The sequence below is a fragment of the Ranitomeya imitator genome, chromosome 2, assembly GCF_032444005.1.
Source record: "Ranitomeya imitator isolate aRanImi1 chromosome 2, aRanImi1.pri, whole genome shotgun sequence".
NCBI lineage: Eukaryota > Metazoa > Chordata > Amphibia > Anura > Dendrobatidae > Ranitomeya > Ranitomeya imitator.
The window spans coordinates 604,887,544-605,154,364 of NC_091283.1; the positions used below are offsets into that span (position 1 = coordinate 604,887,544).

At 43.2% G+C, this 266,821-nt stretch overlaps 1 protein-coding gene across 2 annotated transcripts; it reads left to right on the forward strand.

Annotated features, from left to right (window-relative positions):
• The first annotated feature begins 32,807 nt into the window (after positions 1-32,807).
• On the forward strand, positions 32,808-227,530 carry LOC138665170 (lysosomal alpha-glucosidase-like). 2 transcript variants are annotated; one of them, XM_069752430.1, is made up of 20 exons: positions 32,808-32,828; positions 50,429-50,862; positions 74,757-74,902; positions 87,833-87,998; positions 88,922-89,018; positions 89,188-89,307; positions 124,926-125,044; positions 136,881-137,012; positions 138,515-138,625; positions 139,980-140,093; positions 163,200-163,284; positions 172,009-172,126; positions 181,450-181,583; positions 181,730-181,881; positions 211,176-211,324; positions 211,417-211,558; positions 214,602-214,700; positions 219,549-219,713; positions 219,806-219,958; positions 225,874-227,530. In XM_069752430.1, the coding sequence occupies exons 2-20, from the start codon at positions 50,452-50,454 to the stop codon at positions 225,934-225,936; spliced, it is 2,676 nt and encodes an 891-aa protein (XP_069608531.1). In that variant the 5' UTR covers positions 32,808-32,828; positions 50,429-50,451; the 3' UTR covers positions 225,937-227,530. The 2 variants fall into 2 exon arrangements, with proteins under 2 accessions (XP_069608531.1, XP_069608532.1); XM_069752431.1 differs by lacking the exon at positions 32,808-32,828 and adding an exon at positions 34,900-35,017.
• Positions 227,531-266,821: the final 39,291 nt, after the last annotated feature.

Below are 266,821 nucleotides of genomic sequence, written 5' to 3' on the forward strand. Positions count from 1 at the left end.
GTAATGCAGTTTAAATTTCGTGTTTTCAAGTTTGCATGTTTTGGCGCTGCAGTGTGCTGCCCTATTTATTTAACTATATACGAGTTGGCGACTCTGGGTTCAGCACCTGTTCACACTCAGTCTATGTTTGGATGTGCAGATCAGGTTTTTTGAAATGTATTCTCTAGCCTTCTGATCGTGCACTCCCTGCCTCCTAGCTTCAGGTGTTTTAATTATAGTAGGTCCAATACCCCTCCACAGTGAGAGAGAATTTGAGTCCAAGGAGAGGTTTCACATGTACCCATTCAGATGGAGACGTTTATTCTCAGCGAGGTAGGTTTAGAGTAGGACCTCGTATAAGAGAGATGCCGTAAAGTGGCTACGAGGTACACATAAAATTGGCCATTTTTAAGCGCTAAAAGCTCTCATTTTTCATATTTCTAGTGCAGTAATGCAGTTTAAATTTTGTGTTTTCAAGTTTGCATGTTTTGGCGCTGCAGTGTGCTGCCCTATTTATTTAACTATATACGAGTTGGCGACTCTGGGTTCAGCACCTGTTCACACTCAGTCTATGTTTGGATGTGCAGATCAGGTTTTTTGAAATGTATTCTCTAGCCTTCTGATCGTGCACTCCCTGCCTCCTAGCTTCAGGTGTTTTAATTATAGTAGGTCCAATACCCCTCCACAGTGAGAGAGAATTTGAGTCCAAGGAGAGGTTTCACATGTACCCATTCAGATGGAGACGTTTATTCTCAGCGAGGTAGGTTTAGAGTAGGACCTCGTATAAGAGAGATGCCGTAAAGTGGCTACGAGGTACACATAAAATTGGCCATTTTTATGCGCTAAAAGCTCTCATTTTTCATATTTCTAGTGCAGTAATGCAGTTTAAATTTCGTGTTTTCAAGTTTGCATGTTTTGGCGCTGCAGTGTGCTGCCCTATTTATTTAACTATATACGAGTTGGCGACTCTGGGTTCAGCACCTGTTCACACTCAGTCTATGTTTGGATGTGCGGATCAGGTTTTTTTAAATGTATTCTCTAGCCTTCTGATCGTGCACTCCCTGCCTCCTTGCTTCAGGTGTTTTAATTATAGTAGGTCCAATACCCCTCCACAGTGAGAGAGAATTTGAGTCCAAGGAGAGGTTTCACATGTACCCATTCAGATGGAGACGTTTATTCTCAGCGAGGTAGGTTTAGAGTAGGACCTCGTATAAGAGAGATGCCGTAAAGTGGCTACGAGGTACACATAAAATTGGCCATTTTTATGCGCTAAAAGCTCTCATTTTTCATATTTCTAGTGCAGTAATGCAGTTTAAATTTCGTGTTTTCAAGTTTGCATGTTTTGGCGCTGCAGTGTGCTGCCTTATTTATTTAACTATATACGAGTTGGCGACTCTGGGTTCAGCACCTGTTCACACTCAGTCTATGTTTGGATGTGCAGATCAGGTTTTTTGAAATGTATTCTCTAGCCTTCTGATCGTGCACTCCCTGCCTCCTAGCTTCAGGTGTTTTAATTATAGTAGGTCCAATACCCCTCCACAGTGAGAGAGAATTTGAGTCCAAGGAGAGGTTTCACATGTACCCATTCAGATGGAGACGTTTATTCTCAGCGAGGTAGGTTTAGAGTAGGACCTCGTATAAGAGAGATGCCGTAAAGTGGCTACGAGGTACACATAAAATTGGCCATTTTTATGCGCTAAAAGCTCTCATTTTTCATATTTCTAGTGCAGTAATGCAGTTTAAATTTCGTGTTTTCAAGTTTGCATGTTTTGGCGCTGCAGTGTGCTGCCCTATTTATTTAACTATATACGAGTTGGCGACTCTGGGTTCAGCACCTGTTCACACTCAGTCTATGTTTGGATGTGCAGATCAGGTTTTTTGAAATGTATACCATAGTGTATAACGGCCACACAGTTCTCCATACTGTATAATGATCCCACATAATGCTCAATACTGTATAATGACCACAAATGATGCTCCATACTGTATAACGGCCACACATGATGCTCAATACTGTATAATGACCCCCCTCCTGTATGCATGGCTCATCTCCCTCCTATCCCATATATATAGCTCATATTACCCCTCCTGCATGCATGACTCATATCTCCCCATGTATGCATGGCTCATATTCCCCCCCTGTATGCATGGCTCATATTCCGCCCCTGTATGCATGGCTTATATTCCCCCCTGTATGCATGGCTCATATTCCCCCCCCCCTGTATGCATGGCTTATATTCCCCCCTGCATGGCTTATATTCCCCCCTGCATGGCTCATATTCCCCCCTGCATGGCTCATATTCCCCCCTGCATGGCTCATATTCCCCCCTGCATGGCTCATATCCCCCCCTGCATGGCTTGTATTCCCCCCTGCATGGCTCATATCCCCCCCTGCATGGCTCATATTCCCCCCTGCATGGCTCATATCCCCCCCTGCATGGCTTATATTCCCCCCTGCATGGCTTATATTCCCCCCTGTATGCAGGCTTATCTCTCCGCTCCTGCTCGGCACGCCGGCTTATGTCCTCCTTCATCCCCCGGCCCCCCGGCCCTCATACTCATTTGTCCCACTGCACGGCCGTGCCGACATCCCTCGCGCTCTGTCCCGACTCCAGGCGGCGGCGCCAGCGCAGCACCTTCTTCCTGCTTGAGCGGTCATGTGACACCGTTCATTAAGATCATGAATATGCGCATATTCATGATCTTAATGAGCGGTGTCACGTGACCGCTCAAGCAGGAACGAGCTGCAGTGCAGACGCCGAGACCATCGCTGGAGCAGGGTGAGTATTCAAGGCAGCGGCGGCGGCGGGGGGGGGGGGGGGCCCTGGAGCGGGGGGAGTCCCTGGAGCAGGGGGAGGCCCTGGAGCGGGGGGAGGCACTGCCAGTCCGAGCCTGCCTGCCGGGCCCGGGCCCCTGACCTGCCGTGCCCGGTCGCACTGGCGACCGCTGCGACCGCGGTAGTTACGCCACTGACTCTGACATGCCAGGAGGATGTTAATTACCCAGTGATGCAGCGTGTATTAGATGCTGGCTGCATGACTTCAGTCGGGTATGTTTGATGCAGCATCTCAGAGAAAAACATTTGAAAATTCCCTCTTCATCGAGGATGAGGACTTGAATTCTAGTTCCACCTATTGGAAAAAGCAATCCTACAACTCAATATCTACCCTTTAACAAGCCTTGCCATATGAGTTAGAATAAGAACCAAACCAGAATCTTAATTTGCAGGCACGGTGTTTAGAGGTGTTGCCAATCATCAGTGCCAAGTATGATATTTGATTTGGCTAGGTGAGAGGCTAAAGATTGGGATCTAAGAGGTAACATTTCTCCTTGTATAGAGTGACATGCCAGGCCAGGCACATAAAAGTGAGTATACTTATAAGCCATGCATGTGCCTCTGGGAAATTAAATATGCAAGTTGCCTGTTCAAAGAAGAGGACTTGAACTCTAGTGCCACCTATTGGAAGTAGAAAATCTAAAATTCAATATTATCCCTTTAATGAGCCTTGCCATATGTTTAAGTTAAAAGCCAAACCCGGTGCCACAAAAAAAATATTAAAACGAAACCAAAATAGGTTTTGCTTGGAAATATGTCAAGGTACATTCTTTGCAGGTTAATGACTTGCCTGTAAGGCCAAATATTTAACCCCAGACCAAAAATTTCCTCCCCCACTTAGGCTTAGTCCAGACGCAGCGTTTTTGAAGGGTTTTTCAACTTTAACATTGCTTTCAGCACGTTCACCCTGGTGATCTAGTGGCAGTTAAACAAGAGACATTGCAGGAGACAGAGTTAAGAAGTAATCCCAATGTAGTGGTGTGTGTCTCTGAGACTTGTAATGCAGTGCATGAGCTGCCAAACAATTCCCCAATGGGAGTACCTTTTTTAAAAATAGACTAGTGCCATCACAGCCCCCTTGCCCAAAAAGCACCGTACAGAGCACGGCACGTTCACCCTGGTGATCTAGTGGCAGGTGAAGGACACACTGCAGGAGACAGAGTTAAGATGTAGGCTCAATGTAATGTAATGCCCAATTCCCCAATGTGGGGTCCTTTCTTTACAAGTTAAAATAGTGCCATCACAGCCCCCTTGCCCAAAATTCACCGGCCTATAACAGTACTGAGCACGTTCACCCTGGTCATCTAGTGGCAGTTAAAGAACACATTGCAGGAGACAGAGTTAAGAAGTAGGCCCAATGTAATGTAATGTCCAATCCCCAATGTGGGGTTCTTTCTTTACACATTAAAATAGTGCCATCACAGCCCCCTTGCCCAAAATGCACCGTACAGAGCACGTCCACCCTGGTGATCTAGTGTCAGGTAAAGGACCCAATGCAGGAGACAGAGTTAAGAAGTAGGCTCAATGTAGTGGTGTAGGTCACTGAGACTTAAAATGGAGTGCATGAGCTGCCAAACAATTCCACAATGGGGGTACCTTTTTTTAAAAACAGACTAGTGCCATCGCCAGCCCCTTGCCCAAACTTCACCGGCCTATAACAGTATAAAGCACGTTCACCCTGGTGATCTAGTGGCAGTTAAACAAGAGACATTGCAGGAGACAGAGTTAAGAAATAAGCCCAATGTAGTGATGTGAGTCACTGAGACTTAAAATGGAGTGCATGAGCTGCCAAACAATTCCCCAATGAGGGTACCTTTTTTAAAAATAGACTAGTGCCATCGCAGGCCCCTTGCCCAAAATTCACCGGCCTATAACAGTACTGAGCACGTTCACCCTGGTCATCTAGTGGAAGTTAAAGGACACATTGCAGGAGACATACTTAAGAAGTAGGTCCAATGTAATGTAATGCCAAATTCCCCAATGTGGGGTCCTGCTTTTACTAAATACAATAGTGCCTTCACAAGCCCCGTGCCCAAAAATCACCAGCCTATAACAGTACAGAGCACGTTCACCCTGGTCATCTAGTGGTTCTGGATGATGAGGATGAGGATAAGGAGGAGGATAACAACAAACAGACCAAATGTGGAAACATATACCCATGTGTGGGTGTGAAGAGGTGCATGAGAATATACCTCCCCAAAAGAGAGAATGTATTTGAGGTTATGTTTCGCTGTTTTCACTTCGTGGTGTACAGAAGTATTTCCCAATCCAGCCCTTTTTCATTTTTATAAGAGTCAGCCTGTCAGCATTTTCAGTTGACAGGCGGATGCGCTTAACTGGTATAATTCCACTAGCGGCACTAAAAACCCACTCTGACAGAACTCTAGCAGCAGGGCAGGCCAGGACCTCCAAGGCATAGAGAGACAGTTCTTGCCATGTGTCCAGCTTGGACACCCAATAATTAAAAGGCACAGAGGAATCACGGAGGACATTTGTACGATCTGCAAGGTACTCCCTCACCATCTTTACAAACATTGCACTTCTTGTGACAGCACCCCTTGCCTCTGTGCCGTCACGTTGGGAGGGTCTGAGAAAACTGTCCCAGAACTTTGCCATTGTTCCCCTGCCTGAGCTGGATTGCACTTCTGCCTCTCTCGCTTGGACTCCTTGGTTGTACAACAAACTCTGACGTCTGCTGCCAGCGTTCTCACATGGGAGTTTTCTAAGTAATTCTGCTACAAGGGCCCTCTGGTACTGCAACATTTTAGTACACCTCTCTGCCTCTGGTAGAAGAGATTGAAAGTTCTCCTTGTAGCGTGGGTCTAGAAGTGTTGCCAACCAGTACTGAGTGTCACCCAAAATTTTTATAATGCGAGGGTCACGTGAAACGCAGCGCAACATAAAGTCAGTCATGTGTGCCAGACTGCTAACAGGCAAGACTTCCGTGTCCTCACCAACAGGACGAGTGACCATGCCTTCCTCCTCCTCCTCCTCTTACTCCTCCCTGTCCTCAGGCCATCCCCACTGAACAGATAGTATGACAGCTGTGTTTGTAATACCGTTTATAGCACATGAAAGTAGCTCCTGTTCTTCATCCTCCTCATTTACTACCAATCCACGATGAGAAGACATGAAGCTGGGCTGAGTGTAAGCCCCCTATATGGTTCCTTGCTCCATGTCCTCCTGCTCTGCCTGCAATGCATACTCTTTAAATGTGAGCAGAGAGGTTTTCAGAATGCTGAGGAGCGGGATGGTGATGCTAGTTATGGCGTTATCGCCACTCACCATCTTGGTGCAGTCCTCAAAGTTTTGGAGGATGGTACATATGTCGGACATCCATGTCCACTCCTGAGGTCTTATGTGTGGAGTCTGAACTGAATATCGATGGCCTAGTTCATGTTGGTAGTCAACAACTGCCCTCTTCTGCTCACAAAGCCTTTCCAACATAAGCAGCATAGAGTTCCAGCGCGTGGGGACATCACACACTAGCCGGTGAGCTGGAAGCCGCAAACGCTGCAGAAGCATGGCAAGGGTAGCTGAAGCTGTAGCTGATTTTCTAAAATGGGCAGACAGATGGTGTACTTTCACTAGCAGATCCGGCAGCTCCGGGTAGCTTTTCAGCAAACGTTGAACCATGAGGTTAAGAACATGGGCCAAGCAAGGTGCGTGTGTGAGCTCACCTTGAATCAGAGCCGCCACGAGGTTACGGCCATTGTAACACATGACTATGCCTGGCTGTAGGTTCAGCGGTGTCATCCAAACATCTGACTGTTCTTTCAGCACTGTCCACAACTTTTCTGCATTGTGCGGTTTGTCACCTATGCAGATTAGCTGCAGCACAGCCTGTTGCCGCTTGGCTGAGGCAGTGCTGCAATGCTTCCAGCTTCTGACTGATGTGTTGATTTCAGAGATGGAGGATGAAGAAGAGGAGGTGCAGGTGCTGTAGACTGTGGGGGCAACCATGATTGACGTAGGGCCAGCAATCCTCGGTGGGGCGAGGATGTGTTCAATCCCAAGGTCTGACTGGGTCCCGGCTTCCACTATGTTAACCCAGTGTGATGTCAGTGAGATGTACCGTCCCTGCCCACAAGCACTTGTCCACGTGTCCGTGGTTAGGTGGACTTTCCCTGTAACAGCATTGTTGAGGGCACGGGTAATGTTGTGGGACACATGCTGGTGTAATGCTGGTACGGTACACCGGGAGAAATAGTGGCGACTGGGGACCGAGTACCTTGGGACGGCCGCCACCATCAGGTTGCAGAAAGCTTCCGTCTCAATGAGCCTGAAAGGCAGCATTTCCAGCACATGCAGAAGAGAAATATTAGAATTTAGGACTGTGGCCTGTGGGGCGTTGGCGGGGTATTTCCGCCTGCGTTCCAAAGACTGGGTTATAGACAACTGAAGGCTGTGCTGGGACAAGGGCGTGGACAGGCATGATGACGGTGCTGCTTGACTGTGGGCCACAACAGGTTCAGGGCTAGAGGCATCTTCACATCCACGGTGTACTGGGGATTGGCTTCTCCGCAAAACAGTCGAAGAAGCAATGGTGTGACCTGCAGGCAGTGGTCCTGGAGCCTGGGGTTGGGCCCACAAAGTCGGGTGCTTTGCTGCCATGTGCCTGATCATGCTGGTGGTTGTCAGGCTGGTTGTTTTGCTACCCCTGCTGATGCGCACATTGCAGGTGCTGCAAATGGCCAGTTTAGGGTTATGAGCAGAGTCTTTAAATAATAACCAGACTCAGTAAGATCTAACAGTTGGAATGGCTACTTCCCTCATGTTGGTGTTACGGGGAACGGATGCATGCCTTCTGTGTGGCCACCACACTGCTTCTTCCTGGCTGTTGTGGTGATATGCCTCCTTCCCTATGTGCGCTGCTGCCCTTGCTCTGCATGTTCTCCTGCCAGGTTGGGTCAGTCACATAGTCATCCACCACCTCATCTTCCTCAACCGCACCCTGCTCCTTCTCCTGACTTTCTGGAAATTGTGTCTCATCATCGTCCACCTCTTCTGACACTTTCCCACCATTGCCTTTGCATGATCGGGGCTGGTCATAGCTTTAGGCATCTGTACATGCGATCTCATCTGTCTCCACTTCAAGTTGACTGGCCGAGAGTTCAGAATCTTGAAATGGAAAACTGAACAACTCTTCAGAGTGTCCAAGTATGGGATCAGTTGTCTCAGGGCACTCGGCATGGTGGGAGGAAGGAGCATCAGGGTGAGGAATATCCTGTCCACACTCACGGCTACTCAGACTTGACCGCGTGGAAGACATGGTGGTGGTGGCTAAGTGACTGGAAGCATTATCCGCTATCCAACCAACAACCGTTTCACCCTGCTCTGGCTTCAATAGTGGTGTGCAGCGGTCCCCTAGAAACTTGGACAGGATGATCGAGCAAGAAGATGTGGGTCTTTGCTGTTGCCCACTTTCACCTTAGCCATGGCCTCGTCCTCTGCATGCACCATCATCATCACGTCCACTTCCCATTCCCTTGCCCTTTGCCTTGCCCATTTTAAATGGACTACTGCACTATTTCAAATGCTCACCACAAATATATTTATTATTAGCTAAATAATATCTGATTAGTATGCCTGCAAATCTACGATTTTTCAAACCCAAACACCAGGCGGGCCTCAGCCTGATATAACAGACTGTATTCAATTTTTTGGGGCTTTTTTGCTAAGTAAATTTATGCTAAATAGTGCTGTATAGAATTAGAGTATCAGACAGCAAAAAAAGGGGTCTACCGGCCTACAATGCCCAAACTTGGACCATGCAGATATAAGAGCGCTGTCACGGAAATACCACACTGGCAAATATGTGGCTATTTTTGGAAGCTAAATAGTGCTGTATAGAATTAGAGTATCAGACAGCAAAAAAAAGAGTTACACCGGCCTACAATGACAAAACTTGGAGCATGCAGATATATGAGGACTGTCACAGAAATACCACACTGGCAAATATGTGGCCTTTTTATAATTTTGGAAGCTAAATACTGCTGTATAGAATTAGAGTATCAGACAGCAAAAGAAGGGGTCTACCGGCCTACAATCACCAAACTTGGAGCACTCAGATATATGAGGGCTGTCACAGAAATACCACACTGGCAAATATATGGCCGTTTTTTTATATACAAAATAGTGCTGTATAGAATTAGAGTATCAGACAGCAAAAAAAGGTGTCCACTGGCCTACAATGCCCAAACTTGGAGCACGCAGATATATGAGGGCTGTCACGGAAATACCACACTGGCAAAAATATGGCCTGGTTTTTTTTTAAATGCAAAATAGTGCTGTATAGAATTATAGTAACAGACTGTTAAGGCTCGAGTTCCCGCCTCTGCACAGGGGGATTCTCGAGCCATCTCTGCTGCGGTCTCCCATTCTTCTCCAGCCGCAGTGGAGCCTGCTCAGCAGAGACATCGGTCCCAGCATCTGGCTCAGGCAGATACTCTGCATCTGGCTACTGCTGTAAAAGGTTTGCATGGCTGCACTTCCATGAGCTAGTATCAATCTTTGTTATGAGCTTTGCACCAGTGTGGTCATGTATGCTTGTGGTCAGGGCTCGGCTGAAATAAGCCACTAGAATATCGGCACCTTCGGTGAGGAATTGTTTGTGTGCTCCTCTGTCTGCATGGCCACTGACTGCTATCAGCTCAGCAGTTAGCTGTGTACTCCTGTGAGCTTAAAGGGACTCTGTCACCTGAATTTGGAGGGAACAATTTTCAGCCATAGGGGCGGGGTTTTCAGGTGTTTGATTCACCCTTTCCTTACCCGCTGGCTGCATGCTGGCTGCAATATTGGATTGAAGTTCATTCTCTGTCCTCCGTAGTACATGCCTGCACATGAAACAGTTTTTGCAGCACATAACTACAGGATACTGTCTCATTTAGCTGACAATTCTCTCTCAGTGATGTGTCATTAACAGTTAGATTTGTATTGAACATTAATCCACAATCTTGGGACCATTACATACATTACCTGCCTACTTGATACACATTTAAGAGTAGCACAAGTTATTTTACCCCAAAATATTTCTGCAGCTCCCCCAAATAACTATATGAAAAAAAGATATACAGTACAGACCAAAAGTTTTGACACATCTTCTCATTTAAAGATTTTTCTGTATTTTCATGACTATGAAAATTGTACATTCACACTGAAGGCATCAAAACTATGAATTAACACATGTGGAATTATATACTTAACAAAAAAGTGTGAAACAACTGAAATTATGTCTTATATTCTAAGTTCTTTAATGTAGCCACCTTTTGCTTTGATGACTGCTTTGCACACTCTTGGCATTCTCTTGATGAGCTTCAAGAGGTAGTCACCGAGAATGGTTTTCACTTCACAGGGGTGCCCTGTCAGGTTTTATAAGTGGGATTTTTTGCCTTATAAATGGGGGTGGGACCATCCGTTGTGTTGTGCAGAAATCTGGTGGATACAAGCTGATAGTCCTACTGAATAGACTGTTAGGCCGGCGTCACACTCAGCGTAAGACAATACGGTCCGTATATTACAGCCGTAATACACAGAAAAGTCCTCAAAATAGTGGTCCGTAGCTCCTCCGTAGGCAGGGTGTGTCAGCGTGTTTTGCGCATGGCATCCTCCGTATGTAATCCGTATGGCATCCGTACTGCGTGTTTTTCTCGCAGGCTTGCAAAACCGACATACGGCTATACAAGGGATCCATGTGTAAAAAAAACCATAAAAACATATATACTGCCTATATATATATATATATATATATATATATATATATATGTCAGTAGACACATATATGTATATATATTAATATTTCATACAGCGCGAGATAGCTTTAAAGCCGGTAATTCAATTGCCGGCTTTTGCTATCTCCTTCCTAACCCCAACATGATATGAGACATGGTTTACATACAGTAAACCATCTCATATCCCCATTTTTTTTGCATATTCCACACTACTAATGTTAGTAGTGTGTATATGCAAAATGTGGCCGTTCTAGCTATTAAATTAAAGGGTTAAGTGGCGGAAAAAATTGGCGTGGGCTCCCGCGCAATTTTCTCCGCCAGAATGGTAAAGCCAGTGACTGAGGGCAGATATTAATAGCCTGGAGAGGGTCCATGGTTATTGCCCCCCCCCCCGGCTATAAACATCTGCCCCCAGCCACCCCAGAAAAGGCACATCTGGAAGATGCGCCTATTCTGGCACTAGGCCACTCTCTTCCCATTCCCGTGTAGCGGTGGGATATGGGGTAATGAAGGGTTAATGCCACCTTGCTATTGTAAGGTGACATTAAGCCAGATTAATAATGGAGAGGTGTCAATTATGACACCTATCCATTATTAATCCAATAGTAGTAAAGGGTAAAAAACAAGCAAACACATTATTAAAAAGTATTTTAATGAAATAAACACAAAGGTTGTTGTAATATTTTATTCTACGCTCAATCCATCTGAAGACCCTTGCTCTGTAACAAAGAAAAAATAATAAACCAACAATATACATACCTTCCGAAGATCTGTAACGTCCCACGATGTAAATCCATCTGAAGGGGTTAAAATATTTTACAGCCAGGAGCTCTGCTAATGCAGCGGTGCCCGTGGCTGTAAAACTCCGGGGAATGAAGGTAAAGTAGGTCAATGACCTATATTTACCTTCATTTGTGGTGAGGCGCCCTCTGCTGGTTGTCCTCATATGAACTCGAGCCTGGGAGCTTTCTAGGAAAGTTCCCACGCTCGAGGGACAACCAGCAGAGGGCAATTGAATTACCGACTTTAAAGCTATCTAGCACTGTATGAAATAATAATATATATACATATATGTGTCTCACTGACATATATATATACCTATTCTATGTGTACACATTTATTCTACCTATTCTACTCTAAGCTGTAAGTGTGATTTTACTGTACACCGCAATGAATTACCGGCTTTTCTCTCTAACACCGCTACGTATTTCTCGCAAGTCACACTGCTGGTCCGTGTGTAATCCGTATTTTTCTGGCTTCCATAGACTTTCATTGGCGATTTTTTTGCGCAATACGGTGACAAACGCAGCATGCTGCGATTTTCTACGGCCGTAGAAAGCCATATAATACAGATCAGTAAAATACGGCAGATAGGAGCAGAGGCATAGAGAATAATTGGGCCGTGTGTAATGCGTGTTTTATGCGCTCATACGTCCGTAAAACTCGCTAGTGTGACGCCGGCCTTAGAATTTGTATTTTGGCAAGAAAAAAGCAGCTAAGTAAAGAAAAACGAGTGGCCATCATTACTTTAAGAAATGAAGGTCAGTCAGTCCGAAAAATTGGGAAAACTTTGAAAGTGTCCAGAAGTGCAGTGTCAAAAACCATCAAGCGCTACAAAGAAACTGGCTCACATGAGGACCGCCCCAGGAAAGGAAGACCAAGAGTCACCTCTGCTTCTGAGGATCATTTTATCTGAGTCACCAGCGTCAGAAATCGCAGGTTAACAGCAGCTCAGATTAGAGACCAGGTCAATGCCACACAGAGTTCTAGCAGCAGACACATCTCTACAACAACTGTTAAGAGGAGACTTTGTGCAGCAGGCCTTCATGGTAAAATAGCTGCTAGGAAACCACTGCTAAGGATAGGCAGCAAGCACAAGAGACTTGTTTGGGCTAAAGAACACAAGGAATGGACATTAGACCAGTGGAAATCTGTACTTTGGTCTGATGAGTCCAAATTTGAGATCTTTGGTTCCAACCACCGTCTTTGTGCGACGCAGAAAAGGTGAACGGATGGACTCTACATGCCTGGTTCCCACCGTGATGCATGGAGGAGGAGGTGTGATGGTGTGGGGGGTGCTTTGCTGGTGACACTGTTGGGGATTTATTCAAAATTGAAGGCATACTGAACCAGCATGGCTACCACAGCATCTTGCAGCAGCATGCTATTCCATCCAGTTTGCGTGTAGTTGGACCATCATTTATTTTTCAACAGGACAATGACCCCAAACACACCTCCAGGCTGTGTAAGAGTTATTTGACCAAGAAGGAGAGTGATGGGGTGCTACGCCAGATGACCTGGCCTCCACAGTCACCAGACCTGAAGCCAATGGAGATGGTTTGGGGTGAGCTGGACCGCAGAGTGAAGGCAAAAGGGCCAACAAGTGCCAAGCATCTCTGGGAACTCCTTCAAGATTGATGGAAAACCATTCTCGGTGACTACCTCTTGAAGCTCATCAAGAGAATGCCAAGAGTGTGCAAAGCAGTCATCAAAGCAAAAGGTGGCTACTTTGAAGAACCTAGAATATAATACATAATTTCAGTTGTTTCACACTTTTTTGTTAAGTATATAATTCCACATGTGTTAATTCATAGTTTTGATGCCTTCAGTGTGAATATACAATTTTGATAGTCATGAAAATACAGAAAAATCTTTAAATGAGAAGGTGTGTCCAAACTTTTGGTTTGTACTGTATATATATATTAGCCACTATTATGCTATTATGTGAAATATATAATAAAATACACTATAATACAATATTAGCGTCCTGTCTCTTTAAATCTGCACATACTTCTGTCACCATGGTAACGGCTTTACTGAATAAACAATAGGATTGCTCGGTTTGAATTTGAAAAAAAAAGTCCTGTGTCGCAGTTTGTTACACTCATCTGAGTGTGAAAACAGACACCTGCGATCAGCAAGAGATTAAAGATATAACACATAATATCATATAACGGACGGACCCCACATCCCACCACACGCACCCAGCAACCACAACTCACAGGAATGATCACATTTATCACAAAATAAGTTCCCAATAATGTCCCCAACACATGATATGCTGAGACACCAGTGGGGAGGCCGGCACTTGTTACATCTCCCAACTTGGATGGATCCAGCAACAAGATCCCAGTATTTACCCCCCACTCTGCTCCTCCTTGGGGAATGGCCCTGCCGCACACAGAACAGCCCGACGTGTAGTGATGCTAGGACTCTGCACAATATCCTGTCCTCCATAGATACTACATAATAAAGGGGTGCTCCTATCGGGACACGTTATCACCTATCTGTGGGGTACGATCATAGTCCAACCACTGGGAAACGCACCAATCACCAGAACATGGCAACATTGTCCTGTTAGCACAGAGCGGCAGTGCCCTCCCCGACCACTGCTCCATTCATTCTCTATGGGGCTGCTGGAGAAAGATGAGTAACCGCTCCTGCAGTCCCCATAGAGAATAATGGAGCAGCGGTTGAACGTGCGCACCTTGCTCACTTCTAATGGGGTTAAAGGTGATTGCTGGGAGTTTCCTGTGGAACCACTGATCTATAAGCCATCACCTAGCCCATGGATAAGGCGATGACTTGTTCCAACTGGAGATTCTCCTGTAGTGTAGCTTGTCTATAGAGCAGTAAATATCTTACACATTTCACAATTTTGTCCTTCTCCAGCAATACTCCCTAATTTATAGCCAATGTTTCTAAGACCAAAGAAATATACACCAATTACCAAACCCCCTGCTGACCGCGCCTAATGTTTTATAGGATTTGGATAGATTTCGACAAGAGGAGATATCAGCGGACACCATGGAGATCGGGCATTCTGCCAGCGTTGGACCAGGTAGTATCCATCACTCTGTGATATCTGACCCTTCTCTATATTGTTGTTACATGGGTTTCTAGGGCTTTAATTTAAAACTATTCATCTTTGGGGACATTTCTTTTTTTTACTTTAACACATATACTTGGTGGTAAAATTTATATTTGTAACTGAGTTTCATTGAATATTTTGCACAGTTTGCCTCTATAGCTTCTGCGCAGTACAGTCTATTGCTGGCTGTAGAACTAGTTAACTGAGGATCCATGCCGACATCTGAGCACGGATCACTAAAGCATGGACTGGTCGCGGGTCAGGAGAGGTCTGCATGAGCCCTAAAGGGAGAGTTTTTAGATTGTTTATCTTTTTTTTTTCCTAAGTGTCTATTAATCTAATTATGACCACAGAAAACATGAAAGATGAACGTGCAGGGAAACTGTGAAACATTTTTTACTCAAATCCAAAATAAAAAAAATACAAATAAGTAAATAAACTCATAAAAAATATAGAAAGAAATTAAATTACTGCAGCTTAATGGGATTAATTAAGTCTCCAGTAATTTTATGACTAACTAAAAGCTTAAATTCTCAGAGAGGCTGATATCACCAGTGAGAACACTGCCTACGCGTAATCTATAGGGAGAGGACAGTATTCACTCCAGTTTCCTGCGGCCCCTCCGACCACAGACTGCTGTACAGTCCTCTGCATTCTGCTCTGTGTGTAAATGGTAGGAAAAACACATTCTTTGTACTTAGCGGGATGAGAGGCAGCGTGGCAGCCAGTAGGGGTGCTATTTTGTCACGTCCTCGCTGTATGGCTAGGATTGCTCCTAATACCGGGTTGTGTTTTCTTCAGTTTACGTCACACCGGAGGAACAACTGAGGAGACTGGCGTATTGTGTGAGGCTTCTCCCATCAAACTTCTTCAAGAAGGAGCGCATGATGGTGATCAACCCCATTGCCCAAAGAAAATATGCCATAAGAGATGAAGAACCAGCCAGGGAGAAAAGGAAAAGGGAAGAAAGAGACAAGGAGCCAAAAGAACTGTGCAACTACCTGGATGAAGAGGAAGACGAGAAGGAAGAGAAGGAAGAAGAGGAGAACACAGCAAAGAAGAATAAAATGTACATCACGGAAAAGGAAGAAAGACACAAGATACTAACAGAACTGTGCGCCTACCTGGATGAAGAGGAGGATGAGGAAGAAAGAAGAGGAGAAAGCAGAGAAGATGAAACTCCACATAAGGATCCCTACAAGCAGCACATGAAGTAGGACCAGGCCGACATCAGCCATTACATCAGCCGGTATATGAGAGGAAATAGGAACATCATGTGGACCGTCCTGCTGGTATCTCTCTGCCGAGAACATCACATATGGCAATACCGGCAGGTAAGTATAAAACCACCAGGAATAGAAGTAGCAGGACAGTAGTAATATAGCGGTAGTATAGCAGTATTAGTGTAATGCGAGTTATAATATTAGTGATAATGGTAAGAAAGTAATAAAAATAGTAATAATTTAACAGTAGTAATAATAGTAGGTAGAATAGCAGTGTCATCCAGGGTTCTAGGACTGATCGCCTTTTCCCGGGGTCAAGGTAGAATTTTTCCCCTGTGACACAAATTGGCTGAAGGTGTCCATGGGATTTTGCCTTCTTTTGGATCAACACGGTAGGTATAGGGTAGTGTTAGTAGTGATAGGGAAGAATAATAATACTGTAATAAGATAGGAGGATATTAATAATGATAATAATATAAAATAGTTATCTCTATAAAAACAACAAATACCTAAATAAAAATAATTCTAAAAAAGTTAGAATAGGAATGTAATAAAATAGCAGAATATTATTAATAGTATCAAAAGCTATAAAAATAACAAAATCTTATATTAAAATATTAATAACTATAGTAGTTGTACAAATAGTAGTATAAGAATTTATAAGATAACTAGTAATAGCATTATTCGGTTTGATCCAGAGTTCTAGAGCTGATCACCTTTTCTCGGGGTCAAGAAGGAATTTTTCCCCTGTGATACAAATTGGATGAAGGTGTCTTGGGGTTTTTGCCTTCTTCTGGATCAAAAAAACATTAGTTGTTATTTTCTAGGATTTTAGTAGTACCACCATTAGAATAATTAGAGTAATAAAAAAAATTATAACAGCAGGTGTAAATTTCTAAATATAATATTGCAGTAATAATAAAAATTGTTAGCAATTATAAGATTAGTGAGGCCAATCCCCAGTTAGTAAGTTAGTGTTAAGTTAGTGTAGGGACCCATCTGAAGAGGTCGCCTTGACGTTGGCAGATGGGCTCGCACAAATTGATCTCTATGTGCGCTAAGAACCTCATATTTACTTGCCAATAAAAAACAGCAGAAATACCATTTAGCATATATATTGTGTACATATTCCATAGTGAGAAAATGGTAAGGGAGGAGGGAAACGGATTGCGGAGCTTACCACGTTGTAGATCGAAAACCAGAGTTTCCAACTGGAGTTCCTCCTGAGGGTGCCACACCCACTGGTGATCGCAGATGAAATGGTAGAGAAAAGGGAAGTTCAACGGCACAACCGCCCAGGATATAGCAAAAAATTATTTCTTTTTTGAAAAAAACTGATTCAAACATTTAAAATAGAAAGCTCAGGAGTAGAGTTGAGCGACTTTTACTTTTTTTTGGATCGAATCGGGTTTCGCGAAACCCGACTTTGTGAAAAGTCGGGTCGGCTGAAATCGGCTAATTATTGCGAAAAGTCGGGGGCCGACTGAAACACGAAACCCAATGCAAGTCAATGGGGAATCAAAGTCGGCAGTGAGTGGAGGACAGAAAAACACCTACAGTGCCCATTTTAATGTCAAAAACATCAATTCTTATTACTTAAGCTTGTCAATCTTAATTTACTTTATAATAATAGTTAGGCATGGAAAACTGGGGGTCATTTGGCTAAAGTTGTGGGGGGTAGGGCTGGCTCAAGATTTTCGTGGGCCCAGGAAACGCGGAATACGTCACAGCGGTGGAGCAGGGAGAGGTAAGTATTTCAACCTTGCAAGTGCTGTTATCCTGAGCAAGCAGGGGGGGCTCACTCGTTGGCACTGGCACAGGGCCCCTCATAGTACGGTGGTGTGTTTGATGGCTGGTGGCGCCTCCCACTGCCAGAGACACTTTTGCGTACTATGAGGGGCCCTGTGCCAGTGACGTCTCCAAGAAGTATGCCCCCACCTGATGAAGGAACCTGCACTTTCATCTGCAACTTCCTCTTTGTCCCCGTGTAAGGTGGTATAGTATGCGGGAAGGGGAACCTGACTTTCAGCAGGGTCAGATTCAGGCTGTGTAGAGTGCAAGGGGAATGTAGTGGTCTGGGTCAATGTACCAGCAGACTCATCTAGCAGTGGCTGGGCAATGGGCAGGATGAGGAGGAAACACAGCTATAGGCCCAAATAATAAAGTAGGCTAAATGCAGTTCAAAATTGGTAACAGGACTAAACAGGCGGCATTGCTTTGTTCAGTGGAGGACAACTGTAATGAGTGGCAGACACAGTTAGTAGGCCCAAATAATAACGTGGGATAAATGCAGATAAAAAATTGGTAACAGGACTAAACAGGCGGCATTGCTTTGCTCAGTGGAGGACAACTGTAAGGAGTAGCAGACACAGTTAGTAGGCCCAAATAATAAAGTGGGCTAAATGCAGTTAAAAAATTGTAACAGGACTAAACAGGCGGCATTGCTTTGTTCAGTGGAGGACAACTGTAATGAGTGGCAGACACAGTTGGTAGGCCCAAGTAATAAAGTGGGCTAAATGCAGTTAAAAATTGGTAACAGGACTAAACAGGCGGCATTGCTTTGTTCAGTGGAGGACAACTGTAATGCTGTAATGAGTGGCAGACACAGTTAATAGGCCCAAATAATAAAGTGGGCTAAAGGAGGTTAAAAATTGGTAACTTGACTAAACAGGCGGCATTGCTGTGTTCAGTAGAGGACAACTGTAATGAGTGGCAGACACAGTTGGGTAGGCCCAAATAATAAAGTGGGCTAAATATCTGCCAAAAAATAGTTCATAAATAAACAGGTGGCATAGCTAGGTACAGGGGTGGGCTCCTCTGCTGAGTAGCAGACAGTAGTAGTAGGCGCTAAGTATCAACTGGTCTAAGTGGAGGCCAGGGCCCCTGTATATTTTAACTATCATCTATCATTTCAAAAAATTTGTATTGGCAGTGCCATTAAAGGATTTAACAGCACAGACTACACAGTGGTGGAGCTGGGAGAGGTAAGTATTGCAAGTGGTAGAGCACTGTTTGAGCTGGGGGGAACACTCTCTCGTGGGCGGCGGTACTGGCACAGGGCCCCTCATATTACGACGGTGTGTCTGATATTGGTTGTGCATCACCACCGTCAGAGACACTTCATTGTACTATGAGGGACCCTGTGCCAGTGCCATCGCCCAAGAGTGGGCACACCCACCTGTCCAGGCAAACAGCACTCGCACGGGTGCTTGCGCCAGGTGGTGACCACGGCCCTGTGGGGGGAGTCAGCCAATTTAGGGAGGTATAAAAATGGCCTATGGTGGACATTCAGCAGCTGCAAATGGAGGAATTGGAGAAGTCAGTAAGAGGAGGCCAAAAGCAAGACATTTTTCAGGCAAGCTACGTGTCAGCAGGGGAAGGTAGGACAAAATAATTTGAAATCCATGATTGGTTCATTTTAATGAAGGATAGATCATCAACATTTCGGGTAGCCAGACGTGTCCTTTTTTTGGTTAGTATTGAACCAGCAGCACTGAAGACTCTTTCTGATAGCACACTAGAAGCAGGGCAAGCGAGCTCCTGTAATGCATATTCTGCCAATTCAGGCCTGGTGTCTATTTTAGATGCCCAGTAATCAAAGGGGAATGTCCTGTGAGGGAGAACATCGATAAGGGAGGAAAAGTGGTTCATAACCATACTGGACAAATGCTGTCTCCTGTCACTTTGAATCGATGCAGCAGTACCTGTCATGTCAGCAGTCATTGTGAAATCACTCCACAATCTGGTCATAAAACCCCTCTGTCCAATGCCACTTTGGATTTGTGCACCTCTATCACCTCTGCCATGTTGCCCCCTATGGCTCGTGTGAGAACCATCACCGCCGCTATGTGCTGGGAATGCCTGAACCAAACGGTCTACAAGAGTTGCTTGTTTGGTAGCCAATATTTGCTCAAGGTTCTCATGTTGCATGATATTTTGTAATTTTCCTTTATATCCTGGATCCAGGAGGCAGGCCAACCAGTAATCGTCATCGGTCATCATTTTGATAATGCGGGGGTCCCTTTTTAGGATACGCAAGGCATACTCAGCCATGTGGGCCAATGTTCCAGGTGTCAAATCCCTGCTTGTGCTGGGTTGAGGAGCACGTTCTTGCAAATCAACATCACTTGTGTCCTGCAAAAACCCTGTACCTGACCTTGCAGCGCCACCAGTTTCTATTGCCCCCTGAGAAGCATCCTCCTCCTATAAATATTCATCCCCATCATCCTCCTCCTCCTCCTCTTCATCCGCCACCTTGTCCAGGAGAGTTCCCTGAGCAGACAATGGCTGACTGTCATCAAGGCTTCCTTCCTCCTCGGCTGCAGACGCCAGCTCCTTAATGTGCATCAAACTTTGCATCAGCAGATGCATTAGTGGGATGCTCATGCTTATGATGGCGTCGTCTGTACTTACTAGCCGTGTGCATTCCTCAAAACACTGAAGGACTTGACAGAGGTCTTGGAGCTTCGACCACTGCACACCAGACAACTCCATGTCTGCCATCCAACTGCCTGCCCATGTATGTGTATCCTCCCACAAATTAATAACAGCACGCCTCTGTTCGCACAGCTTCTGTAGCATGTGCAGTGTGGAGTTCCACCTTGTTGCAACGTCGATTATTAGGCGGTGCTGGGGAAGATTCAGCGATCGCTGATGGTTCAGCATATGGCTGGAGTGTACGGGCGACCGGCGGATGTGCGACCAAAGTCTTCGCACCTTCAGGAGCAGGGCTGGTAACTCCGGATAATTTTGGAGGAAGCACTGCATCACCAGGTTCAAGGTGTGAGCCAGGAAAGGTATGTGTTTAAGTTCTGAAAGGGCTATGGCAGCCATAAAATTCCTTCCGTTATCACTGACTACCTTGCCTCCCTCAAGATGTACACTGCCCAGCCATGACTGAGTTTGTTGCTGCAAGTACTCGGCCAGTACTTCCGCGGTGTGTCTGTTGTCGCTCAAACACTTCATTTGTAACACAGCCTGCTGACGCTTACCACTAGCTGTTCGATAATGGGACACCTCGTTTGCAACACTGGCAGCTGCGGATGGAGTGGTCGTGCGACTGCACTCTGTGGACGAGCTTTCACTTCTGGAGGAGGAGGAGGAGGAGGGGTGGCGAACGCCTACAGCCAACTGTTTCCTAGACCGTGGGCTAGGCAGAACTGTACCACTATGGCTGTCTCCTGTGGACCCTGCATCCACCACATTAACCCAATGCACCGTGATGGACACGTAACGTCCCTGGCCATGCTTACTGGTCCATGCATCTGTTGTGAGGTGCACCTTTCCACTGACTGATTGCCTCAGTGCATGGACAATGCGGTCCTTGACATGCTGGTGGAGGGCTGGGATGGCTTTTCTCGCAAAGAAGAAGAAGGGTATGTCATAGCATGGTACTGCGTAGGCCATCAGGTCTTTGAAAGCTTCGCTTTCAACCAACCGGTAGGGCATCATCTCTAACGAGATTAGTATTGCAATGTGGGTGTTCAAACCCTGTGTACACGGATGAGAGGATGAGTACTTCCTTTTCCTATCAAGAGTCTCTTGTAGGGTGAGCTGGACTGGAGAGCTGCATATGGTGGAACTAGCAGTGGTGGTGGTGGTGGACATGGCTGATTGAGAGAGGGTTGGTGATGGTATTCTTGATGTTGACCTACATACAGTGTTTCCTACCAATAACCTTGTGATTCCCTGACTGCTTTGGCCTTGCGACGGTACCTCCACATTTGCTGCTGGTGGTGTCCTAACCGGTGGGCTTACAGTGAGGGAAGCAATGTAGCATTGCTGACTACCTTCATTCTGAGCAGGTGCACCAACGGTACGGGACATTTGGTAGTTAGTCCAGGCTTGCAAGCGCATGCTGGTTAAATGTCTAAGCATGCACGTTGTATTTAAATTTTGAAGATTCTTCCCTCTGCTAAAGGTCTTTGAGCATTTCCTACAGATAACTTTTGACTGATCATTCGGATCTTGGTTAAAAAATTGCCACACTACACTCTTCCTACTATGGAATACCTTTTCAGGCATTGCACGCTGTGCTACTTTCACTGGATGGACCCGCTGTCCTACAACTGTTTTTGTTTTTGACAAACATTTTTGGCCTGATACGGGCCTGCCAGATGACAGCTTTTGCGATGTAGATGGCTGCTGTGGATCATCCTCCTCCACTTCTGAGCTACTGGCAGCGGCACCCTCTTCCCCCAATGGCTGCCAATCTGGGTCAACAACTGGGTCATCTATCACCTCCTCTTCAATGTCATTTGCACCTTCCTCTGTGTCACCGTGTAAGGTGCTATAGCGTTCGGTACGGTTCACCATAGTATCATCAGGGTCAGATTCTGGCTCAGTACACTGTGAGGGCAATGTAGTGATCTGAGTCAATGGAACAGCATAACAATCTAGCTGTGGCTGTGCATCAGTGCACTCCATGTCCGATTCATCTTGTAATGGGCAGTTAACAATTTCCCTTTCTAACCCAGGCACTGTATGTGTAAAGAGCTCCATGGAGTAACCTGTAGTGTCGCCTGACGCATCCTTCACTTTTGGTTTGGGTGAAGGACACAAGGAAACATCTTGTTCCTGACCGGGAGCATCCACTGACGACTCGCTGCTTTTATATTTGGAACTTTCTGAAGAGGATGTGAAAGAGCTAGAGGCTGAGTCAGCAAGGAAAGCCAAAACTTTTTCCTGCTGCTCCGGCTTTAAAAGCTGTTTTCCTACTCCCAGATAAGGGAGCCTTTGAGGCCTTGTGTAGCCAGACGATGACGCTGGCTCAACACCTCCAGCCTTATGTGCTATTGTGCTTTTGCCACTACCACCAGATGCACCACCAGCACCACCACCATCTGTACCAGCTGGCAACCACCGCCCACTGGCTCTTCCACCAGACTTCCTCATGTTTTGGAAAATCTAACCGAAATAACAACCGTTATATGGTACTGTAAAACAAGGTAGAAGGTGTATATAAACTTGTTGAGAATTTAAATCTCCCTTTTTTGGGGGGGGAGACTGAACCAAAACTCAGGCCTAGTGTATAAAACAACACAATGTAAGTGGCAGAAAGTGGCTGGAAGATATATGAAAAAAACTGTAGTATAATTTCAATCTCCCTACAATGATCTCAGGAAAAGTATGGCAGCAATAAAAAGGACTGCTGCACACAAAAGTGTGGACAAATAAACAAGATAACTGTGCAGAAAGGAGCAACAGGATTTTTGCTTTAAAAAAAACAGTTGGTTTGCACAGCAGCGTGCAAACAGCAATGCAGCTATCAGGGAGCCTTATAAGGCAGCCTAATAAGCTACAGAGCTGATGCATAAAAATATAGCCTCCACTGTCGCTCCAAAAAAATGGTGGTGTTGGACAGTGGAAATCGCTACAGCACAAGCAGTTTGGGGGTTAATCTTCCCTCCCTAACTATATCCCTTCTAAGCAAGCTGCAGCAACCTCTCCCTATTCTAAGATCAGCAGAAGTAAGATGGCGGTCGGCGTGCACACCCCTTTATAGCCCCTGTGACACCGCAGAAAGCAAGCCAATCACTGTCATGCCCTTCTCTAAGACGATGGGGACCGAGATCTATGTCATCACGCTGCCCACACTCTGCGTCCTCCTTCATTGGCTGAAAAATTGCGCTGAAAGCGTCATATGATACGCGACTTTTGAGCGCAGATCGGCGACCTCATAGCCGATCCCACACTAGGATCGGGTCGGGTTTCGGTGATTTTTGAATTTGTCCGATCCGTTTTGCTCAACCCTACTCTGCAGTATATACTTCTGTGAAGCACTTGGGGATTCAAAGTTCTCACCACACATCTAGATAAGTTCCTTGGGGGGTCTAGTTTCCAAAATGGGGTCACTTGTGGGGGGTTTCTACTGTTTAGGTACACGAGAGGCTCTGCAAACGCAACATAATGCCCGCAGACCATTCTATCAAAGTCTGCATTCCAAAACAGCGCTCCTTCCCTTCCGAGCTCTGCCGTGCACCCAAACAGTGGTCCTCCCCACACATGGGGTACCAGCATACTCAGGACAAATTGGACAACAATTTTTGGGGTGGAAAAATTGTTTTGTTTTCACGAATCTGCATTACAAACTTCTGTGAAGCACTTGGGCATTCAAAGTTCTCACAACACATCTAGATAAGTTCCTTGGGGGGTCTAGTTTCCAAAATGCGGTCACTTGTGGGGAGTTTCTACTGTTTAGGCACATCAGGTTCTCTGCAAACGCAACATAACGCCCGCAGACCATTCTATCAAAGTCTGCATTCCAAAACGGCGCTCCTTCCCTTCCGAGCTCTGCCATGCGCCCAAACAGTGGTTTACCCCACACATATGGGGTATAGACGTACTCAGAAGAAATTGTACAACAACTTTTGTGGTCTAATTTCTCCTGTTACCCTTGTGAAAATAAGAATTTATGGGCGAAAAAATCATTTTTGTGTAAACAAATGCGATTTTTTATTTTCACGGCTCTACGTTATAAACTTCTGTGAAGCACTTGGGGGTTCAAAGTGCTCACCACACATCTAGATAAGTTCCTTAAGGGGTCTAGTTTCCAAAATGGTGTCACTTGTGGAGCGTTTCTACTGATTAGGCACAACTGGGGCTCTCTAAACGTGAAATGGCATCCAATCTCAATTCCAGCCAATTCTGCATTAATAAAGTCAAACGGCACTCCTTCTCTTCCAAGCTCTGCGGTGCGCCCAAACAGTGGTTTACCCCACATATGGGGTATCGTCATATTCAGGAGAAATTGCACAACAAAATTTATGGTTATATTTCTGTTTTTACACTTGTGAAAATAAAAAAAATGGTTCTGAAGTAAAATGTTTGAAAAAAAAGTTAAATGTTCATTTTTTCCTTCCACATTTTTTCAGTTCCTGTGAAGCACGTAAAGGGTTAATAACCTTCTTGAATGTGGTTTTGAGCACCTTGAGGGATGCAGTTTTTAGAATGGTGTCACACTTGATTATTTTCTATCATATAGACCCCTCAAAATGACTTCAAATGTGATGTGGTCCCTAAAAAAAATGGTGTTGTAAAAATGAGAAATTGCTGGTCAACTTTTAACCCTTATAACTCCCTAACAAAAAAAAAAAAAATTGTTTCCAAAACTGTGCTGATGTAAAGTAGACATGTGGGAAATGTTATTTATTAACAATTTTTTGTGACATATCTCTCTGATTTAAGGGCATAAAAATACAAAATTTGAAAATTGCAAAATTTTAAAAATTTTCGCCATATTTCCGTTTTTTTTATAAATAATTGCAAGTAATATCGAAGAAATGTTACCACTAACATGAAGTACAATATGTCACGAAAAAACAGTCTCTGAATCAGCGGGATCTGTTAAAACGTTCCAGAGTTATAACCTCATAAAGTGACAGTGGTCAGAATTGTAAAAAGTGGCTCAGTCATTAAGTACCAAATTGGCTCTGTCACTAAGGGGTTAAACCCCTATAAACCCACGATACAAAAGTACAAATGTATCTCTTTTTCACATTCTCTAATTTCTTAAAAATACATTTCTAGTCTTCAATATTTTCACCCCATAATAGAAACGAGCATGAGGAGTAAGAATACTTAACATACTGCACACATTTTAAATGGGTGTTGTGATGGAAAAAAAAAATAAACATTTTTGACTGTATGGAAATATTTCTTCTTGACCTTGTTATGGTCTAGTAAAAGAAGTGTGAATTTTAATAATGCTGAAATATAAATTTACTTAGTGGGATTATAGTGGGTGGAGAAAATAAATGTCCTATGTGCACAGTGTCTAATGCAGTCTATAACTATTTGAATGAGATTCACAAAGTTTTTGAGATCAAGATTATATTTGAAACGTTAAACATTATACTGAGTGTATCAAAATGGGAATATAAGGCAATAGTTTAGACTGGGTTAATGGTTCACTTGGGTTGTCTAAGAATTTGGGATTGAAATTAAATAAACAGATTAAAAGGATCATGAAGAGGAGCCCATCGGGAATCCAAGAAATAGAGGAACTGGAGTAGCAGGGGATCTATGCAATGAGTATAATTTATTTATTTTTTACTAATTTTGCTACTTTTATCCCATTCCGATGACAAATGTTCAGAAATACAATATATTGCATCTGCCAATGTTTCTTGCAGCCTGGACATGTATTTACTGTCTTGATTTTCATGCAAAAAATGAAATAATTCAGAGCTTCCTAGTTAAAATGAAATGAATGTACAAGTGCAGGCTACTGGAAAGCATTGCACTAGAATGCAAACAAACACAACTTCGAGCTAAGCACACTAAGGTTTATGTGAAAATTTAATATATAAATGTTATATTGCATTGCTACTATATATAGACAGCTCTGGCAAAGATTAAAAGACCACTGCACAGTTTTATAAAAATCAGCTTCTCTACATGTCTGGCAGCCATTCCATTCCAATGTCAATTGAATTCCAACCAGAGTACACCTCATTCTACTTAATGTGCTTCTGATTGTACGGGGGAGGAGGGTTATGCTGGGTACTGTGAACTGGTTTGGTACTTTTTCTATATGTTAATATAAGTTGAAATGTTAAGATACAATAAAGTGAAAGTTGGGGGGGAAATTGTGATTGCTATGGCAGCGGGACGCGAATGGAGAGGGTTAAGTAAGGGAGAGTGTTCGCAGTGGGCAGTGGAGCCCCACTCTTGATGAGAGGAAGAATGCGTTACACTGGAGAGGTGAGGGGGGTAAGTTGGGAGGGGGCAGGGGGGGTGGGAGGGTTGGGGCAGCTCATACTTGGGAAATTGGATACTTTAAGAAATGATGAGCCACATGATGGGAGATTGTATTAAAATATTGAGCTGGAATGTGAGAGGTCTGGCGGATAAAACACGGCGGGCGGCAAGTCTGCAGTATGTCCGAGAACAGAAGGTCTCAATGATATGTTTGTTAGAGACACATTTAGTGCGGGAGAGGGTGAACATATTGAATAGGCGCTGGATACAGAGGGCGTATCATTCTACTTTCTCGACGTATTCTAGGGGTGTGTCTGTGTTAATACCTGCGGGGGTGCAGTATGAGGAGGTGATGGTAAAAGAGGATGTCGATGGTCAGTATGTGGTGGTGAAATGTAAAATGAATGGAGTATTGATGTGTATAGTGGCAATGTATATTCCGCCCCCATACTCAAGCAAGAAGATAAGAGAGGTGCTGGAGAGGGTAGAGCGCTGGGGACCGTTACCATTACTAATTATCGGCGACCTTAATAATATATGTGATGACTTTTGGGATAAGAACAAAAACCCCCAGAATAGGACGGCGGGACATACCACTACGTTTGGGACTTATGTCGGGGAAGTGGGCATGGTTGATTTATGGAGAGTTAGGCATATCGGGGAAAGGGCGTATTCATGCTACTTACCAGCTCATGGTACGCTGTCTAGGATTGATCTGGCACTGGGTAACCGATTACTAGATACGATGGTAAGGGACGTGAGATATTTACCTAGGGCTCTCTCAGACCATAGTCCAGTTGAAGTGGAATTTCGATCAGTGGGGACACAGAACGGGAGCAGAAGGGAGTGGAAAATTCACCCTAATTGGCTACACAGTATAGACTTGGAGAAGATTAAGAAGGAATTGGTGGAATTTTTTGAGATAAATGAGGGTAGCGTAGATGTGCTTACTGTGTGGGAAACCATGAAAGCGTACTTGAGAGGGCTGTTGTTTAGGGATATTAGCAGGTGTAAGCGGAAATCGAGAGAGGCAGAGAGGCTGGCGATAGATGGGCTGAGGGTGGCTGAAGATGAGATGGTAATAATGGGTACTTTGGAGGCTGGGAGGAGGTTAAAGGCAGCTCAAAGCCAGCTAGAGGCGGTCTTGCTGAGTAAGGCTGAAAGGAAGAGGAATTTGGCCTATTACCAGGAGGGTGAATCAGTGGGTCATTTGCTGTCGCTGGTGGCATCTGCCCAGAGAAATACTTCCTTTGTTCACTCTTTGGTGACTGGGAGTGGTGTTGCTGTTTCTGAGACTTCAGAGATTTTGGAGACTTTTGCAGATTTTTACGCAGACTTATACTCCTCTCGGGTAGATGGGTCAATGGAGGACACGGTGGCGTTCCTTGGGGAGTTGGAGCTCCCGAGGCTGAGTGACACAGCTAGGGAGGATTTGGAGGCTCCCATTACGGAGGAGGAACTGGGACGGGCATTGCAGTCGATGGCTAATGGGAAGGCGCCTGGCGTAGACGGATTTCCTGCCAAAATTTATAAAAGCTTGGGGGAAGTGTTGATCCCTAAATTGAAGGCGGTCTTGGAAGAGGCTATGAATGGTGGAAGGCTACCGGCATCTATGCGGGAGGCCACAATAGTGGTGATTCCAAAGGAGGGGAAAGACCCGACACAGCCGGATTCATATCGGCCAATTTCTTTGCTTACTATCGACGTTAAACTCCTGGCTAAGGTGTTGGCGATGAGGTTGACAAGTGTTATTTCTGGCCTGATACACTCAGACCAGTCTGGCTATATGCCTGATAGGTCAACTGCGATTAATCTACGAAGGCTGTATATGAACTTGCAACTCAAAGCCGATAACTGTGGCCAGAGAGTTATTGCATCTTTAGACGCTCACAAGGCGTTCGATAGTGTGGAGTGGGGGTATCTCTGGCAGGTGTTGCGAAGAATGGGGTTTGGACCACAGTTCATATCATGGATTCAATTAATGTACTCGATGCCGATGGCCAGGGTTAGGGTAAACGGGGAGTTGTCACGGACCATACAATTGGCTAGAGGGACGAGACAGCGGTGTCCGCTTTCCCCCCTTTTGTTTGCTCTGGCGGTGGAACCACTGGCCGCTACGCTTCGACAGTCTGATGAGATGACGGGGTTTAAATATGGGGTGATTGAAGAAAGGGTGGCGTTGTATGCGGATGATATTTTGTTGTTTCTGGCTGACCCGGTTGCATCCTTGGAGGGAGCCATTGGGATTATTGAACGATTTGGATCAGTGTCGGGGCTTAGGATAAACTGGAGTAAGTCTATCTTGTTTAAGGTGGACGATGTGGATGGGGAGCCATTGGAGGACGGGCGACTGGAGGTGACGAGTAAATTTAAGTACCTGGGAATATGGGTATCTATGCCGGTCACTGACTATATACATGAGAATCTGACTCCAATCTTGGGTGCCCTCAAGGCAAAAGCGGATGCATGGCTTAAGCTACATTTGTCTGTGGTAGGCAGGGTGAATCTTATCAAAATGATTCTGATGCTGAAAATATTGTATATTCTTCACAATGCGCCGGTTTGGATACCACGTGGGAAATTTAGACAGATCAACTCTCTGTTTAGGAATCTGATTTGGGGGAGGCAGCATCCGCGTATCAAACTGGAGACACTTCAGCGACCCAATGATGATGGGGGTCTGGCATTGCCTAACCCTGAGTTGTACTTTCTTGCAGCCCAGAGTCAGCATTTAAGGGGCTGGGCGCATGGGGGGTCATCTGGGGCAGTACAGCGGTTGATGGAGGTGGTGACAAAAAGAAGGCCAGTGGTGCAATGTTTGGAGGATGGATCCTTGGAGAGTTTGGGGAAGCTATATCCGACTTTGCTGTTGATACGCAAGCTGTGGAGTAGATTGAGGCACATACGTGGGATCACGGACTTGACTAGATACTCGCCGCTATGGCATAATAACAATCTGAAAGAATTTGAGGCATTGGGGGTACTGATAGAGTGGTTGGGCAAAGGGATTCAGTATGTGTATCAAATAATTGAACAAGGTGAACTGAAATCATTTTCCCAATTGCAGGCGGAATTTGGTATCGGGACTGCAGGGGAGTATCAATATTTGCGGATGAGGCATGCCTTTGGAGCTCAGAGTAGGAACGGAGGTATTAGGATTCAAAGGGATATAGTACTGGAGTATGTGTGTAATGATGGGACGACTGGAGGAGTCATATCCACTCTGAACAGGGATCTGTTGCACACTTTTCTATTGGGGTTTCCAATAATGGCAAGAGCTAAATGGGAAAGGGATTTGGGTCCAATAGATAACGAGACTTGGGAGTCGGTGTTGGAATGGATCCCAAGACTGTCGCTGAGTGAACCGTATAGACTGTCACAGCTCTATGTGATACACAGAGTTTATAGGTCTCCGATGGTGCTATATAAGGCAGGATTGCGTAATGAATCTGAATGTCCGAGGTGTAAGTCTACGGATGCAGACATATTCCATATGATGTGGACATGTCCGAGGTTGGCTGCCTTCTGGGTGGTAGTTTTGAGTCGTATGGAAGGTGCGTATGGATGCACGGTGCCAAGGGATCCAGTTGTCTGTTTGTTGGGATGCGTGGATGAGATTGGAGTGGATAAACACCTAAAGATAGCTATAGCCAGATTGTTGTATATGGCTAGGAAGGTGATAGCTAGAAACTGGATTAGGGAAGAGCCGCCGTCAAGAGGAGAGTTCCTCCAGTATGTGAAACAGGGCCTGACACTAGAAAAAGGGATTTATAAGAAGAAAGGGAAAACTGAAACGTTCAATAAAATGTGGTCTCCATGGATTGCTATGGGATAGTAATGTGAAGTGTGGCTTATACGAATGGTTGAGGGATTAGATACTCTATTGTTTTAATGATGGTAGTAATTAACAAGATGAGCTGCTTTGTGGGGTGGGGGTGGGGGGCTTTGGGATCGAAGGGGGCTGTTTGAAGGGGGAGGGGGGGGAAATACTCTATATTGAAAATGTAAATGTAACATGTTAATTGCCTTGTTATTCTTAATAAAAATTTATTTGAATAAAAAAAAAAAATGTGCTTCTGATTAGGTGATCACCTGGACCAAATCTTATTTAACGAAGGAAAGTGTAAAAAAAACACTGCTGCAGTGTTCTTGCAATAGGACAAGCTGGATGGAAAAACAAGTGCAAAATAACTTTTAACCATGTCAAAAGAGTTGAAAAGAAAAGTCTTGAGTGAGGAAAAGAAGGGCTCAATTATTATTATTATTATTATTTATTGTTATAGCGCCATTGATTCCATGGCGCTTTACATGTGAGGAGGGGTATACATAATAAAAACAAGTACAATAAACTTAAACAATACAAGTCATAACTGGTACAGGAGGAGTGAGGTCAATTCTGGCTTTACTGTTATGATCCGGTGACCTTGGAGCAGCATGAAAACTTTCACTGGAGTAGGTGGTAACTATACTGACCGCAAATCCTGATCTTAACACTGCAACTAGAAGTAGCCGTGGGGTGTACCTAACAAACCCTAGACACCTCGTCACAGCCGGAGGACTAGATACCCCTATAGATGGAAATAGGAATACTACCTTGCCTCAGAGCAGAACCCCAAAGGATAGGCAGCCCCCCACAAATATTGGCTGGGAGTAGGAGAGGAAAGACAAACACAGGCAGAAAACAGGATTTAGCACAAGAGGCCACTCTAGCTAAAATAGGAAAGGATAGAACAGAGTTCTGTGCGGTCAGTATTAAAACCCTTCCAAAAATATCCACAGCAGATTATACAAAAAATTCCTCCATCTAACTAAAGACGTGGAATGTATATCTGCAACTCCAGAGACTCCTACACTCAGCAGGAATACAATCAAAAAACAAGCACACAGCTTGTGTGCCATAGAAAAAGAAACAGACACTTATCTTTGCTGAATTGGCAGCTAAGCAGGAGAAGCCAGACATAGATCCAACACTTCCCAAGAAACATTGACAACTGGAAAGGACTAATGAGTCCTGCAAACCTAAATACCAAAGTCAGAGTTGCAATCAGCAGATACACCTGTCCAGGACTGCAAGCCAGGGACAACTGCATTACCACCTACAACCACCGGAGGGAGCCCAAAAGCAGAATTCACAACACTTTACTAGCAGAGTGATACAGTGAGCATCATGTTGCCTCCTTCCTTAAAATTTCTAAGACGGCAGTCCGTTACCACAAGGTCAAGCAGCAGACATTGGGGACAATAAAGCTACAGACTGGCGAAAACGACTCTCCACTGACCAGGATGACCGTCATCTTATTCAAATGTCACTCAGCAACCGCAGGATGACATCAAATGACCTACAAAAAGAATGGCAGCTGGGGTGAAGTGCATGGCAAGAACAGTTCGCCACAGGCTTCTAGAGGCAGGGCTCAAGTCATGTAAAGCTAGAAAAAAGCCTTTAATCATAGAGAAGCAAAGGAAAGCCAGGCTGAACTTTGCCCAAGACCATTAGGATTGTACCATAGAGGACTGAAGTAAGGTAATCTTGTCTGATGAGTCTAATTTTCTGCTTTGCCCAACACCTTCTCATCTAATGGTTAGATGGAGACCAGGAGAGGTGCACAAGCCACAGTGCCTTGCACCCACTGTGAACTTTGGTTGAGGATCGGTGATGATCAGGGGATGCTTCAGCAAGGCAGGATTTGGGCAGGTTAATCTTTGCAAAGGATGTATGAATGAAGTCACCTACAAGGTTATCCTGGAAAAACAGTTGATTCCTTCTGCTCAGGCAATGTTCCCCAGCTCTGAGGACTGGTTTTTCCAGCAGGACAATGCGCCATGCCACACAGCCAGGTCAATCAAGGTGTGGATGAAGGACCACCACATCAAATCCCTGGCATGGCCAGCCCAATCTCCAGACCTGAACATCATTGAAAACCTCTGGAATGTAATCAAGAAGATGGATAGTCACAAGCCATCAAACAAAGAAGAACTGCTTACATTTTTGTATCAGGAGTGGCATAAGGTCACCCAAAAGCAGTGTAAAGACTGGTGGAAAGCATGCCAAGATGCATGAAAGCTGTGATAAGAAATCATGGTTATTCCACAAAATATTTATTTATGAACTCTTCCTGAGTTAAAACATTTCCATTTATGTAAACTATAATAATTCACTTGATGATAATGTGTGAAGCTATCTCGCACTTTTGATATATCCAAAAGCAAGATAAATTCTAGGTGAGGCAATAAACACAAACATTCATTGTCAAGTTGCAAAACTGATACATTGATCTTAAAGGATATAATTACACCTTAAATCGCTTGTCTGATCAGAACAGATAATATGTTTGTGTAATATGTTTATTTCTATTTGTTTGTGCTCTATGCCCTAGTTTTCATTCTTTTTGCTATATCAGCACTTTTGCCTAGGTAGTCACATGATCTACTACTATTAAAGGAACTGCTTTAATAGTAAGCAGATGGTAGAAAAGGTGAAGCCTGGATTGGTATGTAGGAGCTAAATCTTATTACACCTTTGTAAAAGTCTTTAATCTGTTCTAAGGCTATGTGCACACGCTGCGGATTACTCTGCGGATTTTTCCGGACTGATTTTGGTGAATCTGCAGACAAACCGCTAATTTACCGTGATTTTTTTGCGGATTTTGTGCGGATTCCACCTGCGATTTTACACCTGCGGATTCCTATTATGTAGCAGGTGTAAACCACTGCGGAATCCGCACAAAGAATTGACATGCTGCGGAATAAACAATGCTACGTTTCCGCGCGTTTTTTTCTGCAGACTGTGCACTGTGGATTTTGTTTTCCATAGGTATACATAGTACTTTAAACTCAGGGAAAACTGCTGCGAATCCGCAGCAGCCGATTCGCTGCGGATCCGCAGCAAAATCCGCAATGTGTGCACATACCCTTAATGGATGCATTTTATTTTTTAGAAACTATTAAACAGTATAAGATATATTTGTATAATATAAAGTAAAAACTGCTAGCAAAAAGTGAATGATTTCCATTAGTGTACAAGTGTAAGAATATTACTGCTCAAAAGTTAATGCAGACTTTCAATTAAGTTTATGTTGCTTATGAAAAGTGCCAACGTCTTGCGGAGCGCAATATAAGAGTTGTCATCATTCACATGCGTCCATTATTATGTATCTTTTCTAGAATAATGAAGAACCAAAAACTCTAATTTATAATCGTGACCTAACTAATCTGTTATTAAAAATTTACAAAGGTTAACGCATGTGACAAATTTCAAATTTTAATTATTAATTGAATAAGTGATGTAAGAGAAGAGATTTTGTTTTGTACTTTTAACCTTTTGGCAAGAAGGGTTAGAAAGCTGAGCCTACCTACAATCCTTTTAGAAGCCAATGATTGCGTAAAAAAAAAAATCACAATTGTAACATGTTTATATATCTAAAATTATAAAACAATTACTTGCGCTGGTAAAAGATCAGTAGATCTGACAAAAGAATGGATGCCAAACTGAATACACCGGTAAGCCCGGAAAAGTCTGCCAATAGAATCTAAAGAAATGATTAAGTGAGTATACAACCTGTCATTGGCCGCATTACACCCTTTATCATGGTCAATGATCGTATACAATGATGTGATATCTAAGGTGTAGTGTTGAGCGATACCGTCCGATACTTGAAAGTATCGGTATCGGATAGTATCGGCCGATACCCGAAAAATATCGGATATCGCCGATACCGATATCCGATACCAATACAAGTCAATGGGACATCAAGTATCGGAATGTATCCTCATGGATCCCAGGGTCTGAAGGAGAGGAAACTCTCCTTCAGGCCCTGGGATCCATATTAAAGTGTAAAATAAAGAATTAAAATAAAAAATATTGTTATATTCACCTCTCCGGCGGCCCCTGGACATCAGCGGGAGGATCCGGCGTCCGGCACGGCTTCTTTCTTCAAAATGCGCGCCTTCAGGACCTGTGGAATGACGTCCCGGCTTCTGATTGGTCGCGTGCCGCCCATGTGACCGCCACGCGACCAATCAGAAGCCGCGACGTCATTCCTCAGGTCCTAGAAGGCGCTCATTCTAGGACTTTAGCTGAGGAATGACGTCGCGGCTTCTGATTGGTCGCGTGGCGGTCACATGGGCGGCACGCGACCAATCAGAAGCCGGGACGTCATTCCACAGGTCCTGAAGGCGCGCATTTTGAAGAAAGAAGCCGTGCCGGACGCCGGATCCTCCCGCTGATGTCCAGGGGCCGCCGGAGAGGTGAATATAACAATATTTTTTATTTTAATTCTTTATTTTACACTTCCGATACCGATACCCGATATCACAAAAATATCGGATCTCGGTATCGGAATTCCGATACCGCAAGTATCGGCCGATACCCGATACTTGCGGTATCGGAATGCTCAACACTACTAAGGTGCCAAATACATAGTGATCTTGCCATTGAACATCATGTAAGAGTTTTAAAATATGTGCACTATCCTTAAGATATGCTGGTAGAAGTGGTAGAAGGCGTCTCTGTGCCAGGATATAGGTTCCCCGCCTATCACTGGAGCTTACAAACGGAGCAGCTGTTACCGGCCGGGGAAGCTCTCCGACACTACTCTTGGAAGATTTCGCTCGCTGGATTCACCGCATCCTGAAACAGTCAGAAACTGCTGACCTAGCTCACTCACCACCTGGGGACAAGGTACTGATCTTTATCATTTGACTATTACCTGACTATGATCTATACTATTTGACTTTGATCCCTGGAGTCACTTACTTTGCATGTCCAGAAGTTGCACTCTGAACACATTGGCAGGTTGTATTCTCACTTAATCATTTCTTCAGATTCTATTGGCAGACTTTACCGGGCTTATCGGTGTATTCAGTTTGGCATTCATTCTTTGTCAGATTTACTGATCTTTTACCAACGCGAATAATTGTTTTATATTTTTGTATCCTTCACAATATTGTGGTGATTGTTTATTTGCTGCAGGAAAACTTTCTCTGTGACACCTTGCACCGCTTTTATTTATTTATTTCATGTCTATCTATCTATCTATCTATCTATCTATCTATCTATCTATCTATCTATCTATCTATCTATCACTGATCAATCCCATGAATATTAAGTCCATCACCCCCACCCTTTTTTCACCATACTGACCAAATTTTACAATTCTGACCATTGTCACTTTATGTGGAATGCTGCAATGTGTCCCAGTGATTCCGAGATTGTTTTTTCATGCAACATTGTACTTTATGTTAGAGGTAAATTTAAGTCTATATTTTTTGCGTTTATTTGTGGATAAATTGGAATTTTCAAACTTTTAATTTTTATGCCCTCAAACCAGCTGGTTATATCACACAAAATAACATTTACCACATGTCTACTTTACATCAGCATAATGTTTTAAACAATTAGTATTGGTTGGGAAGTTAGAATGGTTAAAAGTTGATCAGCAATTTCTCATTTTTCCAGCAAAATGTACAAAACCAATTTTTTTAGGGACCACATCACATTTGAAGTGGCTTTGAAACTGCACCGATCCATGTGCTCTAGACCACATTTAATAAGTTTATTAACCCTTCAGGTGTTTCACAGGAATTAAAGAAATTTGGTAGGAAAAAAATGAACATTTTACTTTCAGCAGCAAAAATATTGCTTTATCCCAAAATCTTGTATTTTAACAAGGATATCAGGAAAAAATGGACCATAAAATTTATGGTGCAATTTCTACTGAGTATGTCAATATCTATGTGGTGGAAAACCACTGTTTGGGCACACAGCAGGGCTCAGAAAGAAAGAAGTACCATTTTGATTTTTGTAACTCAAAATTGTCTGGAATAGATAGAGGACACCATTTTGCATTCTCAGAGCCTCTGAAGTGCCTAAACAGTGGAAACCCTCATAGGTAACCCCATTTTAGAAACTACACCTCTCAAGGAATTTATATAGATGTACGGAGAGCACATTCAAAACACAGATGGTTCACACTATTTTATAACTTTGAGCTGTGAAAAAAAAAATCTAATTTTTCTCACAAAAACGTTGTTTTGCCCCACATTTTTCATTTTCACATGGGAACAGGATAAAATGGAGCAAATAATTTGTTCTGCTATTTCTCCTGAGTACACCAATATTCCATTTGTGGTGGAAAACTACTGTTTGGGTGCACGCAAGGGCTCGGAAAGGAAGGAGCACCATTTGAGTTTTGGAGCTCTATTTTGGCTGGAATAGAATGTGGATGCCATGATACATTTGAAACACTCTCTCTCATTATTATTCTAGCATTTGGCAAATATTAATAATTATGTTAATCCTAATTGACCTAAAACGGGAAACGTTTATTCTGATTTCATGTCAGATATTGAGAAAAACATGCACATGTGTCTTTTTATATAGTGTACAGTATGTAAACTAGTTTCAACTGTTTGTGAGATTCTAAAGAGTCACCAATTGTTATGTCACCAATTTGTTCAGTCCATGCCTAAAAGATTTGGTGCTGTACTGAAAGTTGTTTTCCCACAAACAAAGGTTTTAAAGTTGATTTTAATCAATACATCTTGGAATAGTAATAATTTCCACAATTGGATGTGTATAAAAAAATGTTCCTGGGCTGAGATAATCAAAGAAATTATAGACAAACATGTTAAAGGTAAAAGTTATAAGACCATCTCCAAGCAGCTTGATGTTCCTGTGACTACAGTTGCACATATTATTCAGAAATTTAAAATCCATGGGACTGTAGCCAACCTTCCTGGACCGCAGGAGGAAAGCTGATGGCAAATCAAAGAGATGGATAATACGAATGGTAACCAAAGAGCCCAGAAAAACTTCTAAACAGATGAAAGGTGAACTTCAAGCTCAAGGAACATCAGTGTTAGATCGCACCATCCGTCGTTGTATGAGCCAAGGTGGACTTCATGGGAGACGACCAAGGAGGACACCATTGTTGAAAAAAAAATCATAAAAAATCCAGACTGGAATTTGCCAAACAACATGTTGACAAGCCACAAAGCTTCTGGGAGAATGTCCTATGGACAGGTGAGACAAAAATGGAACTTTTTGGCAAGGCACATCAGCTCTATGTTCACAGACTGAAAAATAAAGCATATCACAAAAAGAACACTGTCCCTAATGTGAAGCATGGAGGAGGCTCTGCTATGTTCTGGAGCTGCTTTGCTGCATCTGGCACAGGGTGTCTAGAATCTGTGCAGGGTATAATGAAATCTCAAGACTACCAAGGGATTCTAGAGAGAAATGTGCTGCCTGGTGTCAGAAAGCTTGGTCTCAGTCGCACGTCATGGGTCTTGCAACAGAATAATGACCCAAAACACACAGCTAAAAAAAACCCAAGAATGGCTAAGAGGAAAATATTGGACTATTCTGAAGTGGCCTTCTATGAGCCCTGACCTAAATCCAATGAGCATCTTTGGAAAGAGCTGAAACATGCCATCTGGAAAAGGGAACCTTCAAACAAGAAATAACTGGAGCAGTTTGCTCTTGAGGAGTGGGCCAAAATACCTGTCAAGAGGTGCAGAAGTCTCATTGACAGTTACAGGAATCGTTTGATTGCCTCAAAAGATTGTGCAGCAAAATATTAAGATAAGCGTACCATCATTTTTGGCCAGGTGTTGTGAATTCTGTGGCAGAGTTCTCTCTGTGAGCTTCCGTTAGTGGAGGAAAGTGGTACTGCGGCTTCTGAGTTTCCTTCCTCAGGTGATGTGGTGAAGTCGTTAGGTGCTGCTCTATTTAACTCCACCTAGTGCTTTGATCCTGGCCTCCAGGCAATGTTCTAGTATTGGACCTGTTTCCTCCTGGATCGTTCCTGTGGCCTGCTGCTCTGCATAGCTAAGTCCCTCTTTGCTTCTTTGCTATTTGTTTGCTGTTTTTTTCTGTCCAGCTTGTCAATTTGTTTTTTCTGCTTGCTGGAAGCTCTGGGACGCAGAGGGTGTACCTCCGTGCCGTTAGTTCGGTACGGAGGGTCTTTTTGCCCCCTTTGCGTGGTTTTTGTAGGGTTTTGTGTTGACCGCAAAGTTACCTTTCCTATCCTCGGTCTGTTCAGAAAGTTGGGCCTCACTTTGCTAAATCTATTTCATCTCTACGTTTGTCTTTTCATCTTAACTCACAGTCATTATATGTGGGGGCTGCCTTTTCCTTTGGGGTATTTCTCTGAGGCAAGGTAGGCTTATTTTCTATCTTCAGGCTAGCTAGTTTCTCAGGCCGTGCCGAGTTGCATAGGGAGCGTTAGGCGCAATCCACGGCTGCCTTTAGTGTGGTTGGAGAGGATTAGGGATTGCGGTCAACAGAGTTCCCACGTCTCAGAGCTCGTTCTTGTTTTTTGAGTTATTGCCAGGTCACTGTATTTGCGCTGACCTCTATGTCCATTGTGGTACTGAATTACCTTTCATAACAGTACTGGAGGCCCAAAGTACTAATGATTCCCAATAGAGGGAAAAAAGAAGTTCTGAGACCATTTTTTTTTTCTTTGCACTGTGTTTTGCCTTTTTTTCCCCCTAGACATTTGGGTGGTTCAGGACACAGGTGTAGCAATGGACATTAAAGGTCTGTCTTCATGTGTGGATCAGCTCACGGCAAGAGTACAAAGTATTCAAGACTTTGTGGTTCAGAATTCTATGTTAGAACCGAGAATTCCTATTCCTGATTTGTTTTTTGGAGATAGAACTAAATTTCTGAGTTTCAAAAATAATTGTAAACTATTTCTGGCTTTGAAACCTCGCTCCTCTGGTGACCCAGTTCAACAAGTTAGGATCGTTATTTCTTTTTTGCCATGGCTACAAGTCCATAATCCAGTATTAGATTGGAAATCCATGTCTGTGTCCAGCTGGGGTTGTCAGGGGGTACATGGTGATGTCCCATTTCTGACTATTTCGTCATCCACCCCTTCTGAGGTTCCTGAGTTCTTGTCTGATTACCGGGATTTATTTGATGAGCCCAAGTCCGATACCCTACCTCCGCATAGGGATTGTGATTGTGCTATCGATTTGATTCCTGGTAGTAAATTCCCAAAAGGTCGACTGTTTAATTTATCTGTGCCTGAGCACGCCGCTATGCGGAGTTATGTGAAGGAGTCTTTGGAGAAGGGGCATATTCGCCCATCATCGTCGCCATTAGGAGCAGGGTTCTTTTTTGTAGCCAAGAAGGATGGTTCACTGAGACCTTGTATAGATTACCGCCTTCTAAATAAGATCACGGTTAAATTTCAGTACCCCTTGCCATTGTTATCTGATTTGTTTGCTCGGATTAAGGGGGCTAGTTGGTTCACCAAGATAGATCTTCGTGGTGCGTATAATTTTGTGCGTATTAAGCCAGGCGATGAGTGGAAAACTGCATTTAATACGCCCGAGGGCCATTTTGAGTATCTAGTAATGCCATTCGGACTTGCCAATGCTCCATCAGTGTTTCAGTCCTTTATGCATGACATCTTCTGAGAGTACCTGGATAAATTCCTGATTGTGTACTTAGATGACATTTTGATCTTCTCGGATGATTGGGAGTCTCATGTGAAGCAGGTCAGAACAGTGTTTCAGGTCCTGCGTGCTAATTCTTTGTTTGTGAAGGGATCAAAGTGTCTCTTTGGTGTTCAGAAGGTTTCATTTTTGGGGTTCATCTTTTCCCCTTCTACTATCGAGATGGACCCTGTTAAGGTCCAAGCCATCCATAATTGGACTCAGCCGACATCTCTGAAAAGTCTGCAAAAGTTCCTGGGCTTTGCTAATTTTTATCGTCGCTTCATCTGCAATTTTTCTAGTACTGCTAAACCATTGACCGATTTGACCAAGAAAGGTGCTGATTTGGTCAATTGGTCTTCTGCTGCGGTGGAAGCTTTTCAAGAGTTGAAGCGTCGTTTTTCTTCTGCCCCTGTTTTGTATCAACCAGATGTTTCGCTTCCGTTCCAGGTCGAGGTTGATGCTTCTGAGATTGGAGCAGGGGCTGTTTTGTCGCAGAGAAGTTTTGATTGCTCGGTGATGAAACCATGCACCTTCTTTTCCAGGAAGTTTTCGCCTGCTGAGCAAAATTATGATGTGGGCAATCGAGAGTTGCTGGCCATGAAGTGGGCATTCGAGGAGTGGCGTCATTGGCTTGAAGGAGCTAAGCATCGCGTGGTGGTCTTGACTGATCATAAGAACTTGACTTATCTCGAGTCCGCCAAGCGGTTGAATCCTAGACAAGCTCGTTGGTCGTTGTTTTTTGCCCGTTTTGACTTTGTGATTTCATACCTTCCGGGCTCTAAAAATGTGAAGGCGGATGCTCTGTCTAGGAGTTTTGTGCCCGACTCTCCGGGTGTATCTGAGCCGACAGGTATCCTCAAAGAGGAAGTAATTGTGTCTGCCATCTCCCCTGATTTGCGGCGGGTGCTGCAAAAATTTCAGGCTAATAAACCTGATCGTTGCCCAGCGGAGAAACTGTTTGTCCCTGATAGGTGGACGAATAAAGTTATCTCTGAGGTTCATTGTTCGGTGTTGGCTGGTCATCCTGGAATCTTTGGTACCAGAGAGTTAGTGGCTAGATCCTTTTGGTGGCCATCTCTGTCGCGGGATGTGCGTAATTTTGTGCAGTCCTGTGGGATTTGTGCTCGGGCTAAGCCCTGCTGTTCTCGTGCCAGTGGGTTGCTTTTGCCCTTGCCGGTCCCGAAGAGGCCTTGGACACATATCTCTATGGATTTTATTTCAGATCTTCCCGTCTCTCAAAAGATGTCAGTCATTTGGGTGGTCTGTAATCGCTTCTCTAAGATGGTGCATTTGGTACCCTTGTCTAAATTGCCTTCCTCCTCTGATTTGGTGCCATTGTTTTTCCAGCATGTGGTTCGTTTACATGGCATTCCAGAGAATATCGTTTCTGACAGAGGTTCCCAGTTTGTTTCGAGGTTTTGGCGAGCCTTTTGTGGTAGGATGGGCATTGACTTGTCTTTTTCCTCGGCTTTCCATCCTCAGACTAATGGCCAGACCGAACGAACCAATCAGACCTTGGAAACATATCTGAGATGCTTTGTTTCTGCTGATCAGGATGACTGGGTGTCCTTTTTGCCTTTGGCTGAGTTCGCCCTTAATAATCGGGCCAGCTCGGCTACCTTGGTTTCACCGTTTTTCTGCAACTCTGGGTTCCATCCTCGTTTCTCTTCAGGACAGGTTGAGTCTTCGGACTGTCCTGGTGTGGATACTGTGGTGGACAGGTTGCAGCAGATTTGGACTCATGTAGTGGACAATTTGACTTTGTCCCAGGAGAAGGCTCAACGTTTCGCTAATCGCAGACGCTGTGTGGGTCCCCGACTTCGGGTTGGGGACTTGGTTTGGTTATCTTCTCGTCATATTCCTATGAAGGTTTCCTCTCCTAAGTTTAAACCTCGTTTTATTGGTCCGTATAGGATTTCTGAGGTTCTTAATCCTGTGTCTTTTCGTCTGACCCTTCCAGATTCTTTTTCCATACATAACGTATTCCATAGGTCATTGTTGCGGAGATACGTGGCACCTATGGTTCCATCTGTTGATCCTCCTGCCCCGGTTTTGGTGGAGGGGGAGTTGGAGTATATTGTGGAGAAGATTTTGGATTCTCGTGTTTCAAGGCGGAAACTCCAGTATCTGGTTAAGTGGAAGGGTTATGCTCAGGAAGATAATTCCTGGGTCTTTGCCTCTGATGTCCATGCTCCCGATCTTGTTCGTGCCTTTCATATGGCTCATCCTGGTCGTCCTGGGAGCTCTGGTGAGGGTTCGGTGACCCCTCCTCAAGGGGGGGGTACTGTTGTGAATTCTGTGGCAGAGCTCCCTCCTGTGGTCACAATTGGTACTTCAGCTGGTTCTCTCTGTGAGCTTCCGTTGGTGGAGGAAAGTGGTACTGCGGCTTCTGAGTTTCCTTCCTCAGGTGATGTGGTGAAGTCGTTAGGTGCTGCTCTATTTAACTCCACCTAGTGCTTTGATCCTGGCCTCCAGGCAATGTTCTAGTATTGGACCTGTTTCCTCCTGGATCGTTCCTGTGGCCTGCTGCTCTGCATAGCTAAGTTCCTCTTTGCTATTTGTTTGCTGTTTTTTTCTGTCCAGCTTGTCAATTTGTTTTTTCTGCTTGCTGGAAGCTCTGGGACGCAGAGGGTGTACCTCCGTGCCGTTAGTTCGGTACGGAGGGTCTTTTTGCCCCCTTTGCGTGGTTTTTGTAGGGTTTTGTGTTGACCGCAAAGTTACCTTTCCTATCCTCGGTCTGTTCAGAAAGTTGGGCCTCACTTTGCTAAATCTATTTCATCTCTACGTTTGTCTTTTCATCTTAACTCACAGTCATTATATGTGGGGGCTGCCTTTTCCTTTGGGGTATTTCTCTGAGGCAAGGTAGGCTTATTTTCTATCTTCAGGCTAGCTAGTTTCTCAGGCCGTGCCGAGTTGCATAGGGAGCGTTAGGCGCAATCCACGGCTGCCTTTAGTGTGGTTGGAGAGGATGAAGGATTGCGGTCAACAGAGTTCCCACGTCTCAGAGCTCGTTCTTGTTTTTTGGGTTATTGCCAGGTCACTGTATGTGCGCTGACCTCTATGTCCATTGTGGTACTGAATTACCTTTCATAACAGCCAGGCCTATTTCATGAGGTTTTTTTTTTTTTTTATTCTGTGGAAGCATGGTTGAAAAGCAATATCTGACATTCATTTGTTCATTTTCATAGATTTTTAATTTATTATTGCTTTTGTCAGATTCAAGTTATTTCTGTGACCATTGTGGGTTTTTCTGTCATGAAACGAGGGGTACCAACAATTTTGACCGCGTGTGTATATTGTAATACTTAAAGGGATTTTCCCATGTACAAAGTACACTTTAAATAATAGATCTTAATAAAAATAAGTTGCACAATATGATGTGTTTCTGTGCTGAAATAATCTTATAAATGTGCCCCTGCTGTATACTGTGTAATGGCTGTGTTTGACCATGCAGGAACATGGTATGAACATATCAAAGGTACTGACCAGGGCATAGGATCGCAGCTGCAGAATTCTGTGACGTAAAACATGTTTAAAGGGAACTTGTCACCTGATTTTGGCGGGACCGGTTTTCGGTCATATGGGCGGAGTTTTTGGGTGTTTGATTCACCCATACGCCCATATGACCAAAAACCGATCCCGCCAAATTCAAGTGACAGGTTCCCTTTAATAACAAGCAGAAAAAGCTTTACCACATAGAAAAAATAATCTTAGATTCCATGCTGTAATGTCTGTATACTCTCTTTTCCTTCCTTCCCTGTCCAGGAGGTGTGGCATGTTCAGGCATAGTGGGACACAGCCATTACACAGTACACAGCAGGGCTACAGTTATAAGATTATCTAATTTTTGTTCCAATTGTAGAACTTATTTTTATTTGAAGATCTATAGATTAAATGGACATTGTTTACTGGAAAAAATACTGGCAGAGGCCCGGATTTTCCTTCTGAAGTTTTTACTGCAAAGAAACAATGCAAAATTCAAAAATTAAAACAGGAGCGGTATGTGGAGGGAGCGATAAGGAGGAGTGTCTTTGTGACCGGCAGCTGAGAGAGTCCAGCCAGTGCGAGCCACAGGAGGGTGGGACTTTCAATTATCCAATCCCCGCTGAGCACACACTCCTACAGTATTATCATTCCTAACAGAAGCAGCACAGTGCTGGGGTGAGTCTCTCATAGGTGAATTTCAAGCTGAGCCTGTGATAGTGAAGTATCTTGTTGGTGTCCCAACAGGCTCCAGTTAAGACCTCTCAAGATTCCCACAGGTGTTATTTACACTTCCAAACTGCTCCGAAAAAATTCAGTCTTCAGAATGTAGCTGCTGTTTCCTGTCAGGGAGCAGATTGGGCACAACCAGCCCTATCTTTCTCTGTAGGGGGTGAGGAAGAAGGAGGGGGTCAGAAGGACACTGTGCTTATCAGAATATATAGGTATAATATTCAGATCAGTTTCAGACAGTCCAGGGCACACAGGCTATATAGCGTCCATTATACTGGCTTAGTCTAGAGGCATCCCACAGAAGGTCTTCTTACTTCCAGGCACACATGCCATGTGTCAAAGAAACAGACTCCATTTTATTTTGTGACCCACACCCAGATGTGGAGATATGGTGAGCAGCCGACATGCCCTAACTCTTCAGATGCTCACAATTAGAGCTGGGTCTAAAATGCCTGAATAACCCCACTAAGTACTATATATACTAGAGAATTACTCCTGGTTTATATCACAGAAGACATGTGCCTTTATGATACATATCTCCCATCCATTATATGTCCAGCGGTCATCTTGCAATATGTACAGTGGGGAAAAAAAGTTTTTAGTCCGCCACCAATTGTGCAAGTTCTCCCACTTAAAAAGATGAGAGAGGACTGTAATTGACATCATAGGTAGACTACAACTATTAGGGTCAAAATGAGAAAACTAATCCAGAAAATCACCTTGTCTGATTTGGCAAGATTTATTTAGCAAATTATGATGGAAAATAAGTATTTGGTCATTAACAAAAGTTCTCAATATTTTGATATATATCCTTTGTTGGCAATGACAGAAGTCCAATGTTTTCTGTAAGTCTTCACAAGGTTGGCACACACTGTGGTGGTATGTTGGTCCATTCCTCCATGCAAATCACTTCTAGAGCAGCGATGTTTTGGGCCTGTTGCTGGGCAACATGGACTTTCAACTCCCTCCAAAGGTTTTCTATTGGGTTGAGATCTGGAGATTGGCTAGGCCACTCCAGGACCTTCATATGCTTCTTATGAAGCCACTCCTTCATTGCCCTAGTGGTGTGCTTGGGATCATTATCATGCTGAAAGACCAATCCACATTTCATCTTCAATGCCCTTGCTGATGGAAGGAGGTTTGAACTCAAAATCTCACGATACATGGCCCCATTCATTCTTTCAACATGGATCAGTCGTCCTGGTCCCTTTTCAGAGGAACAGCCCCAAAGCATGATGTTGCCACCCCCTTGCTTCACAGTAGGTATGGTGTTCTTTGGATGCAACTCAGCATTCTGTCTCCTCCAAACATGACAAGTTTTGTTTCTACCAAACAATTCTACTTTGGTTTCATCAGACCATATGACATTCTACCAATACTGTTCTTGATAACCCAAATGCTCTCTAGCAAACTTCAGATGTGCCCAGACATGTACTGGCTTAAGCTGGGGGACACGTCTGGCACTGCAGGATCTGAGTCTCTGGTGGTGTAGTGTGGTACTGATGGTAGCCTTTGTTACAGTGGTCCCAGCTCTATGCAGGTCATTCACTAGGTCCCCCTGTGTGGTTCTGGGATTTTTGCTCACTGTTCTTGTCATCATTTTGACCCCACGGGTTGAGATCTTGCGTGGAACCCCAGATCAATGGAGATTATCAGTGGTCTTATATGTCTTCCATTTTCTTATTATTGCTCCCACAGTTGATTTCATCACACCAAGCTAATTGCGTATTGCAGATTCAGTCTTCCTAGCCTCATGCAGGGCTACAATTTTGTTTCTGGTGTCCTTTAACAGCTCTTTGGTCTTCACCACAGTGGAGTTTGGCGTGTGACTGTTTAAGGTTGTGTACAGGTGTCTTTTATACTGATAACAAGTTCAAACAGGTGCCATTAATACAAGTAATGAGTGGAGGACAGAGGAGCCTCTTAAGGAAGAAGCTGCAGGTCTGTAAGAGACAGAAATCTTGCATGGTTTTAGGTGACCAAATATTTATTTTCCACCATAATTTGCAAAATAAATTTTGCCAAATCAGACACGGTGATTTTCTGGATTTGTTTTCTAATTTTGACTCTCATAGTTGTGGTCTACCTATGATGTTAATTACAGGCCTCTCTCATCTTTTTAAGCATGAGAACTTGCACAATTGGTGGCTGACAAAATACTTTTTCCCCCACTGTATATATGTATATACATACAAATAGATAGATAGATAGATAGATACAGTATTTTGTAATATACAGGGTGAGCCATTTATATGGATACACCTAAATAAAATGGGAATGGTTGGAGATATCTATTTCCTGTTTGTGGCACATTAGTATATGGGAGGGGGAAAACTTTTCAAGATGGGTGGTGACCATGGCGATCATTTTGAAGTTGGCCATTTTGGATCCAACTTTATTTTTTCCAATGGGAAGAGGGTCATGTGACACATCAAACTGATTGAGAATTTCACAAGAAAAACAATGGTGTGCTTGGTTTTAATGTAACTTTATTCTTTCATGAGTTATTTACAAGTTTATGACCACTTATAAAATGTGTTCAAAGTGCTGCCCATTGTGTTGGATTGTCAATGCAACCCTCTTCTCCCACTCTTGACACATTGATAGCAACACCACAGAAGAAATGCTAGCACAGGCTTCCAGTATCCGTTGTTTCACATGCTGCATATCTCGTATCTTCACAGCATAGACAATTGCCAATTGACAGTTGTGTAACCTGAGGTTCCTGTTCCAATTTTTGTTTTGCCCATTCTGCAAATTCAGTGCTCCGATCTGGATCATCCTAGTTGAGATGCTGCAGCAGCTGGATTTTGTAAGGGTGCCATTTGTGAGTAGCTGAGGATGTTCGACTAATGCCACTCTCCAGTGACATGCGGCGAGTGCTACGCTCTGGGCTCTTGCTGAATGAAGCTAGGACAGCCACTGATGTTTATTCATTAGTGACAATTTTCTTGCGTCCACATTTTGACAAATCCAACACTGAACCTGTTTCACAAAATTTGGCAAGCAGTTTGCTAACTGTAGCATCGGAGATGGGTGGTCTTGTAGGGTGTCTTGCATTGAAATCTGCTGCAATGACCCAGGTACTGCATTCACCAGAGATCAACACAATTTCTATCCGCTCCTTATGTATTAACATCTGCGACATGTCAATGGCTGTAAACAATGAGAAACTTGTAAATATCTCATGAAAGAATAAAATTACGTTAAAACCAAGCGCATCATTTTTTTCTTGTCAAATTCTCAATACGTTTGATGTGTCACATGACCCTCTTCCCATTGAAAAAAAATAAGTTGGATTCAAAATGGCTGACTTCAAAATGGTTGCCATGGTCACCACTCATCTTGAAAAGTTTTCCTCCCTCCCATATACTAATGTGCCACAAACAGGAAGTTAATATCACCAACCATTCCCATTTTATTTAGGTGTATCCATATAAATGGCCCACCCTGTATATATAATCTTGAAGAATATTTACTAGGAAAACGATGTGTAAATTACATAGAGAATTGCTCTATGTAAAAGCTCATGTTAAAATCGCATTGCAGTCGGATAGCAACCCCATGTAAATTGGATGTAAATTGGATGCTAGGTATGAAAAATCAGAATGTACTTGCATGAAGATCACATGACACTTGCATGACACTCGTCAGACTTTTCTCGACTGAAATTGGACATTTTTTATTTCACGGTAATGGGTATAAGCCCTCTCTCTCACAGACTTCCCCCTAATGCCAAACATTGCAATCTACTGCTGAGAGAAGTTCCTGTTTAGTGTTTACCGCCTGACACTAAATGTCCGGTACAGATGCCAAACTTTTACATGCGGGTTCATTCATCTCTAGTAGAGAATCATTTAACTGATAGTCATCAGCAATGCTAATAAAAGCAAATCAGAGGCAGCATAAATCATTCAGTAGTATACTGCAAATAGTGGCTGACCACATGGCCCCCTCCCAGAGCATGCAGATACAGATGAATGTAATGGTGGAACAGGGAGCCGTTAGCTGTTAGCTGTCCTTTTACTGCATGCGAGGGCCATCATCCGGTGGGAGGTAATCCTGCGGTGAGTGGGGAGGGGGGCATTTTTTTTGGCATCATACCCTGTGGGGGCCATGAAAGGGTTATCGTAGTGGGTGACTACACTAAGAGGCTTCAATAGTGGCAGATTATTGTGTTAATGTAGCAATACATGTCCTTTTCACTGGTTTTAAAAGTTAGGAGGTGTACCCTTCTGTGACTGCACATATACACTGTGACACCCCACTTACTCTGACGAATATATATAGATTTTTTTTGGGTGGGGAGCCCACCCAAAAATAGGACTTTTGCAATGGGGCCCAATGTTTTCTAAGTACACTGGCATAGTGCGCTCCTCAAATAATCAATATTACAGCACCAATCCAGACTATTGGCTCATTAGTACTATTGCATAGCAATACTGTGGAAGTTTTAGAACATGCACACTAAATAGCTCTCACATCAGGTAGCAAACACCAGCTGACAGATTTACCTTAAGGCCGGGATCACACATGCGAGAAACACGTCCGTGTCTCGCATGTGAAATCCAAGCTCTGACGCCGACTCTCCAGAGCGGAGCGTGTGGCTCCATGTGGTGCTATGCGGCCGCACGCTCCGCTCCACAGTGCCGGCGCCAGAGCTTGGATTTCACATGCGAGACACGGACGTGTTTCTCGCATGTGTGATCCTGGCCTTACAAGGACTATCAGCTTGTATACTCGTCCTCATGGCACAGTAAACAGCATGGGACCCAGGTCACTGGGGCACAGAATAGAATATTCTATAATTGGTTGTGGCCTATAGAACGTGGGTTGTGCTCCACAGAACAGAACTCCAAAGTTCAAGATTGCACGATCATGCAATAGTTGACCGCCAGATTTTCCTGTAAATCAGCTGAACGAGTAAGGTGCACCACACACAATAGACCCAATATCGGGCACACGTTGCGGAATGGTGTGCGGATTTTTCCGCACTGTTTTTGCTAAATTTGCAGGTAAACCGCACTGCGAATTACCCTCGGATTTGCCATGGATTTACCGTGGGTTTTGTGCGGATTCCACCTGCGGTTTTACACCTGCGAATTTCTATTGAGGAGCAGGTGTAAAACGCTGCGGAATCCGCACAAAGAATTGACATGCTGCGGTAAAAACAAGGCTACGTTTCCGCACGTTTTTTTCTGCAGCATGTGCACTGCGGATTTTGTTTTCCATACGTTTACATAGTACTGTACAATGCATGGAAAACTGCTGCAGATCCGCAGCGTCAAATCTGCTGCGGATCCGCAGCAAAATCCGCAACGTGTGCACATAACCTCAAAATTACTGTTAAGCTGGGGTCAGATGAGTGTATAATAAATTGTCCAATTTTCATTCAGAAAAAAATGACGATTTTCATTAGTATTATTATCCTTGTTACATCCGTGTACTAGCCATACATCCATTTATACATCCAGATGACATCCATAATGCACCTGTTTTAGGACATCTATAGTTTAAAATATACATGATTGACCAAAATTGTAGCAAATATACTAATGGTAATTCACAATATTATTCACCCAGACCTTTGTAATGGAAAAGGTGACATTTGGGGCAAATATGTAATTAAAAAGCAGGTAGCAAAAGCTGATTTTGCTGCAAGTTTGCTGTGGAATAATCTGCACAAAAAGTGCAACATGTGGACTTAGCCTTAAGAAACGTTGACCAAAATGATCTATGGTTTAAATAAAGTTTTTATGTTACATTTTTTTTTTAATTAAAGAAAGTAATACATTTTTATGTCATGACATAAAATATACTTTTCAGCAGTCATCCCATAATCATCACAGACAGAACTACTATGACAGGTATCATTTACCATATATACACATAACACATGATCACGCTGATCACAATATGTGATGTGCTTAGGAAGCTCTCCTATACAAGTCAACGAGCCTGCAAATTGTTATTTATGGTCTATGTGGTTGCTGTAAATCATATCTGTACATTCAACTCTTCACCGACATCATGAAAACAAACATAATATTATACTAATTAAATTTTCGTGGTGCTCGAACCACGCACGGCATGAATCAGGCTCTGGCTTTTTCCATGCGCTGATCAGCGGTGCTGATTAGTTGCAGTGGTCATGTGGTTAGAGTGCTGACCTATTTGTATGTTTAGGAGGTCCTTCTTAGCTATTTCTGTATTCAAAGTAATAAAAGGAAGGCTGTCAATAATTAGGTCATATTGCTTTAAGAAAAAGTAAAGATTTTAGTGATTTTTTGTGTTTTTCTGTACAACATCTCTAGCTCTATAGCATCTTTCCTGAAGGTCAGACACTTCAATGTAACAAGTTCCTGTAATTTAATAATTTAGGCTCTAAAAGTAGTATATCTAAAATTTTTGTGTTAAATTTCAGAGAAAATTGCCTCTCAAATCATCATGATGAATTTTTGGCGAGTAAGTAAGAAATCCCATTGTAGGAATACAGCACTGAGTCTACATCTGCTTTTTTTGTTTTGTACGCCATGTTTTGGACAAGACCATCACCCTTCAAAATGTCATTTAGAACCATCAAACCGTTTTGACTGTGGCCCAGAAAAGGTATTAAGCAAAGTTGAATGTGAAGACCGTGGATGCTGTTACGTTAATGTAATTGACGGTCAAGAATCTGAACAACCCTCGTGTTATTTCCCTGTCAACTACCCAAGCTACAAAGCAACCAACGTTGTCAGCACAGAGAATGGATGTTCTTCAACACTTGAACGCTCAAGCAAAACGTTCATGCCCAATGATGTAATGGTCTTACAACTTGACATTTTCTACGAGACGGACGTCAGACTGCGATTTACTGTAAGTTTTTATCATAGTGTACAAGTTCAATAAATGTTTTGATTTATCATTATTTGTATACAGTACCAGTCAAAAGTTTGGACACACCTCTTCATGGAATGGTTTTCCTTGTTCTTATTGGAATGTGCACATTGTAGATTCAGACTAAAGGCAGCAAAACCACAAAGGAACATATTGAAACAAGAAGTAAAGAAAAAACATGTGAAACAAACAAGAATATGTGTTAAACCATGGACTTCTCAAAAGTACCTACTTTTGCCCCGATGACAGCCTTAGGCTCTGTTGACACGTTCCAGTTTTGGGGCATTTTTTTTTGCAGGCAAAACCTGTTCTCTTGGCAGTACAGAAAAAAAATTCCTGCAGGTTTTGCTGCATTTTTTGCTGCGTTTTTAAGTCTTAGGCCTCTTTCATACTTGCGTTGGTACGCGGCCGTCGCTAAGCGTCGGCGCGACGTACCGACGCACGTTGTGAAAATTCTTCAATGCATCTGCTGCCCATTCAAGTCCCGGGGACGAGGGGGTGGAGTTCCGGCCGCGCATGCTCTGTAGAAAATGGCAGAAGCGACATACGAAAAAACGTTACATTGAATGTTTTTTCGTGATGACGGTCCGCTAAAACACGACGCATCCAGTGCACGACAGACGCGACGTATGGCCATACGTCGCGATCCGTCGGCAATACAAGTCTATGGGAAAAAACGCATCCTGCGGGCACATTTGCAGGATGCGTTTTTTTCCCAAAATGACGCATTGTGAAAGAGGCCACACGACGCAAGTGTGAAAGAGGCTTTATATAGTTACGTGCCTGTAGTTCCTGAGTTTTCTGCACCAAAATTGCAGCAAAACCTGATATCTGCATTTTTGCTGCTTTTTTTGCACCTATTCTTTGCTTTCTATGGGTGAAAAAATGCTGCAAAAAATGGTGAAAAAATGCTGCAAAAATGCTGAAAGAAGTGACATGCTGCAAATTTTCAAAATACAGCAGTTTTCCAATTCAGTGAGAATAAAAAATAATTTCTGAAATCTCATAGCTTTTGCAAGTACTGTAATACACAGCTTTTAATTTGCATAAAAAACCCGACAAAAATACAATTTGTGAAGAATGCCTTACATGACATTCCCCCAATCAGCTTCATTAGTGCAAAAGAGGATACTTTAAGAAATCCAAGGTTTCCAATGAAAACCTTGTCAAAAGGTCATTTGTGGAATCACTGCTATTCAGAAAATGATTGCGATCTTCAGGTGAGTTTTGCAGAAGTTGGTACACAGTTCCATATAGTGCTGAGCCATATTCCACAACTGTTTTAGCCAGAATACTGCAAGAACCACTTAAGTGCAGAGAATTGAGAGTGCATCTTTATTTTAAGACGTGAAGGTCAGTCAATCCAGAAAGTTGCTAGAACTTTGAAGGTATTGTGATGCAGTGACCCCTGTTACAGGTAGGGGGCGCTGCATGGTCTCCTCAGAATACGCACAGAGGCGTATTGGGGCCATGGGAATGCATGGCATTTGCAGGCATATCTATGATGGTGAGACAACATCCGACATTATTGTAAATGGCCGGTATGTGTCGCAGAGGAGTTCCTCTGTGCTGTAAGCCGATAATGTTGCTCTGGGATCGGCAGTCCTAAAAGCCTTGTGTTTATGTAGCTTTAAAGGGATGCTTACAGGGTTAGTCGGAGAGCTGGGCGGATCTGACTAACCACACACACCTCTCACCTATGGGACTGGTTACAGGTACATAATGTGACCATGGTGTGGTCACATGTTAAAGAGTGTATGCACTTGATTCGTCCATGTGTAAGGTCCTGGAAGCCCTATGTGTTGTAGGTGCTAACTTCCTGAAGAGCACATGGTGAGGCTTTGGACCTGGTGGCCTGTGTGTTGGATGGTTTCAAGTGGGGACGGACGTCCTGAACAGCACACAGAGAGGCTGTGAGGCATCTGACGATCTGGACTGTCGGGAGTGCACTGGTCACAGGGACGGTGATCCCAGTTTGGCAGCTTCCCCAGGAGAGAGGACTGACAGGAGGTCAGTGTGTGGAGTAGGAGCTCCAGGAAGGTAATTCCAGCAAGGGGCTTATAATGGCAGAGAAGTATTTGCTATTGGAACAGACTGTCGGTGGTTGCTATTTTCCGTTGATGCCTATAATGAATTGTATGAACGTAACCACAGCTGAAATGGACTACATGTCGGTCCTGTGACGTTCAAATGCCTTACTGTGGTTTATGGAGGTATGATAAACCAGGCATGGACTTTTGTTAAAGAAAATACATTCTTGGTGTGTGTCATTCATATCGTGGCTAAGTGAGTATTCCCCAACCCGTTAGTGATCGCTGCATCACAGTATCCTCAAGTGCATTCTCGAAAGCCACCATTCTCTATGATGAAAATATCTTTCATGAAGATCATCCCATGAAATGCAGACCAAAAATTTCCTTCGCTGCAGGGGATAAATTCATCAAAGCTACCAGCCTCATAAAACAAGAATGAGAGAATGCCAATGATGTATAAAGCTGTCATTGGGAGATGGGGGGTGGTGGTGGGGATTTGAGGAGTCTAAAGTTTTACATGTACTTTGTTTCACACATGTTTTTTACTCCTTGTTTCTATATATTATCCTTCATGGTTTTGCTACATTCAGTCTGAATCTACAATGTGCACATTCCAATAAAAACAAGAAAAACTCCCATTTTTGATGGGTACTGTGTTTTGTGGGAAAGAAAGTACATAAATAACCCTCTGAATAGTATGCCCAAGATAACTGCAAAACATGCAAAGCGCCACATATAGTAGTATGTACGTGCAGTTATATTGATTACACTAAGTATAGTGGAGGTTTTCACCTTATATTGTGAAAGTCAGAACTACTATAGTAGCTTATAAGGGCACAGAAGTGACCAGAAACAGGTATCTTTTTGGGAACCACCTTCAGATTAAAAGTTCCAGGGGTTATATGACATGTGTCGCAACAATGGTCATATAAATAAGAATAAAGAAAAAAATCCCAGGTTCCAGTGCTTACTGTCTATTAAATTATAGGTTTTATTGTCTACTGACATAGCCCACAAACAGAAATATCAATGGACAAAATGGGAGGAGAGAGGTGACACAAATATTTGTGCTGTGACAGGCTGTGGAAAAGGGGAGCGCAATAGGAACAATTCCAGAAATGTGAGTGTATATATTCCTCATCTCCTGGCATAGAACCAGATATTGAAGGGATGTTATATTGTTCAAAACATTCTTGCCATAGCACCAATACAATACAATATAATGTCATTAGAGTATCAATATAATACAGTATAATATCATGCAGATTATCCTATAATGGTACCAATGCAATACGCTATAATAAGATGCTAAGGTATATAGGTGAAATATGTTAATATACATCATTGTCAATGCGCACTGTATGAACTTGTAAGAATCAATGTAGGATACCTTAAACACCAAGTACTGTATGAAAGTTCAAGGGTATTGTGCGTCCACCCCGATGCACGTTTCGATCCTACCTTCTTCAGGGATCTTTGCTAGAGTGACCGTGCAGTGTTCAAAAAGTGGGGCTAATGAATGGATTGGCACAGTGAATCGGAACGGATGTCGTAACCAGATGTGACACAATTGAGGTCATGACTAAGGGTGCTTGGTCACCATAAACGCGTTGATATCGCATTTTACTTTTTGTTATTGCTGATGTTTTTATCCTCCACCGAGCACATCTTTTAAGTGAATAAAGAAAAGGTTTTTCCACTACCTCTTTGAGCTGGATTCCTTATTTTTTTGATTCCTCCACGCCCTGACAGCGGTTCCGTGCTCCGAGCTTCCAAGGATGTTGAATATGGTGAGCTGGACTTTGTTTGAAGTTTTTAAGAGAGCAGGGAAATCGGTCCTGAAATCTAGCTACAATAAGAATCATAGACTCATAGAATGTTAAAATTGGAAGGGACCTCCAGGGTCATCGTGTCCGACCCCCTGCTCAATACAGGATTCACTAAACCATATCAGACAGATGTGTGTCCAGCCTCTGAAGACTTCTATTGAAGGAGAACTCACCACTTCTCGTAGCAGCTTGTTCCTCTCATTGATCATCCAAACTGTTAAAAAGTATTTTGTAATATCTAATCTGTATCTTCTCCCTTTCAGTTTCATTCCATTGCTTCTCATGTTTCCATGTGCAAATGAGAATAAGGATGATCCCTCTACACTATGTCAGCCCTATTTACCAAAAAGGACAAACAAAACACAGGTTAAATATCAAAATTAACCCCTGTGCCCGTTAGGAGATATAACAACCATAACGGTCCCGTACAAACAAATACACAAACCTACAAAAAAATGTACACGTCAGACCTCAAAGTACAAAGAGATACCAAAACTTTATTAGATGTACAATTATAAGAAACAACGATGATGGTGATGTCTACCAGTATAAAACACCATAGACCTGAGGCACATATTATAACCATAGTCCTTCCTGCCACACATATAGATCTCCCTTGTCATAACAAATCATTACGCCAGATGGCATGTTTGGCAATATTCCCACAATACTGAGTCTCCAAAGTGGCAAGACAAGTAACACAAATCCAGCTACATTACCTCAGGTCTGATGGTGCCAGGTCCCCTACGCGCGTTTCGGCTGCGTGTGCCTTCTTCCGGGGGAGTGGCATCATCAGATCACTGACCGGTTTAAATAGTGATCCCACCCAATCAAAATAAGTTAAAAAGCATCGCGTCATATGGCCGCCTCCTTGTTGCGGCGCATGCTCCGACCGCCACCAAGAGACCTGAGTCCTCCACGGCATCATCAGGTAACCACGCCCACACGAGCGCCCATCCAGGTGGTCACGTGAGCGCAGAACCCGATAGAGATGCCAGTGGACAATGCACAGCCAAGTGGGGAGGGGCGCGCACGCGCACAGAGGCAGGCCACACACGGAGCGATACCACCGCATGCAGGCAGGTAACCATTAACCCTAAGTACTACCTTAACCCGACCATCACATATGAAGAGCGGACAGAAAGCAGCTATTCCCTCAAGGTCCAACAATACCTATCAACATATATAAATGACTATACCAGTTGAGATGCATAGTATGACCATAAATAAATATACAATATATTAAATAAGTGCAATGTGTAAAGTGCAATAACCTCCAAATAATTAATTATACATTAAAAGTTCATACATAGTGAACATTATAAAGTACACGTACACATTGCATACATGGATATATAAAGTGCACAACTACCAGCAATATGATGATTATAAAGTGAACATTATACATTTACGGTATGTACAACATAGTAAAAAAACTAATAGACATATATTTATACATTATATAAAAAATATACAAAATTTATTAAGACGTGCATCCAGTAGGAAGATCCTCCATTTTCGTCCAGCTCTATTCACAGCTTGCAACAAGTCAACAATAATCACACATAGCGGGGGCTGGAAAATAGCGAAACATAATTAAAATCAACATTTAAAAACAAAGAAAGTTAAAATCCAATGAACCACATATATATTAAAAAGCAACCACACTAAAGAAAAGGTGCAAAGCTCAAAGTTTCGTTTAATCCGTCAGGTTTTAAGGTACGAAGTTCCCAGATCCAACAGGATTCTTTTTGAGCCAACGTTCTACTCACGTTACCCCCCCGTGGATTCAGAGGGATACAGTCTATCCCCTTTACCCTCAAGCATGAAGGATCACTGGCATAGTAACATAGTAATATAGTTAGTAAGGCCGAAAAAAGACATTTGTCCATCCAGTTCAGCCTATATTCCATCATAATAAATCCCCAGATCTACGTCCTTCTACAGAACCTAATAATTGTATGATACAATATTGTTCTGCTCCAGGAAGACATCCAGGCCTCTCTTGAACCCCTCGACTGATTTCGCCATCACCACCTCCTCAGGCAAGCAATTCCAGATTCTCACTGCCCTAACAGTAAAGAATCCTCTTCTATGTTGGTGGAAAAACCTTCTCTCCTCCAGACGCAAAGAATGCCCCCCTTGTGCCCGTCACCTTCCTTGGTATAAACAGATCCTCAGCTAGATATTTGAAACTGTTTGAAGTGTCTCGGGACACTTTTTAATAATTCCAAGTTGTCCTCTTCTTTTCCAGTAAGGATGTCCCTCACATGTTCTCTGATTCGTATCTTCAGGGCCCTTGTGGTCAACCCTACATAGATTTTAACACACGTACAATACGCATAATAAACTACCGCAGTGGTAGTGCACATTATTGTATGTGTAATTTTTTTAATTTTCGCCCATCTGAAGATACGAATTCGGTTGCCGTATCCACATTGGGGCACGCCACACACTTCCCACATGGTTTACAGCCCCATGGGGATCATGGCTGTTGTCTTTGTGACCCAAATAGTGGCCGTTCTTTCGGGACATATAAACTCCTAACCAAAGTGTCCCTCAAACTCTTAGATCTTCGCGCAGTGAGAGAGGGTTTCTGCGACAAGTACTGTTTGAGCACTGGATCCGCCAATGAAACTGACCAATGTTTTGCCACACTATCAGAGAGTTTCACCCTTTGGGCATTATAGGTTGTCACCAACCTTACCTGATTAGTTGCAGTTTTTTTCTCAGACGAGTAAAGAAGTTGATGGCAGTCCATATTTCTAGCATGATTGTATGCTCTTTTTATACTTCTTCGACTGTAACCCCTCTCCAGGAATCTTGTCCTCATTTCCAGTGCACGTTTTTCAAAGTCCTCCATAGTAGAACAGATTCTTCTTATCCGTAGGAACTGGCCATATGGTACTGCATTGATTACATGAGATGGGTGAGAGGAGCTGGCATGTAAAACGGAATTAACCGCAGTATCCTTACGGAAGGCATCGGAGACCAACAGACCATTCTGGTCTCTTTTGACCAAAACATCAAGGAATTCAATCTGCTCATAACTATCCTTGTATGTTAAATGGATATTATACTCATTGTTATTCAAAGCCTGAAAAAAGGCCTGAAGTTCAGATGATGTGCCACGCCAGATCAAAAAAATGTCATAGATGTAGCGGGTCTAGAATATGACCCGCTCCATCGATGTACCCTGATCTGACGTGAATAGATCCCTCTCCCACAGCCCCAGGAACAAATTTGCATATGAGGGCGCACAAGCTGCCCCCATCGCAGTGCCCTGGAGCTGTAGGTAGAGGGATCCATTAAAAATAAAAAAGTTATGAGTCAGAAGGAATTGTAGAAGACATACCAAAAACTCAATTTCATCCCTTGAAAAATTTGTCATAGTCAAAAAACTAGAGACCGCTCTAAAGCCATCATGATCCACGTATGCAAATTTGTTCCTGAGGCTGTGGGAGAGGGATCTATTCACGTCAGATCAGGGTACATCGATGGAGCGGGTCATATTCTGGACCCGCTACATCGATGACATTTTTTTGATCTGGCGTGGCACATCATCTGAACTTCAGGCCTTTTTTCAGGCTTTGAATAACAAGGAGTATAATATCCATTTAACATACAAGGATAGTTATGAGCAGATTGAATTCCTTGATGTTTTGGTCAAAAGAGACCAGAATGGTCTGTTGGTCTCCGATGCCTTCCGTAAGGATACTACGGTTAATTCCGTTTTACATGCCAGCTCCTCTCACCCATCTCATGTAATCAATGCAGTACCATATGGCCAGTTCCTACGGATAAGAAGAATCTGTTCTACTATGGAGGACTTTGAAAAACGTGCACTGGAAATGAGGACAAGATTCCTGGAGAGGGGTTACAGTCGAAGAAGTATAAAAAGAGCATACAATCGTGCTAGAAATATGGACCACCATCAACTTCTTTACTCGTCTGAGAAAAAAACTGCAACTAATCAGGTAAGGTTGGTGACAACCTATAATTCCCAATGGGCGAAACTCTCTGATAGTGTGGCAAAACATTGGTCAGTTTTATTGGCGGATCCAGTGCTCAAACAGTACTTGTCGCAGAAACCCTCTCTCACTGCGCGAAGATCTAAGAGTTTGAGGGACACTTTGGTTAGGACTCTATATGTCCCGAAAGAACGGCCACTATTTGGGTCACAAAGACAACAGCCACGATCCCCATGGGGCAGTAAACCATGTGGGAAGTGTGTGGCGTGCCCCAATGTGGATACGGCAACCGAATTCGTATCTTCAGATGGACGAAAATTTAAAATTACACATACAATAACGTGCACTACCACTGCGGTAGTTTATTATGCGTATTGTACGTGTGTTAAAATCTATGTAGGGTTGACCACAAGGGCCCTGAAGATACGAATCAGAGAAGATGTGAGGGACATCCTTGCTGGAAAAGAAGAGGACAACTTGGAATTATTAAAAAGTGTCCCGAGACACTTCAAACAGTTTCATGCCAGTGATCCTTCATGCTTGAGGGTAAAGGGGATAGACTGTATCCCTCTGAATCCACGGGGGGTAACGTGAGTAGAACGTTGGCTCAAAAAGAATCCCGTTGGATCTGGGAACTTCGTACCTTAAAACCTGACGGATTAAACGAAACTTTGAGCTTTGCACCTTTTCTTTAGTGTGGTTGCTTTTTAATATATATGTGGTTCATTGGATTTTAACTTTCTTTGTTTTTAAATGTTGATTTTAATTATTTTTCGCTATTTTCCAGCCCCCGCTATGTGTGATTATTGTTGACTTGTTGCAAGCTGTGAATAGAGCTGGACGAAAATGGAGGATCTTCCTACTGGATGCACTTCTTAATAAATTTTGTATATTTTTTATATAATGTATAAATATATGTCTATTAGGTTTTTTTACTATGTTGTACATAAATGTATAATGTTCACTTTATAATCATCATATTGCTGGTAGTTGTGCACTTTATATATCCATGTATGCAATATGTACATGTACTTTATAATGTTCACTATGTATGAACTTTTAATGTATAATTAATTATATGGAGGTTATTGCACTTTACACATTGCACTTATTTAATATATTGTATATTTATTTATGGTCATACTATGCATCTCAACTGGTATAGTCATTTATATATGTTGATAGGTATTGTTGGACCTTGTGGGAATAGCTCCTTTCTGTCCGCTCTTTATATGTGATGCTCGGGTTAAGGTAGTACTTAGGGTTAATGGTTACCTGCCTGCATGCGGTGGTATCGCTCCATGTGTGGCCTGCCTCTGTGCGCGTGCGCGCCCCTCCCCACTTGGCTGTGCGTTGTCCGCTGGCATCTCTATCGGGTTCTGCACTCACGTGACCGCCTGGCTGGGCGCTCGTGTGGGCGTGGTTACCTGGGTGGGAGCACTATTTAAACCGGTCAGTGATCTGATGATGCCACTCCCCCGGAAGAAGGCACACGCAGCTGAAACGCACGTAGGGGACCTGGCACCATCAGACCTGAGGTAATGTAGCTGGATTTGTGTTACTTGTCTTGCCACTTTGGAGACTCAGTATTGTGGGAATATTGCCAAACATGCCATCTGGCGTAATGATTTGTTATGACAAGGGAGATCTATATATGTGGCAGGAAGAACTATGGTTATAATATGTGCCTCAGGTCTATGGTGTTTTATACTGGTAGACATCACCATCATCGTTGTTTCTTATAATTGTACATCTAATAAAGTTTTGGTATCTCTTTGTACTTTGAGGTCTGACGTGTACATTTTTTTGTAGGTTTGTGACTATGTCAGCCCTTTAGATATTTGTAGACAGCTATTAAGTCACCTCTTAGCCTTATTTTTTGAAAGCTAAACAATCCCAGATCCTTTAACCGTTGCTCGTAGACTATAGTTTGCAGTCTGCTTACCATCCTGGTAGCTCTTCTCTGAACTTGCCAGTCATTACACTGGTTACCCGTCCACTCCAAAGTTCAGTACAAACTTATTACCCTCACCCACAAAGCACTCCATGGCTCAGCACCCCCTACATCTCCCTTGTCTCAGCTTACCACCCTACCCATGCCATCTGTTCTGCTACTGACCTGAGGTTAACTTCCTCAATAATCAGAAACTCCCACTCCTGTCTCCAAGACTTTTCATGTCCTGCACCAATTATTTGGAATGCACTACCCAGGTCAATATGATTAATCCCCAATCCCCACAGTTTTAAGCGTGCCCTAAAAAAGCATTTGTTCAGACTGGCCTACCACCTTAATGCATTAACTTAAATATCCCTGTGTTGCCCAATCAAAATTTTTTACCATAACCAGATTCCTCGAATCATGTTCTCACATGCTTTATGCATTTAATAGACGTCTGTGTCTGTACTGTTACATACTTAGGCTGATAACCGGTTCATGCAGCATTACATGAACACCCAATTCTTACACTTTGGCTGGTCTGAACAGCGAAAACAATTGTTACCATCTACCGTGTCTTCGTGCCTCCCCTTTTTCCTCATAGATTGTAAGCTTGTGAGCAAGGCCCTCATTTCTCTAGGGCCATTAGGAGAGGTCACCCTGCCTGAACTAAGTTCCATACCTGTGTCCGTTTGTATCCCTGTCTGTAGCCTACCCTATCCTGCTGTGTGTTTCCTTGTGTTCACTCCCGTCTCGCCATCTGCTGCTCTGCTCTCTGCTCCGCAACCTGCGGCTCTGCTCTACTCTCTGCTCCACAACCTGTTGCTCTGCTCTTTGCTCCGTGACGTGCAGCTCTCCTCTGCTTACTGCTCTGCAACCTGTGGCTCTGATTTGCCCTCTGCTCCGCACTGTGCGGCTTTGCTCTGCCCTCCGCTAAGCACCGCATCCTATAGTTCTGCTTTGTTCCGCATCCTGCAGTTCTGCTCTGCACCACATCCTGCAGTTCTGCTCCGCTCCGCATCCCATAGATCTGCTTTGCTCTGCATCCTGCGGTTCTGCTCTGCTTCCACTCCGCTACCTGCAGTTCCTGCCCTTTAGTCTGAACTTGTACCTACCTGCTCCCTTTTCCCACTCGTACCAGCCTATGTTCCTGTGCCTGTCTGCCTGTCTAGAGTGCCAGCCGTGCCCACCTGCCTGCCAGAGTCTAGCAGTTCCCGCCAGAGTACCAGTCGTGCTCGTCCGTATTTGCTTGGATCTGCTAATTGTGTTTAGTCCCTCAGTGGGATCAGCTGCCACAGCCAGACACCGCCCTGGAGTGGTACTTGGCAGCTACCTGCCGCACAAGCCTGACCTCACAATCAGAGGCTCCAGTGAACACCAAGGTAGCTGCTTAGTCATGCCCCTTTCAGGGTAGTCTGGTTTGTGGCACATTGGGGCCACAATCCCCACACTCACGCCATCCAGTCTGGGCAAGAACGTAACAATTTTCAAAAAATGTTGAACAACACTTGGGCCAGGACAGATCCTTGTGGAACCCCACTTGAACCATCCTTCCAATTGGATGTACAACCATTTATTACCACTCTTTGAGTACGATCACTGAGCCTGTTATGAACCCACCTAACCATTGCTTTGTCCATTTCACACTTGGTAATTTTTTTCTCTAAGGATAGTATGAGACATTTTATCAAATGTTTTGCTGAAGTCGAGATATACTATATCTACTGCAATTCCCTGATCTACCCAAATATTTAGAATTGAGTGTCCTAGTAACAAATTGCAAGCTTTCAAGACTACCCAGGTCGCTTCATCAGGCATATACTAATAGAAATTCTGAAGAATCACATATTTATGCACAACACTGCACAGAAATAATGCCATAGATAAGACAGGTGACGTGAAGCAGAACTACCATTATGTGAGTGATAAACAGTTACTGTATGTCCATAAATATTGGAACCGTTCATAGATAAGGAGTGTGAATGTTTTATTGTCCTCTGATTGGGGTCTGGTTCTGTTATGATGCCCCCACACGGTCTGAGAAGCAAATTCCTTAATTGATGTAAAAATACATAAATCTATGCAACACATTCATTCCTGCACTTAGTGTGTCAAAGGTCATCATCAGCTTATATTCCCAGACTCTTCTGTCTCTCAGAGATTTGAAGTTACCTTTTAATACAAGTAATTTCATGTCCATAATGCTGTGATCAGGGAGACAAAAATGTATGGTATAGATCCATTCTTTTTTCTCATATTGTGTGGCGATGAGAGTTCATACTTGTTCTCAGTTTTTGCCCTGTCTCCCCTACATACAGACCCCCAGTTGGACATTTAGTACAAGTAATTAGGTACACCAAATTAGATGTGATGCAGCTGAAAGTACCTGGGATCTTGTAGTCCTGATGTGGCTTGGGGATCTTTATCTTGTCCGTGGTCATTATAAATGGACAGGTTTTACATTTTTTCTGGTGGCAAGGAAGGATTCCTGCAACTGTTTGAGAGGACAGGGAGCTGCTGAAAATGTTACTTCTTACATTTGGGGGCTGCCTAAAACACAGTAGTGGGGGGTCTGGAAAAATGGATTATGAGCGGACATCTTTTTGTAGTAAAGATTGTAATTTCCATGCAGCTCCCCTTAGCACCTCCAGATTTGGATTGTAGATGACGACTAGAGGCACCCAATTATTTTCTTCTTTAACTTTGTAATGTAGCAGGTGATTCCTTGATATTCTGGTTGCTCTTGGAATCTGGTTTTCAATTGCTCTTGGATGGCAGCCCTGATTCAAAAAGGTCTTTCTGAGGCGACCAAGGTGTTCATCCCTATCCATGGGGTTGGAACATATACGATTGTATCTGATGGCTTGGCTGTAGACAATAGAGTTTTATATGTGTTTTGGATGGAAACTGTCCCATTTTTAAGGTATGTTGGGTGGGCGATTGGCTTCTGATACAGGGATGTTTCTATTTCATTGTTCTGCAGCTTAATGATGGTGTCCAAAAAGTTATTTTCAGTGCAGGAGTAGTTGAGTGTTAAGTTGATGGTGGGATGAAATTGATTATACTGTCATGGAACTTCTTTAGCTGTGGCTCAGACTCCATCCAGATGATTAAAATATCATCAATGTAGCGGTAGTAGGCCAGAGGCCTGATAGGACATGAGGTCAAAAAGTCACTTTCAAGCTTCGCCACAAAAAGATATGCATACTGTGGGGCCATTTTACTTCCCATTGCTGTGCCAGTCTCCTGTAGATATATCTATATACCACTGGCTAACACGGTACCAATACACATATCTTTCCTGATCTACCCATTCAGTGATTCCATCATATAAGAAAATTAATTAGATTAGTCTGGCATGACTTGTTTGCTATAAACCTATACTGGCTCTGGTTAGTTACTGTATTCTTAGCCAAGTACTTACATACAGGTGTTTCTCACAAAATTAAAATATCTTCAAAGAGTTGATTTATTTCAGTTCTTCAATACAAAAGTGAAACGTTTATATTTCTGGTAATATTCATGATATGGCTTACAGCCAATGAAAATCCAAAGGTCACTATGTCAGTAAATTAGAATAATTAACAAAAAACACCTGCAAAGGCTTCCTAAGTTTTTTAAAAGATCCCTTAGTCTGTTTCAGTAGGCTCCACAATCATGGGAGACAGATGTCTAGAAGGCAGTCAATGACACACTCCACAAGGAGGGTAAGCCACAAAAGGTAATTGCTAAAGAAGCTGACTGTTCACAGAGTGTGTATCCAAGCATATTAATGGAAAGTTGAGTGGAAGGAAAAAGTGTGGTAGAAAAAGGTGCACAAGTAACCAGGATAACCACAGCCTTGACAGGATTGTTAAGAAAAGGCCATTCAAAAATTTTGAGGAGATTCACAAGGAGTGGACTGCTGCTGGAATCATTGCTTCAAGAGCCACCACACACAGAGGTATCCAGGACATGGGCTACAAGTGTTGCATTCTTTATGTCAAGCCACTCATCACCAATAGACAATGCCAGAAGTGTTTACCTGGGCCTAGAAGAAGACTGTTGCTAGTCATCCAAGGTGTTTTTTTCAGATGAAAGTAAATTTTGCATTTCATTTGGAAATTATGGTACCTGAGTCTGGTGAAAGAGTGGAAAGGCACACAATCCAAGCTGTTTGAAGTCTAGTGTGATGTTTGATGGTCTAGTGTGATGTTTCCATAATCAGGGACTACCAGGAAATTTTAGAGCACTTCATGCTTCCCTCTGCCGACAAGCTTTTTGGAGATGGAAATTTCATTCCCCAGCAGGACTTAGCACCTTTCGACACTGCCAAAAGTACCAATACCTGGTTTAAAAATAACAGTATCACTGTGCTTGATTGGCCAGCAAACTCGCCTGACCTTAACCCCTTAGAGAGTCTAAGGGAGAGTCTATGGGGTATTGTCAAGAGGAAGATGAGACGAGCTGAAGGATGCTTTCAAAGCAACCTGGGCTTCCAGAACACCTCAGCAGTGCCGCAGGCTGACCACCTCCATGCCTCATTGAAGCAGTAATTGATGCAAAAGGAGCCCCGACCAAGTATTGAGTGCATGTACTGAACATACATTTCATTAGGCTAACATTTCAAATTTTAAAATAATTTTTCAATCTGGTGTTAAAAAGTATTCTAGTTTACTGAGATAATGACTTTTGGATTTTCATTGGCTGCAAGCCATAATCCTCAACATTAACAGAAATAAACACTTGAAATAGATCACTTTGTTTGTAATGACTCTATATAATATAAGAAATTCACTTTTTGTATTGAAGAACTGAAATAAATTAACTTTTTGATGATATTCTCATTTTGTGAGAAACACATGTACATGCTGTTTAATAATTTGTTCAAAGATATTTCCTAGTATAGAAGTAAGGCTCACTATCCTGTAATTTCCTGACTCTCTGTTTATAGATAATGTGTATTCTTTTATTCCTTCAATAGCACAGTGAAAATCAGTTGATGTTACATTTCCTTTCTTAGAGAATACAGATGTAAAATAGGAATTTAAGAGTTCAACCTTCTTAACATCATTTTTGACCACTTCACTCTTTCCATCCTGTAAAATTCTGATAGCATTTTTGACTTTTCTTTTGCTTTTGCTTTCGACATAACCACATAATCTTTTTTTTTATTGCTTTTGATCTGCCTTGTAAGCCTCACTTCATTACTGGCTTTTGCTCTTCTAACACTTTTTCTGCATTACCTGCAGACAGCATTATATTCTTCTTTAGTTATGCCCCCCTCTTTTAATTTGATATACATTTCTTTTTTCCTTTTTAGCAAGTGTTTAAGTTCTATGTTCATCCATCCTGGTCTCTTTAAATGCTTTCAATTCTTCCTTCTTTTCGGGATTGTGCAGTGAGAATTTAATTTATCAAAAGCTCCCATCCTTCTTGGACATTTCTGTTCTTTAGCGTATCCAGCCATTGGACCTTTCCTACCTTCTTTTTGAGTCCATTAAAATGTATCTTTCTGAAGTCCAACCTTGCAGTCTGAGTCTTTGCAGGTCTTCCTCCTCTTGTAATCTAAAATTTGAGGATAACATGATCGCTGCCTATGAAATTCCCAGTCACATTGACTTCCTCAACCATTTCCTCCCTGTTAGAAATAATTAAGTCCAAGATTGCAAATCCTCTTGTTCTCTTTTCTACCTTTTGAAAGAAAGTTGTCAGCGGGAGAAAATAAGAATTTTGTGGATGCAAATGTGATTTTCACAAATTGTCATTTCACGCTATCTCCTCCTTGTGTCCGCACATATGTATTTGGTTCTTTTTGAACATTATATATGACTGTACCCAGACCATGGTACTGCTGAAGAACGGAATTTTCTTCCTAGAATACGCTATTGAAGACAATATACTATATTACTATAATAATAATAATTTTTATTTATATAGCACCAACATATTCCGCAGCACTTTACAATTAAGCGGGGACATGTACAGACAATAAATTCAATACAAGTTAAGACAATTTAAACAGTGACATTAGGGGTGAGGTCCCTTCTCACAAGTTTACAATCTACAAGGAAATGGGGGGACAGAATAGGTGAAAAGTGCTTGTTATTTCAGGTCTGGCAATTATAGTAAATAGGGATATTCATATAAAGCTGCATGATCTGGTCATCAGCCCGTGTGTTTAAGTACAATAGTTAAGTATCAAGTGCAGTTATCGTGTGTATAGAGGGTGTGGAGACAAATGAATAGTAGGGTGCAGATTCAGAATAATATTTGGGCAAAGTTAGTTTACTGAGTAGTTGATGTGGTAGGCTTGTTTGAAGAGATGGGTTTTCAGCGCGCTTGAATAGGTCAGGGCTAGGTATCAGCCTGATCGACTGGGGAAGTGCATTCCAGAGAGCTGTCGCAGCATGAGAGAAGTCTTGGAGACGGAGGTGTGAGATTCGGATTACAGGGGTTGTTAGTCTTAGGTCATTTGTACAACGGAGGGCACATGCAGGGCGATAGACAGAGATGAGAGAGGAGATATAAGGCGGTGCAGAACTGTGGAGAGCTTTGTGGGTGAGAGAGATGAGTTTATACTGGACCCTGTAGCGAATGGGTAGCCAGTGTAATGAATGGCACAAGATGGAGGCATCGGTGAAGCGGCTGGACAGAAATATGACCCTGGCTGACGCATTCAAGATGGATTGGAGAGGAGAAAGTTTGGTAAAAGGGAGACCGATCAGAAGAGAGTTGCAGTAGTCCAGACGAGAATGAATAAGAGCGACAGTAAGAGTCTTAGCAGTTTCAAAGGTGAGAAAAGGTCGGATTCTGGAGATGTTTTTAAGATGCAGGTCACAGGAGCGAGTGAATGATCGGATATAGGGAGTAAAGGAAAGTTCGGTGTCGAATATGACCCCAACTGTTATGTCTGCTAATGACAGGTGTTATGAAGGCAATCCAGAAACACAGTGTGCTTAGCGATCAGAGCGCACACAGTGATCTGACAAATACCCAAAAATACAAAAACGAGCTCTGAGACGTGGAAACTCTGTAGACTGCACACCTGATCCTATCCTAAACACAACTAAAAGCGGCTGTGGATTGCGCCTAACAACTACCTAGACAACTCGGCACAGCCTAAGAAACTAGCTAGCCTGAAGATAGAAAAATAGGCCTGACTTGCCCCAGAGAAATTCCCCAAAGGAAAAGGCAGCCCCCCACATATAATGACTGTGAGTAAGATGAAAAGACAAAACGTAGGGATGAAATAGATTCAGCAAAGTGGGGCCCGATATTCTAGGACAGAGCGAGGACAGTAAAGCGAACTTTGCAGTCTACAAAAAACCCTAAAGCAAAACCACGCGAAGGGGGCAAAAAAAAACCACCGTGCCGAACTAACGGCACGGCGGTACACCCTTTGCGTCTCAGAGCTTCCAGCAAAACAAAAGACAAGCTGGACAGAAAAAAAGCAACAAAAAAGCAAAAGGCACTTAGCTATACAGAGCAGCAGGTCACAGGAACAATCAGGAGAAGCTCAGATCCAACACTGAAACATTGACAAGGAGCAAGGATAGCAGCATCAGGCGGAGTTAAGTAATGAAGCAGTTAACGAGCTCACCAGAACACCTGAGGGAGGAAGCTCAGAAGCTGCAGTACCACTTGTGACCACAGGAGTGAATTCAGCCACAGAATTCACAACAGTACCCCCCCCTTGAGGAGGGGTCACCGAACCCTCACCAGAGCCCCCAGGCCGACCAGGATGAGCCGCATGAAAGGCACAAACAAGATCGGAAGCATGAACATCAGAGGCAAAAACCCAGGAATTATCTTCCTGAGCATAACCCTTCCATTTAACCAGATACTGGAGTTTCCGTCTAGAAACACGAGAATCCAAAATCTTCTCCACAATATACTCCAATTCCCCCTCCACCAAAACCGGGGCAGGAGGCTCAACAGATGGAACCATAGGTGCCACGTATCTCCGCAACAACGACCTATGGAATACATTATGTATGGAAAAGGAGTCTGGGAGGGTCAAACGAAAAGACACAGGATTGAGAACCTCAGAAATCCTATACGGACCAATAAAACGAGGTTTAAATTTAGGAGAGGAAACCTTCATAGGAATATGACGAGAAGATAACCAAACCAGATCCCCAACACGAAGTCGGGGACCCACACGGCGTCTGCGATTAGCGAAAAGTTGAGCTTTCTCCTGGGACAAGATCAAATTGTCCACTACCTGAGTCCAGATCTGCTGCAACCTATCCACCACAGAATCCACACCAGGACAGTCCGAAGACTCAACCTGTCCTGAAGAGAAACGAGGATGGAACCCAGAATTGCAAAAAAATGGAGAAACCAAGGTAGCCGAGCTGGCCCGATTATTAAGGGCGAACTCAGCCAACGGCAAAAAGGACACCCAATCATCCTGGTCTGCAGAAACAAAACATCTCAGATATGTTTCCAAGGTCTGATTGGTTCGTTCGGTCTGGCCATTAGTCTGAGGATGGAAAGCCGAGGAAAAGGATAGGTCAATGCCCATCCTACCACAAAAGGCTCGCCAAAACCTTGAAACAAACTGGGAACCTCTGTCAGAAACAATATTCTCAGGAATGCCATGCAACCGAACCACATGCTGAAAGAACAAAGGTACCAAATCAGAGGAGGAAGGCAATTTAGCCAAGGGCACCAGATGGACCATTTTAGAAAAGCGATCACAGACCACCCAAATGACTGACATCTTTTGAGAAACGGGAAGGTCAGAAATGAAATCCATCGAAATATGTGTCCAAGGCCTCTTTGGGACCGGCAAGGGCAAAAGCAACCCACTGGCACGAGAACAGCAGGGCTTAGCCCTAGCACAAATCCCACAGGACTGCACAAAAGTACGTACATCCCGTGACAGAGATGGCCACCAGAAGGATCTAGCCACTAACTCTCTGGTACCAAAGATTCCAGGATGACCAGCCAACACCGAACAATGAAGTTCAGAGATAAGTTTATTAGTCCACCTATCAGGGACGAACAGTTTCTCTGCTGGACAACGATCAGGTTTATTCGCCTGAAATTTTTGCAGCACCCGCCGCAAATCAGGGGAGATGGCAGACACAATGACTCCTTCCTTGAGGATACCCGCTGGCTCAGATAAACCCGGAGAGTCGGGCACAAAACTCCTAGACAGAGCATCCGCCTTCACATTTTTAGAGCCCGGAAGGTACGAAATCACAAAGTCGAAGCGGGCAAAAAATAACGACCAACGGGCCTGTCTAGGATTCAAGCGCTTGGCAGACTCGAGATAAGTCAAGTTCTTATGATCAGTCAATACCACCACGCGATGCTTAGCTCCTTCAAGCCAATGACGCCACTCCTCGAATGCCCACTTCATGGCCAGCAACTCTCGATTGCCCACATCATAATTACGCTCAGCGGGCGAAAACTTCCTGGAAAAGAAAGCACATGGTTTCATCACTGAGCAATCAGAACCTCTCTGTGACAAAACCGCCCCTGCTCCAATCTCAGAAGCATCAACCTCGACCTGGAACGGAAGAGAAACATCTGGCTGACACAACACAGGGGCAGAACAAAAACGACGCTTCAACTCCTGAAAAGCTTCCACAGCAGCAGAAGACCAATTAACCAAATCAGCACCCTTCTTGGTCAAATCGGTCAATGGTTTGGCAATGCTAGAAAAATTACAGATGAAGCGACGATAAAAATTAGCAAAGCCCAGGAACTTTTGCAGACTTTTCAGAGATGTCGGCTGAATCCAATCCTGGATGGCTTGGACCTTAACTGGATCCATCTCGATAGTAGAAGGGGTAAAGATGAACCCTAAAAATGAAACTTTCTGCACACCGAAGAGTCACTTTGATCCCTTCACAAACAAAGAGTTAGCACGCAGGACCTGAAAAACCATTCTGACCTGCTTCACATGAGACTCCCAATCATCTGAGAAGATCAAAATGTCATCCAAGTAAACAATCAGGAATTTATCCAGATACTCACGGAAGATGTCATGCATAAAAGACTGAAACACAGATGGAGCATTGGCAAGTCCGAACGGCATCACTAGATACTCAAAATGACCCTCGGGCGTATTGAATGCAGTTTTCCATTCATCTCCTTGCCTGATTCTCACCAGATTATACGCACCACGAAGATCTATCTTAGTGAACCAACTAGCCCCCTTAATCCGAGCAAACAAGTCAGATAACAATGGCAAGGGATACTGAAATTTAAAGGTACCGTCACACTTAGCGACGCTGCAGCGATACCGACAACGATCCGGATCGCTGCAGCGTCGCTGTTTGGTCGCTGGAGAGCTGTCACACAGACCGCTCTCCAGCGACCAACGATCCCGAGGTCCCCGGTAACCAGGGTAAACATCGGGTAACTAAGCGCAGGGCCGCGCTTAGTAACCCGATGTTTACCCTGGTTACCATCGTAAAAAACAAACAGTACATACTTACATTCAGCTGTCTGTCCCTTGCCGTCTGTTTGCTGCACTGACTGCTGGCCGCAAAGTGAAAGCAGAGCACAGCCACAGCGGTGAGTCACCGCTGTGTGACTCACCGCTGTGCTTTCACTTTCACTTTGCGGCCAGCAGTCAGTGCAGGAAATAGACGGCAAGGGACAGACAGCTGAATGTAAGTATGTACTGTTTGTTTTTTTACGATGGTAACCAGGGTAAACATCGGGTTACTAAGCGCGGCCCTGCGCTTAGTTACCCGATGTTTACCCTGGTTACCAGTGAAGACATCGCTGAATCGGTGTCACACACACCGATTCAGCGATGTCTGCGGGGAGTCCAGCGACGAAATAAAGTTCTGGACTTTCTTCCCAGACCAGCGACAGCACAGCAGGGGCCTGATCGCTGCTGCCTGTCACACTGGACGATATCGCTAGCGAGGATGCTGCAACGTCACGGATCGCTAGCGATATCGTCTAGTGTGACAGTACCTTAACAGTGATCTTATCAATACACGGTCTCAGCGAACCATCCTTCTTGGCTACAAAGAAGAACCCTGCTCCCAGTGGTGATGACGATGGGCGAATATGTCCCTTCTCCAGGGATTCCTTCACATAACTGCGCATAGCGGCGTGTTCGGGCACGGATAAATTAAATAATCGACCTTTAGGGAATTTACTACCAGGAATCAAATTGATAGCACAATCACAATCCCTATGCGGAGGTAGAGCATCGGACTTGGGCTCTTCAAATGCATCCTGATAATCAGACAAGAACTCTGGGACCTCAGAAGGGGTGGATGACGAAATCGACAAAAATGGAACATCACCATGTACCCCCTGACAACCCCAGCTGGATACCGACATGGAATTCCAATCCAATACTGGATTATGGGTTTGTAGCCATGGCAACCCCAACACGACCACATCATGCAGATTATGCAACACCAGAAAGCGAATAACTTCCTGATGTGCAGGAGCCATGCACATGGTCAGCTGGGCCCAGTATTGAGGTTTATTCTTGGCCAAAGGTGTAGCATCAATTCCTCTCAATGGAATAGGACACCGCAAAGGCTCCAAGAAAAACCCACAACGTTTAGCATAATCCAAATCCATCAGATTCAGGGCAGCGCCCGAATCCACAAACGCCATGACAGAAAACGACGACAAAGAGCATATCAAAGTAATGGACAGAAGGAATTTGGACTGTACAGTACCAATGACGGCAGACCTAGCGGACCGCTTAGTGCGCTTAGGACAATCAGAAATAGCATGAGTGGAATCACCACAGTAGAAACACAGACCATTCAGACGTCTGTATTCCTGCCGTTCAACTCTAGTCATAGTCCTATCGCACTGCATAGGCTCAGGTTTAACCTCAGGCAGTACCGCCAAATGGTGCACAGATTTACGCTCGCGCAAGCGTCGACCGATCTGAATGGCCAAAGACAAAGACTCATTCAAACCAGCAGGCATAGGAAATCCCACCATGACATCCTTAAGAGCCTCGGGCATGCTGCTTGGGAGTTATGGTTGAACCCTCCAGGGTAATTTCGATGTTGGGTAGAGTGAGGTTAGTAGAAGGGAGAAACACAAGTAGTTCAGTTTAGGAGAGATTTAGTTTCAGATAGAGGGATGACATGATGTTAGAGACAGCAGACAGACAATCCTTGGTATTTTGAATTTGGGTAGGGGTGATGTCAGGGGAAGAAGTGTATAATTGGGTGTTGTCAGCATAGAGATGATACTGGAACCCAAATCTGCTGATTGTTTGTCCAATAGGGGCCGTATAAAGAGAGAAGAGGAGGGGGCCTACGCCTGAGCCCTGCGGAACCCCGATAGTAAGGGGACGAGGAGAGGAAGTGGAGCGGGCAAAAGATACAGTGAAGGAGTCAGAGAGGTAGGAGGAGAACCAGGAGAGGGCTGTGTTCTTGAGGCCTATAGAGCTGGTGATCCACTGTGTCAAATGCAGCAGAGAGATCCAGGAGAATCAGCAGGGAGCAATGACCTTTGGATTTAGCTGTTATTAGATCATTACAGACTTTAGTGAGGGCAGTTTCAGTGGCATGTAAAGTGCGGAAACCAGATTGTAAGCGGTCAAGAAGAGAGTTATCCGAGAGATAGCTGATTAGACAGGAGTGGACCAAGCGTTCCAGGAGTTTAGAGATGAAGGAAAGGTTAGAGACAGGTTTGTAGTTAGCAGTGCAGTTCAGGTCCATGGATGGCTTTTTAAGTAAAGGGGTAATGATGGCATGTTTAAAGGAGGAGGGAAAGATACCTGAAGAAAGAGAGAAGTTAAATATTTTAGTCAGGTGAGTGGTGACCAATGGTGAGAGAGACTGCAGGAGATGTGAAGGAATGGGGTCACTGTTGCAGGTTGTAGGCCGAGCAGAAGTGAGGAGCTTGGAAACTTGTTCTTCAGGCTCAAAGATGGAGAGAGCAGTGGTAGGTAAGTACATTAGCCCCTTCACTCTCGGGCGATTTTCCTTTTTTTGCTTTCATTTTTTCCTACCCTTTTTCCAAGAGCCATAACTTTTTTATTTTTCCACCCACACAGCCATAAGAGGACTTGTTGTTTGCAAGACAAGTATTACTTTTAAATCACATAATTCATTTTATCATGCGATGCACTGGAAATCAGGAAAAAAATTACATGTGAGTTGAAATTGCAAAAAAATGCAATTGCACAATTGTTTTTTGTTTTTTTTATGTACCATGTTCACTATATGGTAAAACTGACCACTGTGACCAGCCAATATGATTCCTTAGGTCAGTATGAGTACGTAAATACCAAACATGTATAGTTTTTTTTTTTATTTTAGTGGTGGAAATAAATACAGACATTTTTTTTTGCGTCGCCATTTTTTGAGACCCGTTAATATTTTCATTTTTCAGGATATTGAGCTGTGTGAGGGCTTATGTTTTGTCCCCTTAGCTGATGTTTTTATTGATATCATTTTTAGGGTACATACAATGTTTTGATCGCCTACTATTACATTTTATTGCAAAAAAAAAAAACCCATAATTCTGGAGTTTAGATTTTTTTATTTTTTTACTCAAATTAATGATTAGACTAGTTTATTTTAAATTTTGATAAATTGTACTTTTATGACTGCAGCAAAACCAAATATGTGTATTTTTTTGATGGGGCAGAAGGGGGTGATTTGAACTTTGTGTTTTTTTTTTCCTTTTTTTTCACTTTTTACTGTATTTAGGGATTTGGGGCTTAAATTGCCTGATCACTTGTGCTAATGTATGTATTCAGAAAATCACGATCTTCTTTGAATTCCAGCTAAACAATGGCTTCCATAGGAGGATTGTAAAGACATGCACAATGGTCTTCAGCAGATTTCCAGTTGTCATGATAACCCATCAGTGCCCCGCGATCACGTCAAAGGCACACCAATGGGCATGTGGAATGACGTGCGCCATGCCTGCAGAGGGGAAAGTTTCTGGAAAATTTTGGACGCAAGAAATAATGACTGCAAATACTTTTATTTCTTATGTACACAAACATGCATTTTTAATTATACTCTTTCAGCTTTAGCTTTTTTAATAAAAGGTTATGTTGCTGTAAATAGAAACTGACACCAAAGTATTTACACTCTATCTGTAGATAACTGTTGGTATTTATATGCTTATTTAAATTCTCTATTATTTTTTATTCAAGATAAAAGATCCAACTCGAAAACGTTATGAAGTTCCAATTGAAACACCACATGGTCATGGTTCACCAACTAATAAGCAATATGATGTAAAAATCATTGAAGAACCCTTTGGCATAATCATCAATCGGAAAAGTAATGGAGAAAACTTGTGAGTTGGCTTTGTTTTACTCATGTACTGGCTACTGGCTGCTTGTTTTGTTTACAATGAAATAATATTTAAGAGGTCAAGAATTAAAAAAGAAGTTAATATCCTTTCTGATACATATAATGGGACAATGAGATGTAAGAGCATGGTTAATATCTATGGCTTGATCTGTAACTCAACAAGCATTGCAAAGCAGAAATGTATAATTCACTGTAATAAACATATTAATTGTTATATTTTTATGTGAGAGAATGTAAACTAATTGTAAAATCAAATGATTAGAAACTATACTCTCAAGAATACCTAATATTTATTCTTAAAGTGATCCTGTCAGCACGATTTTGCTTAGTAAAGTAAAGGCATTGGCAGGTTGGTGCTGTTAAACTGATTAAAATGATACCTGGGGTGAAGAAATCCGTCTTGTGGTTCTTGTGTAATCAGTGTTAGAAGTTTTCAGTTAATGAGATGCTCGTGCTCCGGGGCGGGACTGTAGGCAGTATCTTATCATGGTGCTCTAGGCCAGAGAAACCAAGGAAAGACCTGTCCACAGGTAGTGGGGTGGGACCGTGGGCAGGTCTTTCCTTGGTTTCTCTGGCTTAGAGCAGGAAGATAAGATACTGCCTACAGTCCCGCCCCGGAGCACGGCATATCATTAACTGAAAACTTCTAACACTGACTACACAAGATTTACCAGACAGATTGCTTCACCCCAGGTATCTTTGTAATCAGTTTAACACTGCCAACCTGCCAATGCCTGTAGTTTACTTAGCAAAATCCTGCTGACAGGTTCACTTTAAAGAAGCCATCAATTTAAAAAGATGGCAATTTTTTCAATTTGAAAAGATGGCAATTTTTTTATCTTCTTCATTGCCACATTTCAAGAGCCATAAGTTTGTATTTCTCCATTGACATACTTAGTACAAGAACATTTTCTTATTCGCTTATTGCTATAATTTGTTTTTAAAAGCAATTATTCCATAAACAACATATCTCACCCATCAGCAGAATAAGTGATAAAAGTTTGATCAGTGGGTAGCTGACCGCTGGGAACTTCAGTGATCACAAGAATGGGGTTTTTCAGAAAGGACTATGAGACATGAATTCTATTGTCACCTATTCAAAGTAACAATCCTAAAAGTAAATATCGACTCTTTAAAGGGACTTACCACATGACTTAAGGTACTTTCACACTGAGCAACTTTACAACGAGAACGACAACGATCAGTGACGTTGCAGCGTCCTGGATAGCGATCCCGTTGTGTTTGACACGCAGCAGCGATCAGGATCCTGCTGTGCCATCGCTGGTCGTAGATAGAAGTCCAGAACTTTATTTGGTCGTCAGCTTGGCGTGATTCGTCATGTTTGACAGCAAAAGCAACGATGCCAGCAATGTTTTTACATGGAGCTAACAACCAGCGAGAACAATAAGTACATCACTGGATCGCTCCTGCATCGTTCTGGAGTTGCTGTGTTTGACTTCTCTACAGCGACCTAAACAGCGACGCTGCAGCGGTCGGCTCGTTGTCTATATTGCTGCAGCGTCGCTGAGTGTGACGGTACCTTTAGGATAAGAATCCAAACCCGACTCTCTGTTTGCTGACATGTGTTTCATGATTTTTGCTCCTCATTAGTGCAAAGCAAGAGGTCCGATTAGGCTTGGTGCGGAATTTTTCACAGGAGGTGTAAGGGGTAAGGTTTCTTCTTGAGAAGCATACCAAGATGGCAAAAGGAGATTTATAATCGATGCAGTGTTCCTCAAGGAATTTGAAAATGCAAATTTCCACTACTGAGAGGAAAAGGACCGAAACTCCAATGCATCCTATTGAATGTTCAAATACTATAAGTCCATATTGACTCTCTAAAGTGCCTTGCAACATAATTTAATATAAAAGTCAAACTCTATTTGAATGCACATGTTTTGGGGTGTTTGACCCTCACCAGTGCAAAGCAGGAGAGGCAATTTGGCTAGGTAGGAGGCTTTTGACAGGGGATCTCAGGGGTAAAGTTTCTCCTTGTGGAGCATGCCAAATCATCAAATGGAGACTTATGGTCAATGCAATGTTCCTCTGGGTATTTAAATTTGCAAGGTCCCCTTTAGGAACGGAGGACTAGTGAACTTGTGTGACCACTGCTTTATTCATTGTCTATAAGAGTGGTGGTCACAAATGCTCACTACTATTACATTCTCAAAGAAGACTTTGGAACCCTGTTGTGAATTCCGCTCTTGGGCTCCCTCCGGTGGTTGTAAGTGGCACTTTTGTGAGTTCTGCTCTTAGGCTCCCTCCGGTGGTTTTAAGTGGAATGGCTGCTCCTTGGATTTAGCTGTCAGCAGCTGCTTCCACTGATTGTCTATTCTGCTCGGCTATTTAGCCTGGCTCTTTCCTTCAGCTTGTGCCACTTGTCAATGGTTCCTGGTTGGATTCACATCTCTTTGGATTTCCCTGTTATCCTGACCAGTTCAGCTAAGCTAAGTCCTTGCTTGCTCTTTTCTGTCCACAGGTTGTGGACTTTTGCGTTCTGTGCTTTCTATGTTTGTCCAGCTTGTCAGTATGAATTAATTCAGTGATGCTCGAAGCTCTGGGAAGCAGATTTACCCTCCACACCTTTAGTCAGGTGTGGAGATTTTTGTAAACTCTGTGTGGATTTTTTGTAGTGTTTTATACTGACCGCACAGTATTCCATCCTGTCCTCTCTATCTAGCTAGACTGGTCTCCTGTGCTCATCCTGGTTTCATTCTGTGTATGTCTTTTCCCTCTCCACTCACAGTCATTACTTGTGGGGGGCTATCTATACTTTGGGGATTTTCTCTGAGGCAAGATAGTTTTCCTGTTTCTATCTTTAGGGGTAGTTAGTTCTCAGGCTGTGACGAGGTGCCTAGGGAGTGTTAGGAGCATCCCACGGCTACTTCTAGTGTTGTGTTTACCTTAGGGACTGCGGTCAGTACAGGTACCACTTCCTTCAGAGCTCGTCCCATGTTGCTCCTAAACCACCAGATCATAACAGTACAAGTGGCCAAAAATGAATTAAATGCATCTCAAAAGAAGAAAAAAATTCTGAGCCATTTTTTTTTCTGTGCTCTCTTTTGTCTTTTTTTTCCTCTTGATCTCTGGGTGGTTCAGGATTTATGCTCTGGCATGGATGTTCAGGGTTTGTTTTCTCGTGTGGATCAACTTGCTGCAAGAGTACAGAGTATCCAAGATTATGTTGTCCAGACTCCGGCTTTGGAGCCTAGAATTCCTACTCCTGATTTGTTTTTTGGGGACAGATCCAAGTTTTTGAACTTTAAAAATAACTGCAAATTGTTTTTTGCTTTGAAACCCCGTTCTTCTGGTGATCCCATTCAGCAAGTAAAATCATCATATCCTTGCTGCGTGGTGACCCTCAGGACTGGGCATTCTCCCTTGAATCAGGGGATCCGGCATTGCTGAATGTAGACGCATTTTTTTAAGCGCTCGGATTATTGTATGACGAACCTAATTCTGTGGATCATGCAGAAAAAACCCTGTTGGCCTTGTGTCAAGGTCAGGAAGCGGCAGAATTATACTGCCAGAAATTTTGGAAATGGTCTGTGCTCACTAAATGGAATGAGGATGCTCTGGCTGCTATTTTCAGAAAAGGTCTTTCTGAAGCCCTTAAAGATGTTATGGTGGGCTTCCCTACGCCTACTGGTTTGAGCGAATCTATGTCTCTAGCCATTCAGATTGATCGGCGTTTGCGCGAGCACAAAGCTATGCATCATATGGCAGTGTCCTCTGAGCAGAGTCCTGAACCTATGCAATGTGATAGGATTTTGACTAGAACAGAACGGCAGGAATTCAGACGTCAGAATAGGCTGTGTTTTTACTGTGGTGATTCTGCTCATGTTATTTCTGATTGCCCTAAACGTACTAGGAGGGTCGCTAGGTCTGTTACCATTAGTACTGTACAGCCTAAATTTCTTTTATCTGTGACCCTGATTTGCTCATTGTCGTCCTTTTCTGTCATGGCATTTGTAGATTCAGGCGCTGCCCTGAACTTAATGGACTTAGAATTCGCCAGGCGCTGTGGTTTTTCCTTGCTGCCTTTGCAGAGCCCTATTCCTTTGAGGGGCATTGATGCTACTCCATTGGCCAAGGATAAACCTCAGTACTGGACACAGATGACCATGTACATGGCTCCTGCACATCAGGAAAATTGCCGTTTTCTGGTGTTGCATAACCTGCATGATGTTGTAGTACTGGGTTTTCCATGGTTACAGGAACATAATCCAGTGCTGGATTGGAAAACTATGTCTGTGACTAGTTGGGGTTGTCAAGGGGTACATAGTGACGTTTCTTTGATGTCAATTTCCTCTTCCCCCTCTTCTGAGGTCCCTGAGTTTTTGTCGGATTTCCAGGATGTATTTGATGAGCCCAAGTCCAGTTCCCTTCCTCCACATAGGGACTGTGATTGTGCTATTAACTTGATTCCTGGTTGTAAGTTCCCTAAGGGCCGACTTTTCAATCTGTCTGTGCCAGAGCATGCCGCCATGTGGAGCTATGTTAAGGAATCTTTGGAGAAAGGGCATATTCGGCCCTCTTCGTCACCATTGGGAGCGAGTTTCTTTTTTGTTGCTAAGAAGGATGGCTCCTTGAGACCCTGTATAGATTATCGTCTTCTTAATAAGATCACGGTCAAATTCCAATACCCCTTGCCTTTGCTTTTTGATTTGTTTGCTCAGATTAAGGGGGCTAGTTGGTTTACTAAGATTGACCTCCGAGGGGCATATAATCTTGTTCGTATTAAACAGGGTGACGAATGGAAAACTGCATTTAATACGCCCGATGGCCATTTTGAATACCTTGTGATGCCATTCGGGCTCTCTAATGCTCCATCTGTGTTCCAATCCTTCATGCATGATATTTTCCGCAATCATCTTGATAAATTCATGGTTGTATATTTGGATATTTTGATATTTTCCGATGATTGGGAGTCTCATGTGAAGCAGGTCAGGATGGTGTTCCAGATCCTTCGTGATAATGCTTTATTTGTGAAGGGGTCTAAGTGCCTATTCGGAGTTCAGAAGGTCTCTTTTTTGGGTTTTATTTTTTCTCCCTCGTCTATGGAAATGGATCCTGTTAAGGTCCAAGCTATTCATGACTGGATTCAACCCACATCTGTGAAGAGCCTTCAAAAATTTTTGGGCTTTGCTAATTTCTATCGCCGTTTCATTGCCAACTTTTCCAGTGTGGTTAAGCCCCTTACTGATTTGATGAAGAAAGACGCTGATGTGACGAATTGGTCCTCTGTGGCTGTTGAGGCCTTTCGGGAGCTTAAACGCCGATTTACTTCTGCCCCTGTGTTGCGTCAGCCGGATGTTTCTCTTCCTTTTCAGGTTGAGGTTGACGCTTCTGAGATTGGGGCAGGGGCTGTTTTGTCTCAGAGGGATTCTGATGGTTCTTTTATGAAACCGTGTGCTTTTTTTCCCAGAAAGTTTTCGCCTGCGGAACGCAATTATGATGTCGGCAATCGGGAGTTGTTGGCTATGAAGTGGGCGTTTGAGGAGTGGCGACATTGGCTTGAGGGAGCTAAGCACCGCGTTGTGGTCTTGACTGATCATAAGAATCTGATTTACCTCGAGTCGGCCAAGCGGCTGAATCCTAGACAGGCTCGATGGTCCCTGTTTTTCTCCCATTTTGATTTTGTGGTCTCGTATCTTCCGGGATCTAAGAATGTTAAGGCTGATGCCCTCTCTAGGAGTTTTTCGCCTGATTCTCCTGGAGTCCTTGAGCCGGTTGGCATTCTTAAGGAAGGGGTGATTCTTTCTGCTATCTCCCCTGATTTGCGGCGGGTGCTTCGGGAATTTCAGGCTGATAGGCCTGACCGCTGTCCAGTGGGGAAGCTGTTTGTTCCTGATGGATGGACAAGTAAGGTGATTTCTGAGGTTCATTGTTCAGTGTTGGCTGGTCATCCTGGGATTTTTGGTACCAGAGATTTGGTTGCTAGGTCCTTTTGGTGGCCTTCCTTGTCACGCGATGGGCGTGCTTTTGTGCAGTCCTGTGGGACTTGCGCCCGAGCCAAGCCTTGCTGTTCCCGCACTAGTGGGTTGCTTTTGCCTTTGCCGGTCCCTGAGAGGCCCTGGACGCATATTTCCATGGATTTTATTTCGGATCTTCCTGTTTCCCAGAAGATGTCTGTTATCTGGGTTGTTTGTGACCGGTTCTCTAAAATGGTCCATCTGGTACCTTTGCCTAAGTTGCCTTCCTCCTCAGATTTGGTTCCACGTTTTTCTCAGCATGTGGTTCGTTTGCATGGCATTCCGTAGAATATTGTGTCTGACAGAGGTTCTCAGTTTGTCTCTAGGTTTTGGCGGGCCTTTTGTGCTAGGATGGGCATTGATTTGTCTTTTTCTTCGGCGTTTCATCCTCAGACTAATGGCCAAACTGAGCGAACTAATCAGACCTTGGAGACCTATTTGAGATGCTTTGTGTCTGCTGATCAGGATGATTGGGTGGCTTTCTTGCCGTTGGCCGAGTTTGCCCTTAATAATCGGGCTAGTTCGGCTACTTTGGTTTCGCCTTTCTTTTGTAATTTTGGTTTTCATCCTTGTTTTTCTTCTGGGCAGGTTGAGCCTTCTGATTGTCCTGGTGTGGATTCTGTGGTGGACAGGCTGCAGCAGATTTGGACTCATGTGGTGGACAATTTGACGTTGTCTCAGGAAAGGGCTCAACGTTTTGCTAACCGCCGTCGGTGTGTTGGTCCCCAGCTTCGTGTGGGGGATTTGGTTTGGTTGTCTTCTCGTCATGTTCCTATGAAGGTCTCTTCCCCTAAGTTTAAGCCTCGGTTTATTGGTCCTTATAAGATTTCTGAAATTATTAATCCGGTGTCTTTTCGTTTGGCTCTTCCAGCCTCTTTTGCCATTCATAATGTTTTCCATAGATCTTTGTTGCGGAGATATGTGGTGCCCGTTGTTCCCTCAGTTGATCCTCCTGCCCCGGTGTTGGTTGAGGGAGAGTTGGAATATGAGGTTGAGAAAATTTTGGATTCTCGTTTTTCGAGGCGGAGGCTTCAGTATCTTGTCAAGTGGAAGGGTTATGGCCAGGAGGATAATTCTTGGGTTGTTGCCTCCGATGTCCATGCCACCGATTTGGTTCGTGCTTTTCACTTGGCTCGTCCTGATCGGCCTGGGGGCTCTGGTGAGGGTTCGGTGACCCCTCCTCAAGGGGGGGGTACTGTTGTGAATTCCGCTCTTGGGCTCCCTCCGGTGGTTGTAAGTGGCACTTTTGTGAGTTCTGCTCTTAGGCTCCCTCCGGTGGTTTTAAGTGGAATGGCTGCTCCTTGGATTTAGCTGTCAGCAGCTGCTTCCACTGAATGTCTATTCTGCTCGGCTATTTAGCCTGGCTCTTTCCTTCAGCTTGTGCCACTTGTCAATTGTTCCTGGTTGGATTCACATCTCTTTGGATTTCCCTGTTATCCTGACCAGTTCAGCTAAGCTAAGTCCTTGCTTGCTCTTTTCTGTCCACAGGTTGTGGACTTTTGCGTTCTGTGCTTTCTATGTTTGTCCAGCTTGTCAGTATGAATTAATTCAGTGATGCTGGAAGCTCTGGGAAGCAGATTTACCCTCCACACCTTTAGTCAGGTGTGGAGATTTTTGTAAACTCTGTGGATTTTTTGTAGTGTTTTATACTGACAGCACATTATTCCATCCTGTCCTATCTATCTAGCTAGACTGGCCTCCTGTGCTCATCCTAGTTTCATTCTGTGTATGTCTTTTCCCTCTCCACTCACAGTCATTACTTGTGGGGGGCTATCTATACTTTGGGGATTTTCTCTGAGGCAAGATAGTTTACCTGTTTCTATCTTTAGGGGTAGTTAGTTCTCAGGCTGTGACGAGGTGCCTAGGGAGTGTTAGGAGCATCCCACGGCTACTTCTAGTGTTGTGTTGAGCTTAGGGACTGCGGTCAGTACAGGTACCACTTCCTTCAGAGCTCGTCCCATATTGCTCCTAAACCACCAGATCATAACAGAACCCCCTGTCCTTGGGATCAATGGTGGCCTCAGAAGCTCAAACCCAGAGAGTTCATTTAGAAGAAAGCCATAGAGTTTCCTCAGCACATTTCTGATGCATGATTTTGCCTTTATGACTTAGTTAGGCAACCGTCTTCTTATGCAATTATTCATAAATATTTGACTAAGACTAGAGAATTTTTTTAGTGGAGGATAGGAGTCAAGTTCTAATCCCTCATCACATCCTCTGGATTTCATGAATCTAGCAAAATAGCACAGACTACTACTCCTAACCTCCACCAAAACGTTGCACCTGGCTACTTGTATTACATTTGTAATTATTGGTAAACCATATTGCCAAAGAAAGAAAGAATTGTCTGCAAGTTCTCCTATGAACCGCAGCTACAAGTGCTTCTCACAAAATTAGAATATCATCAAAAAGTTAATTTATTTCAGTTCTTCAATACAAAAGTGAAACTCATATATTATATACTGTAGAGTCTACTTTCTGTAATGAATTTGCTGAGTATGAACCTACCCAAACTGATATTAGAGGGAATCTATCACCATTTCTTTTCTGTGTAATCTGAAAGCAGCATAATTTAGAGACAGAGACTCTGTTTGACTCTATGCACAGTCTACACAGAAAGCTGCCAATCAGTGGTGTGGCCAAGGTTACACAAAGCTCAGCATTCAGAGAACTGGTAGATGTGCAGCAGCTGAAACAGTGAATTTATCAAAATTGCAGCAAGCAGCACAGTAATCGACACATCACTGGTTTCAGGGTCTTTGTCACTGCATCATGCTGCTCTCAGATGGGATAGCAATAACCTGGTGGCAGTTTCAAAACTACTGAGCATGTGTCAAATCACATCAAGTCACCCAGACTTATTTTATTTATGTGTTTGATTAAAAATGCAATTAATATAAAAATTCACATCAGATCCTTCCCCACAGTGATGGGATTTTCAGCAGCTAAATGTGAAAACTGTCCGTGTCTCTGATCTGTGATTGACTGCAATGGAAAAAAATGCCAGAATTTCTATTAGCTTTGCTAAATGTGACTTGGTAAAAAAAAGATTGTTCCACTCAAGGTGCAGGTGCAGCACCCCAGGGTCCTGGTCGTTGCAGTAATACCATTCTCCTCTAGGGGGGAGTGATGTTACATTTGGAGGCAAAGAAGGACAACTGCATCCAGGTATCACAAACATGCAACACATTTCACACTCCAGGCCACCAGGGGAAGCTCTGCTCCTATTTATTAGGGCACTCCTCACACTTAGGTAAAACTGGTTGCCTGGGGAGGAAGTTAGTTAGTTGCTGGCTGAGCTTCGCTCAGGTAGTTGGTCCCTGACAGGGGTGGGAGCCTGTCAGAGATTGAGACAGAAGGACACAGAGCTGTGCATGCCCTGACAGCTGCAGCTTCCAGAAAGAGACACTGAAGGAGAACTGTATTGCAGAGAGGGTGAAAGAAGTTGTAGCAAAGGAGTGAATACCAGGAGGGGAACAGCCCTATACAGGCTGCCTCCTTCTGAGGCGCAGGATCCCGGTAGCCGGAACACCGAGGGAGCAACGATCCTTTATACCTTGCTCCAGAGACTGGCAGGACAGCTAATTTCACGTTACCTGTCTGCCCCTACACCCAGGAGGCAAGGTGGCACCCCTTAGAGGCTGGGGCATGATAGAGTCCCTGTAAAACGCCTCAAGCCACCGGTCCAACGGGTTTGTCCTATCCATCTGGGGGACAGAGAGAGAGACATAACATCTACAACATCTGTGAGGACCTTATGAGAAGCTTAGCAGTAAGGGACTACAACACCACGGTGCTAGAGGAAGGCTACTGATTTCTACCTGGACAAGGGGACTCTGGACTTGTCTCCAAACCGGCCGGACTCTGTCTGCCCTGTGATCTGGTGCTTTGGACTGTGGATGGTGAAGCCTTCAGTAAAGGTAAAGAGACTACAACCTTGTGTCCTCGTTCTTCACTGCGCCACTCACCATCCACCACCTACATACTGGGAAGCCCTAGGGACATACTTCACCTGTTGGAAGGTATAACATCTATCTGCCATAACATCACCCCAGCGGACCCCTGAAAGCAACGTCGGTCATCCTGACAAAATACCACAGGTGGCGTCACGAATGTTTCCCCTTTAAAGACCTTTCCTCTTTTCACGGATGTCCCAGGGCCACTGACCGGGTCAGCCACCGTGACATCCCCCCTGTGAACTGAAGGACCCGGTACCGAGGACCCCCACTGCCCTTGGGGGCGATCCACAGGTATCCCTCAAAGAGTCCTAATTCCTAGCTCCCACTGCCTACATTTATATAGGGGCTTCTCACAAAATTGGAATATCATCAGAAAGTTAATTTATTTCATTTCTTCAATACAAAAAGTGATTCTCATATGTTATATAGAGTCAATACCAATAGAGTGATCTATTTTAAGTGTTTATTTCTGTTAATGTTGGTGATTATGGCTTACAGCCAATGAAAACCCAAAAGTCATTATCTCAGTAAATTAGAATACTTTATAACACCAGCTTAAAAAATTATTTTAACATCCGAAATGCTGGCCTACTGAAATGTATGTTCAGTAAATGCTCTCAATACTTGGTCTGGGCTCCTTTTGCATCAATTACTACATCAATGCGGCGTGGCATGGAGGTGATCAACCTGTGGCACTGCTGAGGTGTTATGGAAGCCCAGGTTGCTTTCATAGCAGCCTTCAGCTTATCTGCATTGTTTGGTCTGGAGTCTCTCATCTTCCATTTATCTGCATAGCACAGGAGTCGTGGCCACTAGGGTTGAGCGAAACGGGTCGGCCACTTTCAGAAGTCGCCGACTTTTGGCAAAGTCGGGTTTCATGAACCCGACCCGACCCCTGTGTGGGGTCGGCCATGAGGTCGGCGATCTTCTGAATGTGGCATCGGAATTCCGATCCCGATTTCCGATATGTTTGCAATATCGGAAATCGGTATCGGAATCCATATACCTAATAGGAATATACTCACCCTCGGACGCGCCCTGCTTCTTTCCGGCAGCCTTCCTTCCTGCAGAGGAATATTTTACCCTACAGCACTGGGTACTATGTTTCTGTACAATATTAGAATGCCAATTTTATGCACATTTCTTACTGAAATACATACCTGACCACAAAATCTGTAATTTAAAACTACAAGACAGATTACTAAAAGCATCTTTTACAATATTGTCAACAAATGTTGTCAATTTAGTCGAAATTGGGCCAGAGAAGTAGCGGAGCATAATATGAATTGTCTACTTTCCCCCTAAAGTGCACTTTAATGAGACTGAAATGTGCCTGATATTCATGTAAGGGTTTTTAGGGAGAACTGGCTATTTGAGGAATTCAAGTAAAGTCTGATGATGAATGCTGGTTCAGTGTGATGATGGGGTGTTATATAATATCACCAATATGTTATAATGTTACAATTTAGAAGAAAATAATATAGGCTAAAGTGTTTCTGGTAGAATAGCAACTGGTACGAATAGACACAGTGGCCACACCAAGGATAGACATAAGTGGTGACTTTAGGCAATGGCAAGTAATCTGAGCAAAACTGATGCTTAATATTTTGTCATCTTCTTAAACTGAGAAACTGGAGATGACCTCTGAGACCTCAATTGTTGGAGGCCACAATGTAGTTACTCCTCTAAACTCTCTACAATCTAGCCCTGTTACTTTGAGGGTAGGGTCATACCACCGTTTTCTCCACATCCAAGAAAAATGGTCTGATTACTCTGATCAAACATCGATAAGCGTGCCACCAGTTTTTCTTGGACATGGAGAGAAAAAAAAAATCATCCACCTTCTCCATTCTGTCAGTCTGGGAAAATCAGACCGCCCTCGAATGGCATGAGGTCCATTTTTTTTTTCAGGTACCCACAGACTTGCTTTGACGATTTGGTATGACACTCAGATCAAGATCAGATTTGTCTCCAATTTTTTTTCCACCGATCACTTGGTCCAAGGAAACAATTGGACTTGTGCACAGCCCCATAGAATATAATAGGTATGAGTGCTCTCTGTGAAAACCATGGGTAGCGCTTGTTCAAGAAAATCAGTCATGTGCATGAGCTCTATATGTGATAAAGATGACGTAGAAGACGGGAGAGCTGGACTGTGGGAGAGAGCCAGCAGTTTCGCCCATATTATAAGATATACAGTAGCACAAAATAAATGGGCTACATGATAAACTGGCTAACGCATGATAAAGGAGATGAAGAAGTGAATAAAATTTTCAAATACACTTATTATTGTAGAAAGCCTCCATGTTAGCACTACCGAATTATAATAGGGCTAATCCATCTTTTGGTTTAATATGCATTATGTTCCAACAAATCCACATTAGTAGCCCATTGATATTAATGGGGTGGATCTAAGAAAAGATCTTCAGCACGTGCATTGTTTTCATATGTGTATCTTCAAGAATCAGTATATAAAAAATAGAAAACTCATCAAAATAATAAACACGACAAATAATATAAAAAATATATAAAGTAAAAATAAATATGGCAACAAAACTTAAAAAAATATTGTAAAAAAAAGAGAACCTCTGCAGATCTAGACTTTCTTACTCAAGTGCGAATGAGATAAGTCCACTAAGCTGGAGATATGTCTATGGCACATTTGTGCCCTGTGAACATGGCACACTAAACATTTATTGACATTTGAGTATTTCATATTGGCCAAAAAATGAGGTTACTTTGGAGGCTCCATTGCAGGTCTGATCATTTGTACTAGAACAAATATTGCATCATGGTGAAATGACAGACACCATGTTGGAAATCTAATATATCCCGTTAAAAGTCGAAAGTGTCTGTCTGGTGCTGATGGTTGACACCATATTAATCCTAATGATAAGCAGAACAAACTAAATTTAAAGCGCTGATGTGAGCCCAGCCTTTTCTGTGTTATAGCAGATCTCTTCATTTTTGTTCCTTTAGATTAAATACTTCTCTGGCTCCATTGCTATTTGCAGACCAATTTATTCAGATGTCCACCTCTCTGTCTTCAAACTTTCTGTATGGACTGGGTGAACATCTTACTTCAATTAACCTTGACTTGAACTGGACAAGATTAACATTTTGGAATAGAGACTTAATACCTCGGGTAAGGAAGGTGGAATCCGACTATCTATCCATTTATCTAACATCTATCTATCTATCTATCTATCTATCTATCTATCTATCTATCTATCTATCTATCTATCTATCATTTAGTTTGCTAAAGGGGTTGTCCAGGCTTTTCACAAAGACTTCCAAATCCTCACATTGTTCATTTATGACATTTTTAATTAATAAATCAATAGTACAAATGAAAACGAGAAACTTTGTAATATATCTTATTAGAGAAATATGCATCTTTCTCCTCTTGGACTGGATTTTCAATTCATGGGTACAATCTGTAAGATCTATATTCAATGAACACAGATAGGAGATGACGGTTGGTGTTCAAAACATTCTATGGCGATGGGAGGAGCTAGAGACAGAGACAGACATTCTCCTGAAGCAAAAGTTATATTTCTCCATAGAACTTTATGCGCACTAGCTGTCATCTCCTATCTCAGATATGTGGTAATATATATTCACTGACGACAGATTTTAGCTGTGAACTGAGAATTTTGAGAAGAAAAGATCAGTCCCGAAAGAGAAAGAAGCAGATTTCTCTAATAAGATATATAGCAGTTACTTATTTCAATGTATACTATTCATTTATGAAAAAAAATAACAGTTACTCTTTAAGTTAAAACTGTTCCATCTGACGTAAGAGTGATGGCTACCGCTGATAAAAGGCTTTTGATTGGCTGCATCTGTCATGTAGTATAACAAAGCCACATGAACACCGGTGGCACATCTGGAATATCTTCGGCATGGAGGTGAGAAATTGTTTTATTATTTTATCTGGGATACTTTAGTATTTGAGGAGTTGTGTAAAAAATTGTGGCAAAACACAGTACACTGTCTTGATATAACCTTTTATTTTATCATTTTCTTATATGTGTAACAGTGTCTGTTTGATTCTCATATTTCTAGAATGATGCAAACCTGTATGGCACTCACCCTTTTTATGTTGCATTTGAAAAAGATGGTTCAGCTCATGGAGTATTTCTGCTTAACAGCAATGCTATGGGTAAGTATGTAATATAACATGAAAAAAAGCGAATAATTGATAATCTGTGATTATGAAAAGTTCTAATGATGCAATACATACATTATATTCCATCTGTAATATTCTACATACTAATGACAAACAGCACATAACATTGTACACAAAATAATATTTGTTAATATTTATCTAGATATCATACTACAACCCGCTCCTGCTTTAACCTGGAGAACTACAGGAGGGATTTTAGATTTTTATGTCTTTCTGGGTCCGGACCCAAAAACAGTTGTCAAGCAATACCAGGATGTCATCGGTAAGAAAACTGTTTAATTCATACATTTTTTGCTTGACATATTTGATAACAAGTTGCCTGAAGGCAATTTGATTTCTGAAGAAAATATGGTAATTTTTTGTTGATACAGTAGCTGTGTGGTTCAAAAATATAATATCCAAGCTACAGATAAGGATCTTTATTCACTACAGACATTGACATTTTAATTGAACTGAGAAATATTAACTATTAGGTTTGACGCTGTGAGTTTCGGGCCATTGTCATGGTGGAAAGCCCAGCCATGATCCATCTTCAATGCTCTTACTGAGGGAAGGAGGTTATTGGCCAAAATTTCATGATACATGACCCCATCCATCCTTTTTTCAATACGGTGCAGTTGTCCAGTCACCTTTGCAAAAAAACCACCCCTAAAGTATGATGTTTCTCCCACCATACTTCACGGTTAGGTCGGTGTTCTTGGCATTGTAGCCATCCTTCTTCTTCCTCTCAACACGGTGGGTGGAATTGATACCAAAAAGTTTTATTTTGGTCTCATTTGACCACATGATGACCTTCTCCCATGCCTCTTCTTGATCATTCAGATAGTCATTGGCGATCTTCAAACGGGACTGGATATGTCCTGGCGTGAGCAGGGATAACTTGTGTGCCCTGCAGAATTTTAATCTATGACTGTGTAGTGTGTTACTAATGGTAATGTTTGAAACTGTGGTCCCAGCTCTCTTCACGTCATTAACCATGCCCTCCCATGTAGTTCTGGACTGATTCCTGACCTTGCCTCAGAATCATCCTTTCCCTATGAGGTGAGACCGTGCATGAAGCCCCAGACTGAAGAAGATACTCATCTTGTGTTTCTTCCTTTTTCTAGTAATAGTGCCAATAGTTGTTGCCTTCTCACAAAGCTGCTTGCCTATTGTCCTTATTGAATATAGCAGGATATGGTCCACAAAAAAAGAAATGTAAGAAGTTTTAGTCCATTTGCTAAACTTTTACTGTATTAGTTAAAAACCAAAAACCAAACAAAACAATGTGATACCAAAAACACCACAGTGAGAAAACGGGAAAGGGAGGGCTGCTGAGCCACCCCCAAGACACAAAAGGGATTTTAAAAAGCTGATAACCATACGCCAGTCTAGTTTTTGGCAAATGTAATTATTGCTTCTCCAAACCGGCTATACGCTAATGGGCAGAATGCGGTGTATGCTATATTTACATAACCGCAATATCAGCCTCTTAGTATTGTCTAACTATGGGGCTGTTCCTGACCCACTGACCACAGAGTAATCCCTCACTTGTTTAGACACTACAAATATATTTATAGTCCAGCAATCATATCACTTCTGTAGATCAGAAAACACCCACGTATATAAGTCAATATTAATTTCAATCAGCATTGTAAATAGCAGCATATAAGGCCTAGAGATCAGAAGTAGGCACAGAGAAAATCATCATCAGTCTCGGGTCTCATCACTTCATCGTAAATATGAGAATCCCATGTGTAATATTTTGACATTAGATTAACAAGACATCTGTAACATAGCATAAGTATATGGTGCTTTAGTAATGATTATCTAGCCCAAATACACACTGATGTCTCATTAACCCCTTAGTGACAGAGCCAATTTGGTACTTAATGACCAGGCCAATTTTTGCAATTCTGACCACTGTCACTTTATGAGGTTATAACTCTGGAACGCTTCAACGGATCCCGCTGATTCTGAGATTGTTTTTTCGTGACATATTGTACTTCATGTTAGTGGTAACATTTCTTCGATATTACTTGCGATTATTTATGAAAAAAACGGAAATATGGCGAAAATTTTTAAAATTTTGCAATTTTCAAACTTTGTATTTTTATGCCCTTAAATCAGAGAGATATGTCATGAAAAATAGTTAATAAATAACATTTCCCACATGTCTACTTTACATCAGCACAATTTTGGAAACAAAATTTTTTTTTGTTAGGGAGTTATAAGGGTTAAAAGTTGACCAGCAATTTCTCATTTTTACAACACCATTTTTTTTTAGGGACCACATCACATTTGAAGTCATTTTAAGGGGTCTATATGATAGAAAATAATGAAGTGTGACACCATTCTAAAAACTACACCCCTCAAGGTTCTCAAAACCACATTCAAGAAGTTTATTAACCCTTTACGTGCTTCACAGGAACTGAAACAATGTGGAAGGAAAAAATGAACATTTAACTTTTTTTTGCAAACATCTTAATTCAGAACCATTTTTTTTATTTTCACAAGTGTAAAAACAGAAATGTAACCATAAATTTTGTTATGCAATTTCTCCTGAATACGCCAATACCCCATATGTGGGGGTAAACCACTGTTAGGGCGCACCGCAGAACTTAGAAGTGAAGGAGCGCCGTTTGACTTTTTCAATGCAGAATTGGCTGGAATTGAGATCGGACACCATGTCACATTTAGAGAGCCCGTGATGTACCTAAACAGTGGAAACTCCCCACAAGTGACACCATTTTGGAAACTAGACCCCTTAAGGAACTTATCTAGATGTGTGGTGAGCACTTTGAACCCCCAAGTGCTTCACAGAAGTTTATAACGTAGAGCCGTGAAAATAAAAAATCGCTTTTGTTTACACAAAAATGATATTTTCGCCCACAAATTCTTATTTTCACAAGGGTAACAGGAGAAATTAGACCACAAAAGTTGTTGTGCAATTTCTCCTGAGTACGCTGATACCCAATATGTGGGGGTAAACAACTGTTAGGGCGCACCGCAGAGCTTGGAAGAGAAGGAGTGCCGTTTTACTTTTTCAATGTAGAATTGGCTGGAATTGAGATTGGACGCCATGTCGCGTTTGGAGAGCCCCTGATGTGCCTAAACAGTGGAAACCCCCCACAAGTGACACCATTTTGGAAACTAGACCCCTTAAGGAACTTATCTAGATGTGTGGCGAGCACTTTGAACCCCCATGTGCTTCACAGAAGTTTATAACGTAGAGCCGTGAAAAAAAAAAATTTCATTTTTTCTACAAAAATGATCTTTTTGCCCACAAATTTTTATTTTCACAAGGGTAACAGGAGAAATTAGACCACTAAAGTTGTTGTGCAATTTCTCCTGAGTACGTCGATACCCAATATGTGGGGGTAAACCACTGTTTGGGCGCACCGCAGAGCTTGGAAGAGAAGGAGTGCCGTTTTACTTTTTCAATGTAGAATTGGCTGGAATTGAGATTGGACGCCATGTCGCGTTTGGAGAGCCCCTGATGTGCCTAAACAGTGGAAACCCCCCACAAGTGACACCATTTTGGAAACTAGACCCCTTAAGGAACTTATCTAGATGTGTGGCGAGCACTTTGAACCCCCATGTGCTTCACAGAAGTTTATAACGTAGAGCCGTGAAAAAAAAAAATTGCATTTTTTCTGCAAAAATGATCTTTTTGCCCACAAATTTTTATTTTCACAAGGGTAACAGGAGAAATTAGACCACTAAAGTTGTTGTGCAATTTCTCCTGAGTATGTCGATACCCAATATGTGGGGGTAAACCACTGTTTGGGCGCACCGCAGAGCTTGGAAGAGAAAGAGTGCCGTTTTACTTTTTCAATGTAGAATTGGCTGGAATTGAGATCGGACGCCATGTCGCGTTTGGAGAGCCCCTGATGTGCCTAAACAGTAGAAATCCCCCACAAGTGACCCCATTTTGGAAACTAGACCCCCCATGGAACTTATCTAGATGTGTGGTGAGAACCTTGAATGCCCAAGTGCTTCACAGAAGTTTATAATGCAGAGCCGTGAAAATAAAAAATATATTTTTTTTCCACAAAAAAGATTTTTTAGCCACCAAATTTTTATTTTCACAAGGGTAACAAGAGAAATTGGACCCCAAAAGTTGTTGTCCAATTTGTCCTGAGTATGCTGGTACCCCATATGTGGGGGTAAACCACTGTTTGGGCGCACGGCAGAGCTCGGAAGGAAGGAGCGCCGTTTTGGAATGCAGACTTTGATAGAATGGTCTGCGGGTATTATGTTGCGTTTGCAGAGCCCCTGATGTACCTAACCAGTAGAAACCCTCCACATGTGACCCCATTTTGGAAACTAGACCCCCCAAGGAACTTATCTAGATGTGTGGTGAGAACTTTGAATGCCCAAGTGCTTCACAGAAGTTTAGAATGCAGAGTCGTGAAAATAAAAAATATTTTTTTTTCCACAAAAAAGATATTGTAGCCCCCAAGTTTTTATTTTCACAAGGGTAACAGGAGAAATTGGACTGCAATAGTTGTTGTCCAATTTATCCCGAGTACGGTGATGCGCCATATGTGGGGGTAAACCACTGTTTGGGCGCACGGCAGAGCTCGGAAGGGAAGGAGCGCCTTTTTGGAATGCAGACTTTGATAGAATGGTCTGTGGGCATTATGTTGCGATTGCAGAGCCCCTGATGTACCTAAACTGTGGTAACCCCCCACAAGTGACCCCATTTTGGAAACTAGACCCCCCAAGGAACTTATCTAGATGTGTGGTGAGAACTTTGAATGCCCAAGTGCTTCACAGAAGTTTAGAATGCAGAGTCGTGAAAATAAAAAATATTTTTTTTTCACAAAAAAGATTTTGTAGCCCCCAAGTTTTTATTTTCACAAGGGTAACAATAGAAATTGGACCCCAGAAGTTGTTGTCCAATTTCTCCTGAGTACGCTGATACCCAATATGTGGGGGTAAACAACTGTTAGGGCGCACCGCAGAGCTTGGAAGAGAAGGAGTGCCGTTTTACTTTTTCAATGTAGAATTGGCTGGAATTGAGATTGGACGCCATGTCGCGTTTGGAGAGCCCCTGATGTGCCTAAACAGTGGAAACCCCCCACAAGTGACACCATTTTGGAAACTAGACCCCTTAAGGAACTTATCTAGATGTGTGGCGAGCACTTTGAACCCCCATGTGCTTCACAGAAGTTTATAACGTAGAGCCGTGAAAAAAAAAAATTGCATTTTTTCTGCAAAAATGATCTTTTTGCCCACAAATTTTTATTTTCACAAGGGTAACAGGAGAAATTAGACCACTAAAGTTGTTGTGCAATTTCTCCTGAGTATGTCGATACCCAATATGTGGGGGTAAACCACTGTTTGGGCGCACCGCAGAGCTTGGAAGAGAAAGAGTGCCGTTTTACTTTTTCAATGTAGAATTGGCTGGAATTGAGATCGGACGCCATGTCGCGTTTGGAGAGCCCCTGATGTGCCTAAACAGTAGAAATCCCCCACAAGTGACCCCATTTTGGAAACTAGACCCCCCATGGAACTTATCTAGATGTGTGGTGAGAACCTTGAATGCCCAAGTGCTTCACAGAAGTTTATAATGCAGAGCCGTGAAAATAAAAAATATATTTTTTTTCCACAAAAAAGATTTTTTAGCCACCAAATTTTTATTTTCACAAGGGTAACAAGAGAAATTGGACCCCAAAAGTTGTTGTCCAATTTGTCCTGAGTATGCTGGTACCCCATATGTGGGGGTAAACCACTGTTTGGGCGCACGGCAGAGCTCGGAAGGAAGGAGCGCCGTTTTGGAATGCAGACTTTGATAGAATGGTCTGCGGGTATTATGTTGCGTTTGCAGAGCCCCTGATGTACCTAACCAGTAGAAACCCTCCACATGTGACCCCATTTTGGAAACTAGACCCCCCAAGGAACTTATCTAGATGTGTGGTGAGAACTTTGAATGCCCAAGTGCTTCACAGAAGTTTAGAATGCAGAGTCGTGAAAATAAAAAATATTTTTTTTTCCACAAAAAAGATATTGTAGCCCCCAAGTTTTTATTTTCACAAGGGTAACAGGAGAAATTGGACTGCAATAGTTGTTGTCCAATTTATCCCGAGTACGGTGATGCGCCATATGTGGGGGTAAACCACTGTTTGGGCGCACGGCAGAGCTCGGAAGGGAAGGAGCGCCTTTTTGGAATGCAGACTTTGATAGAATGGTCTGTGGGCATTATGTTGCGATTGCAGAGCCCCTGATGTACCTAAACTGTGGTAACCCCCCACAAGTGACCCCATTTTGGAAACTAGACCCCCCAAGGAACTTATCTAGATGTGTGGTGAGAACTTTGAATGCCCAAGTGCTTCACAGAAGTTTAGAATGCAGAGTCGTGAAAATAAAAAATATTTTTTTTTCACAAAAAAGATTTTGTAGCCCCCAAGTTTTTATTTTCACAAGGGTAACAATAGAAATTGGACCCCAGAAGTTGTTGTCCAATTTATCCCGAGTACGCTGATGCCCCTTATGTGGGGGTAACCCACTGTTTGGGCGCACGGCAGAGCTCAGAAGGGAGGGAGCACCATTTGACTTTTTGAGCGCAAAATTGGCTGTCGTGTTTGGAGACCCCCTGATGTACCTAAACAGTGGAAACCCCCCAATTCTAGCTCCAACCCTAACCCCAACACACCCCTAACCCTAATCCCAACCTGATCCATAATCCTAATCACTAACCCTAACCATAATCACAACCCTTACCCCAAAACAACCCTAATGTCAACCCTAACCATAACCCTAATCAAAACCCTAAATCCAACACACCCCTAATCCTAATCTCAACCCTAACCTCAAACCTAACCCTAATCCCAATACACCCCTAATCACAACCCTAACCTTAACCCTAATCCCAAACCTAACCCTAATCCCAAGCGTAACCCTAATGCCAACCCTAACCCTAATACGAACCCTAATCCAAACCCTAACCCTAATCCCAGCTCTAACCCTAACTTTAGCCCCAACCCTAGCCCTAACTTTAGCCCCAACCCTAACCCTAGCCCTAGGGCTACTTTCACACTTGCGTCGTTTGGCATTCCGTCGCAATCCGTCGTTTTGGACAAGAAACGGATCCTGCAAATGTGCCCGCAGGATGCGTTTTTTGCCCATAGACTTGTATTGCCGACGGATCGTGACGGATGGCCACACGTCGCGTCCGTCGTGCACTGGATCAGTTGTGTTTTGGCGGAGCGTCGGCACAAAAAAAGTTCAATGAAACGTTTTTTTGTACGTCGCATCCGCCATTTCTGACCGCGCATGCGTGGCCGTAACTCCGCCCCCTCCTCCCCAGGACATAGATTGGGCAGCGGATGTGTTGAAAAACTACAGCTGCTGCCCACGTTGTGCACAATTTTCACAACGTGCGTCGGTATGTCGGGCCGACGCATTGCGATGGCCCCGTACCGACGTAAGTGTGAAAGAAGCCTAACCCTAAGTTTAGCCCCAACCCTAACCCTAAATTTAGCCCCAACCCTAACCCTAAATTTAGCCCCAACCCTAGCCCTAACCCTAGCCCTACCCCTAACCTAACCCTACCCCTACCCCTAACCCTACCCCTAACCCTAACCTAACCCTACCCCTAACCCTACCCCTAACCCTACCCCTAACCTAACCCTAACCTAACCCTAACCCTACCCCTAACCCTAACCTAACCCTACCCCTAACCCTACCCCTAACCCTACCCCTAACCCTACCCCTAACCTAACCCTAACCTAACCCTTACCCTACCCCTAACCCTACCCCTAACCCTACCCCTACCCCTAACCCTACCCCTAACCCTAACCCTAACCCTACCCCTACCCCTAACCCTACACCTAACCCTAACCCTACCCCTAACCCTACCCCTAACCCTAACCCTAAATTTAGCCCCAGCCCTAACCCTACCCCTACCCCTAATTTTAGCCCCAACTGCTGTTTTCCTGCCAGCCGGCAGATGGAGACAGATGGCGGGTGCACTGGGCATGCGTCCGCCATGTTCTGCTGCCGGCGGCCAGGAGGAGCAGCAAGAGGATCCAGGGACCTAGGTGAGTATGCTAGGGTCCCCGAATCCCCCTATTTCTCTGTCCTCTGATGTGCGATCACATCAGAGGACAGAGAATTACACTTTACTTTTTTTTTTTTTTTTAAACAGTTAATTACCGGCGATCGCAAAACAGGGGTCGGTAATACCGACCCCGATCGTGCTCTTTGAGGTCTCGGCTACCCCCGGCAGCTGAGACCCCAAAGATCCTCCCGGAGCCGGCCGGCGGGCGCACTGCGCATGCGCCCGCCATTTTGAAGATGGCGGCGCCCACCGGGAGACACGAGGAGCATCGGGGGAGCTAGGTGAGTATTGAGGGGCCACCTGGGACCCCTTTTCTCTGTCCTCCGATGTGCGATCACATCGGAGGACAGAGAAATTAAAAAGAGATCGCTTTTTTTTTTTTTTTTTTGCGATCGCCGGTAAACGGTTAATTACCGGCGATCGCAAATGCGGGGTGGGTTAAAACCCCCCCGAATCATGTTCTCTGGGGTCTCGGCTACCCTCGGCAGCCGAGACCCCGGAGAAAATCGGCCTCTGGGGGGCGCTATGGACTTTTTCCACAGCGCCGTTAATTAACGGCGCTGTGGTTTAAGTACCCTTAGCGGCCGCCGTTAAAAGGCGTATCGGCGGTCGCTAAGGGGTTAAAATGGTTGGATCTCACCCATTCATCTTTATTTAGGAAGGGTTAATGGCCTCTGTTATCAAATGGCATCTTCCGACGCGTTTCGTCCTGTCTCGGACTCATTAGGAGAGTGCAAGAGTACCTGTCTGGCTGCATTACATAGTACCCGCTTGTGTCCTATATATAACATGTAGATCCGGGACGCGTGCGATGTACAGCATCCTCGGCATGCAGCGCATTTCCGGTCTGCAAGCCTCACTTCCGGTCTGCGTGGTGCATCTAATGCGCATGCGCAGTGCATTAGACGCATAAACCATCAGCGGTGACACGCAAACTCTTAAAGAAACATAGCAATGCTTGGTTCTTTTACAAAACATAATTGTGAGGAGACATTAAGTATGAAAAAATGTGAGCCACACGGATATGTATTCCAGAGGCATCAAACCTATTAGTCTGCATGGAGAAACTCATTAGTATGCTTTATAGGGAAACGATTCCGCGCGACTATATTTAAACAGAGCAATTCATCTTTATGCAAATTATAGTACCATTCTGTTTTTCCACAATAGTACGGTCCGGATTTTCCCCGAACTTTTTATATGTAAGTACCAACATGGATCATGGAGAAATGAGGCCAGAGAGATAGTATGAAAATACATGCCCCAAAGGTTCATACCTGTTTGTGTTAAATGATTGTATATAGTGAGGGACGCCACAGACCACAGGAATGCCCTATATTTATCCTGATGTAGATCTATACTCCTGGTGTCCTACCTGACGCGGAGGTTGGCACTCTAGGGATCCTGTGCAGTTGGCACCCCCACTCAACGGCGGCTATCCCTATTTAGCTCACCCTATTAGGCCCTACAATACAAAAAAGACAGAAAAAATATATATATAAAGGGATATATGTGAACCCTATATGTAACTTGTATGCCAAGGACACATATTGTATACTACTATATTATTGCATATTACATCTTAAAAGTAGTTATTTAATTAATTCTTAAGGAGAGGCGGTCGGGGGAGGGGGTATACGCCAATGTATAGAAAACCTATATTATCCTACACTGTCAGGCTACACTCCTGCCTGACGCGGAGGTTGGCACCCTACAAATCCTGCGCGAATGGCGCCCCCACTCAATGACGGCTCTCCCTATTACCATATCCCTAAATGGGCCTGCGATATTGCGAAAAGAATAGGGTAAGGGTGTGTGTATGAAATGTAAGGGGTCATGTGTAGTGGGCCGATGGTAGAAGCCCCTATTGTGTTTTTAAAGAAAACAACTATATGATAGTTGTTTGTTCAAGCCATTCGGTTGTGTTGTTTTCAAACAGAAAATCCACCTGCTTTCTTTTTGAAGTATCAGTTTATCCCAGTCACCTCCCCTTGCTGGGGGAATGATTTTGTCAATCCCCACAAATTTGATTTTCTTGTGATCACCACCATGACGTACATTCATGTACATCACTTGGCAAAGGATTTAAACAAGTAATAGTGTTATGGTCATTTCCTTTATGGTATAAAGCATTCTCCCTCACACCGTATCCTTTCCCTGTAGTTCTACTCCAGGGCTTTACAGACACACTGTTTCATACACTATGTTACCACAGCCCAGTTTATTGCCACAGTCCTGATCAGCGAGTCTCTACTCAATCAGCGGTTCCACATCCTATTTCTTCCACTAATGGATCTACTGCTTGGGACCACCACTAGTCCCACGAACTCAGCCCGTTACCTTTGGCGCTACAAGCTGTGGAGGTTCGTGACTAGGCATCTTATCCATGGATGCCTTTTCCGGAACGTCACTGTGACTAGTCAGTCACCTCTTCTTTAGGATCTCGTTATTCCTGTAGCTTATTATGAAAGAACCCCACTAAAATATAACATTTATTTAATTTACTTAAAATGGTCAGAATTAGAATAATACAAGAACAATGACAAAAATAATACACCAGAGGGTATAAATCACATGTGGAGGAAGTCTCTCTTGCACTCTGGATACCCTAAATTTGTAAACCTTTTCTACCGGTGGAGTTTGGCACCCTAGCTTGAACGCAATGTGGCTCCCCGCTCACCGATGGCTGCCCTTAATGTTCCCTAATGCACCCTACTGCTGAATAGCTTCACCAAAAGAAACACCAATAATGCAAAACACTATTGTACATGAATGGACTAACATTAAGCAGCCTGCAATAGAGTAGATAAATTGACCACAATTATTCCAGAAAACAAATTGATAAAACAATCTAAAATACTATCCTACACCAGTGCCAGCTATATAAATATAATATATATATAACACTTAAACAAGGCCACAGATGTACAAGCATCCTAGTCAAGTGGATGTCAGATTATCATATAATACCACAACAATGTTTTAATAAACAATAGACTGCCCAATTTATTTCAATAAAATACCTGACCATCCCTCAAATGTCCATATACAGGTCCTTCTAAAAAAATTAGCATATAGTGTTAAATTTCATTATTTACCATAATGTAATGATTACAATTAAACTTTCATATATTATAGATTCATTATCCACCAACTGAAATTTGTCAGGTCTTTTATTGTTTTAATACTGATGATTTTGGCATACAACTCCTGATAACCCAAAAAACCCGTCTCAATAAATTAGCATATCAAGAAAAGGTTCTCTAAACGACCTATTACCCTAATCTTCTGAATCAACTAATTAACTCTAAACACATGCAAAAGATACCTGAGGCTTTTATAAACTCCCTGCCTGGTTCATTACTCAAAACCCCCATCATGGGTAAGACTAGCGACCTGACAGATGTCAAGAAGGCCATCATTGACACCCTCAAGCAAGAGGGTAAGACCCAGAAAGAAATTTCTCAACAAATAGGCTGTTCCCAGAGTGCTGTATCAAGGCACCTCAATGGTAAGTCTGTTGGAAGGAAACAATGTGGCAGAAAACGCTGTACAACGAGAAGAGGAGACCGGACCCTGAGGAAGATTGTGGAGAAGGACCGATTCCAGACCTTGGGGAACCTGAGGAAGCAGTGGACTGAGTCTGGTGTGGAAACATCCAGAGCCACCGTGCACAGGCGTGTGCAGGAAATGGGCTACAGGTGCCGCATTCCCCAGGTAAAGCCACTTTTGAACCATAAACAGCGGCAGAGGCGCCTGACCTGGGCTACAGAGAAGCAGCACTGGACTGTTGCTAAGTGGTCCCAAGTACTTTTTTCTGATGAAAGCAAATTTTGCATGTCATTCGGAAATCAAGGTGCCAGAGTCTGGAGGAAGACTGGGGAGAAGGAAATGCCAAAATGCCTGAAGTCCAGTGTCAAGTACCCACAGTCAGTGATGGTGTGGGGTGCCATGTCAGCTGCTGGTGTTGGTCCACTGTGTTTCATCAAGGGCAGGGTCAATGCAGCTAGCTATCAGGAGATTTTGGAGCACTTCATGCTGCCATCGGCTGAAATGCTTTATGGAGATGAAGATTTCATTTTTCAGCACGACCTGGCACCTGCTCACAGTGCCAAAACCACTGGTAAATGGTTTACTGACCATGGTATTACTGTGCTCAATTGGCCTGCCAACTCTCCTGACCTGAACCCCATAGAGAATCTGTGGGATATTGTGAAGAGAAAGTTGAGAGACGCAAGACCCAACACTCTGGATGAGCTTAAGGCCGCTATTGAAGCATCCTGGGCCTCCATAACATCTCAGCAGTGTCACAGGCTGATTGCCTCCATGCCACGCCGCATTGAAGCAGTCATTTCTGCCAAAGGATTCCCGACCAAGTATTGAGTGCATAACTGAACATTATTATTTGTTGATTTTTTTGTTTGTTATTAAAAAACACTTTTATTTGATTGGATGGGTGAAATATGCTAATTTATTGAGACAGGTTTTTTGGGTTATCAGGAGTTGTATGCCAAAATCATCAGTATTAAAACAATAAAAGACCTGACAAATTTCAGTTGGTGGATAATGAATCTATAATATATGAAAGTTTAATTGTAATCATTACATTATGGTAAATAATGAAATTTAACACTATATGCTAATTTTTTGAGAAGGACCTGTAGAAGGATTCTGCGTTGTCGTGAAGGTTGGCGCCCTAATCTAGGCCGAAAAATGGTGCCCCCGCTCACCGACGGCTAGCCCTATATACACTCCTTGACAGAAGTTATGTCGCTTATCCATGTTATGTAAATCAAAGCTTATAAGTGTTAGGTGTCGAGTTCCTGCTTCTGCACAAGGGGAATCTCGAGCCATCTCCGCTGCGGTCTCCCATTCTTATCCAGCCGCAGTGGAGTCTGCTCAGCAGAGACGTCGGTCCCAGCGTCTTGCTCAGTCTCACTATGTACAAAGAGTTACTGCTGCTTTTCCTGCTTCTGCCATTGAAGTCAGTGTTGGGCAGCGGTGAGCAGATGCTTTTGGGGCTAAGTCCTGCTTTTCTCTTTCTGAGCATGCCCAGGGCAAGATCTCCCATTGGAGATCGAGGGTCACATGCTCAGGTACTGCAGCACATCCCATTGGTCCTCCAGGAAGGTCCTGAAAGGGCAAAACTTTGGTAGCAGCTTCCCATTGGTCCTTTATTGGAAGGTCCTGAACGTGCTGCAACTATATAAGCTGCGCATGACCGCACGGCCATGCGCTAGTGTACATTTGTAAATGTGTGTGTGTTGTGAGTGAAAGTCGCTCTTTAAATAACCCTCCCTATTGGATGACTGTTCGCGGAAGGTGTATGTTTGCTATCTAGCGCCCGACTTAGCCATCAGCACGTAAACACACAATACAGCGTCTTATTGCTGTGACCGCCAGTGCGGCGCCTTGTGCTTTCACAGCGCTTTCCTGACCCAAGCCTGGGTGGTTAGTGGCGTTCGCCAGTGCGGCACTGCATGCACTCTCGTGCTTCTATTGCTGTCACTCTGACACCTCAGTAGCGGTGTCGAGCGCATGAGGTCTATGTACTCAAATCCTGTGTCTTGGGATTGAGTTCTGAGACTCGTTGCTTGCGCTCTTGGTGCGGTACCACGGCCCTGTGACGTAACAGGGTTCGCTTCCTTCACACAGGGTGAGGTTAGCCCATGTGTGTATTCACTTTGTACCGCCATATAGTCCGTCATTACTTGGCAGCAGGTTCCATCTCTGCACGGTGGACCCCGGGCTGCGAACGCACCATACTCTATCTGTCTTATTATTTGGTGCGTTCCGCTAGCCCTAACATTACACTAGCGCCAGGGTCTGGCTAGTAATGACGGACAAACAGCAATCCTTGCGGTATATCCAGCAGCTGGAGGGTAGGTTGGCGGCTCTCGAGAGCTCAACCTCAGCTGTGGATGTTACCGCAGTTGCTGTACAGGCTGCTAGCGTGGCTGCAGCAACCTTGTCCATTGCCACCCCTGTTCCGACATTATCTCGCCTCCCGCTGCCAGAAAAATTTTCTGGTGATAGCAAATTTTGTAGGGGATTCGTGAGTCAGTGCTCTATTCACCTCGAGCTCCTGGCTGCACGTTTTCCCACAGAGCGGGCTAAGGTGGGATTTATAGTGTCTCTCTTGTCGGACAGGGCGTTGGAATGGGCTACGCCGCTGTGGGAGCGTGGCGATCATGTGGTGCAGAGTGCTCCGCTGTTCCTGAGCACTCTGAAACAGGTCTTTTTAGGACCTCAAGTCACCCATGATACTGCGCTCCAACTGCTGGCATTAACTCAGGGTGAGTCCTTGGTCAGTCATTTTGCCGTCCAATTCTGCACTTTAGCTTCTGAGCTGGACTGGTCGGATAAAGCCCTTATCCCCATATTTTGGAGGGGCCTGGCTGATCATGTTAAGGACGCTCTGGCCACTAGGGAGATTCCTGCCACACTGGAGGCGTTAATAACTGTCTCCACTCGAATTGACCTCCGTTTTAACGAGCGGAGGTTAGAGCGAGCCCAGTGTAGGCAGAGGTTTCGGCTGGCTCCTACCTTTGCGAAACCTCTGGAATCTCCGGTCCTGGTTCCTGAGTCACATGAGGCCATGGAAGTGTCACAAGCGGGATCTAAGTCCCGGACCGCTTGTGCACTCAAGGTCTGTCATGTTTGCCAGCAGTCAGGACATCTAGCCACCAGATGTCCTCAGCGGTCGAGGAAACGTCAGCGTCTAGTGGTAGTAGGTGGAGGTACACTAGACACGGTGACGTTTGCCTCTAAATTGTCCTTTAAGGGGACAATTATTATAGGCTCATTCTCCCACTCGGTAGAGCTCTGCGTGGATTCTGGGGCGGAGGGCAATATTATGTCTTCTGCCTTCACCCAACGTCACGCAATACCCCTGGTTATGCTAGCTCAACCAGTAACGGTACGAGTGGTGAATGGGTCGACACTGCCCTCACAGATAACACACCAGACCATCCCTTTTACTCTGTCCATGTCGCCATCTCATCAGGAGATTATATCTCTGCTCGTCATTCCTAAGGGAATTGATGAGGTCCTGTTGGGAATACCTTGGCTATGGTACCACTCTCCTCATATCGAGTGGTCCTCAGGCAGAATTCTGGGATGGGGTGAATCTTGTGGGGGTAGGTGTCAGAGGGAGTGCGTTCAGGTTGCTACTACAGAGGTACCCGCAGATCTATCCTCTCTCCCCAAGCAGTATTGGTCTTATGCAGACGTGTTCTCCAAAAAGGCGGCGGAGATCCTTCCGCCCCATCGCCCCTATGACTGTCCTATTGATCTCTTGCCTGGTGCTGAGCCTCCCCGGGGTCGAGTCTATCCGTTATCTCTCCCGGAGACGGAGGCAATGTCACAGTACATCCAGGAAAATCTGGCAAGAGGATTCATTAGGAAGTCAGTGTCACCTGCTGGGGCAGGGTTCTTCTTCGTGCAGAAGAAGAATGGGGAATTGCATCCATGCATAGACTACAGGGGTCTTAACGCCATCACCGTTAAGAATAAGTATCCTTTGCCCTTGATATCTGAGCTCTTCGATAGGCTTCGGGGAGCAAGGGTATTTACTAAATTAGATCTGCGGGGTGCTTACAACCTGATTCGCATCCGTGAGGGGGACGAATGGAAGACGGCTTTTAACACCAGGGATGGGCACTATGAATATCTGGTGATGCCCTTCGGGCTCTGTAATGCCCCAGCCGTTTTCCAAGACTTTGTGAACGACATCTTCCGGGATATGCTTTCCACCTCGGTCGTAGTCTATCTGGATGATATTCTCATCTACTCTCCAGATATTGACTCCCACCGGAGAGATGTTTGCAAAGTCTTCGACCTCCTACGGGCAAACTCCCTCTATGCCAAGTTGGAGAAGTGTATGTTCGAGCAGGAGTCCTTACCTTTCCTAGGCTACATCATCTCTGCCCAGGGATTGGCTATGGATCCTGCCAAACTACAGGCTGTGATGGACTGGCAGGAACCCCATTCTCTTAAAGCGGTGCAGCGCTTTATGGGGTTCATTAATTATTATCGCCAGTTCATTCCGCACTTCTCAACTTTGGTAGCTCCCTTGGTTGCCCTCACCAAGAAGGGGGCAAATCCCAAATTGTGGTCTGACGAGGTCTCCAAGGCCTTTAACTCCATAAAGTCACACTTCGCTAGCGCTCCCATCCTACATCGCCCCGATGTTGATAAGCCATTTATCATGGAGGTGGATGCCTCTTCTGTTGGTGCTGGAGCAGTCCTCTTCCAAAAGGATGCTCAAGGTCGGAAGCATCCTTGCTTCTACTTTTCTAAGACCTTCTCACCAGCAGAGAGGAATTATTCCATCAGGGACAGAGAGTTGCTAGCCATGATGTTGGCTTTCTCGGAGTGGAGACATCTCTTGGAGGGAGCACGTTTTCCCTTCCAAGTCTTCACAGACCATAAAAATTTGGTGTACCTGCAGACAGCCCAGCGGTTGAATTCTCGCCAGGCCAGATGGTCCTTATTCTTCTCCCGGTTTCATTTCACCCTCCATTTTCTTTCTGGGGAGCAGAACATTCGGGCCGACGCTCTCTCTCGCTCCGTTGTGTCATCTGCGGAGGAGGAAGAGGAGCCTCGGCTTATTGTCCCCACCGAGAGCTTGAGAACTGTGGCCCCGGTTTCGCTAGAGTCTGTGCCTCCGGGCAAGACTTTTGTACCATCCAGTTTGCGACCGGAGGTTCTCTCTTGGGCACACTCGTCCAGGGTGGGTGAACATTTTGGTTAAAAGGACATCTGAGTTACTGGCGAGGACATACTGGTGGCCGCATATGGCTCGTGATGTCGCAGAATATGTTCGGGCGTGTGTCTCTTGCGCCAAGAACAAGTCCCCTCGGCAACGGCCAGCTGGTTTGCTTTACCCTCTGCCGGTGGGTGCCTCTGACAGGCCCTGGGAGATGGTCGGGATGGACTTTGTGGTGGGCTTACCCAAGTCTCGTAACTGCACCATTATCTGGGTGATCACCGACCATTTTTCCAAAATGGTGCACTTGGTGCCTCTTCCACGGCTACCTTCTGCACGGGCGTTGGCTGTCTTGTTCATCAAACATATCTTTCGCCTACACGGTATGCCAGACAAAATTGTTAGTGACCGGGGTCCCCAGTTTGCGTCTCGATTCTGGAGAGAGCTTTGTCGTCTACTCAGTATTGAGTTGAATCTCTCTTCGGCATATCATCCCGAGACGAATGGGTTGGTAGAGAGGGCCAACAAGACCTTGGTCACATATTTACGACATTTTGTTTCTGCCAGGCAGGATGACTGGGCATCCTTGCTACCGTGGGCAGAGTTTGCGCTTAACAACGCCGTAGCCGACTCCACCGGTCAGACTCCATTCCTCCTAAATTACGGCCAGCATCCGCGTGTCCCTGTGCCCATGCCTGTGTCTTCTGCTGACTCCAGGGTGGCAGACTGGGCTGTGGAGGCACGGGACATTTGGGACCGCACTCAGGATGCCATTCGGGCCTCCAAGGAGAGAATGAGGTCCTCCGCCGATGCTCATCGGCGTCCCGCTCCGACCTTTGCTCCTGGCGACTTAGTGTGGCTCTCCGCCCATAACATCAGGCTGCGTGTGGAGTCCACTAAGTTTGCACCTCGCTACTTGGGTCCCTTCAAGGTCCTTGAACAGGTTAACCCTGTGGTCTACCGTCTGACCCTTCCTCCACGCTTGGGTATCACCGACACCTTTCATGTGTCCCTCTTGAAACCCGTATACATGTCCCGGTTTTCCGAGTCATCTGCCGGGACATCGGGTTCGTCTATGGACGATTACGAGGTGAACGCTATTTTGGGGTGCAAGGTGGTACGTGGCAAAAAGTTCTATCTGGTGGATTGGAAGGGTTATGGCCCAGAGGACAGGTCCTGGGAGCCTGCTGAAAACATTCGGGCCCCACAGCTCATTGCTGCCTTCGAGCGTAGCGAGGCCCAAGGAGGGGGGGGGTCCTAGGAGGGGGGGTAATGTTAGGTGTCGAGTTCCCACTTCTGCACAAGGGGAATCTCGAGTCATCTCCGCTGCGGTCTCCCATTCTTATCCAGCCGCAGTGGAGTCTGCTCAGCAGAGACGTCGGTCCCAGCGTCTTGCTCAGTCTCACTATGTACAAAGAGTTACTGCTGCTTTTCCTGCTTCTGCCATTGAAGTCAGTGTTGGGCAGCGGCGAGCAGATGCTTTTGGGGCTAAGTCCTGCTTTTCTCTTTCTGAGCATGCCCAGGGCAAGATCTCCCATTGGAGATCGAGGGTCACATGCTCAGATACTGCAGCACATCCCATTGGTCCTCCAGGAAGGTCCTGAAAGGGCAAAACTTTGGTAGCAGCTTCCCATTGGTCCTTTATTGGAAGGTCTTGAACGTGCTGCAACTATATAAGCTGCGCATGACCGCACGGCCATGCGCTAGTGTACATTTGTAAATGTGTGTGTGTTGTGAGTGAAAGTCGCTCTTTAAATAACCCTCCCTATTGGATGACTGTTCGCGGAAGGTGTATGTTTGCTATCTAGCGCCCGACTTAGCCATCTGCACATAAACACACAATACAGCGTCTTATTGCTGTGACCGCCAGTGCGGCGCCTTGTGCTTTCACAGCGCTTTCCTGACCCAAGCCTGGGTGGTTAGTGGCGTTCGCCAGTGCGGCACTGCATGCACTCTCATGCTTCTTTTGCTGTCACTCTGACAACTCTGTAGCGGTGTCGAGCGCATGAGGTCTATGTACTCAAATCCTGTGTCTTGCGATTGAGTTCTGAGACTCGTTGAATGCTCTCCTGGTGCGGTACCACGGCCCTGTGACGTAACAGGGTTCGCTTCCTTCACACAGGGTGAGGTTAGCCCATGTGTGTATTCACTTTGTACCGCCATATAGTCCGTCATTACTTGGCAGCAGGTTCCATCTCTGCACGGTGGACCCCGGGCTGCGAACGCACCATACTCTATCTGTCTTATTATTTGGTGCGTTCCGCTAGCCCTAACAATAAACTGGCGTTAAATTCATCCATTGGTTGTATAAATTATTCTTTTGAAAGCTGAAACCCTCCGAAATGTGGTTTAGTTTAAGAAAATAAATTGACATCAATGCAGAAATATTGATCAGTTAATGGACACAGAATGGTCACATTTAGCCAAGACATAAGTTTTGTCGCCCACAGAAAGTAATGTGATATTCAAACAAATAATTAACTTAAAATACAAATATATGTTGCATAACATTGGTGAATGAAGTTGTGGTGCTATTAGAGTCATATTTAATATTTTGAGTGACTTCCATGAGCTTGAAGGACTGCATCCATGCGGTTCAACAATGATTCATACAATTTATTAATGCAGTCTTACATGCCTCCCAGAGTTCATCTAGATTCTTTGGTTTTGTCTTCCAAGCTTCGTCTTTCATCCTACCCCAAACATGCTCAATGATGTTCATGTCTGGTGACTGGGCTGGCCAGTCCTTGAGCACCTTGATCTTTTTTGCCTGGAGGAACTTTGTTGTAGAGATGGATGTATGAGATGGGGCACCATCCTGCTGCAGAATTTGACCCCTTTTATGATTTGTAATATAAGAGGTAGCTAATACTTCTTGATATTTTAGGCTATTGATATTGCCTTCCACCTTGCAAATGTTTTGCACACCCCCATACTGAATGTAACCCCAGACCATGATCTTTCCACCACCAAATGTAACTGTTTTCTGGGTGTATTTTGGATCCATACGTGCTCCAGTAGGTCTCCTGCAGTATTTGCGGTGGCTGTGGTGTAATTCTACTGAAGATTCATCAGAGAAATCCACCTTCTGCCACTTTTCCAGTTTCCATCTGTTTAGTAGGCTGTGGGACTTTGCAAATGCCACACGGTTTTTTATTTAGCTTTTGTTTAGTGCTGGCTTCTGGGCACTGATTCGACCATGGAGGCCATTTCGAGACAGAATCCTACAAACTGTTCTAGTTGACACAGGGACTTGAGGTGACCAGGCCTGTTGGAGCTCTGCTGCAGTGGAAGAGGGACTTGCTTTGGATTTTCTAACCCACATGTTGCTCCTGAGCAGTTGTCTTGTGGTGTCTGCCGGACCTGGGCTTGTCAAACACATCTCCAGTCTCTTCATATCTTTTTTTAATTCTTTGTACTTGATGCTGAGACACATTAAAGGTGCCAGCCACCTCTGCAGTTGATCTGGTGTTCAGCCTCTTGATAATCCAGGCTTTGGTCGCAGGGTGGATTTTTGCCATGTTGTCAGAGCTCAAGTTGCAGTTCAAGTGAAGGTCTGGGGTGCTGGGTTTCTTTTTATGCACACACTAATTAACCGATCGTTTACTGAGCACTAGGGTTGAGCGACCTTGACCTTTTTAGAGTCGAGTCGTGTTTCGCGAAACCCGACTATCTTAGAAGTCGAGTCGAGTGGAATCGGCCGATTATCGCGAAAAGTCGGGTATCGCCCGAAACACGAAACCCAATGCAAGTCAATGGGGGAGCATAGTTGGCAGTGAGTGGAGGCCAGGAAAACACCTACACTGCCCATTTTAATGGCAAAAACATCCATTCTTTTTACTGAAGCTTGTCAATCGTAATTTAGCTTATAATAATTGGAAGGCATTTGAAATTGGTAGTCATTTGGCTAAAGTTGTGGGGGGTAGGGCTGGTTCAAGTAATTAGTGGGCCCAGGAAATCTGGAACGCGTCACGGCAGTGGAGCAGGGAGAGGAAAGTATTTCAACTTTGCAAGTGCTGTGATCCTGAGCAAGCAGGGGGGGCCCACTCGTTGGCACTGGCACTGGCACAGGGCCCCTCAAAGTACAGCGGTGTGTTTGCACGGCGGGGGCGCCTGCCACCGGCAGCAACACTTTTGCGTACTATGAGAGGCCCTGTGCCAGTGACGTCGCCAACTAGTATTCCTCCCCCCACCTGATGAAGGAACCTGCACTTTCATCTGCACCTTCCTCTTTGTCCCCTTGTAAGGTGGTATGGTATGCGGGAAGAGGAACCTGACTTTCAGCAGGGTCACAATCTTGCTGTGTAGCGTGCACGGGGAATTTAGCGTTATGGGTCAATGTACCAGCAGACTCATCTATCACTGGCTGGGCAATGGGCAGGATGAGGAGGAAACACAGATATAGGCCCAAGGAATAAAGTTGGCTAAATGCAGTTCAAAATTGGTAACACAGGACTAACCAGGGGGCATTGCAGTGGAGGACAACTAGAATGAGAGGCTGACACAGAGAGTAGGCCCATATCAGTAAGTAGTCGAAATGCAGTTCAAAATTGGCAACCGTAGTAAACAGGCGGCACAGCTTTGTTCAGTGGAGGAGAACAGCAAGGAGTGGCAGACACCGATAGTAGGCCCCAACCCAACTAGTACGCCAAATGCAGTTGTTCCATTTAACCACAATTTAATGAGAGCCTGAACATAGAAGCTCAGGAAAGGCAACCTGGAGAACACCTTGTAGTGTAACACACCATCTCTCTACACCCCATACCCAATTTGTAGGCCTAATGCAGTGTAGTTTCCAACAACTACTAAACGAGAGCAGGAAGATCGAAGCAATGGAGAGGAAACCTGGGGAACACCTTGGAGTGTAACACACCGTCTCTCTACACCCCATACCCAATTTGTAGGCCTAATGCAGTGTAGTTTCCAACAACTACTAAACGAGAGCATTAAGATCGCAGCAATGGCGAGGAAACCTGGGGAACACCTTGGAGTGGAACACACCATCTCTCTACACCCCATACCCAATTTGTAGGCCTAATGCACTGTAGTTTCCAACAACTACTAAACGAGAGCAGGAAGATCGCAGCAATGGCGAGGAAACCTGGGGAACACCTTGGAGTGTAACACACCGTCTCTCTACACCCCATACCCAATTTGTAGGCCTAATGCAGTGTAGTTTCCAACAACTACTAAACGAGAGCAGGAAGATCGAAGCAATGGCGAGGAAACCTGGGGAACACCTTGGAGTGGAACACACCATCTCTCTACACCCCATACCCAATTTGTAGGCCTAATACACTGTAGTTTCCAACAACTACTAAACGAGAGCATTAAGATCGCAGCAATGGCGAGGAAACATGGGGAACACCTTGGAGTGGAACACACCATCTCGCTACACCCCATACCCAATTTGTAGGCCTAATGCACTGTAGTTTCCAACAACTACTAAATGAGAGCATTAAGATCGCAGCAATGGCGAGGAAACCTGGGGAACACCTTGGAGTGGAACACACCATCTCTACACCCCAGACCCAACTTGTAGGCCGAATGCAGTGTTGTTTTCAACAACTACTTAAGAAGAGCCTGAAGATCAAAGCTCAGAAAAGGCAACCCGGGGAACACCTTGGAGCGGCAGACACTGGTAGTAGGCTGTAAACCCCAAATTTTGGTCAATGGAGTTTATGAAATGTTCCAGGGGTACAGAGGCAGCATTGGTGTGGTAAGCGGAGAACAATTTATATTTGGGACTGCAGACAGACTTTGTAGGCTGTCCCCTGTGGACCATGCATCCACAACATTAACCCAGTGCGCCGTAATGGACATGTAACCTTTCGTGGACATGCCTACTGGTCCATGCATCTGTTGTCAGGTGCACCTTTCTACTATTAGATAGCCAGAGAGCATGGACAATGCAGATTTTTACATGATGCTGTAGTGCTGGGATGGCTTTTCTCGCAAAAGAAGTGACGACTGGGTAGCTCTTACCGTGGTACAGCGTAGTCCATCTGGGCTTTATAATTGTAAAATAGAGAATAAAAATTGGCTGTATGCACTTTAAAATAGGTTACAGGGGTACACGGGCGGCAGTGGTCTGGTCAGTGTAGTTGTAGTAGAAAGAAGGGACCGCAGACAGGCTTCGAAGGCCTAACATAACAAATTGGACAGGCTGTAGGCACTTTTACATTGGTTCCAGGGGTACACGGGCAGCAGTACAATGGTCAGTGGAGGCCTAGTGGAAGGAGGGACCGCAGACAGGCTTCGAAGGCCTAACATAACAAAAATGTCAATACAATGGTATTGTCAGTGCCAGGCATTGAAGGATGTCAGCGCATAGACTAAACATTGGTGGAGCTGTGAGAGATAATTTTGCAAGTGGTAGAGCACTGTTTGAGCTGGGGGGGGGAACTGTCTTGTGGCCGGCGGTACAGGCCCAGGGCCCCTCATATTACAACGGTGTGTCTGACGTTGGGTGCGCACCACCACCGCCAGAGACACTTTATTGTACTATGAGGGACCCAGTGGCAGTGCCGTCGACCAAAAGCGGGCACACCCACCTCTTCAGAAAAAAAACAGCACTCTCACGGGTGCTGGCGCCAAGTGGCGATACCACGGCCCCGTGTGGGGAGTTTGGCCATTTAGGGAGGTGTAAACATGTCGTATGCTGGAAAATCAGGTGCAGCAAATTACGATATTGGAAAAGTCATTCATAATAGTCCACAGGCAAGACCTTTTCATAGGAAAGCTAGGTGTCAGCCGGGCAAGGTGGGGCAAAAGATTTCGAAATCCAGTTGTGGTTCATTTTAATGAAGGTTAGATCATCTACATTTTGGGTAGCCAGACGAGTCCTTTTTTCTGTTAGTATTGAACCTGCAGCACTGAATACTCTTTCTGATAGGACACTAGCTGCCGGGCAAGCAAGCTCCTGCAATGCATATTCTGCCAATTCTGGCCAGGTGTCTAATTTGGATGCCCAGTAATCAAATGGGAATGACGGTTGAGGGAGAACGTCGATAAGGGATGAAAAATAGTTTGTAACCATACTGGACAAATGTTGTCTCCTGTCACTTTGAATTGATGCTGCAGTACCTGTCCTGTCTGCGGTCATAGCAAAATCACTCCACAACCTGGTCAGAAAACCCCTCTGGCCAACGCCACTTCTGATTTCTGCCCCTCTAACACCTCTGGTCTGCTGGCCCCTGCAGCTCGTGTGAGAATGATCACGGGCGCTGTGTGCAGGGAATGCCAGAAGCAAACGGTCAACAAGAGTTGATTGTTTGGTTGCTAATATTAGTTCCAAGTTCTCATGTGGCATTATATTTTGCAATTTGCCTTTATAGCGAGGATCAAGGAGGCAGGCCAACCAGTAATCGTCATCGTTCATCATTTTAGTAATGCGTGTGTCCCTTTTGAGGATACGTAAGGCATAATCCGCCATGTGGGCCAAAGTTCCAGTTCTCAAATCTGCGGTTGTGCTTGGTTGAGGGGCAGTTTCAGGCAAATCCACGTCACTTGTGTCCCTCAAAAAACCAGAACCCGGCCTTGCCGCGCCAACAATTTCCAGTGGCCCCGGAAAAGCTTCCTCATTAAAAATATAATCATCCCCATCATCCTCCTCGTCCTCCTCCTCCTCTTCGCCCGCTACCTCGTCCTGTACACTGCCCTGGCCAGACAATGGCTGACTGTCATCAAGGCTTTCTTCTTCCTCAGCTGCAGACGCCTGATCCTTTATGTGCGTCAAACTTTGCATCAGCAGACGCATTAGGGGGATGCTCATGCTTATTATGGCGTTGTCTACACTAACCAGCCATTTGTATTCCTCAAAACACTGTAGAACTTGACACATGTCTTGAATCTTCGACCACTGCACATCTGACAACTCCATGTCTGCCATCCTACTGCCTGACCGTGTATGTTTATCCTCCCACAAAAACATAACAGCCCGCCTCTGTTCGCACAGTCTCTGAAGCATGTGCAGTGTTGAGTTCCACCCTGTTGCAACGTCTATGATTAGGCAATGCTGGGGAAGTTTCAAAGAACGCTGATAGGTCTGCATACGGCTGGAGTGTACGGGCGAACGGCGGATATGTGAGCAAAGTCCACGCACTTTGAGGAGCAGGTCGGATAACCCCGGATAACTTTTCAGGAAGCACTGCACCACCAGGTTTAAGGTGTGAGCCAGGCAAGGAATGTGTTTCAGTTGGGAAAGGGAGATGGCAGCCATGAAATTCCTATCGTTATCACTCACTACCTTGCCTGCCTCAAGATCTACAGTGCCCAGCCACGACTGCGTTTCTTTCTGCAAGAACTCGGACAGAACTTCCGCGGTGTGTCTGTTGTCACCCAAACACTTCATAGCCAATACAGCCTGCTGACGTTTGCCAGTAGCTGCCCCATAATGGGAGACCTGGTGTGCAACAGTGGCAGCTGCGGATGGAGTGGTTGTGCGACTGCGGTCTGTGGACGAGCTCTCGCTTCTGCAGGAGGACGAGGAGGAGGAGGAGGGGGTGCGAACGGCTACAGCCAACTGTTTCCTAGACCGTGGGCTAGGCAGAACTGTCCCAAAATTGCTGTCCCCTGTGGACCCTGCATCCACAACATTCACCCAGTGTGCCGTGATGGACACGTAACGTCCCTGGCCATGCCTACTGGTCCATGCATCTGTTGTCAGGTGCACCTTTGTGCTCACAGATTGCCTGAGTGCATGGACGATGCGCTCTTTAACATGCTGGTGGAGGGCTGGGATGGCTTTTCTGGAAAAAAAGTGTCGACTGGGTAGCTCGTAGCGTGGTACAGCGTAGTCCATCAGGGCTTTGAAAGCTTCGCTTTCAACTAACCGGTAGGGCATCATCTCTAACGAGATTAGTCTAGCTATGTGGGCGTTCAAACCCTGTGTACGCGGATGCAAGGCTAAGTACTTCCTTTTTCTAACCATAGTCTCATGTAGGGTGAGCTGGACTGGAGAGCTGGAGATCGTGGAACTAGCGGGGGTGCCGGTGGACATGGCAGACTGAGAGATGGTGGGAGATGGTATTGTTGCCGCCGGTGCCCAAGATGCAGTGTTTCCTACTACGAAACTGGTGATTCCCTGACCCTGACTGCTTTGGCCTGGCAAAGAAACCTGCACAGATACTGCAGGTGGTGCGGAAAATGGTGGCCTTACACTGCCGGAAGGGATGTTGCGTTGGTGACTAGCTTCATTGGCCGAGGGTGCTACAACCTTAAGGGACGTTTGGTAGTTAGTCCAAGCTTGCAAATGCATGGTGGTTAAATGTCTATGCATGCAACTTGTATTGAGACTTTTCAGATTCTGCCCTCTGCTTAAGGTAGTTGAACATTTTTGACAGATGACTTTGCGCTGATCAATTGGATGTTGTTTAAAAAAATGCCAGACTGCACTCTTTCTAGCATCGGATACCTTTTCAGGCATTGCAGACTGAGCTTTAACCGGATGGCCACGCTGTCCTCCAACAGGTTTTGGCTTTGCCACGCATTTTGGGCAAGATACGGGCCCGGCAGATGGAACCTGTTGCGATGTTGATGCCTGCTGCGGCCCCTCCTCCTCCGCTTCAGAACTGCTGCCGCCTGCACCCTGTTCCCCCAATGGCTGCCAATCGGGGTCAAGAACTGGGTCATCTATTACCTTTTCTTGTAGCTCGTGTGCAACTTCGTCTGTGTCACCGTGTCGGTCGGTGGTAAAGCGTTCGTGATGGGGCAACATAGTCTCATCAGGAGACACAAAAGAGAATAGTGAAACCAAAAACACTCAGTTTGAAAAAATGTTGCAGTAATCCGCAAGTGCTAGTAAAAGATGTAAAAAACAGGGTATTTGGTTGATACGTTTTTTGCAAAAAATGTATACTAAGCTGCTCTACCAATCTTCACGGTATACCCTTATCAGAGCAGTCCTAACTAATGTATGCAATCCCTATCTGATGTATTTAAAAACTTGATCATCTGTATATAACCTGTGTGAACAGGGTTCAGAGAGGAAAAATCCTTGTGTGCATACAGGGTAGAACAGCTTTTGTGCAGATAGCCCAAGAGGAGTGGTGGAACTCCCCAGTCTTGTAGACACAAGAGAACAATTATGGAAACAGGAACACATGGGCTACTTGCACAGTGAACAAGTCTGTATGATCATGTTCACACACCACCAAGAAACCTGAAGACACAAAAGAGAATAGTGAAACCAAAAACACTGAGTAGGTAGAGCAGCTTAGTATACATTTTTTGCAAAAAACGTATCAACCAAATACCCTGTTTTTTACATCTTTTACTAGCACTTGCGGATTACTGCAACATTTTTTCAAACTGAGTGTTTTTGGTTTCACTATTGTTCTCTATTGTTCTCTTGTGTCTACAAGACTGGGGAGTTCCACCACTCCTCTTGGGCTATCTGCACAAAAGCTGTTCTACCCTGTATGCACACAAGGATTTTTCCTCTCTGAACCCTGTTCACACAGGTTATATACAGATGATCAAGTTTTTAAATACATCAGATAGGGATTGCATACATTAGTTAGGACTGCTCTGATAAGGGTATACCGTGAAGATTGGTAGAGCAGCTTAGTATACATTTTTTGCAAAAAACGTATCAACCAAATACCCTGTTTTTTACATCTTTTACTAGCACTTGCGGATTACTGCAACATTTTTTCAAACTGAGTGTTTTTGGTTTCACTATTCTCTTTTGTGTCTTCAGGTTTCTTGGTGGTGTGTGAACATGATCATACAGACTTGTTCACTGTGCAAGTAGCCCATGTGTTCCTGTTTCCATATTTGTTCTCTTGTGTCTACAAGACTGGGGAGTTCCACCACTCCTCTTGGGCTATCTGCACAAAAGCTGTTCTACCCTGTATGCACACATGGATTTTTCCTCTCTGAACCCTGATCACACAGGTTATATACAGATGATCAGGTTTTTAAATACATCAGATAGGGATTGCATACATTAGTTAGGACTGCTCTGATAAGGGTATACCGTGAAGATTGGTAGAGCAGCTTAGTATACATTTTTTGCAAAAAACGTATCAACCAAATACCCTGTTTTTTACATCTTTTACTAGCACTTGCGGATTACTGCAACATTTTTTCAAACTGAGTGTTTTTGGTTTCACTATTCTCTTTTGTGTCTTCAGGTTTCTTGGTGGTGTGTGAACATGATCATACAGACTTGTTCACTGTGCAAGTAGCCCATGTGTTCCTGTTTCCATAATTGTTCTCTTGTGTCTACAAGACTGGGGAGTTCCACCACTCCTCTTGGGCTATCTGCACAAAAGCTGTTCTACCCTGTATGCACACATGGATTTTTCCTCTCTGAACCCTGTTCACACAGGTTATATACAGATGATCAGGTTTTTAAATACATCAGATAGGGATTGCATACATTAGTTAGGACTGCTCTGATAAGGGTATACCGTGAAGATTGGTAGAGCAGCTTAGTATACATTTTTTGCAAAAAACGTATCAACCAAATACCCTGTTTTTTACATCTTTTACTAGCACTTGCGGATTACTGCAACATTTTTTCAAACTGAGTGTTTTTGGTTTCACTATTCTCTTTTGTGTCTTCAGGTTTCTTGGTGGTGTGTGAACATGATCATACAGACTTGTTCACTGTGCAAGTAGCCCATGTGTTCCTGTTTCCATAGTCTCATCAGGGTCTGATTCTTGATCATTACCCTGCGAGGGCAATGTTGTGGTCTGAGTCAAAGGACCAGCATAGTAGTCTGGCTGTGGCTGTGCATCAGTGCACTCCATGTCAGATTCAACTTGTAATGGGCATGGACTGTTAACTGCTTCACTTTCTAAGCCAGGGACGGTATGTGTAAAGAGCTCCATGGAGTAACCCGTTGTGTCGCCTGCTGCATTCTTCTCTGTTGTTGTTTTTGCTGAAGAGGACAAGGAAGCGACTTGTCTCTGACCGTGAACATCCACTAACGACGCGCTGCTTTTACATTTACCAGTTTCACGAGAGGAGGCAAAAGAGCTAGAGGCTGAGTCAGCAAGATAAGCCAAAACTTGCTCTTGCTGCTCCGACTTTAAAAGCGGTTTTCCTACTCCCAGAAAAGGGAGCGTTCGAGGCCTTGTGTAGCCAGACGACGAACCTGGCTCCACAGCTCCAGACGTAGGTGCAATATTTTTTTTCCCACGACCACCTGATGCTCCACCACTACCACTACCCTCATTACCAGCTGACAATGAACGCCCCCGGCCACGACCTGTTCCACCAGACTTCCTCATTGTTTTAAAAACGTAACCAAACTAACGGTATTTGTTGCTGTCACACAACTTACACGGTGAGCTATAACTTCAGTATGATTTAGCTACCCCTTTACAGGTGGGTGAGACCACAACGAAAATCAGGCACAATGTTACACACTCTGTTTTTGGTGGCACCAAATGAGAGAGATGCCACACACGCAGGACTGTCACTGAAGCACAAATGTAAATATTAATCTCCCACTGTTTTTTTTAATTTTTTTATTTTTTTTTCAGGGAGACTTTAGAAACAAAATAAAATAAAATGATTTTTTCAGGAAGAATTTAGAAACCAAATAAAATAAAATGATTTCTTCAGGGAGAATTTAGAAAACAAATAAAACAAAAAATAGGCTTTCTATGGCCCACTGAGTGAGAGATGACGCGCACAGGAGTCAGGAGTGGCACACAAGCCCAGAGGCCAATATTTTTCTCCCAATGATTGATGTAGTGATTTTTTTCAGGTTGATTTTGGAACCCAAATCAAGCTACAAAAATAATAGGCTTTCTATGGCCCACAATTGGAGAGAGAGAGAGAGATGGCACACCCAGGAGTCAAGACTGGCACACAAGCAGAAAGGGCAATATTAATCTCCCACTGATTTTTTTTTTTTTTTTCAGGGAGACTTTAGAAAAAAAAAATAATAGAATAAAATGATTTTTTCAGGAAGAATTTAGAAACCAAATAAAATAAAATGATTTTTTCAGGGAGAATTTAGAAAACAAATAAAACAAAAAATAGGCTTTCTATGGCCCACTGAGTGAGAGATGACGCACACAGGAGTCAGGAGTGGCACACAAGCCCAGAGGCCAATATTTTTCTCCCAATGATTGATGTAGTGATTTTTTCAGGTAGATTTTGGAACCCAAATCAAGCAAAAAAAATTATAGGCTTTCTATGGCCCACAATTGGAGAGAGAGAGAGAGAGAGATGGCACACCCAGGAGTCAAGACTGGCACACAAGCAGAAAGGGCAATATTAATCTCCCACTGTTTTGTTTTGTTTTTTTCAGGGAGACTTTAGAAAAAAAAAATAATAGAATAAAATGATTTTTTCAGGAAGAATTTAGAAACCAAATAAAATAAAATGATTTTTTCAGGGAGAATTTAGAAAACAAATAACACAAGAAATAGGCTTTCTATGGCCCACTGAGTGAGAGATGATGCACACAGGAGTCAGGAGTGGCACACAAGCCCAGAGGCCAATATTTTTCTCCCAATGATTGATGTAGTGATTTTTTCAGGTAGATTTTGGAACCCAAATCAAGCAAAAAAAATAATAGGCTTTCTATGGCCCACAATTGGAGAGAGAGAGAGAGAGAGATGGCACACCCAGGAGTCAAGACTGGCACACAAGCAGAAAGGGCAATATTAATCTCCCACTGATTTTTTTTTTTTTTTTTCAGGGAGACTTTAGAAAAAAAAATAATAGAATAAAATGATTTTTTTCAGGAAGAATTTAGAAACCAAATAAAATAAAATGATTTTTTCAGGGAGAATTTAGAAAACAAATAAAACAAAAAATAGGCTTTCTATGGCCCACTGAGTGAGAGATGACGCACAAAGGAGTCAGGAGTGGCACACAAGCCCAGAGGCCAATATTTTTCTCCCAATGATTGATGTAGTGATTTTTTCAGGTAGATTTTGGAACCCAAATCAAGCAAAAAAATTATAGGCTTTCTATGGCCCACAATTGGAGAGAGAGAGAGAGAGATGGCACACCCAGGAGTCAAGACTGGCACACAAGCAGAAAGGGCAATATTAATCTCCCACTGTTTTTTTTTTTTTTCAGGGAGACTTTAGAAAAAAAAAATAGAATAAAATGATTTTTTCAGGAAGAATTTAGAAACCAAATAAAATAGAATGATTTTTTCAGGGAGAATTTAGAAAACAAATAAAACAAAAAATAGGCTTTCTATGGCCCACTGAGTGAGAGATGACGCACACAGGAGTCAGGAGTGGCACACAAGCCCAGAGGCCAATATTTTTCTCCCAATGATTGATGTAGTGATTTTTTCAGGTAGATTTTGGAACCCAAATCAAGCAAAAAAAATAATAGGCTTTCTATGGCCCACAATTGGAGAGAGAGAGAGAGATGGCACACCCAGGAGTCAAGACTGGCACACAAGCAGAAAGGGCAATATTAATCTCCCACTGATTTTTTTTTTTTTTCAGGGAGACTTTAGAAAAAAAAAATAATAGAATAAAATGATTTTTTCAGGAAGAATTTAGAAACCAAATAAAATAAAATGATTTTTTCAGGGAGAATTTAGAAAATAAATGGCCCACTGAGTGAGAGATGACGCACACAGGAGTCAGGAGTGGCACACAAGCCCAGAGGCCAATATTTATCTCCCACTGATTGATTTATTGATTTTTTCAGGTAGAATTTAGAACCCAAATCAACCAAAAAAATAAATAGGCTTTCAATGGCTCACTATCTGAGAGAGAGAGATGGCACGCTTAGGACTGGCACACAAGCCCAAAGGCCAATATTAATCTCCCTTTTTTTTTTTTCAGGGAAAATTTATAAACCCAATAAAAAAAATAATAAATAGGCTTTCTATGGCCCACTATCTGAGAGAGAGAGATGGCACGCTTAGGACTGGCACACAAGCCCAAAGGCCAATATTAATCTCCCTTTTTTTTTCAGGGAGAATTTATAAAACCCAAAAAAATAAATAAATAGGCTTTCTATGGCCCACTATTTGTGAGAGAGATGGCACGCTTAGGACTGGCACACAAGCCCAAAGGCCAATATTAATCTCCCACTGATTGATTTATTGATTTTTTCAGGTAGAATTTAGAACCCAAATAAAGCAAAAAAAAAAAAATAGGCTTTCTATGGCCCACTGAGTGAGTGATGATGCACACAGGAGTCAGGAGTGGCACACAAGCCCTGAGGCCAATATTTTTCTCCCACTGATTGATGTAGTGATTTTTTCAGGTAGATTTTGGAACCCAAATCAAGCAAAAAAATAAATAGGCTTTCTATGGCCCACTGACTGAGAGATGGCACACACAGGAGTCAGGAGTGGCACACAAGCCCTGAGGCCAATATTTTTCTCCCACAAGATTGATGTAGTGATTTTTTCAGGTAGATTTTAGAACCCAAATCAAGCAAAAAAATAAATAGGCTTTCTATGGCCCACTGAGTGAGAGATGGCACAGACAGGGATGGCACTCTAGCAGAAATGCCAATCTTAATCTCCCACAAAAAAAAAAAAAAAAAAAGGAACTGTCCTTCAATTACTATCTCCCTGCAGTAATCTCAGCCAGGTATGGCAGGCAGCAATAAGGAGTGGACTGATGCACAAATGAAATAAAAAGTGTGGACAAACAAACAAGATAGCTGTGCAGAAAGGAAGGAACAAGAGGATTTGTGCTTTGAAAAAAGCAGTTGGTTTGCACAGCGGCGTACACACAGCAATGCAGCTATCAGGGAGCCTTCTAGGGCAGCCCAATGAGCTACAGCGCTGAGAAAAAAAAAAAATGTAGCTTCCACTATCCCTGCACACCGAAGGTGGTGTTGGACAGTGCAAATCGCTACAGCACAAGCGGTTTGGTGGTTAATGGACCCTGCCTAACGCTATCCCTGCTTCTGACGAAGCGGCAGCAACCTCTCCCTAAGCTCAGATCAGCAGCAGTAAGATGGCGGTCGGCGGGAACGCCCCTTTATAGCCCCTGTGATGCTGCAGACAGCAAGCCAATCACTGCAATACCCTTCTCTAAGATGGTGGGGACCAGGACCTATGTCATCACGCTGCCCACACTCTGCGTTTACCTTCATTGGTGCTTTTCGCGTCATTGAAACGCGACTTTGGCGCGAAAGTCGCGTACCGCATGGCCGACCCCGCACAGGGGTCGGATCGGGTTTCATGAAACCCGACTTTGCCAAAAGTCGGCGACTTTTGAAAATGAACGACCCGTTTCGCTCAACCCTACTGAGCACAGGTGAGGATGTAAACTAGGATTGGGTGCATTATATGACCAGGCGACAAAACTTTTGTCTTGCCAAAATCTGACCATTCTGTGTCTATTAACTGATCAATATTTCTGCATTGAGGCCAATTTATTTTCTTAACCTAAACCACATTTTGGAGGGTTTCAGCTTTCAAAAGAATAATTTATACAACCAATGGATGAATTTAACGTCAGGTTATATAAGCTTTTATTTAGATAACATGGATAAGCGACATAACTTCTGTCAGGGAGTGTAAATCTAATATGATTTTATACTAGAGTTGTCCACAGTGGACCAGATATATCAAAATCAGATGTCACTCAAGGCAGAAGAAGACCAAATCCAGACCCTTGTATAGCCAGTTAAAAAATGTTACATATAAGACAGAATAGCTAAGATATCACATAGCTTAGATATCCATGGTTATGACCACTGATATAGTAACAATTGGTTTGTTAGTTAGTTGCTAGTGGTTGTAATCATGGATACCTAAGGTCCTTCAATGCTTACGCATAAGGAAAGAAAGATAGCGAATCATAAAAACTATTCTAAATTTCAAATCGGAAGTATTTTCTAATATTATTATTAATACACCTACTACATATTGGGATAGGATCTTCGAAATGGGAATACCACTTTAACTCTAGCTTACCCTTATGTCCCTACCTATGCTACAGTCTACTATCTATCTCTATACTACCTATCTTATGATGATGTATCCTATACTATACACCTACACTGCACAATACTAACATTACTACATAACCACATGACAATATGCTACAAAGACGAATGACATAATACACCTTAAATAATACACATGAAGTGACTGGTGTCTTCAGGGGTAGGAACGATACAGCACAGTCCACCATTCTTACAGACTAATACAACATAAGCCCTATTTTATTGCTAAAAACTTTAATTAAATATCTAAAGGCAACAAGCCTTTTTTCTATCATATGAGTTAAAATGTGGAGTCCCCTCAGGAGCTCATGACAGTTAAAAACTTCAAAAAGCCTCAAAGATTAAAAAAAAAAGAAAATCAGTGAACACTTAAGTAAATGTATAGCGTTCTAATGTTTGTTGATTCGGTGTTGAGTGTGTTCGCCATAACGGCTCAGGAGTAGTGTTGAGCGATACCGTCCGATACTTGAAAGTATCGGTATCGGATAGTATCGGCCGATACCCGAAAAATATCGGATATCGCCGATACCGATATCCGATACCAATACAAGTCAATGGGACATCAAGTATCGGAATGTATCCTCATGGATCCCAGGGTCTGAAGGAGAGGAAACTCTCCTTCAGGCCCTGGGATCCATATTAAAGTGTAAAATAAAGAATTAAAATAAAAAATATTGTTATATTCACCTCTCCGGCGGCCCCTGGACATCAGCGGGAGGATCCGGCGTCCGGCACGGCTTCTTTCTTCAAAATGCGCGCCTTCAGGACCTGTGGAATGACGTCCCGGCTTCTGATTGGTCGCGTGCCGCCCATGTGACCGCCACGCGACCAATCAGAAGCCGCGACGTCATTCCTCAGGTCCTAAAAGGCGCTCATTCTAGGACTTTAGCTGAGGAATGACGTCGCGGCTTCTGATTGGTCGCGTGGCGGTCACATGGGCGGCATGCGACCAATCAGAAGCCGGGACGTCATACCACAGGTCCTGAAGGCGCGCATTTTGAAGAAAGAAGCCGTGCCGGACGCCGGATCCTCCCGCTGATGTCCAGGGGCCGCCGGAGAGGTGAATATAACAATATTTTTTATTTTAATTCTTTATTTTACACTTCCGATACCGATACCCGATATCACAAAAATATCGGATCTCGGTATCGGAATTCCGATACCGCAAGTATCGGCCGATACCCGATACTTGCGGTATCGGAATGCTCAACACTACTCAGGAGAGAAATGTTTCATTTTAGGACAGAATGCCTTATAACTAGTGTTGAGCGATACCGTCCGATACTTGAAAGTATCGGTATCGGATAGTATCGGCCGATACCCGAAAAATATCGGATATCGCCGATACCGATATCCGATACCAATACAAGTCAATGGGACATCAAGTATCGGAATGTATCCTCATGGATCCCAGGGTCTGAAGGAGAGGAAACTCTCCTTCAGGCCCTGGGATCCATATTAAAGTGTAAAATAAAGAATTAAAATAAAAAATATTGTTATATTCACCTCTCCGGCGGCCCCTGGACATCAGCGGGAGGATCCGGCGTCCGGCACGGCTTCTTTCTTCAAAATGCGCGCCTTCAGGACCTGTGGAATGACGTCCCGGCTTCTGATTGGTCGCGTGCCGCCCATGTGACCGCCACGCGACCAATCAGAAGCCGCGACGTCATTCCTCAGGTCCTAAAAGGCGCTCATTCTAGGACTTTAGCTGAGGAATGACGTCGCGGCTTCTGATTGGTCGCGTGGCGGTCACATGGGCGGCACGCGACCAATCAGAAGCCGGGACGTCATACCACAGGTCCTGAAGGCGCGCATTTTGAAGAAAGAAGCCGTGCCGGACACCGGATCCTCCCGCTGATGTCCAGGGGCCGCCGGAGAGGTGAATATAACAATATTTTTTATTTTAATTCTTTATTTTACACTTCCGATACCGATACCCGATATCACAAAAATATCGGATCTCGGTATCGGAATTCCGATACCGCAAGTATCGGCCGATACCCGATACTTGCGGTATCGGAATGCTCAACACTACTTATAACCTTATTCCTTCCTGTGGATAGGAGAAAAAATCTAATGTATTAATTCCCACTTCCTTCATTCAATCTTTTTCATTCGATAGCTAAACTTGATAGATACATATCTTTTATGCAACTGGATTATTTTCTATGTAATAAATAAAATAATTATGAATGCTCTAATTTTGCATTACAGGGTATCCCTTTATGCCTCCATTTTGGGGCCTTGGATTCCACCTCTGTCGCTGGGGTTACACTAGCTCTAAATTAACTCGACAAGCTGTGAAAAAAATGAAAGATGCTAAAATACCTCTGGTAACAAATTATAATATTCTATTCTTTGATAGTAACGGCACATTATACACATTAGTTTCTACTAAGGTATTGTTGCCCTTTGTCCAGGTGTCCATTTTCCTTCCCTCCAGCGTGATACATATGCATCAAAATTCCAATTTTTTCACAAATAAATGCAAAACATATCGACCTAATTTTACCGCAAACTTAAAGTACAATGCGTCATGAAAAAATAATCTCAGAATCACTGGGATATGTTGAAGCGTTCCAGAATTATTACCATATGAATTGACACTGGTGAGATTTCAAACGTTTAGTCTTGTCATTAAGGTTGAAATGGGCTTGGTCACTAAGGGGTTAAAGATGGAGTAGCAATGTATCTTGGAGTGTTTTCTTATCCAGTTATACACTAGTGCACAAGGTGCTCTACTCAACTGATATATGGAAACCTTGCCTAATTATAATGAATAATAGTGCAAATTTAACACAATGGAGGAATAGACTTACCGGTATTTTTTTTTCTGTTTTTGTTTCAATTTTGCCTTTGAAGAGCCCAAAGTGTTTTATATTTCTGCCAACGTGTGTTTTTGTGGTAACAGTTGATGTTTCATTTTTTTATAATTTTGAGGTTATTTAGATTGTTTTATAATATAATTCATAAACTGTTTTTTTACATATTTTATTAGTCCCTTTATGAAATGTAAACATGTATTTGCTTGTACACTTTACTGCTGTAGTATTGATAGATATAAATGCAAGAAAATATTTCCAAGTTTAGTTTCGACCCACAAAACCCTCCATCCCAGGCACTGTGGGCTCCAGCACCTGTTTTGGGTGGCCAGATGCTGACACTGACCCGGCATGAGTCTTATTATACACACTGTTAAATGGAAGGCACTGTATATTAGGTGGTTATTACTTTTGTGTCAGGTCTTTTTATACGAGGAGAATATTTCTTTTGTATCTGACGCTGTATTTTGGGTGGTTATTACTTTTGTAATTAGTCATGTATATTGGGTGGTTATTATTTAGGAGGATACAACTTTTGTATCTGGCACTGTATATTGGGTGGATATTACTTTTGTGATTAGTTACAGTGGCTTGCAAAAATATTCTTCACCACTGGGATTTTTCGTATTCTGCTATCTCACAACCTGGAATTTCACTGTTTGTTTTTGAGGGTTTACAGTAGTTTACATAAAGAACATACCTACAACTGTGAACATTTGGTTTTCATTTTATTGTGAAGCAAACCACAAATAGGATAAAATACGGTAACTGAAAACTTCAGTGTCCTAACTAGAGCCTACGTTTGTGGCCATTACAGCTGCAAATCACTTTGGATGCGTTTCTATGAGCTTTCCACATCTTGCCACTGGGATTTTTGGCTATTCCTGAAAGCAAAACTTCTCCAGCTCCTTCATGTAAGATGGTTTCCTCTAGTGAACAGCAATCTTCAAGTCTGACCACAGACTATCAATTGGATTAAGTTCTGAGCTTTGATTGGGCGAAGCCAAACAATTTACGTTTTCCCTTAAACCTCTCGAGTGCTGCTTTTGCAGTATGCTTTGGGTCATTATCTTTTTGGAAGGTGAACCTCCGTCATAAGGATCCTTATGTGCACCGATATTAGGACCTATCTACAGGATCACGGTTCCACCCTTTTTTCTTTTCCAATTCACTGGCGCCCATAGGAATCACTCTGATTAGAACTAGAAGTTCACCACATGATCCTACATTGCATGCCTGTATGGTGGAACGCAAACATGGACTCAACCCCACCCACTCTCAGCCCAGTGGAACGCAGACTATTGTCACTATGATTCACCTGTGTCACTTCCGGATCACTATTTCCGGCCGCACGTTCTCCCAATCACGGGAGACCAATGCAGATATAAGAGACTCCCTGATGACTCCTTTTTCACACTGGACAAGTGGTGGACACTGCGTCCATGACCCCTGCATATTCCCCAACTTCGGTAAGTTTAGATGCTCATCACACGCGGCTGCACTTTATCAATCATAGATAAAACGTCCCACTGGGGACCATGCCCTGACACTGCCTCCTTTAACCCCCTAGTGATATGTTTTGCATCAAGAGCCAGTTGATCACAACAGGGTATGTACCTTTACTGCATTTTACCATGGGCTACCTATATGGTACACTATGGGGCAATTTACCAACCACACTCTCCCATTTAGGACTCCTAGTCCTGCATATGACCCTGGTACCCTGAAACATTAGAGTGAGGGTAGGTCAGGTTCCATTTTCCTTTCCTTTCTTTTTCTTTTTTACATCTAGTAATATTTATGGCACGCTTTACTCATTTTTCCATTACAATTATTTTTGTTGTACTGTTGTAATCCTCACTGCGATGGTGCTATTTCCATTACGGAGATATGTCTATAATAGTTGTGACCTGTTCGACTATTCTTGAAGAGGGTCTCCCTTTATTGGATACTGTTGAACCACTGTAGCGTTAATATGTTATACAACTGTTCACCATTTGACCTGCAATTTTGTATATACTTTATTTATATTTTGTTCATTTGTTTCTCTCCAGTACATTGTTGAAGGTCTTAATACTAACCGAAACGTCTACTGTATGTACTCTACCTCATTAACTTTTTCACCACAGTTACAATTTGTGTGTGCCAAGTTTATCTAGAAATCAAATCTCTGACAGACTTAAACAGGTTTGCTCAAGAGCATCCCTGTATTTCACACCATGCGCATTTCCCTTGTCTCTGACCATTTTCCCTCTACTTGCCGCTGAAAACATCCCCACTGCATGATAATGCCACCACCATGTTTCACTGTGGAATGGTGTTCTTGAGGTGATGAGTTGTGTAGTTTAGTGCCAGACATAGCGTTTACCTTGGTAGCTAAAAAGTTAAATTTTGATCTCATCTGACCACAGCACCTTCCTCCATACAATTTTGTGTGTAAGTAAAGGCTTTTTTCTGCACACTCTTCCATAATGGCCACCTCTATGAAGTATATGGCTTGTTCTGTTTGATGAATCCTGTCATAAATCACACTCTGTGAGTATCTCCAGGCTCTTTATTCACATCATGTCTCAACCTCCATTACATGAATTCCGAGTACAACAACATCCAACAAGTTCCAAACAAAGACTATAGAACACACATAAAAGTAGTGAGACCCCTAGAGGCCACATGAACATATAACATATTGCTACATCCTTTCTCTTTTAACTAGAGGAACAATAAAAGATACTAAACTAATGTATACTATGACAAAGTTAGAAATTAACCTAGTACGTCCAGTTAGATATAATCTTTGAGGTGCGCCGGCTTTTTGCTAATTCTGCCAGCTCTGGTAATATAAGATGTGTCACTTTCTACATCTGGTACATCTGGTAGTTCTTCTGATATTGTCTGTCTCTGGCCAGAGTCCTCACCCTGATGGTCAGCTGTCACTGTTGGTGCCTGACTTGTACTTGCTGCCTCGTTGTCTTGGGTGTCTGGATACTGTTCAAAAGGCCATGAATCATCTCTTTCTTGTGTTTTCCTCAAATATCTTAGATTCCTCCTTAGTCTTCTTCCGTCGTCTGTTAGAATTTCGTAAGACCGAGGTCCCAGTTTCTGGACAACCTTTGCCTTTTGCCAGTGTTTGTCAAATGTGGTGCTTGGCTGCAGCCGAATATTGTCATTTCTCTGGAGCTCAGGCAGATCCTTTGCAGATTTATTGTAATAGAAAGCTTGCCTAGCTTGATTCTTCTGTAATTTAGCTTCGATGTTTCCCAGCAGCTTTGGCTCTAACAGATGACACGCAGTTGGTACTAGTGTCTTTGTACGCCTACTCATGAGCCTCTGTGCCGAACTGCTGTCTAGGCCTTGGGTGGGTATGTTTCTATGATCCAGTATAGACAGATATACATCAGCACCCGCCTGGTTTGCTTTCTGCATGAGCCTTTTGGCCGTTTTTACTGCTGACTCTGCTTTCCCATTACTCTGAGGATATCTTGGAGAAGACGTCTGGTGTTCAAATTCCCATTTCTTACTGAAAGTTTTGAATTCTTCCAACGTAAACTGTGCCGCATTGTCAGAGAAAACGATATCTGGAATGCCATACCTGGCAAAATGGGCCTTGAGTTTTTTAATCACTGTTCTTGCCCTTGTGTCCTGCACCAAATCAACCTCCCAGAAGTTAGAGAAATAGTCCACTGTAATCAGGTATTCTTTGTCATTCCATGTGAACAAGTCTGTTCCTATTTTTGACCAAGGCCTATGTGGAATTTCATGAGGTTGCAATGTCTCCTTTGGTTGCTTATCATTGCAGGATGCACATATTTCACATTGTGCTATGTAATTTTTTATGTGGTCATTCATTCCTGGCCAATAAACTGATTCTCGTGCACGACGTAGGCATCCTTCCATGCCTAAGTGAGAAGAGTGCAATGTCTTCAATATGCCTCTTCTGAGAACTTCAGGTATAACAGCCCTGTCTCCTTTAAAGATGATTCCTTGCTGCACTGACAATTCATCTCTTATGTGGAAGAATGGTGAGACTTCCCTCGGAGCATGCTGCTTGTATTTTGGCCAGCCCTGCAAGGTGACAGTCTTTAAACTCTGGAGACTTTTATCCTTCTCTGTAAAAGTCTGGATTTGCTTGGCCTTTTCTTTTGACACTGCAAGGTAGTTACACATATTGATGGTTTCAATGTCTTCCTCCTCATCATTTGTGATAGGAAGGTAAGCTCTGCTTAGCGTATCTGCAATCAGTAAGTCTCTTCCTGGACAGTACCCGATGTCAACATCATATTTCTGAAGTCGCAACAGCATGCGCTGTAGTCTCTTTGGGGCATTTAGTAATGGTTTCTTTGTAATGCTCTCCAATGGTTTGTGATCCGACTGCACTGTTACCCGTCAACCGTAGGTGTACTGGTGAAACTTCTCCATCCCAAATACCACAGCCAGTAGTTCCTTCTCAATCTGCGCATATCCCTGCTCTGTTGTTGTAAGGGCTCTGCTTGCAAATGTAATTGGCTGTTTGTTCTGCATTAATGTGGCTCCAAGGCCTTTTTCCGAAGCATCACATTGTACCACCACTTCTCGATCTGGATCGAAATACTTTAGGGTTGCTGTATCTGCAATGGCATTCTTTACTGCTCGGAAAGCAGTCTCCTGGCTTTCTGTCCATTCCCAGCGCACATCTTTGTGGGTTAGCTGTCTCAGTGGCTCACACATGTCTGACAGATGTCTGCAAAATTTTGAGAGATAATTCACCATGCCCAAAAATCGTTGTACTCCAGAAACATCAGTAGGGGTAGGCAAATCTTGTATTGCTCTCACCTTTTCAGGATCCACTTTGACCCCAGTTGAAGTCAGTCGATGACCAATATAGGCCACTTCTGTCATTTTCAATTTGAATTTGTCCAAATTCAGCTTTATGTTTTTTTCTCTGCATCTGTCCAAAAATTGTACCATCTTCTGATCGTGATCCTTGATTGCAGATTCCATATTTTCACCTTCTCCCACTACTAGGATATCATCCGCTATTGTCTTCACTCCAGTAAGTCCTTCCAAAGCCTGCATCAATTTCTGCTGGAATATCTCTGGAGCAGGTTTTAGTCCCATGGGCATTTTCAGCCATTTAAAGCGTCCAAATGGTGAAGAAAATGTTGTCAATAAACTTGAATCTTCAGTCAGGGCCACATGCCAGAATCCATTTTTTACATCACATACAGAAAATATTTTAGCCTTTGATAAATCTGGTAGAACATCATCTAATGTTGGCATTGGGTAATGATTTTGTTTCAGCGCGTTGTTGAGTGGCTTAGGATCAATACATATTCTTAACTTGCCCGATGGTTTCTGCACTATGACCAACCTGCTGATCCAAACTGTGCTCTTATGGACTGGTGCTATCATGCCTCTTCTCTGTAGATCTTGCAGTTTTACTTTCAGCGGTTGCATTAAAGCTACAGGCACTCTTTTTGTATGTAATCTGGTGGGCTGCACTGCGTTGTCAATTTCTAGCCTATATTTACCTTCAAAGCATCCATCACCTTCAAATACATCAGCATACTCTGCTTTTATTTTCTGCATGTCCAAGTTGTGCTCTGCATTTAGTTTTGGATTTTGTATATCCTGTGCAACTTCAACAGACATAATGTTCTGAGACTGTACTTTTATTAAGTCCATTGCCTGAACTGCTTTTACTCCCAGTAATGGTACATGGTTACCACCCCGTAACACGGTAAATTCAACTCTATAACTCTTTCTGTTACATGGGTTTCGTATTTTTAGCTTAAATGTCCCCATTGGTTTCAGAACACTTTTGTTGTACATCACCAGTACCTTGTCAGTTGGCTCAATAGAAACCTGTTTGTTTAGCAGATCAAATGAAATTACATTGCAGCTTGCTCCACAATCCAGCTGAAATCTAATGGGCTTCTCATCCAACAAGAATGTTGCATAAAGCTGCTTGGCATCCTTCACTACTGACTGCCCGACTACATTGACTTTCTCTGTTGTAGACTGCATTTGTAGCCATGTAATGTCCTCTGCACTGTCAGTGTCTGGTGTCACGGTGTGGAGCTGTCTGTACTGTTTGCCTCTTCCTTGCCTGCAGACAGCAGAGGAATGATTCTTCTTGCCACATGACCTGCAGGTTTCCCCATATGCTGGACACTTGGTTTTGTCTCTCTCATGTCTTTTCCCACAATACTTGCAGTGGACAGTGTTTATAGGGTAGTCTGGTCCTGCCTTTCCTTTCATAGATACTGCATGTACCTTGTCATCATCATTCTCACTGGTGCCTGCCATCATCTTCAGGCTGTGCTTTGTGAGCTCAGCAGCCCTGCAGATTTGCATACATTTCTCTAAAGTCATGCCTTCCTCTCTCAGTAATCTTTCTTTGAGATGACTGTCCTTTATGCCACACACCATTCTGTCCTTGATTAGACTGTCCCTAATCTCTCCAAAGCCACATGTTTCTGCAAGTCTCCTCAGCTCTGTCAGATATCTGTCCACATTTTCACCATCCTCCTGATGTCTTGTGAAAAACTTATATCTTTCCACTGTCTCATTCTTCTTTGGGTCACAGTGTTTATCAAATGCCTGCACAATGTCTGCTAGGAGGAGGTTGTCTGTGTCTGGGAGCAAGGTGTGGGCTAATTCTCTGCCATTTTCCCCAATTAGGTAATAAAACAGCTTTACTTTCCGTTTGTCATCAGTGGGGCCCACAGTCAGATCCACATACAGTGTAAACTCTTCCTTCCAATGTCTCCAAGTCTGGGACAGATTACATGAAGTGACATCCAGTCTTTGAGGGGGCTTCAGACCAGTCTCCATTTTTCTGTACTGTCAGGGAATCTGTACTTACAGTTGCAGTGATCTGTGCAGTTCCAGCCTCATAAGCTCTAAGAATTTGCAGGTTCTGTGCCCGGCTGCCACCATGTTCTGTTTGATGAATCCTGTCATAAATCACACTCTGTGAGTATCTCCAGGCTCTTTATTCACATCATGTCTCAACCTCCATTACATGAATTCCGAGTACAACAACATCCAACAAGTTCCAAACAAAGAATATAGAACACACATAAAAGTAGTGAGACCCCTAGAGGCCACATGAACATATAACATATTGCTACATGGCTTATTGTGTGTAACATCCCTGCCGGCATCACTGCATGGCTTCCCATCTCCCACCAGGCGGGTACACCGACTTACTCATCACTCCAGGCTATGCAGTTGAGTTCTGTCTTCTGCTTGCTTTATGCTGTAAGCTTCGTGTCCTCTGCTTGCAGTGTTCATACTTCCTGGCTGCTTGCTTAGTGCGGCTGCATCTGCCCTTCTAGATTCTTAAAGAGACAGTGTGTGCATTGCTAATGTGTCCCCAGCCTATTGCTAAGAGGCATCTGGTACTTAAGGCACCTCTACCAATGGGAAGGAGCCTGAGCAACATTCTCTTTCAGTCTGTGTGCAACTACTGAGTTGCCAGGTCCTGTCCTGTTTCTGATCTTGCCTGTTCCCATTGCTGCCACCCTGGGGGCTGTATACCCAGGCATGAACCCTGAATATTTACCTGTGTCTGTCCTTTCCTGTTTCTGCCACCCTGGAGGTGAGTACCCAGGCCTGAATCCTGAACCTGTACCTGTGTCTGTCCTTGTCTGAATTAGGACCTGTCCCTGAACTTGTTTGTATCCAAATTTGGATCTTTCCCTACCCTGTTATGTCTGTCCCTGTTCCTATTTTTTAAACGTGCAGTGTCTGAACCAGCACCTATCTCTATTCTGTTGTCTCTGTACAGCGTTAATGATGTCTGTGTACACTTGCTACTTCATTGTAAGTACCTATATGAATCTGGTCCTGTGTGTACTGCTCGTACCTGTCCTGATATTGGTCTAGTGTGAAATCTATTCTGCCTGTCCTGTGTGTACTTGCCCTTGTTATTGTCCTATGATTCACCACGTCCACAGTTTGTTGCCTGATCACATCTGCAGTTTCCTGTTTGACCGCTTCAGCAACTTCCTTGCTTGTCCTCACCTGCAGCTCTGCATCTGTTCCACACCTGTGGCTCTGCATCTGTTCCACACCTGTGGCTCTGCATCTGTTCCACATCTGCGACTCTGCATATATTCCACACCTGCGGCTCTGCATCTGTTCCTCACCTGTGGCTCTGCATCTGTTCCACATCTGCGACTCTGCATATGTTCCACACCTGCGGCTCTGCATCTGTTCCTCACCTGTGGCACTGCATATGTTCCACACCTGCGGCTCTGCATCTGTACCACACTTGTGGCTCTGCATCTGTACCACTCATGCAGTTCTGCATCTTTTCCACACTTGTGGCTGTGCACTTGTTCCTCACCTGGACTTCTTGTCTGTCCAGTCTGAACTGGGTCCTATCTGTTTTCGTATTTGAGTTGTATTTGTCTGTTTCACAGTCCTTCCTGAAAATGCTCTTAGTCTGAACTGGGTCCAACAAGTCCCTGTATTCCAGTTGTAGCTGCCTGTGTCCCAGTCCTTTCTGAAACTGTTCCTGTCTGTCTAATCTGAAATGGGTCCTACCCGTCCATTTATTCCAGTGGTACCCGCCTGTGTCCCAGTCCTTCCTGAACCTGTTCCTGTCCGTCCAGTCTGCCCTGGCTCCTGCCTGCCAGAGTATCAGCTGTGCCCTTTTGCCTGTCAGAGTATCAGCTGTGCATGCCTACACCAACCTATCTGCATTCCAGCGTGGCTGCCAGTACTTGCCTGTCTGTGTATCAGCTGAACCAGAGAGTATATCTAAAGTACTAGCTTGCACCTGTCGTTACAGTGTCTTGTCCCCTTGGGGGTCAGCTGCAATAGCCAGATGCCACCCTGGAGTGGTACCTGGCAACTACCTGCCGCACAAGCCTGACTTGACCACTAGAGGCTCCAGCGAACACCAAGGTAGCTGCTTTGTCATGCCCCTCCGGGGTAAGTCTGGTTTGTGGCACAGTGGGGCCACAATCCTCGCTCATGCCAACCAGCCTGAGCGTGAGTGTTACATTGTGGTCATATGAACAGATACTCCAGTCTCTTTGGGAACTCTGCAGCTCCTTCAGGGATACCATGATCTCTGTGCTGCCTCTTTGATTAATGCCCTACTTGCCCGGGCTGAAAGTTTCAGTGGGTGTTCCTCTCTTGGCAGGTGTGTTGTGGTAATATCCTTTCCATTTGATGGTAATGGATTTGACGATGCTCCAGGGGATCATCCGAGATTGGGATATTTTTTTAACTCAACCCTGACTTATACTTCTCAACAACTTTGTCCTTGACTTGTTTGGAGATCTCCCTGGTCTTCATGGTTTTGTTTGGTTAGTGGTGGAACTTGCTTAATGGTGTTGCAGCCTCTGTGACCTTTCAGAAAAGGTGTGTATATGCTAACAAACCATGTGACACTTAGATTATATACAGGTGGACTTCCTATCTCTAAGCATGTGACTTATGAAGGTCATTGCTTACATGAGAACATTTTTAAGGGCTTCTTCGCAAAAGGGGTGAATACTTATGAAGATGCCAATTTTTAGTTAGCATATATACTTGAATATAAGCCGACCAGTGTATAAGCCGAGGCACCTAATTTTGCCACAAAAAACTGGGGAAACTTATTGACTCTAGCTTAAGCTTGGTATGCATTGTCCCCTTATAGCCATCCTGGTAGGCACCACCTCCTTATAACTATCCTGGTAAGCATGGTTCCTCATAACCATCCTTGTATGCATGGTCCCCTCATCCCTATCCTGGTATGCATGGTTCCTCATTCCATCCTTGTATGCATGGCTATCTCATACCCATCCTGGTATGCACAGCCCCTTCATCCCTATCCTGGTATGCATGGTTCCTCATCCCCATCCTTGTATGGATGACCATCTCATCGCTATCCAGCTATGCATGGTTCCTCATCCCCATACTTGTTTGCATGACCCCTTCATCCCTATCCTGTATGCATGGCCATCTCATCCCCATCCTGGTATGCATGGCCCCCTCATCCCTATACTGGTATGCATAGCTTCCTCATCCCTATCCTGGTATGTATGGTTCCTCATCCCTATCCTGGTATGCATAGTTCCTCATCCCCATCCATGTATGCATGATCCCTTCATCTCCATCCTTGTATGCATGATCATCTCATCCCTATCCTGGTATGCATGGCTCCTCATCCCTATCCTGGTATGTATGGTTGCTCATCCCTATCCTTGTATGCAAGGCCCCCATTGGAAAAGCTTAAAAAAAGAAACCACTCTACTTACTTTCCCTTGCAGAATCTTTTGCCGGTGCCAGCAGCTACAGCTCCAGGGCATTCAGGTGTCCCCATTACTTAAGGGAATGTATATTCACAGTGCTCCACACCTATGGGCGTGGAGAGAGGTAAAAATTAATTTCTCTTAAGTATTGAACACCCGTGATCGCCCGGCCACTGCGCGCTATTGCAGAGAAATTAATATTCATGCTGATAGGGAATTGAGATTGTGAGCCCGATCGGGGACAGAGATGATAATGTGCGCAAACTGTAAAGCGCTGAGGAATATGTTAGCGCTATATAAAAATAAAGATTATTATTATAGGATCACTTTATATTTAATAACCAACAAAGGTTAGGTAGACAGCTGCGGGCTGAGATTAATAGCCTAAGAAGGGACCATGTATATTGGCCCCTCCCAATCTAAAAGCATTATCTTTCAGCTGTTTCAGAAATGGCACATCCATAAGCCTTGTTCTTCCCACTTGCCCTGGTGAGGTGGCAAGTGAGGTGATAGTTGAGGGGTTGATGTCACCTTTGTATTGTGAGGTGACGGTAAGCCCAGAGGTTAGTAATGGACAGGCATCTATAAGATACCTCCATTACTAACCCCATATATTGTATAAAAAATACACATCCAGAATAAAGTCCTTAAATTGAAAGAATGACACAGATTCCTTTAATGAATCTAAACTAGCCATACTCGCGTCATCGCCCAGTCCACTGAAGCCATAGACTCCTGTAACAGGATTAAAATAATAAACAGCAATATTCCTCACCTGTCCACCGAGAAGATAATAATCCATTTGTCCCGCAACGTGTCTAGTTCTGCTACATCCAGATGGCAGCCTGCATTGTTGCATGATGCAACTATACAGCCTGCCATCAGAAGAAACACTGAGCAGCGTGTGCTAGCGCTCCTCAGTGTCTCATGGTGAACTCCTATTACCTGACTGACATCAACGCGCGTGAGTTATTATAGCAATGGGAATGCAGATGTTAAAATTTAAAGAGTTTAAAGCATAAACATTGCATTAACCATAGTGCAAGTAAATTTCCATCTGTAATCACTACTGTTCTGGAACCAATATTCAGATATATGTGTTTTATAATTTCTAGGATGTGCAGTGGAATGACATTGACTATATGGATGCATATCTAGATTTTACTTTTGACCCAAAGCGTTTTGGAGATTTGCCAGAAATGGTGAATGAATTGCATCAAGATGGCATGAAATACATCGTAATTGTGGTAAGAATGGAAAGCTTTAAATTTACACCTATGTGATTTTTTTTCATTGTTCATTTACTTCCTAAATACAAATTAGAGCAACTTTCTAAATAATATTCATTAAAAATGTCCTACAATATTTGTAGCAAAAGTGTAAGTTTAGATTCGGCAAACATTGCCACAAATCCATAAGGCCTCTGCTCTGCCCCTTTCACATGCATGGATTTCTCGTATGTGTTCTGTCCATCTTTTTCGTAGATAGAACACATAGCCATTATAGGAAAAAAGAGGATTTCCAGCACTCTGTTTTCAGTCCTTGAAAAACTTGCAGCTTTGTTATTGGAAAACGAACATTAAAAAAGTCTTACTCGTGGCTGTTCATTACATATGATAATCCAGCCTTATGTATAAACAATAGTTACCACCCACTAAGGGCTGGATAAATTGTTAAATCAGCCATCATGTACGGGGAAAGATCGCGGGCTCGAAATGCGAGCCGGCATCAAAGGCAGGGATGCGACATATGATGTGAGTTTACGTTATATGTCGTGAAGGGGTCAAAGGCTATAGCCGTGGTTGCTACACATTTGAATGAAGCTGCAGCAGGATGTCTGTGTCTGCATCTATTTCATCCCTCCTCCTTATTCTTTCTCTGCATAGAATTACTGAATGTGAGAAGCAATTTTCATCCCATCCCTTAGTATTGCGAAAATCTTCCTTCACTGACGACAGCTTTTACCTGTGAATTACAGCACCACTCCAGTGTATTTTTTATTGCACCGTTGGAGTGATGCTTTAAATGTAATTCCCCTGCCATCTGTCTGAAATGCACCTGCTGCCGCCTTCATCATTTTTCAGAGTCACTCCCACCAGTCTCCAGCTAAAAGTGTCTCCATTTTCCAGCAAATCTAGTGTTTCATAGAGTGGCGCGAAGGTCATTTTCAGTACAAGTCTATAAGAGCCTTGTTCAGGCTCTCGTAGACTTACATTGAGAGCTGCTCTCACAAAATTGTGCCACGGGACTGGAGTGTTGACGAAAAACGTGGAAGATGCCGAAGTGTGAGTAGGGGACTTACATTTAAAGCAAACAAAAACACTGTAGTGGTGCTTTAAGAGCCAGTGATCAGCCCAAGAGGAAACAGAAGCAGAATTCTCTGATTAACTTTATAATAAAGATTTACTATAAAGTTTATCAGAGAAATTGATTTATTTTAACATACTTATTTTTTAGTATTTATTTTATATTTTTCATTTCCTTATTTTATCTTATACTATTGATTTATAAAAAAAATAGATTTAAATGATGGTTACTTTTTTAATTGTAGACTCATTGGATCTAAACTGAGTTGCGAGTGTAAGGTTTCTACTTGCACTTCACCCTATGACCTCATCAAAGACGTTTTTTGAAAACATGTTTACATGGGCATTGGGATATGAATTAAAAATAATTCCAGATCCTCTGTATCTTTACTTTTATTATATAATTTTCTTTACTTATGCCTGTTTTTATGCCTGTTTATTAGGAACCAGCTATTGGCCTTACTAGCCCTAAAAGAAGATATCTACCATATGAAGATGGACTTAACAGAGGAGTTTATGTTACCAATGAAACTGGCCAGCCACTTGTGGGCAAGGTACAAAATCTTTTATGCCTCAAAACCAGCTATGTATAGTATCTGCAGCCACAGATCCATTCATTTCCTCAGTGGCCGCACTTGTTGTTTTCCGGAAGCCCCAAAGAGATTGAATGGAGCTGCGATCAGACATCCCACCTGCCGCTCCATCCTAAAATGTCCAATCATGGATAAAACTACGCCATTGTTCCAATTAGTGGATTTTCTAATGGTTGGACCTAAGCGATCATCTATCCTGTGGAGCCCAGTGATAACTTGTTTTAACCAAAGAACCCTTTAATGTAAACTACCGTAATTATACATCCCAGTTATGGTGGCGCACAGTAGATGTGCAGGGGGCCACCTGTCTTTTACAGTCGATGCACCACTATAACAAGGATAACGGCTTACAGATATTTGCATATAGCTGTAGTGTGGGTCCCTAGCGTCCGTTCCCCTGGTGGGCCACAGACACCCCAGTCTGACTTTGCTTGTACATATATAATAAAGAAACATAATAATAATACTAATTTCACAATTCCCCTTCATTTACAGTAAGTTCTGGCACTGCCAGGCCCCTGTTGGTCTTAGGCTTCTTTCACACTTCCGTCGGTACGGATCCGTCGCTATGTGTCGGGCCGACTTACGGATGGACGTTGTGAAATTTGTGGATGACGTGGGCAGCGGCTGCAGTTTTTCAACGCATCCACTGCCCATTCTGAAGTCCGCGGAGGAGGGGGCGGAGTTTCGGCTGCGCATGCACGGTGGAAAATGGCGGATGCGACGGACAAAAAAAGTTACATTGAACGTTTTTTTGTCTGTCACATCGGCCATCCGTCGCGATCCGTTGCAAAAAAGTCTATGGGCAAAAACGCATCCTGCAAGCACATTTGAAGGATCTGTGTTTTTCCCAAAACGACTGATTGCGACAGATGGCAAAAGACGGAAATGTGAAAGAGGCCTTACTGGTCTCCACTTCATGCTGCAAATATGATGCCCTGATATACGGATATGTGAAAACTCCAGCCCATCACTGTCTAAAGTGGGTCAATAAAATGGCCAGTGATTGGCTGAGGGGTCTTAGCCTGTAGACAGGGACGTAGGGACTTGTAGAGGATCTAAGAAGCTTAGAAATGGGAGTTGATGATAATCGGTGAAATGTGTATCACTTAAATTTTTTTTTCAGCTCCAAAGTGGACAGCCCGTTTTAATGCTAACCCTACACAACAAACCTAAACATCTTACCTTGAACTCACATTATGCTTTATGTTTTTATAATGATGTAATGTTAAATAAGAAACACAATTATGCATTTGTTAGAATGTATGGCAATCTATGTATGGTATCTACTTATTTAATAATGTATTCTCTTTAGGTTTGGCCTGGTCTAACAGTGTTTGTTGACTTCACAAACCCAGAAGCACATAAGTGGTGGTACGAAATGCTCAAGGATTTTCACGATAAAGTGCCTTTTGATGGCATGTGGATTGTAAGTAATAATAAGTAATAGTAATAATCATTTCCTTGTACTTTTTTTCTTCTTTTTGTTAGTACTAGACATTATATATAGCAAAACCTAAAAGGGATCTGTCACTAGATATCATTATATAGACTGCGTACGCTGTTTAATAGGTTTCTTTATGAAAGCTTCCTAATAATAAAATTTTTAGCTCAGCTTATCTTTATTAAATTATTTAACATCTATGCTCATATGAATTTTTAAAGTAAATATATCCGCTTCAAAAGGACTAAGAGATATAATAAATAATTTAGTTTTAATAAATCTGTTGGAGATTTGCAGATGTAGAGTGACCATGGTGACGTAATTCAAATGATCGACCAACCTCCGAAAATTGTCTCTAAACATTGACTACCTTTCATAATGCCTACTTGGTTTGGACCATGCAATGTAACACTTCAGCTAGACATGGGTACAAAAACTGCATACTGCATGCATAAGGATAGATCGTCAACTTTATTGTAGTGAGACAGCACTTAAAGCAATTTTTGGTAAATGAAACTATTTACAATTCAGAAATATATCGAGGTTGGAATTTGAGGCAAAATAACTAAACGGAAAATTAGACACAAGGCAGCCAGAAATTGTTTAACCTGCATTTGAGTCTTTTTTTCATCTATCTGTATTCCTTTTTAACCCCTTCACCCTGAAGCCTGTTCTGACTTTCCTGACACGACTGTTTTTTTTTCAATTCTGACACAGTGTCACTTTATGAGCTTATAACTCTGGAACACGAGAATGGATCCCAGTGATTCGGAGACATTTATTTTGTGACACATTGTACTTCATGTTAGTGGTATATTTAGGTTGATAGTTTTTGTCTTTATTTGTGAAAATTTCTCCTGAGCACACCGATACCCAATATTTGGTGGAAAACTACTGTTTGGGTGCACAGCAGTGCTCGGCAGGGAAGGACACCATTGGACATCTGATGGAGGATGCCATTTCGTATTTGCAGAGCCTCTGAGTCTGATGTGTCTAAATAGTGTAAATCCCCCCACAAGGGACCCCATTTTGGAAACTACACCTGTCAAGGAATTTATCTACATGTGTGGTGAGCACCTTCAACACCCAGGTGCCTCACAGAATTTTATAACTTTGAGCCGTGAAAATAAAAAAATCACAGTTTTCCCACAAAAAATGTTTTTGTCCAAATTTTTTTTTATTTTGACAAAGGTAACAAAAGAAAATTGGCATGCAATTTGTGCAATTTCTCCTTAGTATGGCGATACACAATATGTGGTGTAAAAGTACTCTTTGGCCACACGGCAGGACTTGGAAGTGTACAGAGCACCATTTGACTTTTGGAACAGAAAATTGGCTGGAATAGATAGCGGACACCATGTTGTGTTTGCAAAGCCCCTGATGTGCATAAACAGTGGAAGCCCCCTGCAAGTGCACAATTTTGGAAACTATATGCCTCAAGGAATTTATCTAGATGTGTGGTGAGCACCGTAAACCCACAGGTGCTTCACAGAATTTTATAACATTTTGCCGTGAAAATGAAAATTAAGATTTTTTCCACAAAAATGTTACTTTAGCTTCAAATTTTTCATTTTCCCAAGAGAAACATTAGAAAACGAATGGTACAATTTGTCACGCAACTTCTCCTGAGTGTGACAATACCCCATAAGTGGTCAAAAACTACTTTTGAGGAACAATGCAAATCTCTGAAGTGAAAGAGTGTCATAATATAGTACAGATTTTGCTGATATGGTTTGCGGGTGTTATGTCACATTGGCAGGGACCCTGAGGTGCCGCAACAGCAGCAACCCCCCATATATTACCTCATTTTATAAACTACACTCCCTAATGAATTCATCTAAGGGTGAAGAGATCATATTGACACCACATAGGCCTCACAGAATTTTATGCCATTGGACAGTGAAGAAAAAATACTTAAATTACTACCACAACAAAATTGTTTTAGTCCCAGAATGCCATATACAGAACCTTTATTGGAAATTACACCCCTCTGGCTCTGGGATATTATCTACAGGTCTATTGATGATTTTGACCCCATGGGTCTTTTACAGAAACAAACAACCATAGATGTTGCTGAGTGAAAATTTTACATCTGCATGGCAGTGCCAAGAATAGGGCAGGTACATTGTACCCAACTCGTGCTTCTGGAGCCATCCATCCTTTAAATTAAGCAAGTGCTCATCGCTACAGAAATGCCAATCATGTGGATGCTAAATGTGGTATACGTACATTGTATAGCTTAGAAGGAGGTGGGGTAATTTATATTTGGGAGTGCAGAATTCATTGGATTTCTTTTGGGGGTGGCGAGGAGCCATTTCACTTTTCCAAAAACTTTGTACTACCAGTAATGTAGAAATCCACTATATTTCCATTAACAGGTGATGAACCTGAGTGGAAACTTGCTTTTTTGTGGATTCAGTTAACGCTTTTATTGAGAACATATTACATGACATTTTGGATCACATTTTTCCTGTGCTCTACTCTGAGCTCTTAAATACGGGTTTCCATCTAAATCTCCAAATTATATGATTCAGATGAAACCCCTGAGGGATACTTTCACTATAATGAGTCAGCAGAGTTATTATGGACTCCATCTGGCCTCTGTTCAGGGTTGTTCTTCTTTTCAGAGGTGCACATTAATCCAAAGTATTTCCATCTGTCTCTTTATAGGGAATCTTCCGCCGGGGGTTCTGTCTGAATCATATGTTTCAGAGATTTACTTGGAAACCCCACTTAAGCTCTCAGCGTTAGTGTTGAGCGATACCGTCCGATTCTTGAAAGTATCGGTATCGGATAGTATCGGCCGATACCCGAAAATTATCGGATATCGCCGATACCGATACCCGATACCAATACAAGTCAATGGGACACCAAGTATCGGAAGGTATCCTGATGGTTCCCAGGGTCTGAAGGAGAGGAAACTCTCCTTCAGGCCCTGGGATCCATATTAATGTGTAAAATAAAGAATTAAAGTAAAAAAATATTGATATACTTACCTCTCCGGAGGCCCCTGGACATCACTGCTGGTAACCGGCAGCCTTCTTTGCTTAAAATGAGCGCGTTTAGGGCCTTCCATGATGTCACGGCTTCTGATTGGTCGCGTGCCGCTCATGTGAACGCCACGCGACCAATCACAAGCCGTAACGTCATTCTCAGGTCCTAAATTCAGAGAATGAGGAGTTTAGGGCCTGAGAATGACGTCGCGGCTTCTGATTGGTCGCGTGGCGGTCACATGAGCGGCACACGACCAATCAGAAGCCGTAACGTCATTCTCAGGTCCTAAATTCCTAGAATGAGGAGTTTAGGGCCTGAGAATGACGTTGCGGCTTGTGATTGGTCGCGTGGCGGTCACATGAGCGGCACGCGACCAATCAGAAGCCGTAACGTCATTCTCAGGTCCTAAATTCCTAGAATGAGGAGTTTAGGGCCTGAGAATGATGTCGCGGCTTGTGATTGGTCGCGTGGCGGTCACATGAGCGGCACGCGACCAATCAGAAGCCGTGACGTCATGGAAGGCCTTAAACGCGCTCATTTTAAGCAAAGAAGGCTGCCGGTTACCAGCGGTGATGTCCAGGGGCCTCCGGAGAGATAAGTATATCAATATTTTTTATTTTAATTCTTTATTTTACACATTAATATGGATCCGATACCGATTCCCGATACCACAAAAGTATCGGAACTCGGTATCGGAATTCCGATACCGCAAGTATCGGCCGATACCCGATACTTGCGGTATCGGAATGCTCAACACTACTCAGCGTATATTGCACGATAAATGTGAGCCGAGCCTTACTGCGATCTTTGGGAGGCAGAATGAACAAATCAACAGTAGATGAGGATTTGGTTTTATTTATCTTTTACGCCATACCTCATGCTTTATAAGTGATTATACAACCTTATTCTTCGAGTTGATGTGATTACAGCAATACCACATTTATATTGTTTTTTTCTGCTTGGCTTCTGTCACACACTAAAAAAACACTTTTTATTGTGCATTGCCATATTTTGAGAGCTATAATTTTTTTAGATTTCTGCTGACAGAGTCATGTGAGGGTTTGTTTTTTGCGGGACAAGTTGACATTTTTATTGGTACCATTTTCGGTCACATGTCGTTTTTTGATCACTTTCTGTTTCAATTTTTGGGAGGCAAAGTGAACAAAAAAAAGCAATTCAGGAATTGATTTTTTAATGCTATTCACCATGTAGTAAAATCTTAAGGCATATTTATTTTTCAGGTCAGTATGATTACACTGATACAACATGTATATTTTGCCTTTTTTACACAATAATCTGTGCTCTAAACATAAAGGCCAAGATCCACTGAAGCAAGGAATATATTGTGATGATATATAGTAAAGCAGTAAATCTTTATTGGAAACACTCTGACAATAGGCAAGCATAAAAAATATACAACAATTAGAATATATGGGAGAGATTTGCACGTATCAAGAAATGTGCTACAGAGGAAAAGTAATGTATATTAATTAAATCTGTATATATTTATTAATTAATTTTTATATAGAAAATGCGCTATAAATAAAGTATAGTAGATATTGATTAAATTTGTATAATAAAAGACCAATTTTGCGTATTGCGGATAAGATATACTTCACAAAATTAATATAAATTTATAATATTTTCCCTAGGAAGTACAGATGCCAAACTTGGTACAAAAAAAATATATCTATATGTAAAAAATTTTTTTTTTTTAAATTATTTAATTAATTTAAAAGTCAATATATAAAATAAATAAGGAAGTGTATTAGGTTACTACATAAAATGAGAGAAATATGGACTCAAAACATTTTGGATCCCATATTAACCAGTGCATAGCATCAGAACAGTGAAGTAAAGTGCATATATATGGAAATCCACAAGATACTATATAACATCCATTTTAAAGTTTCATGCCATTGTGCAAAATACTATACAATATATATCCTTAAAGTGCTATGTTCATATGTACAAGGAGATCAAAAAAAGTATATATTAGGGGAGTATACCTTTAAGTGCCGCCAAGGTCTTGATACTGCGCACCCCGACGCACGCTTCGGAATGTAAATTCCCTCATATGGGGAATCTTTTTTACACAATAAAAACAATTTTAGAAAAAATAGAATTGTTTTTGCATTGCTATATTCTGAAAGCTTTTAGTTTTCCACTGTTGGAGCTGTATGCCTACTTTTTCTGCAAGACATAATGACATTTTCAGCTATACTATTTTTATATACATTCGACATTTTGATAGCATTTTCTGCCTCTTTTTGTTCGGCGGTATTCTTGCCATGTTTTTTATTTATTTTTTGTTTACTGAAGGGGTTAATTAGAGTGACAGTTTTATAGATTGGGTCGTTCTGGACACTTCAATACCAAATTTGTGTACTCTTTTATGATTTGCAGCTTTTACACAATAAAAACTATTTTTTAGAAAAAATAATTGTTTTTGCATCGCTTTATTCTGAGAGCTATAACTTTTTTTATTTTTCCACTGAGAGCTGTATGGTGGTTGTTTTTTTGCAGGGCAAGATTATGTTTTCAGCTATACTATTTTTATTTGCATATGACTTATTGATCATATTCTATTCCACTTTTTTGTTCAAAGGTATCATGAAAAAGCATGTTTTTTTACGGTGGTCACTGAAGGGATTAACTAGTGTGACAGTTTTATAGATCACGTTATTCCTGACATGCCAATACCAAATGTCACTGTATTTGTTTTATTTTTTTTTACATGAATATATGTATTTATTATTTGTAATATTTTTTCAGACGTTTTGTTCTTTAGTTTGTGATTTTTTTAAATATATTTTTTCAATTTCTAAAACTTTATTTTAATTTTTTTACCTTGTCCCTCCGTGGGGCATCAACTTTACCTGCCCTGATCGCTGATCTAATACTCTGCAATGCTTTTGCATTGCCAAAGTCATGTGGCAAGGCTCGTTAAAGGGACGATATTAACTTTTAGGATTACTTCTTCCAATAGGTGGCACTAGAGTTCTAGTTCTCTTTCTCTCAGGAGAAACAATTTGCATATTTAATTTCTCAGAAGAGCATTTCAAGACTTAAAAGTCTCTTCACATTGACATGTCAGGCTTGGCTTGTCACTCTTCACAAGGAGAAACGTTAGCCCTTGGAACGCGTCCAGCCAAACCAGGTCTCACACTTTGCACTGATGAGGGGTAGGATCCCTAAACACCCTGTCTGCAAATTGAGTTTGTTTTGGCTTTGATCCTTTGTCATGGGCGAGATTCGTTAATGGGTCAATATTGACTTGTAGGATTGCTACTTCCAATAGCTGGCACTAGAGTTCTAGTCCTTTTCCTCTCTGAAGAGGCGATTTGCATTTTGAAAACAGTAAAGGTACCTTCACACATAACGATATTGTTAACGATATTTGTGACGTAGCAACGATATCGTTAATGAAATCGTTATGTGTGACAGCGACTAACGATCAGGCCCCTGCTGGGAGATCGTTGGTCGCTGAAGAAAGTCCAGAACTTTATTTCGTCGCTGGACTCCCTGGAGACATCGCTGGATCGGCGTGTGTGACACCGATCCAGCGATGTCTTCACTGGTAACCAGGGTAAACATCGGGTAACTAAGCGCAGGGCCGCGCTTAGTAACCCGATGTTTACCCTGGTTACCATGCTAAAAGTAAAAAAAAAAAAAACAGTACATACTTACCTACAGCCGTCTGTCCTCCAGCGCTGCGCTCTGCTCTCCTCCTGTACTGGCTGTGAGCCGGAAAGCAGAGCGGTGACGTCACCGCTCTGCTTTCCGGCTCCCAGACAGTACAGGAGGAGAGCAGAGAAGCAGAGCGCAGCGCTGGAGGACAGACAGCGGAAGGTAAGTATGTACTGTTTGTTTTTTTTTACTTTTAGCATGGTAACCAGGGTAAACATCGGGTTACTAAGCGCGGCCCTGCGCTTAGTTACCCGATGTTTACCCTGGTTACCGGCATCATTGGTCGCTGGAGAGCGGTCTGTGTGACAGCTCTCCAGCGACCAAACAGCGACGCTGCAGCGATTCGGATCGTTGTCGGTATCGCTGCAGCGTCGCTAAATGTGAAGGGGCCTTAAGAACAGAGATTTATTGAAATGTATATTTGGACAGACATCTACATGTGCAGCTGATCTCCTTCTCCTTGCCTTATCACAAATGCGAGACACTCCATAATAGTTCAAGAGTGCCTTTAAAAACAACTTGTCATCTATACTTACATATCTATTTAGTGAATAATTGTATTCTGTTTGATATACCGATTCTAGAGCAGGTGGACACTCGTCAAATAAACAGGTTCTTCCATCCAAAGGTCCTTCTCAGTTTTTATTCTTAAACTATATACGGTAATTCAACCAGTTTAAGTGCACTCTTTAAGTTTCATCATATACCGTAAATTAAATGCAAGTCCAAAGCTTTTGTGACATGACATCTAATTGACCTTCTGTACAGCCACTATCAAAGTATCAAAATGTTTATGCCAAAAGTTTGTTTTTCTTTTCTAAATCTTTCATAACAATTTAACATTTTCTCTGAGTAAAATATATATACATATATATTTTAGGCACTATATAATTAAATTTAATAGGTAGGGTGGTTCAGGTTTTTCCCATATAATTAGCATTTAATAAGCTGTAGGGTTACAGGTTTTCTTAGTAACACAGCATCATTGTGAAGCCAGTTATGACATGGAGATGGACTGGAGAAAAGCTCAGATGCTTGCCCAGTGGAACTGCCATGATTCCACCACTCACTCTGCCCTGGACGCAGAGAGTGATAGCTCAGCCACCCTATAGAATCAGGGTCATGCTGATCTGTAAGTATTGTGAGTGACAGCTCAGCCATCCAGTCTGAGGCAGGGGCATGCTGAGCTATCAGTATTGTGACAGTTCAGCCGTCCAATCTGAGGCACAAGCTTGTTGATCTGGCAGTATTGTGAGTGACAATCCAGCCACCCAATCAAGGCAGGGGCTTGCTGGGTTTCTTCCAGGTGTCTCCCATTCTAGATGATTACCCCGACTATTTAGCTGAATAGCAATGTTATTGCCAGTCATAGCTTTAGCTCTCTGGTGTGTGTGTGCCTTGTTTTCCAGTGCTCTGTTTCTGATCTTTTGCTGCCCATCCTTTGACCTTGCATTTGACCATTCATTTGCCTAGCCCCTGTCTTGATCCGTTACCTTACTGGAATTCTGACCTTGGACTGTGAACTGACTACACATTTGTCTTACCACTCTGTTTATGACTAGCCCTCTTGATAACTGACCTCGTACCTCTTAACTACCTGGTCTCACATGTTTTCCGTGAGTAGTGACTCAGCATCACATTTGTGACTCAGCACGACAGGAACAGTGCCATCTAAATTTCTTAACATTTTGCTTCTTGTTGCCGTTGCCACTGACTCTTCAAAAAAATATTCTGACCCCTTTACTTTTTATACTTTTTGTTACATAACAGTTTTATACTAAAAATAGCATTTTTTGTCATGAATCTATGTACGATAGCACCAAAATAACAAATAGCCCAAGTTGACAAAGCTAAATCAGGTCTGAAGTTTTGTGCGAATTGTATTAACCCATCCATGACATATAACATACATCCGCATCATGAACTGCCCGCATCTTTCCCAGCATATGATGGCTGATTTAATCAGCTATTATGTACCTATAAAAGCCGTGGGTTGAGCGGCGCAGAACATTTAGCATGTGTTGGCAGCGGAGTGAGTCATTCCATGTGCCCATCGACACACCTATGATATGATTGCGGGGTGCCAATGAGTTGCAATGGCAGCCGGGGGTCTGATGAAGATCTCCATGCTTGTCATGATTTTACTGTGAAAGTCTGCCTGTAGCTGGAAGATCATGATTTTCACTATACATAGCAGTGTATATTTTAGTGGTTAATATAAAAAAGCACAACCTTTGACCTCCTTTACATGCGGTATCTGTTTTTATCATAGTGTGAGGGGTTGACTCACTTATCTGCTTCCCAAGGTAGACACAGGAACACTTCTTGTGATAATTCACCTGCTGGTTTATTGTGGAATAGCATAAACCATAGCAGGGTTCAGCAAAGTAAACATGGCATAACAACAGTAAGGGAAACAGATAGTCCCAGTCTCGACTGTTCTTTTCAATGACCTTCTTGAAGCGCTCCACCAGGCCATCGGTCTGCGGATGGTAAACTGAGGTTCACAGCTGGACAATCTGGAGGACTCTATGCAGCTCCCTCATCACTTTGCTCATAACGGGGGTTCCCTGGTCTGTCAAAATCCCCTTTGGCAGGCCTGTCCTAGCAAAGATATGTGCAAGCTCCAGGGCAATACTCTTAGCCGAAGAGTTCCTTAGTGTCACTTTCAGGGTTCCGGGTCATGTAGTCCATGACCATTAAGATGTACTCATGGCTCCGTGCAGATTTAACTAGGGGACCTACTAGGTCCATGGCAATTCTCTCAAAGCTGACCTCTATCACAGGCAATGGGACTAAGGGGCTTCAGAAGTGAAAAGTAAGAGTTGCTATCTGACAAGTGGGGCAGGACCTACAATAATTTAGGATCTCTTGGTAACATCCTGGCCAATAGAACCTCCGCATTACTCTCTCCTGAGTTTTCTCCACCCCAGATGTCTCCCCAAAACATGAAAATAGGCCATATTTAAAACCCTACATTGACAGTTTGGTCACCCGATACAACAAATCACTTATGACTGCAAAGGGAGGGAACCTAATGTCAGCCCCCAGCTCTTGAACATCCCCAATACATACATTATCAAACATCCCCTTCAATGTAAGATCTCTAAGTTGAGCAGTCCCAAAGTTCTCTTCAAGCACTTCTAGCTCAGGGAAGATGGGCTCCTTTGTCACCATCTCATCCTCGTCTCCAGCGAGGACACATAGGGGAAACTCCTCCATTTTTACTTTTGACCGAGTCTCTTCCAGAGAGACCAGCCTTTTGTCCGGGACACTCTGTGCAGCCCCATTTTGCTGCAAGTCCCAAGACAGTGAAAAATCCTGCCCCAGTATGACAGGATGTATTAAGGTTTTTACTACCCCAACCTCATAATACCTCAGTCTGTTCTCATGGTCATTCTGGCTACAGAGTAGTCCTTGGCATCTCCGTGTATGCATGGACGCCCACTAACTTAATAGGGATCAACTGCTGAGTCCAAGACCATTACCCCATTGATGGACATGGTACATGACTGCGACCCCTCACTGGATAGACAGTCCACACTGCAGGCCAGATAGGCATAATAGGAACAGCCCCTGCCTAGGCTGCAGTCCATTGGTTCAAGGGGACAAATGACACTGGGCGACTACATGTCCAGGATTGTGATATCGCCAACAGACCACGTCCTTAATAACAGCCTTTGGGAACCCCTCTGTGGGATTGGGATGCCCCCCATATGTAAGTCTAGCCAACCTCTGTGGTAAGCCAGCCCCCTTTGGGTATCCCAGTACAAGGAAGTGGTGATGTCTAGTTTCCCAAGGGATTTCTCAGCAACCTGGTATCTCTCAACCAGGCTAACCAGGTTGTTTACATTCCGGGGGTTGCCCCGGGCAGCTCAAGTCTGTATTGGCCTGGGAAGGGAGTGGATGAACCTGTCCATCACCACCCGGTCCAGCATCTGGGCAAGAGTGGAAGTCTCAGGCTGCAATCACTTTTGGACTAGGTGCAACAAGTCAAACTTTTGCGAGAGAGGAGGTTTGTCGCTAGCATACACCCAGCAGTGGACTCGCTGAGCTCTTACGGACATCGTTACTTGCAGGCGTGCCAAGATTTCAGTTTTTTAATTTGGCGTATTCTTTGGCATCCTAGAGGGATAAGTCATAATACGCCTTTTGAGGTTCTCCAGACAAATATGGCACCAGCACAGGTGGTGTGGGCCTAAAGTTGTGAAACAGCAGATTAAAAGAGGGGAAGGGTACATACAGCATGAGTGGGAAGAAGCCAAGTGGGAATTGAAGTTCATTCTATGTCCTCCGTAGTACACGCCTGCGCAAGGCAAGGCAAGATTGCCTTGCGCAGGCGTGTACTATGGAGGACATAGAATGAACTTCAATCCAATATTGCGGCCAGCATGCAGCCAGCGGGTAAGGAAAGGGTGAATCAAACACCCGAAAACTCCACCCATATGACCGAAAACTGGTCCCGCCAAATTCAGGTGACAGGTTCCCTTTAATCATGTCCCGACACAGAGGAATTCTACTCTGCACATGTTGCAGTGACTGTGGCAGCAGCGACGAGCCCTGTTGCAGCATGTCCTTTTGCATGGCCTTGGCCAAAGCAGTACGGACGTGGTGCAAATCACGCTTGCGGAGTGGGCACAGATGAGGGACCTATGCACCCTTCTGCACAGTTTTGAAATGGCTACTAAGATGGTTAGCGCTGATGATGCTGTCATCAGCATCACTATTTCGGTCATCTATATGCTGGAGCCAACTTTGAATAGTCTGTGTGAGGAGGTGATGGTCCCAAAGGAAAAGGTTGAACCAAAGGAGGATGTGAAGAAAATAACAATATCTGAAATTTCTGGACTGTCATCGCACAGGCGGGTGCCATGGGAGGGTGGCATCCATTGATCAAGGGTGACTCATGGTGCCAGACAAGTTAGTGAGGGTGCAGTAGCCGAGTAACAAAAAGAGGAGAATGAGGAAGAATAAGTGATGGATGTGCAACAGGAGATGAATAGGATAATGATCCCCTCTCTGTTGTCTGTGGCTGGCAGGAGGGTACGAGGGAAACAATCTTGAGTGTTACCCCGCCACCAACACACCATGGACTTGGATCAATAGAAGCGTCCGAAAAATGAGCGCCTTTTGGTGCACTATTTTAAACATGATGCCCAATTTCTTTGGGTTAGAAATTGTGCTGACTACTGGGTTGCCACTCTTTTAGATCCATGGTACAAGAGTAAATTTAGCCAGATGCTTCTACTTCTGGAAAGAGAAGCGCACATGCTGGAGTATCGAAGCACTCTTGTAGACAATCTTAAGAATGGTTTTCCCCAAGACTGCAGTGAGGAACACAGTGTGCATCCCAGTTCTAGATCTCCAACACTGGCAATGTCAAGGCATCATCACAAAAACATTAGCAGTAGCAGGGTAAGCGGCATACGCAAGTCTGACACATTGTGAATGACTGCAGAGGATGGTACAGGAGTATCTGAAGCTCAATCTTAATGCAATTGGGGGGGTTGGACCCTTTTGCACTTTGGTGTTCAAAAATGGAAAAAGAGGCCTGAGATCGCCTGTCACGCCTTGCTATTTTTGTTATGTCCAACAGCCAGCGTTCTCTCAGAACGTGTCTTTAGCGCTGCTGGTGGTGTCTTTACAGATAAGCGGATCCAGCTGTCCCCTGAAAGTGTAGACTGCCTAACTTTCATTAAAATGAACAAGTCATGGATCTCCAATGACTTTTGCACCCCAGTCGCAGACTTGGCGATGGTGTAATTTTAGTGTCATGCATTGATCTCACATTATTGCAGTCTGTGCCACCATTGTCATGGCTTCTGTGACTGCTGTTGCTACTGCTGCTGATGTTACAAACAATTTTTTGAATTGTGGAGACTCGAAATTGTGTCTCCATCTGATGCGTTGCCCCTTAGTGGAAGGTGTGTCAGAGGTCTATTATATTGTTTTTACTCTGTGGAAATTGAAGCCACTTTAGTGGTGGTTGGCAATAATTTTTTAAATGTGGAGACTTCAAGATGGGTCTCGATCTGGTGGGTTGCTTCTAGTGGAAAGTGTGTCACCATAAATAAACACATTTAACTTCTGCAGGCCCCAAGCCGATTTTCACTTTCATGATCAGGTGTTGTGAATTCTGCTTTTGGGTTCCCTCCAGTGGTTGTAGGTGGTAATGCAGTTGTCCCTGAGTGGCAGTCATGGTCAGGTGTATCTGCTGATTGCAGTTCTGACTGGGGTATTTAGGTGTGCAGGATTCATTAGTCCTTGCCAGTTGTCCACGGTTCAGGGAGGTTTTGGATCTTTGTCTAGTTCATCCTGCCTTGCTGCCAATTCAGCAAAGATAAGTGTTTGTTTGTTTTTTTCTGTGGCACACTTGCTGTGTGCTTAATAATTTTGTGCTATTCTTTTGTTTTCTCTTGTCCAGCTTAGATTGTGTCAGTGTTTTCTCAGTCTTGTTGGATTCTCAGGAGTTGCAGATATACGCTCCACATCTTTAGTTAGATGGTGGAATTTTTTGTATCATCTGCTGTGGATATTTTTTGGAAGGGTTTTAATACTGACCGCTTAGTATTCTGTCCTATCCTTTCCTATTTAGCCAGAAGTGGCCTCTTTTGCTAAATCCTGTTTCCTGCCTGCATGTGTCTTTCCTCTACTACTCACAGTCAAAATTTGTGGGGGGCTGCCTATCCTTTGGGGTTCTGCTCCGAGGCAAGGTAGAATTCCTACTTCCATCTATAGGGGTATTTAGTCCTCCGGCTATGTCGAGGTGTCTAGGTTTTATTAGGCACACCCCACGGCTACTTCTAGTTGCGATGTTAAGTTCAGGATTTGCGGTCAGTACAGTTTCCACCAACTCCAGAGAAAGTTCCATGCGGCTCCAAGGCCACCAGATCATAACAGTACAACTGGCCTATAATGAGTTAAATGCATCTCAGAAGAAGAGAAGAAAGGTGTTGAGACATTTTTTTTTCTGCACTCTGCTTTGTCTTCTCTTCCCTCTTTATCTCCGGGTGGCTGAAGAGTCTTGTGCTAGCATGGATGTTTAGGAATTAGCTTCTCGTGTGGACCAGCTTGCTGCTAGGGTACAGGGTATTTCTGATTATATAACAGACTCCTGTTTTAGAGCTGAAGATTCCTACTCCTGATTAGTTTTTTTGGTGACAGGTCCAAATTTTTGAGTTTTAAAAACAACTGTAAACTGTTTTTTGCTCTGAGACCTCGTTCCTCCGGTGATTCCATTCAGCAGGTTGAAAACGTCATCTCCCTGCTGCATGGCGATCCATAGGATTGGGCATTTTCCCTGGAATCTGGGAATCCGGCTTTGCTTAATGTAGACTCCTTTTTTCAGGCTTTAGGATTATTATATGATGAACCTAATCCCGTCCCCCTAAGAGGGGACGGGAAGAAAAACATTAGACTCGAACAAAGACGACCCAGGAAAACATACTCAGAAGGGAGGTAAGAACATTTCTAAAACAATCCACAGTGAGGAGATTGGAACAAAACAAAATCCTCTAAACTGCATGCTCGCAAACGCCAGAAGCCTGACAAACAAGATGGAAGAACTAGAAGCAGAAATATCTACGGGTAACTTTGACATAGTGGGAATAACCGAGACATGGTTAGATGAAAGCTATGACTGGGCAGTTAACTTACAGGGTTACAGTCTGTTTAGAAAGGATCGTAAAAATCGGAGAGGAGGAGGGGTTTGTCTCTATGTAAAGTCTTGTCTAAAGTCCACTTTAAGGGAGGATATTAGCGAAGGGAATGAGGATGTCGAGTCCATATGGGTTGAAATTCATGGAGGGAAAAATGGTAACAAAATTCTCATTGGGGTCTGTTACAAACCCCCAAATATAACAGAAAGCATGGAAAGTCTACTTCTAAAGCAGATAGATGAAGCTGCAACCCATAATGAGGTCCTGGTTATGGGGGACTTTAACTACCCGGATATTAACTGGGAAACAGAAACCTGTGAAACCCATAAAGGCAACAGGTTTCTGCTAATAACCAAGAAAAATTATCTTTCACAATTGGTGCAGAATCCAACCAGAGGAGCAGCACTTTTAGACCTAATACTATCTAATAGACCTGACAGAATAACAAATCTGCAGGTGGTTGGGCATTTAGGAAATAGCGACCACAATATTGTGCAGTTTCACCTGTCTTTCACTAGGGGGACTTGTCAGGGAGTCACAAAAACATTGAACTTTAGGAAGGCAAAGTTTGAACAGCTTAGAGATGCCCTTAATCTGGTAGACTGGGACAATATCCTCAGAAATGAGAATACAGATAATAAATGGGAAATGTTTAAGAACATCCTAAATAGGCAGTGTAAGCGGTTTATACCTTGTGGGAATAAAAGGACTAGAAATAGGAAAAACCCAATGTGGCTAAACAAAGAAGTAAGACAGGCAATTAACAGTAAAAAGAAAGCATTTGCACTACTAAAGCAGGATGGCACCATTGAAGCTCTAAAAAACTATAGGGAGAAAAATACTTTATCTAAAAAACTAATTAAAGCTGCCAAAAAGGAAACAGAGAAGCACATTGCTAAGGAGAGTAAAACTAATCCCAAACTGTTCTTCAACTATATCAATAGTAAAAGAATAAAAACTGAAAATGTAGGCCCCTTAAAAAATAGTGAGGAAAGAATGGTTGTAGATGACGAGGAAAAAGCTAACATATTAAACACCTTCTTCTCCACGGTATTCACGGTGGAAAATGAAATGCTAGGTGAAATCCCAAGAAACAATGAAAACCCTATATTAAGGGCCACCAATCTAACCCAAGAAGAGGTGCGAAACCGGCTAAATAAGATTAAAATAGATAAATCTCCGGGTCCGGATGGCATACACCCACGAGTACTAAGAGAACTAAGTAATGTAATAGATAAACCATTATTTCTTATTTTTAGTGACTCTATAGCGACAGGGTCTGTTCCACAGGACTGGCGCATAGCAAATGTGGTGCCAATATTCAAAAAGGGCTCTAAAAGTGAACCTGGAAATTATAGGCCAGTAAGTCTAACCTCTATTGTTGGTAAAATATTTGAAGGGTTTCTGAGGGATGTTATTCTGGATTATCTCAATGAGAATAACTGTTTAACTCCATATCAGCATGGGTTTATGAGAAATCGCTCCTGTCAAACCAATCTAATCAGTTTTTATGAAGAGGTAAGCTATAGACTGGACCACGGTGAGTCATTGGACGTGGTATATCTCGATTTTTCCAAAGCGTTTGATACCGTGCCGCACAAGAGGTTGGTACACAAAATGAGAATGCTTGGTCTGGGGGAAAATGTGTGTAAATGGGTTAGTAACTGGCTTAGTGATAGAAAGCAGAGGGTGGTTATAAATGGTATAGTCTCTAACTGGGTCGCTGTGACCAGTGGGGTACCGCAGGGGTCAGTATTGGGACCTGTTCTCTTCAACATATTCATTAATGATCTGGTAGAAGGTTTACACAGTAAAATATCGATATTTGCAGATGATACAAAACTATGTAAAGCAGTTAATACAAGAGAAGATAGTATTCTGCTACAGATGGATCTGGATAAGTTGGAAACTTGGGCTGAAAGGTGGCAGATGAGGTTTAACAATGATAAATGTAAGGTTATACACATGGGAAGAGGGAATCAATATCACCATTACACACTGAACGGGAAACCACTGGGTAAATCTGACAGGGAGAAGGACTTGGGGATCCTAGTTAATGATAAACTTACCTGGAGCAGCCAGTGCCAGGCAGCAGCTGCCAAGGCAAACAGGATCATGGGGTGCATTAAAAGAGGTCTGGATACACATGATGAGAGCATTATACTGCCTCTGTACAAATCCCTAGTTAGACCGCACATGGAGTACTGTGTCCAGTTTTGGGCACCGGTGCTCAGGAAGGATATAATGGAACTAGAGAGAGTACAAAGGAGGGCAACAAAATTAATAAAGGGGATGGGAGAACTACAATACCCAGATAGATTAGCGAAATTAGGATTATTTAGTCTAGAAAAAAGACGACTGAGGGGCGATCTAATAACCATGTATAAGTATATAAGGGGACAATACAAATATCTCGCTGAGGATCTGTTTATACCAAGGAAGGTGACGGGCACAAGGGGGCATTCTTTGCGTCTGGAGGAGAGAAGGTTTTTCCACCAACATAGAAGAGGATTCTTTACTGTTAGGGCAGTGAGAATCTGGAATTGCTTGCCTGAGGAGGTGGTGATGGCGAACTCAGTCGAGGGGTTCAAGAGAGGCCTGGATGTCTTCCTGGAGCAGAACAATATTGTATCATACAATTATTAGGTTCTGTAGAAGGACGTAGATCTGGGTATTTATTATGATGGAATATAGGCTGAACTGGATGGACAAATGTCTTTTTTCGGCCTTACTAACTATGTTACTATGTTACTATGTTAATTCTGTGGATCAAGCGGAGAAGACCTTGTTGGCCCTGTCTCAGGGTCAAGAGGCGGCAGAATTGTATTGTCAGAAATTTAGAAAACGGTCTGTGTTGACTAAATGGAATGATGATGCTTTGGCGGCAATTTTCAGAAAGGGTCTTTCTGAATCCGTTAAAGATGTTATGGTGGGGTTTCCCACGCCTTTCGGTCTGAGTGATTCTATGTCTCTGGCCATTCAGATTGACCGGCGCTTGCGGGAGCGCAGAACTGTGTGCGCTGTGATGTTGTCCTCAGAACAAATTCCTGAGCCAATGCAGTGTGATAGAATTCTGTCTAGAACGGAATGACAAGGTTTCAGACGTCAGAATAGGTTGTGTTATTATTGTGGCGACGCGTCTCATGTCATTTCTGTCTGCCATTCCTTAGACCATCAGTACTGTACATCCTAAATTTCTGTTATCTGTACATCCTAAATTTCTGTTATCTGTGTCCTTGATCTGCTCATTGTCATCATTTTCTGTCATGGCATTTGTGGATTCAGGCGCCGCCTTGAACTTAATGGACTTTGAGTTTGCCAGGCTTTGTGGTTTTCCCTTGCAGCCTTTGCAGAACCCTATTCCTTTAAGGGGCATTGATGCTACACCTTTGGCTAAAAATAAGCCCCAGTTTTGGACACAGGTGACCATGCGCATGGCGCCAGCCCATCAGGAAGATTGTCGATTTCTGGTGTTGCATAATTTGCATGATGCTATCGTGCTGGGTTTTCCGTGGTTGCAGGTACATAATCCTGTGTTGGACTGGAAGTCTATGTCTGTGACTAGTTGGGTTTGTCAGGGGATTCATAATGATGTTCCTTTGATGTCAATCTCCTCTTCTTCCTCTTCTGAAATTCCTAAGTTTTTGTCTGATTTCCAGGATGTATTCGATGAGCCTAAGTCCAGTTCTCTTCCACCGCACAGGGACTGTGATTGTGCTATTGACTTGATTCCAGGCTGTAAGTTTCCTAAGGGCCGACTTTTCATCCTGTCTGTGCCTTTACATACCACCATGCGGAATTATATTAAGGAGTCTTTTTGTCGAAAGGGCATATTCGGCCATCTTCTTCACCGTTGGGAGCGGGATTTTTTTTGTTGCTAAGAAGGATGGCTCCTTGAGACCCTGTATTGATTATCGCCTCTTGAATAAGATCACGGTCAAGTTTCAATACCCTTTACCTTTGCTTTCTGATTTGTTTGCTAGGATTAAGGGGGCTAGTTGGTTTACTAAGATTGACCTTCGGGGGGCATATAATCTTGTTCGTATTAAGCAGGGTGATGAATGGAAAACTGCGTTTAATACGCCCGAGGGTCATTTTGAATATCTTGTGATGCCATTCAGGCTCACTAATGCTCCATCTGTTTTTCAGTCCTTCATGCATGATATCTTCCGGACTTATCTTGATAAATTCTTGATTGTATATTTGGACGATATTTTGATTTTTTATGATGATTGGGAGTCTCATGTGGAACAGGTCAGGATGGTATTTCAGATCCTTCGTGACAATGCTTTGTTTGTGAAGGGGTCTAAGTGTCTCTTTGGGGTGCAGAAGGTTTCTTTTTTGGGCTTCATTTTTTCTCCCTCATCTATGGAGATGGATCCGGTTAAGGTTCAGGCCATTCATGATTGGATTCAACCCACATCCGTGAAGAGCCTTCAGAAATTTTTGGGTTTTGCAAATTTTTATCGCTGTTTCATTGCTAACTTCTCTATCGTGGTTAAACCCTTGACGGATTTAACAAAGAAAGGCGCTGATGTGGCGAATTGGTCCTCTGCGGCTGTCTCTGCCTTTCAGGAGCTTAAATGCCGATTTACTTCTGCTCCGGTGTTGCGCCAACCGGATGTTTCTCTTCCGTTTCAGGTTGAGATTGTCGCTTCTGAGATTGGGGCAGGGGCCGTTTTATCTCAGAGGGATTCTGTTGGTTCCTTGATGAAACCGTGTGCCTTCTTTTCCCGTAAGTTTTTGCCTGCTGAACGCAATTATGATTTAGGCAATCGGGAGTTGTTGGCTATGAAGTGGGCATTTGAGGAGTGGCGACATTGGCTTGAGGGAGCTAAGCACCGTATTGTGGTCTTGACCGATCATAAGAATCTGATTTACCTCGAGTCTGCCAACGGCTGAATCCTAGACAGGCTCGATGGTCCTTGTTTTTTTCCCGTTTTGATTTCTTGATTTCATATCTTCCGGGTTCTAAGAATATTAAGGCTGATGCCCTCTCTAGGAGTTTTTTGCCTGATTCTCCTGAGGTCCTGGAACCAGTTGGCATTCTGAAAGAAGGGGTGGTCCTTTCTGCCATTTCCCCTGATTTACGACGGGTTCTTCAGGAATTTCAGGCTGACAGACCTGACCGCTGTCCAGTGGGGAAACTGTTTGTTCCTGACAGATGGACTAGTAGAGTGATTTCTGAGGTTCACTGTTCTGTGTTGGCTGGTCATCCTGGTATTTTTAGTACCAGAGATTTGGTTGGTAGGTCCTTTTGGTGGCCTTCTTTCTCATGTGATGTGCGTTCTTTTGTGCAGTCCTGTGGGACTTGTGTGCGGGCCAAGCCTTGTTGTTCCCGTGCTAGTGGGTTGCTTTTGCCATTGCCGGTCCCTGAGAGGCCCTGGATGCATATTTCTATGGATTTTATTTCTGATCTTCCGGTTTCCCAGAAGATGTCTGTTATCTGGGTTGTTCGTGACCGGTTCTCTAAGATGGTTCATTTGGTGCCTTTGCCTAAATTGCCTTCCTCTTCAGATTTGGTTCCATTGTTTTTTCAGCATGTGGTTCGTTTGCATGGTATTCCAGAGAATATTGTGTCCGACAGAGGTTCCCAGTTTGTTTCTAGGTTTTGGCGGGCCTTTTGTGCTAGGCTGGGCATTGATTTGTCTTTTTCTTCTGCATTTTATCCTCAGACAAATGGCCAGACCGAGCGAACTAATCAGACTTTGGAGACTTAATTGAGATGCTTTGTGTCTGCTGATCAGGATGATTGGGTGGCCTTCTTGCCATTGGCCGAGTTTGCCCTTAATAATAGGGCTAGTTCGGCCACTTTGGTTTCGCCTTTCTTTTGTAATTTTGGTTTTCATCCTCGTTTTTCTTCTGGGCAGGTTGAGCCTTCTGACTGTCCTGGCGTGGATTCTGTGGTTGACAGATTGCAGCAGATTTGGGCTCATGTGGTGGACAATTTGGTGTTGTCTCAGGAGGAGGCTCAACGTTTTGCTAACCGTCGTCGGTGTGTTGGTTCCCGGCTTCGGGTTGGGGATCTGGTCTGGTTGTCTTTCCGTCATGTTCCTATGAAGGTTTCTTCCCCTAAGTTTAAGCCTCGGTTTATTGGTCCTTATAGGATTTCTGAGATTATTAATCCGGTGTCTTTTCGATTGGCGCTTCCGGTCTCTTTTGCTATCCATAATGTCTTCCATAGATCTTTATTGCGGAAATATGTGGTGCCCGTTGTTCCCTCTGTTGATCCTCCGGCCCCTGTGTTGGTTGATGGAGAGTTGGAGTATGTGGTTGAGAAGATTTTGGATTCTCGTTTTTCGAGGCGGAGGCTTCAGTATCTTGTCAAATAGAAGGGTTATGGCCAGGAGGATAATTCTTGGGTTTTTGCCTCTGATGTCCATGCTGCTGATTTGGTCCGTGTCTTTCATCTGGCTCATCCTGATCGTCCTGGGGGCTCTGATGAGGGTTCGGTGACCTCCCCTCAAGGGGGGTACTGTTGTGAATTCTGTTTTTGGGTTCCCTCCAGTGGTTGTAGGTGGTAATGCAGTTGTCCCTGAGTGGCAGTCATGGTCAGGTGTATCTGCTGATTGCAGTTCTGACTGGGGTATTTAGGTGTGCAGGATTCATTAGTCTTTGCCAGTTGTCCATGGTTCAGGGAGGTTTTGGATCTTTGTCTGGTTCCTCCTGCCTTGCTGCCAATTCAGAAAAGATAAGTGTTTGTTTTTTTTTTCTGTGGCACACTTGCTGTGTGCTTAATAATTTTGTGCTATTCTTTTGTTTTCTCTTGTCCAGCTTAGATTGTGTCAGTGTTTTCTCTGCTAAAGGGTTAAATCGCGGACGGGTTATATAGTACAGACCAAAAGTTTGGACACACCTGCTCATTTAAAGATTTTTCTGTATTTTCATGACTATATAAATGGCCCCAACCCCATTTATAAGGCAAGAAATCCCACTTATTAAACCTGACAGGGAACACCTGTGAAGTGAAAACCATTCCCGGTGACTACCTCTTGAAGCTCATCAAGAGAATGCCAAGAGTGTGCAAAGCAGTCATCAAAGAAAAAGGTGGCTACTTTGAAGAACCTAGAATATAAGACATAATTTCAGTTGCTTCACACTTTTTTGTTAAGTATATAACTCCACATGCGTTAATTATAGTTTTGATGCTTTGAGTGTGAATGTACAATTTTCAGTCACGAAAAAACAGAAAAATCTTAAAAGGTGTGTCCAAACTTTTGGTCTGTACTGTATATATATGTGTGTGTGTCAATGACACATATATATATATATATGTATATATATACCTATTCTATGTGTAGACATTTATTCCATCTATTCCATTCTAACCTGTCAGTGTGATTTTACTGTACACCGCACTGAATTACTGGCTTTTCTATAGAACACCGGTGTGTATTTCTCGCAAGTCACACGCATGGTCCGTGTGTAATCCGTATTTTTCTCGCCCCCATAGACTTTCATTGGCTGATTTTTTGCACAATAAGCTGACAAACGCAGCATGCTGCAATTTTCTCAGCCCGTAAAATACGGCCAAGAAATATACGGCAGATAGGAGCTGCCCCATACAGAAACATTGGTCCGTGTGCAATGCGTTGTTTTTGCGTCTCTCATGAGTCAGTATTCCTCTCTAGTGTGACCCCAGCCTAATGCCCATACACTAAGTGCAAGGGCTGACAAACATTTCCCCCTGGGGGTCTCCTTTTTTAAAAAAAACATTCATGTGTGACTTGCGAGTGAAATGGCAGCATGCTGTGATTGTCCGCGTATCTCAGCTGAGAAGCGCCAATGCAAGTCTATGGGTGCGAGAAAAAAATCGCACAGCACACGAACCATGTGTGTGACTTGCGAGAAATTCTCAGGCATTGGCAGGTGACAGGAAAGGCTCAGCCATTATTTGCTCATTTTGCAAGTGTGTGAGAAAATCTCACCATACAGATGACATACGGATGACACACGGATACTTTTTTAAGAAAAAAATGCATCCTGGCATTGCATACGAATGACATACGCATCACCATGCGGAGAACATTTGTGCGATTCTAAGCAGACAAAATTGGACAGATTTTTTATACATTGTGTCTGACTCCAGCCTTAGAAGGAGGGGTGGGAAAAACGAAGATGAAAAAACCCTGAAAGTCGCCCGGTCATGAAGGGGTTACATACAAAAACTGACATATACCATAAACATATGTTTTAAGATTTTTTGGACAGATCATACATAGCATATTTTTGTTCTATTTGTAGTGCATGTGGTGGATACTGCACCTCCATATGCCTAGAAATTCATATAAAAAAAGATTTTTTTTTATCCAGAAGTAAGAGAGTGTCTGTTTAGTACCACCTCCAAGTGAATGATCAACCTTTCAAATAACCTTGAAACATGATTGTATTGACAGCTAAACCAGAAACATTCATCCATAAACATAAATATTTTGGAGCTATTGCCGATTTTGTATGTAAAGTAGGGTTCTGATTGGATGTTTGAGATGCCTTATCTATGAGATGCCTGTTGACGGTACTAATCTTATATAAATATCCATACATCAGGGAGCTCTTCTGGAGGAGGGACATATTCTGCATATCCTTCCTAGTAAGCATTGCCCAAATCATGCCATACATGTAGGATGGCAACAAACAGAATGACTACCCTCCCATGGCAAAATGTATTAATAGTTGAAAAAAATCTAGACATTAATTACGGTATGCTCTTCACAGGATCCAAAGTCTTAATACATATTTTTTGTCACAGGATATGAATGAACCAGCTAACAACGTACATGGTTCTGTGGATAACTGCCCAAATGACACATTTGAAAATCCTCCATATGTCCCAAGTAAGTTTCACACTATAAAGTTCGGGAACACATAAATTTCAATATAAAGTGCAGCACTGGTGGAATAATGTATTTCTTTTTCAAATGAGGTTTCACAATTACATATCGACTAATTTTTAGCTTCTAGACTGTCACCCCCAAGATGCATTTTAAACTGGTGCCTTGGTTTGGTTAAGAGCTTGGTAAACGGTTACGTCCCTCATTTTGCATTTTGTGGACTTCCGCTGTTTCTGATGGACAGCTCTCGCTCTCTAGAGTGAATTCTTCCCTGTGTGTGGATGCGCACCGAACCTGGCTGTGCTACACGCTCACACAGTCCATTGTAAACATGCACACAGTGGGCAGGCATGGTCTCCTATCTGGCTCCTCTCTATTGATGCACACTGGTACAACTGGAAGTATAATAAGTAGCTTTAGAGATTAGGAGACGGTGGAGAACGTACAGCTCCGGACTTCATTGCATCACTGAATAAGTAATTATCCCCACTGTCTCCAGTGATAATATTTTAGCAGCTAATATAAAAAAACCTCCATAGGCCCCTTTCACATGTACATGTTTACAGTACAGATACCCCTTGTACCCATTATAACTAGTGATGAGAGAGTGTACTCATGGCTCGGGTTTCCCCGAGCACGCTCCGGTGATCTCCGAGTATTTGCTAGTAGTTTGTTACTACCCAGCCTGAGTACATGTGGGGGTTGCCTAGTTGCTAGGGAATCCCCACATGTAATCAAGCTGGCTAACAGATGTAAATCATTCAGCTTCAGTGATGAAAACTAAATCTCCGAACACTAACAAATACTCGGAGACCACCCGAGCGTGCTCGGGAAAACCCGAGCAACGAGTACACTCGCTCATCACTAATTATAACCTATGGTGATCCTTACATGTCTGTGTTTTCACACAGACGATGGACACATTCTTTATTTATGCACACCGTAAAAACATGGATGGCACACTGATGACGTATTGATGGCACACTGATACTAAACACTGATGACACTGGTACTGTTTTTTCAGGTAGCGGTTTTATACGGATATGTGAAGGGGGCCTAAAACTCTGAAACCCCATACATATGTGAAACCTCTAAATAGATACATAGGTTTCATATACAGTAGCAATCAAAAGTTTTGCTTTTTTTTAAAAGTGTGATAACATCTGTTTGGTTGTTGTGATGCCATTTTCCTGGTGATGAATTGAAAGTGCAAGAAGTTATCATAATGCAAGATTTTAATTTTATTGCTATGGGTATGGGTCCCAACTCGTCTCTCTAACTCATCCCAAAGGTATGCTATCGGGTTTAAAGCAGGTGATTGGCTTGGTCATTACAACAGGTGAACGTTTTTCTTTGCTAACCCATTTTTTCACTAAATTGGATGTGTGCTTAGGATCATTGTCTTGCTGGAATTTCAAGCTCCTGCCTACTTTGGTTTTACCATGTGGAAGCATTACATTCTCCAGTATATCCTTGTACATGGTAGCGTTTATATTTTCATCAATTCTATGCAAAGGGCCAATGGCAGATGCAAAAAAGCAGCCGCAAAGCATAACATTGCCACCACCATGTTTCACTGTAGGTGTTTGTTACATTACATCATTACGTTTTCTAATTGGGTAGTATATATATTACTTGCTATCACTACCAAGCAGATTGAACTTGGATTCATCTGACCACAACACCTTACACTAGGAGTGGGGAACCTCAGGCGCGAGGGCCGTTTATGGCCCTCAATGACCTTTTATCCAGCCCCCTGGTAGATTCCTAGTGACTGCAGTACTTGGGCTGGCAGCTGTATTTTGATGGCAGCTGGCCCATTACTGTCTTCCTGCTCTGTGAGCAGGTGTATGCAGTGTTCACAACTAAACGCTGAGGCACGTGCAAGGAAAGATTATATCCTGACACAAGTGCTAGCATCAAAGCGTACTTTATGGGCGGAATTAGTACGGCCCCTGAAGGGTGCTATAAAAATTCAAATGGCACTTGGCAGAAAAAAGATTTACCATCCCTGCCTTGAACCAGTCTGACACTTTCCATTGGCTGTATTCTTTGGCAAACTCAAGCTGGACCTTCCAGTTCTTTGCAGAGATGAAAGGCTTCTTGACTGGAACCCGTGCATTCAACTCTACTGCTCCTAGCCATCATGCCACAGTGTGGTGACTCACTTTCACTTCATATTCTTTGTTCATTTTGTGCAAAATTTGTACAGCACTTTTATGACATCAGATTCTTACTTTAATGTGATGAACTTTGGATGAAGTTTTCTGTGGTCGTCCAATTCTAGGTTTGTCAGCTGTTCCATGACCTTCTTTTTTTCTTTTTCTTTCTTTGTTATATGTGACTCTTGACTCTGAGAACAGTTGAATTCCATAGCTCCCTCTTTTTGGCTTTTGCCTGACTTCGCTCTCAGAATAATAATTTTCCTGACATCTGGTGATAATTTTGGCTTCGTCTTTGCGATATTTTAACCCCTTCCCGACCTTTGACGCCACGTAGGCGTCATGAAAGTCGGTGCCAATCCGACCCATGACGCCTATGTGGCGTCATGGAAAGATCGCGTCCCTGCAGACCGGGTGAAAGGGTTAACTCCCATTTCACCCGATCTGCAGGGACAGGGGGAGTGGTAGTTTAGCCCAGGGGGGGTGGCTTCACCCCCTCGTGGCTACGATCGCTCTGATTGGCTGTTGAAAGTGAAACTGCCAATCAGAGCGATTTGTAATATTTCACCCATTATAACGGGTGAAATATTACAATCCAGCCATGGCCGATGCTGCAATATCATCGGCCATGGCTGGAAATACTAGTGTGCCCCCACCCCACCCCTCCGATCGCCCCCCCACCCCCCCGATCTGGCCGGTACACTGCTCCGGCTCCCCTCCGTCCAGTGCTCCGCTCCCCCCCGTGCTCGTGTCCGCTCCCCCCGTGCTCCAATCACCCCCCCGTGCTCCAATCACCCCCCCTGCACTCCGATCCACCCCCCCCGTGCTCCGTTCCACCCCCCCGTGCTCCGTTCCAGCCCCCCCGTGCTCCGTTCCACGCCCCCGCGCTCCGTTCCACCCCTCCCGCGCTCCGATTCCCCCCCCCGTGCTCCGATCCCCCCCCCGTGGTCCCCCCCCCACCCTATCATACTTACCGATCCAGCCGTGGTCCCGTCCGTCTTCTCCCGGGCGCCGCCATCTTCCAAAATGGCGGGCGCATGCGCAGTGCGCCCGCCGAATCTGCCGGCCGGCAGATTCGTTCCAAAGTGCATTTTGATCACTGAGATATAATCTATCTCAGTGATCAAAATAAAAAAAATAATAAATGACCCCCCCCCTTTGTCACCCCCATAGGTAGGGACAATAAAAAAAATAAAGAAATTTTTTTTTTTCCACTAATGTTAGAATAGGGTTAGGGTTAGGGGTAGGGTTAGGGGTAGGGTTAGGGTTAGGGGTAGGGTTAGGGGTAGGGTTAGGGGTAGGGCTAGGGTTAGGGTTAGGGGTAGGGTTAGGGGTAGGGTTAGGGTTAGGGGTAGGGTTAGGGCTAGGGTTAGGGCTAGGGTTAGGGTTAGGAATGTGCACACGTATTCTGTTCCTCTGTGGATTTTTCCGCTGCGGATTTGATAAATCCGCAGTGCTAAACCGCTGCGGATTTATGGCGGATTTACCGCGTTTTTTTCTGCGCATTTCACTGCGGTTTTACAATTGCGATTTTCTATTGGAGCAGTTGTAAAACCGCTGCGGAATCCGCACAAAGAAGTGACATGCTGCGGAATGTAAACCGCTGCGTTTCCGTGCAGTTTTTCCGCAGCATGTGTACAGCGATTTTTGTTTTCCATAGGTTTGCATTGAACTGTAAACTCATGGGAAACTGCTGCGGATCCGCAGCGTTTTCCGCAGCGTGTGCACATACCTTTAGAATTAGGCTATGTGCACACGGTGCGGATTTGGCTGCGGATTCGCAGCAGTGTTCCATCAGGTTTACAGTACCATGTAAACATATGAAAAACCAAATCCGCTGTGCCCATGGTGCGGAAAATACCGTGCGGGAACGCTGCGTTGTATTTTCCGCAGCATGTCAATTCTTTGTGCGGATTCCGCAGCGTTTTACACCTGTTCCTCAATAGGAATCCGCAGGTGAAATCCGCACAAAAAACACTGGAAATCCGCGGAAAATCCGCAGGTAAAACACAGTGCCTTTTACCCGCAGATTTTTCAAAAATGGTGCGGAAATATCTCACACGAATCCGCAACGTGGGCACATAACCTTAGGGTTAGGGTTGGAATTAGGGTTGTGGTTAGGGTTAGGGGTGTGTTGGGGTTAGTGTTGTGGTTAGGGGTGTGTTGGGGTTAGGGTTGTGATTAGGATTATGGCTACAGTTGGGATTAGGGTTAGGGGTGTGTTGGGGTTAGTGTTGGAGTTAGAATTGAGGGGTTACCACTGTTTAGGCACATCAGGGGTCTCCAAACGCAACATGGCGCCACCATTGATTCCAGCCAATCTCGTATTCAAAAAGTCAAATGGTGCTCCCTCACTTCCGAGCCCTGACGTGTGCCCAAACAGTGGTTTACCCCCACATATGGGGTACCAGCATACTCAGGACAAACTGCGCAACAATTACTGGGGTCCAATTTCTCCTGTTACCCTTGTGAATCTAAAAAAATGCTTGCTAAAACATAATTTTTAAGGAAAGAAAAATGATTTTTTATTTTCACGGCTCTGCGTTGTAAACGTCTGTGAAGCACTTGGGGGTTCAAAGTGCTCACCACATATCTAGATAAGTTCCTTGGGGGGTCTAGTTTCTAAAATGGGGTCACTTGTGGGGGGTTTCTACTGTTTAGGCACACCAGGGGCTCTGCAAACGCAACGTGACACCCGCAGACCATTCCATCAAAGTCTGCATTTCAAAAGTCACTACTTCCCTTCTGAACCCCGACGTGTGCCCAAACAGTGGTTTACCCCCACATATGGGGTATCAGCGTACTCAGGAGAAACTGGACAACAACTTTTGGGGTCCAATTTCTCCTGTAACCCTTGGGAAAATAAAAAATTCTGGGCTAAATAATTATTTTTGAGGAAAGAAAACGTATTTATTATTTTCACGGCTCTGCATTATAAACTTCTATGAAGCACTTGGGGGTTCAAAGTGCTCACCACACATCTAGATAAGTTCCTTTCAGGGTCTAGTTTCCAAAATGGGGTCACTTGTGGGGGGTTTCTACTGTTTAGGCACATCAGGGGCTCTGCAAACGCAACGTGACGCCCGCAGAGCATTCCATCAAAGTCTGCATTTCAAAACGTCACTACTTCAATTCCAAGCCCCGGCATGTGCCCAAACAGTAGTTTACCCCCACATATGGGGTATCACCGTACTCAGGAGAAACTGGACAACAAATATTGGGGTCAAATTTCTCCTGTTACCCTTGGGAAAATAAAAAATTCTGGGCTAAATAATTATTTTTGAGGAAAGAAAACGTATTTATTATTTTCACGGCTCTGCATTATAAACTTCTATGAAGCACTTGGGGGTTCAAAGTGCTCACCACACATCTAGATAAGTTCCTTTGGGGGTCTAGTTTCCAAAATGGGGTCACTTGTGGGGGGTTTCTACTGTTAAGCCACATCAGGGGCTCTGCAAACGCAACGTGACGCCCACAGAGCATTCCATCAAAGTCTGCATTTCAAAACGTCACTACTTCACTTCCGAGCCCCGGCATGTGCCCAAACAGTGATTTACCCCCACATATGGGATATCAGCGTACTCAGGAGAAACTGGACAACAACTTTTGGGGTCAAATTTCTCCTGTTACCCTTGGGAAAATAAAAAATTGCAGGCTAAATAATCATTTTTGAGAAAATAATTTTTTTTTTTATTTTCATGGCTCTGCGTTATAAACTTCTGTGAAGCACTTGGGGGTTCAAAGTCCTCACCACACATCTAGATTAGTTCCTTTGGGGGTCTAGTTTCTAAAATGGTGTCATTTCTGGGGGATCTCCAATGTTTAGGCACACAGGGGCTCTCCAAACGTGACATGGTGTCCGCTAATGATTGGAGCTAATTTTCCATTTAAAAAGCCAAATGGCGTGCCATCCCTTCCGAGCCCTGCCGTGCGCCCAAACAGTGGTTTACCCCCACATATGGGGTATCAGCGTACTCAGGACAAACTGGACAACAATATTTGGGGTCCAATTTCTCCTATTATCCTTGGCAAAATAGGAAATTCCAGGCTAAAAAATAATTTTTGAGGAAAGAAAAATTATTTTTTATTTTCATGGCTCTGCGTTATAAACTTCTGTGAAGCACCTGGGGGTTTAAAGTGCTCAATATGCATCTAGATAAGTTCCCTGGGGGGTCTAGTTTCCAAAATGGGGTCACTTGTGCGGGAGCTCCAATGTTTAGGCACACAGGGGCTCTCCAAACGCGACATGGTGTCCGCTAACAATTGGAGCTAATTTTCCATTCAAAAAGTCAAATGGCGCGCCTTCTCTTCCGAGCCCTGCCGAGTGCCCAAACAGTGGTTTACCCCCACATATGAGGTATCGGCGTACTCGGGAGAAATTGCCCAACAAATTTTATGATCCATTTTATCCTACTGCCCATGTGAAAATGAAAAAATTGAGGCGAAAAGAATTTTTTTGTGAAAAAAAATTACTTTTTCATTTTTACAGATCAATTTGTGAAGCACCTGAGGGTTTAAAGTGCTCACTAGGCATCTAAATTAGTTCCTTGGGGGGTCTAGTTTCCAAAATGGGGTCACTTGTGGGGGAGCGCCAATGTTTAGGCACACAGGAGCTATCCAAACGCGACATGGTGTCCGCTAACGATGGAAATAATTTTTCATTCAAAAAGTCAAATGGCGCTCCTTCCCTTCCGAGCCTTACCATGTGCCCAAACAGTGGTTTACCTCCACATGTGAGGTATTGGTGTACTCAGGAGAAATTGCCCAACACATTTTAGGATCCATTTTATCCTGTTGCCCATGTGAAAATGAAAAAATTGAGGCTAAAAGAATTTTTTTGTGAAAAAAAAGTACTTTTTCATTTTTACGGATCAATTTGTGAAGCACCTGGGGGTTCAAAGTGCTCACTATGCATCTAGATAAGTTCCTTGGGGCGTCTAGTTTCCAAAATGGGGTCACTTGTGGGGGAGCTCCAATTTTTAGGCACACGGGGGCTCTCCAAACGTGACATGGTGTCCGCTAAAGAGTGCAGCCAATTTTTGATTCAAAAAGTCAAATGGCGCTCCTTCCCTTCCAAGCCCTGCCGTGCGCCAAAACAGTGGTTTACCCCCACATATGAGGTATCAGCGTACTCAGAACAAATTGGACAACAACTTTCGTGGTTCAGTTTCTCCTTTTACCATTGGGAAAATAAAAAAATTGTTGCTAAAAGATAATTTTTGTGACTAAAAAGTTAAATGTTCATTTTTTCCTTCCATGTTGCTTCTGCTGCTGTGAAGCACCTGAAGGGTTAATAAACTTCTTGAATGTGGTTTTGAGTACCTTGAGGGGTGCAGTTTTTAGAATGGTGTAACTTTTGGGTATTTTCAGCCAAATAGACCCCTCAAACTGACTTCAAATGTGAGGTGGTCCCTAAAAAAAATGGTTTTGTAAATTTCGTTGTAAAAATGACAAATCGCTGGTCGAATTTTAACCCTTATAACTTCCTAACAAAAAAAAATTTTGTTTCCAAAATTGTGCTGATGTAAAGTAAACATGTGGGAAATGTTATTTATTAACTATTTTGTGTCACATATCTCTCTGGTTTAACAGAATAAAAATTCAAAATGTGAAAATTGCGAAATTTTCAAAATTTTCGCCAAATTTCCGTGTTTATCACAAATAAATGCAGAATTTATTGACCTAAATTTACCACTAACATGAAGCCCAATATGTCACGAAAAAACAATCTCAGAACCGCTAGGATCCGTTGAAGCGTTCCTGAGTTATTACCTCATAAAGGGACACTGGTCAGAATTGCAAAAAACGGCAAGGTCTTTAAGGTCAAAATAGGCTGGGTCTTGAAGGGGTTAAACTAAACAGACACAAACAAAAAAAAATTGACTACCCAAAAATTTGACTACCCATGACAAAATATGCGAAATATTTAGCCCAAAAAATGTTGAAAACTGACACCTAAAGAAATAAAACAGTGTGATACACAATTTTCATCCTTATAACTGACAACAATTTTCTCCGATTTACTAAAATCACCAGGAAAATGGCACCACAACAACCAGACAGAAGTAATCCCACTTTTAAACCAAAATGCAAAACTTTTGGTCAAACTGTACGATTGAGATCTTAGATTTCAACAACATATGTAAATAAGATTGTGCTTTTTTATATTAGGCACTAAAATTATATAATTGGAGACAGTAATTATCTCTCATTGTATTTATTAGGGGGCTACAATGTTTATATTGGGCTATATTGGTTGTTCATTCTCCACAATACAGGACTGCCTGGAAGTTTGATGACATAAAAACTGAAAAGTGCCATAAGTTACTCCTTGTGAGGATGTTAGTGAATAATGAATGACTCTCTATAAGACACCATACCTCTAGGAAGCACATACTTGCTCCCTTGGCCTATTTCTCCTACATAGGGCAGTGAAAATTATCTTGCAGCGTGTGGTGCATATACTTATATCTCATTTTTATACAAATAAAATAGGTGTGAGAACTGGTTGGAAATAGTTGACAAGTATCTTACACTAATTTTTCTCTATTCACTTTAATTACAGGGGTAGTAGGAGGTGTACTAAGGGATACTACTATCTGTGCTTCCAGTAACCAATATCTCTCATCACACTACAACCTTCATAACATGTACGGGTTCCATGAAGCCATAGCATCTCATAAGTAAGTTATCGAGATATGGAAAGAAAATCTTCTACATAACATAAACTAAACCCATGGTAATACCATGAAAAAAACAAAGACAGAAACATAATGATTGAATACCCTTCAGTAAATAAATAAATAGCAGGGTGCATGAAAATAATAAATGGTACTTATAGTTAACATGTTTTTTGATTTAAAAAATGCAAAAGCCAGCTGCACCACTCCACGGTGACCATAATTGGCACAGTCCTAAGTCTAATGTTAAAAACCTTACAGTTTGTCAAGTGATATGTACAGTATGTAGATAAGGGCTGAGAAGGACTGAGCCCAACTAGTGGACACACAGCCAAGGGAAACCACATCAATAATGCCCAGATCAAGAGAAAGGCAGGCCGCACCTTTATATGTATATCCCATTTCATACCTTTTGGTTTTTCATGGTAATACCATGTAGCATTTCCAACCTGATTAGACCACAGATTCAATATCTAAGCTTTTGAGATAATAAAATGCATAATGGGTTTTACAGTGCTTTGAAAAAGCATTCATAATGACGTTTTTCTCATTTTTTCACGTTATAATCACAAAAGTAAATGTATTTTATTGGGATTCTACGTGATAAATCAACACAAAATAGCAAGTATTTATGAACTGTTAAGGAGTTGATACAGTCATGTCCAAAAGTGTTGACACCTTTGAAAATGGTCCAGAAAATGAAGTATTTCTCCCAGAAAAATATTGAAATTACATGTTTTGTTATACACATATTTATTTCCTTTGTGTGTAGTGGAACTACACAAAAAAACAGGGAAAAAAACAAGTTGAACATAATTTCACACAAAACATCAAAAAATGGGCCAAAAGTTCCAAAAATTTGGTTGCACACCCTTAGGAATAAATAACTGCAATCAAAAGCTTCCTATATCCATCAACAAGCTTCTGTCACGCTGCTGCAATGCAGGTAGGTGCAGGGTCCACTAGATGGCAGTAGAGTGGAAGCAGGACTGTATCTAAACAGAGCTGGCCTGCAGTGCCGCAGTGAGGCTACCACAGGTGGCAGCAGAATAGTCAAGTTAGCCGGGTCAAATCCTAGACTGTAGCGCAGTACCAAAGGAATAAGCAAACTCATGGTCAGAGACAAGCCAGGGAGTCAGTAACAGTCAGGAGCGGATAAGCCAAAAAGACAAAAGACAGAAGCAGGTCAGGATACAAGCCAAGTCAAAACCAAGGAGTCAGCACACTGAAGGGAAACATGGAGTCAAGATGGGAATAGGAGAAAAAAGAGACATTTGTTCAGACAGCAAGGCAGCAGGACAAATCAGAGCAATCAGAGTCAGCTACAGCAGTAATAAGCAAAAACTATAACTGACATCACCTGTAGGAAGCAGCGGTGATAAATAGCCAACCTGAACCCAAACAGAGGCTGACAAAGGTTAACTCTTGACATGACCAGATCGGAAAAAAGGGAAAACAGGAATCAAAACCTGGTCTGGATCATAACACTTACACCTCTCAACTGGAATTTTGGACCACTTTTGTACGGTCTCCAACATCTAATTTGTTACCTCTAATTATTTGTTTTGCATAATGCCGCAGTTATTCATTAGTACGAATATAAAAAACTTGCATATTCAGAAGTTTAATAATCTTTATTTTGTCTGTAGTGTTTTGGCTCCCTCTAGCGGCCAAAGTCATGTTTATGGTCCTATTTTCTATTTTCTATTTCTTATGTCTGATTCCCCTCCCCTTTGCAATACATTATGGTAGCTCAGCCTCCATTTCCCTTCACCCTGCATTCAAGCAGAGACATCTACATTAAAGTCCCCTTGCAATTGACTTTCCGGTATGTATTTATGCTTTCTATAGGTAATTTCTGCTCTAATGTTAAACTAGCTTAGTCAGTCGTACCCCTGGGTCAGTTACTAGTTTTGTACTAGTTTTGTAAACATTCATGCACAATTTATAACATGTGTAATATGTATTTATGCTGTATCATGCACTGATTGCATGTCTTATGATTGTTCCCAGTTTCCAATTCACTATCACGTTCAATAAAAGCACAGACTCAACCACAGTCTTCTTATTGGACCCCAGTATAGCGGTCTATCTGCGTGTATAGCTATATGAGCCCGGCTCATTTAGTGAGGACAGAACACTTCTTTTGTAAACTGCTTCATGTCTCTCATATTTGAGGGTGCCTATTTGCAACAGCAATTTTAATGTTTCTGCACAGGTGTTCAATGGGATTTATATCTGGACCCATTGCTGGCCACTTCAAAACTCTCCAGAGCTTTGTTTCCATCCATTTCTGGGTGCTTCTTGAAGTATGTTTGAAGTCATTGTCCTGCTGGAAGATCCATGACCTAGGACACAAACCCAGCTTTCTGACACTGGGTGCTACATTGTGACCCAAAATCCTTTGGTATTCTTCACATCACATGGTGCTTTGCACACAATTAAGGCACCCAGTGGCAGAGGCATCAAAACAATCCAAAAACATCTTTGAACCTCCACCATATTTGACTGTAGGTACTGTATTCTTTTCTTTGTAGGACTCATTCCATTTTCGGTAAACAATAAAATGATGTGCACATGAATAAAGAGAAAAATAATCAACACCGCTACACACCTGCAGTCCGTTATATGGAATTGTACCAGGGGAGTTTTTTATTTATAAATGTACCTTCTCAGGGGTCCTCGGTGCCAACCTGTGCAGAAAATAAAATGACTTGCCTTACCAAAAAGCCCTATCTTTATCTCATCTGTTCATGAGATGCTTTTACAAAAGGATTTTGGCTTGCTCACAAACTGCAGTGTAGCTGTTTTATGTTTCTGCATCAGCAGTGGGATTCTCCTGGGTCTCTTGTCATAGCATTTGATTTAAATCAAATGTTGACGGATAGATCCTGCTAACATTAATTCTCCCTGAGCTTGCAGGATAGCTTGAGTTTCTTTGGAACTTGATGGGACTGCTTATCTACCATTATGGAAATCCTGCATTGTAACCTTACATTATTTTTTCTCTGCCATCCACGTCCAGGTAGATTAGTTACAGTGCCATGAGTTGTAAACTTCTTGATTATGTTGCCCACCGTAGACAAAGGTACATCAAGATCTCTGGAGCTAGACTTGTAACCTTGAGATTGTTGACACTGTTCATCCACTTTGGTTCTCAAATCCTCACAGTTCTCTTCTCATCTTTCTGTTCTCCATGCTTAGTGTGACACATACAGACACACAATGCACATATAGAGTCAACTTCTCCCCTTTTTATCTGGTTTCAGGTATGATTGTATATTACCAACACCTTTTACTCGCCACAGGTGAGTTTGAAGCATCACATGCTTTAAACATCTCATGGAGCACTGTTCAATCCATAGTCCAAAAATGAAAGGAGTAAGGCACACCTGCAAATCTACTAAGACATAGCCATATATTTAAGTAAGGAGGGTACAAATTAGAGAAGCAGCCAAGTGACCCATAATCACTCTGGAGGAACTGAAGAGATCCACAGCTCAGGTTTCAGAATCTGTCCACAGGACAACTATTAGTCATATACTCAGTACAATAAGACTTATCTTTGTGTCAAGAAGATAGCCAGTTTTGAAAGCAAGCCATAACAAGTCCTGTTTGCAGCTTGCAGAAAGCTATGTAGGGGACGCAACTAGCATGTGGAAGAATATGTTCAGGTCAGATGAGACCACAGTAGAACTTTTGGGCTAAATACAAGAGCTATGCGTGGAGGAAAACTAACATCACATCACCCTGAAAACAACATCCCCAACATCAAACATGGTGGTGGTGGCATCATCCCGTGGGGATGCTTTTCTTTAGTAGGAACAGGAGAGCTGGTCAGAGTTGATGAAAACATGAAAGGAGATAAATACAGGGCAATCCTTGGCCATAGATTCACCTTCCAGCAGGACAACGACCTTAAAGGGAAACTAGACACTAGAATCAACCCTCCTGAGCGGTCTATATAAGCATGTAGGTCATAGGAAGCTGAATAAAAAGACACCTTGATATGTGCGATCTGATGTCTTATTCCAGAGAAATTCATGTTTCTCTTATATGTAAATTACCTCTTCCAGGCTATGGGGAGGATGTTGCCTGGAAGATAACTCCGCCTGCAGAATTTATTTTACATAAATGGGAGCTACCAGTGTGAGCCAAGTGACTAACACAGATCCGGAGAAATTACAATTGTCTTCTTGCAAACACATTTTTTGCTTCTCTCTGAGCTCTGCTGTCTGCCTGTGAGCTGGAAGCTGAAGGACTGAAAGGAACCTGTAGATGTGTCAGTTATAATCGCACAGAGTTCTGTATTGAGATCAGAGAGTGGAAATTACACATCACACAGCTACCTCCCTGTACATATAAAATAAGCTCTGCTGGCAGAGTTATCTTCCAGGCAACATGTTTCCCATAGCCTGGAAGAGGTTATTTATATGAAGTGATAAAAGATGATTCATCAACAACACGGCATCTTGATATAAGGCATAAAGATATAGCTGTCTATAACCTGTATGCTCATATTAATAGTTTAGATAGGAAAAATAAGGTGATAGATTCCCTTTAAATATACTGCTAAAGCTAAAATGGTTTAGATCAAAGCATATTCATGTGTGTAAAAGTCCAGACCTAAATCCCATTGAGAATCTGTGGAACACTTGAAAATTGATGTTCACAGATGCTCTCCATCCAACCTCACTGAACTAGAGCTAGTTTTCAAAGAAGAATGGGGAGAAATTTCAGTCTCTAGATGTGTATAGCTGGTAGAGAAACACCCTAAAAGACTTGAAACATAAATTTCAGTAAAAGGGGGTCTTACAAGGGATTACCTCAAGGGGGCTGAATATAAATGCACTTCAATCTTTTAGATTTATATTTTTAAAATACTTAGAAAACCATGAAGCATTTCCATTTTCCATAACCATAAATACTTTGTGTTGGCATAACATATAAAATATTATATAAAATATATATTTCTGTGTGTAATGTGAATAAAATGTGGAAAAATTCATGGGGTTGAATGCTTTTTAAAGGCACGTTACTTACCAATTTTCCCAGGAAATTGGTAGGCTACAGAAAAATGATTCCCAAAAGATTTTGCATATCTCCTGGCTGCTGCCTAAACTAACCAAAACCTTTTGGAGCTTCCAAAAGGTTTTATCGAATAATGATGTATGAAGAGGTGTAGAGGAGTATAGGGATGGTTAAAAAATTGGTGATGGGAACAACGATAAGTTTGTTAGGTCTCTTTTGGTGATGAGGATCCACTAAACCTCAGGTCAGGTTGTACACATGAATCGAGGTTGATAGGCTATGATAGCACTGCAGCAAGGACCACAATAACGGGCCATGATGGATGGCAGGCAAGCTAGCACAGCAATACATTCCGGAAGCCACAGAGCCAAGATTGTAGACAAACACTGGAAAGAAAATAAAATGGCAGGTCTGAGAGAACGGATGATGCTGATATACTGTAGTTAGCACTTTTATGAAATATCTAAATAATTATTAAGGTTGCATTTAGCTTTTTGATCTAAATATACTTTATACTACAGGAGAGAGGGAGTAAAAATTGTCAATTTATCTTTGCTTAAAAATAGGAAATACTGTTACTTCATGTTGCATCTAGTTTGACAAAAGGCTTGACTTAGGGTATGTGTCCACGTTCAGGATTGCATCAGGATTTGGTCAGGATTTTATGTCAGTATTTGTAAGCCAAAACCAGGAGTGGAACAGTTAGAGGAAAAGTATAATAGAAACATATGCACCACTTCTGTATTTATCACCCACTCCTGGTTTTGGCTTACAAATACTGACATAAAATCCTGACCAAATCCTGATGCAATCCTGAACATGGACACATACCCTTAGTGTCCACATAAGAAATATGCAACTTTCAAATTGTCTTATATGGATAGTGCATTAACCCCTTTCTGACCTCGGATGGGATAGTACGTTCGAGGTCAGAACCCCAGCTTTGATGCGGGCTCCGGTGGTGAGCCCGCATCAAAGTCGGGACATGTCAGCTGTTTTGAACAGCTGACATGTGCCCACAATAGCGACGGGTGGAATCGCGATCCACCCGCCGCTATTAACTAGTTAAATCCCACTGTCAAACGCTGACAGTGGCATTTAACCGGCGCTTCCAGCCATCGGGCCAGAAATGAGCGCATTGTCGACCCCGTCACATGATTGGGGGTCAGCGATGCATCTGCATAGTAACCATAGAGGTCCTTGAGACCTCTATGGTTACTGATGCTGGTTTGCTGTGAGTGCCACCCTGTGGTCGGCGCTCATAGCAAGCCTGCAATTCAGCTACATAGCAGCGATCTAATGATCACTGCAATGTAGCTGAGCCGATCGAGTTGTGCCAGCTTCTAGCCTCCCATGGAGGCTATTAAAGCATGGCAAAAGTAAAAAAAAAAAGTTAAAAAAATGTGAAAAAAATAAAAAAATATAAAAGTTTAAATCACCCCCCCTTTCGCCCCATTCAAAATAAAACCATAACAAAAAAATCAAACCTACACATGTTTAGTATCGCCACGTTCAGAATCACCTGATCTATAAATAAAATAAAGGATTAACTTGATCGCTAAATGGCGTAGCGAGAAAAAAATTCGAAACGCCCTAATTACTTTTTTGGGTCGCCCCAACATTGCATTAAAATGCAATAACGGGTGTAAAAAGAACGTATCTACACCCAGTGGCGTAACTACAAAGTTAGGGGCCCCGGTGCGAACTTCCAAATGGGGCCCCCCCCCTGCAGCCCTGCCATACAACTCAATGTAACCCCCATAGAATAATGGCCACACATGATGCTCAATACTGTATAACGGCCACCACACATGATGCTCCATACTGTATAATGGCCACACATGATGCTGCATACTGTATAACGGCCACACATGATGCTCAATACTGTATAATGACCCCCCTCCTGTATGCATGGCTCATCTCCCTCCTATCCCATATACATAGCTCATATTACCCCTCCTGTATGCATGGCTCATATCCCCCCCCTGCATGGCTCATATTCCCCCCTGCATGGCTCATATTCCCCCCTGCATGGCTCATATTCCCCCCTGCATGGCTCATATTCCCCCCTGCATGGCTCATATTTTCCCCTGCATGACTCATATTCCCCCCTGCATGGCTCATATTCCCCCCTGCATGGCTCATATCCCCCCCTGCATGGCTCATATTCCCCCCTGCATGGCTCATATTCCCCCCTGTATGCAGGCTTAGCTCTTCGCTCCTGCTCGGCGCGCCGGCTTATGTCCTCCTTCATCCCCCCCCCCCGTTCCCCCGTCCCCCCGTCCCCCCGTCCCTCGTCCCTCATACTCACCTGTCTTCCCACTGCACGGCCGTGCCGACATCCCTCGCGCTCTGTCCCGACTCCGTTCATTAAGATCATGAATATGCGCATATTCATGATCTTAATGAGCGGTGTCACGTGACCGCTCAAGCAGGAACGAGCTGCAGTGCAGACGCCGAGACCATCGCTGGAGCAGGGTGAGTATTCAAGGCAGCGGCGGCGGCGGCGGCGGGGAAGGGGGGGGAGGCCCTGGAGCGGGGGGAGGCACTGCCAGTCCGAGCCTGCCTGCCGGGCCCGAGCCCCTGACCTGCCGGGCCCGGTCGCACTGGCGACCGCTGCGACCACGGTAGTTACGCCACTGTCTACACCAACATGGTATAATTGAAAACGTCATCTCGGCACGCAAAAAATAAACTCTTACTCGACCCCAGATCATGAAAAATGGAGACGCTACAGGTATTGAAAAATGGTGCAAATTTTTTTTTTTTAGCAAAGTTTTGATTTTTTTTCACCACTTAGATAAAACCTAGGCATGTTAGGTGTCTATGAACTCATAATGACCTGGAGAATCATAATGGCAGGTCAGTTTTAGCATTTAGTGAACCTAGTAAAAAAGCCAAATAAAAAACGAGTGTGGGATTGCACTTTTTTTGCAATTTCACCGCACTTGGAATTTTTTTCCAATTTTCTAGTACACAACATGGTAAAACCAATTATGTCATTCAAAAGTATTATTATTATTATTATTTATTGTTATAGCGCCATCTATTCCATGGCGTTTTACATGTGAGGAGGGGTATACATAATAAAAACAAGTACAATAATCTTAAACAATACAAGTCACAACTGGTACAGGAGGAGAGAGGACCCTGCCCGCGAAGGCTCACAATCTACAAGGGATGGGTGAGAATACAGTAGGCGAGGGTAGAGCTGGTCAAGCAGCGGTTTGGTCGATCGGTGGTTACTGCAGGTTATAGACTTGTCGGAAGAGGTGGGTCTTCAGGCTCTTCTTGAAGGTTTCGATGGTAGGTGAGAACAACTTGTTTCGCAAAAAATAAGCCCTCACATGGCCATATTGATGGAAAAATAAAAAAGTTATGGCTCTGGGAAGGAGGGGAGCGAAAAACGAACACGGAGAAACGGAAAATCCCAAGGTCATGAAGGGGTTAAGCAATACTGTGTTACTTTTTCGGGGCAATATTTTGATACGTTTTGGAAAATGGAAAATGTAATGACGTTGTTTTTTCGATAAAAATTATATGATTTTTTTAAAAATGTTAGATCTGAACCAGGATGTAGATAAAGGTTGTACAAACCACAGGAGTTTTTCCAGAGATGATTAAGTGTAATGTGAACAGTCTCTAGATTGCAAATTGTAAGACATACAGCAGACAATAAGTTAAATAGCCATGTAGCAGGAGATTCAGATTGTAGAAATCAAAGGATAGTGCAGATATGGTTTCAGAATTATATGAATAGTCACTAAATACCAGTTTGTAATGCTTAAAGCAAAGGATAGGTTAACCAGCAGATCTGAGGAGCAGTTGATGCAAGTTGTAGAAATTACAGGAATTTGAAAAGATTATTGTATCTGAAGACATTTGATACTGGATAGCTTTTAATTTAAAACAAGCTCTAGAGGCATATTTTCAGTGACATCGCTGCCACACTCATAGATCTTATCAGCTCATTTACATAATAAGAAAAATGTGGATTTCTCTTGAATAAGTCATTGAATTGCAAATATCAGGGTATCATTTGATTCAAGTTTCTATGACCTCTGTGCTCATATAGACAGCTTAAGAGGGTTGATTCTACTGACAAATGCCCTTCGATGAATTCTGAACATTTAATTCCTGCACAGTCTTCATTAAAACTGACATTAAAAAGCCAGTCTTAATGAATTGGGTCTCAACAAGTGTTTAAGGAGTATGAACTACAGAAGTAGGCTGCCAATGTGCATCAAAATCAAAATGTTTTTAATTAATTGAGAATTTTTCATCTATTATGGCAGTGCTTTGATAAAGATTAGAGGAAAACGTCCCTTTGTGATTTCTCGATCTACCTTTGCCAGTCATGGTCGGTATGCAGGTCATTGGACAGGAGATGTCGAGAGCACCTGGGAACAGTTGTATTATTCTATACCTGGTATGATGTTTTTAATATTATTCCTGATATTTCCTTTAAGGGGTTGTCTAAGCATTCTCTCCCTCTTGAATTGACATTAGACATGAAGAGACCCAACTGTATGCTGTAATAATTCTTACGTGAGTTTTTTGTCTGCTTCTTCACAGCTATACTACTGTTTAATATGTATGGGATTCCTTTAGTTGGAACTGATCTTTGTGGATTTGTGGGAGATGTAACAGAAGAACTTTGTGTGCGCTGGAGTCAAGTCGGAGCTTTTTATCCATTTATGAGGAATCATAACACAATGGATGCAGTGGTAAGAAAATAAGTTGACATGTAGTACTGTGCAAAGGAAAATTTTGAAAAAATGGTACAATGCAAGAATACTTTCAAAAATAGAAGTGTTAATATTTTGTTTTTCCAATTAACAAAATGCAAAGTGAAAATAACAAAAGAGAAATCTAAATCAAATCCATATTTGGTGTGACAGACCTTGGCCTTCAAAACCCCAATTTTTCTAGTTAAACTTCCACACTGTTTTTGAAAAAATTTGGCAGACAGATTGTTACTAGGGATGATAAAACCTGAACTGTAGAGTTCAGGGTTCATACTGGACACCTTGTACATAACCAAGTTTTTCTGCTCCAAGTCTGTGTCTGTATGAGTAATGTGCGTAACCAATTTTTTATACTCTTTGCCTGCATCTGTGTGAGTAGTGTGCCTATACAATTTTTAATACTCTGCAACCCTCTCTGTATGAGTAGTGTGCCTAGCCAATTTTTAACACTCTGCACCCATGCCTGTGTGAGTAGTTTGCCTAAGCAATTTTAAATACTCTGCACCCGTGTCTGTGTGAGTAGTGAGCAGAACCAATTTTAAATACTCTGCACCCATGTCTGTACTAAAAACAGAAAGAAAAGGACGATCACATAGTCTTTATGGTAAAATATAATACTTTATTAGATACCAAAGAAAAAGGTAGGGGAAACGACAAAGTATAATTTACATATCCCTAACACAATACATACATACTAAGCCCTGTAGTAAAACCATATGGTATGGTGTGTATGGTGTGCAGATACAAAAGAATAGGGTAATGCTAAGGATGTAACATAGTAACATAGTAACATAGTTAGTAAGGCCGAAAAAAGACATTTGTCCATCCAGTTCAGCCTATATTCCATCATAATAAATACCCAGATCTACGTCCTTCTACAGAACCTAATAATTGTATGATACAATATTGTTCTGCTCCAGGAAGACATCCAGGCCTCTCTTGAACCCCTCGACTGAGTTCGCCATCACCACCTCCTCAGGCAAGCAATTCCAGATTCTCACTGCCCTAACAGTAAATAATCCTCTTCTATGTTGGTGGAAAAACCTTCTCTCCTCCAGACGCAAAGAATGCCCCCTTGTGCCCGTCACCTTCCTTGGTATAAACAGATCCTCAGCGAGATATTTGTATTGTCCCCTTATATACTTATACATGGTTATTAGATCGCCCCTCAGTCGTCTTTTTTCTAGACTAAATAATCCTAATTTCGCTAATCTATCTGGGTATTGTAGTTCTCCCATCCCCTTTATTAATTTTGTTGCCCTCCTTTGTACTCTCTCTAGTTCCATTATATCCTTCCTGAGCACCGGTGCCCAAAACTGGACACAGTACTCCATGTGCGGTCTAACTAGGGATTTGTACAGAGGTAGTATAATGCTCTCATCATGTGTATCCAGACCTCTTTTAATGCACCCCATGATCCTGTTTGCCTTGGCAGCTGCTGCCTGGCACTGGCTGCTCCAGGTAAGTTTATCATTAACTAGGATCCCCAAGTCCTTCTCCCTGTCAGATTTACCCAGTGGTTTCCCGTTCAGTGTGTAATGGTGATATTGATTCCCTCTTCCCATGTGTATAACCTTACATTTATCATTGTTAAACCTCATCTGCCACCTTTCAGCCCAAGTTTCCAACTTATCCAGATCCATCTGTAGCAGAATACTATCTTCTCTTGTATTAACTGCTTTACATAGTTTTGTATCATCTGCAAATATCGATATTTTACTGTGTAAACCTTCTACCAGATCATTAATGAATATGTTGAAGAGAACAGGTCCCAATACTGACCCCTGCGGTACCCCACTGGTCACAGCGACCCAGTTAGAGACTATACCATTTATAACCACCCTCTGCTTTCTATCACTAAGCCAGTTACTAACCCATTTACACACATTTTCCCCCAGACCAAGCATTCTCATTTTGTGTACCAACCTCTTGTGCGGCACGGTATCAAACGCTTTGGAAAAATCGAGATATACCACGTCCAATGACTCACCGTGGTCCAGTCTATAGCTTACCTCTTCATAAAAACTGATTAGATTGGTTTGACAGGAGCGATTTCTCATAAACCCATGCTGATATGGAGTTAAACAGTTATTCTCATTGAGATAATCCAGAATAACATCCCTGAGAAACCCTTCAAATATTTTACCAACAATAGAGGTTAGACTTACTGGCCTATAATTTCCAGGTTCACTTTTAGAGCCCTTTTTGAATATTGGCACCACATTTGCTATGCGCCAGTCCTGCGGAACAGACCCTGTCGCTATAGAGTCACTAAAAATAAGAAATAATGGTTTATCTATTACATTACTTAGTTCTCTTAGTACTCGTGGGTGTATGCCATCCGGACCCGGAGATTTATCTATTTTAATCTTATTTAGCCGGTTTCGCACCTCTTCTTGGGTTAGATTGGTGACCCTTAATATAGGGTTTTCATTGTTTCTTGGGATTTCACCTAGCATTTCATTTTCCACCGTGAATACCGTGGAGAAGAAGGTGTTTAATATGTTAGCTTTTTCCTCGTCATCTACAACCATTCTTTCCTCACTATTTTTTAAGGGGCCTACATTTTCAGTTTTTATTCTTTTACTATTGATATAGTTGAAGAACAGTTTGGGATTAGTTTTACTCTCCTTAGCAATGTGCTTCTCTGTTTCCTTTTTGGCAGCTTTAATTAGTTTTTTAGATAAAGTATTTTTCTCCCTATAGTTTTTTAGAGCTTCAATGGTGCCATCCTGCTTTAGTAGTGCAAATGCTTTCTTTTTACTGTTAATTGCCTGTCTTACTTCTTTGTTTAGCCACATTGGGTTTTTCCTATTTCTAGTCCTTTTATTCCCACAAGGTATAAACCGCTTACACTGCCTATTTAGGATGTTCTTAAACATTTCCCATTTATTATCTGTATTCTCATTTCTGAGGATATTGTCCCAGTCTACCAGATTAAGGGCATCTCTAAGCTGTTCAAACTTTGCCTTCCTAAAGTTCAATGTTTTTGTGACTCCCTGACAAGTCCCCCTAGTGAAAGACAGGTGAAACTGCACAATATTGTGGTCGCTATTTCCTAAATGCCCAACCACCTGCAGATTTGTTATTCTGTCAGGTCTATTAGATAGTATTAGGTCTAAAAGTGCTGCTCCTCTGGTTGGATTCTGCACCAATTGTGAAAGATAATTTTTCTTGGTTATTAGCAGAAACCTGTTGCCTTTATGGGTTTCACAGGTTTCTGTTTCCCAGTTAATATCCGGGTAGTTAAAGTCCCCCATAACCAGGACCTCATTATGGGTTGCAGCTTCATCTATCTGCTTTAGAAGTAGACTTTCCATGGTTTCTGTTATATTTGGGGGTTTGTAACAGACCCCAATGAGAATTTTGTTACCATTTTTCCCTCCATGAATTTCAACCCATATGGACTCGACATCCTCATTCCCTTCGCTAATATCCTCCCTTAAAGTGGACTTTAGACAAGACTTTACATAGAGACAAACCCCTCCTCCTCTCCGATTTTTACGATCCTTTCTAAACAGACTGTAACCCTGTGACTTAGTGCAATAACACAATGTACAGGGGAAGACTCCAAACACGGGCATTATAGCCCAAATGACACACACAATAGCATAGCAAAAAGGTATTACCTTTAAATTGCACACCAAGGAAAGGGGAGGGGCTAACAACACACGTTTCGGAACCAGCCTTTGTCATTCCCCTGATACATTCCTGGAGACAAATATATATATATATATATATATACAGTTAGGGCCAGAAATATTTGGACAGTGACACAATTTTCGCGAGTTGGGCTCTGCATGCCACCACATTGGATTTGAAATGAAACCTCTAAAACAGAATTCAAGTGCAGATTGTAATGTTTAATTTGAAGGGTTGAACAAAAATATCTGATAGAAAATGTAGGAATTGTACACATTTCTTTACAAACACTCCACATTTTAGGAGGTCAAAAGTAATTGGACAAATAAACATAACCCAAACAAAATATTTTTATTTTCTATATTTTGTTGCAAATCCTTTGGAGGCAATCACTGCCTTAAGTCTGGAACCCATGGACATCACCAAACGCTGGGTTTCCTCCTTCTTAATGCTTTGCCAGGCCTTTACAGCCGCAGCCTTCAGGTCTTGCTTGTTTGTGGGTCTTTCCGTCTTAAGTCTGGATTTGAGCAAGTGAAATGCATGCTCAATTGGGTTTAGATCTGGAGATTGACTTGGCCATTGCAGAATGTGCCACTTTTTGGCACTCATGAACTCCTGGGTAGCTTTGGCTGTATGCTTGGGGTCATTGTCCATCTGTACTATGAAGCGCCGTCCAATCAACTTTGCAGCATTTGGCTTAATCTGGGCTGAAAGTATATCCCGGTACACTTCAGAATTCATCCGGCTACTCTTGTCTGCTCTTATGTCATCAATAAACACAAGTGACCCAGTGCCATTGAAAGCCATGCATGCCCATGCCATCACGTTGCCTCCACCATGTTTTACAGAGGATGTGGTGTGCCTTGGATCATGTGCCGTTCCCTTTCTTCTCCAAACTTTTTTCTTCCCATCATTCTGGTACATGTTAATCTTTGTCTCATCTGTCCATAGAATACTTTTCCAGAACTGAGCTGGCTTCTTGAGGTGTTTTTCTGCAAATTTAACTCTGGCCTGTCTATTTTTGGTATTGATGAATGGTTTGCATCTAGATGTGAACCCTTTGTATTTACTGTCATGGAGTCTTCTCTTTACTGTTGACTTAGAGACAGATACACCTACTTCACTGAGAGTGTTCTGGACTTAAGTTGATGTTGTGAACGGGTTCTTCTTCACCAAATTAAGTATGCGGCGATCATCCACCACTGTTGTCATCCGTGGACGCCCAGGCCTTTTTGAGTTCCCAAGCTCACCAGCCAATTCCTTTTTTCTCAGAATGTACCCAACTGTTGATTTTGCTACTCCAAGCATGTCTGCTATCTCTCTGATGGATTTTTTTTTTTTTCAGCCTCAGGATGTTCTGCTTCACCTCAATTGAGAGTTCCTTTGACCGCATGTTGTCTGCTCACAGCAACAGCTTCCAAATGCAAAACCACACACCTGGAATCCACCCCTGACCTTTTAACTACTTCATTGATTACAGGTTAACGAGGGAGACGCCTTCAGAGTTAATTGCAGCCCTTAGAGTCCATTGTCCAATTACTTTTGGTCCCTTGAAAAAGAGGACGCTATGCATTACAGAGCTATGATTCCTAAACCCTTTCTCCGATTTGGATGTGGAAACTATCATATTGCAGCTGGGAGTGTGCACTTTCAGCCCATATTATATATATAATTGTATTTCTGAACATGTTTTTGTAAACAGCTAAAATAACAAAACTTGTGTCACTGTCCAAATATTTCTGGCCCTAACTGTATATATATATATATATATATATATATCCTAAATAATTATGCCAATCTGTTATTACCCATGTCTGTACAAGAAGTGTGCCTAACCAGTTTTAAATACTCTGCACCCATGTCTGTATGAGTAGTGTGCCTAAGCAATTTTTAATACTCTGAACTTGTGTCTGTGCAGGTAGTGTGCCTAAGCAGTTTTTAATACTCTGAACTTGTGTCTGTGCAAGCAGTGTGCATAACCAGTTTTTAATACTCTGCACCCATGTATGTGCAAGTAGTGTGCCTAAGGGTAGTTTCACACTAGCGTTCAGCAGGGCTGCAGACTTCCTCCGTGATGCCCCACCCACTGCTGCGCCTCTTCATTCAGCTCCGCCTACGTATGCATGCGGAGTGCATACCCTATCGAATGCAACGAATTGCAATTTCGTGCGGTCGTCGCAGTCAAAACGACTCATGCGGCGGCATCCGCATACATCCGCATGGCCTGCATACCCAGTGTTAAAGATAGGGTACACATGCCACATGCAGCCATAGGCAGAGCTGAATGAAGAGGCATGGCAGTGGGCGGGGCTTCACGGAGGATGTCCGCAGCCCTGCTGAACGCTAGTGTGAAACTAGCCTAACAAAGTTTTCTTACTCTGCACCCAAGTCTGTACAAGTAGCATGCCTAACCAATTTTTAATACTCTGCATCCATGTAACATAGTAACATAGTAACATAGTTAGTAAGGCCGAAAAAAGACATTTGTCCATCCAGTTCAGCCTATATTCCATCATAATAAATACCCAGATCTACGTCCTTCTACAGAACCTAATAATTGTATGATACAATATTGTTCTGCTCCAGGAAGACATCCAGGCCTCTCTTGAACCCCTCGACTGAGTTCGCCATCACCACCTCCTCAGGCAAGCAATTCCAGATTCTCACTGCCCTAACAGTAAAGAATCCTCTTCTATGTTGGTGGAAAAACCTTCTCTCCTCCAGACGCAAAGAATGCCCCCTTGTGCCCGTCACCTTCCTTGGTATAAACAGATCCTCAGCGAGATATTTGTATTGTCCCCTTATATACTTATACATGGTTATTAGATCGCCCCTCAGTCGTCTTTTTTCTAGACTAAATAATCCTAATTTCGCTAATCTATCTGGGTATTGTAGTTCTCCCATCCCCTTTATTAATTTTGTTGCCCTCCTTTGTACTCTCTCTAGTTCCATTATATCCTTCCTGAGCACCGGTGCCCAAAACTGGACACAGTACTCCATGTGCGGTCTAACTAGGGATTTGTACAGAGGCAGTATAATGCTCTCATCATGTGTATCCAGACCTCTTTTAATGCACCCCATGATCCTGTTTGCCTTGGCAGCTGCTGCCTGGCACTGGCTGCTCCAGGTAAGTTTATCATTAACTAGGATCCCCAAGTCCTTCTCCCTGTCAGATTTACCCAGTGGTTTCCCGTTCAGTGTGTAATGGTGATATTGATTCCCTCTTCCCATGTGTATAACCTTACATTTATCATTGTTAAACCTCATCTGCCACCTTTCAGCCCAAGTTTCCAACTTATCCAGATCCATCTGTAGCAGAATACTATCTTCTCTTGTATTAACTGCTTTACATAGTTTTGTATCATCTGCAAATATCGATATTTTACTGTGTAAACCTTCTACCAGATCATTAATGAATATGTTGAAGAGAACAGGTCCCAATACTGACCCCTGCGGTACCCCACTGGTCACAGCGACCCAGTTAGAGACTATACCATTTATAACCACCCTCTGCTTTCTATCACTAAGCCAGTTACTAACCCATTTACACACATTTTCCCCCAGACCAAGCATTCTCATTTTGTGTACCAACCTCTTGTGCGGCACGGTATCAAACGCTTTGGAAAAATCGAGATATACCACGTCCAATGACTCACCGTGGTCCAGTCTATAGCTTACCTCTTCATAAAAACTGATTAGATTGGTTTGACAGGAGCGATTTCTCATAAACCCATGCTGATATGGAGTTAAACAGTTATTCTCATTGAGATAATCCAGAATAACATCCCTCAGAAACCCTTCAAATATTTTACCAACAATAGAGGTTAGACTTACTGGCCTATAATTTCCAGGTTCACTTTTAGAGCCCTTTTTGAATATTGGCACCACATTTGCTATGCGCCAGTCCTGCGGAACAGACCCTGTCGCTATAGAGTCACTAAAAATAAGAAATAATGGTTTATCTATTACATTACTTAGTTCTCTTAGTACTCGTGGGTGTATGCCATCCGGACCCGGAGATTTATCTATTTTAATCTTATTTAGCCGGTTTCGCACCTCTTCTTGGGTTAGATTGGTGGCCCTTAATATAGGGTTTTCATTGTTTCTTGGGATTTCACCTAGCATTTCATTTTCCACCGTGAATACCGTGGAGAAGAAGGTGTTTAATATGTTAGCTTTTTCCTCGTCATCTACAACCATTCTTTCCTCACTATTTTTTAAGGGGCCTACATTTTCAGTTTTTATTCTTTTACTATTGATATAGTTGAAGAACAGTTTGGGATTAGTTTTACTCTCCTTAGCAATGTGCTTCTCTGTTTCCTTTTTGGCAGCTTTAATTAGTTTTTTAGATAAAGTATTTTTCTCCCTATAGTTTTTTAGAGCTTCAATGGTGCCATCCTGCTTTAGTAGTGCAAATGCTTTCTTTTTACTGTTAATTGCCTGTCTTACTTCTTTGTTTAGCCACATTGGGTTTTTCCTATTTCTAGTCCTTTTATTCCCACAAGGTATAAACCGCTTACACTGCCTATTTAGGATGTTCTTAAACATTTCCCATTTATTATCTGTATTCTCATTTCTGAGGATATTGTCCCAGTCTACCAGATTAAGGGCATCTCTAAGCTGTTCAAACTTTGCCTTCCTAAAGTTCAATGTTTTTGTGACTCCCTGACAAGTCCCCCTAGTGAAAGACAGGTGAAACTGCACAATATTGTGGTCGCTATTTCCTAAATGCCCAACCACCTGCAGATTTGTTATTCTGTCAGGTCTATTAGATAGTATTAGGTCTAAAAGTGCTGCTCCTCTGGTTGGATTCTGCACCAATTGTGAAAGATAATTTTTCTTGGTTATTAGCAGAAACCTGTTGCCTTTATGGGTTTCACAGGTTTCTGTTTCCCAGTTAATATCCGGGTAGTTAAAGTCCCCCATAACCAGGACCTCATTATGGGTTGCAGCTTCATCTATCTGCTTTAGAAGTAGACTTTCCATGCTTTCTGTTATATTTGGGGGTTTGTAACAGACCCCAATGAGAATTTTGTTACCATTTTTCCCTCCATGAATTTCAACCCATATGGACTCGACATCCTCATTCCCTTCGCTAATATCCTCCCTTAAAGTGGACTTTAGACAAGACTTTACATAGAGACAAACCCCTCCTCCTCTCCGATTTTTACGATCCTTTCTAAACAGACTGTAACCCTGTAAGTTAACTGCCCAGTCATAGCGTTCATCTAACCATGTCTCGGTTATTCCCACTATGTCAAAGTTACCTGTAGATATTTCTGCTTCTAGTTCTTCCATCTTGTTTGTCAGGCTTCTGGCGTTTGCGAGCATGCAGTTTAGAGGATTTTGTTTTGTTCCAATCTCCTCACTGTGGATTGTTTTAGAAATGTTCTTACCTCCCTTCTGAGTATGTTTTCCTGGGTCGTCTTTGTTCGAGTCTAATGTTTTTCTTCCCGTCCCCTCTTCTTCTAGTTTAACGCCCTCCTGATGAGTGTAGTAGTAGTGCGCCTAGCCAATGTTTAATACTATGCACCCATGACTATGCGAGTAGTATGCCTAACCAATGTTTAATACTATGCACCTGTGTCTATGGGAGTAGTATGCCTAACCAATTTTAAACACTTTGCACCCAGGTCTGTACGAGTAGTGTGTCTTAGCAATTTTTAATACTCTGAACCTGTGTTTGTGAAACTAGCGTGCCTAAGCAGTTTTTAATACTATGCACTTGTGTCTGTGCAAGTAGAGTGTGTAACCGAATTTTAATACTTTACACCCTTGTCTGTGTGAGTATTGTGCCTAACCAATTTTAAATACTCTGTACCCATGTCTGTACGAGTACTGTGCCTAAGCAATTTTTAATACTCTGCACCTGTGTCTCAGCAAGTAGTGTGCCTAACCAATGTTTCATTCTATGCACCCTTGTCTATGCGAGTAGTATGCCTAACCAAATTTTTAATACTCTGCACCCCTGTGTGCCTAATCAATTTTAAATGCTTTGCACCCATGTCTGTACGAGTAGTGTACCTAAGCAATTTTTAATAATAATAATTTCTATTTATATAGCACCAACATATTCCGCAGTGCTTTACAATTCAACAGTTCATATACAAGTCATCATTTACAACGTTAAAGATAATACAATAATTAAAGCAAAAATAATGATGACCCTGCCCATAATAGCATACAATCTACAAATACTCAGTACCCGTGTCTGTGTGAGTAGTGTGCCTAACCAATTTTTAAGGCCATGTTCACACAGTGCGTTTTTTACCGCGGAACCGCGGCGGTTTTGCCGCTGCGGTTCCGCAGCTGTTTTCCATGCAGGGTACAGTACACTGTACCCTATGGAAAACAGGACACACTGTGCACATGGTCCGGAAATTGTAAAAAAAAAGCCGCGCTGAATAGCTCCTGGAAAAAAGAAGGAGCATGTCAATTCTTCTTCCTGAACCGCAGCGGTTCTGCACCCATAGACCTCCATTGTGAGGTCAAAATCGCAGTAAAACCCGCAGATCAAAAATATATCTGCGGGTTTTACTGCGATTTGATGTGCAGAACCGCTGCAGCAGGAAGTGCGGGGGAGCGGGCGGAAGTGCGTGGGCGGAGTGTGGCTGCCCCCCCGTGCTCCGATCCCGCCCCCCCGTGCTCCGATGCCCCCCCCCGTGCTCCGATGCCCCCCCCCAGTGCTCCGATGCCCCCCCCGTGCCCTAATCTCCCCCCCTTATACTTACCCGGCGTCCCGGTGTCCGTCCGGCCGTCTTCTCCCTGGGCGCCGCCATCTTGCAAAATGGCGGGCGCATGCGCAGTGCGCCCGCCGAATCTGCCGGCCGGCAGATTCGCTCCAAAGTGCATTTTGATCACTGAGATATAACCTATCTCAGTGATCAAAATAAAAAAATAGTAAATGACACCCCCCCACTTTGTCACCCCCATTGGTAGGGACAATAAAAAAATTAAGATTTTTTTTTTTTTTTTTTCACTAAGGTTAGAATAGGGTTAGGGTTAGGGGTAGGGTTAGGGGTAGGGTTAGGGGCAGGGTTAGGGTTAGGGGTAGGGTTAGGGTTAGGGTTAGGGTTAGGGGTAGGGTTAGGGGTAGGGTTAGGGTTAGGGGTAGGGTTAGGGGTAGGGTTAGGGGTAGGGTTAGGGGTAGGGGTAGGGGTAGGGGTAGGGTTAGGGGTAGGGTTAGGGTTAGGGGTAGGGTTAGGGGTAGGGTTAGGGGTAGGGTTAGGGTATTTTCAGCCATTTTAGCCCTAAAAAGCTTCCTAGGAAACACACAGTAAAAAAAGGATAAAAAAACGCATCAAAAAACGCATCAAAAACGCATCAAAAAAGGACAAAAAAAGGACCTGCGTTTTCTGCCAAGAGCTGCAGTTTTTTAAAAAAACTGTCCTGAAAAAAAAAGGATGGAAATCCTGAACGTGTGAACATACCCTTATACTCTGCCCCTGTGTCTGTATGAGTAGTGTGCCTAAGCAATCTTTAATTCTCTGCACCCGTGTCTGTGTGAGTAGCGTGACATGCCAATTTTTAATACTTTGCACCCATGTCTGTGTGAGTAGTGTGCCTAACCAATTTTTAATACTGTGCACCCGTGTCTGTGCGAATAGTGTGCCTGACCAATTTTGAATACTCTACATGTGTGTCTGTGCGAGTAGTGTACATAATCAATTTTTAATACTCTGCAACCTTGTCTGTGTGGGTAGTTTGTGTGTAACCAAATTTAATACTCTGAACCTATGTCTCTGGGAGTAGTGTGCCTAACCAATTTTTAATACTCTGCACTCGTGTCTGTGCAAGTATTATGTTTTCAAGTTTTTACAACAATTTTTTTCTTGTCTGCACCTGTGTATGTTGGAGTACTGTGCCTAAAAACACTTTTTAGTTACATAGTTGCCTAAGTTTAAAAAAGACCTAGATTCACTAAGTTTAACCTTTCTCCACAAATTATACATTATGACACTAAATTAACTGTAACTGTATCAGTGTCTGTGTGAGTACTGATCCTAAAAAACACTTTTGTTTTTATTAGGCCTCTTTCACACTCCCGTCTTTGTAGTCCCGTCGAGATACGTCATTTTTTGAGAAAACAGGATCCTGCAAAAAAATTTGCAGGATCCTGCATTTTCACATAGACTTGTATTAGCGACGGATGGCCACACTTTTCGTTCGTCGTGCACTAGATCCTGCGTAATTTGACGGCCCATCTTTTCCAAATAACGTTCCATGACCAGTTTTTTGTCTGCAGTGGAAAAACGTTCCCCGACACCTCCTGCGGCATACGTCGTTCCACAGAATAAAAGCCTATGGACACTGGATCCTGCGCACACTGTGAAATGCAGAAATCCAGTGATGGATGCAGTTTTTACTTCTGAACATGCCTGGAAGAATATTCCAACCCGGGGAAAAGGTCTCGCTCTCTCTCTCTCTCCAGGAAATCAGTAGACGCATCCATCATAATACTGGATGCGTCACACACGTTTTCCTCTATTTTCACAACGTCCGTCGACGCGTCATTTCACTGCACTATGACGCACAGCCAAGGACGGAAGTGTGAAAGAGGCCTTAGGCTAGGTTCACATTGCGTTAGTGGGTGTCTGCTAACAGAGTCCGTTACATGGCGAAATTGTCGCAATTAGCGCCATGTAACAGATCTGTTGGCGCACCCAATGACTGCAATGTGCTATCGGATCGCTAACGCATCGCTAACATATGCCATTTTTGGCATGCGTCAGCGATGTGCCGTTAGTTTCGGACGGACCTCGAACGCTGCTTGCGTCTAGCAGCGTTTTCATTCTGCAATTGGATTATCCACCTTGTGCATGTCACTCAGTGTAGCTACCCTCTTTGCTGTGACATCAGTTGTGGACTGTATCACTAAATGACTTGTTTCTGGGGTCCAGTTCACCTTACATGCCCCCACAGTATTTTTGAACCCTTCATGCATAGACTCCCTGGCACATGCCTCTCTCAGGTCTTCAGGTACATCTAGCAAGCATTTGAACAAGGAACTCTCCTCTTCTGATGTCATTAGACACCCATCTTGTTCAGGTTTCAGAGCCAACTTACTCTGAATATCACCAGTTTCCAAATGTTTTACCAGGATAAACACCTGCCGCTCCATCTTGTGGCTTTCTTTCAGGCAACCTATGAGCTCCGCCACCTTTTTCTCAAAGGCACGGATGATTGACCTCGTGGAGACCAAAACATCCAACACCGTGGAAACACCATCACGTGTTTCTCAACGCAGTGATCCAGAACACTGCCCCCAAATATGCAAATGCATGTAGAGGAGCTGCGGAGACACCATCACGTGTTTCTCAACGCAGGCAGTGAATAGCCAGGCCTTTACCCGGGAAGGAACAACCAAGGGAAGGGCAGCATCCAATAAAGGAAAACATCCAATAAAGGAAAACCACCTATGCCAAGCATGGTATCCATCCACAGACAGCTGTTTCGGGGTTTTTGCCCCTCATCAGTGTGGAGTAGGAAACTGGCTATCAGGAGCAGTGCCTAGTAGAAAGTCTATAAAGGCAGGGATGATTGACCTCGTGGAGACCAAAACATCCAACACCGCGGAGACACCATCACATGTTTCTCAACGCAGTGATCCAGAACACTGCCCCCAAATATGCAAATGCATGTAGAGGAGCTGCGGAGACACCATCACGTGTTTCTCAACGCAGGCAGTGAATAGCCAGGCCTTTCCCCGGGAAGGAACAACCAAGGGAAGGGCAGCATCCAATAAAGGAAAACATCCAATAAAGGAAAACCACCTATGCCAAGCATGGTATCCATCCACAGACAGCTGTTTCGGGGTTTTCGCCCCTCATCAGTGTGGAGTAGGAATCTGGCTATTAGGAGCAGTGCCTAGTAGAATGTTTATAAAGGCACGGGTGATTGACCTCGGGGAGACCAAAACATCCAACACCGCGGAGACACCGTCATGTGTTTCTCAGCGCAGTGATCCAGAACACTGCCCCCAAATATGCAAATGCATGTAGAGGAGCTGCACATGCCTCTCTCAGGTCTTCAGGTACATCTAGCAAGCATTTGAACAAGGAACTCTCCTCTTCTGATGTCATTAGACACCCATCTTGTTCAGATTTCAGAGCCAACTTACTCTGAATATCACCAGTTTCCAGATGTTTGGCCAGGATAAACACCTGCCGCTCCATCTTGTGGCTTTCTTCCAGGCGACCTATGAGCTCCGCCACCTTTTTCTCAAAGGCACTCACACGGCACTCAGCAGTCTGTCTCCAAAGCTCCTCTTGCTTTAACCGGGTATCCACAGCCTCTTGGACCCTGCTTAGCTCGCTCCCTCCATCCTCTGGATTGGCTGAGCTTTCACCATGCAAGGAGGTATCTTCTTCAGGCCTGACTTCTTTGGTGGCCTCCTCCACTTCTTCACAAGGTGCAACTGGTACCATTTATTTGCACCCTTTACGTCTCCAGCGACGGGAGGACTTTTCCTTCTTGTGGGGCTCTTCTTTACTGTACTCCTTTACTTCCTCAGAGTCACAGTCACCCGCATGGTCTGTGTCATACCCCACAGTATGGTGAACCCCCAAGTCACACTCTTTCTGGGTGTCAGCTCCACTCGTTTTATCTATCACAACAGGTGACATCATGTCCGTAAGTAGAGACCGTCCACCATTTTCCTTGGTCACGCCTAACTTAGGACTGTCAACTATAGGGGGTGCATTCTCTGCATTAATTTCTTACACATTAATTCCACAGACACTTTCCCTTTTATCCACCAGTCCCACAGGGTTTCCAAGTGCTGCCCTATTACCATAGTGTACAGTAAGTCCGGGACTACCCTTACATCGTGGTACGTGGACTCCTCTGTCATGTCAATGTAGAGGCAGGCTGTCAAATGTCCTTTAACGTCCCCACCTTTGTCATTCACTCTTGTCCCTAACCTAGGTGACTGGCTCGGTTTTCTTACAAAACACAGTCTCTGAGGTTTGTTTCACATCCACATAAACAACATTTTCAGGAACTTGACAACAGCATGAACACCGTCTGTACATATTCAGCTTTATCACAGTACCTCACTGATCCCGATCAGCATAACACACGGTTTTCCACTACCTGTTGGCAACCTACACAGCTTCCTGGACACCTCTTGGCCTCAGAGGTGCCCCAGACACAATGTCTCTCTCTTTCTTTCACTCTGACCCCAGTCAGTACAACATGGATCTCCATCCGTTACCTGTTGGTGCCGCGCAGGCTCTCGGATACCTCTCTTCACTGGAGGCATCCCACAGACATTCTCACTGACCCCGGTCAGCATTATCCACGGTTATCAGACCGTTCCGCACACTGGCATGTGCCAGGTCCAGAGCCGCGCCATGTGCTCTTCAGGGAGACGACACTCCCAGCACATGGGGCTCTTCAAGACCTTCCAGCACAGACCATTCAGGGCCACACTCAGAGACCATGTGACCAAACCTCAGTCACATTATATGGTTGTAACCACTCCCTTAGATGGGAGTGTGTGTGGCTAGTTTGACCCTCCCATCTCTCAGAACTAGCCCTGCCAGCCTCCCTAGTTAAACAACACAATTCAGTTGTAGGACTACAGGTCCCAGAACATTCTTACTTCAGGCTGACAGTTCAGAGTGTCTTCCTCTGCGACACACATAGCGGCCATTCACAATTATGCCAAACTTTGACTCATCACCATATTTATATCTGTGATTGCCCTGCATTCCTATGGACTTCATACGCCTCCATGTGCATTTTGGGAAGCCCACACAGCGCCCCCTACCTGTAACAGGGGTCACTACACCTCTGCGAGGTTACTCTGCAAAACAGCCTGTGATGGGGTACTCTGCAAAACTTCCTTATTGGCGGTACGCTGAAAATAGCCTGTATGGGTGTATTCTGCAAAACACTCATTTTTATTTGAATTTGGGGAGGCCTAAAAACATTGGGAATGGCAAAAAGAACGAACAAACTTCAGTGAAGTATAACAAAAGCTGGGTGTGGCTAGTATACTTCTCTATTCAGTCAAAGGTATGCACAAATCATGTGGGACATTGCAAGGCAGAAAGGTGAACAGCAGGGTGAAAACGCTGAAAGCGCACACAGATTGCCCACACTTTCTGCTGCAGCTCTGACATTTCTGTGTAATTTTTAAGGAAGCTACACCACCAAATTCAGAACATGTGCCAGGCAATGGATGTGTGTCAAACCAGCTAGGCCCAGAGCTCCTACGAGGTTTCATCTGTTATCTCACACCACTAGTCTGGGCTTGAGATTCAGTGGCACCAAACACTCATCTGTCTATTCTTTGATCCCCATCAACAGTCGGATGGCTTTCACACCCTGCTCTCTCTTTTGCTGTACAGCTGGGTCAGCGTGACCAACACCTCTTCCTCCAAACTGCCCACATCACTGGCTTTGACTTCATTTGGGGTCTAGGACCTCATCATCCCCGTCACATCATTGCACCTCTCCAGTCTGTCCTTAACTCTGCTGCCTGACTAATCCACCTCTGTTCTCGCTACTCCTCCACTTCTCCCCTCTGCACTGCAAATCCCTATATTGGCTTCCAATTCCACAATAAATCCACTTCAAGCTACTAACACTAACCTACAAAGTCATCCATGATCTGTCTCCCCCATATATCTCTGATATAATCTTCCGATATCTCCCATCATGTAGTCGCCGGTCCTCCCAACATCTCCTTCTCACCCACACAATCCTGCAAGAGTTCTCCTGAGTATCTCCATCCTCTAGAATTCTGTACCCCAGCACGTCCGATTATCCCCACATTCGGACCTTTCAAGTGGAACTTGAAAACTCATCTCTTCAGAACAGCTTACAGCCAGCAATAAATCCGCTGCCACCTTCACTACGAGAGCTGTGGCTTGATCAACTCGAGAACTTCTGAAATCCCTGAACCTACTCTCTTCTTCCCCATTATCCCATAGAACAGGGGCGGGGAATCTTTTTTCTGCCAAGGGCCATTTGGATATTTATACCATCCTTCAGGGGCCTTACAAACTCCGCCCACAAAGTGCATCCTGACTCTGGCACTGGTTTCAGGACGTAATTTTTCATTGAGTGCTCTTGAGTGTTTAGTAGTGAACACTGCATGTGTGTGCTAACAGAGCAAGAAGAAATTAATGAGCTGGTTGTAATCAAAATACACCTCCCTGCCCAAGAATACGGTCCCTGGGAATCTGCTTGGGGCCTGATAAAAGGTCATCGAGGTCCTCTCTCTTCCCACAGCATCTACACCACCACCAGCAGCAACACGTCCCCTCATTCTTTGCATCACAAAAAAGTGTAGAGTATTACATAGTCTGTATACAGAGAGAGAGTGGCTAGTAGATTATTACACTTTAGGCAGAGTCCCCACACAGAGCCTGTTTTCAGAGTACACCCCAATAAATTCATGTAAAAAAAAAAACAAAAAACCAAAAAAAACAGTGCTGGCTGCCTCCTCCTGCACCTCTTACACCTACACTGCCTTGTCCACCTCCAACTCTTCCACCTACTCCACCTCCACCACTTGGACCTTCACCTCCTGATTCAAGATTATTTTTTATTCTATGTTATTTTAAGTCATTTCTCTATCCACATTTGTTTGCAAGGCAGTTGTCCTGCTCTTACCTCCATTTAGATTCCTTTTGCAGCCCCCCAGCCCTTACTATGACCATTTTACAGCCATTTTGAACCACTGGGTCTCCATTGACTTCTATTAGGTTTGAAGTCAAGTTCAAATGCCGAACCGAACTTTGAATTACAGTTCGGTTAAACCCGGCAAACCTGGACATCCACGGGTCTGCTCATCCCTACTTCTTGTTATAGTTACATTTATCATCATCTTTTTTTCTATTTTTATTTCAAACCAAGCTTTACTCCTATAGTTAGGAAAACATATATATTTTAGACGTATTGAAACTGCTATAGGCATGTTGCAAAACGTCTCCCACTAGGAATAATGAAGAAAAAAATGTATATTTATTTTATACTTTGTTTGGGACCAAAAATCCCTTACATTTTTTATTTGACATCTAAAAGCCACACAATAGGATGTTAACTTAGCAAAGTGTGATCAAAAGAACATGTTTTACTTCATCTTGCTCATTTTAGACTCTTGCTGCCTTATAAATGTCTGAATACAGTTTTTTGCCAATTTAGGCATATATTTCCAGCGGAATGCACTGTACAAATGTGAACCTAGACTAAAATATGAAACTGTAAAATGCAGATTTGAATATGCAGCAGAATATCTACTGCATTTTCTCTTTGTGGTAATGTACCTAAAAGTTTCAATATGTACAGAAAATTTTTGGATGGAAATTGACAATGTTAAAGAGGTTGTCCACTACTATGTCATTATTAACCTATAATTTGGATAGGTCATCAATGTCTGATCAGTTGGGGACTTACACTCGGCACCCCCACCAATCAGCTGCTCTCAGTGATTTGAATAGGAAGTGGATGTGCAGTACCCAGACGTGGCCACTATCAGAAGATGGTGCAGCTGAAATAACTCTTCCTATGTTCAAAAGAACTACCCGCAGTCTCTTTACAGCAGTAACGGATGTCCAATCAGCCTATAGAAACGATTGGTAGTGGCAGCTGGTTTATATTGTTATTGCAGAGTTTACTGTTGCCCATACCGAAGTACGGTATATATACGGTCATGGTCAAAAGTGTTGGCACCCTTGAAATGACAACACATTTTTCCCAGAAAATAATTGCAATGACACGTATTTTGTTATTCACATATTTACTTCCTTTGTATGTATTGGAACAACACAAAAAAAGAGAAAAATAAGGCAAATTGAACATAATTTCACACAAAATTTCACACAAAATCCCCAAAATGGGCTGGACAAAATTGTTGGCACCTTCAACTTAATATTTGGTTGCACACCCTTTGGAATAAATAACTGCAATCAATTGCTTCCCATAACCATCAACAAGCTTCTTACACCTCTAAACTTGAATTTTGAACTACTGCTCTTTAGCAAACTGCTCCAGGTCTCTCATATTTGAAGGGTGCCTTCTCCCAATAGCAATTTTAAGATCTCTCCACAGGTGTTCAATGGGATTTAGATCCGGACTCATTGCTAGCCACTTTGAAACTCTCCAGCGCTTTGTTTACATCCATTTCTGGGTGTTTTGGGGTCATTAGCCTGCTGAAAGACCCATGACCTAAGACGTAAACCCAGCTTTTTGACACTGAGCACTACATTGCGACCCAAATTACTTTGGTAATCTTCAAATTTCATGATGCCTTGCACACAGTCAAGGCACCCAGTGCTAGAAGCAGCAAAACAACCCCAAAACATGTTTGAACTTCCACCATATTTGACTGTAGATACTTTGTTCTTTTCTTTGTATGCCTCATTCTGTTTTTGGGTAACAGTAAGATTATATGATTTGCCAAAAAACTCTACTGTAACATCCCTGTCGTCATCTCTGCATGGTTTCCCATCTCCCCTCTTACTCACCACTTCGGGCCATGCTGTGAGTTCTGTTCTCTGCCTGCTCCATGCTCTGGGCATCAGGTCCTTGCTTGCTACATACGTACTTCCTGGCTGTATGCTCAGGGCGGTGGCCCCAGCACTTCCTGTTTCTTATAGAGACTGTGTGCACCTTCCTTCCAGGGGATGCCTGAGCAACAAACTCTGTCAGTCTGTCTTTGGCTACCGAGTTGCCAGGTCCTGTCCTGCTATTTCTCTTGTCTCTGCCACCCAGGGGGCTTCGTACCCTGGCCCCCATGCCTGTCTTGCTGTATCTCTCGTTTCTGCCACCCAGAGGGGCTTCGTACCCTGGCTCGTACCTGTATTCTGTGTCTCTCATTTCTGCCTTCCCAGGGGGCTACATAGCCTGGTTTGAGTCCTTATCCATGTGTTGTGAATTCTGTGGCAGAGCTCCCTCCTGTGGTCACAAGTGGTACTTCGGCTGGTTCTCTCTGTGAGCTTCCGTTGGTGGAGGAAAGTGGTACTGCGGCTTCTGAGTTTCCTTCCTCAGGTGATGTGGTGAAGTCGTTAGGTGCTGCTCTATTTAACTCCACCTAGTGCTTTGATCCTGGCCTCCAGTCATTGTTCTAGTATTGGACCTGTTTCCTCCTGGATCGCTCCTGTGGCCTGCTGCTCTGCATAGCTAAGTTCCTCTTTGCTATTTGTTTGCTGTTTTTTCCTGTCCAGCTTGTCAATTTGTTTTTTACTGCTTGCTGGAAGCTCTGGGACGCAGAGGGTGTACCTCCGTGCCGTTAGTTCGGTACGGAGGGTCTTTTTGCCCCCTTTGAGGGTTTTGTGTTGACCGCAAAGTTACCTTTCCTATCCTCGCTCTGTTCAGAAAGTTGGGCCTCACTTTGCTAAATCTATTTCATCTCTACGTTTGTCTTTTCATCTTAACTCACAGTCATTATATGTGGGGGCTGCCTTTTCCTTTGGGGTATTTCTCTGAGGCAAGGTAGGCTTATTTTCTATCCTCAGGCTAGCTAGTTTCTCAGGCCGTGCCGAGTTGCATAGGGAGCGTTAGGCGCAATCCACGGCTGCCTTTAGTGTGGTTGGAGAGGATTAGGGATTGCGGTCAACAGAGTTCCCACGTCTCAGAGCTCGTTCTTGTTTTATGGGTTATTGCCAGGTCACTGTATGTGCGCTGACCTCTATGTCCATTGTGGTACTGAATTACCTTTCATAACAGTACTGGAGGCCCAAAGTACTAATGATTCTCAATAGAGGGAAAAAAGAAGTTCTGAGACCATTTTTTTTTCTTTGCACTGTGTTTTGCCTTTTTTTTCCCCTAGACATTTGGGTGGTTCAGGACACAGGTGTAGCAATGGACATTAAAGGTCTGTCTTCATGTGTGGATCAGCTCACGGCAAGAGTACAAAGTATTCAAGACTTTGTGGTTCAGAATTCTATGTTAGAACCGAGAATTCCTATTCCTGATTTGTTTTTTGGAGATAGAACTAAATTTCTGAGTTTCAAAAATAATTGTAAACTATTTCTGGCTTTGAAACCTCGCTCCTCTGGTGACCCAGTTCAACAAGTTAGGATCGTTATTTCTTTTTTGCGTGGCGACCCTCAGGACTGGGCATTTTCTCTTGCGTCAGGAGATCCTGCATTAAGTAATATCGATGCATTTTTCCTGGCGCTCGGATTGCTGTACGATGAGCCTAATTCTGTGGATCAGGCAGAGAAGAATTTGCTGGCTCTGTGTCAGGGGCAGGATGAAATAGAGATATATTGTCAGAAATTTAGAAAGTGGTCCGTACTCACTCAGTGGAATGAAGGTGCGCTCGCAGCTATTTTCAGAAAAGGTCTCTCTGAAGCCCTTAAGGATGTCATGGTGGGATTTCCTATGCCTGCTGGTCTGAATGAGTCTATGTCTTTGGCCATTCAGATCGGTCGACGCTTGCGCGAGCGTAAATCTGTGCACCATTTGGCGGTATTACCTGAGCTTAAACCTGAGCCTATGCAGTGCGATAGGACTTTGACCAGAGTTGAACGGCAAGAACACAGACGTCTGAATGGGCTGTGTTTCTACTGTGGTGATTCCACTCATGCTATCTCTGATTGTCCTAAGCGCACTAAGCGGTTCGCTAGGTCTGCCACCATTGGTATGGTACAGTCAACATTTCTTCTGTCTGTTACCTTGATCTGCTCTTTGTCATCGTATTCTGTCATGGCATTTGTGGACTCAGGCGCTGCTCTGAATTTGATGGACTTGGAGTATGCTAGGCGTTGTGGGTTTTTCTTGGAGCCCTTGCAGTGTCCTATTCCATTGAGAGGAATTGATGCTACGCCTTTGGCCAAGAATAAGCCTCAGTACTGGACCCAGCTGACCATGTGCATGGCTCCTGCACATCAGGAGGTTATTCGCTTTCTGGTGTTGCATAATCTGCATGATGTGGTCGTGCTGGGGTTGCCATGGCTACAAGTCCATAATCCAGTATTAGATTGGAAATCCATGTCTGTGTCCAGCTGGGGTTGTCAGTGGGTACATGGTGATGTCCCATTTCTGACTATTTCGTCATCCACCCCTTCTGAGGTTCCTGAGTTCTTGTCTGATTACCGGGATTTATTTGATGAGCCCAAGTCCGATACCCTACCTCCGCATAGGGATTGTGATTGTGCTATCGATTTGATTCCTGGTAGTAAATTCCCAAAAGGTCGACTGTTTAATTTATCTGTGCCTGAGCACGCCGCTATGCGGAGTTATGTGAAGGAGTCTTTGGAGAAGGGGCATATTCGCCCGTCATCGTCACCATTAGGAGCAGGGTTCTTTTTTGTAGCCAAGAAGGATGGTTCACTGAGACCTTGTATAGATTACCGCCTTCTAAATAAGATCACGGTTAAATTTCAGTACCCCTTGCCATTGTTATCTGATTTGTTTGCTTGGATTAAGGGGGCTAGTTGGTTCACCAAGATAGATCTTCGTGGTGGGTATAATCTTGTGCGTATTAAGCGAGGCGATGAATGGAAAACTGCATTTAATACGCCCGAGGGCCATTTTGAGTATCTAGTAATGCCATTCGGACTTGCCAATGCTCCATCAGTGTTTCAGTCCTTTATGCATGACATCTTCCGAGAGTACCTGGATAAATTCCTGATTGTGTACTTAGATGACATTTTGATCTTCTCGGATGATTGGGAGTGTCACGTGAAGCAGGTCAGAATGGTGTTTCAGGTCCTGCGTGCTAATTCTTTGTTTGTGAAGGGATCAAAGTGTCTCTTTGGTGTTCAGAAGGTTTCATTTTTGGGGTTCATCTTTTCCCCTTCTACTATCGAGATGGACCCTGTTAAGGTCCAAGCCATCCATAATTGGACTCAGCCGACATCTCTGAAAAGTCTGCAAAAGTTCCTGGGCTTTGCTAATTTTTATCGTCGCTTCATCTGCAATTTTTCTAGTATTGCTAAACCATTGACCGATTTGACCAAGAAAGGTGCTGATTTGGTCAATTGGTCTTCTGCTGCAGTGGAAGCTTTTCAAGAGTTGAAGCGTCATTTTTCTTCTGCCCCTGTGTTGTGTCAACCAGATGTTTTGCTTCCGTTCCAGGTTGAGGTTGATGCTTCTGAGATTGGAGCAGGGGCTGTTTTGTCGCAGAGAAGTTCTGATTGCTCGGTGATGAAACCATGCGCCTTCTTTTCCAGGAAGTTTTCGCCTGCTGAGCGAAATTATGATGTGGGCAATCGAGAGTTGCTGGCCATGAAGTGGGCATTCGAGGAGTGGCGTCATTGGCTTGAAGGAGCTAAGCATCGCGTGGTGGTCTTGACTGATCATAAGAACTTGACTTATCTCGAGTCCGCCAAGCGGTTGAATCCTAGACAAGCTCGTTGGTCGTTGTTTTTTGCCCGTTTTGACTTTGTGATTTCATACCTTCCGGGCTCTAAAAATGTGAAGGCGGATGCTCTGTCTAGGAGTTTTGTGCCCGACTCTCCGGGTGTATCTGAGCCGGCGGGTATCCTCAAAGAGGGAGTAATTGTGTCTGCCATCTCCCCTGATTTGCGGCGGGTGCTGCAAAAATTTCAGGCTAATAAACCAGATCGTTGCCCAGCGGAGAAACTGTTTGTCCCTGATAGGTGGACGAATAAAGTTATCTCAGAGGTTCATTGTTCGGTGTTGGCTGGTCATCCTGGAATCTTTGGTACCAGAGAGTTAGTGGCTAGATCCTTTTGGTGGCCATCTCTGTCGCGGGATGTGCGTACTTTTGTGCAGTCCTGTGGGATTTGTGCTCGGGCTAAGCCCTGCTGTTCTCATGCCAGTGGGTTGCTTTTGCCCTTGCCGGTCCCGAAGAGGCCTTGGACACATATCTCTATGGATTTTATTTCAGATCTTCCCGTCTCTCAAAAGATGTCAGTCATTTGGGTGGTCTGTGATCGCTTCTCTAAGATGGTCCATTTGGTACCCTTGTCTAAATTGCCTTCCTCCTCTGATTTGGTGCCATTGTTTTTCCAGCATGTGGTTCGTTTACATGGCATTCCAGAGAATATCGTTTCTGACAGAGGTTCCCAGTTTGTTTCGAGGTTTTGGCGAGCCTTTTGTGGTAGGATGGGCATTGACTTGTCTTTTTCCTCGGCTTTCCATCCTCAGACTAATGGCCAGACCGAACGAACCAATCAGACCTTGGAAACATATCTGAGATGCTTTGTTTCTGCTGATCAGGATGACTGGGTGTCCTTTTTGCCTTTGGCTGAGTTCGCCCTTAATAATCGGGCCAGCTCGGCTACCTTGGTTTCACCGTTTTTCTGCAACTCTGGATTCCATCCTCGTTTCTCTTCAGGGCAGGTTGAGTCTTCGGACTGTCCTGGTGTGGATACTGTGGTGGACAGGTTGCAGCAGATTTGGACTCATGTAGTGGACAATTTGACTTTGTCCCAGGAGAAGGCTCAACATTTCGCTAATCGCAGACGCTGTGTGGGTCCCCGACTTTGGGTTGGGGACTTGGTTTGGTTATCTTCTCGTCATATTCCTATGAAGGTTTCCTCTCCTAAGTTTAAACCTCGTTTTATTGGTCCATATAGGATTTCTGAGGTTCTTAATCCTGTGTCTTTTCGTCTGACCCTTCCAGATTCTTTTTCCATACATAACGTATTCCATAGGTCATTGTTGCGGAGATACGTGGCACCTATGGTTCCATCTGTTGATCCTCCTGCCCCGGTTTTGGTGGAGGGGGAGTTGGAGTATATTGTGGAGAAGATTTTGGATTCTCGTGTTTCAAGGCGGAAACTCCAGTATCTGGTTAAGTGGAAGGGTTATGCTCAGGAAGATAATTCCTGGGTCTTTGCCTCTGATGTCCATGCTCCCGATCTTGTTCGTGCCTTTCATATGGCTCATCCTGGTCGTCCTGGGAGCTCTGGTGAGGGTTCGGTGACCCCTCCTCAAGGGGGGGGTACTGTTGTGAATTCTGTGGCAGAGCTCCCTCCTGTGGTCACAAGTGGTACTTCGGCTGGTTCTCTCTGTGAGCTTCCGTTGGTGGAGGAAAGTGGTACTGCGGCTTCTGAGTTTCCTTCCTCAGGTGATGTGGTGAAGTCGTTAGGTGCTGCTCTATTTAACTCCACCTAGTGCTTTGATCCTGGCCTCCAGTCAATGTTCTAGTATTGGACCTGTTTCCTCCTGGATCGTTCCTGTGGCCTGCTGCTCTGCATAGCTAAGTTCCTCTTTGCTATTTGTTTGCTGTTTTTTTCTGTCCAGCTTGTCAATTTGTTTTTTACTGCTTGCTGGAAGCTCTGGGACGCAGAGGGTGTACCTCCGTGCCGTTAGTTCGGTACGGAGGGTCTTTTTGCCCCCTTTGCGTGGTTTTTGTAGGGTTTTGTGTTGACCGCAAAGTTACCTTTCCTATCCTCGCTCTGTTCAGAAAGTTGGGCCTCACTTTGCTAAATCTATTTCATCTCTACGTTTGTCTTTTCATCTTAACTCACAGTAATTATATGTGGGGGCTGCCTTTTCCTTTGGGGTATTTTTCTGAGGCAAGGTAGGCTTATTTACTATCTTTAGGCTAGCTAGTTTCTCAGGCCGTGCCGAGTTGCATAGGGAGCGTTAGGCGCAATCCACGGCTGCCTTTAGTGTGGTTGGAGAGGATTAGGGATTGCGGTCAACAGAGTTCCCACGTCTCAGAGCTCGTTCTTGTTTTTTGGGTTATTGCCAGGTCACTGTATGTGCGCTGACCTCTATGTCCATTGTGGTACTGAATTACCTTTCATAACATCCATGTACCTGTACCGGTCTGAACTGAATCATATACCCTGTCTGTAGCCTTTCCTATCCTGCTGTGTGTTTCCTTGTGTTCACTCCTTCTGCTCTCTGCTCCACATCCTGCGACTGTGCTCTTTGCTCTGCATCCTGCCACTCTGCTCTTTGCTCCACAAGCTGCGGCTGTACTCTTTGCTCTGCAACCTGCGGCTCTGCTCTTTGCTCCGCAACCTGCAGCTCTGCTCTTTTCTCATCAACCTGCAGCTCTGCTCTTTGCTTTGCATCCTGCGGCTCTACTCTTTGCTCCGCAACCAGCAGTTCTGCTCTTTGCTCCGCACCTTGCGGTTCTGCTCTGCTGCGCACCTTGCTTTTTTACTCTGCTGTGCACCTTGCAGTTCTGCTCTGCTGTGCACCTTGCGGTTCCGCACTGCTCACCGCAACCTGCGGTTCCGCTCAGCTCACCGCAACCTGCGGTTCTGTTCTACTCCTGTATTGCCTCCTGCGGCTCTGTCCTGCTCTCCGCATCCTGCAGCTTTGCTCTGCTCCCGCTCCACGCCCTGTGTGTCCTTGTTCTTCCAGTATGTTCTGGTTCATACCTGCTCCCTTATCGTACTCATTCCTGCCTGTGCTCCCGTGTCTCCTGAAGCAGTTCCTGTCCCTCCAGTCTGAAATGATTCCTATCTGTTCCCTACTCATACCTGCCTATGTTCCTGTCCTACCCAGTTCCAGTCCTGCTAGCCATGCCTGCCTGCCTAGAGTGCCAGCCATGCCCGTCTGCCTGCCTAGAGTGCCAGCCGTGCCCACCTGGCTCCCAGAGTGCCAGCCTTGCCCACCTGCCTGCCAGAGTGCCAGCCAAGCCTGCCAGAGTACCAGTCATGCTCGTCCATACTCGCTCGCACCTGTCACTAGTGTTTTATCCCTCAGTGGGATCAGCTGCTACAGCCAGATACCGCCCTGGAGTGGTACCTGGCAGCTACCTGCCGCACAAGCCTGACCTTGCCATCAGAGGCTCCAGTGAACACCAAGGTAGCTGCTTAGTCACGCCCCTTCCAGGGTAGTCTGGTTTATGGCACAGTGGGGCTACAATCTCACGCTCACGCCATCCAGTCTGGGCGCAAGAGTGACATCTATCTTGTTTTCATCTGTCTAAAAGACACTTTCCCAGAAGGATTTTGGCTTATGTATATTTTGGCAAACTGCAATCTATCCTGTGTTGCAGTCTTCCATTAATTTGTTTCTGCCGTCCACAACCAGGGAGATTAGCTACAGTGCCATGGGTTTTGAACTTCTTTATAAAGTTGCGCAACTTGGACAAAGGAACATCAAAATCTATGTAGATTGGCTTGTAAGCTTGAGATTGTTGATATTGTTCAACAATTTTGGTTCTCGAGTCCTTAGACAGTTCTCTTCTTCTCTCTGTTCTCCGTTCTTATTGTGGAACACAGATACGCAATGCAAAGATTGAGTCAACTTCTACACTTTCAATGAGGTTTCAGGTATCATTTTCATATTGCCGACACCAGTTACTTGCCACAGGTGAGTTTGATGGGCATCATATGCTTGAAATAAAGTTGTTTACTCACAACTTTGGAAAGGTGACAACAATTTTGTCCAGCCCATTTTGGAGGTTGTGTGTGAAAGTATGTTCAAATTGCCTTTTTTTCCTCTGTTTTTTGGTGCAATTCCAATACACACCAAGGAAATAAACATGTTTTTAACAAAATGTACAGTACAGACCAAAAGTTTGGACACACCTTCTCATTTAAAGATCTTTCTGTATTTTTAAGACTATGAAAATTGTACATTCACACTGAAGGCATCAAAACTATGAATTAAAACATGTGGAATTATATATATAACAAAAATGTGTGAAACAACTAAAATGATGTCTTATATTCTAGGTTCTTTAAAGTAGCCACCTTTTGCTTTGATGACTGCTCAGCATTTTCTTGATGAGCTTCAAGAGGTAGTCACCAGGAATGGTCTTCCAACAATCTTGAAGGAGTTCTCAGAGATGCTTAACACTTGTTGGCCCTTTTGCCTTCACTCTGCGGTCTAGCTCACCCCAATCCATCTCGATTGGGTTCAGGTCCGGTGTTGCACCCCATCACTCTCCTTCTTGGTCAAATAGCCCTTACACAGCCTGGAGGTGTGTTTGGGGTCATTGTCCTGTTGCAAAATAAATGATGGTCCAACTAAGCGCAAACTGGATGGAATAGCATGCCGCTGCAAGATGCTGTGATAGCCATGCTGGTTCAGTAAGCCTTCAATTTTGAATAAATCCCCAGCAGTGTCACCAGCAAAGCACCCCCACACCATCACACCTCCTCCTCCATGTTTCACGGTGGGAACCAGGCATGTAGAGTCCATCCGTTCAACTTTTCTGCGTCGCACAAAGACACGGTGGTTGGAACCAAAGATCTCAAGTTTGGACTCATCAGACCAAAGCACAGATTTACACTGATCTAATGTGCATTCCTTGTGTTCTTTAGCCCAAACAAGTCTCTTTTGCTTGTTGCCTGTCCTTAGCAGTGGTTTCCTAGCAGCTATTTTACCACAAAGGCCTGCTGCACAAAGTCTCCTCTTAACAGTTGTTGTAGAGATGTGTCTGCTGCTAGGACTTTGTGTGGCATTGACCTGGGCTCTAATCTGAACTGCTGTTAACCTGCGATTTCTAAGGCTGGTGACTCAGATAAACTTATCCTCAGAAGCAGAGGTGACTCTTGGTCTTCCTTTCCTGGGGCGGTCCTCAAGTGAGTCAGTTTCTTTGTATCGCTTGATGGTTTTTGCCACTGCACTTGGGGACACTTTCAAAGCTTTCCCAATTTTTCGGACTGACTGACCTTCATTTCTTAAAGTAATGATGGCCATTCGTTTTTCTTTACTATGCTGCTTTTTTCTTGCCATAATACAAATTCTTACAGTCTATTAAGTAGGACTATCAGCTGTGTATCCACCAGACTTCTGCACAACACAACTGATGGTCCCAACCCCGTTTATAAGGCAAGAAATCCCACTTATTAAACCTGACAGGGCACACCTGTAAAGTGAAAACCATTCCCGGTAACTACCTCTTGAAGCTCATCAAGAGAATGCCAAGAGTGTGCAATCCTAGCCAAATTAGTTCTCATGCTTCGCACTGACAAGGGCCAACAGCCCGAAACACCGTGTCTGCGAATTGAGATACTAATTTGGCTTTTATCCGAAGTCATATTGCACGACTCGTTAAAGAGTTGATTGTGACTTGTAGGATCGCTACTTCCAACAGGTGGCGCTATAGAGTTTAAGTCTTTTTCCCAGAAGTGGAAATTTGCATAAGAGTGTGCAAAGCAGTCATCAAAGCAAAAAGTGGCAACTTTGAAGAACCTAGAATATAAGACATAATTTCAGTTGTTTCATACTTTTTTGTTAAGTATATAATTCCACATGTGTTAATTCATAGTTTTGATGCCTCAGTGTGAATGTACAATTTTCATAGTCATGAAAATACTGAAAAATCTTTAAATGAGAAGACGTGTCCAAACTTTTGGTCTGTACTGTATGTAAATGCAATAATTTTCTGGGAGAAGTACTTCATTTTCTTTAACAATTTCAAAGGTGTCAACATCATCAGCTATGACTGCATATATTCCATGCGCTGGAATCGGATGTGTATATATTATACTTCACTGGGAAGCACAAGATAACCTGCCCAGCAGCAAAAGCAGCCGTGGCCTCATCCATCAATCATCAGTCAAATGCATAATTGGCTTGCTGATTGAAGGCAGTAGAGTGCTGGTTCAAGAGAGAAAGGAGACATCGATGGGATTTCTGCAACATCCCCTGGCTGGTCAGCTCTGGCAGCTCCTTCACAACTTGTTTCCAATGGTGGGACCTCTGCGAGATCCCCTGGATATTACGTATCCATGCACATTGGTATCATACTGTACATAACATTCATCTTATTTGTGCATTTTCAGTCACAGGAGCCATATGTATATAGCAAAGAATCCCAAAAAGCCATCAGGAGAGCTGTGCTAAGGCGTTATAGGCTGCTTCCCTATCTATACACGTTATTCCACAAGGCTCATACTTTAGGAGATACTGTGGCGAGAGCTCTTTTTATGGAGTAAGTAAATTTACATTTCTGGGATTTGTGATTTTTCCTAATTATACATATTGAAAAGTAACATAATTTAATGGTTTGCGTGTCTTCACTAGGTTTCCCACTGATAGAAATACCTGGACAATTGATCGCCAGTTTCTTTGGGGAGAAGCATTATATATCACTCCTGTGTTGGAAGAAGGGAATACTGACGTAAAGGGATATTTTCCTGCTGGAGTGTGGTATAATCTGGTTACGGTATGTATTTTAGTTTTTCAACAATTTTGTACTTTAAGTTTTTCTAAAGTTCATCAGATAAAATGATGTGTCATAAACATCTCCAGGCTACAGATTCCCATGGTGTATGTAGCTGCTGTAAAGCCTATCTCTATAGGGTGTTAGGAAGGTCCCACATTAAGTTTTTGCTGAATCTTTGACATTGCATATTTACGCTGCACAAAAATTGCAACACCTTACAGTTCCAGCAACGTGGATGGGACTTAGGTCATGTTCATGCATTCAGTATTTGGTCAGTAGTGATGGAGCCTTAAAGAAGCACTCTCATCAAAGGCTTTATCCTTTTAATACATTGCAATCATCATATTACTGTCTATAGTACTGTGTGCTTACAATTGCTCATTTTGCCTTTCTACCCAGATAATTCTTCTCTTTTCCATTAGGTCTGACATCACGTGATTAAAGACTGACTAGCTGAATCCTTCTAAGCTAGGGTAGTAACAGGAGATACATTTTCCTTGTATGACTGATGATAAATCATTGCAAAAGTCCCTGGCAGGGAAATGAACAGAGCAGCTGGGTCAGGAGTTGAAGAGCAGAATGATAATTGCAGGGAAAAGAGACTTCCAGTTTCTACATTGAGCAGAGAAAAATAATTAACTGGGTAGAAAGGCAAAATGAGCAATTGTAAGTACACAATGCTGTATAATATGATGACTGCAATATATTACAAGGTTAAAAACTTTGATGGGAGGAGAAGTGCTTCATTGAAGAAATCTCATGGCCATTGTGCTTTTTTTTAACATGGTGTAAACTGACCTGTGAAGCATGTTTGAAATCTGCAACAAATCAATTTCTTTTGCGGGTACGTTGAGTTTTAAGTGCATATTTTTCCCATAGAATTATTTTAGATGCAGAAAATCCGTAGGTAGAAAATGCAAGTGTTTTTAGTGTTTCTGCTGCAGAAATGCAGTAAAATGCATGTAATACGCACATGACTGTATCAATAATGCTTTGTCAAAGCTAAATACCAGGAAGTATCAAAAATAAAGCAGCTTTACTTAAAACACAAAATAGCAATAAGAGACAAAAAAAAACATCACAGCATCAAAACTGCGATGAACACACATAAAAAAAAGTACCATAAGTAACCTAAGAGGTGCAGAGGTGGCTAAATGACCAGTTATCTATAGTAATAAAAATCCCTCTAGTCTTGAGAGTTCAGAGTATTATCAATAAGAGCTAAATGGCAAAGTTGTTTGTTTTTACAAGCACATAGCAATTTTATCCATTTAACGAGATGAGACAACTCCTTTAACAGAAGCTTGGGCAAGATGCCAGCCTCTATAACAATGCACGGAAAATCAAAACATAAAATTTTTTTTTTTTTTTTAATGAGCTGCTTTTACTAATTAAAAATTAAGTTTAAATAATAATTTCATGTGTTTTTGCACAGAAGTCTGTAGATTAGTGAATTGATTTGCAGAATCCTTGTCCAGTGGCCATATTGGTAGCCATTTATCCCAATAAAAGGGGAAATAACAAACCAAGCAAATAAAATATAGAAAATTTTAATTCAATATAATTAAAAGACAAGAATACAATTCATATGTAAATGTATACAAAACAAGGGGAAACACGGCAGAATGGACCCAATGCAATCCATGAAGTAAAATACATATACGGGGATAAATCCCTAAGTACATAGACACCAGCAGGCTTGTATTACAAAACATGAATGACCACAAATACAATATAACAATAGTTCATATATAAGTCCTATCATATAGTGTGTGTAGTCACCAAAAAACACATATATATGTGGGCAGTAGATAGAGAAAATTGTGTCCTGGTAAAGACTACTATAGTATAATGGATAAAGAATTATATGGTAAATCCAATAACAGTACCAGTGTACAGGAAAGGTTTATATAGAACAATATCGATGATCAAGTATCCACATAGGACCAGGAAAAAGTGTCAGTGTCCTAGTAAAGACTACTATAATGGACAGGGGGTTATATGGTATATATAAAAACGGTACTAGTGTACAAGAGAAGTTATATAGAACAATATCAATGATCCGGTATCCACATAGGATCATGATAAAGTGTCAGTGCATAGTGCAAATAACGCATATAAGTCCATATAGGAGTTATACTGAGACATTCATGAATAAGGTGTCAGCGCTGCATGCATACCTGCTGGGGGGAGGATTGCCGTGGGACAGGATAACTCAGTATGACTCCTATATGGACTTATATGCGTTATTTGCACTATGCACTGACACTTTATCATGATCCTATGTGGATACCGGATCATTAATATTGTTCTATATAACTTCTCTTGTACACTAGTACCGTTCTTATATATACCATATAACTCCCTGTCCATTATAGTGGTCTTTACTGGGACACTGACACTTTTTCCTGGTCCTATGTGGATACTTGATCATCGATATTGTTCTATATAACCTTTCCTGTACACTGGTACTGTTATTGGATTTACCATATAATTCTTTATCCATTATACTATAGTAGTCTTTACCAGGACACAATTTTCTCTATCTACTGCCCACATATATATGTGTTTTTTGGTGACTACACACACTATATGATAGGACTTATATATGAACTATTGTTATATTGTATTTGTGGTCATTCATGTTTTGTAATACAGAGCCTGCTGGTGTCTATGTACTTAGGGATTTATCCCCGTATATGTATTTTACTTCATGGATTGCATTGGGTCCATTCTGCCGTGTTTCCCCTTGTTTTGTATACATTTACATATGAATTGTATTCTTGTCTTTTAATTATATTGAATTAAAATTTTCTATATTTTATTTGCTTGGTTTGTTACTTCCCCTTTTATTGGGATATATGCTATTTCTGGAGGTACACCCTGGACATTGTTTGGTCTAGTATTTTGGGTATACATATTGGTAGCCAGTAGCTGCCGGATGGGACCCTTAAGGACCACTTACTATCTTCTAGTATAGCCGACGCCTTTGTATATTTTTTCTACTGTTATGTTTCACTTCTGATTCTTCTCTCTTTTACAGGCTGCTGCGATTGTAAGTAAAGGAGAATGGTTTACTCTATCAGCACCTTTGGACACCATAAATACACATATTAGAGGTGGCTATATTATACCTTCACAGGTAAGATGAAGGCTCAAGCAAAGGACACTATCCCAGCACTCCTAATGATAATACATATCTCTCATTACGTCTCTATAATCTGTTGCAGATATACCGTACTTTCAATGCTGCGTTACCCTATCACATACAGGTGCTTCTCATAAAATTAGAATATCGTCAAAAAGTTAATTTATTTGAGTCCTTCAATACAAAAAGTGAAACTCATATATTATATAGAGTCATTACAGAGTGATCTATTTCAAGTGCTTATTTCTGTTAATGTTGATTATTATACAGCCAATGAAAACCCAAAAATCATTTTCTCAGTAAATTAGAATAATTTACAAAAAACACCTACAAAGGCTTCCTAAGCGTTTGAAAATGTCCCTTAGTCTGTTTCAGTATTTTCCACAATCATGGGGAAGACTGCTGACTTGACAGATGTCCAGAAGGCAGTCATTGACACACTCCGAGGAGGGTAAGCCACAAAAAAGTCATTGCTAAAGAAGCTGGCTGTGCACAGAGTGCTGTATCCAAGCATATTAATGGAAAGTTGAGGGAAAGTAAAAGTGTGGTTAAAAAAAAGGTGCACAAGCCACTGGGATAACAGCATCCTTGAAAGGATTGTTAAGAAAAGGCCATTCAAAAATTTTGGGTAAATTCACAAGGAGTGGGCTGCTGCTGGAGTCATTGCTTCAAGAGCCACCCTACACAGAGGTATCCAGGACATGGGCTACAAGTGTCGCATTCCTTGTGTCAAGCCACTCATGACCAATAGACAATGCCAAAAGCGTCTTACCTGGGACAAAGAGAAAAAGAACTGGACTGTTGCTCAGTGGTCCAAGGTGTTGTTTTCAGATTAAAGTAAATTTTGTATTTCATTTGGAAATCAAGGTCCCAGAGTCTGGAGGAAGAGTGGAGAGGTACACAATCCAAGGTGCTTGAGGTCTTCTGTGAAGTTTACACAATCAGGGATGATTTGGGGAGCCATGTCATCTGCTAGTGTAGGTCCACTGTGTTTTATCAAGACCAAAGTCAGTGCAGGCGTCTACCAGGAAATTTTAGAGCACTTCATGCTTCTCTCTGCCAACCAGCTTTTTGGAAATGAAAATTGCATTCTCCAGCAGGACTTGGCACCTGTCCACACTGCCAAAAGTACCAGTACCTGGTTTAAAAACAACATTATCACTGTGCTTGATTAGCCAGCAAACTCACCTGACCTTAACCCCATAGAGCATCTATGGGGTATTGTCAAGAGGAAGATGAGAGACACCAGACCCAACAATGCAGGCGAGCTGAAGGCTGCTATCAAAGCAACTTGTGTTTCCTTAACACCTCAGCAGTGCCACAGGCTGATCGCCATGCCACGCTGCATTGATGCATTAATTGATGCAATGTATGACCAAGTATTGAATGCACTTACTGAACATACATTTCAGTAGACCAACCTTTCGGATTTTAAAATCGCTTTCCAAGCTGGTGTTATAAAGTATTCTAATTTACTGATATAATGACTTTTGGGTTTTCATTGGCTGTAAGCCATAATCATCAACATTAACAGAAATAGCCTGTGTGTGTAAAGACTCTATATAATATATGAGTTTCACTTTTTGTATTGAAGAACTGAAATAAATTAACTTTTTTATGATATTCTAATTTTGTGAGAAGCACATGCATCTGTGTGACAGGTGATATCTATGCATAGCACCCTATTTCTGACAGCATTATCAGACACTCCATTTGAATGTATAAAAGTATATTCTTGAAATCCATAAATTGCTTGCCTCTCGCTCAGTGTAGACTTAGACTGCTGCCACCTTTTCCTGTTCAGTTACTGAGAAAACCCCAGTTCTATCTATAACAAAAAATGAGTATGGAAGCCTAAACAAGTTTTCACCAATATAGAAGACTAGCTGAAGAGCCCGTCGTTGCCTGGGCATAGTAAATATCTGTGGTTAGTTATAGCACCTCACTTCTCTTATTTTCCCATCACGCCTCTCATTTTCCCCCTCACATCTCTCATTTTCTCCCTTACACCTCTCATTTTCCACCTCACTCCTCTTACTTTTCCCCTCACTCTTCTCATTCCCCCCTAACGCTTGTCATTTCGACCTCACATCTGTCATTTTCCGATCACTACACTATTTTCCCTCACTCCTCTCATTTTGCACTCATACCTTTTCATTTTCACCTCACACCTCTCATTTTCACCTCAGTATATACATGTTTGTCATCTCCCTTATATATAGTATACACCTGTATGTCATCTCCTGTATATAGTATATACCTGTATGTCATCTCCCCTGTACATAGTATATACCTGCTGTGTGTCATCTCCCCTGTATATAGTATATACCTGTATGTCATCTCCTCCTATATATAGTATATACCTGTATGTCATCTCCTCCTATATATAGTATATACCTGTATGTCATCTCCTCCTATATATAGTATATACCTGTATGTCATCTCCTTCTATATATAGTATATACCAGTAGGTCATCTCCTGCTGTATATACCTGTGTGTCATCTCCCCTGTATATAGTATATATCTGTGTGTCATCTCCTCCTGTATATAGTATATACCTGTATGTCATCTTCTATATATAGCATATACCTGTATGTCATCTCCTCCTGTATATAGTATATACCTGTAGGTAATCTGCTCCTGTATTTAGTATATACCTGTGTCATTTCCTCCTGTATATAGTATATACCTGTATGTCATCTCCTCCTGTATATAGTATGTACCTGTATGTCATCTCCTCCTTTATATAGTATATACCTGTGTGTCATCTCTCCTGTATATAGTATATATCTGTGTGTCATCTCCCCTGTATATAGTATATACCTGTGTGATCTCCTGTATTAGACCTCGTTAACACGTTATTTGCTCAGTATTTTTACCTCAGTATTTGTAAGATAAATTGGCAGCCTGATAAATCCCCAGCCAACAGGAAGCCCTCCCCCTGGCAGTATATATTAGCTCACACATACACATAATAGACAGGTCATGTGACTGACAGCTGCCGTATTTCCTATATGGTACATTTGTTGCTCTTGTAGTTTGTCTGCTTATTAATCAGATTTTTATTTTTGAAGGCTAATACCAGACTTGTGTGTGTTTTAGGGCGAGTTTCGTTTGTCAAGTTGTGTGTGTTGAGTTGTGTGTGGCGACATGCATGGAGCGACTTTTGTGAGATGACTTTTGTGTGGCAACATGCGTGTAGCAACTTTTTGTGTGTCGAGTTGCATGTGACAGGTTAGTGTAGCAAGTTGTGTGCAGCAAGTTTTGCGCATGGCGAGTTTTGCGCATCGTGAGTTTTATGTCTGGTGCCTTTTGAGTATGTGCAAGTTTTGTGTGAGGCAACTTTTGCATGTGTTGCAAATTTTGTGCATGTGGCAATTTTTCCGCATGTGCAAGTTTTGCGTGTGGCGAGTTTTCCATGAGGTGAGTTTTGCACTTGTGGCGAGTTTTGCGTGAGCCTATTTTTTGCATGTGGCGAGTTTTGCGTGTGGTGAGTTTTGAGCGGCGACTTTTGTGTTTGGACTTTTATGTGGCGAGGTTGGTGTATGTGTGGTGAAATGTGTGCTGAGGGTGGTATATGTGTTCAAGCACGTGGTAGTGTGTGGCGCATTTTGTGTGTGTGTTCATATCCCCATGTGTGGTGAGTATCCCATGTCGGGGTCCCACCTTAGCAACTGTACGGTATATACTCTTTGGCGCCATCGCTCTCACTCTTTAAGTCCCCCTTGTTCACATCTGGCAGCTGTCAATTTGCCTCCAACACTTTTCCTTTCACTTTTCCCCATTATGTAGATAGGGGAAAAATAGTTTGCTGAATTGGAAAGCGCGGAGTTAAAATTTCACCTCACAACATAGCCTATGACGCTCTCAGGGTCCAGACGTGTGACTGTGCAAAATTTTGTGGCTGTAGCTGCGACGCCTCCAACACTTTTCATTTCACTTTTTCCCCATTATGTAGATAGGGGCAAAATTGTTTGGTGAATTGGAAAGCGCGAGGTTAAAATTTCACCTCACAACGTAGCCTATGACGCTCTCAGGGTCCAGACGTGTGACTGTGCAAAATTTTGTTTCTGTAGCTGCGACGCCTCCAACACTTTTCCTTTCACTTTTTTCCCCATTATGTAGATAGGGGCAAAATTGTTTGGTGAATTGGAAAGCGCGGGGTTAAAATTTCACCTCACAACGTAGCCTATGACGCTCTCGGGGTTCAGACGTGTGACTGTGCAAAATTTTGTTGCTGTAGCTGCGACGCTTCCAACACTTTTCCTTTCACTTTTTTCCCCATTATGTAGATAGGGGCAAAATTGTTTGGTGAATTGGAACGCGCGGGGTTAAAATTTCGCCTCACAATATAGCCTATGACGCTCTCGGGGTCCAGACGTGTGACTGTGCAAAATTTTGTGGCTGTAGCTGCGACGGTGCAGATGCCAATCCCGGACATACACACATACAACACACATTCAGCTTTATATATTAGATAGGTGATACCAGTTAGATCACACCAATGGAACCCGCACTGATTCTCAGACCGGTCCCATTCCCATCTAGTTCTGTCTTAGCCACATGAACATGGTCAAGAGAAGTGGAGTGAAGTGGCAGGTCACAACACTGACAAAGATAGCCATTAGTTCTTTTATTTGGCCTTTTTACTTACCAGTGAATTCCATAGTGTTAAACGGCATATGTGAAAACTATGGGAGTATCAGCCAGAACTAAAGCCCAGTTTGATGTCATGTAGTAAACATTAATGTGGATACTTCTATGAGCCACATAACCTGCTTAAGTATCTAATAAAAATGATGTTTCTTCTTGTTATATACATTATCATATTTGATCCACAGGAGCCAGGAATGACTACTGAAGAAACCCGCAAGAACAGTCTATTCCTATTTGTAGCACTTACAGCAAATGGAGCTGCTAAAGGGGATCTATACTGGGATGATGGAGACAGCTTAGACACATATAAGAAGGGTGATTACAGCGTAATTCTCTTCATGGCACAAAATGTAAGATATATATTTACAATCGATTAATTCATGTTTTTTATAGTTTCAGTTCATTTTTTTTTATTATTCACACACTCGTTTCTAAACCACAGAATATTCTTAAAAATGAAGTGATACAAATAAAACCTGAAGCAGAGAAACTGCAACTGAAGGATGTAGCAGTGTTTGGTGTGCCAGTTGTTCCTACAAGCGTTCTGGTTAATGGTGCTGCCTATGAGAATTTCAAGTACATCCCGAAGACAAAGGTATTTATTGTACTGCCAGAGCATGTGATTGTAAATTGCTAAAGTAGCAAGCTGGCCCAACCAAACATAAGTCCTCAAGTAGGATCCAGTCAGTCATTGACTCAAGCCTTTAATTTTCCCTTCATTAATCTGTATATAGTTCACACTCAGCCACAGATTGCTGTTCCAAGTGAAATCCATCAGAGCTTGCCTAATTATGCTGATCCTTATCTCAGCTCTCCTAAACAATATTTTTTTCACTAATTTATGACAAAATAAGAATCAAATACAACTTTAATTTGGTCATAAATCATCTCAGAAAATTGTTTAGTAGATCAGAAGTAATGGCGTCGTATGAGATCTGTATAGGATTTCACTGTGGATGTCATTCTGCAGCTGGCAATACACTTTTATGCATACAAAGGGTGTCTATGATGCCCATGAAATATTTTTTAACAAATTTAACCCCCATGGGCACATGCTTGTCAGGCCATGCACACCATTACAAGTCTCAGATACCCACACCCCTACATTGGGCCTACTTCTTGCTCGGTTTCCTGCAATATCTCTTCCTTATCTCTGACTATATGACATGGGTGAAAGTGTTATGTACTGTTCTAGGCCGGTGAATGTTGGGCAAGGGGCAGATGTAGCCAAACAAAACTACTTTTTTTAATAATGCTCTATTGTTTCATAGCCAAAAATGAATGGATTGAAGGAAAAAGCAGTGCCCCGAACGTATCCATATCTGTTAAGACTCCAAGCACATGGCAGAGATGTAGGAACTCTGAATACCATTGAGCTTAGTGTGATACCATAATAAACATATTGCCCCATAAAAGCACATCTTTAGGGGAAAAAAAACTTTGTGTGACACTAGTCACTACTTATGGACTAGCCATGATGCAGAGTGGTCAAGAGGTCCAAGGTCAAAAGCCAGGAAGGTACATCGAAGTCACTGGGATAAGAAAAACGGATAGCCAGGGGCAAAGTTCAAGGTCTCGTTACTAAACTCAGAATACATCAAAGACAAAAGGGGTTATACAAATGGGTATTCAAAAGGGAAATGCAAGGACCAGCAACAAAACATCAGGATGTCAAAATACAGAGCACAGAGTAAGCATACCACGTAGCTGCAGCTACAATTGGCAATAATTTAACATTGCCAGCCAGTTAAATAGCCTGGCAATTATCTGGAAAGGAAAACACCTGAAGGAAACCCAAACACAGAACTGACAGCCTGACACGCCCCTGCCATCCATAGGACAACTGAGCTGTCACTTGCAGCACTGAAAGGCTTTCATGACCTTGTTATTCATAGGGTGGCTGAGCTGTCACTCACAACACTGACATTCTGACACATCCCTGCTCTCCATAGGGCGCCTGAGCTGTCACTCACAGCACTGAGAGCCTGACACACTCCTACCGTCCATAGGGTAACTGAGCTGTCACTCACAGCACTGAAAGATAAACTTGACCCTGCTATGCATAGGGTGACTGAGCTGTCACTCACAGCACAGACAACCTGACACACCTCTGCTTTCCATAGGGTGACTGAGTTGTCACTCACAACCAGGGCCGTATTTAGAGTTTCTGCTGCCCTAGGCACTTTTAGTGCTGCCTCCCCCATTGTTGAGTATGACACTATTGGCAGTGACTTTGTGAAATGACTGAAGTGAAGTGACTGATGTGAAAGTAGCCTTTTGCGGCAGATCCGGCAGTTTTTCCGCATCTGCCGCGTAACGGATCACTTACAGCAACTCTGCGTTCGGCCTCATTCATTCCCTATGGGACTTGTGGACATGTGCGGCACTTGCGGTATTGTTGCAATCTGGCAAATGCGGTACTTGCAGCAATGGAAAAAACACTGCTAGCAGTGTTTTTTTGTCTCACCACAAGTGCAAAACCGCAAGTGCCACACATGTCCGCAAGCAGCCATCACTACCTGTCCCTACACCTTGCTAGCTCATCCCTAACCATCCCTCCCTGACCTAAAACTACACTATAAGCCTTTAGAAAAACAATTTATTACCTGACATATTCCTATGATAATGAGGGCTGCAGGCTACGGCGTAGACTGGGACGGGCAGTCTCCGGGTCTCCATTCTCTCTCTGTGCACACCCTCAGTCCCTGCCTCACTGCCTGTGCTGCACTGAGCACAGACATCCCTCCAGTAATCACCGCTCGCAGTAGAATACCGGCAGTGGTGTATCTAGATTTTCTGGCACTCGGGGCAAGAATTCATTTTGGCGCCCCCCCCCAGAACATATGCGATTTGCACACTTAGTCATGTACCCACAAGCTCCTCTCCCTAATGCTCTCAATGTTCAGTGAAAAACTGAGAGAAGTAGAAGAGAAGCTCGTTGTCACAGGACCACAAGTATGAAAATCACATATGAGTGAAGTGTCCATGTGACGACTACTGGAACCTGCAGCGCTGAATCCTGACATTGCAGACTTCTGAGTTCTCACAACTAATGCACTACACACTTCCCCTGCCGGTGGACGGTCATGTCAGCATAAGCATGCAATTTGTATACTTCTGACCACATTCCAACTAGACGTGCCCGGCCTCACTCAGTTAATTTTCACTGAGTGAGGCCATACATGTCTTGTCAGCATGTGACTGCATATATGTAAATCGCCAGCACGAGAGAATCCTGACAGTGTGCAGTGCTCAGTGTGAAAATTCAGAAGTCTGCAGTCACAAAGAATGACTGCAGACTCATCACAAACCTGGACATTCCCCTTAATGCTCCTAACATAAATAAAAACATGAGAGTTAGTTAGTATCACAAATAACATTTACATCCAGGTACCTTATAGATGACATTGTCTCTGTAGTCGTTCTCCTTCTTTTCTTCATCTTGTCCAGACCCCATGATGAGTTTTCTCATCCACAGATGTCTCTGCAGACTTCCATCTTCTCAGCTCTTTTGCAGAAAATCTCCACATGATGCCCTTAAAGATACAAGTGTCATTATAATGCTCCTGAATAAAAAATTGCCCCTCACTATATTGTCTGCACAAAATATGACCCCCACATTGTCCCTCTTATGGTACATGCTCTTCACACTGACCTCTCCTTTCCATACCGGCCCCTCTTCATACTGTCCTCTCACACTGTGTCCCCCCTATAGGGCCCAGTATTTATACTGTACTCTCTCATCACACTCCCCCTCCTTGGTATACTGTCCCTTCCTGGCTCCTGGCTGTGCCCTTACACTGTCCCTCCATGCTACGCCCCCACTACTCAGTTTCTATTTTGTGCCCACTCACATTTCTCCCCATACAGTCTCTTCACACTATTCCCCTCCCTCCTCAAACTGTCTCCTCTCACATCCCCCCTGTTCACCATACTGTCTCCTCATATATTTACCCCCTCAATTTCTATACTGTCTGCTCACCTGACTCCCCATTCTGTGTCTGCACACATCCCATCACCCTCACTCCCCGTACTCTGTCCACATACATTTTTCACATCTATACTCATACTGTGTGCACATTCATTCCCCCATTCGCTCCCCATACTGTCTGCACCCATCCCCCCATACTGTTTCCTCATATATGCCCCCATTCCCCATACTGTTTCCTTATACATGCCCCCCCAATCCCCCGTACTGTTTCCTCATACATGCCCCCATTCCCCAGTACTGTTTCCTCATACATGCCCCCATTCCCCTGTATTGCTTCATCATACATGCCCTCATTCCCCATACTGTTTCCTCATACATGCCCCCCATTCCCCTGTACTGTTTCCTCATACATGCCCCCATTCCCCTGTACTGTTTCATCATACATGCCCCCCATTCCCCATACTGTTTCCTCATACATGCCCCCCATTCCCCTGTACTGTTTCCTCATCTCCCCCTTTGCTCTTCATTTTGTGTCCTCAAATCTCCCCCACAAATTAAATCCCCACTACAATTCTCCCTACACACAATAAATCCCTCCATCCCCACTCAAATTCTTCACACATAATACATCTCCCCATCCCCACTCCATTTGTCCCCCTGTGCACTTAATCTTTGTCTCTTGCTTCACTGGAGCACTTACCACCAGTGTTTGCCTCTGCAGTATGACTGAGCAACATCAGCAGTGTGATCACATGATCTGATCATGCTGTTCACGTCGCTCTGATCTGGCAGTCAGAGCATCAACTGTACTCACGTCTGTAAGATGCGAGTACAATTGATCCCTGGGCAGACACAGACAGCTTGGGGCCCCTGTGCAAGAACTGTGTCTGGGTCCCCCTCCTTTTATGGCGACAAAGCTATATATATATATATATATATATATATATATATATATAGCCACACACACATGCATGTGTATATATATTACATACCGTATATACTCGAGTATAAGCCGACCCGAGTATAAGCCGAGGCACCTAATTTTGCCACGAAAAACTGGGTAAGCTTATTGACTCAAGTATAAGCCAGGTATGTATTGTCCCTTCATTCCTATACCGGTATGTGTGGTTCCCCATCCTGTCCTGCTCTGTGTAGCTCCCCCTGTTGTATGCATGGCTCGGCTCCCCGTCCCATCTTGTATGCATGGCTTTGCTCCCCCCTCCCATCTTGTATGCATGGCTCTGCTCCCCCTCCATTCTTGCATGCATGGCTCTGCTCCCCCCTTCCATCTTGTATGCATGGCTCGGCTACCCCCGTCCCATCTTGTATCCATGGCTCTGCTCCCCCATCTCATCTTGTATGTATGGCTCTGCTCCCCTTTCAGTCCCATCCTGTATGTATGGCTCTGCTCCCCCAGTCCCATCTTGTATGTATGGCTCTGCTCCCCCCAGTCCCATCTTGTATGCATGGCTCTGCTCCTCCCAGTCCCATCTTGTATGTATGGGTCTGCTCCCCCAGTCCCATCTTGTATGTATGGCTCTGCTCCCCCCGTCCCATCTTGTATGTATGGCTCTGCTCCCCCCTGCCCCATCTTGTATGTATGACTCTGCTCCCCCCTCCCATCTTGTATGTATGGCTCTGCTCCCCTGTTCCATCTTGTAAGCATGGCTCTGTTCCCCCCCGGTCCCATCTTGTACGTATGGCTCTGCTCCCCCCAGTCCCATCTTGTACGTATGGCTCTGCTCCCCCCAGTCCCATCTTGTATGTATGGCTCTGTTCCCCCGGTCCCATCTTGTATGTATGGCTCTGCTTCACCGGTCCCATCTTGTATGCATGGCTCTGTTCCCGCCACTCTCATCTTGTATGCATGGCTCTGTTCCTCCCCGGTCCCATCTTGTATGTATGGCTCTGCTCCCCCCCAGTCCCATCTTGTATGTATGGCTCTGCTTCCCCTAAGTCCCTGCTATCCATAGGGTGACTGAGCTGTCACTCACAACATTGACAGCCTGACACGCCCCTGCTATTCATAGGGCAACTGAGTTGTCACTCACAACATTGACAGCCTGACACGTCCCTGCTATTCATAGGGCAACTGAGCTGTCACTCACAACATTGACAGCCTGACACGTCCCTGCTATCCATAGGGTGACTGAGCTGTCTCTCACAACACAGGCAGCCTGACATGTCCCTGCTATCAACAAGGAGGCTGAACTGTCACTCACAGCGTCCCTAGGACACAGTAAGTGGCAGATTCGTCACACTCTGCAATATAGTATTTGATACCACTTTTATTCAGATCCATTCAGAATTGGACAAAAAAAAAACAAATGACCCAATATGAATTCAAGGCTTAGATAAGGCTAGTCGTGCCATACTACAACTTAGTACAACTTGTAGGTTAGGCAGACCCATAATACACTGGTGCACATATATGTCTACATTTGGTGAACCTAATCTTGCATGTTAGCTTCAATAAAGGACAAACAAAACACGTGATATCTGTAAAGTGTTATCCCAATACAATCTCAATAATAAGTATTCATGTAATACATTTTCCATTCTTCCTTGTCTTTATTCAGCTTCTGAAGATTGGGAACCTTTCTCTACGGGTTGGAAAAAAGTTTGAAATCAAATGGTCTTAACCTTGAAGTTGTACCTGAAGATATTAAAAAAATCTGACTTGTGATGGATATACTTATTTCAATCCTTTTATTTTTATCCAGGTTCATATTGCTAATTTTTATTACTTTCTATGTTTTGTATTTTACAGCCTAATAATTCAGCTCATAATTCATAATTTCCTAAATACAACAAAGGATCCACCAAATTCATAAAGAAGTGTTTGCCGCTTAATAAATTTGTCAGTTTGTACTGCACCCTCTTCAAAGTAAATCTGGCTTATAAAATGCCAGACTTAAAGGGGTTGTCTGAACATCTAATTTACAGGATAGGTCTTCAATATCAAATCGAAGGAGGTTCAACACCCAGTACTCCCACCAATCAGATGTTATTGGCTCCAGTGAGACTCGGATGTAAAAAGTGAATGGAGCTGAAAAGCAGAGCTCCTTTCAACATGGAGCTGCCACCGCCCTGAACTGTTCCTATGCTCTTGAACAGGAGATCACATGCAGTTCTTGGCAGCTGCCTCTACACATTGCACATAGCTGTACTCTTCAGCCTTATTAATTGCTTACATCTCCCGGGGCTGGAAACAGATGATCGGGTGGAGGTAACAGGTGTTGGACCTCGCCGATCAGATATCCATGGTCTAGCCTGAGGAAGTCACCAACATTTTATGCCTGAATGATTGCTTTATTAAATTGTGATGTATAATAAACATGTAACAAGGCTGGCACTTATTTTGACTAAGATAGAAAATACGTACAGTAGCTCATTTTTAAAAGCCAGGTTCCATAGATTTGTCACTCATTTCTAATGCACAATCTTATGCCCCTTTCTCCATAAGAAATATTTTAGGCATGGGCTACACAACAACATCTGTTAAAACATATATTAAAGGCGTTGTCTAGTGAAAAAGTTATCATCGATCCACATTATAGGTGATAGCTTGTTGCTCGTTCGGGTCCTGTAGCCAATACGTGCACCAATCGGCAGAAAGCGCCTCCTCGACCTGCTGCTTCAATCATTCCCTATGGGGTTGGTCGGCTTTTTACAGCAGCCCTATAGAGAATGAATGGAGTGATGTTCTGGCGTCCATCCTGCCGATCCATTTTGCTAAATATGCCCATCAGGGATTGCTACAAGTCCCAATGGTTGGACATCCACCAATTAACAAGTAATCTATTATTTTAAGAATAGGTGATAACTTGTTTTCATTGGACAACCACTTTTAAGATGGTGGTGTTACGTTGACATCACACCTACAGCTACAGAAGACTTGTGACCCAAAATCCAACAGGGTTGGATTTTTTACTACTGTCGTATCATGGTCAGATTTAGGTTCAAAGGTTTGAAAATGTTTCCTCTTACATAAAACAACTGCAGATACAATAGTTGTAACTGGAATTCCCCTATCAACCCATACTGCAGATGGCATGGGATAAAAAGCAGGTGTCGCTGCTTCATAATACATTATGTGAGTGCTGCTAATATAAACTTTTGTGAATCGCATTTTTGGGGATTTATTGCTTTTTTTAGGATTAATCTTGGATAGTTCAAATATAACACTGCCATGTCAATAATTCCTGAAATAAAAATGTGCATATTTTATGCAACTATTTCTTTGAGTCTTATTTATAGTGACTTTTTTGGCATTTCAATTTACAGTTATTAAAGTTTTTCACTTTCATATTTAATTTCTTCACAATAATAAACAAAGCATGAGATGTATATGAATAGGAAGATACTTTGGAATGAAATACAATTAGTCTAAATTTCTCCACGAAGTGGGGAACATGGGAGATAGTGAAAAACTATTTCCATTCACTGAGTTATGAGCTGAAACCTTTTAGCCAAAGTGGGAAGTGGTGGGGCTATTCAGAGAATTCTACATCAACCTCTCTTCAATGAAGATAGATTATCGACCCCAAGCTGGAGTTTCAACTTTCTCCTGAACATGGACTATTGAAACCTTGGCAAGATATTGGCTAACAGATGTAAATCGATCCTCCAGCCTAAAGATTTGCTTACACATAACTAATGTACTGACGCATTGCTTTTGATCTCAGCTGCTGCTGTTCCTAAGTGGTGGGCTCTTTCTCAGTGTCCAAAATGGCTTCCCTACCCTACCAATGACCTTCACTATAGCAAAAGAAAAGGCATCCATGATGTGGCAGATCGACACCAGAAGCAGTAATTTATTCGATATATAAAACACACAATGGGTGTTGAATGCATTTCAGCAAGACAAGCTGAATGAAGGCTACTCTCGCCAAAACACATTGTATACTGTATATGTTTTATATTTGAAGATAAATTACCGCTTATGCTGTTGATGTGCCACACCATGTATGCCTATTCATTTAATATATTGATTGTTCCTAGAACTGTGTACAGAGAGTTGTCAGAAATGTAACAACATTGGCAGCTGTTGATCGGACTTAACTTGTTTTCAACAGACAAGCGCTTTAAGTTATCACCTAGATAGAACTTGTTGGTCAGTAGGGGTCCAACCACTCAGACCAGCACCATACTGCAGAATTCAAACTTTTATCCCTGTTACAATGGAGTGGCAGTGAGCATGGGCAACCTAAACTCCATTCATTCCCTTGGCTCTGCCGATAACTTGTTTTCACTAGACATACCCTTTAAGGGATTTATGAAGTTTTGCTCTGTTGGGCACAATGACAGAAGTTGAAAGTCCTATTGCGTATTATTACTATTTATGACACTTAGCAATGCTATGCTGAGAAAATGCAGTTCACCTTTTTCCTCCTCCTCCCTCATCCTAGAAATAAACTTCCACTATTATAGGATGGACCAGTGACGATGATAATAGCAATGCTTTCATCCCTCCTGTCAATGACAGTGTGTGTGGGGGAGGGGGTGTGCTAGTGGAGGGCATGGTTCAGACTGCACACTTCACGGGACAGCTGTGCGACTGCAGTGCCATTTTTTTAAACAGATAATATGGCTCCAGCACTTGGGAAATGCAACAGCAAGGAACAAATGCAAGGCACCAGGTATGGTGTTTATACTTTAGTTACATATAAATAAATTTTGTATTAGGGCTGGTGGAACATTTTAAGGTTATAATTGGACTGATCACTTACTCATACCGCATCTGAAGCATTTATGACTGCAGGGTAGCATACAGCTTTGCTGTTATATAAACATTTGGCTGGGATTTAGCAGGGTCTTTTGTAGTACATTAGAAGCTATGCTTTACAGGAAATAGTTCTTGTCTTCCTTCCCATTGTCTGCTGGAAGTGTCCCAAGTCTTTTTTCCCTAGTCTGCTGGAAGTGTCCTGAGTCTTCTTTCCTCTGGTTTGATGGAAGTGGCCCTAGTCTTCTTTCCCACTAGTCTGCAGGAAGTGTTTATAGACTTCTTTCCCCTAGTCTACTGGAAGTGCCCTAGGCTTCCTTCCCTTAGTCTGCTGTAAGTGACCCTTTTCTTCATTCCCCTAGTCAGCTGGAAGTCCCTTAGTCTTCCTTTCCTAGTTTGCTGCAAATGCCCAAGTGTTCCTTCCCCTAGTTTGCTGGAAGTGTCCTAGGCTTCCTTCTACAAGTCTGCTAGATGTGACCCTAGTCTTCATTCCCCTAGTCTGCTGGAAGTGCCCTAGTCTTCCCTCCCCTAGTTTGCTGGAAGTGCACAAGGGTTCCTTCCCCTAGTTTACTGGACGTGCCCTAGTCTTCTTTCCCCTAGTCTGCTTTAAATGACCCTAGTCTTCATTCTCCTAGTTTGCTGGAAGTGCCCTAGTCTTCCTTCCCCTAGTTTGCTGGAATTGCCCAATTGTTCCTTCCCCTAGTTTGCTGGAAGTGCACAAGTGTTCCTTCCCTTAGTTTACTGGACATGCCCTAGTCTTCTTTCCGCTAGTCTGCTTTAAATGACCCTAGTCTTCATTCTCCTAGTTTGCTGGAAGTGCCCTAGTCTTCCTTCCCCTAGTTTGCTGGAAATGCCCAATTGTTCCTTCCCCTAGTTTGCTGGAAGTGCCCTAGTCTTCCTTTCCCTAGTCTGCTGGAAGTGTCCTTAGTCTTCCTTACCCTCGTCTTCTGGGAGTGAGCTTCACCTTCCTTCCCCTAGTCTGCTGTAAGGGACCTTAATCTTTCAACAGAAATTATTACAAAATTAGACTTTATGAAAGTTGAGGGAGTCTGTTTTTTTTAAATGAAGCTCTGAATTCGATGAAAATTAATGGATTGGACTATGAGGCTCCAAAAAATAGTAAAACAAACTGGTATCCAGCAAGAGTTGGAACAGAGCACATAGCATTCCCACAATCTTATGCATTCATTTATGTATAAGTGTGTTTGACAAACTATACAAGTGGCTGTGCAGGCTTGTTGCATTGCACACTTCTTTCACCTGCATCTGTTGCTGAGGTTTGGCTAGGAAAGGTGGAAGACTTCATTCATTCTTAACTAAGGGTATGTGCACATGTTGCGGATTTGGCTGCGGATCCGCAGCGGATTGGCCGCAGCGGATTAGCAGCAGTTTTCTACCAGGTTTACAGTACCATGTAAACCTATGGAAAACCAAATCCGCAGTGAACATGGTGCGGAAAATACGGTGCGGAAACGCTGCGGTGTATTTTCCGCAGCATGTCAGTTCTTGATGCGGATTCCGCAGCGTTTTACACATGCTCCTCAATAGGAATCCGCAGGTGTAAAACCGCAGGTGAAATCGGCACAAAAAACGCAGGAAATCCACGGTAAATCCACAGTTAATTCGCAGGTAAAACTGAGTGCGTTTTACCTGCGGATTTTTCAAAAACGGTGCGGAAATCTGCAACATGGGTACATAGCCTAACACTTCATAGTTCTATGTATGAATGAGAACTAACCAGATGCAATTAAGTTTCTACAATTAGGGCCAAATGTATTCCTATCAGGTTATATGGTCCTGGTTGGAGAAAACAAAATTTACTGTGATTTCAATTTAATTTAAAACCCATATTCTTCAGATTGTGAATTGTAACATTGTATATTATTGTAAAAACAATACACATGGCAAAACACCCCAACACTAAAAATACAGTGCATAGTATCCCTTGAAAAAAATAATACAATTCAATGTGCCCATGAAATAAGCAATACAATTTAAAAAAGGATTAACCTGATCGCTAAACGGCGTAGTGAGAAAAGAAATCAAAATGCCAGAATTAAGTTTTTTTGGTCGCGGCAACATTGCATTAAAATGCAATAACTGGCGATCAAAAAAACGTATCTGCACCAAAATGGTATCATTAAAAACGTCAGCTTGGCACGCAAAAAATAAGCCCTCACCTAACCTCAAAAAATGGAGACGCTGCGGGTATCGGAAAATTGTGCAATTTTTTTTTTTAGCAAAGTTTGGATTTTTTTTTCACCACTTAGATAAAAGAGAACCTAGTTATGTTAGGTGTCTATGAACTCGTACTGACCTGGAGAATCATATTCGCAGGTCAGTTTTAGCATTTAGTGAACCTAGAAAAAAAGCCAAACAAAAAACAAGTGTGGGATTGCACTTTTTTTGCAATTTCACTGCACTTGGAATTTTTTTCCCGTTTTCTAGTTCACGACTTGCTAAAACCAATGATGTCGTTCAAAAGTACAACTGGTCCCGCAAAAAATAGGCCCTCACATGGCCATATTGACGAAAAATAAAAAAGTTATGGATCTGGGAAGGAGGGGAGCGAAAAACGAAAATGTAAAACCAGAAAAAGCTTGGGTCATGAAGGGATTAAGAGGTTAAAGGCACACAGTAGATTTTTTTTTGTTTTTTGAACTTCTTCCCATAGGTGCACTGTGATTTTTTACAGAGAGGAAGCGTCCCTCAACCCTATAATGAGGGTGTCAATCCACTACTAGTGAGACAAGGGTCTGTATATTGTACCTGGGCAATATTTATCATTTGGTAAATGCCTCATGCTTTAACCTCTTTCCAACATCGGGTGCAATCATATGCCCATGTTGGACTCCCCCTGTTTGATGCAGGCTCCGCCGCTGAGCCCGCACCTTTCCGGGCAAATGACAGCTGATCTATACAGCTGACAAGTGCCAGCAACAGCCGTGGGTGGAATGTGGATTCACCCACGGCTGTTAACTAGTTAAATGCCACTGTCAATCTCTGACAGTGGCATTTAACTCGTGCTTACAGGAAGCGCGTTGCTAGTCCCGCCCATCGGTGACCCCATCACATGATTGCGAGTCACCGATGGGTCGGCATGCAAAAGAACTAAGAAAGGAACTAAGAACACATAATCCATGTGTTCAACCTGCAGCATGTCACAAATAGACTAGTGCCAGAAAGAGAACAGAGACACATGCATAACCGCAGGGATCACCGTGCAAAAGTAACAGATTTTTATTAGTATATGTTACCACGCAAAATTATTAAAAACATTTAAAAACACAAAAGAATGTAAATATCTAGCCCTTGAAGGGCAGGAGCACAGACTGCTAACTGACGCCTCAAAAACATATCAGAGTAAAGGTTGCAACATGGTTTTCTGAGTAATTATACAGGTCCTTCTCAAAAAATTAGCATATAGTGTTAAATTTCATTATTTACCATAATGTAATGATTACAATTAAACTTTCATATATTATAGATTCATTATCCACCAACTGAAATTTGTCAGGTCTTTTATTGTTTTAATACTGATGATTTTGGCATACAACTCCTGATAACCCAAAAAACCTGTCTCAATAAATTAGCATATCAAGAAAAGGTTCTCTAAACGACCTATTACCCTAATCTTCTGAATCAACTAATTAACTCTAAACACATGCAAAAGATACCTGAGGCTTTTATAAACTCCCTGCCTGGTTCATTACTCAAAACCCCCATCATGGGTAAGACTAGCGACCTGACAGATGTCAAGAAGGCCATCATTGACACCCTCAAGCAAGAGGGTAAGACCCAGAAAGAAATTTCTCAACAAATAGGCTGTTCCCAGAGTGCTGTATCAAGGCACCTCAATGGTAAGTCTGTTGGAAGGAAACAATGTGGCAGAAAACGCTGTACAACGAGAAGAGGAGACCGGACCCTGAGGAAGATTGTGGAGAAGGACCGATTCCAGACCTTGGGGAACCTGAGGAAGCAGTGGACTGAGTCTGGTGTGGAAACATCCAGAGCCACCGTGCACAGGCGTGTGCAGGAAATGGGCTACAGGTGCCGCATTCCCCAGGTAAAGCCACTTTTGAGCTACAGAGAAGCAGCACTGGACTGTTGCTAAGTGGTCCCAAGTACTTTTTTCTGATGAAAGCAAATTTTGCATGTCATTCGGAAATCAAGGTGCCAGAGTCTGGAGGAAGACTGGGGAGAAGGAAATGCCAAAATGCCTGAAGTCCAGTGTCAAGTACCCACAGTCAGTGATGGTGTGGGGTGCCATGTCAGCTGCTGGTGTTGGTCCACTGTGTTTCATCAAGGGCAGGGTCAATGCAGCTAGCTATCATGAGATTTTGGAGCACTTCATGCTTCCATCGGCTGAAATGCTTTATGGAGATGAAGATTTCATTTTTCAGCACGACCTGGCACCTGCTCACAGTGCCAAAACCACTGGTAAATGGTTTACTGACCATGGTATTACTGTGCTCAATTGGCCTGCCAACTCTCCTGACCTGAACCCCATAGAGAATCTGTGGGATATTGTGAAGAGAAAGTTGAGAGACGCAAGACCCAACACTCTGCATGAGCTTAAGGCCGCTATTGAAGCATCCTGGGCCTCCATAACATCTCAGCAGTGTCACAGGCTGATTGCCTCCATGCCACGCCGCATTGAAGCAGTCATTTCTGCCAAAGGATTCCCGACCAAGTATTGAGTGCATAACTGAACATTATTATTTGTTGGTTTTTTTGTTTGTTATTAAAAAACACTTTTATTTGATTGGATGGGTGAAATATGCTAATTTATTGAGACAGGTTTTTTGGGTTATCAGGAGTTGTATGCCAAAATCATCAGTATTAAAACAATAAAAGACCTGACAAATTTCAGTTGGTGGATAATGAATCTATAATATATGAAAGTTTAATTGTAATCATTACATTATGGTAAATAATGAAATTTAACACTATATGCTAATTTTTTGAGAAGGACCTGCAGTATAGCATACACAGTACAATACAACTTAATCTACCAATATTCATCAGAACCCATTAAAGTTAAATGTTGTGAACATTGCCTTTAAATAATGCAAACATGCCAAAGGGGAAGTTTGTTATATAAGAATATCCTAGTGCCATGCAAAAAGAGATTGGTACCCAATATAAAAAGATATAAATATAAACACCCAAAGGAAATACCTACATAAAAAAAGGAAAGACAGATGTAGTGGGGATCAATCAATGATATACCATATCCAGCACTTAAGCAATAATTTGTTTGCACGCAGAATTTAGCAGGCAAAAAGGACCCTTCCCTTAGTTCTCAATAGGCAACCATGGTGGATATGCTCGCAGAATACACTTGGGTCGGCATGACAACCAGAGGTCTGAAGCAGACCTCTCTGGTTTTCATTGCCGGATTGCTATGAGCACCACCTCGTGTTTGGGGCTCATAGCAAGTGAGCATTTCTGCTATGCACATGCAATCTGATCATCGCCTGTATGTAGCAGAGACGATCGAAATACTGCAGCTTCTATTCTCCCATGGAGGCTATTAACCCCTTTCTGCCATCGGACGTACTATTCCGTCCATGTGGGGTGGGCCTAAATTCCCACGGGCGGAATAGTACGTCCAGGGCGATCAGCCGCGCTCACGGAGAGGAGCGCGGCCGATCGCGGCCGGGTGTCAGCTGCCTATCGCAGCTGACATCCGGCGCTATGTGCCAGGAGCGGTCATGGACCGTCCCCGGCACATTAACCCCCTGGAACACCGTGATCAAACATGATCGCGGTGTGCCGGCGGTATAGGAAGCGTCGCGCAGGGAGGGGCCTCCCTGCGGGCGTCCCTGAGACCCCCGCAGCAACGCGATGTGATCGCGTTGCTGCGAGGGTCTCATTACCTCACTCCCTGTAGCAGGCCCGGATCCAAGATGGCCACGGCATCCGGGTCCTGCAGGGAGGGAGGTGGCTTACCAAGTGACTGCTCAGAGCAGGCGCTTGGTAAGCCTGCAGTGCTCTCAGACAGATCGGTGATCTGACAGAGTGCTGTGCAAACTGTCAGAACAGCGATCTGTGATGTCCCCCCCGGGACAAAGTAAAAAAGTTAAAAAAAAAATTTCCACGTGTAAAAAAATCCTAAATAAAGAAAAAAATATTATTCCCATAAATACATTTCTTTATCTAAATAAAAAAAACAAACAATAAAAGTACAAATATTTTGTATCGCCGCGTCCGTAACGACCCAACCTACAAAACTGTCCCACTAATTAACCCCTTCAGTAAACACCATAAGAAAAAAAAGAGGCAAAACACAACGCTTTATTATCATACCGCCGAACAAAAAGTGGAATAACATGCTGTTAGGGCTAGCGGAACGCACCGAGTAAATATAGATGTTTTTATTGATATTGGTGCGTTCGCAGCCCGGGGTCCACCATGCAGGAGTACCTGCTGCTAGCAAACGGCGGTACTATATGGCGGTATAGACTAACTCAGTTAATTCACCGAGTAGCCGTGAAAGAGAAGCACTGCGCCCTGTTAGACTCCACAGAGGCACAGGTTAACTGCCCAAACAGAGAGCAGTCAGTGGTCACGCATGTACACAAAACTCCTCGCCGGAGGAGCCAGCATTCTAGGGGCTTATTTCAGCCGGGTCCCTGAACACACTCTCACGTGACCACACTGGCGCAAAGCACATAACAAAAGACAATACTAGCGCATGGCCGTGCGGCCATGCGAGCCTTAAATAGTTGCAGCACGTTTAGGACCATGAAAGAAAGACCAATGGAGTTGCTGAGCATGTAACCCCAGATCTCCACTGAGAGATCTTGCCCTGGGCATGCTCAGAGTGCAAAGCAGAACTTAGTCCTAGCACCTACAAGGACCTTCCAAGAAAGACCAATTACCTTAGCTGCAGTATCTAATCATGTGACCCTCAATCTCCACTGAGAGATCTTACTCTGGGCATGCTCAGAACGTGAATAGCAGGACTTAGTCCCAGAAGCATCTGCTCACCGCTGCCCAGCACCGACTTCAATGGCAGAGGCAGGAAATGCAGCAGTAACTCTTAGCACAGAGTCATACTGAGCGAGACACTGGGATTGACGTCTCTGCTGAGCAGGCTCCACCGCGGCAGGAGAAGAATATGAGACTGCAGCGGAGATGGCCTGAGACTCCCCCTGTGCAGAGGCAGCAACTTGACCCCTAACACATGCAATCAAAAAGACAGATATAAATAACCATGGTACCGCTGAAAACATCATCTTGTCCCGCAAAAAATGAGCCGCCATATAGCATCATCAGCAAAAAAATAAAAAAGTTATTGTCCTCAGAATAAAGTGATGCAAAAATAATTATTTTTTCTATAAAATAGTTTTTATCGTATAAAAGCGCCAAAACATAAAAAAATGATATAAATGAGGTATCACTGTAATCGTACTGACCCAAAGAATGAAATGGCTTTATCAATTTTATCAAACGTGGAACGGTATAAACGCCTCCCAGGGCCCGCTCCAGGTTTTCGAGGGCCCCGGGCGAAAGAGTCTCAGTGGGCCCCCCCCCTTTAACACATACCCTGATTTATGATGCACAGATACGGCAGAGAAATGTATAGTACAATGCCAGATTTTACTTCTTACATGAGTGACAGCTATTGTAGATTCTGCAGTGTATATATACAGGAGGAAAGGTGCTGTGCAGTGTATATATACAGGAGAGGTGCTTTTCTGTTTTGAGTTTTTCTATGAAACAAAGACTTTTCTACATAAACAACGTTGTTTGGTTTTGCGGCCCCAACAGATCTGTGCTACAAAGTAACAGGCGGCTCGGGCATTAATGAGGGACCTGATGCTGAATCCTTTCCACAAACCCTAATGACCCAATTAGTGCCCTGTCATTAGAAGCTCATTAAACGCCTCCCTGTCCCGAGCAGTCATGTACAGTATGGGGGGATCCTGCAGCCCACCCCCTGACTGCTCCATACCATACACTGCCCTCTGTCGTGCTCACTATTATCCTGTGCATTTCTCCGTCATCGTTACCCCATGTTACACTTGTCACCCCCCACTACAGAGTAGCAGGGCAGCCAATGTCACCCCCTCCCGGACCCTAATGGCAGCAGGAAATGTCTGCTCCTCTATTGGGTTGGAACCTGATTTAATCAAGGAATAATGTGGATTTGTTGCCGGTGGCTGCAGGGGAAGGGTTAAGTGATGCCATGTCCGTGGTGGGAGCGGTGGCAGCTGCTGGACCTGGACAGAGACAACCAATGTTGCTGTGACTGCACAGTGTGACCTGGAGGAGAGAAGCTGAGACTCCGGAGCAGAAATCACCCACATGCCAGCACTGGGCAGAATCCCTCCAGTCACCAGCCTGGGGCCACGGGGCCCCAACGTACAGCCCACAGCTCAGATTTATCCATGGCAGCAGCTCCCCTCCCTCCTGGCATCTGGTTAACCCCATTTATGCGGGTCGGATTGTTATCTTTAAGGTTCAGCAATAACCTTCATACAGATGGGAAGGGGTTAAGCTTCTTCCTACCCCACTGGTGCAGGTTTGGTGCAGCATGCATGTATTCTGGGTGAGCTGGGCGGCTACAGGCTGCACCCCACCAGCTGCTCCTCCAGACATCACCCACATTTTTAGGCAGCGGAGACAGACAGCAGCAGACTGAGCCACAACTGCAAGATACCTTTGCACTCAGGCACTGGTAGGACGGAGCTCCTCCAGAATCTGCCTGATAAACTTCAGCACTGTCTGCAGCCAGCCAGGGGGGAGAGCAGAGAAGGTGCTCTCTCCGCCCACAATGTCACACTGGCTGCCTTCTGTTAACCCCTATGTGTGCCTGCCTGGCTGCACTGACTGAGTGAGAAGATGCTTGTGTCAGAGAACGCAGCCAGCAGTGACTTTGTGGGGGGAGAGAGCATGTTATCTCCTGCTCTCCCAGCTGTATCTATGACAGCTAAGTGGGCCCCCCTCTCTCCCCAGGGCCCCAGCATTTGCCCGCTGTGCCGGGTGCTGATGCCGGCCCTGACGCCTCCCCCAAAAGAAATTCATGAATAGCTGGTTTTTGGTCATTCTGCCTCACAAAAATCGGAATAAAAAGCGATCAAAAAATGTCACGTGCCCGAAAATGTTACCAATAAAAACGTCAACTCGTCCCGCAAAAAACAAGACCTCACATGACGCTTTGGACTCAAATATGAAAAAATTATAGCTCTCAAAATGTGGTAACGCAAAAAATATTTTTTTGCAATAAAAAGTGTCTTTCAGTGTGTGACGGCTGCCAATCATGAAAATCCGCTAAAAAACCCGCTATAAAAGTCAATCAAACACCCCCTTCATCACCCCCTTAGTTAGGGAAAAATTAAAAAATTAAAAAAAAATGTATTTATTTCCATATTCCCATTAGGGTTAGGGCTAGGGTTAGGGTTAGGGTTAGGGCTAAGGCTAGGGTTAGGGTTAGGGTTGGGGCTAGGGTTAAGGCTACATTTAGGGTTGGGGCTAAAGTTAGGGTTAGGATTACATTTACGGTTGGGAATAGGGTTGGGATTAGGGTTAGGGGTGTGTCTGGGTTAGAGGTGTGGTTAGGGCTACCGTTGGGATTAGGGTTAGGGGTGTGTTTGGATTAGGGTTTCAGTTATAATTGGGGTGTTTCCACTGTTTAGGCACATCAGGGGCTCTCCAAACGCGACATGGCGTCCGATCTCAATTCCAGCCAATTCTGCGTTGAAAAAGTAAAACAGTGCTCCTTCCCTTCCGAGCTCTCCCGTGTGCCCAAACAGGAGTTTACCCCAACATATGGGGTATCAGTGTACTCAGGACAAATTGGACAACAACTTTTGGGGTCCAATATCTCCTGCTACTCTTGGGAAAATACAAAACTGGGGGCTAAAAAATAATTTTTGTGGGAAAAAAAAGATTTTTTATTTTCACAGCTCTGCGTTATAAACTGTAGTGAAACACTTGGGGGCTCAAAGTTCTCACAACACATCTACATAAGTTCCATGGGGGGTCTAGTTTCCAATATGGGGTCACTTGTGTGGGGTTTCTACTGTTTAGGTACATTAGGGGCTCTGTAAACGCAATGTGACGCCTGCAGACCATTCCATCTAAGTCTGCATTCCAAATGGCGCTCCTTCCCTTCCGAGCCCTCCCATGCGCCCAAACGGTGGTTCCCCCTACATATGGGGTATCAGCACACTCAGGACAAATTGGACAACAACGTTTGGGGTCCAATTTCTCCTGTTACCCTTGGGAAAATACAAAACTGGGGGCTAGAATATAAATTTGGGGGGAATTTTTAATTTTTTTTATTTTCACGGCTCATCGTTATAAACTGTAGTGAAACACTTGGGGGCTCAAAGTTCTCACAACACATCTAGATAAGTTCCTTTGTGGGTCTAGTTTCCAATATGGGGTCACTTGTGTGGGGTTTCTACTGTTTAGGTACATTAGGGGCTCTGTAAACGCAATGTGACGCCTGCAGACCATTCCATCTAAGTCTGTATTCCAAATGGCGCTCCTTCCCTTCCGAGCCCTCCCATGCGCTCAAACGGTGGTTCCCCCCACATATGGGGTATCAGCACACTCAGGACAAGTTGGACAACAACTTTTGGGGTCCAATTTCTCCTGTTACCCTTGGGAAAATACAAAACTGGGGGCTAAAATATAAATTTTGGGGGAATTTTTTATTTTTTCATTTTCACGGCTCATCGTTATAAACTGTAGTGAAACACTTGGGGGCTCAAAGTTCTCACAACACATCTAGATAAGTTCCTTTGTGGGTCTAGTTTCCAATATGGGGTCACTTGTGTGGGGTTTCTACTGTTTAGGTACATTAGGGGCTCTGTAAACGCAATGTGACACCTGCAGACCATTCCATCTAAGTCTGTATTCCAAATGGCGCTCTTTCCCTTCCGAGCCCTCCCATGCGCCCAAACGGTGGTATCAGCGCACTCAGGACAACTTGTACAACAACTTTTGGGATCCAATTTCTCCTGTTACCCTCGGAAAAATACAAAACTGGGGGTTAAAAAATAATTTTTGTGGGAAAAAATTTTTGTTTTATTTTTACAGCTCTGCATTATAAACTTCTGTGAAGCCCTTGGTGGGTCAAAGTGCTCACCACACATCTAGATAAGTTCCTTAGGGGGTCTACTTCCCAAAATGCTGTCACTTTTGGGGACTTTCAATGTTTAGGCACATCAGTGGCTCTCCAAACGCAACATGGCGTCCCATCTCAATTCCAGTCAATTTTGCATTGAAAAGTCAAATGGCGCTCCTTCGCTTCCGAGCTCTGTCATGCGCCAAACAGTGGTTTACCTTCACATGTGGGGTATCGGCGTACTCAAGACAAATTGTACAACAACGTTTGGAGTCCATTTTCTCCTGTTACCCTTGGTAAAATAAAACAAATTGGAGCTGAAGTAATTTTTTGTGAAAAAAAGTTAAATGTTCATTTTTATTTAAACATTCCAAAAATTCCTGTGAAACACCTGAAGGGTTAATAAACTTCTTAAATGTGGTTTTGAGCACCTTGAGGGGTGCAGTTTTAAGAATGGTGTCACACTTGGGTATTTTCTATAATATAGACCCCTCAAAATGACTTCAAATGAGATGTGGTCCCTAAAATAAAATGGTGTTGGAAAAATGAGAAATTGCTGGTCAATTTTTAACCCTTATAACTCCCTTAGAAAAAAAAATTTTGGTTCCAAAATTGTGCTGATGTAAAGTAGACATGTGGGAAATGTTACTTATTAAGTATTTTGTGTGACATATCTCTGTGATTTAATTGCATAAAAATTAAAAGTTGGAAAATTGCGAAATTTTAAAAATTTTCGCCAAATTTCTGTTTTTTTCACAAATAAACGCAGGTAATATCAAAGAAATATTACAACTATCATGAAGTACAATATGTCACGTGAAAACAGTGTCAGAATCACCAGGATCCGTTGAAGCGTTCCAGAGTTATAACCTCATAAAGGGACAGTGGTCAGAATTGTAAAAATTGGCCCGGTCCATAACGTGCAAACCACCCTTAGGGGTAAAGGGGTTAAAGGGAAGCTGTCAACCCTAAAATCGATGGTGAGGTAAGCTCACCGTCATCAGGGGCTCATCTACAGCATTCTGTAATGCTGTAGATAAGCCCCGATGTGTCCTGAAAGAGGAGAAAAAGAGCTTAGATTATACTCACCCGGGGGCGGACCCGCTGCAGTCCGGTCCAATGGGTGTCTCAGGTCCGCTCCAGCGCTTCCCATCTTCATTCCATGACGTCCTCTTCTGGTCTTCACGCCGCGCCTCTGGCGCAGGAGTACTTTGTCTGCCCTGTTGAGGGCAGAGCAAAGTACTGCAGTGCGCAGACACCGGGCCTCTCTGACCTTTCTGGCAGACAAAGTACGCCTGCACTGGAGCCACGGTGTGAAGACCAGAAGAGGACGTCATGGAAGAAAGATGGGAGGCGCTGTTCCGGACCTGAGACACCCATCGGAGCAGAACCGCCCCTGGGTGAGTATAATCTAACCTTTTTTTCTCATCTTTCAGGTAACATCGGCGGCTTATCTACAGCATTACAGAATGCTGTAGATAAGCCCCTGATGACGGTGAGCTTACCTCACCATCGATTTTGGGGGTGACAGGTTCCCTTTAAAGCATGCAAAAAAGTTTTAAAAAAATGTTTTTAAAAATATATAAAAAGAAAAAAAGTTCAAATCACCCCCCTTTCACCCCATCAAAAATAAAATAATAATAAAATCAAATATACACATATTTGGTATCGACACGTTCAGAATCGCCTGATCTATAAATATAAAAAAAGAATTAACCCGATCGCTAAATGATATGACAAGAAAAAAAATTCAAAACGCCAGAATTATGTTGTTTTGGTCTCCGCTACATTGCAGTAAAATGTAATAACAGGCGATAAAAAGGTTGTGTCTACACCAAAATGGTATCAATTAAAATGTTAGCCCGGCATGCAAGAAATAAGCCCTCACCCAACCCCAGATTACGAAAATGGAGATGATACAGGACTCGAAAAATGATGCCATTTTATTTTTTTTTTAGCAAATTTTGGAATTTTTTTTCACCACTTAAATAAAAAAGAACCTAGACATGTTTGGTGTCTATGAACTCATAATGACCTGAAGAATCATAATGGCAGATCAGTTTTATCATTTAGTGAACATGGTAAAAAAAAAAAAGAAAAACAACTGTGGAATTGCACTTTTATTGCAATTTCACCAGACTTGGAATATTATTCCTGCTTTTTTAGTACAAGGTAAGTTAAAACCAATGGTGTTGTTTAAAATGACTGACAACTTGTCCCGCATGAAAACAAGCCCTCACATTGCCGTATTGACCCAAAAATGTAAAAGTTATGGCTCTGGGAAGAAGGGGAGCAAAAAAACAGAAATTAAAAAAACTGAAATACCCCTGGTCGTTAAGGGGTTAACAGCCTGCAGAGTTTTCTCATTGCATTACACCCTGCTCTGATGACAGCCCTGATTACCATTATCATTGTACAATTCTTCCTATTACCAATATTTCACAATCCAGCTTTCTTATAAGAAGGCACTTTTGAAGTCTGCTAGGAATAAATGATGAGTTATAGATAAATCTAAGCATGTAAGTGATATGATAACACGTGCCAATAGTCTTGAATATCCCTAAATCTTTATTTAGTTATCCATTAATAAAATATTGCTTGTTTATTATATTTTATATCGAGATAATCAGAGAATCATATGATAACAGCAACCTTTGACGTAGACACTATGACAAGAACTCTGATATATGGATCTTGAAGAAAATTATGAAGCATTTCTTTTTGTTTCCTTTAGAGATGTTGCGTGTAGCCAAATAAATTGAAAAAAAAAGTCTGAAAACAATATTTATACAGCAAAGTATTGGATTTGAGGACTGGATCTGCTTGTAATATACGTATGCCAAATGTTATTCACCATATATCTCTATGTGCCAAATTGTAGAATATTATAATATAACGCATTTGTTACCTGCAAGATTAATATACCCCATCTGTTTTTAATGAATAAAGTGGCTGAGTTGTCTGCTGCACCCCTCCATAGAAGTCACTTGTGTTACTGAATTCTTATCTTTTTATTATATTAATGTAATAAATAATAATAAACATAAAAAGAGGGAAGATAGGAATAGTATTCAAATAAAGTAAACATTTTATTAGTTTATGTTTTTTCTAAATGGTGTTCTTGCATCAATCAAAAAATTAGATACTTTATCCAAGTCGATTTTGCAGGTCTTTAATTGTTATCATAGGTACACTTAACCTGTGAGAGACAGAATCTAAAAATAAAACCAGAAAATCACATTGTGTGATTTTTACATCATTAATTTGCATTTTATTGTATGTAATAAGTATTTGATCACCTACCAACCAGCAAGAATTGTTTTTATTGGTGTTCATTGTGTGGTAAAAGTGACCTGACAATATGATTCTCTTCATCAATTAGATTACAGCAATATTAAACTTTTCTAGTTTTTTTTTATTATTTTAGGGGTGAAAAAAATCAGAAATTTGAAAAAAAAAAAGCATTTTGATTGTTTCACCATTTTCCAAGACCCATACTAGGGATAAGTGGACCAGTAGAAGTTCGGCTTCTAGTACCTGACTAGAACTTTTATAAAAGTTCAGTTCGGGTACCAGGACAGTACTCCATTGTAAATAATGGTTTCCCGAACTGCTAAGAAATGAAAAAAAATCTTTCTCTCTATCTTCTGCGCACCGACGGACAACCACATCAAGAGAAAGTCCGTGTTCGGCGTTCAGGCCCGAACACTCACTGTCCGGTACAAATGGCAAAATTTCTGTCCGGGTTCACCCATCTCTACCCATAACACCTTCGGTTTTTTTATAAAGACAGCATTTGATACCATTTTGGGATACATATGACACAGTATTTTTGTAGTATTGCAGCATTTGGCAATTTTATTTTTTTTCTGTTTACGGTGTTTACAGATCAGGTACTCCGCAGCGGCTGTTAGAGGCAGGTCCACACAGCCATTACCTGCAGGTTATGGGGTGAACTCCATATACCCGCCATCGACTTGTGCCATAAATGTAATGAGAATTTTGATAAGGGCTTAAAAATCAAGAACTTTTTTCAATGTGGTGACAAGATTTTCGCTGTTTGTGAGCAGTGGTTGCCTGCAGTGGTCACATGCCTGTTCACATCAAACAGGAAATATGGAGGCCAGGATGGTACATAAACAGCACTGGAAAAATAAGTGACCCATTCCTTTTAAATTGAAGTGGTGAAGCCAATAAAGGCCTAACTAATTTAGTGCAAAATTAGCCATGTGTTAAAGGGAACCTGTCACCCCCAAAATCGATGGTGAGATAAGCTCACCGTCATCAGGGGCTTATCTACAAAATTCTGTAATACTGTAGATAAGCTGCCGATGTAACCTGAAAGAGGAGAAAAAAAGGTTAGATTATACTCACCCAGGGGCGGTCCTGCTGCGGTCTGGTCAAATAGGTGTCTCAGGTCCGCTCCGGCGCTTCCCATCTTCATTCCATGACGTCCTCTTTTGGTCTTCACGCTGTGGTTCCGGTGCAGGCGTACTTTGTCTGCCCTGTTGAGGGCAGAGCAAAGTAATGCAGTGCGCAGGCCCCGGAAAGGTCAGAGAGGCCCGGCGCCTGCACACTGCAGTACTTTGCTCTGCCCTCAACAGGGCAGACAAAGTACGCCTGCGCCGGAGCCACGGCGTGAAGACCAGAAGAGGACGTCATGGAATGAAGATGGGAGGCACCGGAGCGGACCTGAGACACCCATTGGACCGGACTGCAGTGGGACCACCCCTGGGTGAGTATAATATAACCTTTTTTTCTCCTCTTTCAGGTTACATCAGGGGCTTATCTACAGCATTACAGAATGCTGTAGATAAGCCCCTGATGACGGTGAGCTTACCTCACCATCGATTTTGGGGGTGACAGGTTCCCTTTAAAGCATGCAAAAAAGTTTTAAAAAAATGTTTTTAAAAATATATAAAAAGAAAAAAAGTTCAAATCACCCCCCTTTCACCCCATCAAAAATAAAATAATAATAAAATCAAATATACACATATTTGGTATCGACACGTTCAGAATCGCCTGATCTATAAATATAAAAAAAGAATTAACCCGATCGCTAAATGATATGACAAGAAAAAAAATTCAAAACGCCAGAATTATGTTGTTTTGGTCTCCGCTACATTGCAGTAAAATGTAATAACAGGCGATAAAAAGGTTGTGTCTACACCAAAATGGTATCAATTAAAATGTTAGCCCGGCATGCAAGAAATAAGCCCTCACCCAACCCCAGATTACGAAAATGGAGATGATACAGGACTCGAAAAATGATGCCATTTTATTTTTTTTTTAGCAAATTTTGGAATTTTTTTTCACCACTTAAATAAAAAAGAACCTAGACATGTTTGGTGTCTATGAACTCATAATGACCTGAAGAATCATAATGGCAGATCAGTTTTATCATTTAGTGAACATGGTAAAAAAAAAAAAGAAAAACAACTGTGGAATTGCACTTTTATTGCAATTTCACCAGACTTGGAATATTATTCCTGCTTTTTTAGTACAAGGTAAGTTAAAACCAATGGTGTTGTTTAAAATGACTGACAACTTGTCCCGCATGAAAACAAGCCCTCACATTGCCGTATTGACCCAAAAATGTAAAAGTTATGGCTCTGGGAAGAAGGGGAGCAAAAAAACAGAAATTAAAAAAACTGAAATACCCCTGGTCGTTAAGGGGTTAACAGCCTGCAGAGTTTTCTCATTGCATTACACCCTGCTCTGATGACAGCCCTGATTACCATTATCATTGTACAATTCTTCCTATTACCAATATTTCACAATCCAGCTTTCTTATAAGAAGGCACTTTTGAAGTCTGCTAGGAATAAATGATGAGTTATAGATAAATCTAAGCATGTAAGTGATATGATAACACGTGCCAATAGTCTTGAATATCCCTAAATCTTTATTTAGTTATCCATTAATAAAATATTGCTTGTTTATTATATTTTATATCGAGATAATCAGAGAATCATATGATAACAGCAACCTTTGACGTAGACACTATGACAAGAACTCTGATATATGGATCTTGAAGAAAATTATGAAGCATTTCTTTTTGTTTCCTTTAGAGATGTTGCGTGTAGCCAAATAAATTGAAAAAAAAAGTCTGAAAACAATATTTATACAGCAAAGTATTGGATTTGAGGACTGGATCTGCTTGTAATATACGTATGCCAAATGTTATTCACCATATATCTCTATGTGCCAAATTGTAGAATATTATAATATAACGCATTTGTTACCTGCAAGATTAATATACCCCATCTGTTTTTAATGAATAAAGTGGCTGAGTTGTCTGCTGCACCCCTCCATAGAAGTCACTTGTGTTACTGAATTCTTATCTTTTTATTATATTAATGTAATAAATAATAATAAACATAAAAAGAGGGAAGATAGGAATAGTATTCAAATAAAGTAAACATTTTATTAGTTTATGTTTTTTCTAAATGGTGTTCTTGCATCAATCAAAAAATTAGATACTTTATCCAAGTCGATTTTGCAGGTCTTTAATTGTTATCATAGGTACACTTAACCTGTGAGAGACAGAATCTAAAAATAAAACCAGAAAATCACATTGTGTGATTTTTACATCATTAATTTGCATTTTATTGTATGTAATAAGTATTTGATCACCTACCAACCAGCAAGAATTGTTTTTATTGGTGTTCATTGTGTGGTAAAAGTGACCTGACAATATGATTCTCTTCATCAATTAGATTACAGCAATATTAAACTTTTCTAGTTTTTTTTTATTATTTTAGGGGTGAAAAAAATCAGAAATTTGAAAAAAAAAAAGCATTTTGATTGTTTCACCATTTTCCAAGACCCATACTAGGGATAAGTGGACCAGTAGAAGTTCGGCTTCTAGTACCTGACTAGAACTTTTATAAAAGTTCAGTTCGGGTACCAGGACAGTACTCCATTGTAAATAATGGTTTCCCGAACTGCTAAGAAATGAAAAAAAATCTTTCTCTCTATCTTCTGCGCACCGACGGACAACCACATCAAGAGAAAGTCCGTGTTCGGCGTTCAGGCCCGAACACTCACTGTCCGGTACAAATGGCAAAATTTCTGTCCGGGTTCACCCATCTCTACCCATAACACCTTCGGTTTTTTTATAAAGACAGCATTTGATACCATTTTGGGATACATATGACACAGTATTTTTGTAGTATTGCAGCATTTGGCAATTTTATTTTTTTTCTGTTTACGGTGTTTACAGATCAGGTACTCCGCAGCGGCTGTTAGAGGCAGGTCCACACAGCCATTACCTGCAGGTTATGGGGTGAACTCCATATACCCGCCATCGACTTGTGCCATAAATGTAATGAGAATTTTGATAAGGGCTTAAAAATCAAGAACTTTTTTCAATGTGGTGACAAGATTTTCGCTGTTTGTGAGCAGTGGTTGCCTGCAGTGGTCACATGCCTGTTCACATCAAACAGGAAATATGGAGGCCAGGATGGTACATAAACAGCACTGGAAAAATAAGTGACCCATTCCTTTTAAATTGAAGTGGTGAAGCCAATAAAGGCCTAACTAATTTAGTGCAAAATTAGCCATGTGTTAAAGGGAACCTGTCACCCCCAAAATCGATGGTGAGATAAGCTCACCGTCATCAGGGGCTTATCTACAAAATTCTGTAATACTGTAGATAAGCTGCCGATGTAACCTGAAAGAGGAGAAAAAAAGGTTAGATTATACTCACCCAGGGGCGGTCCTGCTGCGGTCTGGTCAAATAGGTGTCTCAGGTCCGCTCCGGCGCTTCCCATCTTCATTCCATGACGTCCTCTTTTGGTCTTCACGCTGTGGTTCCGGTGCAGGCGTACTTTGTCTGCCCTGTTGAGGGCAGAGCAAAGTAATGCAGTGCGCAGGCCCCGGAAAGGTCAGAGAGGCCCGGCGCCTGCACACTGCAGTACTTTGCTCTGCCCTCAACAGGGCAGACAAAGTACGCCTGCGCCGGAGCCACGGCGTGAAGACCAGAAGAGGACGTCATGGAATGAAGATGGGAGGCACCGGAGCGGACCTGAGACACCCATTGGACCGGACTGCAGTGGGACCACCCCTGGGTGAGTATAATATAACCTTTTTTTCTCCTCTTTCAGGTTACATCAGGGGCTTGTCTACAGCATTACAGAATGCTGTAAATAAGCCCCTGATGACGGTGAGCTTACCTCACCATCGATTTTGGGGGTGACAGGTTCCCTTTAAATTATGCAACATTGGCATCTAAATTAATTTTTAATTATATAATAGAAACTGCATTATAACTTGCATATGCAAATTAACATAAGATTATTTTGGGTGAGATTTCCTTATTCATGTTCTCATTCTCAATGTTAAACCCATCTCAACAGTAGGCAACCACATGTGAAGATGAGGGTCACGCACAAATCTTGTATGTGGCAGGAGATAATGGCCAAATACAGAGTCCATCCCTCAAGTCTTTGTTATCTCTTCTATTTATGGTTCCCAGTAAATCAATTGTAACCCTATTGGAATATGAAATAGAAGGCAAGACTGTACACTGGAGATAATTTCTAGAATGATGTAAACAAGAACTATGGAGTCATGAACACGTGCAAGGTCAGGCACGAAAAATGTATATCTGCTGATGTCACGAGAGGCAGATAGAAAAATGTAAGATCATTCACTAATGATTTTGTGCTACTGCTAATCACTAATGCGACAACCTTTTCTTTAACTAAGGTAGCATTTAGAATGTATTAGGAAGGGGTAAATGTTCATCTAACAGAATAATTTAACCTCATACCTAAGTAGCCAATTTTTGTTTTTATATTGACATTTTTCTCTTCCCTTAATCCAAAAGTCATAACCTTTTAATTTTTTAATATGTTCCAAAATGAGGACTCACTAAGTGAGGTGGATCTTCTAAGCCCAAGGTGAACGCACTGTCCACTGGCGTCAGTGCAGCAGGCAGGTGTAGCACACGGGAAACACCTAGCGGAGTTACTGGAGGCCACAGGTGGACATACAGACACAAACTGAAAGATTTAAAATGTGTGAAAGTCTCAAAGGGGTCAATGGAAGCAGCAGCAGGCAGGAGACATCCTGTAAGCCGCAGGCAGACAATTAGAGGCAAACTGAAAGTCATATGGGGTCCTTGAAACTGAAAACAGACAGGAGACTTCAGGCGGACACATAGAAGCAAATTGATAGTCTTGAAGGAGTCCTGTAGGCCGCAAGTGGATAGATGTCCTGAAAGAGGCAGGCAGACATGTAGAAGCCAACAGAAAGGCTTAAAGGGGTTCTGGAAGCCGCAAGCAGACAGGAGTCATCCTGAAAGCTGCAAACAAGAAGGTGATGTCCTCCACTGACAAGAAACAAGGTTACGGAAACCGCAGACAAGTAGCTTATGGACGGGAAATCACAGACAGAAGGGAGACACCCTGATGACTTAGAACTGGAATTGTACACAGACAACTAAAAGTGTTACTAGCAAGTCTTCATAAAATACCAACACACAGTGTGTGTCTTGGGAGGCCTTATATAGCTCTAGGAATTACAACACGTGGGAGCAAGTCAGGGTACTTGCAAAGCCCAATGTGGAGAAGAAAAAAAATATAACGGACTATGGCAGATGCAGAACACAAAATAGCTGTACGTGACTTATTTTTTTGTGGGATGAGTAGCAGTTTTGAATGACTCCATTTTACCATACAATTTAACTGAGAAACTGTAAAAAAAATTTAAAGTGGGAGGAAAGGGTGAAAAAAATGCAATACCATCTTTTTGTATTTTGTTTTTACAATAGTCATTGTATTGTAAAAATGACTTGAAAACGTGATTCCCCTAGTCAGTACAATTATGGTGATACCAAACATCATAGATTTTTATTTTCATTATTTAAAGGGATATTCCCGTCTCCAAGATCCGATCCCAACATGTAGTAGGTGTAATAATATTAATATTAGCAAATACCTTAACTTAGAAATGTAGCATAGTTTTTCTGATTCGCTATGATTCTTTCTCCATGTGCAGGCATTACAGGACCTTGGGTATGTGACGCCCACGAGACCGGGGTACCCAGCACCGGACCAATGGGGTCTGTCTCTTGAGGGAGATGTCACGGGTGGCTTGACCCGGTGCTGTGGCCTCAGGCAATGCACAGTGTAAGGGGTATCATGAGGGAACAGGCACTTACTTGATCAGCAGCAGGTTATCTCAGCGGTGATGATCCTGATCCTGGATAGATAGCTATTGTCCAAATGAAAGTCTGAGGCACTGAAACGTTTAACCAGTTTACTTCAACATAAAGGGATTTACAACCAGTCCTGTCACCGGAGTCTGTATGGGAACTCTGAGTTACTTTGACCCTGCCGGGGTCTTCGCCTCTTATTGTACGCAGTTTCTGTGTGGCCCTGCTGCTGTATGTGAACTGGCTGCCGGCCCAATCTGTCCCCTCCGGGTCCTGGTTCGACGGGCAACCCGAGTCCTTTTATCTGCTTACCCCCTTCAGGAGTACCGCTGAACTCTGTGTCTGTTGCTGCGTCCGGCCCTAGTGAAGCTGATATCACCTCACGTTTTTCCGGTTGCTGTATTATATATAATGAATACAGCCACGGATCCGGTATCCGTCTTTGCGCCTATTCTGGGTAGTGATCAATGCTACCCGGTTCTCACAATGTCCTTTTTCTCCGTCCCTTTTCTCCTCAGGGTGGTGATTTGGACCTGGAAACCGTCATAGGGCTGTTAGAAATTCAGCTGTATGACCTCTCACTTTCAGCTCCTTAGCCCAACTGCCAGTTCTTCTCTCAGACCAGAATGGATCAAGGGGAGTCTCTGGAGCTCCCCCTTCTGGCCGGAGGTGGTAGTACAGTTTTAGTATTTGTATTTGATGTCAGTAACTGTTTTTGTGGCAAATACCCCTAGGGGTGCCACATTCCCCCTTAGTTAAGAACAGTACTCCGGGACTGTGGGACGATAACATTTTGAAATAACAATTAATATGTACAGAGTCTTAAAAATGAAAAGTTACAAAAACCACTCAAGGAAACAAAAATAGAGTTCTGTAAAAAGTCACTTCAAATAGCGTCCATTAATACAGTTCTATCCTTGAAGGTACTAGGAAAGGCACTGCACTTTGTGTCCAAGAATTTAGTTCCATTTTTCCAACGGAGTCACCAATATAAAGTCTAAAGAAAGACCAAAAAGAGCAAAAAGCAAAGTTCAAAAAGCAGTCTTTCCGGAGCTTTGATTTAGTGCCTCCGGGCTGATAAAAAGTTCAAGAATATGCAATAAGTTCATACAGACAAGTCTCTGTAGGTACTGGGCTTAAACGTTGCAGAATGATAACAATGACTATAGTTTTATAGTTGGTAATCCGCATACCTGGCCGGTAATTGACCCTGGGTACTACGCTGTGATCTACGTAATAGCGGTGTCTCTTCATGTGGTGTACTGCTGTCTACTGCGGATGTAGTATCTGCCCGCTCTGCTAAAGATAATTCCACGACTATGGAGTTGGCAAGTCCACCGTGAATGGGATTACTCTGATCAGGAATCTGTTCTTCCTGGCCTGGAACCTCCCGTAGTACGGAGTCAGCCTCTTCCTGTCTTGGGACTTCTGGTATTTGGTTCGGTGTTGGGTAAAAGGCCACCATGGGAACCATTACTGCACCATGGTATGTTAGTAGGGTTTTGGGAAAGTCTCCTATACAGGTGTGATACATTTCCTCTTCTTTTTCCTTTACTGGTTGGACATGCATGGGTTGAATAACTTCTGGTTCTGGCTGGACAACTTCTGTCTCTTTCAATGCTTCCGGACATAATTTAAGATTGTCTCTTGACACTAGTACAGATGTTAAGCCTCCGTTTTTGCTAATGAGACACATTTTAGGATTATCCATTCTTGTTGGTAAAACTGTGTAGGGTACGGCTTCCCACTGATTGTCTAGTTCATTGGTTCGACGATTTCTCTTGAGCACTTGGTCACCCGGTCTTAATGGGGTCGCTAGAGCATTCTGGTTGAAAGTTCGCTCTTGTCTTTCTCTAGTTTGCTGAAGGCTTCTTTCCACACTCTCTTGCACTTGGCGATACTGCTTTTGCCGTATGATATCCCAATTGGAGTCTTGAACTTCTGCGTCTGGTTTCAGAATTCCCATTTCTAGATCGATTGGTAATTGGCCGGGTCTTGCACGCATAAGGTAAGCTGGGGTGCAGTTGGTGGAGCTCACCGGGACATGATTATACAGATCCACCAAGTCAGGCAATTTCTCTGGCCATTGATTCCTTTCTGTCTCAGGTAAAGTCTTTAGTAGGTCTATTACAATATGGTTCATCTTCTCGCATAAGCCGTTTGTTTGTGGATGATAGGCCGTCGTCCGGATCTTTTTGCAACCATACATATTACAGAATTCTCTGAAGATCTCTGATTCAAAGGCTGTACCTTGGTCGGTGAGAACCTGTTCCGGATATCCATGGGGTCTACAAAAGTACGTTTGGAACGCTTTGGCTGCTGTTTTTGCTGTCAGATCTTTTACGGGTACTACTACCAAGAAGCGTGAATAATGGTCCACGATGGTCAAGGCATAGACATAGCCGGACCGGCTTGGTGTCAACTTCACGTGGTCTATGGCTACAAGTTCAAGTGGTTGTTTGGTGATAATGGGCTGCAGTGGTGCTCTTTGGTTCTTTTGATCGTTTCTTCTGAGGTTGCACGGGCCACAGTTTCTGCACCACTGTTCGATTGATTTTCTCATCCTGACCCAATAAAATCTTTCTCTTAGAAGTACTTCTAACTTTTTCCAACCGAAGTGACCAGCACCATTATGGTAAGCTTCGAGGACCATCTTCACATCTTGTTTAGGCACGATAATCTGCCAAACCAATTCATGTGTTTTCGGATTGGTGTACCTTCTACAGAGCTTCCCTTGATACAGGAACATTTTGCCTCTCTCTTTCCAGAGTTGATGCGTCTCTTCTGGGGCATCCTCATCGGGATATGCACTTTGCTCAGTCAGCAGTTCCTTCACCAACTTCACAGCCGGATTGCTGTCTTGGGTGTCAGCCCATCTATGGTGTGCTAACGGATTAAAATTCACCTCTTGTTGTTTCTGATAGGTACTTGACTGATGATGTTTTGCCTTGGGATGATGGAAGGCTGGTAGTTCAATTTCTTCAAGCTCCCCAGTTTCTTCTTCTACATCTCTCAAGTGTGGCATCCGGGATAGGGCATCGGCATTTCCATTCTTGCGACCTGCTCGATATTTGATTATGAAGTTGTAATTAGATAACCGGGCTATCCATCGCTGTTCTAACGCACCTAATTTGGCTGTGTCCAGATGGGTCAATGGATTGTTGTCAGTATAGACAATAAATTCTGCAGCGGCCAGATAGTGTTTGAAACGTTCAGTCACAGCCCAAACTACTGCCAGTAGTTCCAATTTGATGGAGCTGTAATTTTCTGAATTTCTTTCAGTTGGCCGGAGCTTTCTACTTGCAAAGGCGATGACTTTCTCCCGACCTTCTTGCTTTTGTGACAGCACCGCTCCTAGTCCCACATTACTGGCATCGGTGTAGAGGATGAAAGGTTGATGGTAATCTGGGTATGCCAGAACCTCTTCTAAGGTTAGTGCCTTCTTTAGTTGTTCAAAGGAGTCTTCCCTTTCGTCGTTCCACTGAAAAGGAGGGTTTCGGTTTGAAGGTTTCTTCGTCTGCCCTACCAAGGCGTCTTGCAAGGGTGCTGCCAACTTGGTAAATCCTTTTATAAATCTGCGATAGTAACCCACCAATCCCAGGAATTGCCTCACTTCTTTTGCGTTGGTAGGTCTTGGCCAATCCCTTATGGCGCTTATTTTCTCGGGATCCGGTGCTACTCCCTCCGAACTCACGATGTGTCCCAGGTACTGTACCTTTGGCTTGAGAAGGTGACATTTGGATGGCTTGATTTTCATGCCATACCTGGATAAGGCTTCGAACACTTCTGCCAGGTCTTTTAAGTGTTGTTCGTAAGTCTTTGAGTAGACGATCACATCATCTAGGTACAGGAGGACGGTCTCGAAGTTCTTGTGTCCGAGGCAGCATTCCATCAGCCGCTGGAAGGTACCGGATGCGTTGCAGAGTCCGAATGGCATGCGATTAAATTCACATAGACCCATTGGTGTGGTGAATGCCGTCTTTTCCTTATCTCTCTCAGCCACAGGGACTTGCCAATACCCGCTTGTTAAGTCTAAGGTGGAAAAATAATTAGCAGATTTCAAAGCAGTCAAGGACTCTTCTATCCTAGGCAAGGGGTAGGCGTCTTTATGGGTGATGTTATTAATCCACCGGTAGTCTACGCACATTCTCATGGTTCCGTCCTTTTTTTTGACAATCACTAGAGGGGCCGCCCAGGGGCTACAGCTGTCTCTTATTACCCCGGCCTCTTTCATCTCTCTCAGCATATCTTTTGCACACTGATAGTGAGCGTGCGGTATGGGTCTATATCTTTCTTTTATTGGGGGATGGTCACTGGTGGGGATTGTGTGTTCTACCCCTTCTATCCGTCCGAAGTCCAATGGGTGTTTACTGAAGACTTGTTCATATTCCGTCACTAGCCTATACACCCCTTGTTTTTGATGGGTAGGTGTTGAATTTATGCCCACGTGTAGCTGTTGGCACCAATCCTCCAATTTTCCATCTGAGCCGTTGACTTCCACCTGACAAGTTGGTTCTAAGGGCTCAATGGTTGTGATGGCATTGTTGTCAACAGTATATAGCTTTGCCACTGTAGCATACCTTGGCAAAGTGACCTCTCCCTCTCCACAGTTCAAAAGTCGTACCGGCACTCGTCCCCGGTGTACCTCGACTACCCGTCGTGCTGTGAGTATAGTGGGCCTGCTGTCGGTGTACACTGGTTCTATTAAGGCTTGATAATCTCGTCCCTTAGTACCAATGGCTGCTCTACACCATACCAGCATTTCTGTTTTTGGTGGGATTACAATAGACGTTGGATCACTTACCCTCACACTGCCGATTTCTCCACCTGCAACTTCTACCTGTTGCCTTAACATCAATACTTTTATTTCCCTCCGGAGAACTCTCTGCTGGTAGGATTGGGCAGTTTCAGCAATTTGCTGTAAGACAGAAATAACTTCGGCAAAGCAGTTCTCTAACACATTCATTCCTATCAATACAGTTGGTTCACAGTTCCGCCGGTCAACATCAACAACAATTATACCCTGTTTCTTCAATTCTACTTTACCAATCTTTATGGTCATCTCCCTGAATCCTAGTTTCGGTACCAACTTACCATTACTGGCCCATATATCTAGTTCAACATCAGAGGGCCCATTATCAATATCTGCATCAGCCCAGTACCTCTTATAAAGGATATACGGTATAGATGAAATCTGGGAACCTGTGTCCAGCAAAGCGTTTAGGTGAATTCCGTCCAGTACGATAGGGATAATGGGTCGTCCTCCGATGTACCTGTCGTGCCAGGGTGTTGGGCCTTGAAAGTTCATTCCTGTGAAGCGGCCCGCATTCCCAGGGGATTCCCGTTTAAATCACAATCTCGTGCAAAGTGGCCTGGCTGCTGGCAACGGCGGCAAATGGGCTGTCCATCCGGTTGGTAGCGGTCGCGGGGTCGTCCTCTCCATGTCGGGTATTTCCGGGGTCTCATCCATGGAACATCCTCTCTACGGTTTGCCAACTCCATCTTGGGTCCTCTCATCTCCTGCATGGTTTTAGCCATTGAAGCAACAACATCAGTTAAAGAGTCAAGCTTTTGTTGAAGAGCCTCATTAGTACTGGGCCCCAGGGGCTTTGCAATGGCCCCGGACAAAGCTGATGTCACTTGCACTCCCTGTTGTTGAGGTGCCTCTGCCATGGGTTGCGCAGGATCCTGATCCCGAGGTGCCTCTGCCAGCTGGAGACGTATAGCGCTCTCCTTTAATTGGGCAAATGTCAATTCAGGGTTCTTAAAAACAAGCATACTCACATGCCCCCGGTGAGAAGGGGTGTAGAGTCCCTCAATAAATTGATCTCTTAGCAGTTTATCCGCTCCGGTGTTAAAAATGGGTTCAGCCAGTGTAAGTGATTTAAGGGCTTCCTGCAGGTTTAAGGCAAAGTCTCTCACGCCCTCATTAGCTTTTTGTTTGCAATTAAAGAATCGTACTTTAGCTTTGCTGCCGGCAGTGGTTTCAAATGTAGCTTTTAATCCAGCAAATATGCGTTCAACAGTGCCTTTTAGATCAGCTGCCCATGCTGTGACTTCTCGCTTAGCATGGCCACTTAACTGCATCATCAGGAGACTAACACGCTGAACTTCACCCACAGGGAACATGTCAAAATGGGCCAGCATCTTTTCTCTGAAATCGTCAAGGGTATTAGGCTCACCTTCATACATTGGAAGCCACGGGCCACCCGGGGTATATGGCATCAGCACCGGCATGATGGGCGCCACTCCTTGCACCGCTGCGCTACCGGACTCTCTATCGACACTCTGTCTTTCAGCTGCATTAGCGTCGCCGGGTGCTGCGGCGTCTCCGTGCTGCGACATACTGTGCCCCCTTAGTTAATCCGGACCCTTCCGGTCCTCCGCTTCCGTCGGGATAGTGTAGATTCATTCCGCTGTGCAGCAGGATTGGTTTTCCCCTTGTTCTGACGTCAGAGCGCTCAGCTTGGTGCCGCCCACAATGACACGCCCCCTGCTGCTCCCGCCCGCCACGCGCTCTGTAATGGCGGATTCTGAAGCTTTTTTAGTTAGACTGAGGCTCTGGTAATGGCGTAGCTCAATTAACAGTCTCGTGCCTAACGGTTATGAGGTGATGGCGGCCATCTTTACTCCATTATAACCAATGGGGAAAAGTCACTTTCAATAGTTTTTTAATGGGAAATGGAATTTTCTTTAATAAAGTCAATTTTCAAGATTTTTCATCCAAGTTTTCATAGTTTTGGGCTCCAATCACGGCACACAATGCCCGGTATACGGGCTGGCTGGATCCTGTTCATGACGCCAATTGTGACGCCCACGAGACCGGGGTACCCAGCACCGGACCAATGGGGTCTGTCTCTTGAGGTAGATGTCACGGGTGGCTTGACCCGGTGCTGTGGCCTCAGGCAATGCACAGTGTAAGGGGTATCATGAGGGAACAGGCACTTACTTGATCAGCAGCAGGTTCTCTCAGCGGTGATGATCCTGATCCTGGATAGATAGCTATTGTCCAAATGAAAGTCTGAGGCACTGAAACGTTTAACCAGTTTACTTCAACATAAAGGGATTTACAACCAGTCCTGTCACCGGAGTCTGTATGGGAACTCTGAGTTACTTTGACCCTGCCGGGGTCTTCGCCTCTTATTGTACGCAGTTTCTGTGTGGCCCTGCTGCTGTATGTGAACTGGCTGCCGGCCCAATCTGTCCCCTCCGGGTCCTGGTTCGACGGGCAACCCGAGTCCTTTTATCTGCTTACCCCCTTCAGGAGTACCGCTGAACTCTGTGTCTGTTGCTGCGTCCGGCCCTAGCGAAGCTGATATCACCTCACGTTTTTCCGGTTGCTGTATTATATATAATGAATACAGCCACGGATCCGGTATCCGTCTTTGCGCCTATTCTGGGTAGTGATTAATGCTACCCGGTTCTCACAATGTCCTTTTTCTCCGTCCCTTTTCTCCTCAGGCTGGTGATTTGGACCTGGAAACCGTCATAGGGCTGTTAGAAATTCAGCTGTATGACCTCTCACTTTCAGCTCCTTAGCCCAACTGCCAGTTCTTCTCTCAGACCAGAATGGATCAAGGGGAGTCTCTGGAGCTCCCCCTTCTGGCCGGAGGTGGTAGTGCAGTCTTGCTATTTTAGTATTTGTATTTGATGTCAGTAACTGTTTTTGTGGCAAATACCCCTAGGGGTGCCACATTTATCCATGGCTATGACCACTAGCAACTGGCTAACTAACTGTCAATATATCAGTGGTCATAACCATGGATACCTAAGGTCCTGTAATTCCCTGCACGTGGAAAGAGACATAGCGAATCAGAAGAACTACATTACATTTCTAATTAGAGGTATTTGCTAATGTTATTATTATTACACCTACTACATAATGGGATAGGATCTTGGAGATGGGAATATCCCTTTAAATTATTAAAAATATCTTTATAAAAAAAATTTGGTTTGTGTCACCATTTGTAATGTTTTTATTTATGTTTTTATTTTTTCGTCAGAACTGAGTGATAGCTTGTTTTTAAAGTGGTATGCTGAGGGTTTTATTGATACCAATTTGGAGTACATATAACATTTTGATTGCACTTTATAGGCAGATGTGGTGCATGTTTTGGATCACTATCCTGGTGTTGGAATCATGATCTGCTACACAGACCAATCTTTCTGACACTGGGCAGCACACTTGTCTCCAGAATGCCTTGATAATTTTGAGATTTAGAGTAAATTCACACAGGGCGTTTTTGCTGCGTTTTATGCTAATTATTCAGCTGCTTTTTACAGTACCAGCAAAGCTTATGAGATTTCAGAAATCGCATGGACACACAATGGGTTTTTGTGTGATCAGTATTTTGTGCTTTGCAGCGTTTTTTTTTTACATAGGGCATATCACTTCTTCCAGCATTTTTGTGTGTTTTTGCAAAACGCTGCAAATACGCAGGTTGACTTTTCTTGCAGGGCAGCACGGTGGTGCAGTGGTTAGCACCGCAGCCTTGCAGCGCTGGGGTCCTGGGTTCTAATCCCACCCAGGACAACATCTGCAAAGAGTTTGTATGTTCTCTCCGTGTTTGTGTGGGTTTCCTCCGGGTACTCCGGTTTCCTCCCACATTCCAAAGACATACTGATAGGGAATCTAGACTGTGAGCCCCATCGGGGACAGCGATGATAATGTGTGCAAACTGTAAAGCGCTGCGGAATATGTTAGCGCTATATAAAAATAAAGATTTATTTATTTATTATTTATTTGCAGTGTATTTGCTGCAGAAAAGTCAAGGAGAGATGTGACGTCACACCCAGCTCTGCTACATCTAGATGGCAGGCTGCACGATGCATCCATACAGTCTGTCATCCAGCAAAGCGGACCCGATCCCCATTCACATGACATTACAGTGTTTGACACGCTGTCATATGCATGATAGCGCGGCAAACATCACTTCTGATCGGTGGGGAAATCCTCCCCACTGGTCAGAGAGCCGCGACTCCCATGCTATCATGAGACAGCAGGAGCGCTCAGCTGTGATCGGAGGTGTAACTTCACCTCCGATTACTGGTGTCAGATGATGGGACTACTGCTCCTATCATCCGACACCTACAGCCGCCAATTACAGTGAGAGCAGGAGCAGCGGATGGGAGTTTTCATCTGCTGCTCCTGCGCTATAAAAAATTAAAAAAGAAAACAGGGTGGGTTCCCCCCTAATTTTGATAACCAGCCAGACAAAACTCACAGCTGGGAGCTGCAACAGCCAGCTGTCAGCTTCAGCAAGGCTAGTTATCAAGAATAGATGGGTCCTCACGCTTTTTAAAAAATTATTTAAATAAATAATTTAAAAAAGGCATGGGTCCCCCCCATTTTTGACAACCAGCCTTCCTAAAGCTCACAGCTGGGGGCTGGTGTTCTCAGGCTGGTAAGGGGCCATTGATATAGGCCCCCCAATCTAAAAACAGTAGCCCACAGCTGCCCTGAAAATGCGCATCTATTAGATGCCCCAATTCTGGCGCTTTGCCCGGCTCTTCCCACTTGCCCTGTAGCAGTGGCAAGCTGGGTAATGAGGGGTTAATGTCACCTTGCTATTGTAAGGTGACATTAAGCCGACTTAGTAATGGAGAGGTGTCAATAAGACACCTCTCCATTACTAATCCTATAGTAATTAAAGAGTTAAATAAACACACACACATGCAGAAAAAAGTATTTTAATGAAATAAAACAATACACACAGTTTTACCATTTTATTGTTCTGCCATTCCAAAGTGAAGCCCTCGATCTTCTGTAATAAAAATAAAATAAAAAAGCAAAAGTATACTCCCTGATCCGTCGTTGTCCAATATAACGAGTGTCCCACGCAGAATCTGGGGAGATAAAGCTTATAACCGGGACCGCTGCTAATGTGACCGTTCCCGGCTGTAAGCTACTGGGGAATGAATGAGACGGAGTGGGCGCAGGCTCAGTAACTAGCGGTGACATCACCGAGCCTGCGCTCCCTCACAGCCTGACCGGAGGTAAGCTCTGCACCGTGGGAAAATGCCAGGGAAGAGGATACTGCAGGTAAAGTATCTATCTATTCTATCAATCTATCTATTTATTCTATCTATTCTATCAATCAATCTATCTATCAATCTATCTATTCATCAATCTATTCTATCTATTTATTCTATCTATCAATCTATCTATCAATCTATCTATTCATCAATCTATTCTATCAATCTATTTATTCTATCTATCAGTCTATCTATTCTATCAATCAATCAATCAATCAATCAATCAATCAATCTATCTAGCTATCTATCTATCTATCTATCTATCTATCTATCTATCTATCTATTCATTCTATCTATCTACAGGAAGTACTTTTTTTCTCTGTGTGCACTCAACTTTATTGGCATGCACAAAGAGAAAAAAAAAGCATGAAAAAATGCACCAAAAACGTGGCAAAAAACGCACCTAAACCTGCGTTTTTGGGGCAGCTTTTTTCGAGGGAAAAATGGTAACAAAATTCTCATTGGGGTCTGTTACAAACCCCCAAATATAACAGAAACCATGGAAAGTCTACTTCTAAAGCAGATAGATGAAGCTGCAACCCATAATGAGGTCCTGGTTATGGGGGACTTTAACTACCCGGATATTAGCTGGGAAACAGAAACCTGTGAAACCCATAAAGGCAACAGGTTTCTGCTAATAACCAAGAAAAATTATCTTTCACAATTGGTGCAGAATCCAACCAGAGGAGCAGCACTTTTAGACCTAATACTATCTAATAGACCTGACAGAATAACAAATCTGCAAGTGGTTGGGCATTTAGGAAATAGCGACCACAATATTGTGCAGTTTCACCTGTCTTTCACTAGGGGGACTTGTCAGGGAGTCACAAAAACATTGAACTTTAGGAAGGCAAAGTTTGAACAGCTTAGAGATGCCCTTAATCTGGTAGACTGGGACAATATCCTCAGAAATGAGAATACAGATAATAAATGGGAAATGTTTAAGAACATCCTAAATAGGCAGTGTAAGCGGTTTATACCTTGTGGGAATAAAAGGACTAGAAATAGGAAAAACCCAATGTGGCTAAACAAAGAAGTAAGACAGGCAATTAACAGTAAAAAGAAAGCATTTGCACTACTAAAGCAGGATGGCACCATTGAAGCTCTAAAAAACTATAGGGAGAAAAATACTTTATCTAAAAAACTAATTAAAGCTGCCAAAAAGGAAACAGAGAAGCACATTGCTAAGGAGAGTAAAACTAATCCCAAACTGTTCTTCAACTATATCAATAGTAAAAGAATAAAAACTGAAAATGTAGGCCCCTTAAAAAATAGTGAGGAAAGAATGGTTGTAGATGACGAGGAAAAAGCTAACATATTAAACACCTTCTTCTCCACGGTATTCACGGTGGAAAATGAAATGCTAGGTGAAATCCCAAGAAACAATGAAAACCCTATATTAAGGGTCACCAATCTAACCCAAGAAGAGGTGCGAAACCGGCTAAATAAGATTAAAATAGATAAATCTCCGGGTCCGGATGGCATACACCCACGAGTACTAAGAGAACTAAGTAATGTAATAGATAAACCATTATTTCTTATTTTTAGTGACTCTATAGCGACAGGGTCTGTTCCGCAGGACTGGCGCATAGCAAATGTGGTGCCAATATTCAAAAAGGGCTCTAAAAGTGAACCTGGAAATTATAGGCCAGTAAGTCTAACCTCTATTGTTGGTAAAATATTTGAAGGGTTTCTGAGGGATGTTATTCTGGATTATCTCAATGAGAATAACTGTTTAACTCCATATCAGCATGGGTTTATGAGAAATCGCTCCTGTCAAACCAATCTAATCAGTTTTTATGAAGAGGTAAGCTATAGACTGGACCACGGTGAGTCATTGGACGTGGTATATCTCGATTTTTCCAAAGCGTTTGATACCGTGCCGCACAAGAGGTTGGTACACAAAATGAGAATGCTTGGTCTGGGGGAACATGTGTGTAAATGGGTTAGTAACTGGCTTAGTGATAGAAAGCAGAGGGTGGTTATAAATGGTATAGTCTCTAACTGGGTCGCTGTGACCAGTGGGGTACCGCAGGGGTCAGTATTGGGACCTGTTCTCTTCAACATATTCATTAATGATCTGGTTGAAGGTTTACACAGTAAAATATCGATATTTGCAGATGATACAAAACTATGTAAAGCAGTTAATACAAGAGAAGATAGTATTCTGCTACAGATGGATCTGGATAAGTTGGAAACTTGGGCTGAAAGGTGGCAGATGAGGTTTAACAATGATAAATGTAAGGTTATACACATGGGAAGAGGGAATCAATATCACCATTACACACTGAACGGGAAACCACTGGGTAAATCTGACAGGGAGAAGGACTTGGGGATCCTAGTTAATGATAAACTTACCTGGAGCAGCCAGTGCCAGGCAGCAGCTGCCAAGGCAAACAGGATCATGGGGTGCATTAAAAGAGGTCTGGATACACATGATGAGAGCATTATACTGCCTCTGTACAAATCCCTAGTTAGACCGCACATGGAGTACTGTGTCCAGTTTTGGGCACCGGTGCTCAGGAAGGATATAATGGAACTAGAGAGAGTACAAAGGAGGGCAACAAAATTAATAAAGGGGATGGGAGAACTACAATACCCAGATAGATTAGCGAAATTAGGATTATTTAGTCTAGAAAAAAGACGACTGAGGGGCGATCTAATAACCATGTATAAGTATATAAGGGGACAATACAAATATCTCGCTGAGGATCTGTTTATACCAAGGAAGGTGACGGGCACAAGGGGGCATTCTTTGCGTCTGGAGGAGAGAAGGTTTTTCCACCAACATAGAAGAGGATTCTTTACTGTTAGGGCAGTGAGAATCTGGAATTGCTTGCCTGAGGAGGTGGTGATGGCGAACTCAGTCGAGGGGTTCAAGAGAGGCCTGGATGTCTTCCTGGAGCAGAACAATATTGTATCATACAATTATTAGATTCTGTAGAAGGACGTAGATCTGGGTATTTATTATGATGGAATATAGGCTGAACTGGATGGACAAATGTCTTTTTTCGGCCTTACTAACTATGTTACTATGTTACTATGTTAGGTTTTGCTGCAGAAAAAAAGGCAGCAAAAACGCCCTGTGTGAACTTACCCTTAAATGTACCATGCAGCAAGGCAGCCCCAAAACATAACTGAGCCTCCGTCATGTTTCACAGTAGATAAAATGCTCTTTTATTTGAATGCTTCATTTCTGCGAATGTAGAGCTGATGTGACTTGCCATAAAGTTACAGTTTAGTCTCATTTGTCTTATGGACATTCTCCGGCTTGTTAATATGCATTTTGTCAAGTTCCAGTCTCGCTTTTCTATGATTCGCTCTCAACAGTTGTTTTTTCCTCAGTAGTCTTCCATGAAGTCCACTTTGGCCAAAACAACAATGCGTGGTGTGACCTGACACTGATTTACCTTGATCTTGGAGTTCACCTCTAATATTTTTGGAAGTTATTTTGGGCTCTTGGGTTACCATTTTTATTATCCGTCACTTCAACTTATCATCAAATTTGCTCTTGCAGCCCTGTCCAAGGAGGTTGGCTACAGTCCCTCAGACCTTAAACTTCTGAATAACATTTGCAACTGTAGTAAGAGGAAAATCAAGTTATTTAAATATGGTCTTAATCTTTAACATGTTTGTATACAATTTTCTTTCTAATCTCCTGAGACAATGCGGTCCTTACCTTTTTTTGGTCTATGTTTATTTTGATACCCACCATGATACCAAAGAGCACAATGACTATTTTTCATCCTCTTAATAGGCAGACTGGCTGATTGCAAGTTTGTAGATACCTGTGATGCTAATTACAAGATATACCTTTAGTTTAACAAGTCCCTCTGGTCAAATTATTTTTAATCTTTTCTATGGGTACCTTCATTTTTGTCCAGACCATTTTCATTAGTTTGTTTTAAATTTTTCTGTTGAATCACAATTCTAAAACAATGTCTTATTTTCAATAGTTGATTTTCAGTAAATTATAACTGAAAATTGAGGAGTCCGGGGGAGGGCAGAAAACCAGTCAGTATCTGGTGTGACCGCCATTTGCCTCACGCAGCGCAACACATCTGCTTCGCATAGAGTTGATCAGGTTGTTGATTGTGGTCTCTAGAATGGTGGTCCACTCATCTTTAATGGCTTATGCAATGTTTTTGCATGGCCAGCATACTCATTGAACATGTCACTCTTTGAGCATGTTTGGGATGCTTTGGATCGGCATATACAACAGGGTTTCCTGTTCCTGCCAATATCCAGCAACTTCACACAGCCATTGAACAGGATTGAACCAAAATTCCACAGGCCACAATCAATAACCTGATCGACATATGTGTTGCTCTGCATGAGGCAAATGATGGTTTTCTACCCCATCTTCCCATGCCGGACCCAACAATACTGTAAAGCTGCACATTTTAGAGTGGCCTTTTATTGTGGTCAGCCTAAGGCACACCTGTGCAATAATCATGCTGTCTAATAAGCATCTGAATATGCCACACCTGTGACGTGGATGGATATCTCGGCAAAGGAGAAGTGATTACTAATAGAAATGAGCGAATTTCTTTGGGTCCCTGCTTATTCGGCAAAGTATAGCATTTACTGAATAAGCTACAGCGGGAACCCGGATACCTGGAGTGCTCCCGATAATCAGATGTTCGGCTCCGCAGCTGTGTGTGTCACGGCTGTGTGACAGTCACAACACAAGCATGGAAAACCTGTGTGTTGGGCTCTCCATGCATGTATTGTGCCTGTCACACAGCCGTATAGATAAGAAGAACCCAGCACTCAACTTAAGTATATAATGCACTTAAATTTATTCGTAATACCAACGAAGCATTTCGGTCAAAGGAGACCTTCATCAGTTACTACAATAATAGAAAATAAACAAAATAGAAGCAATAGTTACCATAGTCCAAACATAATATACAAAAAATGCAAAAAGAGAACCAAAGTATATACAAAAAAGTAGAAAATGGTCATAATGGAAGCAGAGTAACCATATCCATACATGCAGACGGAACAACAGGGTATCAAGTAGGAGAAGATAGATAGGTGGAGTACTGGAGCATGCTATCCACAAAGACAAGCGGTGGACTCCGCGTCTTCTCCTGGACACTTTGCCTAAAAGTATGGATCTCCCTCTATCCGACTAGATGGCCATTTAACTCTGAGTAATCAGACTACGTGGTAACGGATTTATCACTTACCTTCACAAATTTCTATCTACTACGCCAGTACGGTATGAATTTTTCTCCAGTACTCCATCTATCTATCTTCTCCAGTTAGATACCCTGTGGCTCCATCTGCATGTATGGATATTGTTACTCTGCTTGCATTATGACCATTTTCTACTTTTTTGTATATACTTTGTTTGGTTCTCTTTTTGTAGTTTTTGTATATTATGTGTTTGGACTATGGTAACTATTGCTTCTATTTTGTTTATTTTCTATTATTGTAGTAACTGATGAAGGTCTCCTTTGACAGAAACGTCTTGCTGGTACTACGAATACATTTAAGTGCTTCATATACTTAAGTTGAGTGCCGGTTTCTTATCTATGTACGTATGGTGTGGGAACCTACCTGTGCACCTTTCTCAGTAGTGCTCACGTCTTATCATGTGTCACACAGCCGTGACACATACAGCTGCAGCACCAAACAGCTGATCACCCGGCACGCTCCAGGTATCCGGTTTCCCTGTGTAGCTTATTCGGTAAGCGCTATAACTTGCCGAATAATCAGGGACCCAAACAAATTCGCTCATCTCTAACCACTAACACAGAGTTAAACACATTTGTGAACAATATTCGTCTTAAATCTTTGAGTTCAGCTCATGAAAAATGGGAGAAAAATCAAGTGTTGCGTTTAGATTTTTGTTCAATATAGAAGCAAATTTAAAAAAAAAAATTATTTTGCTTCTGGAACCTCTCACTCAGAAGCAGCAGCATAGCCAGCTATCTAATGGAATTGAATAGAATCTACAGCACTTTATAGGAATTTTTTTTTCAGTAAACAATAATTTTTAAAGTTTTCTCATAATACAGTAATTTTAATAAGCAAATAAACAATTAAAAGATCAGTACAAAGGTGTATCTTTTACTGGCAATCCTTTTTGAATTTATTTTTGCAGATATACGTGTACTAGAAAATGGGAAAAAAATTCTGAGTGCGGTGAAATTGCAAAAAAAGTGCAATCCCTTGCGTGTTTTTTGTTTCGCTTTTTTGCTAGGTTCACTAAATGCTAAAACTGACCTGATATTATGATTCTCTAGGTAATTACAAGTTCATAAACACCAAACATGTCTAGGTTATTTTTTATCTAAGTGGTGAAAAAAAAATCCAAACTTTGCTTAAAAAACAGGCGCCATTTTCCGATACCAGTAGCGTCTCCATTTTTCGTGACTTCGGGTCGGATGAGGGCTTATCTTTTGTGTGCCGAGCGGATGTTTTTAATGATACCATTTTGGTGCAGATACGTTCTTTTGATCGCCCGTTATTGCATTTTAATGCAATGTCATGGCGACCAAAAAAAAGTA

Coding starts and splice junctions, on each gene's coding strand:
- LOC138665170 (XM_069752430.1), top strand. CDS start 50,452: ATGATGAATTTTTGGCGAGTAAGTAAGAAATCCCATTGTAGGAATACA. Junction 181,584..181,729: donor GTTGTATTATTCTATACCTG/GTATGATGTTTT, acceptor GCTTCTTCACAG/CTATACTACTGTTTAATATG. Junction 219,959..225,873: donor AGTACATCCCGAAGACAAAG/GTATTTATTGTA, acceptor GTCTTTATTCAG/CTTCTGAAGATTGGGAACCT.